The following is a 288,358-nucleotide window of genomic DNA, read 5'->3' as shown; positions in this document are numbered from 1 at the left end:
GATTAACAGACAGGAAGGACACATGGCAACCAAATGCAATACAGGGTTAGGATGGAGTTTGGGGACGCCTGGGTGGCTCAGTGGTTGAGCATCTGCCTTCTGTTCAGGTCGTGATCCCAGGGTCCTGGGATCATGTCCTGCGTCTGGCTCCCTGTAGAAAGCCTGCTTCTCCCTGTGTCTCTGCCTCTCTCTGTGTCTCTCATGAATAAATAAATAAAATTTTTTAAAAATGAAATGTTTAAACCAATTTTTGCTTGTGGCACCACAGAAGAAAAGAGAGATGAATGTCTGCTGAATTCTTCAGAAGTTACCTTTTCCTGGTCACCTGGGACTGCCTCACCTGGATCATTCTACCCAGACTCCATTCTTCAGAGAGAGAAAAGTTTCCTGACCTAGAAGAACTCCTTACCTTCCCAATCCCCCACAAGAGGTGTGTGCTGTTCTTCAGCCACACGCAGTGGGGCTTCTGTCCCTTTCCGAGGTCACCCTCCCCACCACCCCCAACTGGTTTGACTCGGTCTAGAGCTCACCACATGATATTCACTGTCCTGACTGCACAGTGAGATCCCCAACCCATGACATGCACACAATATGTATATGGTGTCCATATGTCACGTGGGAGCTGGAAGAGGGTAGGGGAGTAGCCATCTGGTAACCAAGGAGTCAAGCTAAGAATTTAATACAAAGAGCTGTTAAGTAGGTGTAAAATTATTTAAACAGTAACTAGAGCTGGCACTCCTCACAGGAGGAACAGAAGCTCATCTCAGAGGGCTGGTGTTTCTGGGCTCATAAGAGGGACCCCATGGGTTGGAAATGCAGCTCTGGGAGGGGGGCACTCCCGCCAGAGGGGGCAGGGAGCTGATTTTGTAACTGTTGGAAACACCACCCCCTGGAAGCATCTCCTAATTCAGGAAGAAGCCTGCTTGGATGGCCCCTCCAGGGAGAGGAAGCCACAGGAGGAGCTGGTCCCTCTTTTCCACTCCAGCCTCATAGTGTTTCCTTATCACCTGACTGGCAAAGCCTGTGAGGGACCCTGCAGGGAAAGTAGAAATGGGATCTGCAAAGCCCCAGGGCAATCCAACAGCATATTGGCAGATTGGAGAGGGTGAGCTGGAATGGAAGGACCACAAAGCCTGAGACATCTCCACATTTAAAGTGATGGGGTCCATCAAAAAGATAGAACACATGTGGATTTACAGGAGATGGCCCCCTGGTAAGAAAATGGTCTCCTAAAATGGTAATAGTTGGATTTTCTCTGCAACCACTCCAGTCAGTGTACCCCATCTAAACAGAGACCAGGACAGCTTTGGACAAGTTGAATGTGCCCTGGTGTTGCCCAAGCTTCTAAATGAGCCGCTTTGGCAGGAGGGCTGGGGAGGGGAGGGGAATTGGGGCTGAGGACAGCATGAGTCGTATCAAAAGGTAATTAGGTGTAGGCCATCTGGGTGGCTCAGCCGGTTAAATGTCTGCCTTCAGCTCAGATCATGATCCCAGGGTACTGGGATTGAGTCCCACATCTGGCTCACTGCTCAGCGGGAAGTCTGCTTCTCCTTCTCCCTCTGCCTCTCCCTCTGACTCCTGCTCCCTCTCTCTCTCTCTCTCTCTCTCTATCAAATAAATAAATAAAATATTTTTAAATAATTACATGGAAATAATCCAAGTGTCCATCAACAGAAGAATAGATAAACAAAATACAGTCTATTCATACGCAGACTATTACCCAGCCATTGAAAGGAATGGAGTTCTGGTACATGTCACAACGTGGATGAAACTTTAAAACTTTATGCCAAAACATTCAAACAATAAGCTAGACATAAAAGGACAAATATTATATGATTATATGACTTCACTTATATGAAGTATCTAGAATAACTGGGTTCCTAGAGATGGAAAGTAGATGAGAGGTTGCCAGGGGCTGGAAGAGGAGAAATGGGAAGTTAACCATGAATGGGTGCAGAGTTTCTGTTTGGGATGATGGAAACGTTTTGGAAATAAATAATGGTGATGGTTGTACAACATTGTGAATGTAATTAGTACCACCGAACTATGCAGTTAAAAGTGGGTTAATGGCAAATTTTATGCTATCTAAACAATTTTTAAAATTAATGTAATGTGTGAAAACTATTTTGGTATATACTGTGTTTTTTAATTTTTTAAAATTCGATTATAGATGACACACAGTATTACATTAAATGCAGGTGTACAACTTCTCTATATGAATAGTGAATCAACTTCCCTATATGTTATGTAGGCTCACCAGTGTAGCTGCCATCTGTCACCATACAACACTATTATAATATCATTGACTATAATTCTTATGCTGTGCCTTTTATTCCCACTATTTACTCATTCCATAAGGGGAAGCTTGTATCATTCATTGTAGTGTATACTTTAAATGGGTATATTGCACAGCTTGTGAATTATATCTCAATAAAGCTGTTTAGAAGACATGCACGCACACAATCACAGCTCCTAAGTCAATTTTTCAAACACAGTGCAGCCACTATTGGCTATCATAGCCCATGGAGCCCCCCAGGAAGCCTGCCTTGAAGTAACTCCAACTCACGCTTTCATCTCCCTTGATGGATCCAACAGTTTGAGGTGAAATTCCCCCCATTCATCCTATCATCTCATTTCACAGAAGAGTAAGAATGGGTATGTGATGAGAGTGAGGTGCAAGCTGTTGTCTGCTCAACATAACCACAGAGCCTTTGCACAGCCCCGAGAAGTGTTTGCCTGCAAATGAATCAGTGATCAAAGAGAAATAGAAACAGTCCTTCCTTCAATCTTTAAAAAATTAAATTACTCTATTTTCATTATTTAACATATAGAGACAGCTACATTGAGATACAACCTCATATTCATTTGGATAGCTATTATGAAGAAACAGGAAATAACCAGTGTGGGTGAGAATGTGGAGAGAGTGGAAGTCTGGTGCATTGTTAGCAGGAATGTAAGATGGTGGAAAACAATCTGGTTATTCTCAAAAAAAAATTAAACCTAGAATTAACATATGTTCCAGTAATTCTATTTCTAAATCTATAGACTCAAACAAATATTGGTACACCAACATTCATAGCAGTATTATACACAATAGCAAAAAGATTGAAAGAACCCAAACACCCATCAGTGGATAAAAGGATAAACAAAATGTAGTATATACTTGCAGGTGGAATGTTGTACAGCCTTAAACAGGAAGGAAATTCTGACAGGTGCTACAACATGGATGTCCCTTGATGATGTTATGTTAAATATGTTAAAGACAAAAGGACAGTACTGTATTATTCGTATTATTCCACTTAGAATAAAATAGTCAAATTCTAGGTACCTCATAGAGGCAAAGTAGAATAGAGGTTGCCAGAGGCTTGAGAGAGAGGGAATGGGGAGTTACTATTTAATGGGTACAGAGTTCCAATCTCAGAAGATGAAAAATTCTGGAGATGGATGGTGGTGTTGGTTGCACAGCAACGTGAATGTACTTATTGTCACTTAATTGTACATTTAAAAATGGTTAAAATTGTAAATTTTTAAAGAAAACAAATAACCATTATCTGAATCAAAAAAAATTGTGAATTTTTGTTATAGCTTACCACTATAAAAAATGTCGAAATGAGACAAGGAAAAAATAAAGATTGCCAATAGTTCTCTACCCAAAGTCAGTTGCTAATAGCAGCAGTCAAAATCATTGCAAACTAGTTCTGGGAACATGGGTTAGATTAAGCAATGGCTGAGAAAAATTGAGCTCCAATGGTAAATATATCAAATTTGTACCTCAGGCATTGTTTTAATTCATCCATGCACTTATTCATTTGTCAAAGACATTGATTTTAGTTGTTAGAAACACAGAAAGAGAATATGGGTTGTCCAGTGGCACAAAGATAAGATGTGGTCCTTCCTGTGGGCATTTACAATCTTTTGGAAAATATGAGACCTTAACAAACCACATGACCACAAGGGGAAGATTAATGATCTTGATACATAAGAGAGGTAGAAAGTTTCTAGAAAAAGAGCTCTCTTATAGCACAGTGTCATGGGAAGCATCATGGAAGAACCAGTATTTGAACTGAGCCTTGAAATGTGAGAAGGGGAAAGATTCTCAGGTAGGAAGATTCTCATGTCTTGACCAAAGTGTGGGCATTAGGAAGGTGAGTCTATTTTCAGGAATTTGACCACAGGACTCAGTAAGTGTCACACTGTGAGTAAAAATAACTGAGGGTCAAACTAGAGGAGAGTACATGAAGTTAATAGAGTCCTTGGAGATATGACATGACTTGTGCTTTAGTAAATTTAATCTGACTTCCAAGACTGTGTACATGTAGCTCTGAGGAGAGTAGGTTTTAATAGGGTTTAGTAATAGTCTGTAAGGATGGGTATTTTATAAAAATTACATTATTTTCTAAAAATCAGTTTAAAATTTGTTTTACTTCTAAGAACATGTGCCCTCAGTGCAGAACATTAGTCTGAGCTGTACACTACTACCACCTGTTGGCGACACCTCTAATTGTAGGCAAAATACTAGCGTGTGTGTGTGTGTGTGTGTGTGTGTGTGTGTGTTTGGAGGGTATGTGAAGGGTGAGGAGAAATATTCCAATAGTGAATTTATAAACCAAAACACATGGTATAATAACATATTAGCACAGGCGATTTTTATTTTGACAAGAGAAATTAAAATCGCAATACCATACTACTGACCATAAGGGGAAGCACAGCTAGAACAGAATGTATTAATTCTGAACTACAGAGAGTGCTTTTTAACTTTGTGAGGAGCAAAAGAGAAAATGCACAGGTCCCCTTATAGTAAGACATGTAGCACCTTTTGGGCTAACTTCACTCCAAATCATACCTGCAAATAATGGAAATAAAAGTTGGCAAGAGAGACTGTCTATCCCCTTGCTTCAATACCTGTTAGAAATTGGCATCCTTTCCAACCATTAAAAGAGACAGCCAGCTGCCCTAACATCCATATTTTTGTTGCTCCAGCTTAGAAGGGGCACAGGCACATATTTGCCCAGCTAAACAACATTCTCCAGCCTCTCCTGCAGTTAACTGTGGCTGTCAGACTATGTTTTTTCTAATGAGACACAAACAAAAATGCTGCTGCTGCTGCTGCTTCCAGGCCCATCCACAAAAACTTTTCATACACGTTCTTCCATGCTATGTCCTTCTTCAAGTTGACCAAGATGATGAACACCAGGACAACCTTGGAAGTCCCATGTTGAGGATGGTCCCTGCATGACTGTGTGGAGTAGGGTTGCCACTGACTTGCCCCCTGCCCTGGACAATCAGCTGAAGAATAAACTTTGTATTCTTTGTTTTTAAAAGATTTCATGGATTTACTTGGGAGAGAAAGAGAGAGAGTGTGTGACAGAACAAGGGTAGGGGGAGAGGGACAAGCAGACTCCACCCCAGCATAAAGCCCAATACAGGGCTCAATCCCATGACCCCAAGACCACAACCTGAGCTGAAATCAAGAGGCAGATGCTCAACTGACTGAGCCACCTGGGTGGCTTTTATTCTTAAAGGCACTGAATGTTGGGAGTCCATTTGTTACCATAGTTCAGACTATCCTCCCCCATCCTTTTTCGATGCCTCCACAAATTCAGAAACTGGAAGTCTTAAGCTGCATTTCCCAGACCCTGTCCCACAAGGGAGCTAGAGACAATTAGATCCTGCCGATCAGATGCACTTGCACAAGATTTGCAAGTTAGAGGTGAGGCAGAGCTGTACTTGCTATGGTGAAGGTGTCCAATGGGTAGGGTCCACCAGACACAAAGCACTGCAGCGGCCAGATTTGCTGTTTTGCTCTGGCATTGGCTTTGTGGACCAGTGTTCAGATGGTGATGGATACTTCTCCCTTCTGGATACAGCTGCTGTGATGTGACCTTGGCACCTGGTAAATGCCTTCTGCCTTCTACTTCTCTAGCCCTTCTACGCTAATGGAAGCATAATTCCCTATATTAAATACCTTTCTGCATTTAAGTGTTCTACACTGATACTGGCCTCCACTCTAGGGGGAGAGTAACATTTCTCACCCTTATAAATGAATTCACTGTATCCACAACAATTCAGCCTTTTACTTTATTTGCCTTTCTCGGAGACTCATCTTCCCATGCATCTCCCTGGTTCAAACATTTGTCTAGTAGTTATTCAATATTGTCTTCTGAGCCTTAACTACAATATCTATAAAATGGGAATAATAATTCCTGACCAATAGAATTGTTCCGAAGAGAAAATGAGACAATATTGGATGGGAAAACCATCAGACAGATTGGATCATGACATATTAGATCCAGGAAAAAAATGATTGAGTATTATTTCCATGAGTTGGTAGGGGAAGAAACTGTAGCATTTGCCTATTATTTGAAAGAAATTCACTTTTTGAAGTATTGACATAAATGCTATGTCTCTGCATTTATATTTTCAAAATATATGTACAGGAACATGTATTAGGCTCTAGACATTCTAAGGACGGGTTGATTGCTTAAATGTGAAATTTAAGTCATGACACAGGAGCTGCAAAGTGTGGCCCTAATTATGTAAAACATCTTGAATCATTCAATATTTATTTTCTAAAAGTAATTCTTTTTACTGTGACCATCAATGACCAACTGAAAAACTTTTTAGATTCAAGATAAAGTGTCTGTGCCCAAGTCCACCCTCTGATCAGCAGCTACTCTCTCATTAACTCTTGTGGCCTCGTTGATTTTTGCTCTCATTTGTGCTGCGCGAAGGGCCTCTGACAGCTTCCTTCCCTCTCTGTTCAAACAAACAATAGCCTATAAAACAAAGAAGGAAATTTGTAGCAGGTGAAAGTTTAGTTTTAATGATCCAGAGACCGAATTGTTTTTAAACCTGAAATATCTAAAAGACTCCAAGTCCCTTTAATTTCTCATTTCTCACAATTATCCATTACAGTTTACCAAATCCCTTACTTTGAATCACAGAATCTTTGAAAGAAATTCAGAAACTAACCCTTTGCACATACGTAGCTTATTAGCAACAGGAAAAATTGCTTTTCTCTCTGTGAACTTTCTCTCCGCAGGATGGAGAAGCAGTGGCCAGTGAAACTTTCATATTTCCTTGGGGAAAGAAAATCGAGGCTAGAGAGGGTAAAAAAGCATATGCTTGGTCATTTGCATCCACATGTAGCAAAGGAGCTATCGGGCACTGATGAGTTGCTCAGATCAATACACCCACGGCTGTTGGCAGTTCTCTTCATGCCCTGCAATCCTTGAATCAGAACATTCTAATTGGTGTGTAAAAAGTCACCTTAACAAGGTTCACCATCACCTTTCTGGCAAATCTTCATGACAAAGGATTTGTGAAAACTTTTCTAAACAAACATGATCTCGCTAACATTCAGCTATAGAGAAAGGAGAAATGTCTACTTTCACATACAAGGTCATTCCCACTCCTTGAGAGCTCTTGCCCACCAATATCCAGAGGTAGCATTGAGGATGGAGGGACCAGATATGAACAGGTGGGGGTGGCAACAGGTGTATTAGTCAGACTCAGTTATACAAGCTGCTGGGTCAAAGGGTAGATACACCTGCTGTTTTGATAACTGTTGTCCAACAGCCCTCCAGGGATTGTACCCATTTGCATTCCCACCACCCTTACATAACATAAGGATGCCTTGTTTCCTCCCAGTCTGCCAAGCAGAGTGTGCTACCAAATTTATGGAATTTGTCTTCAATCTGCTAAATGAAAAAAAGAAACCAGCTGATATCAAAATTTCTGAAAATCTAGTGTAGGATATTTCTTCTCTGTCTTTCTTTGGATTTTTTTTTTACTATAATAACATAAAAGTTACCATTTTAATTATGTTTAAGTGTAAAATTCAGTGGTATTAAGTACATTCACACTATTGCACAGCCATCACCACCACTCACCTCCAGAACTTTTTCATCATCCCAAATTGAAACATTAGCCAGGTAAACACTAACTCCCCACTCCCTCTCCTTCCACCTCTTGTAACCTCTATTCTACTTCTGTCTCTATGAATTTGTCTATTCCAGATTCCAGGAGGTTCACGGAAGTGAAATCATATGATATTTGTCCGTTTGTGTCTGGCCTCTCTCACCTAGCATGTTTTCAAGGCTCAGGAATGTTGTAGCATGTGCCAGGATGTCATTCCTTATTAAGGCTGAGTAATATTCCACTGTATGGATAGACTATGTTCGGTTCATCTGTCAAAGGACACTTGGGTTGTCCCCAGATACCTTTTGGCTATTGTGAATAATACTGCTATAAACATGGTATAAATATCTGCTTAAGTCTCTGCTTTCAGTTCTTTTGAAGTGGCATCTCTGGATCATATGATAATTCTATGTTTAATTTTCTGAGGAACTGCTAGACTGTTCTAGTAATGACCTCATCATATTGCTTCCATTAATTTAAATCCAAATAACTGATGTTTATACAATCACTTAGAGTCTGTCAAGTGATCTTTCCTTAAAGAATCTCCTAAAATCCTTGTGAAAATACCATGAGGTGAGTGTTATCTCAATCCTCATTTTGCATGTGAGGAAATTAATATAGGCAGAGAGTAGGATCCCAGAGATCTAGCTGGGGTCCTTTGTTCTTTTTTAAGGAAAGTAGGGTTCATACCAGCGTGGAGTCCAATATAGGACTTGAACTCACATCTCTGAGATCAAGGCCTGAGCTGAGATCAAGAGTTGGACCCTTAACCAACTGAGCCACCCAGGCGCCCCTAAGTGGGGTTCTTACAACAAATAGCAGAATCTACTCCAGCTAGCTTAGGAAGAAAAGTTTCTTGTCAAAAGGTTCCATAGGGAGTTCATAGTTTTTAGGAGGGCCAGAAGATCAGAAGCCAAGAAACCCAGTCACACTGGAGAGCAAAGATCCCATGACTGCCCCACCGGGCACAGACATGGCACCATGTGTTCATGGTGGTTGCTGGACTTGGGATTTCTGTCACTGATGCCCCCAAAGCCAGATGCCTCCCTCATCACCCTCACTAGAGACATGGTTTGCTGTGACGCCTGTTTCCTCGTGCTACCTTACTCCAAAATCCATATATAGACACCTGCTGCCTGCAAATCAAAGCTCAGAGTTGGTGCTGTCCCTTCAAAGAGGTAGGCTTGAGAGGCTTTGTGTATGTTTATTTCAACAGGCTGGCATCTAATTGACTTAAAGCAGTGTGGGGCTCCTATCTCTAAATTCTCCTCAGAGCCAAAGGCACACTCTTTTGATTATAATCAGTAGGGGTAAATCAGTGCTTTAGATTCCTCATCCATAAAATAGAGATAACAATCGCTCATTCTTCTTAATGTTCTTGAGAGCGTTAAATGATGCAAAGTGCTCAGCACAGTGCCTGGCACATGGAAGAGCTTAATAAAAGTTAGCTATTACAAGTGTTATGATTGAATCTTGGTAGGGACCAATCTGAGCTATGGTATTTGGGGTCCTAAGTGAGACATGCTTATAATGAGTATGTGGAGCTTCCCTGCAGGACCATGGACCAGAAAGTTTGCTGAGCAGGATGAGCGCGCTCATCCTAATGAACATTAATCATTAATGAACATCCTTCATTGTGTGTACTAACCACCTCCTACCTGAAGCATGCGAGTGGGCACCTCCTTCCTTACTGCTAAGTCCTCCTGTCTTCTCTCCAGTTACTGCAGAGATAGAGTTTCTGCAACACAGAGGGGTCTGTTACACACTTTCCCTGCATTGTTGAAAGCAGCTCCCTCCCACTGACTGGCCAGATGACGGTGCCCTGGGCAGTGACCTGACCCTCAGAACAGGTGAAAAGATCATCTCAGAAAATCCATATAGACATCTCCCGCTGCTGCTCATCCTCGAAAATCTTTAAGGGTCTCTGTGTTAACATATGTACTCTTAACTCAGCCCTTGTTCTGAAAAAGGCACTGTGCTTTGCCAGGTAACTCGATGCCCTCTTTGAACAAGGGTCAAGGCTCAGACCTGGTAGGCTCAGTGAACTCTGTTGGAGGTCATGCCCTTACTGTGCAGGAAGGCTTCCATGAATGGGCATTATCTGGACCCCTGGGAGGAAATGTTCCCCTGAGAAGCTGCCCTTAGCATCTCACAGGAGCCTGGTCCCATCTTCAGAGTGACCACTCCCCAGAACAGATGTTAGAAAGTGAAGGGCAGATGGCCTGATGTCACCCCTCATCCCCATGGTCATTGCGTCACAGGGGGACTCAAGATCTGAGAAGCCCAAAGTTCCCTTTTACCAGCTTTTAATCTTTACTGTCTCTATCAACAGATACAGGATAGACAGATGATCGATCGAGGGTCGATGATGATGATAGATGGTAGATAGGTGGATACTATGTAGTGCAATGTAATAATAGCTGAATTTGTGTTATTCTTTAATCCTCTCTCAATACCTCATAAATCTGTGAAACAAATAGGTCATCAGTAAATAGCCATTACTTTTACTGTTGTTATCATTTTTACTAGTATATGTGCACTATTCTTCTTTGAATAAATATTGAGTACCTAATACATGCCAAGGACCCTGTATAGCCTGACTCCTATCCAACCATCCAGACTTTCCTTGGGTCACCACCTGCTGGGTGCCCTGAGGTCTCTACATGGAATTACTCACCAATTCTTTACCCAGTAGAACTCACTGCTCTTTCACCTCCTGCCACTCCTTCTGCCTAAAATAGCCTTTCTTTTTCTGTATCTGGCAAAGCTCAGTAATACCTTGGGACCCTTATCGGATGTTACCTCCTCTCCAAAGCCTACCCTGATTGGCTTCCCCTCTTTTTATACTTATCGGATTATATCCTAATTATTGGCTCACGTGTGTGATTATCTCTCTAGACTGTAAGCTCCCCTTGGTCACTTTATTCTTTCTACCCAGTGCAGGGCCTCCAGGAGGGTCCTTGACATATATTTGGTCCTCAGTTCATGTTTGGTAAATGAAGGAGCATGTCAACACTGATAGGAGGTATCAAGAGGGGAATGAAGGAAGCCCAGAAGACAGACATTGCCTACTTCCTAACGTGTGTTGTATGAGCCTCCTTACCACGTAGGCACCAAGACAATTTGCTCCCTCTTTACATGGGGCTTGACCTGCTTCCTCTAGCACCTTATAGCTTTAGAATGGGTTAATCAGGGTAATAATTTAGCTTTTCCCCATAATGCCTACTCCCAGCGACTGCAGATGATTTTTGTAGAGACAGACCACACTGTGATGGGTCCATGAGCTCTGTGTGGTCCTGCTTCTGGCATGCTGGTCAACCAGAGAATCCAGGTAGCATTCCATTTACTGTTAAGGAGCAGGAGGAAAAGTGGATTTCGGGAAACTGATTAGCATAAACTCCCACTATCAGCCTTTTTGTCTCAGAGCATTTGGTACATGTGGGTTTGTTCCTCTGCTCAGACTGTGAGATCTCATGCTTTTCCAGAGACTAACAACCAACAGGCTGAAAACAGGCACAGGGTCGGCTGGCTGCCTGCTCCAACTAATACTCCCTTGTATTGTCATCTCTTTGGCTCCATCTAAGAGAGAGACCTTTGGGTGTTTGTGGTGACCTGTCTGCTCTGATCTTGCTGAGAAGCCATTAGTTAAACTTCTGTATAAAGAGCAGCAACTTCCCTGGGAGAAGAACAAGAGTCATTAAAACTTTCTCCGTGAAATGAGAGCAAATATTAGGTACAGACATAGAAAAAGTTCTGTGAAAGATGCTTATCAAATCCTGAGGAATGTTAAAATCTGCAAATGAAAAATACGTCGTGTTAACATACCTTATTCAACAGCTTGCCTCAAACGGGGTTTGTTTTTTTTTTTTTCTGGTGGAGTTGTTAATCACTCTTAGGGGTCCTTAAAAGGTGATGTGTACAATCAGTAAGCCCCAGTATACGTTCTAAAGATCCTATTGGAATTTGTAATAATGTGTGGATGTCTTGTCTTACCTACCCGCCCCCCACACACACACCTTGTTTTATAAGTCCTGAAGGGAGACGGCTATTTCTTGGTCCACCCCAAACTCCTATTTTTCTGCCTCCCCTATCTGCCAGCCTCAGATGTCTGTTCTTGGGTTGGTTCGTGACCCAAGTGAACCAGTGCTTCGTTGCCCCAGGATGTGTAGAACTGGGATGTAGAGTGAACTCTGCAAGTCTTCATGGTCATGGTGATGAGACATGAGGCTTCATTGCAATCAGGAATCATGTTTCCTCCATGAAGAAAACTATAGCTAGAGAGAAGGAAGATGCAGAGACAAGAGGCAGAGAGATTTAGGGGACCTGTGGAGTCCCTGGGGGCAGTCGTTCCTAAAGCCAAGCTGTCTTCCTTCCTGCCTCTTGGCTAGGAAACAACTCCTTAGACTATGTGAGCCCTCCCAAGATCCACTGCCTATTTTTGTATGGCCTGTAGACTAAGAATTTACATTTATTAAATGGTTCAATATAAAATATTTTGTGAAAATTAAATGAAATCCAAATAAAGTTTTATTGGAATATAGCCACATTCATTTGCTGTGGCTGCTCTGGTGCTACAGTGGCATAATTGAGTACTGGTGACCAAGCCCCCAAACCATAAAATAATTCCTTTTTGGTTCTTTACAGAAAAAAAGGACTTATGCTAGTCAGAAACAATGGAGCATCTTTTAAGAAGTCATGAAATTAGATCAACTTTTAAGAATGCTACTCATAGTGCAGCCACTAGAGAAAACAGTACAGAGTTTCCTCAAAAAATTAAAAACAGAACTACCACATAATCCACTAATTCCACCTCTGATTATATATCTGAAGAACAAATTACTGTCTCAAAGAAGTATCTACACACACATCCTGTGTTCACTGTAGCATTAGTTATAATAGCTAATGGAAACAATCTAAATGTCCATTGACAGATGAATGGATAAAGAAAATGTCACACACACACACATAAAATCACACGATAGAATTTTTTTCAGCTACAAAAAAAGAAGGAAATACTGCCATTTGTGACAACATAGAGGGAGCTAGAAGCATTATATGAAGTGAAATAAGTCAGACAGAGAAAGACAAATAATGTATGACCTCATTCGCTTATATGTGGAATCTAAAAACACTGAACTCAGGGGGTGCCTGGTGACTCAGTTGGTTAAGTGTGCAACTCTTGATTTTGGCTCAGGTCATGATCTCAAGGTCATGTCAGGCTCCGCACTGGGCAAGGAGTCTGCTTAAGATTCGCTCTCCCTCTCTCTCTGCTCCTCCTCCTACCTCTCTCTCTCTTTCTAAAAAATAAAAAATAATAATAAAACACTGAATACAGAGATTCAGAGAATTGGTGGTGGTTAGAGGTAGGAAGGAGTTGGGGTGAGGCAAGTAGGTAAAAATGGTCAAAGTAATACAAAATGGAAGGTGGAGTAGGTTGAGTAGTGTCCTCCCAAAATTCATGTCCACCCAGGACCTCAGAATGTGACTTATTTGGAAGTAGAGTCTTTGTGTGTATAATTAGTTGAGTATCTTGATATTTGTTGTCCTTATAGGAAGAGGAAAAGTCAGGGCCCCTGGGTGCCTCAGTTGGTTGAATGTATGACTCTTGATTTTGACTCAGGTCATGACTCATGGATTGTGAGATCAAGTCCCACATAGGACTTCACATTCAGCTTGAAGATTCTCTCCCAGTACCCTCCCCAACCCCCTAATCCCTGCAAATAATTTTTAAAAATTTTTTAAAGATTCTTATTTATATATTCATGAAAGACACACACAGAGAAAGAGAGAGAGAGAGAAGCAGAGACACAGGCAGAGGGAGAAGTAGGCTCCATGCAGGGAGCCCGACGTGGGACTCGATCTGATCACACCCTGGGCCGAAGGCAGGCGCCAAACCACTGAACCACCCAGGGATCCCCCTACTTTTTTTTTAAAGAAGAGGAGAAGACACAAAGAAGTCTTGTCAAGAGGGAGGCAGAGGATGGAGTTATGTTTCCACAAACTAAGGAATCTCAAGGCCACCAGAAGCTGAGCGAAGCAAGAAAAGATTCTCCCCAGAGCCTCTGGAGGGAGTATGGCCCTGCCAACAACGGATTTGAGACTTCTGGCCTCTAGAACAAAAGACAGAAAATTCCTGTTGTTTTCAGCCACCAAGTTTGTGGTACTTTGTAATGGCAGCCCTAGAAAACTCATCTGGAGTGGCTTGAGTTTCCATAGGGTATGCTGATAGGTTAGGTAAGAGACAGGGACTGAGGCAATTATTCACACAGGACCGTTGCTACTGCCCCTTCCATAGCCAGGTCCTACCCTCTCATTTCTACCCTTCTGTTAGACCCCAACATTCAGCCTTCTTCCTCGGACTCAAGAAAGACAACCCAACGCATGAAGACCTGGCCTCTTAGTTGTCTTCACTGAACCTCTTAGTTGGCCTTCATTGGCCTCTTTGTTGTTTTCTCCTGTTTTGAAACTTTCTGTTTGTAATCCTATTTCCTAATTTGTGTTTTCTGTATCACTCTTTTCACATTTGTAAAATTCCAACTTTCTTATCACCACCATCTCTTTTGTCCTTAGGGAAATTCCCTGCAGGTATCATCAGTTCGATGCACAGGTGAACACCAACTTTTCTCCTAGAAACTCCATAGTGGCTCAGGGGAGCAAGAAGGGTTGGGGATTCATCTAAATCCTGAATACTTCTAATTGTGGCCAATGCATCATGAATAAGCAGAACAAAGCTCTTAAAGCATTCTTATTTCTTTTAATTCCCAAAGCATAAATATACCCTGTCTCTTACAGATCATATACTCTAAAGGTACAGTTGACCCTTGAATAACATGGGTTTAAATTGTACGGGTCCACTAACATGCATGGTTTTATATTTTTTTATTATTTATTTATTTTTTTAAATGCATGTTTTTAAAATAAAAATGGTACAGTACTATAAATATATTTTCTCTTCCTTATGACTCTCTCAATAGTATTTTATTTTCTCTAGCTTACTTTATTGTAAGAGTATGGTATATAGTGCATATAGTACACAAAGTATATGTTAATTGACTGTGTTATCGTAAGGCTTCCTTCCGGTCAGTGGTAGACTATTAGTAGTTAAGTGTTGGGGGCGTGGGACTCAAAAGTTATATGTGGATTTTCAACTGTGTGTGGGGTTTGGTATTCCTCCCCCTGTACAAAGGGGGAGGAACTGTAGTTCTTTTGCTACTTCTGTTCAAATGCTTGAAGTCTACTCTAAAAAAAAAAAAATTGATCATATACACTCTTGAAATTTATGCTCTTGGAATGTAGTCAGACCATTTTTTAAATATTTTTTAAATTTATTTATGAGAGACACAGAGGGGTAGAGACATAGGCAGAGGGAGAAGCAAGCTCCCCACAGGGAACCCAATGGGGGACTCAATCCCAGGACCCCAGGACTACCCCTGAGCTGAAGGTAGACACTCAACCACTGAGCCATCCAGGTGCCCCCAGATCTTTTTTTTTTTTTTTTTTTTGATGAGGAAGGAAAATAATATCGATACTAAGGCCTATCTTCCCCAAAGTTATGTATTCATCAAGACTGTTGTTCTTCATAGCATAAGGACATGCTGACAATGAATATCTGAAATTTTCATTCGGTAACTTTTCACATGTTCTCAAAGCAGGTGAAAAACCAAATATTTACCCTTGGTTGCAAATAGGTCACTAGGCTACAGTCAGTGGAACATTAGATTAAGACCAGATCTTCTCTTCTTGGCTCATTTATGTCCTTTAGAAAGTCACACCAGCTCTCCAGTGTTTTGCTCTGTTCTGTTCTGTTGAAGGCAGGCTGGATGAAATCCTCTTCAAGGTCATTTGTGGCTCTAAGACTCTACTCCTAGGGTGGTTCTTTCTGTTATTCTGTGTTGTTGGGGGGACTTGCATTTGTAATCAGCCTACATGCATGGAACATAAGCACAGTCAGGGGGAGACATAAAGCTGGTGAAGCCAGATTCTGTTCCAACCCACTTCAGCAAAGCTGGTGCTTGGTACTTGCCCCCTCCTCTGTGGCATTTGTCTACATAGCGAAAATCTAGCTTTCAGAAACGATGCTGCATCCTGCAGATGCTTGTCTCTGGGACTCATCAGGGGGACAAAGACAGAGCCACCCAGCGCTCATTAATCCATGTGGAAATAAAAAAGATTAAACAGCACAGACACTGTGACCACTGAGAAAATGACAGAAATAAAGATCATTACACGCATCTGGTTTTCCAGGGGGAAGAAATGGAGATAAAGCGTTAAGTCTTTAATAAGGCTAGAAATTAAAACCAGGATTAACGACAACGAGAAGCATTTCTAAGAAGCTGTACATGACATCCCTGCCTAAGTTCTGCTGGCCTGATATCCAGAACATTTTCTGTTGTTATATTTATCATCATCTTCTTTTCTGGTTGAAAAAATAGTCACTGGCCATTTGGTTTCAGGTCCACAGCCTTTTTGTAGATCCGCTCGATCTGCTTTAGGGCTGTATTTCTTTAAAAGTCATCATTTAGCATAATTTCCATGAGGTTTCTGCAGAGATGGAAATTTCAGTAAAGCTTTGAGGTCTGGCCTCACTCTGTGATACCTGGAGAACACAGCCCCCTTGAGAAGTGACTGAGGGTCTGGTGTCTTGGGCGGCGGGGGCTGGGGAGGGCAGGAAGGGAAGACAGGCTCCCTCCCACGTTCAGATTCTCCTGCCAGAGCCACAGTGGATATCTAGAAGCCTGTGTTAAAATGAAATTCTTCCACTTGGCTGACCAACTGTTAGTGGGTTGAAATGGGCGCCCCACAAATATATGCTGAAGGCTGGGGGTGGGGGTTTGGGGGAGTCAAAAGTTATATGTGAGCTTTCTTTTTTTTAATTGTTATTTATTTATGATAGTCAGAGAGAGAAGGGGGGGGAGAGAGAGAGGCAGAGACATAGGCAGAAGCAGGCTCCATGCACTGGGAGCCCGATGTGGGATTCGATCCCGGGTCTCCAGGATCGCGCCCTGGGCCAAAGGCAGGGGCCAAACCGCTGCGCCACCCAGGGATACCTATATGTGGGCTTTCAATTGTTGGGGGGTCAGTGCTCCTCACTCCAGCATTGTTCAAGGGTTAACTGTAGTTCTTTTGCTTCTTCTCTGTTCAAATCCTTGAAGTCCAGGATGCCCAGGGGGCTCAGTGGTTGAGAGTCTGCCTTCCACTCTGGTCATGACCCCAGGGTCCTGGGGTCGAGTCCCACATCAGGCTCCCCGCAGGGAGCCTGCTTCTCCCTCTGCCTATGTCTCTGCCTCTCTCTCTCTCTCTCTTTGTGTCTCTCATAAACTCATGAATAAATAAAATCTTTAAAAAGAATGTTCTAGGGAGAAGATATTTGCAAATGACAGATAAAGGGCTAGTATCCAAGATCTATAAAGAACTTATTAAACTCAACAGCAAAGAAACAAACAATCCAATCATGAAATGGGCAAAAGACATGAACAGAAATCTCACAGAGGAAGACATAGACATGGCCAACAAGCACATGAGAAAATGCTCCGCATCACTGGCCATCAGGGAAATACAAATCAAAACCACAATGAGATCCCACCTCACACCAGTGAGAATGGGGAAAATTAACAAGGCAGGAAACCACAAATGTTGGAGAGGATGCGGAGAAAGCCTCTTACACTGTTGGTGGGAATGTGAACTGGTGCAGCCACTCTGGAAAACTGTGTGGAGGTTCCTCAAAGAGTTAAAAATAGACCTGCCCTATGACCCAGCAATTGCACTGCTGGGGATTTACCCCAAAGATACAGATGCAATGAAACGCCGGGACACCTGCACCCCGATGTTTCTAGCAGCAATGTCCACAATAGCCAAACTGTGGAAGGAGCCTCGGTGTCCATCGAAAGATGAATGGATAAAGAAGATGTGGTTTATGTATACAATGGAATATTCCTCGGCCATTAGAAACGATAAATACCCACCATTTGCTTTGACGTCGATGGAACTGGAGGGTATTATGCTGAGTGAAATAAGTCAATTGGAGAAGGACAAACATTATATGGTCTCATTCATTTGGGGCATATAAAAATTAGTGAAAGGGAATAAAGGGGAAAGGAGAGAAAATGAGTGAAAATATCAGTGAGGGTGACAAAACATGAGAGACACCTAACTCTGGGAAATGAACGAGGTGTAGTAGAAAGGGAGGTGGGTGGGGGGTTGGGGTGACTAGGTGATGGGCGCTGAGGAGGGTTCTTGATGGGATGAGCACTGGGTGTTATGCTATATGTTGGCAAATTGAACTCCAATTAAAAAAATAAAAATAAATAAAAATAAATAAAAAGAATGCTCGAAGTCCATTTGAGGTTCAAAATGGGGGTTACCCCAGTACCTTGGAATGTGACCTTATTTAGAAACATGAAGTGAAAATGGGGATCATAATGGTGGGCCCTAATCCAAAGTGACTAGTGTCCTTATAAAAAAGGAAAATATGGACAGAGAGACAGACATACACAGAGGGAAGTTCAGACGAAGAAACTCAGTGGAAGGCCATGTGAAGGTGGAGATTGCAGTGATGGACAATCTACAAGCCAAGGAACACCAAAGATCTATGGCGAACCAGCAAGTCTAAGAGAGCAGATTGTCCTTCACGGCCATCAGAAGCAGCCAACCCTGCCCACACCTGGATCTCTGACTTCCAGCCTCCAGAACTAGACAACACATTTCTGCTCTTTAAGTCACTCAATTTGTGACACTTTGTTACATTAGCCCTAGGAAACTAATACACCAACACTGCAACCAAGTAGAAATTATTAGTGCTTTAGCTATTGTCACCTAGCAAAGAGCAGCATTTTAAAGGAACGGACAGGGGCCTGGATGGCTCAGTCAGATGCATGTCTGACTCTTGGTTTCGGCTCAGGTCACGATCTCAGGGTCGTGAGGTCAAGCCCCATGTGGGGCTCTGCACTCGGCTCAGTATCTGCTTGAGATTCTCTCTCCTGCCTCTCCCTCTGCCCCTCCTCCCCATCACTCTCTCTCTCTCTCTCTCTCTCTTTCTCAAATAAATCTTTAGAAAATTTAAAGGAATGGAAAATGTGTTTGAGAGGGAAGGCCTAAAAGATCCAGAAGAGGGATTGGTGCAAGCAAAGAGCACAGCAGAGGGCATGTTGCCACAAAGGCCATAGCATCCCCAAGCACTAACCTAAGGTCACTGGGAGCCTCAGAAAGTTAGGGATGGAGCCTGAACTGAAGGTCAGGAAGGTGTGAAAGATAAGCTCTCCTACACTGACTTTGCTGAGGCTTTGACCACTAGGTTTTATCTATAACCTGAAATAACCAAATGGCAATGCAAGTAGTATATTAGTTCAGTGCAGGCTAACTAACCATCGCGAGCAAGTGCAGACTGCATGGCTTAAACTGAAGGCTGGAAACCCAAGATCAGGGTGTCAGTAAAGTAGATTTTATCCTGAGGTCTCCTCTCTTGGCTTCCAGAATGCCACCATCTCTGTATGCTCATATGACCTCTCTGTACACATGGGAGAGAGAAAAAAACTCCCTGGTGTCCCTTCTTATAAGGACATCGGTCAATCAGATGAGGGTCATACCCATATGACCACATTTAACCTTAATGTTTTCCTACTCCAAATATAGCCATACTGGGGGGTTAGGGCTTTAGTATTTGAAATCAGGGGGATACAAGCATTCAGCCCATGACAGCAAATTTAAGTGTTTTCTCCTACCATGTTAGGCTTAAGATCAAGTTTATTTCCATTTTAGGGAAATAAACTAAATTTCTCTCTTTGCATCTGAGTGTGTGACCTGTAAAACTCGGGCCATCCGTATAACATGTAACTATCATGTATCTTGTATCTAAGCATGAATATATAAACTTCTAGAGGATTTATATAAAATATTAGCATTGGGTAGCATTTGGAAATGGCCTTAGATGAGTAAAATGCTATTTTTTCTCATGAACAAGAAGACCGAGGGCTGGGGACTGATTGACAACGTCATCAAGGGGACCAGCTCTTCTGTTGTCCTGACCCAACATCCTTAGCGTGGCCTTCATCCTGAGGTCACAAGATGCCTGATGCGCTGCGGGTATGTGTGTGCCCACTCTCCAACCCGTGAATTCTTCACAACCATCGATTTTGTTTCCATGGATTCGTGGAGACTTTGTCTCTACCGTGGTGGGCAGAGAGCAGCTGAAAATGGCAGTCTTCCTTTCTTCCCCCACTCCCTTCTTTTTAAAGAAATATCAGGCTTCCGGGATTAGTAGTAAGAGCTGCTGATTGACACATCGCCTAGAGTCACCCAACATTTTTTACCCAAATCTGATGTCATTTTCTCTGGAGAGATTACAGGCCCGTCTGCTTCCCCTTGCGGCCACAACAGCAGCAACTACAATTGAATAATCGTGGTTATCCCAGGGTTCAGCCGTATGCAGTCCTTCCTTAAAAACGAAACAAAACCAAAGGAAATATCCAATATGTTTGCAATTTTGTTCCTTGCTGGGAAGGGCCCGGTAAACTGCCTCTTGCGGCATAGCTGGAACAGAAGAGAAACCCATCAAAGGCGGGAGAGGCTGAGGGGGTGCAGACACAATTATCTCCCAGCCATTTGGGCTTTCAAGTTAAGGAAGCCGATTGTAGCAAGTGACTCCTTTACAGAACTGCCAACTTATTAGAGCTGCAGCCAGGGACCTGGAGCTTAGGGAGGCGGGCCCGAATGCTGCAAACTTCTGGCGCTGACTTGAATTTAGAATCAAGTTCCAGGAGTTTTTACCCCAGTGAGAATCAGTATTCCCTAGTTTACTTTTGAAAAGAAAGTTTAAGTCCTCTAGGAACCCAAAGGCGTAGGATAGAGACCTAGCAGTTTACTGCTTATAATCTGAGGGGGGAAAGAGCTGTTTTCTTTTTCTGTTACTTGATGAATGCAAGAGCCACTGCTCCTGGAATATAATTCTCTCTCTTTCCCTTTGTCTCTCTCTCTTTCTTCTATGCTGACAGTACTACTTTGCAATGTAAAATGCCCACCTCTTCTTTCTTTTTTTTTTTTTTAATTTTTATTTATTTATGATTGTCACACAGAGAGAGAGAGAGAGGCAGAGACACAGGCAGAGGAAGAAGCAGGCTCCATGCACCGGGAGCCCGACGTGGGATTCGATCCCGGGTCTCCAGGATCACGCCCTGGGCCAAAGGCAGGCGCTACTAAACCGCTGCGCCACCCAGGGATCCCCTTATTTCTACTGCTCTTTGAATTTTGATAAATGTGACCCCATATAACTATCATCCAGTGCAAGATATAGAACATTTCCGTCATCCAAGAATATTCCCCAGTGCCTTTTTCCTGTCAGCCAGCACTATTCCAATTTCTATTACCATGGATTAGTTCTTGAACTTTGTATTAATGGACTCGTAAAATATGTATTCTTTTGTGTTGGCTTTTCGTGCTCAACATAACCTTTTTCAGACTCATCCATGATCACCTGTATCAATAGTTTGCTCCTTTTGATTGAGGAGTAGAATTCCATCATAAAAACATATCATAGTTTATCCATTTTCTTGTTGGTGATTCCAGTTATTATAAATAAACCACCAAGAACATTCTTGGACATATGTTTTGGTGGAATATGTGTTCATTTCCTTTTGTTGTTGTTTAGAAGTGGGAAGGGGCAGAGGGAGAGGGAGAGAGAGAATCTTAAGAAGGCTCCAGGCCCAGCATGGAGCCCGATGTGGGGCTCGATCGCACAATCCTGAGATCATGACCCGAGCAGAAATCAAGAGTTGGACACTTAACCAACTGAACTACCCAGGCACCTCTATGTGTTCATTTCTGTTGGGTATATATATCCAGAGGTGGATATTCTGGATTATAAGGTACATGTTTAACTGAGATTATACTATTTTTATATCTGCCATCAACAATGTATGGTTGTTAACACTTGATATTATCAGTCTTATGATTTTGGACATTCTGATGAGTGTGCTACAGTGTCTGAGGTTTTAATTTGCATTCCTTGTTGCCTAATGATATTGAACTCTTCATGTATTTCTTGGCCACTCAGGTATCTTCCTTTTCAAAGTGCTTATTAGAGATTTTTGTCCACTTTTATGGATTCTTTAAAAAGTATTGATTTATAAGAATTCTTTATATATCACAGAGAAAGTCCTTTTCAGATGTAAGTTCCTTGAATATTTCCTCTCAATCAGTAGCTTGACTTTTCTCTCATTTTTATTCTTCTGTGTGAAAATTATCAAAGTAAAACTGAGTGGAACTTACCACTGCACAAATAAAGGTGTATAGATTGTGGACATGTTCTGTGAAATCGGAATCTTATAAAAGCTACAACAAAACCAATTCTATGTCTGTGAACCTAAAGGTTCTCTTAAAAATAAAGTTCATTGACTTTTAAGAGAAGAGGAATGCCAAAAACAAAGAGAAAAACAATTCTACTTAAAACAGAAAAGAGAGACCCAAAACCAAATCCTATAATCACTATAATTGGTGAATATTGAGGAATTTGGTTCTCTGTTCCCTGCAGCACTGCTTGTCTTCAACAACTACTAATAATACAAAAATCCTAAAATGCACATTTTTATCCTGGGGTTAAGGAATTTATCCCTTTATAATCCGGAAACCAAAATTGTCTATGAAATGTGTAACCTGAGTTTGAGGAACAGAGGAAGGCTCCCTGAGAAGCCCTGTCTCATGTCACCTGCCTCTCACCACCTCCAAGTTCTGTCCCAATTCCAGCATCCCTCAAGTCCTTTGGCCGCTGAGCTAACCCAGGGATCTACTATGTGTGAGGGTGGACTCATCCCAGGCCAACTTCCTGAGCTAAAGTGGGGTCCCATGTCCCGTGCTGGGGGACACCAGCTGCACCAGGTCTTAACAACTATCTCCTTAGAGCCTCTTTTCCCAAGCATGCCCTTCCTCACGGTTTGACTTGGAACAAAATTGGGTAAAGATTCCTTTTTGCAGGGGATTCCTGGGTGGCTCAGCAGTTTGGCACCGCCTTCAGCCCAAGGCCTGACCCTGGAGACCCGGGATCGAGTCCCATGTCAGGCTCCCTGCATGGAACCTGCTTCTCCCTCTGCCTGTGTCTCTGCCTCTCTCTCTTTCTCTCTATGTCTATCATGAATAAATAAATTTCAAAAATCTTAAAAAAAAAGAAAATTCCTTTTTGCAGAGCCTCAAAGTAACCTACCTCAGGAAACCAACTCTTCATAAACTGTCAGAGCAAGCCACACCTCCCACCGGGAATCAGGAAGTCTTGGTTCCATAGTCAAAACTCTCTTCCAGCCTGCCCTGGGGTGGTACCTGCTCTCAGGTAACCCATGTGCAAAGCGTAATGCTCCACATCCATCCTGCCAAGCCCTTTGGCATGCCTCCCTTCAGGTTCTGTGTGGCAGAGAAGGTAGCCTCTGTACCTCACCAAGCTCCATTGCTGGTTCCTACAGCCTCTCCTGACTTGGTTCTGAGAGATATTCCTTTTTTTTTTATTTTAATTTTTTTATTGGAGTTCAATTTGCCAACATATAGCATAACACCCAGTGCTCATCACGCCAAGTGCCCCCCTCAGTGCCCATTACCCAGTCACCCCAACCCCCGCCCACCTCCTCTTCCACTACCCCTTGTTCATTTCCCAGAGTTAGGTGTCTCTGAGAGATATTCCTGATTCCTCCCAATCAACCACCCTACCACACACAGCCTTTTTGTCTTCTTTTTTCCTTTAAGATTTTATTTATTTATTCGTGAGAGACACACAGAGAGAGAGAGAAAGAGAGAGGCAGAGACATAAGCAGAGGGAGAAGCAGGCTCCATGCAGGGAGCCTGATGTAGGACTCGATCCCAGAACCCTGGGATCATGCCCTGAGCCAAAGGCAGATGTGCAACTGCTGAGCCACCCAGGCGTCCCCTCTTTTGTCTTCTTATGGTCATTTGAGTCGGTTTCGGGGTACCTGTCACCAAAATAACCTTGACTTGGTTCAGGGGACGCCAACATGTATGAAAGTGGGGAAACAGAAGCATTGGCCGTGCCCTGCATGAAGCCCCATGGTGGACATACCAAGAGAAACATGGGATGGTGAGTCAAGACCTCCTGACAAGCTGACCCCACCATCTGCACGGGAGCAGGGAAACATCTCCAGAACACAGAGCCGGAGGAGGGTGCCCTTGAAAACACAATTCCAAACCATGCAGTGGGGCTGAGAAATGCAGGGCGCCAGGGCTGGCCAGTCCCCCCCAAAGGACAGCATGAAGAGATGTGTGTTTCCAGATGTGCTGGGGCAACAGTAACCAAAGAGCAAAGCCTAGACACAGGCTTTCCAAGTGCAGAGTCAAGAGAGGTTTGCTGGTTAGTCCAGGCTTGTTCCAGCCCATGGATGAAAATGCCACCAGGACCCACCAACTACTCCACATTCCAGCTCTGGTTGTGGCTGGAGCTACCCCCTTTTGTTCTCATGCCAGGCCGGGTCTTAGGTACTTCAGATTCATCAGTGAAAGGACCGAGCGCCCTGCCCTCAGCGAGTTCACATTCTATTTACTGAGCATCTATGGGACGCTGAGCAATCGTCAAAGCTCTTCACCGCGTTCATTCAATCCTCAGAGCAGCCCACTGAGGCAGGCACTGTTCTGAGCTGTACTATACAGTTGTTGAAACAAGGCTCAGATTGATGAGGAAAGTGACCCAAGGGTGCACAGTTGGCAAGTGGCAGAGGTAGGACCAAGCAGACAGCCTTGTTCCAGGACCAGAGGCCTTGACTTCCATCTAGGTAGAATTGGCAACCTAGGCCTATTTCCCCTGCTCCTCACACGCATGAACCATTCAGCTGGAATCCTCTAGGCACCGGGATACAATGGGAGAGGAACCCTTGGTCCGGTGAGAGGTGCGGCCTTGTTTGGTCTTGGCCAGTAGGAGCTCTAAAGAAGGAGCCATTCGTGCCACAGGATGTGGGATCACAAGGAGGAGCAGTCTCCAGAGAGGACACCTCAAAGACAGGGTGGGGGGAAGAGTAAGGGGGGGCCTCGGGGGATGACAAGGGATCTGGTGTGGCTCTGAGACCAGTCCCTTGTGGTAGGGGTTGGGGAGGGACAGTGAGGGAGAGATGAGGAGGGTCAGTGGGAAGTGGGTGGGAGGGAGTGGCGGGATGTCCAGTGCCTGTCACCTCAGAGGAAGGAAAGGAGGAAGAAAAGAGTAAAAAACCAAGGAGGGACTGGTTATGAAAGACAGTGTTCCATTAAAAAGTTTGGGCTTGGGCAGCCTGGGGGGCTCAGTGGTTTAGCGCCACTTTCGGCCCAGAGCCCAACCTGGAGACCAGGGATCGAGTCCCATGTCAGGGCTCCCTGCATGGACGTCAGGTTCCCTTCATGGACATCAGGTTCCCTGCATGGAGCCTGCTTCTTCCTCTGCCTGTGTCTCTGCCTCTCTCTCTCTCTCTGTCTCTCTCTCTCTCTGTGTTTCATGAATAAATAAATAAAATCTTAAAAAAAAAAGTTTGGGCTTTCTTTTATCAACATGGAGTCAGGAATGGTTTAATTGGGAGGGGATAAGTGGTATTTGACAACATTTGTGTTTCCATGCTAGATAAATAGAGGTGATAGAGATAGATAGACATAGAGATGGATGAGGCGGGCCAGAGGTGAGGAGAGATGCAGGAGGAGATGGGAATGACTTGGATGTGGGGTGGTGACAGCGACAGGGATAGGGGGCGTATATCCTTTCCCCTGGGGTGGGTGGAGGAGTAGAGGGACAGGGCTGGGCAGAAGCTGGATTACTTGTTCCATTTCTCCTCCTGCCATCGCCTCAGTGCAAGGAGTCCTCTGCTCCTGGTTGGCTGGTGGCCGGTGGCTGGGGCTGGGACTGGTGGCTGGTGGCTGGTGGCTGGGGCTGGGACTGGGACTGGTGGCTGGGGCTGGTGGCTGGTGGCCGGTGGCTGGTGGCTGGGGCTGGGACTGGTGGTTGGAGCTGGTGGCTGGTGGCTGGGGCTGGGACTGGTGGCTGGTGGTTGGTGGCCTGTGTCCGCAAGAAGCAAGCACCGGGCTGGATTAGCCACTTCCCCTATCAGTCGCCCGCCACGGGGCTTCAGATCAGCAGGACGCCCCAGCAGACCTGCGGAGAATGTAGCTGCTAATCGCCGCTGAAAAGGTCCCTCCTTAGAAACCAGGGGGTTCGTGCTTGTATTTTGCCATCAGCAGCCCGGTCCACGCCGGCCTCGGTGTCCAGCCCTCCCTGCCACTGCCTTCGGGCCTGCACATTCTGAGGAGGGGACAGATCCCCGCAGGTAGCTGCCACCTCGCCCACAAAGGCAGCCTCGGAGGGAGCCGGCCCCCGGCGGCGAGGGGCCGAGCCAGCCTGGGAGGGAAGTGACCAAGGTCAATGTTGGGGACGCAGCATCTGCAGCAAAGGCTCCGGCCCATTCTCCTCCTGTGGTCATTGTTACTTTCCACTGACCAGCTGCCTGCAGGCTCCGGGCGAAGACAAAATGGGTAACACAGCCACCATTCAGGGGAGATTAATGCCTGAAATGAGCCACACCTCCGAACAATTGCTTCCTAGAAGAGGGACAGCGCTGAATGGCCGGGGAGCCCCATTGACGGCTGCTATAAAAGAGGGGACGGGAAAGAAAAGTTTCACCCCGCCCCTCAAACCCAGCTCCGGTTCTTCCGTGTCGCCGTCCTTTTCCCTTCTGACTGCCCATTTTCCTACGTTGCCCTAATCCAGAACCTTCTTTTGATCGGGCCTCGGGCTGCACGCTTAAAATTCACGGGTTTGCTACTGTAAGTCATATCGGCGCGGCTGCGCGCTGATCGCATTAGTACCATTATCTCTGCAACTTTCCGACTTGACAATTAGTTACTATCATTCACGCTGTGCAATCAGCTGTTAAATCCTCATTTATGCTAATTTGAATACGAATGTGCTGTTCAATAACACGTTAGATTGCCATGTTTACAAATATACTCCAGGTATTTGGAAATTTAGATGATGCAGAACATACTGTTTAACTTGTGCTCGGTGCCAGTTTAAATAACTTAAGCCTATTTACCAGCCACTTAGCAATTCTTTTCACATACTTCTGTTTTCCCCTGTCCTACCCTTCTCAACCCAAACGAAAATATGCTCTTTGGGGTTTGTTTGCGTGGTGACCGTATTAAACTAATAATCTTCAAGATGAGACTTAATTAGCAGTCACCTCTACGTGGGCCTCCTTTCCTGATTCCTGCTGATCTAATTTCTCACCCCCCTCCCCCACCTTTAGAGGCAGATGAGACTGTAAAAGGGGAACCAGGCAGCTGCAGTGTTAAATATCAAGTCCCCGAAAGCAAGTGACCTGTATGTAGCGCAAAAAAAGGAAAGAAGAGCAAATCTCTGAATGTAGTTACAACCTCAGAGAGCAAGATGCATCTGCTCGTCAACTTCTGGAAGAGCAAGCAAGGTGTCCTGGAGAGCAGGGTGTTCTCAAACTTTAATGTGCAGTTGAACCGCTTGGAGGTTCCCTACGACTTGCAGACGCTGGTTCATTAAGTGAGGCTGGGGCTGACATAGAGGGTGTCTAACCACCTCCCAGGTGCTGCTGACCGGGTACCATACGAGGAGGCAAGACTCGGAGAGCAGATGTAATGCGCCCACCTCCAACTATTAGCTTTACACGAAGAACACGCTTTTCCATTGGAGATTCCAAAGTCAAGCCTGACAATTCCACTTCTGGGTATATAGGCAAAAGAATTGAAAGCAGGGACTCGAACAGCTATTTATGCACCAATGTTTATAGCAGTGCTATTCTCAATAGTCAAGAAGTGGAAGCAGCCCAAGTGTCCATCCATGGATGAATGGATAAACAAAATGTGGTTCATACATACAATGGAATGTTATTCAGCCTGGAAAAGAAAGGAAGTTCTGACACATGCTACGACATGGATGAACCTTGAGGACATTATGTTAAGTGAAATAAGCCAGACACGAAAGAATAAATACTGTATGATTCTACTTCTAGGAGGCATCTAGAGTAGTTAAATCCACAGAAACAGAGGTAAAATGTTAGAGGGAGGAGGAAATGGGAAATGGTTGAATGGACATGTAATTTGGCAAAATGAAAAAGTTCTGGAGGTTGATTGCACAATGTGAATGTACATGACACAAACTATGTACTTAAAAACGGTTAAGATGGTAAATTTTATGTTATGTGTATCTTACCACGATTTAAGTTTTTTAAATACGAAAACAATCATTCTTGGTTTTAGGGACATCGTGAAGAAGGTTTACTTCTACCAAGAAATCTATATTTCAACGGATTCATAATCAATTCTTCAACGAGCTGGCCAGATTTCACCAGCCCAGATACTAGCCCGGAAAGAATAAATCGATTTTTCTCCCACACTCTTATGTCCTTTGATCAAAATTCTATTCCAGCAATTATTGCATTCTGATCAATGTTCAAATTCTGTGTGTATCTCCATCCCCTCCAGCCCCAGAGTGTGAGGTTTTCAGGGTGGTTTGCCCTACAGTGATGGAGCAGGCGCTATCTAGCCTTCAGACACTCCTCTCCCCCATCCTGACACAATCCTGATTTTGTTCAAGTGTCTCTCCTTCTCAACTTTGTCTATGTGCTTTGGAGGAGGCCACGGCCCTAGAACATGGACCACGAAAAGTCTAAATCAGTTGTGAGGGCTCCATTCCCCCTTCCAATGACTGATTCCAACCTAGTGGTGGGTCAAGTTTGTGGTCATTGAGCTATGAGGGAGCCCTGTGGAAAGGTTTCCTTGCTTTTATGAAGAGATACAGGAAGACACTGTTTCTCTATTTATGAGGGACGTGGTCTGGATGAGACACGTGTAGAGAAGTTGGCCGTCTTGACAGCTGCCTGATTAAGCCAGCACTAGAAGGTGACAGAGCCAAAGGACTCCAGAAAGGCGGAGCCAGAGCCAGAGCCACCCTACCTTTGGATCTCTCGCCATGTCAAAACCAGAGAGCTTCCTAGTTTAAGCTGATTGAGGAGGAATTTTCTGTCCCTTGCAGCCAAAACAAATCTAATTGATAACATCTTGTGAGTAGGAGATATTCTGATATTTGATGGATTAAATTAAAGTAGGAAGATTGGGTTGGTTCACTGCCCTTAAGGGACTCCTCAGGCAGGGTGACAACTGTTCCTGTGCTAAGCAACCTCATGTGTGAAATGGATTTTCCAACTAGAAAGATTAACAGGGTATTATTGTTTGTTTTGCTTGTTTTATTCACAGATTCTCCTTGGGCTACCTTTCCTGGGATAACATGTAAAATGTCATTCCATTTATAAAGTTTCATTAAATTTTTACCTTTTGACAGATCTGTGTCTTACAAGAGCAAACTTCAGGAAGGGTCATTGTAATGGCTGATGTTCATCTAGCATTTATGCGCCAGGCCTTACGCGCAGTTAATCCCCAGATTGATTCTATGATCACCCTCCTTTCACAAATAAAGAAACAGAGGCACAGAGAGCTCCATTCACTTGCCCAAGGCCACACAGCTAATCATGGGCAGAGGATGGGATTCGAACCAACTCTTAGGCGTGTTGTGGCTTTCCTCAATTTGGATCACTGCCATCCATTCCCTACAGCATGATCAGAAAGACCTTAAAACTATTAAAATCTCCTTAGAACTCAGACCATGTTAACCTCCAACTCCGTGCCCCTCAGTGGATTCCCGTGGATGTCCCAGATAGCATCCGAAGTGCTGACACAGCTCACAGGCTCCACCTGTGTTGGTCTTCACCACAGTGTCATCTCCAGGCCTGTTTCCCTCCCCTGGCCACTCTGGCCACTGGTCAGCCTCTTTAACACCTTCTTTGGCACCTGTTATTCATTCTGCCTGAGTGCAACACCTTCTAACCAACACACACGCGCACACACACACACACACACACACAAACACACACACCTGCCTCCTGGAGAACTTCCACTCATCCTTCAAGTCTCAGTTGAAACATTTTACTTAGAGAGTTCTCTGCTGACCTATCAATCTAATTTGTCTCACGGTTATTCCCTCCCTGTCACCTTTGGCACAGCATTTCTCAGAATTTATAATTGTATTAGTCTGTGTGATTTTCTGCTGTGTCTCTGTCCTCCCAGAGGAGAGGGTCAGCTCCACTTGTGCAGTATCATGCCCGTGTTGTCTGCACCTTATCCAAGTGATGGGCACGCCACAACAAGAGTGGGGAAATACTTGGGGACAAGAGGGAGAAAGGAGGTTGAAAGGCAAAGAAAAGACTGGAAGGAAGGGAGGTGGGATTGAGGGAACACTGGCAGGAAGAAAAGGACCGTGAGGCTCCACAAGTCGCCAAGTATTTGAAAATGTTTACCACGGTAACATTCTCTCCCCAGATAAGCCAGGGGCACGGCTCAGCAATAGCTAGCTTCTTTCTTTCTTTCTTTTTTCCTTCCCTCCTTTTTCTTTCTTTCCTCCTTCCCTTCCTTATTTATTTATTTATTTATTTATTTATTTATTTATTTATTATAGACATAGAGAGAGACAGAGACACAGGAGGAGGGAGAAGCAGGCTCCATGCCGGGAGCCCAACGTGGGACTCGATCTCAGGACTTCAGGATCGCACCCTGGGCCAAAGGCAGGCACTAAACCGCTGAGCCACCCAGGGATCCCCTTCCTCTCTCTTTCTATACCTGTTTTCCCTTTCCATTTTATTTTTTAAAAGATTTATTTATTTGAGAGAGAAAGTGAGAGTGTGAGCGAGGGAGAGGCCGGAGAAAATCTCAAGCCGACTCCATGCCCAGCTCAGAGCTCGACATCAGCTCAAACCCAGGACCCTGAGACCATGACCTGAGTGGAAATCAAGAGCCAGCCACTTAAGTGACTGAGCTACCCAGGCTCCCTCTGTTTCCCCTTTTTAAAATAATCTCCCTAAAACAAAAGTAAATGACCAGCATTAAAAATTAAATCATCTAGGGCACCGGGGTGGCTCAGTCGGTTAAGCATCTGCCTTTGGCTCAGGTCATGATCTTGGGGTCCTGGGATTGAGCCCCGCATGCCTGCTTCTCTCTCTCTTCCCCCACTCATGCTCTCTCTATCTCTGTCACTATCTCTGTCTCTCTCTCAAATAAATAAAATCTTTAAAAATAAATAATAAATAAAATTTACATCAAATTTTACATCAAATTATATCATGGGGTCATGAGATTTACTGCTCAGACATGTTCCTTTAATGAGTTCAGAAATAACTAGTGAGAAAAAATATAATGACATGAAAACACTGAACGATGAGAGCCCCTAAAACAGAATAATCTGTGCACAGCAATAGAATTTCTAGCACTTAAAAAAAAAGAATTTCTAGCACTTTAATTCATTTTAAAATAGATGAAATAAATTTATTCCAGAACAAATCCAGCTACCTATGACATATGATGATACTCACTATATTGTTTTAAATTTTATTTTTCAGAGTACTGAGTTATTATAACTAAGGTGGTATTGACTAAGAAATTCTAGCTATCCCACTTAAGCCATACATTTCCCTAGGTTTGAAAGTACGAAGTATTGTACTTTGTATGGAGTAACTGAAAAATGGCTTCTTTCTTTTGTTTGTTGGAGTCATTTTTAAATTCATTTTATTCAGAGTGCTGATTCATCAATGAATCACCTGGGGTAGCAAAGAAAACCAAAGAGAGGGAGGGAGAAAGAAGGAGGAAGGAGGGAGGGGGAGAGAGGGAACCTATGCATCCAAATTAATATTATCCTTCTACTGTGTTACCCTGAGATTACACATTCATTCTTCTGTACCTCCGTTCCCAAATATTTGGGGGAAATTTCTATCTGGAACATATATATACATATATTTTTTAATTTTTTGTAGCAGTCTTTCCTGGCAGTAGGTCTAGCATGGGCTAGATCATCACTGATGCATCTATATCACACATCATGATAAAGGTTTAATCCTGGAAGGGACTTTAGAAGTCATCAAGTGTGTATCTTTAGATAAGAAAACTGGAATTCTGAAAGTTCAAGACACTTGACAAAGTCACAGAGCTCTCATTTACTTAAAAAATCAATGAGAGGGTAAGAAAGGGGATTTGAATCACTGCCACATTGAATTATTCAAAGTATATCATTCTTTTTCATTGGATTTTCTCTTTCATTCATGCCACAAATATTTACTGCGAGCCTTGTGTGTTGGGGGCACTGCCAGGGATATAGCAGTGAACAAATAGACAAAACATTCCACACGTTCATGGAGTTCATGTTCCAGGGATTCAATGTGATTTAAATTCTTGATTCTACTTTCCAATTCAGAGGTGGCTATTTTAACGATTTTCAGGAACCACCTAATTAGAATCAAAGATGCTGAACAAATTCTCTATTGACACAACTTGGTGAGTGTAGGAATTGCAAATATGAGTCAACTATTGATTACAAAGAGGAAACGGTGTACACACAAGTTTTTTAGGGAGAAATAATTAAGCCCCATGAAAAAACAGGGCTCCAACATGACATTCAGATTCAGCCGCCACATCTAAAACACAGGGAAGGACTGTTGGAAATAAGAGAAAACTAAGCATTTTTAAAGGCTTTACATCCGAGATAAGAAGACATTAAACTTTTGGCAAGCATCCTGGCAGCTAGCAGAATGGAACCACACACTGCCTGCAAGTGTTTAGCCCACAGCTGTTGGAAATGAAGAATGTCAAAATACCCAAAAGCAAGAATCCATGCACACACATCAAAGAAGCAACGCTCTGGGGGACACCCAGTGTCGAGTGGATGATTCCTGGAGCACCAGAGGAAAGGCAGGAAGGGGAGGTGCTGGACAACATAGAAGATGGACCAATCTTGATATCACATCTCTAACTTCAGCTGTGTTCATCCCCCCTGTACCACCGTGGAAAGTTGTCCCAGACATTTGAAAATTCATTTACTAGGACCCAAAGCCTGTTGCTGTTACTTCATTCTGCAAAAGGTGTGTTGTTTACTCCATGATGGCATCATGAAAACTCAGGCTGGGGTCCCTTTTCTCTTTTTCTAAAAGTTCTGCTCTTTTCTTTTCTTTTTTCTTTTCTTTTCTTTTCTTTTTTTCTTTTCTTTTTTTCTTTTCTTCTTTCTTTCTTTCTTTCTTTCTTTCATCTTTCCTTCTTTTTTTCTTTCTTTCTAGAGTGGTGGGGAGGGGCAGAGGGAGATAGAGAATCTTAAGCAGGCTCCATGCCCAGTGTGAGCCTGACGTGGGACTTGATCTCACAATCCTGAGATCATGACCTGAGCATAAATCAAGAGTTGGGTGCTTAACCAAATGAGCCACCCAGGTACCCTCTTTTTTCTCATATTTACTGCACCAGTAGAAATAGTTATTTTTTAACCCTTAAATTAACCTTATATTATAAAGAGAAAACATTGTTTATTTTGAGAAGCCAATGTTCTGAAAGTTCACAAATCTATAGCTGTAGTTCTTTGGTTTAAGATGAAACATCACATTCTAGCCACAAGAGAGCAGCAGCTTCACAAAGGGGGCAAACATTTGTGTGACTTTCTAGAGGACAGTTTGAAGATTATGTCACTCAAAGCAGTATGGTACTGGCACAAAACTATAGACATAGATCAAAGAAGATTATGTCACAACTTGGAGAAATGGTGGGGTTATTTTTCTATTTTTCTATCTTTATGGAATTAGACAATGTTGGTTTTATAATTTCAATAAATATTTTCTACGAAATAAAACGGAGTGAATCTCTACTACAGCTTAGAATATGTGGCATGTGCCAAGCTACAGCCTTTCACATAAAATGACAAAGGAAAGTGGCAAAGCTGGAGAAAGCAGTGGAGAGATTATCCATGGACCAACTAAATCAGAGGACATATGCAATAGAGAGAGGGAGAAGGTGGTATTTTGTAAATTGCTGAGGAGAACCTAGAGAGAACACAAGACAACTATAGTCACAAGGCATAAGAGCTGCAGGTTGCAAGAGGCTGAATTAATACAGGTCAGCATGGCTTCCCAGCCACCGTGTATCCTGCCCACAAAAAGTCAGCTGGCAGGATTTGTATTATGTAATAAATTCCCAGAGGACAGCTTGACTACATGTGTAAAAACCATCATATTATCCTTTGACCCAATAATTCTACTTTAGTCAGAGAAGTACATACTATATATAATCACAAAAATTATTATATGAAGATGTCCATTTCAGGGTTCTCTATACTACGAACAAAACGGACATACTCTAACTGCCTCACAAAAAAGGGCTTAGTTGGGTAATTAAGTTGTGTCTGGATGATGGACTCTTATGCTCCCTTTCAAAAGGAATGTGCAGACCTAGAGTCAGGGATATGGAAATAATTTCTATAATATTCTGTTGAGCTAAAGCAAGCAGTTTGGGGCCCCTGGGTGGCTCAGTTGGTTAAGCATCTGCCTTTGGCTCAGGTCATGATCTCAGGGTCCTGGGACAGAGCCCCACATGGGGCTCCCAGCTCAACGGGGAGCTTGCTTCTCCCTCTCCCTCTGCCTGTTGCTCCCTCTGCTTGGGTTCTCTCTCTCTCTCTCTCTCTCTCTCTCTCTCCATCAAATAAATAAAATCTTTAAAAAAAACCAAGCCATTTATAAAATGGTATGTGTGGTATGGCTTAATTTTCACCTAATAAAATGTACAAATGCCAGGGAGACATCTGAGAGAGTGGTCTCCAGTCTGTTGATGGTGGTGACTCTAGGTGGAGAATTTAGGAAGATGTCTACTCTGTTCCTCATCCTGCCCCATGTAGCCTGAACATTCTAGAAGAGTCGGTGTGGTACCGGAAGGAGGCCTCTGGGACAGAGCTGCTGGGAAGTCCTGAGAAACCCCAGGATAACGGTCCATGGAGGCCCTGTGGATGGATTTGAGGGTGGCAGAAAGGCGTCAATGATGTGGAAGCAAAGAGGGATCCAAAGCAGTTTATGGCAAGAGAAAGAACTGTGACCAAGCAGAATTTCCGGGTGATTAGACCTAATTCACTGGGAGGCTGCACGGGATTGCGTGTCCCATTATTATTCATAGAATTCCTGCCATCATAGAACTCAGCGCGCCACTGGCACGGTCAGGCTAACCAGGATTTTTCTCAGTTAGCTTGGGGCTTGTGCAGGGAAAGGAAGTAGCAAAGCTAACTTTCTCAGGAGACACCACAGTCTTTGGAGGTGGGACAGAAATCTTTCCAAGCAACATAGAAATCGTTCCAACCCATCCAGGTCCACAGTAGGCTGAAAACTATTGAATGGTGTGTGTCCAGCACTATGAGATATAATAAGTTTTTCTTTCCTAAAAAAGAGGGGACTATCCCTGTAACTATTATACTCAGCTTTAAAGTCCTCATCAATCAAAGATGTGAATAGTTATCTGTTCTAAAATAGACTAGTTTAACGGTATAAACTTTTCTGTGGGGGAGAAGCTTCGGTGGCCCAATTACTAATGTGCCTGATTGAATGTTCTCTTTAGAGTAGGTGGAGCTAGCAACAGAAATGAAAAGCGTTCTCTCCTTAAAGAATTTCCAATACTTCAATAACACAGTTTATATCAGCTAAGTTAAAGGGAAAAAAGGCATTCTAAAAATATAACCTAAGTACACATTAACAGGAAATTATCTGCAAAATTTTTACCCCAAAGAGTTCCAACTTAAATGTCTAGGGAAGTGACATCCTAATTTCTAGAGGGCTTTCCTCCTTGATCATTTTAAAATTTGACTGCCAAAAGAAATAAAAAAGTAAAACCATAAAGCAAGGCCAAGCTGCAACAAAGGATCCTCAAACATTGATCCCATTTAAACATTTAAGAATGTCTCCAAGTGAAAAACAAGCATCTCTGCTCAAACCTAGTTAGAAAATGTTTGATGTTACAACGCAGATTTTCTATCATGCACTTTGCGTTAACACAGAGATACAACTTAATACAATAAGCATGGCTTCTCCCATTTGGGATTCTTAGAACATAAGAAATGTAGCATGCCGGCTATTTATTTGGTTTGAATGAATAGTGATGTACATATGGGATATGATTAAGATCAAGTTAGTCTATGACCATTTGCTGCTTGAAATTTTCCCATTCAGCAGAATCTATACATTGCTGATGTTAAAAATGAGAGGGTTTTTGTGTGTGTGACCCAAAAAAAAAAAAAAAGTATTTGTGTAATCTTCAAAGTGTTTAATTTGTATTAAAGCTAAATCCAGAGGCTCTGAAACCTTAGGGGCTCTCGATGTGGATTTTTGTTCTGGTTCACACACCTTGAGACAAAGGCTCATAGTCAAGATGTGGAGGAAAAAGACGTTTTTTTTGTGTGCGAGATGCGGGGCAAATTTATTCCGCAGGCAGCCTGGAATGGGCTTCAGAAAATGGATAGAGTGTCTTCTTGAAGAAAGGGCCTCTAAGTAAACTCGACTGCCATTCAAAAGATTTGCTCTGACACTTAACAAGTAGTGCAGGAAGAAAGGAAAATCTGTTGTCAGGTTTGGGGTGTTTATCAGCCCCCCTCGAGACACTTGACCTAATGCTGTGGCCCCCCTAATCCGCTGATCTGCATGCCGTGGCCTCGCGAGCCTCAGCCCGCAACTGCCAGCAAAATTGCCTGGAACACTTGTTCCAACACATTGATCCCTCAGTATATTGTGTGCGGCTCACCTACTCCCCCTCCTCCCCTCCTACCCTCCTCCTGCGGCTTCCCCTAAATTTAATTCTGCTCACAAATTGTGAAATAAGTTGTTTGGGCTGGATTTGTCGAGTGAATTGTCCCACTAATGAAACAGTCTGTTCATTATACAGTTGTAGGACGGAAGATTTAGCGCTCCCATACCCCGGGACCCGGGCAGGTTAACGTTTTTAGACTGACAGTTGACAAAAGAATGAATAGCTCTCTCCTGTCAAATCAGGCTTACAAACAGCTTGGCATACAAACAGTTACTGCTTGTGTGCATGTGGATTTAGGGTCCCCGCCTGCTAATGCCCCAGATTTGTAAGTACAAATTGGTTAGTCTTCAAACTGTTTGCGAAAGGAATAAAATGACCAAAAATTAGTTTGTTTTAGCCTTTCCCCCTCCCCTCCCTGCTCCTGCAAGTGAAACATTAAAAAAAAAAAAAAAAGAAGAAGAAGAAAGAAAGGAAAGGAAAGGATAAAATAGTGTGTAGTGGTCTCATGGAATATTGTTGGGTTTTTGCTGAAGGCATCAAATTAAGCAGGACCATTGTTTGGCAGGAAACATTTTGTTCTGCTTGGGCACCCTGCTTCTCGGAAAGCAGCTGAAAATCTAATGGAATTAATTTAAGACGTGTGATTTTAAAAGATAGAGCAGAGAGAGTGGAGGGAGAGCTCAAAAACTTTCATCTCATTCATTTTAGTACCTGTTACTTCAAACGGGTTATAATACCTCCCCTCCTTCTAACTGCATTGATCTTTCAAAATGGGTCCTTTGGATTTCTGAATCTTTTCGTAGGCAATTATGTGTAAATTAGCCAAAACCCGTTTTATTTTTCTATGGTAGTTTGAATTGTTTGGTGAATAAGTTAAATTCCTGCAAAATCTTCGAGGATGCTGTATAGGGAGTCAGGTGAAGGTTTTTCTCACGTTATTTATCATCAGTAAGGTGATAGTTTTCATTCTGGATTGGGTTAAAAAACTCGTTGGTGTATTATGACTATAACAGAATAGTAGATAAGAGTAATATATAGTTCTATCACTTTATAGGAGAAACAAACAAAAAAGGTAACAGACTAAGAATTTTTTTTAGATTTAAGCTTGATCTAACACCTCTGAGTTCAAAACTCTCCCCTTGGTCAGATACAGCCCCAGGATGGCCAACCCTGCAATACTAGGAGCTATCCTTTCATATATCAGGAAGTTCATTATCACATGTTTCCATGTACTATAAAGGCCATTTTTTAAAATCAGACTTCTAGGCAATGTTGCAAGCAGAAGTGATGAGTTAATTCAAACATTCCTTTAAACCTTTTCCCTTATTGGTGCCTAAAACTTGTACTGATATTTTGAAGCATTAAGAGCTTCCAAACTCATGGGGAGTCTGCTTCTCCCTCCGCTTATGTCTCTGCCTCTCTCTCTCTCTCTCTCTCTCTGTGTGTGTGTGTGTGTGTGTCTTTCATGAATGAATAAATGAAATCTTTAAAAAAAAAAGAGTTTACAAACAGTAGGTATGATCATACCTCATTAATGTTCAAAGTCAGTGACAGCTGGCTACTGGCGATCTGAATAAAGCAAAAGCACGAGAGAGAACAGTGGATCAGCCTCCATCCCAAATAGGGTGCAGTCGTTTCATATGAATTCATCCAAGCCTACAGAGTTTGCTGCACATGTGAGCCCTTAAGCCAAAACTGGTCATTTAAATCTGGGGACACGAGTGGCAGAGAAAACTACAAACAGCTCAGCGACAACAAACTATCCTATGGCTGCACATAGAATAGACCTCTTCCCAGTTTCCAACACTCGCTACTATTCCCAGAGCTTTGCAAACATCTTCCTGTAGCATCCATCCCTTTTTCTTCAAATGTAAGAATTTTTCCCTACTTCGTCAGGATGTTTTAGGACATTTCAAAGACAGAGGCCATGACTCGTGAAGAATTGGGCTAAAATATGTTGCATATGTTGAGTGCAATATTTTTATTTTTTATTTTTATTTTTTAAAGATTTTATTTATTTATTCATGAGAATACACAGAGAGGAGAGAGAGAGAGAGAGAGAGAGGCAGAGACACAGGCAGAGGCAGAGGGAGAGGGAGAAGCAGGCTCCATGCAGGGAGCCCAATGTAGGGCTCGATCCCCTGTCTCCAGGATAAGGCCCTGGGCTGTAGGCGGTGCTAAACTGCTGAGCCACCCGGGCTGCCCAAGAGCAATATTTTTAGAGAGACATGGCATTTCCCCATGAATTTTGTAATGCAGTGAGCAAGCTATCAGCAAAGGCAAGAAGTTTTAGTCATCAGTCACCTGCTTGGGGCAGGCTTCTCCCTAACAATCCACTGAGATTGAAAAGAACCCAAGGATGATTGAGACCAAAGTTGACCCAAGTTCCATGCAAAGATTGAAGAAAAATGAATCAGTACTTAGGGCTGCTTATTGTCTTAGATACATAAGCTGCTAGCAGAAATATATTTACATAGCTAACAATAGGCTAAAATACAAAGCATTTTTAGTAGTTCTAAAAAGGTGACCCAACGCTAAAAACAGAAAGCTAGATAGTTAGCAGGGAGGGATGGGTGTCGAGTGTGGGTCTCTCTGCTGAAGGAAATGCCATTGAACTACACATGCAATCTTCTGTGGTAGCAAATTGACTCTTCCAAGAGCTTCCCTGCCCGGTTGTAAAGTGGGAAAAGTAGTATCTCACACTGTTGTCGAGTTGAGTAATTTATGTGTAGCACAGTCTTGGTTGCCTGGTCCAGCAATCAAGAAATAGAAATAAAAACATATATTTCTGAGAAATCTCATTTGGCCGAAATAAAGAAATACTAGTGTTGCATGAGACACCCAAAAGATCCAATGGAAAGCAGAGGGCCATGACTATAGCTCATAAGCTAACCTGACTGGTAAACTCACTCGGCTGCTGCATTGCCAGGTAAGACTTAATTCATCGAATGTCAGTTCTGGATGTCTACCTCCTTCATTTCATAGGTGAGGAAACCAAGGTTCAAATTCACAAAACTCCGGCCTCCTGACCCCCAATCTAATAATATTCTTCATGCACATTCATTTAAAAGGAAATGCTGTGAAGGCTGTATCCTGATTTGTCTTTTCAATGCATGATTCCTACTTTGTATGAAATGGAACATTTGGGTGAGTTCAGAGAGTTTTCTGAATTGACATTGTTTGGCTTCCCTTTGCCTGTTAGGTGTGTTTATGGATCTGTAAGAGCTATTTTTAGAAATTAATTACAGTGTCTATTTTTTTTTTTGTCCACTTCACTGCAGAGGTGGTGGTTATTATTTTGTTACTTGTGAAGCCAAGTTAATAAAGCAAAACAAATCTGTTTGTCATTTAAAATCTTTTAAAAATGTAACATCAGAAATACATTTCTCTCTCTCACACATACACACACACACAAATGTATGTGTGACTTGAGAAAACAGTCCCTAATCATGGCCCCAGGGTGAAATGAATGGTGAACAAGAATGCCAATTAAAACAGGTTGTCTGAGAAATGTACTTGCACAGGTTTTCCAAGATCCTAAGTCCCCCCCGGAAACCTATAAAGGTTTTTGTTTTCTTCTTTGACATTCTCCTTCTGGGAAGGCTGCCAGACCAGCTTCACTGCAAGCACCAATTCAGCATGTAGACACGGCGGCTGAAACAACTACCTCTCAGGGTTCAGGTTAGGCCATCAGCAGTTCCATGCTTGGGCTACCTCTTGCCTTGATTCGACACATTTCTCCCAAAATGCAAGTATTACAAACATCACAGATCGGCAGAGACTGTCTTTCAGAAAGAGAAAGCTAAAGGCCCCAAGACAAATTTCATCATTGGCCTAGTACCAGCCCATGGAAAATCCATGTAAACAGAGACCACTCTTGAACTAAGGATGGGGCCAGGGAATTAAATCTTGAATCAAAAGGAATATAATATAGGGATTGAAAAGAGAAACAAAACCAAAAATCAAGTAGATCGTGCAGAGAACATGGCTTTGAACTTTACTGCTGCTATGGAGAAGCTGTGCGATTTCTCTAGGTTATTTGACGAGCTTGTGCACTGGTTTCTTCGTGGATCAGGTGGGGGTGATAATACCTACCATGAGGCTGAAAGTAAGGATTAAACAAACATGCATAACACAGAAATAAGGTACTTATAAGACAGACTCTAGGGTTAATAAATGTTAACTGCTATTATTGGATAGTCTCAAGATCCTCCAGGGTCTTGCTCTTCAAAGTGCGGTCCGTGGACCAGCAGTATCGATAGCACGTTGCCAGCAATGCAGAATCCCAAGCCCCATCCCAGATCTGCTGAATCAGAATCTGTTTCAGTAAGACACTCTGATGATTCATAGGTACTTAAAATTTTGAGAAATGCTGACTACTTAGTACACACCTCTTTCTACACTTTAAACCCACCCCTTGAGGCTTGGGTTTGTAGAAACGAATGGAAGAGTCTTTGGCTAGGATCCCCTGTTTGCCAGAACACTACCCAGCAGTGGGGGTCATCAGGCTGGTTATTTAATGAGTTTTATGATACATTAAATCTTCTAGACCCCACGGCAATTTGACCATTAAAGAAATAACTTTTTTGAAGGTAGCCCAAAACAAGCCAACTCAAGCGAATAATGGGATTAGCGTGGTGATATTGAAATCAGAGTTGTACCACGTGAGTCTCTCTCCATCAATCACAACCGCTGTCCTCACGGCTGATTATGGCACATTGTTTCATCAAATTAAACACCAAAGGGATGTTGTAAGGACAACATATGGTCCTCTTTCAAAAGTCATTAGCCCGGCATTGCACGAGCGGCCTCATCCTGGCTCCCCTGAAACCTCCCTACATCAACACATTGAGGGTATTTGCTTTGGCAAAACAATGTCTCATAAAAGTGGTCGCTTTTAATGACAGGCTTGCTGTTGGCGGAAGCATGGCCAAGAGGCATGAGAGGTGAGGGAGTGGTGGAATCAGGGTAGGAGGGGAAAATCAGCTGCTCGTCTTTTTCTGGGAGAAAAGATGGGCGGATACCTGTTCTCATTTCTGCCATTCAGATGGGTACTGAGCCGCATGAAATCTATTTTTCACACACCCTGTTACACAGAGCAGACTGGGGATTCGTTTTAGAATCAAAACAGAAGTACCTGCTTGTGGCTAAAAGACTGGCTGAGAGGATCAGGGAAATACAAATCAAAACCACAATGAGAGACCACCTCACACCAGTGAGAATGGGGAAAATTAACAAAGCAGGAAACCACAAATGTTGGAGAGGATGCGGAGGAAGGGGAACCCTCTTGCACTGTTGGTGGGAATGTGAACTGGTGCAGCCACTCTGGAAAACTGTGTGGAGGTTCCTCAAAGAAATAGATCTGCCCTACGACCCAGCAATTGCACAGCTGGGGATTTACCCCAAAGATACAGATGCAACGAAACGCCGGGACACCTGCACCCCGATGTTTCTAGCAGCAATGTCCACAAGAGCCAAACTGTGGAAGGAGCCTCGGTGTCCGTCGAAAGATGAATGGATAAAGGAGATGTGGTCTCTATATACAGTGGAATATTACTCAGCCATTAGAAACGACAAATACCCACCATTTTCTTCGACGTGGATGGAACTGGGGGTTATTATGCTGAGTGAAATAAGTCAATCAGAGAAGGACAAACATTATATGGCCTCATTCATTTGGGGAATATAAAAAAAAGCGAAAGGGAATAAAGGGGAAAGGGGAAAAAATGAGTGGGAAATATCAGAAAGGGAGACAGAACATGAGAGACTCCTAACTCTGGGAAATGAACTAGTTGTGTTAGAAAGAGAGGTGGGCGGGGGGGTGGGGGTGACTGGGTGATGGGCACTGAGGGGGGCACTTGATGGGATGAGCACTGGGTGTTATTCTATATGTTGGCAAATTGAACACCAATAAAAAATAAATATTATTTAAAAAAAAAAAAGACTGGCTGAGAGGGAGAAGATTTTTCTCTAAGGATCAGGAGACACAGAGGATCATGTTTTGTGGTGGAAAGGCCCAGCCGAAGGGCAGCTTGGGCAGAAACCTTGTGGCTCAGGTGCCACCGAAAGGTGGGACCAGCCCAAGACTGAGTTCCAAGAGAAAAGTCATTAGGCAATATTAGCAGCAATGTTTGGTTGTTATTTTGCATTTATGTGGCTGGCCTTTCCTCCAAGGAGCATGAGCTCTCACCGAGGTGTAATTAGTGAACAGCGAGCTTCACAGCACCCCTGCAACCCAGCGTGGAATGGTGTCAAAGCCACCAGCCACCTTCCTCTCTCTCCCTACTGCAACTCTTTCTGCCACCCTCCCCTAAAAGCGCCCCCAAAGTAAGACGGCTTGGCCAACCCGGGCGCAGGGGTTCCATCAAGTCTGCCGCAGGGTATGTCAAGTCACACTGCCATATATCCTAAGCTTCACAGAGCTAGCTGTATGTCCTTTACATTCCAATAAAACTGGGGAAGATAAAAGATGACCATGGGGCACCTCCTACCTCCTGGTCTGTAGGTAGCCCTTGGTCACGTCTCACCGCACAGCTGCCACCAGCCCCAGGGGGCAGCTCCAAGTCCATAGCCCCTTCTGTGTCTGCTCGGAGGCAAACATACCCAAACACAGAGGGCATCTTTGAATCAGAGCCTGAAAAAAAAATTGTTTTTGCATTATTGAAAAGTGAGACTTGGTTGTTTTTAAAATTTTTCAAAATAAGGGCGCCTGGGTTGCTCAGTCAATTAAGTGGCTGACTCTTGGTTTCAGGTCAGGTCACCATCTCAGGGTCCTGGGATTAAGCCCCGCATCGGACAGGGAATCTGCTTGGGATTGTCTCTTCCTCCCTCTGCCCCTCCCCCTGCTCGCACGCACTTCTCCATTGACTGTCCTTCTCCCTCTGTCCAAGAGCAATGGCTGTTACTGGCGTGTCATGTATTCTGAAAGGGGTCCTGGATGGTGCTCATCAATGTCCTGGTAGATACTGGAATCTCCTCTATGATGCTGAGAATGAGCCAGAATGTGCCTGCTACATCAACCGTGGGGGGAATATCTCACACATACCATAACCTTTTCCCTTGGAAATTCAGAGGTTTGGGTTTTGTCTTGATTTGTTCATTTATTTATTTTTAACCCTGGGAGGATTATACAGTAGGGGTGCTATTTTACCCATCATAAAATGCACGTGATAAAACTCACCACCTTCTTACCAGGGAGGCAGAGAAAGCACTAAATAGATAGGTATCCAAGACAATAAAATCCAAGAGAGTGGTAATTTCCATGACCTCAAAATTCTAAGTTATTTTCCTCAACCGATTGGAAATTTTTCAAATAAGCAGACATTGAAAAACAACAGGTAAGGTTGCTATCTGCCAAAGAAGCTATTAATAAAGTAAAAGGGTTCTTTTAACAAAAACAAAACAAAAACTCTCATCCACTGATCTGATTGAAATAGTTCAGCGTGGAGAGATTTCATTCTAAACTGGAGGGAAACATTGCATTTCTGCTGGGATAACACATGCATCTTAGAGTGGAGAGTGAGCCTTCCAACCCCAGGTTTAGAACACTACACAAATCTATGCCCCCAACTGTGACAGGGGCAGGACCTCGTGACCACGTTGTTCCTGGTGCAGGATTCATGGGAGCTGGTGCCTGTGTACAGTCTCTGTCACTCAGCTATAATAATGGATATGCTTAACCAGTTTAAGTGACCTTAATAAAGCTGTAACCCTGGTGTTTTGGCCACTTTGGGATCTACTGTCGCTGAAGCGTAGCAAACAACCAACCTGCTGGGGGAAGGTGCTACTCAAAACACCCCTGTAACGAGTTATTTTTTGGTATCAATTTAAAGCCCAAACACTGATGCAATTTGGCGCTCTTTCGAGCTGGCCTTCATCAGCCGCTCTCCCCATTAATTAACGTGAGTTGTAAGATGTTGCTAATGGCTACACATCTTGTAAACATGTTGGACTGGGCCTGCCCCTGAAGGCCCCACACTGTTAAGTGATATCTCAGCTGGGGCTGGCAGAGCCAAGATCCCCACCAGGGAACAGCCAAAAGGTGTGCAGCCTCCATTCAGCATCAAAACATCATGCTCCGAGAGCTTCCTTTCTGCTGTTGCTCCCATAGAGGTGACTGCCTTTTGGTAGTAATGAAAGTAATAATGAGGAGAATAAAAATAAAAAGAGAAGAAGGAGGAGGAGAAGAGACTTGCACTTACACTCACTAGGGAATGTTTCTGCCAAGGCTGAGTGTTGGGACTATGGAAATCCTGGTTTCTTCCCACTGGCATGAATAGAGATGTCAAGACTTGCAGAAAAGGAAGTCTGTGACTGTTCCTCAGTCTGCTGAGGTGGCGGTCAGCTGCTTTTATAGGTTGCTACCTATAAAAAGCTAAAATCATAGCAGTGGCTGTTTAGAAACAGGTTTGCAAAACAGCTTTCAGATAGGAAAACTCTAAGCATGAAGAAAGGATGAAGAGGTGAAGGCCCAAGGGCTGCCATTTTGTTTGCTAACTTCATGCTTGAATTCTGCTGCAGGAGTGTGTTCAGTTTGGGGTATTAAGTGGTATATCAGGAAAGGTGATTGTGGATACCAAGCAGGGAGGAAGCCTAGAGTTACTGGAGGTGGACTCACCCAGTTTGCGTGAACTCTGATGGTTTCGGCACTGGAAATCAGGTGTCCAGGGAGACTCTTTGGTCCCAGACAGACCAGAGCAGTTGGTCACTCTACCTGGAGTCATCACCATGCATGGGTGAGAGAGACCCTAAAGACCATCCCGCCCAACTCCTCATCTTACATAAGAGGAAACTGAGACCCAGAGGAGCCCATGAGGCAGCGTAGCATAGGACTTGGGTTTTCTTGATAAATGATGAATATATCTACTGTCTTGTCATATGGGTAAAGTCAACAGACATTACTAAGTACAAACATGGTACAAGACAAAGGACTGGTCTCCAAGTGAGCTGACAGGGATTCTAATCTTGGCTTTGCCATTAAATAGGAACCCCAAGTATGGTAACTCCCACTTGCCTACCACCTTCAACTGACTATTTCATTAACCTGAATGATAGTTCTTTGAGGGAATATTAGAAATGGGTTCAGAAGTCAAGTAACTCACCTAATGTCCCAATAAGACATGAGATCTGAAGGCAAGTTCTTCTGACATCATGGCAGACGTTCTTCCCAGAATGGCACACTGGTACGAAACTGTGGACAACTTCCAATAGCTCATGGCTCCTACCAAATGATTCACCAAACGGGAGTGGCAGTTTGGAAAAGGATTATTTTCTATTTGTGCACTGCAGTTGGAGAGGTGCCCAAATGACTATATACTAAGAACTGCCTACTTCCAAGAAGGATTTAGATTAGCAGGATACATGTATTGACCTGAAATTTCTTTCCCTTTTTTTTTTCCTTTGTGACAAACTCAGCATCTGGTAGACTTTTTAAAATGTTAAAGCCACCAGTTTCTTATCTCCATCAGAGTCAGAATCTTAACTTCATGAGGACAAGAATTTTGTTCACGGCAATAACCCCAGGGCACACATGCCTGGCACATAGTGGGGTTTCAGTATATAACTGTTAAATGAAAGAATGAATGTATAAATGAAATTTAAAAGGCAACATAAGAACAGTAAGTAATTTTATTATGCATTTTTATTTTATAATGTACTTCAAGTTTGATCACAAACCTGTTAGGGAGGAGGTTGATATCAAGGAGGCAAAGATATATCTGCCAGAAAAGATTTAACCAAAAAAATTACTGAATGGGATCTTAAATATATGTATGTGTCTTTAATTTCTGTAAATTAAATACTTTTAGTTATACTGAAGGAGCTTGCTATTTAAAGGAAGCATTGTGTGCATATATATGTGTATGTGTGTGTCTCCCATAATGAAGAATCTTTTCAGAAAAGGGACAAAGACCATAAATTAATTTTCTAAAAAACTTTAGGGTTTATACTGGATTTGCTTCCAGTGAGGGGTTTTTTAAATGGTTGAGTTCAGTCTCACTTCTCTTTATGTGGTGACACACATGTAGGGAGCACAAAACTGAATGATGTATTTTATAATTATTTTTGCCTCTTAAATATTTATCAAGCATCTATTGTCAAAGCAACATTAAATAATCAGAATTCTCCAAGCTGATTTTTAAAATAAATCTGTAGGTCTTTTCTATATGATTAACATTATTTTTCATTAAAAATCCTACAAACATATACAAGCACCTCTGCTTTTTATTTTTATTTTTTTAAGATCTTATTTATCTATTTGACACACAGAGAGAGAGACTGAGAGAGAGAGAGAGAGAGAGAGAGAGCACAAGCAGGGGGATCAGGAGAGGAAGAAGCAGGATCACCACTGAGCAGGGATCTTGATGAGGGGCTCAGTCCCAGGACCCTGAGATCATGACTTGAGCCAAAGGCAGATGCTTAGTGAACTGAGCCCCCCAATGCCCCACATCTTTGCCTCTTTTTTTTTTTTTAAGCATATATGTTATATTCAGGATTCCTCTGATACTCTAGATGAACTGGGTATGCAGCATTAGGGGTTTGGAATTTATGGGTAAAGCTTTCTACCATTTTCCAAGTTCTATGTTCCCTAACTATGAGTGCTTGAAAATGGTAACACATCTTTGAATAATGCATGTTTGACAGTGGACGATAAATAAGAATAAATCACAGAGCTTCAAAAATGTTGTTACCATTGTCTCAGCTCTTAAAGCACATTTTAGATGAAAAAGTAAACTCTTATAGAGAGTTAATCATAATAAAGCAACATGTCAGGTTTGATGGCAGGAGATCAGAAAGTAGGCTTAAATGTAGTATATGGTGTTTGGAGTTTATGTATAAATGTAATGGTCTGAGAAATAACTTTCTGATTGGATTGTACTGCCCTTCTGTGTTAGATGTGCTATTAAGATAATGATGGAACATCTTCTTTCTTTGTGGACACAAGAGGTCTAGTACCATAAAGAATTGATTAAATCTGTGACTTTTTCAAGGCAAACAGTGCATAAAATACCCATACTACAACAAGGAAATGTATCTAAGCCAGGTTAACAGATGCATGAAACCATATGAACTCTGCTTCTTTTGGCTTAGTCTTTATGTCTCCCTAGAACTATGACTAATCCTCTTTATTTGAACAACTTCAAAGACTCTGATTTGACACACATGGCACACATATAACAGACAAACTTAGTTCCTGCCAGCAGGTAATCAGAAGCAACAAAAAGGTGTGTCTTCATGAAGAATTGCCCTGTTGTCCAAGCCACCACTTCAGTTTCTCTGACAGAAATCTGCCCTGTCACAGCCCACTGCTCAAGGGCAGAAAGAAGCCCAGTTTGCAGAGGCAAAAAAATCAATCTAGTCTATCAGAAAACTTTTTGGAAAGTCATCAATTGCATCTCACGGTATTTCTACAAAATCTTGTTTATAATTCTCACGGTATTTATTTAAAGAAACCTATTAATTTGTGTATAACTATCTTTGTTACCAAGCACCTTACTTAGTTATCTTGTTGTTTCTAATATAATCTGCAAATAATTCCTTTGTCATATTTGTAGAGGTTTTGTTTTTAAGATTTTATTTATTTATTCATGAGAGACACAGAGAGAAAGGCAGAGACATAGGTAGAGGGATAAGCAGGTTCCTCGAAGGGAGTCCAATGTGGGACTTGATCCCAGGACCTGGGATCATGCCCTGAGCCAAAGGCAGATGCTCAACTGCTGAGATATCCAGGCATCCCCAGGATTATTCCTAATTAAAACTTTTAAAATTAAAAAAATGACTTAAATTTTGATGAAAAGCTCTTTTGGCCATCAAGAATATAATCATGGGATTGTTCTCTAAATTATAAATATAGCGAGTTTGGATGTTAGAGTTCATAATATCAAACTATCCTTGCACTCCTGTGATTTTCACACTTTAATAAACTCCTGAATTCTATATGCTAATGTTTTCCTTCAGAATTGTACCTAAGGATATATAATATAAAAGAATAGGATTATCCCCCTCCATACTGATATTTCGATTCTCTTTGGCACCATAGGCAGGGGGGATGCTAGTAATAACTTTAGAATTTAGAATTGATTTGCTGAAAGCAAGTAATAGTAATAATTGTAGCTCACAGTTAGATAGTGTGTGTTCTGTGGCAGATGCTAGTCTAACAGCTTGGCATGTTTTAATGTTTTCCATCCTCAGAGCAGCCCTATGAGGAAAGCACCGTTGTCCTCATTGTCATGGTCACCATCTCTGCTTCTCAGATGAGGAAATGGAGCTTGAGTCATGTATTCAAGGTCACACAGGTAGTAAGTGACAAAGTCCAGGCAATTTGGCATGAGAGCATATGCTTTGATTCCCTAAGCCACTCATTTACTCCACCTGCAACGTGTATTTACCGAGTGACTCCTATTTTGAAGGCACTACACAATATTTTGCTTTTAAAGAAGCAAGTGAATATTGTGATGGATAGTTGAGTCTAAGTTATGTGTCTAATGCTTGCATCTCTTTTATTCAGGTAATATTTGTTAAAAAAAAAAAAAAAAAAAAAACTTGTCTTGCAACATTTCTGTCCTCCCTGATCCCGTGTGTCAGACTGAGGAAATATTAAGTTTAGCCCAAGAGACTAGCTTAGTCTGATGGCATCCTAGCAGATCCTGTGCAGGTATGCCCACAGTAATGAAGGAGAATTAAATATCCACATGAGTTTGATGGAGAGGCTGCAAGCAACACTGCCAGACACAAGACATCTTGTCTGGTAAAACTAGATCTAGTTAGATTAAGATGGACAGCAAGACACACCTGCTTGATCAGGAGAAAGGTAAAACACGGGGAGAAAGTGGTTCTTCCTCTCTGTCCAGAAAATCACTGAGCGCCAGCTCGAGGCAGAGCATGAGTGGGACAGTGTCTGGGAGGTGGCCTTCATCCCATATGTCTTTCCCTGCCTTAGAGCCCCTGTGGCATTTTTGAAGTGTTGGTCTTCGATCCTTCTATTACCTGGTTTTAATTAACCTCCAGAAGCCCCTTTGTCTGGGTGGCAGTGTCAGCTGTGAGGGCAATGAATAGAAGGCACCCCTGTCAATATTTTTTGGAAGGAGCCTTGTGAATGGGCCTGATGAGCCGAGGCTAGGGGGCAGGGCCGGGGGAAGGAATGTTTCTTCTTTAATCCGGCATTTAATCACTGGAGCGGAAGACAATGAAGGCTCCTTCAGCCTCCCCGAGCCTGATTCCATTTGGCAAGCCCAGCCCTCTTTTGTCAGCCTCCCAAGGAGGCCCCACCTCCCCATGCTCCACACAAGATTCCCTTCACAAGTGTCATTGAGATGAAACAGCCAGGATATGTGGGGCTTGGGGACTGCCAGGCCCAGCCTCTGCTACCAGTGCTGGCCCATCCTTCACAGGCTTTGTTACTCTCTAGATCCATAATTCTATGAAGGCCATGATTTAATTTCCAGGCCCTTTCCTAGTTAGGGAGTCTCTCGTAGGGAGTGTAGCCCAGTGGGACCATTTTCTCTATATATTATTTTCCCTGAAAATTCTCATTCCACTAAAGGAGCTAAAGATGCCAGCTGGCTCATAGCATTGTGAAATTATAAACTCAGTGGTACTAAAATCCAAGGACATCTCTCAACGACTTAAATGTCTGCCTTCCTCTTCCAGTCCTTACCTACTCTGCCTGTCGAGTTCTATATAATAATCACAGCAAGGATGCATCTCTGTTCCTTGTGGGGGTTTTTAGCCAAGCACTTTTTCATATTGCTATGTTGCTTCCATAATGACGATTTCAATGGCTAGATATGTATTTTATCAAGTTCATATTGTTGACCTTTACGCTCCTGCTGGACACATATATGAAGGGACGTTACACTACTGGTGAGGTGGCCTCAGCCCTGGTCTGCCTTTTTCCAACAGTGTAATCTGTGTACTTTTACCACTCTGAACATGAGGCTCTTCATTTATGAAGTGAGGGTAACAACAACACCTACTTCCCAGGGCCACCGTAAAATCAAAGAGATGATGAGCGTGAGAGTTGTTTCTGAAGCAAAGAGCCCATACAAGTGGTAGCTATGGCTAGCTGGTTTCTTTATGCCCCACACTAACAGTAGGATCACACTGAACATTTTCAAACACATACTGTTCAACTTCTTTTTAGTTCTTTGCCTAGGAGAGAGTCCAAGAAGTCTGATGACTGGATCAAACATGAACATTTTTATGATGTGAGATCTCAACCCTGAATCGCTACCTGATTTTCAGAAGACTTGTACCAATTTTCACTATAACCAGCTATATATAGATACAGCATTTTCCAAGGCCTCACCTGCACAGCAAATTTCCATTTTAAAGATTTTATTTATTTATTTATTTATTTATTTATTTATTTATTTATGAGAGAAAGCGTACACTCAAGCAGGGGGAGAAGCACAGGGGGAGGAGGAGGGAGGGGAAAGAATCACAGCACAGAGCCCTAGGAGGGGTTAGGGTCCTGAGCCGAAACCAATGTCAGTTGCCCAACCAACTGCATCACCCAGGCGCCCCACAGATTTTCATTTTAAAACATGTTTGTGGGGCCCCTGGGTGGCACAGTCAGTTGGGCGATTTTGGCTCCCATTGTCATCTAGAAGTCATGGGATCAAGCCTCACGATGATCTCCATCCTCAGCATAGAGTCTGCTTGAGATTCTCTCTCCCTCTCTCTCTCTCTGCCCCTCCCTCTCATGCTCTCTCTCAAATAAATAAATACATCTTTTTTTTTTGGAAAAGTAAAACATGTCAGCTAATTATAGAAGTAGCTGCCATGTCTGCTGACTACTAGTGAAGTCTGAATTTTTCATGAGTCCCCTTATGAAAAATAATTCCTCCTGTTTGTGATTGCTTAGCCATTTGTCAATAAGTGAGCTTTATTTTATTTTATTTTGTTAGATTATTTATTTATTCATGAGAGACACTCAGAGAGAGGCAGACACATAGGCAGGGGGAGAAGCAGGCTCCCTGCAGGGAGCCTGATGCAGGACTCAATTCCAGGACCCTGGGATCACCACTTGAGCTGAAGGCAGATGTCCAATCACTGAGCCACCCAGGTGTCCCTATAAGTGAGTTTAATACAGTATTAAGACCATTTTTAAGAGAATGTAAATTCCCCAAGGTTAGTGAGAAAAAGACTATATAAGGTAGAGAAATCCACTTGAGCTTTAAAATGTCACTCACAGGGGCACCTGGGTGGCTCATTTGGTTAAGCATCTGCCTTCAGCTCAGTTCATGATTTCAGGTTCCTGGGATTGAGCCTCTCATCCAGCTCCCTGCTCTGCAGGGAATCTGCTTCACCTTCTCCCTCTGTCCCTCCCCACCCTGTTCCCGTTCTCTCTCTCTCTCTCTCTCAAATAAATAAAATCTTAAAAAAAAAATAAAATGTCACTTACATATAAAAATGTTTGCAATATTCTGCAGGCATGGAGCTCCCAAAACCAAGATTCAATTTTCAACTTCTTTCCTGGCATGCATCCCTCTGCAATGGCTTATCCAGAGGTGGTGCCCGACCTGGCATCTTTGGTCCTTTTCTATAGTGTGGGTGTGACCTTGTGAGGAAGGTCAATGACACATTTAGAGTCTGACATTCTACCTGTGAGAAATAGGTCTGGAGGCAGAGGGACTGCACTTTAATTAATGGATTGATCGACAGGATTTATTAAGTGTTTTTAAGCAAGCATTAAAGCGTGGTTTCTACTCTCAAAGGAAACAATACCTGCCCAAACAACAATGGGAAACCATCAGAGAACACTGAACATACTTGGAAGTCCAGTGGTGTTGCCTCTTGGCACCACTGGAGACCAGGAGATAGGGAGACAGTGTAGCCGGAATGAGCAGCAAGTCTTCGGAGAGGAGACAAACATTGCCCTGCCTTAGACCAATGACAACAGAAGAACAGACCTGAGGAGCTGGTCCACCTGAAGCATTTCATGGTTGGCCACTGTGTTCAGCTGCCCCTGTCCATGAGGAACTTCATATGGAGGGTAGGACATGGAGTTTGACAGAGACAGGGTTTGGAAATAAATGCAAATCATAAAACAGAGAGATAACTATGACAAAGCTCTGAAGATAGTATTATGGTTATAATACATGAGTGGTAGTTCAATGATATAATATTTGAGCATGGTATTATGATTATAATATCTGAGAATTTGCATTTTTTCATACTATTTGAGTAGAGCCTTACAATATGTGAATATGGGTACTACAGTATAAGATTGGACATGCATTATAGTATGTGGACATTGGGACTATCATAAAGCATTTGAGTATGGTATTAATATGATAACATTTGAGCATTAGTATCTGAGTATAAACATTTAAGGATTTCATTATAATTATAAGATTTGGGTTGCATCCTAGCCGTCTGACTTCACCATAACATACCTGAGTGTGTGTCTTCATTCGTGGGAGTATAGTATTTCCTTGCTCACCAGGCTGATGTAAGAAAAATATGCATTGAAAGACATGTTTGTAACATTTACTTAATGCATTACCATTTTTTAAAGGATTTTATTCATTTATTCATGAGAGAGAGGCAGAGACATAGGCAGAGAGAGAAGCAGGCACCCCACAAGGAGCCTGATGTGGGACTCGATCCTGGGACTCCAGGGTCACGCCCTGAGCCAAAGCTGACACTCAATCACTGAGCCATCCAGGCATCCCCTGTATTACCATTTACAAAGCACTTCCACTATCCCCTGGCTTGATTGAGCTTTATGGATTCATTTTACAGACTAAAACACTGAGGTTCAAGGAAGTCCTATGATTTGCCTAAGATCATAGGAGCCAGGTTAAACCTACCAGAAGCCTACAAGTCTACATAAAATGGTACTTTATTTTGTATCTACCATGTATGTGCCAAGCACTGTGCCAGCCTTGTTCCTTGCAACCTCATGCAACCCTCCAGCCTCTCTCGATGAGAGTTTGGTCCTGCTCAGCCCTGGTTTGTAGAACAACACCAAGGTTGAGGGAGAGAGAATCAGTTGATGACACAGCAGGAGGAGCTCAGGTCTGTCTGACTTCAAAGCCTGTGCTCGCTTCACAACATAACCAGCCTTCCTGGGAGATGATAAATCATATCTTAGATGAGTGATGCCCAACTGCTGGACTGCATGGGGAGAGCCAGTGGGCTGCCAGGCCCACCTGAGGGAGGGGCTCTCTAGCTCTCTGCAGAAAGAGTGGGCTGGAGACCACAGAGGCCAACAGCATTCAGCTATAGTTCAATCCCAGCAACAGTTTGGCTCTGAAATGTGCGTCCCCACCTACACCACACATCAATGAAAAAGGAGCCAAAACCCTGCTACTTCTCATTTCATTTGGGGCAGACAATAAAGGTGAATCATGACCTAAAAATGTTTTACCATTTGAGCTAATCAATGAAACTAGGTTATTTGTTCAAGGTAATAATTCTATTTCTTTTTTTAAACCTTAAAATACACATACACAAACAAAGTATGATCATTTATGAGTTTACTGCTAAATCAGTTTAACACAAGTTTCCGTTTCTTTGTGTTTGGCTCTCTGACTATGGTGTGTTTTGTAAAAGTCTAGCAAAGTAAAGTAGCAGTGAACCAGGTAAAATGTTTTTAGTAAAAATGTAAATGTTCTCACCTTCTTTAAATACAGAAATTGTATCCTTCGGGTTTAGAGTTCTGCTTTTAAAAATGTGTGATTTATTAAGAAGGACTTGTCTTTTCACAGAATTTCATATTAATTTGCATTCCTTTCTTTCTTGGGGGTCGCAGCAACATTTTGATTGTATTGATCATCTGAATTAAATATAACATGATTACTGATTTTTGTTTCATTCCTTAGCACGCAGTACAATTTTAGAAAGGCCATGTTTGAGTTATGATAATTGCAAATGACTCTAGGTAAACATTTAATATTTTAAAAACTCAGAATCTTTTTATAAGATTTCTTTTTTTAAAAAATTGCAGTTAAACTACTAGTTCTCCCATATCCAAAGAGAAGCTGTTAAAATGTAATTTGTAGTTAGAAGAGGAAATTGAGGGTATACTAAATTAATATCGTATGATACCAAATTAATTTGAAATATATTATCAGTTTTCATTTTATTTACAATTTACATTTTATTTACAATTTGGTGGCTTTTTAAAATTCTATTTCTCCATGTCTGTTATTACTTGAACCTTATGCAAAGAAATTATAAAATGTCTGTTAAAACCAGAGATGATTTTGAAATAAACTGAAAAAACAATTTGTTTCATGAATTGCTTCATTAAGAAAGTGAGTTTACAAAGCACATTTCAATTTTCATCGGTAGATGATTAGCATCCGTTGAACATGGTAGAGAACAGGTTGCAGAATAAGTTTGCTCTGGGAAAAATACGTTGTGGCACAGCTTTAACACAAATTTCTTGCATTTTCAGCTGCAAGCAGGAAAAGGACGTGCATGGATCACAGAGCCTAGGCCTGTGGCGCTCTGGAACAGCAAACGGCAGCCCTTTGTAAGTTTTATTTAGTGGCCTAGCAAGTCCATCGGACAAGCACAGGAATATTTAAAATAATTGAAATAGTTGATTTCTTGAGTTTCAGAAACTTTCCCACTGTATTTCAACAGCTATCAAATTACATAGAAAACTATAGTGACATTTTGCACAAAAGCGTGGTCTTATGTGCATAGATTTTTTCCAAATGTACAGTCATTTTTTGCTGGCTGGGTTCAGCTCAGAGTGGGAATATCTGGCTGATGACTAAGGTTCTGAAGGGAAATGTGGAAGCGAGTGTATCTGTGATTGTTTGCTCCCTGTAACCATACTGACAGCACTGGAGCATAATGCTGGTGACAAAAATAAAATACAAGAGAGCTGCGGAAGCCCTTGGGGAGACATCAGAGCCCAGGGAAGGACCATCTCTCCCTGCCAGGCTCTGTCTCTGCCAGGTTCATTAGGACACTGTGCCAATGGGGTGACGTTTCTTTGCCCATCTTTCCCAGTTCAGCTCCCAAGTTGGGAAGAGAGGGGCCAGAAGTCCATGGTGACAGGCAGGCAGACAAAGTTAGCCCTTATGTTCACGCCAGTCTCAGGATCTGGTGGGAAATGCACCTGTTTGTCTTGAATGCCTATGGCTTCCTCTTTTCTCATTCTTGGCACCCTTTCTTCTTCTTAGCTCTTGGTGAAAGATCTGACACCTTCCTGTTTTAAGTAATTGGGTTACCTCTTCTATTTAAATCCAAAATCCCTATATCCTTTTTTTTTTTTTATTTTTTTTTTTTATTTTTTATTTTTTTATTGGTGTTCAATTTACTAACATACAGAATAACACCCAGTGCCCGTCACCCATTCACTCCCACCCCCCGCCCTCCTCCCCTTCTACCACCCCTAGTTCGTTTCCCAGAGTTAGCAGTCTTTACGTTCTGTCTCCCTTTCTGATATTTCCCACCCATTTCTTCTCCCTTCCCTTATTTTCCCTTTCACTATTGTTTATATTCCCCAAATGAATGAGAACATATAATGTTTGTCCTTCTCCGACTGACTTACTTCACTCAGCATAATACCCTCCAGTTCCACCCACGTTGAAGCAAATGGTGGGTATTTGTCATTTCTAATAGCTGAGTAATATTCCATTGTATACATAAACCACATCTTCTTTATCCATTCATCTTTCGTTGGACACCGAGGCTCCTTCCACAGTTTGGCTATAGTGGCCATTGCTGCTAGAAACATCGGGGTGCAGGTGTCCCGGCGTTTCATTGCATTTGTATCTTTGGGGTAAATCCCCAACAGTGCAATTGCTGGGTCGTAGGGCAGGTATATTTTTAACTGTTTGAGGAACCTCCACACAGTTTTCCAGAGTGGCTGCACCAGGTCACATTCCCACCAACAGTGTAAGAGGGTTCCCTTTTCTCCGCATCCTCTCCAACATTTGTTGTTTCCTGCCTTGTTAATTTTCCCCATTCTCACTGGTGTGAGGTGGGATCTCATTGTGGTTTTGATTTGTATTTCCCTGATGGCAAGTGATGCAGAGCATTTTCTCATATGCATGTTGGCCATGTCTATGTCTTCCTCTGTGAGATTTCTGTTCATGTCTTTTGCCCATTTCATGATTGGATTGTTTGTTTCTTTGGTGTTGAGTTTAATAAGTTCTTTATAGATCTTGGAAACTAGCCCTTTATCTGATATGTCATTTGCAAATATCTTCTCCCATTCTGTAGGTTGTCTTTGAGTTTTGTTGACTGTATCCTTTGCTGTGCAAAAGCTTCTTATCTTGATGAAGTCCCAATAGTTCATTTTTGCTTTTGTTTCTTTTGCCTTCGTGGATGTATCTTGCAAGAAGTTACTGTGGCCGAGTTCAAAAAGGGTGTTGCCTGTGTTCTTCTCTAGGATTTGGATGGAATCTTGTCTCACATTTAGGTCTTTCATCCATTTTGAGTTTATCTTTGTGTATGGTGAAAGAGAGTGGTCTAGTTTCATTCTTCTGCATGTGGATGTCCAATTTTCCCAGCACCATTTATTGAAGAGACTGTCTTTCTTCCAATGGATAGTCTTTCCTCCTTTATCGAATATTAGTTGCCCATAAAGTTCAGGGTCCACTTCTGGATTCTCTATTCTGTTCCACTGATCTATGTGTCTGTTTTTGTGCCAGTACCACACTGTCTTGATGACCACAGCTTTGTAGTACAACCTGAAATCTGGCATTGTGATGCCCCCAGATATGGTTTTCTTTTTTAAAATTCCCCTGGCTATTCGGGGTCTTTTCTGATTCCACACAAATCTTAAAATAATTTGTTCTAACTCTCTGAAGAAAGTCCATGGTATTTTGATAGGGATTGCATTAAACGTGTATATTGCCCTGGGTAACATTGACATTTTCACAATATTAATTCTGCCAATCCATGAGCATGGAATATTTTTCCATCTCTTTGTGTCTTCCTCAATTTCTTTCAGAAGTGTTCTATAGTTTTGAGGGTATAGATCCTTTACATCTTTGGTGAGGTTTATTCCTAGGTATCTTATGCTTTTGGGTGCAATTGTAAATGGGATTGACTCCTTAATTTCTCTTTCTTCAGTCTCATTGTTTGTGTATAGAAATGCCACTGACTTCTGGGCATTGATTTTGTATCCTGCCACGCTACCGAATTGCTGTATGAGTTCTAGCAATCTTGGGGTGGAGACTTTTGGGTTTTCTATGTAGAGTATCATGTCATCGGCGAAGAGGGAGAGTTTGACTTCTTCTTTGCCAATTTGAATGCCTTTAATGTCTTTTTGTTGTCTGATTGCTGAGGCTAGGACTTCCAGTACTATGTTGAATAGCAGTGGTGAGAGTGGACATCCCTGTCTTGTTCCTGATCTTAGGGGAAAGGCTCCCAGTGCTTCCCCATTGAGAATGATATTTGCTGTGGGCTTTTCATAGATGGCTTTTAAGATGTCGAGGAATGTTCCCTCTATCCCTACACTCTGAAGAGTTTTGATCAGGAATGGATGCTGTATTTTGTCAAATGAAATCCCTATATCCTAAATACATGGGAGGGGGACTAAGCCATTGTCACCCGTGAAAGCATGATGACATGGATGGGGGAGGTAGAGCCACCCACACTGGTGACCAGGCTTGCTCCAGCCCCAGGTCTCAAAGCTGTGGGGGCCTCATGGGGGTCACCTGATTTGGCCTTCAGCTCTCAGCCTTGAGGCAGGCAAGGTGATGACCTATGTTTGCCTAGTTGGTACCTGTTGGAGGAGCATCAGACCCCAGGCCGCATCTCTTGGTGCGGTGAGCTTTCTCCTTGTAGCTAGCTAACCAGTAATCTCTTCCCACAGACTTGGTGACTTTTAACACTGCTGCACTATGAAGAAACAGTAAAATTCCAGACAGCTGGAATTAGACACCTCCAGACAGGTGGTAATAGAACAGGCCTGGCCTGTGTGGTCCAAATGGAGAGAGTGGATTAAATGACCTCTTGGAACCTCTCAACTCTCCAATTCTGTGATTCTGATAAGCAAGATCTTAATAGTTAGGGTAAATATTGCCTTTAAATGAAGAATGTAGAGATCACCACCTGGCTTCCTGCCCCCTGGCACCATCCACACTCTAGTTTTGCAGCCAGAAGATATCCACCTCTTTCCCTCTCCAACACTTATGCCCTGTTGTCTCCAACTGTTACTATTTCAAATTCTCTCTCGAGTCTTTAGCTTCTCCTTCCAGTTATTGTTCCTTCCACACACCTTCTGTCTCCTCCCCCACCACCTCAGGTCTGCTCTTAGGAGCATTAATATGAGACCAGCTAATCAGCCGAAAATGTCATTGCACTGGGCCACCACTCTGCTCCCCAGCTGGCACCCCTCCTCCTGTCTTGTCCCTCCCCTCTGCTCACCTGTGCTTCTCACTACCCTCCCCAATTCCAGCCAACCCCTCCTCGTCTCTGAGCTCATCATGCTACACTCTGCTTGCTCTGCCTGGCCTTCACTCATACTGTTTCTCTCCCTGGCAAATCTTTCCCCTTCCTTATACCTTTCCAAGTGTTACAGTTTTAACTGTGTCCCCCTGGAAACCATAGTTTGAAGTCCTAACCCCAGGACCTCAAAGTCTGACTGTATTTTGCCAAAGTGTCTTTCAAGGAGTCATTAACTTAAAATGAGGTCATTTGTGTGGGCCTCAATCCAATATGACTGCTGTCCTTATAAGATGAGATTAGGACACAGATGGGCCCAGAGGGAATGCAGGTGAGGACACAGGGAGAAGGCGGCCATCTTCAAGCCAAGGAATGAGGCCTCAGAAGAAACCAGCCCCGCTGACACCTTGATCTTGGGTGTCTAGTCTCCAGGACAGTGCGAAAATAATTTCTGTTAAGCTCCCCACCTGTGGCACCATGCAGACTAATCCATCAGGTCAGCCATTCATCGGAAGGGCTCAGTTCGAGCCCTACATTCTCTAACTACTCTTGTCCACTCTGTTCTTTCCTCTAGATATCGTGTTGGAACCATGTAAGCTGAGCAAAAAGACAAGTGAGGAGAAAACAGTAACACATCAGCAGCAACTAGTACCATAGTTCCAGGTTGGGTCAGAAATCATGGGAGTTGAGTTGATCCAAGGATCGAGATAAGCAAGGAATTGCAGGTACTGGTAATGACAAAGTGTCATGCCCAGTAGCGTGCTTGTCTATCAGCACTTACTACATTGCATGTTTGATCAGTCCCTCAGAGGGGGCTGTTAACAATTCTCTAATTATTCCACTTGTCCGGGCACCTCCCAGCTACCACACTCACTACCCAGTACATAGAAGCCTCCAGCTGGGCAAAGGAAAGGAGATTTGCCAAAGGGCTCATCTATTCAGGGCTACAAGTTGAAGATGAAGGCTGAAAAAGAGAAGTTTAGGGGCACAAGAGGCTAATTTATATCCCAGAGATAGACACTTGGGCATACAGCAGAGCAGAAAAACAATGCCCTCAGAGAGCTTCCCGACTAGCAGGGGGTTGGAAATGCTCCAGGGGCCCCCAAGGACACCACATCTATTCCCACAGAAAAGTAAGGAGAATACACGACACATCCCCAATCCAGCTTGCAAAAGTCTGTTTTAAGGTTAGAGGGGCACCTGGGCAGCTCAGCGGTTGAGCGTCTACCTCAGCTCAGGTCGTGATCCTGGGGTCTTGGGATCAAGTTCCACATGGGGCTCCCCGCAGGACTGCTTCTCCCTCTGCCTGTGTCTCTGCCTCTGTGTGTGTGTGTCTCTTATGAATAAATAAAATCTTTAAAAATAATAAAGTTAGAAATGGGTCAAGTAAACATACATCCTTTATACAACATAACTCTCTGCAGTCATCAAAAACAAAAACCTCGGGATCCCTGGGTGGCGCAGCGGTTTAGCGCCTGCCTTTGGCCCAGGGCGCGATCCTGGAGACCCGAGATCGAATCCCACGTCGGGCTCCCGGTGCATGGAGCCTGCTTCTCCCTCTGCCTATATCTCTGCCTCTCTCTCTCTCTGTGACTATCATAAATAAATAAAAATTAAAAAAAAAACCTCAAACCAAAAAACTCTGAGGTACCCTTGAGATAAGAAATTGACTTCAGAAAAGTTAAGAAAGGAACAAGGTACATAACAGTTTGTATAGTATGTTTCCATTATGTAAAAACGGACACACACACACACACACACACACACACACACACTTACATGTGCACTTGCATATTAGAATAATTCTGGAAAGTTACACAAGAAACAGGAAACACTGAGTAACTGAATACACACAGATGTACAAAGAAACTGAAAGACTGGGATAGGATGACAACTTACTTTTATTGTTATTTTTTTACTATTCCATTTTATCGCATATATTACTTTTTCAATTAATAAAAAGTAAATATCCATACTTGGAAGGAATAAAGTCTATTGAACCTTTTTTTAAGTAGGTACCACACCCAGTGTATGCTCAACATAGGACTTGAACTCACAACTCTGAGATCAAGACCTGAACTGACATTAAGAGTTGGACATGTAACCCACTGAGCATCCAGGTGTCCCTGAACTTTTTATCTCATCCTGTATTCGAACCAAATTCCTGATGGATTAAAATTGTTCAATTTTAAAGCACTAAGTACATATTGCAATCTCTAATGAAATCATCAATTCAGGCAAGAATTCTCAGCGGATACTAACGCCAATAGGCAAATTTTGTTAGAGGAACAGAAGCATCACAGTCTCAAAGCATCACCCCACAGATTGCTCTTTAATTGCAGAAGAAAATGTAAACTGATCTCTGGATGAGAAAGAATGCATGCAAGCATAAAAACAAAACGAGAAACCCATCTCTACTACACACACACACACACATACACACACACACACACAAACATAGAACAGGTCTGACCGCACACAAATACAGATTTTCTTTTTCACAAGAAAATTCCACTGTAAGACCAATTAAAAGCAAATTGCAAAATCTGAAAAGTACTATGACCAGTACAGTAAATCGGTATATGTATTATATAAAAACCTGACACAAATTGACTTGTTACAAAATAAAACAGGGATGCCTGGGTGACTTAGTTGGTTGAGCGTCCAACTCTTGGTTTCCACTCAGGTCATGATCTCAGAGTCACGATCTCAGGGTCATGTGGGGACAGAGCCCCACATCAGTGTCCATTCTCAGTGCAGAGTCAGCTTGAGATTCTCTTTCCCTCTCCCTCTGCCCCTCTCACTCATACTTTCTCTCTCTTTCTAAAATAAATAAATAAATCTTAAAAAAAATAGAACAACAAGGAAATTGACAAAGGAAAAAAGATATTTCACAGGGCAGATATATGACAAAAGGAACAATTTAAAAAAAAATAAGACTTACCCTATCATCAAAGTAAGGCCAAGTGAAATAGAATTGTATGTTTTGCTTTCCGAAGTAGCCAAAATTTTAAAATAATGGTATACTTAGACTCTAAAGAGAATCTAGCCAATGAATTTAAAAATTGGAGCACCTGGGTGGCTCAGTTGGCTAAGTGCATGCTTTCCAGCTCAGGTCATGATCTCAGGGTCCTGGAATCAAGCCCCACATTGGGCTCCCTGCTCAGCAAAGAGTCTGCTTTTCCCTCTCCTTCTACCCCTCCCCCTTCTTTCTCTCTTTCTCTTTCTCTCTCTCTCTCTGCTTCTCTATGTCAGATAAATAAAATCTTTAAAACAAAATGTGAGTTGAAAAAAATTTATTCTAAAAAAAAGAATTTAAAAATAGTTCATATACATCAACTCAATAGTTCCATTTCTATGACACTCATCTAGAGAAATAAGCCAAATGCAGATGAAGCTTTATTATCTAGGATATCCATCGCATCATGTTTATAACAGCTAAAAATTAGAGGGCATTCAAACATCCAGTAATAGGGAAATAGTTCATTGCAATACATCCCTACAAGAGAGTATTTTCCAGCCAATAAAATTAGGATTTTGGTGAGATTATAAGTCAAAAAGCGGCAAACAAAAACCATAGAGTATGATCCCTATTTGGACTTTAAAAAATAAGCATTAAAAGTGTGAATGCTTTGGGGTACTTGACTGGCTCAGTCAGTGGAACATGTGACTCTTGATCTTGGGGTTCTATGTTGAGCCCCACATTGGGTATATGTATAACTTAAAAAAATAAAAATCTTTGGGGCACCTGGGTGACTCAACATCCAAATGTTGTTAAACATCGACTCTTGATTTCACCTGAGGTCATGATCTCAGGATCGTGAGATCGTGCCCCTGTCAGGCTCCTGGCTGGGCATGGAGCCTGCTTAAGATTTTCTCTCTCTCCCTTTCCTTCTGTCCCTCCCCTTGCTCACATGCTCTCTCTTTCTTAAAAAAAAAAAAAAAAAGAAAAGAAAAGAAAGAAAGAAAGAAAGAAAGAAAGAAAGAAAGAAAGAAAGAAAGAAAGTTAAATTTTAAAAATAAATGTGAAAGGTTAGCAATGATTATCTCCATGTAGTGGGTTTACACATCATTTTTATGTTATTTTACTTCTTTGAATTTTTCGAACTTTTAATATTCGTTTTGTAATAGAAAGGTTTACACAATAATGGTAACAACAACATTAAAAACTAAGTATTGGTCATTTCCTATGTGCCTGTCCCTATGGTAAGCATGTTACCTGTGTTATCTCCTTTATATTAATCCTGTGTCATAGGGATTCTTATTACTTTCACTTTGCAGATAAAGAAACCAGGGTCAGAAATCAATGAGTTCACAGTTTGAAGAATTTTTACTGGTGAAAGGAAATGCTTCTGGTAATTAAAAATTAATGACTGTTTTTTTGTAATGCACAGAGAAAAATATTGACAGTAAAACGTTAACAGTGATCATCTCTGGAGATGGAATTTGGGGGAGAGTCCAGTATTTTCCTTTGTGTTTATATTTTTGATAATAACCATACATTACCCAAATGATAGAGGGAAATGATAAAATGTAGTGATGCTGATGGTTAATTTGGAAAACTAATCATCATGTAAAATGTTAATTAGAAAATGTATTTTGAGTTCCAAATATTTGAAAATTACAGCCCTTCATAGGCAAGGGGCTGATTGGATTATTTTTGATGACCCAGTATGTTTACACGGTAAAATCGTAGTACTTCTTCAGTACATACCAAGTACCTCTTTGTACCTGTCAAAGTGCTAGCACAATTTTTTGAACGTGGACTTCTCTCCATAAAATCTATTGATAAAAGTGGCAATACTAAAAGAAATGTACTGGGAAGGATTTTTTGAACTAGGAGGCACAGTGACATGACAAGGTAAGCATCTTGTAACGTGCGCTGACCCCCAGCTGAGTCATCCTAAGACCTAACTCAGCCTTGCCTATCATTTGGATTCTTTCCAACACCTTGGGTGAAGAAAGCCCATGAATGTGGTACATCAAAGAGAAGGAAACCAAGCTCCCTTCTTAAATCCAAAGCTAGGTCCAAAGATACTTGCTCAGAAGAGCCCCTGCTTCCTATTGTGTTTTCACTGAGATGTTTGCTGTGATGGAGTATCCCCTCTCTTCTCGTTTCTCATTCTCTGTCTACTTTCCCTACTTCTTGGTCACCAGCCTCAGGGGACCAGGGCAACTCTCCTCCCTTGGTCCCCAGAAGCTTGTACCACTTCTAATTTGTCTCCTGGAGTCAGGAGCACTACTGGGAGCCCGCGGGCACCCCCTAGGGGAGTCTACTAGCTTGTCCCAGAGCCTACAAATCTGGTTTGGTTTGCAGAGAAACATTGCCATCTAGTGCAAGAAAAAACAGTGTACCCAATTCTTTTCTTGAGCTATGGGTATGATTGTGGATCGAATGTTTCTAGTGCCATCTCATTTTGGGTTGTTGTTGAGATTTATCTATTTTAGAGAGAGCGCACACTCCAAAGGAGGGGCAGAGGTAGAGGGAGAGAGAAACTCCAAGCTGACTCTGTGCTGAGCTTGGAGCTTAATGTGGGGCTCAACTCAGGTTCCGTCTCATGACCCGGAGATCAGGACCTGAGCCAAAACCAGGAGTCGGAGCCATAACCAACTGTGCCAGCCAGGTGCCCCAAATGCCATCTCACTTTTAGGCTGAATCACATTTAAAATTTTCTAGAAAAAGTTCTGATAATTTTCTTTCCATGTTAAATGTTATACTTCAATGAATTGAAACAAATGTAATTGCTACTTTCCTACAGAAATCTGAGATAGACAGGGAAGGAAATCAGGAGAGAATAAAGGCATTTTTCCTTTATGATCAGTTTGGGATTCCCTTCATTTTTACTGGTACTTTCCCCTTGTCTATGTACATACTGTGATTTCCTTGTCAAAACTCCACTTAGTCTGGCCCCATGGGCTCAGAATACATAGGTGTTGGTGTTAATAAACCTTCCTGGTGTGGTATTCTGGATTGGTGATCCCGTTTTGGAAATATGCTATCAAGAAATTATTGTCGAAATAGAGATGAGTTGATGGGCCCAAATGAAGAGAAAATACTTGAGATTTCTGAAAATCACAAGGGCAATAATGAACATTATCATATGTGTCCCATAGGCCTTGGCAGAGCAAGCCTTAGAAAGTTTTGAGTAAAAACAGAGGGAGGTATAGGCTTCAGTGGAGGGTCACACAATGGAAGGAGCCCAGGTCATTGGGTCACCCTGGAGTTGAGTCATCCCCTTATAGGACCACTTGGATTGAACAGGAGCATGCAGCCTCCGCAGAAAACCCAGGAAATTGTAAGATGCTGTCAATTCCAATTGACTTCTTGTGAGTTGTTAGGATTGGATTCTTGGTCTCTTAGGGGATACTTTTCAGTCCTGGGTCCCTGCCTGCCCACAGTGACCACAAACAAGAAGAAAGGAAACCTCAGAGAAGGAAGATCCCAGGAACTTTGTGGATAGCGCCAGAGTTCCTAAAGCAGAAGGACAATTTAAACCAGAGACTCATCCAGGGGAAGGACCTCCACCATTCTGCCCTGACTTCTCTTGTGCTCATAAAGGGACATGGTCTGGCCCTGCTTTGACCCCATAGGTTTGCAGGAAGGCCACGGGGGCCTAGAATGGTGAGCTCCAGGCTGGGATCGGCCCCTCCAGCCTCCCCCAGTGCTTTCTACTTCAGAGCAGTTAGGGGGGAGCTATTCTCTAGAATGTGGCTGGCCTCCCCTCCCCCAGCCCAGCTGATCTTCTCTGTTTGCCAGACACCTGTTACCTTAGAGATAGAACTCTTCATAGGGTTCTGAGTGGTCAGCTGTGGCCCACGGGCTGGCACTCGGAGGCAGAGCTGTGGAGCCCTACGCAGCCATGGAGGGCCCACCTTTGGCCCCCGGATTCTCTTTCCAGTTCATCCTGGAGCTCATGTCACATGTACTTTCTGGAAGCTGGGGACATAGCCCAAGTGTCCCTGTGTTTCCCTGGGGCGATGCTGCTATGTACTGTGGTGCTGGTTTTCCTAGAGAAGAGACAACTCACTCTAAGAAGTGTGAAGGCGCTGGGCAAAAGGTGTTCTTCCCATGGTAAAGCCCGTGGAGGAGGCAGTGAGAACACTGGACAGATGACACCAGCCAATGATGCCCTCAGGCCGCCCGGGGTGGAGGCCAGTCCTCCCACATTGTAAACCTGCTCGTCAGCAATGAATGCAAACCTGAGCAGGCTCTCACTTCGGGACACTGTCAACTTTCTGAAAAAGGCACAGATGGGCCAGCCTCCTAAACTTCCCTAAGTCACTGGTGAAAAAACCCATCTTAAGGGTATCAGAGAAGGATGGAGAACAACTTTGGAAGAAAATAATGGATCATTTGAGTAAAAACACTCATTTTCCAGAAAGTCCAGAACTGCTCAACCAAGGAATTTCAAGATGGAAGCAAAGAGGTCAGGAAAAGGAGGGGGGAAAAAGGCTGGGGCAGTGGACAGCAGGCATGGAGGCGTCCCGAAAGATCCAGCCAGCCAGGGGATCCCTGGGTGGTGCAGCGGTTTGGCGCCTGCCTTTGGCCCAGGGCGCGATCCTGAGGACCCGGTATCGAGTCCCATGTCGGGCTCCCGGTGCATGGAGCCTGCTTCTCCCTCTGCTTGTGTCTCTGCCTCTCTCTCTCTCTGTGTGTGACTATCATAAATAAATAAAAGAAAAAAAAAAAAGATCCAGCCAGTCCCAGCCCACAGGCCCTGGGCTGCAGGCCGCCCCTCGCCTGACCTCCCTGCAGATCATCAGGGTGCCGGGACCTAGGGAGTCCAGCAAAAGTGGGGAGCAGGACACAGCGATCACCCCGCCCATCGGGCACAAGGATGTCACTGATGATGCTGGGATCAGTGTGTCCCTTCAGAGCTCTGACCAGGAACATCAAGAACTAGCCAGACAAGCGTGGGAAGAAAAGCGAAGGGAATGAAGAGCTTAGACGACAAATAAAAAGTCTCCAAACTGAGGAAGCATCTTTGCAGCGTGAAAATTCACAGCTTGAAAGGGAGATTCAGCGGCTAAAGCTGCAGCTTCAAATTCTGCCTGAATTACACCAAGAACACATCCTGCAACTTCAGAGAAAACTGGCGGAGGAGGAAATGCGGCACCTGCACCCGAGAGGAACCTGGCCAGCCTGTGGCGAGGCACGAGCTGCACGCATGTGTCAGATCCGCAGCCTCTGCGGGAGGCCGGCCAAAGACGCAGGCAAGGAGTTGGGGAGGAGCACCTGCCACTGTCGCCAGAGGGCCTCTTCATGAGAAAAGCGGTCCAGAAGGCTGGGTGGCAGCTGTACTGACCCAGAGGGAGCTCAAGGAGCTAAGAAGTGATCGCAACGGGCACCTGCTCGCTGGCCGACGTTGAATCCAAGCAGCACTGAGTCTGCCCCCTGGACAGGTGCACGCGGTGAGGCCTCTGGGCCCCCGAGCTTACATCCTCGCCAGGGCCAGGGCAGGGCAGGGAAAGGAAGGGGGTGTGGAAGAGGAGGAGGAGGAGGAGGGAGATGATGGGGGATGAAAGCTCTCAAGGCCAGCCTGTAGCTGGTTCTTACCGTGGGAGGGACCCTCTGGCGGTGGCCTCAGCAGGGCCTGACCCGTGACCGAGCCTCCCGGCAGCAGCTTCGGAGCCCAGCACGCAGCCAGCGGCCCTGGTGCTGAGGCTGTGGTCCTCGTCCCCTGCTGGCCCTGACGTCCCCACTGGGACTGAGAGGCTGCACTCTGTCGGCTGGCAGGGTGGCCAGAGTGGAAGCTCTTAGCCAGCTTCACCTCTGGAAGCCTCTTGCCTTTTGGCTGCGTGTGATCATTTCCACGTTGGGTCTTCTTTGGTGGCTGGACCAGCATCCTCACTGCTGACCCAGCACAGCCTGGTGGTTCAGAGTCTGACTCCTGGCACCGTCACACGCTGTGTACCCTTGGCCTGGTCACCTAACCTCTCTGTGCCTCAGTTTCTCTTACATAAAATACGATTGCTAATCAATAGTATTCGCTGTGCACAGTTGGTAGGAGGTCAGGCTGTGACCCTGGCTCAGTGCTTAGGACAATGCCTGCTCTGAGCAGATCCCATGTGCTTGTTTTCTTGTTGAGCAAATGGAGCTCTGGTGGTGAGATGAGCCACCCAAGGTGAGGCAAGTGCATGGGGACCCAGCCAGCCGGTAGAGGTACAGGAGGTGCAGCCAGCCTGGTGTGGATGGTTGAGCGGAGTGTGATGGCAGCGCAGGCTGGGTGCTCAGGGAGCTGGGGCAGGTCTGCAAGAGGTAATGGCAGTCATAGGTCACCTGGTGCAAGCTCCCAAGTCACCAGGATTCCCTGAGCCGTGGGACCCGGGGTTCTCCATTTGCCCTTCCTCGGGCTCTCAGGAGTGGGGCAGGGGCTGGGGCATCAGGGTGGCTTAGTCAGTTAAGGGTTTGTCTTGGGCTCAGGTCATGATCTCAGGATCCTGGGATCAAGCCTGGAGTTGGGCTCCCTGCTCAGTGGAAAGTCTGCTTCTCCCTCTGCCCCTCCCACCTCTCATTATCTCTCTCTCTCTCTCTCTCTCTCTCTCTCTCTCTCTCCCCCAGCCCTCTCAAATAAATAAAATCTTTTTTAAAAAATTAAAATACTTTATTGATAAAAAAATGCTAACCATCATCCGAGCTTTCAGTGAATCATAATCTTTTTGCTGGAGGATCTTACCTTGATGTTGATGGCTATTGATTGACCAGGGTGGTGGTTGCTGAAGGCTGTGGTGGTTGTGACAATTTTTTACAATAAGAAAACAATGTAGCTTGCCACATCCATTGACTCTTCCTTTCATGAACAATTTAATTTCTCTATAGCATGTGATGCTATTTGAAAGTATCCACAGACCTTCTTTCAATACTGGAGTCATTCTTTCAAACCTTGCCACTGTTTTATCAACTGTTTCTGTAATATTCTTAACCTTTTGTGGTCATTTCAACAATCTTCATAGCATATTCACCAGGAGTAGATTCCATCTCAAGAAACCATTTTCTTTGCTCATCCGTAAGAAGCAAACTCCTCACCTGGTCAAGTTTGATCATGAGACAGCAGCAACCAGTTCCATCTTCAGGCTCCACTTCTAATTCTGTCTCTATTTCCACCACATCCATAGGTACTTCCTCCACTGAAGTCGTGAACCCCTTAAAGTCATCTATGAGCATGGGAATCAGCTTCTTCCAAACTCCTGTTCATGTGGATATTTTGACTTCTTCTCATGAATCATGAATGAGATCTTAATAGCATCTACAATGGTGAATGTTTTCCAGAAGGTTTTCAATTTGCTTTGCTCAGATCCATCAGAGGAATTGCTGTCTATGGTGGCTAGAGCCTTTTAAAATGTATTTCTGAAATAAGACTTGAAAGTCAAAATTACACCTTGGTTCATGGTCTGTAGAGTGGATGCTGTGTTAGCAGGTATGAAAACAACATCTCATCCATCTCCATCAGAGCTTTTGGGTGGCCAAGGGCATTGTCAATGAGCAAGTAATATTTTGAAAGGAATCTTTTCTTCCTGAACAGTAGGTCTTAACAGTGGGCTTTAAATAGTAAACCATGTTGTATACAGATGAGCTGTCATCCAGGCTTTGTTGTTCCATTCACAGAGCACTGGGAGAGCATATATAGCATAATTCTGAAGGGCTCTAGGATTTTCAGAATGAAAATCAGCATTGACTTCAACTTAAAGTTACTAGCTGCATTAACCCCTAACAAAAGAGGCAGCCAGGCATTGACTTCTTCTCTCTAGCTATGAAAGTCCTAAATAGAATCTTCTTCCAATGTGAGACTGTTTTGTTTACATTGAAAATCTGTTGCTTAGTGTAGCCACTTCATTGGTTATCTTAGCTAGATGTTCTAGAGAACTTGCTGCAGCTTTTACATCAGCATTTGCTGCCTCATTTTGTACTTTTATGTTACGGAGATGGCTTCTTTCCTTAAACCTCACGAATCAACCTCTACTAGCTTCAGACTTTTCTTCTGCAGCTTCCTCACCTCACTTGGCCTTCACAGAATTGAAGAGTCAGGGCCATGCTCTCAGATCAGGCTTTGGTTTAAGGGAACATTGTGGGTGGCTCTGTCTTCTATCCAGACCATTCAACTGTGGTGCTTTTTTTTTTTTTTTTTTTTCATTTGTGTCCTCACTGAAGTAGCACTTTTAATTTCCTTCAAGAACTTTTCCTTTCTATTCACAACTTGGCTAATCAGCACAAAAGGCCTAACTTTCGACCTGTCTTGGCTTTTAACGTGCCTTCCTCACTAGCCTTAATCATTCTAGCTTTTGATTTGCAGGGAGAGATGTGTAACTCTTCCTTTTGCTTGAACACCTAGAGGCCATGGTAGGGTTATTAACTGGCCCAATTTCAACACTGTGTCTCAGTGAATAGGCCAAAGGAAAGGGAGACAGACAGGAACTGCCTGTAGGTGGAGTAGTCAGAACACACAACATTTATACAACTAAGTTCTCTGGTCTCGAATGAGTAGTTTGTGACACCTCAAAACAATTACAATAGTAACACCAAAGATTACTGATCAAAGATCACCATAACAAATATGACAATAATGAGAAAACTTGAAATGCCGAGAATTGCCAAAATGTGAAAGAGATACAAAGTGAACAAACACTTCTGGAAAAATGGTGCCAATAGACTCGATAAACACAGGGTTGCCACAGACATTCAATTTGTAAAAAATGCATTATCACGCAGCCCGGGTGGTGGTTTAGTGCTGCCTTCAGCCCAGGGCCTGATCCTGGAGACCCGGAATCAAGTCTCACGTCGGGCTCCCTGCATGGAGCCTGCTTCTCCCTCTGCTGTGTCTCTGCCTCTCTCTCTCTCTCTCTCTGTCTCTCATGAATAAATAAATAAAATCTTTTTTTAAAAATGCAGTATCTTCAAAACACAATAAAATGAGGTCTTCCTGTAAAATTGGACACCTAGACAAAGAAGAAGAGAGCTACAGCATCATGCTCCCTGATTTCAAACTATATATATATTTTTTTAATTTTTATTTATTTATGATAGTCACAGAGAGAGAGAGAGAGGCAGAGACACAGGCAGAGGAAGAAGCAGGCTCCATGCAGTGGGAGCCCAATGTGGGATTCGATCCCGGGTCTCCAGGATCGCGCCCTGGGCCAAAGGCAGGCGCCAAACCGCTGCACCACCCAGGGATCCCTGATTTCAAACTATATTATAAAGCCATAGTAATCAAACCAAAATGAAAAGGCAAGCTACTAGATGGGAGAAAATATTTGCAAATCATGTATCTAATAAGAAGTTACTATCCAAAACATATAAAGAACTACAACTCAGTAGCTAAAAAACAACCAATCCCATTTTAACTGATTTTAATTCTATTTTTCCAAAGAAGACACACAGATGGTCAACAGATACATGAAAAGGTGATCAACATCACTGATCATCAGGAAAATGCAAATCAAAATCACAATGAGATACCGCCTTACACATGTCAGAATGACTATTATCAAAGAGACAAAAAGTAATAAACACTGACAAAGATGTGGGAAAAAAGGGAACCCTTGGTCATTGTTGCTGGAAATGTAAATTAGTGCAGCCACTATGGAAATAATATGGAGGTTACTCAAAAAATCAAAAATAGAACTACTGTATGATTCCACTTCTAGGCATTTATCCAAAGAAAATGAAAACACTAACATGAAAATATATCTGCACCCTCATGTTCACTGCAGCATTATTTACAATAGCCAAGACATGGAAACAACCTAAATGTCCATCAATGGATGAATGGATAAAGAAGTTGTGATATATATGTGCAATGGAATACCATTCAGCCATGGAAAAAAATAAAAACTTGCTACTTGCAATGATATGGATGGACCTTGAAGACATTAAGCTAAGTGAAATAAATCAAACAGAGAAAGACAAATATATGATGTCCCACTTAAATGTGGAATCTAAAAAAGCAAAATAAAATTGAGCTCATAGAATAAATTGGTAGTTGACTGAGGTGGGGAGTGGGGGGAAGAAATTGGTAAAAGGGATCAAAGGGTACAAACTTCTAGTTATAAAATAAGTCACAGGGATTTAATGTACAGCATGGTGACTATAGTTAATAATACTCTGTTGCACATTTTTAAGTTTATAAGAGAGTAAACTTTAAAAATTCTCAAATTTGTATGATAATGGATATTAACTACACTTATCATGGAGACCATTTTGAAATACATACCAACATTGAATCATTATTGTGTTATGCACCTAAAACTAATAACATATGTCAATTATACATCCATTTAAAAAATATCTATATTATGCGCAAAATTAATTATAGGTATGTTTTAAAAAATCACATGTGCAAAGTAAAACTTTAAAATGTTCAGGAGAAAATATAAAAAATATCCTTATAACATCAGATGGGGAAAGGCTCTGGAGCCAGGCTGCGTGAGATCCAATCTGAGCTCCAGGACTCACCAGCAGTCAAGAACCTGGGCAAAGCATCACCTTAATTCCAAAACCAGACAAAGACCCCACCATAAAGGAGAATTACAGACCAATATCCCTGATGAACATGGATACAAAAATTCTCAACAAGATACTAGCCAATAGGATCCAATAGCACATTAAGAAAATTATTCACCATGACCAAGTAGGATTTCTTCCCGGGACACAAGGCTGGTTCAACACTCGTAAAACAATCAATGTGATTCATCATATCAGCAAGAGAAAAACCAAGAACCATATGATCCTCTCATTAGATGCAGAGAAAGCATTTGACAAAATAGAGCATCCATTCCTGATCAAAACTCTTCAGAGTGTAGGGATAGAGGGAACTTTCCTCGACATCTTAAAAGCCATCCACGAAAAGCCCACAGCAAATATCATTCTCAATGGGGAAGCACTGGGAGCCTTTCCCCTAAGATCAGGAACAAGACAGGGATGTCCACTCTCACCACTGCTATTCAACATAGTACTGGAAGTCCTAGCCTCAGCAATCAGGCAACAAAAAGACATTAAAGGCATTCAAATTGGCAAAGAAGAAGTCAAACTCTCCCTCTTCGCCAATGACATGATACTCTACATAGAAAACCCAAAAGCCTCCACCCCAAGATTGCTAGAACTCATACAGCAATTTGGTAGCGTGGCAGGATACAAAATCAATGCCCAGAAATCAATGGCATTTCTATACACTAACAATGAGACTGAAGAAAGAGAAATTAAGGAGTCAATCCCATTTACAATTGCACCCAAAAGTATAAGATACCTAGGAATAAACCTAACCAAAGAGGTAAAGGATCTATACCCTAAAAACTACAGAACGCTTCTGAAAGAAATTGAGGAAGACACAAAGAGATGGAAAAATATTCCATGCTCATGGATTGGCAGAATTAATATTGTGAAAATGTCAATGTTACCCAGGGCAATATACACGTTTAATGCAATCCCTATCAAAATACCATGGACTTTCTTCAGAGAGTTAGAACAAATTATTTTAAGATTTGTGTGGAATCAGAAAAGACCCCAAATAGCTAGGGGAATTTTAAAAAAGAAAACCGTATCTGGGGGCATCACAATGCCAGATTTCAGGTTGTACTACAAAGCTGTGGTCATCAAGACAGTGTGGTACTGGCACAAAAACAGACACATAGATCAATGGAACAGAATAGAGAACCCAGAAGTGGACCCTGAACTTTATGGTCAACTAATATTCGATAAAGGAGGAAAGACTATCTCCACTGGAAGAAAGACAGTCTCTTCAATAAATGGTGCTGGGAAAATTGGACATCCACATGCAGAAGAATGAAACTAGACCACTCTCTTTCACCATACACAAAGATAAACTCAAAATGGATGAAAGATCTAAATGTGAGACAAGATGCCATGAAAATCCTAGAGGAGAACACAGGCAACACCCTTTTTGAACTCGGCCACAGTAACTTCTTGCAAGATACATCCACGAAGGCAAAAGAAACAAAAGCAAAAATGAACTATTGGGACTTCATCAAGATAAGAAGCTTTTGCACAGCAAAGGATACAGTCAACAAAACTAAAAGACACCCTACAGAATGGGAGAAGATATTTGCAAATGACGTATCAGATAAAGGGCTAGTTTCCAAGATCTATAAAGAACTTCTTAAACTCAACACCAAAGAAACAAACAATCCAATCATGAAATGGGCAAAAGACATGAAGAGAAATCTCACAGAGGAAGACATGGACATGGCCAACATGCACATGAGAAAATGCTCTGCATCACTTGCCATCAGGGAAATACAAATCAAAACCACAATGAGATCCCACCTCACACCAGTGAGAATGGGGAAAATTAACAAGGCAGGAAACAACAAATGTTGGAGAGGATGCGGAGAAAAGGGAACCCTCTTACACTGTTGGTGGGAATGTGAACTGGTGCAGCCACTCTGGAAAACTGTGTGGAGGTTCCTCAAAGAGTTAAAAATAGACCTGCCCTACGACCCAGCAATTGCACTGCTGGGGATTTACCCCAAAGATACAGATGCAGTGAAACGCCGGGACACCTGCAGCCCGATGTTTCTAGCAGCAATGGCCACAATAGCCCAACTGTGGAAGGAGCCTCGGTGTCCATAGAAAGATGAATGGATAAAGGAGATGTGGTTTATGTATACAATGGAATATTACTCAGCCATTAGAAATGACAAATACCCACCATTTGCTTCGACGTGGATGGAACTGGAGGGTATTATGCTGAGTGAAGTAAGTCAATCAGAGAAGGACAAACAGTTTATGTTCTCATTCATTTGGGAAATATAAATAATAGTGAAAGGGAATATAAGGGAAGGGAGAAGAAATGTGTGGGAAATATCAGAAAGGGAGACAGAACATAAAGACTCCTAACTCTGGGAAACGAACTAGGGGTGGTGGAAGGGGAGGTGGGCGGGGGGTGGGGGTGAGTGGGTGACGGGCACTGAGGGGGACACTTGACGGGATGAGCACTGGGTGTTATTCTGTATGTTGGTAAATTGAACACCAATAAAAATTAATTTATTAAAAAAAAAAGAACCTGGGCAAGTTACTCTCTGTTCTCTAGTTTCCATATCTGAAAAATCAGAATAATAATAGAAGAATTTGATGAAGTCTTTTTCAGAACTCTCCTCCATTTTGTTTGTAGGTCATAGCAGCAAAGAAGGAATCCAAATAAATCCAGTGGACAAGTTGGAGAACTTCACCACATTAGGTTATAATCCCATGTGTCTGAACTCCTCCCCTGAAAGTTTAAAAAGTTAAAAACTGATGGAATGCAGAATGTTCTACCCTGCACAAGAGCCACCAGGGCTGATCCTGACTTCAAAAGGCAGCAGCAACGAAGGGGGTTGTAACTGTAGCATTTACTATCTTGCCAAATATAGCCAATAAAATTTAAATCACATGAAGTTCAGTTCAGAATAAATATGTTTCTAATCTAAGTGTTTTCATAGATCCTCACTAATGCTGACATTCTTGACTTGGGAGGCACTTGGAGTCTTCTCTCTGCGAAAGGAAGGCCCCTGAACAAAGTTGAGGAGGCATGTGGCCAAAAAATTTTATGATATGCTAAAATATGATATGTTAAAATGATATAGCTAAAATATGCTATAATTTTATGATATGATAAAAAATTTTATGATAAGCTGCCACAGAGATTTAACTACTTCTGGCAATCCTAAGAGAAAGTAGAGAACAGGAGTAGGAAGTTTAGATTATCTGTGTATAGATACAGTATTTTTAAAAAAGTAATAACAGAACCTACCTCAAAGCATTGTTGAGAAGATTACATGAGCAATATGCATAAAGCATTGAAAACCGCCTGACACTAAGTGCTTTATGGGTTTTTGTTGCTGTTATTGTTTTCTGTTGAAGTAATTACACCCGGTTACAAGAGACAAGTGTGTTCTATTTGGCAAATCTCTGCCTAACAAAGTCCAGAAATTTTAAGAAGGAAGGAAAGGAAAGGCCATTCAATCCTGGAAGGTAACAAAGAAGGAAAAATAACAGAAAAACATAATGGAAGGACAAGAGTTCAAGATCTACTCATCAAAACCAAACAAATATAAATGAGTTGAATTGCTCTATCAATCATTTCAATCAATCATTTTATCTGTGTATGTCCCCCCATCCCACCACCAAACTGCCTCCACCAAGCATAAGCTCCATGAGGTGTGTTTTTGCCTTCTTTCTCTCTGCTACACTTCCATATTATAAAATGTGCGTGCATCATGGGTGTCCAACAAAACTCAGTTGATCAAGGACCAGAATCTGCAACCTTGATGCTGCAAGTATGGCCCAGATGATGTATTCTTTCTCTGCTTGGAGGCACATTTTCTAGTAAGATGCCATAGAAATCAGAAACAGTGAAACAGATTTCTTAGAGGTCCAGCAGACTTTGCAATAAGACTTTCCTTTATACTCCTCGTTTACAAGTATTTATGATTCCTTCGTTTTTAAAAGTAGTTCTTTAATTCCATACTACTTTTATGTCATGTTTTTCAAAGACTGACAAACTGCAATGTACAGGATTACAGTTCACTTGCTAAAACCAGTAACATTGCGTATCTACAACATTTTATGTTTTTGACACAGTAAAGGTGTGGTTTTTCTGTGCTAGTTTTACTATTTTACCATCCTTTTCATTAGAAAATTTATTACTATCATTCTAGCTGTATCAGCCAGTTGAATATATTTTCAGCATTGCCTGCTTTTGCAAGATGGTATTTAAAATACTGAAGAATTGATTTTTTTAAAAAATCCTGTGAATTGAACCTAAATTTCATTTCTGACTAACCAACTAGCAATACTGCCTTGTCATCTAAAGTTAGTAGGACTCCAGGAGTTTGTAAAAACATTAGTTTGGACAAGTCACCCAAGTGGGAGTTTAATGATCTGCAAAGTTCTGGGTTTGCTATTTCCTTCTCAGTAAACTTTAAGGATTTATAACAGACAACCAAATCACAGATTTGAAGACTATAAGTTAGAGGAATCAGTTGGAATTAGGACAAGGTTGAATAAGGAGTATAGATGGCCTTTCTTGCCACCTTCTTGACTACTTGAGCTCTTTCCTACCAAGATGAGAAGCTGGATTTTGTTTCTGGTTTCACCCTATCAGTATCTGGTATATAAATAAATTAATCTCTAGGATGCCTGTGTGGCTCAGCGATTGAGCGTCTGCTTTTGGCTCAGGGCGTGATCCTGGAGTCCCAGGATCGGAGTCCCACATTGGGCTTCCTGCATGGCGCCTGCTTCTCCCTCTTACTATGTCTCTGCCTTTCTCTGTGTCTCTCATGAATGAATAAAATATTTTTAATTAATTAATTAATCTCCTATTGCTTCACGGATAATGCCCGTAACAAACATTGATTTTCTTGTCAATAGTTTGAAACTTCTAGTAGTAATAGGATAAAGGGAGTGTGAGCAACCCCTCTAAAATAGGCCTTTCAAGGTAAGTGTTGGTTTGGTCAAGTACTGGGACAGCTGGGTTTAAGATCTCAGTCTATGAGAATCAAGTGTCACCAGTAGGTGGAGTGCTTGGCCAGAAATTCATGGGGGGCTTGGGGATGGGATGTTGGAGATGGAGAAGGTTGCCAGCTTAGCTATTAAGTGATCCAAGCAGGTCAGAGGATGCTCCTGATCCAGATAGTTTAGCAAATATCAGGAAGTGGGTATTTAACTAGATGAGACCCAAGACTAAGTGGAAATGTGGGACATAGTGAAGGATGACACCACTAAACCAGGGCAGTCCTCCACAGAGTTCCAAAGACACCTTCTCTTGGGCAATGGAGTCCTAATCTTTATTGCACACTGTCATAGCCCCCTGAGCCAGGGCCCTCTCCATCTGGCTGGCTGACACCCAGAACACACCATGATGTGGAACTGTGGATTCCAGCCACCTACACTTCAGCAGGTTGCCAACAGATGCCCAGCTCAGCTGAACATACAGGCTTGGTGGGATTCAGGAAGTTAAGGCCAGTGTGTCCTCTAATCACTGGTTCTCCATCTGGTACATAAATCTACACATTCTACTATACTGGTTGTTTAAATATTTGTGCCAGTTTGTCTCCCAAATATCCTAAGAGGCTCCTCCCTCTTGGACATGTGCTTTGCAAGCTGGGATTTTTGCAAAAAAAGTTAATAAACTGTCCATTTCCTTTTCCCTTCTTCCCCGTGCCTCACATTACCTCACCAGGCTTATACACCAGCCCCCTAAGGCTTTGAGTAGCATGAGCTTGTTCCTCAGAGCATGATCAGGTCCACATTCGCTGAAAAAAAAATTGAGTTTCTTGTAACTCAAAGTTAGATTAGACCCTGAGTGATGATGACCTTCTAAATGGCCAGTCACCCACTTCTGTGGCATCTCTAAAATATGTCTCTATAACCACTGCATAAAGGATGCCATTCCATTTTTATATTCCAATTCTGAGTCTGCTTCCAGTAAGAGGAGGTGATATTGGCTTGGATGAATGTGCCTCTGCAGTTGGCCCTGACAAAAATTGAACAATTGTGCTTGGAGGCTGCTTACTGTCCATTTGTGAATATGCTGTTCCCTGGTTATATTGCTTTGGATAAATTAAACTCCAAGGTAGGCTGGAACATTAATATACCCAGAATTTGAAGATATGACAAGTAGGTTTTAAGAGAATGAAGGTTGACAAAAAATTCTTTTGTGGATAAAGTCATTGAAAGGAAAGTCTCAAGTTTTTTAAACTTAGCCAGTGGTTCAAAAAAATCTTGATGCAAAGTGTAATGGCAAAGATTGTGACCCTACTGTATTTGCTAGGCAAGGTCAAGGTATGACAGGAGCACCTTCCCTTGTTGCTACAGTTCTGAATAAACCAACCATGCATCTCCCAGGGCTCCATTTGGAAACAAAGAACTCAATACAGGTTCTGGCTTGGAGGGAAAGAATCTTGGCTTAGGTAATGGAAATAACAAAGCAGCCAAATCAATGCAACAGGTCAATGTATTGAAACCACTGACAAGTTGGAAAAGCAAAGGAGTTCTACTTGAAAAACTAAAGAATGTTGAATGGATTTGCCAAGAGAATATGGAAGAAGATTGTCCTGTGTTGGGAGTACGGCGTCTTGCTTTTGGGAGGAGCTAAGATGGCAGCATAGTAGGAGGACCCTACGCTGGTCTCATCCCTCAAACACAACTAAATAGACGTCAAATCTCTCTCAATACTCCAGAAATCAACCTGAAGACTGAACAAACAGACTTCACAACTGAAGGGAAGGAGTATGACATCACTGTACCACAGATGAAGCTTTGTGATACCTAATGAAGGCGACCTATGGGAAGAACCAGCGCAGTATTAACAGCCTGAGCCAGCAAAGCAGTAACATCTGAATTCTTCACTCCAAATCTTGGGCTTAATTGTAAAATGCTCTGTGTTATTCTTTGAAGACATGCTGGTTGGTTTCAATAAGCAAAATGCACACTTAAAGTGCCCATTGCAGAAATTTCTTTATTTCTCCAATAAGTTTAAGTTGGGATCATTATTCCTTACCTACAGTATTAATATCCAGTGGATTCACTTTGGAAATGAAGAGTCACATCTTGGGAGTTCACCAGGGGGTTGCTGGACAAGGTGTGTTATGTAGGACACGAAGGTGAAGACTCTAAAAAGAAATGTAAAGACTTGATTCACTGAATTGAAATACGATCCTGTGAAATATGATTACAAAACATTTTAGTGAGTCTTACCATACATAGGTGATAAGGGCAGGGGGGAGAAAGTACAAACAGAATTTTTCAGTTCTTACTTTATTTTAGCTCCCTGCCTTGTGAATAGTGTACACTTCTATCTCATTCAAGAAAGGATTTAGGATAAGATTCATATTTTTGGAATGTAATAAGTTGATACTTTCCTTGCTGACTTCAATTCTTCTTTCAACACTTTTATGGATATAACTCCTATACTTCCTAATACACTCATTTAAAATAATAAATTCAATGTTTTTAGCACATCAATGGAATTGTACAACCAGCCTCATTATCAATTTTAGAACTTTTTTCTTAAGATTTTTTATTTATTTATTCATGAGAGACACACAGAGAGAGGTAGAGACATAGGCAGAGGAAGAAGCAGGCTCCTCGCAGGGAGCCCAATATGGGACCCAATCCCAGACTGGGATCACACCCTGAGCCAAAGGCAGATGCTCAACCGCTGAGCCACCCACGTGTCCCTAATTTCAGAACTTTTTTTTATCACTTTTTTATCCTTGTGGGGTTCCACCCACAACCATTAGCAATCACCCCCGATTTCACTCAACCCCAAGCCCTACACAATCAAGAATGTAGTTTCTGTCTGTATATATTTACCTGCTCTGGATAGTTCATGTCAAGGGAATCATATCATATGTAGTACTTTCAGACTGGCTTCTTTCACTTACATGTCTTCAAAGTTTATCCATTTTGCAGCGTATATTGGTACCTCATTCCTTTTTATTGCCAAATAATATCCTGCCACATGAATATATCACATTTCATTAATCCATTTGTCCACTGATGTTATGCATAATGCTGCCAGGAATGCTCGTGTACAAGTTTTCATGTGAACACGTTTTCATTTCTCTTGGGTATATACCTTAGCAATGGAATTGCTTGTGTCATATGGTAGTTCTGCATTTAACATTTCAAGGAACTGCCAGACTCTTTTCCAAAGTGGCTGCACCATCAATACTTCTTATCTTTAAAGTTTCTCAGTGTTCAGAGATTTGATCACTGTTCAAGTAATTTTCCTGTTTTTCTATGGCTTTGTTTTTTAAATCTATTAATCCCATATGGACTTCATCCTATTGTAGTGACCATCTAAATTTGGATTTTCCTCTAAATTCGCAGCCAGCGATTCCAGAATCATTGTTATGTAATCTTTAATTTCTTCATTGATACTTATTGTCTTCTTTTAGATTTCACAGTTATATATTTAATAAACTATAATTCTGCACTGTTTATGATGTTCCATTGATCTATCTGCATACACCCAAGTTAGTACCATACCATTTTTATAACTCTAACTTTGTTTTAATGATTCATATGGCTAATCTCTCCTTATCACTCTTCATTTTTGGAATATTTTTATTATCTCAGTTGAATCTTCAGAATACTCGCACTGACTCTTTTGGAAAAAATGCAGTGGGGATTTTTATCATTATTGCATTATCTTTATAAATTAACTTGAGAGAAGTCATTTTTAGAATATTTCATTCTTTTACCTTGAAATATGCTATTTCTGCAGAAGAAATTTCAAAACAAGACTTGCAGTTGTTTGCTCTTTGGACTGAAGGAGAAGGAAAAATAAAAAATGCTTCTGGGGCATCAAGTCTGAGGGACCAAAGGGAGCTTAGTATGAGACAACAGAGTATTGCAAAGGACTATTAAAAAGAAGAGGGCAGATTTTTTTCAGTGCTGCTTTGGAAGGCAGAGAAACAATATCTCATTACCAGGAGACAGAGTCAACCATATATAACAAACCATTTTACACAGAAGCACTCTCTAGAAATGAAAAAAATCTGCCATGTAAAGAGGTAAGACCTTCATTTCTGGAGGTATTCTCGTTGAGGATGGATTACCAAGTATTAAGAAGATGACCTTCCTGTGTTGAGTCCTGCTGTGTTGGGTTTGTCCTCCAAGTGGGGGTAGCTTTAGGATTATTCAAACAAGGGATTGGAATTCATGAAGAAGAAATGTAAAAGAAGATAGGAAAAAAGTTATGACCTTTAGATAGTGCTGAAAGGAAAGAGAAAGAAGAGCTATAGGGAGAGAAAGAGATGATGTAATTATTAAGTAAACACGAGAGAAAAATCACAGAATCAAGGACCATAGAAGGGTTGGCTAATAGTCAAGAACCACACAGAGCATAAGTAGATTAAGGCCTTGAAAGAGGCCTTTATAAAACCACTTTAGGGGCTTAAGACATCACTTTGGAGTTTCCGGTATTCTATTTTATGGAGACAATTATATACAAGAGAGATCCTCAAAAAAAATTTTTTTAATTCTACATCTCTTAAAACTATCAAGATTTTACTTACTGGAGGAGGTGAGGATATCACTATAGAAGAAAACCATCTCAGGAAAGGGGAAGGGCTGGTTTTTAGCTCAGAGGAGGAAAAATATTTCAGAATCTGGAAAGAAGAACAAAGGATGTGTCTTAGCCTGGTTTCCTCAGAGACAAGAACATGAGAAAAACACATATCTGCAAATCTTTTGCTAAGATTGTGATCCCAAGAAGCAGCAGTGAAGGAGAGTGACACACTGGGAAGTTCTCTTATTGAGTTGCTTGACCCCACAAAGCACCTGAGAGGCCATTGGACACACATCTCAGGACTGTCTGTGTGGTGTGAGAAAACAGGCAGAATGTGTCTGCACCCTCCACTGGTCAAAGAATACTCCATGAAGCATTAACTCCCCAGCACTTCCAGGTTGTGTTTATGAGGATGCCAAGGGTTGTCTGCCTTGTTCCAAGCCAAAATGACAAGAGAGAAGCCTTAGCATAGAAGGCAAGAGGTACTTGCAGGTTGCCTTCAGGCACAGCTGGTGGGACCCATGGCAGAACTATTTACCACAGCGGTGACTGGAGTAGAAAACAAGTATGGCTGAAAGAAGGTGGAGTGGTGCATAACAGGTGCCTGCTCCAAGATTTTTGCAGTTTAATAAAACATGTGTTTCTATGAACAGAGTGATTTAAAAATGGAGACCAGGTTCCTGGCTCCTCCCAAGAAAATAAGATGCAAGGACCTCTTCCAAGAATGAGGGCACTGTGGTAGGAATGAATATTCTGTATAAGTAGAGGAGAGTCATCAAAGCCACTGAGCAAGAGCAGACTGGAAGGATGGTCAGATAGTGCAGGGGTCCATTGAAAGCCAAGCATTAATGAACTTCTGGATCTTTGCATTGTCTCCACAAGAGGAGCTGAGAAGGCAGTTGTGGGGGCAATCCAGGTCTGGGCTGGTATGGTGTGTACAGCAAGGGCTGGGTGGGGAGTCATCAGAGTGGTGGGGAAGGCAGCATGGAAGCAGCTGATCACAGAGTCAAGAGTGGGTGAAACAGATGAAGTGAAGCCCAGGCACTGCCCACATAGACATTTCCATGAGGGTAAAGCAGAGCAGGAGTGGGGGGAGAGAAAGAACAAAAAGGAAACAGTGACAACTTGAAGGTGGAACAGAGCCACATGCTGATGACAAGGTCTAGAGCACAATCAGTGCTAACAGATGAGGACACAAGCCTCAGTATCCTGCAGCGGAGTAATAGGGATGTTCTGATTGACATATAAGAACCTGGAATGGAAAGAGAAAACCTGAGATACATCCTGAAGTTGCCCAGGATGGTGTAAATCCTAATAGAAGATACTGGTAATGATCTGGAGGCGGTTATGGAGTGGTAAGACAGACTTTGGATGATAACACGTGGAGAAAGGCTGTTGGACAGAGTGGAGTTAGAGGCTTTGCTTTAAAAGAGTTTAGAGAATGAACATGTTAATTAACAATCAAAGCAGATACTAAAGTTTGAAAACAAAGCAAGATTTGCCTCAACGCAGACTTCTAGCTGGCATTATTTCTGCAGGATAAGTTGGAGAGGTGTGTAGAATTTCACTCTTACTAAGTGCACTGAGTGTTATTTGAATGTGCTATTGGGAGCCTACATCGCTCTTGTGGGAAAGAAAGAGAGAGAGAAGAAAAGAAAAAGAAGAAAGAAAAGGAAAGAAGGAAAGGAAGGAAGGAAAGAAAGAAAATTAGTCAAGGGCAAAACTAGAATTCAAGCCCACAGTGAACAAACACTTGTCCACTACCTTTGACTCCTCAGCTGAACAAAGCAGGCAGCCTAAGGTGGGGTTTTGTTAGTTTTCCCAAACTCATTTTTGCTAAATCCCCTTAAACAGTGTGACATAGGTCACACCAACACTAAATGTTTTATAAGTGAGGGTTTTAGAAAGACAGAGATATAAACCCTGTTGTAAATGTTTAACATGCTACACACACAGATCCAGTCATATTCATCAGCAGCTGTTTGCTTGACCTTCAGGTTTCCAGGGAGGAACCCATCTCCTCACGCTCTGTGTCTTTGTCCCAGTGTCCCCCACTCAGCAAGAGGTCCTGGGAGGTATCGATGTCCTAACAAAGAGTAACACTGACCACAGTCACCATTGTCCATGGCTCCTTTTGTGCACAGCTCATGCTTAATGCTTCATGTAGTTTCTCTTAGTTATAAAATACCTGTGAGCATGTGATGGTATCTTTCTCCTACAGACGGAACAGTCCAGAGCTGCTGTGGGGATTCAGCAATGTCCTCGAGGCACCAAGCTTCCCCATGGTCCTGCTCTGCCCTCCTCAGTGACAGGATCTGCTCCTGCAATCTCTGTCTGTTCACCCAGGAAGAAGCAGCAGAGGAGGCAGTTACCAGCAAACAGCCACTCACCTGGTATTGGCCAGAACTTGTCCCTGGTATGTCATTCAGGGTTCAGGTTGGTTACAGACAACAGAGTCCACTCTAGTTGGTTTTAAAAACAAGGAATTTCTTAAGACATACGGATAGTTCTTGAGTCATGGGGAGGGCTGAACAGGCCCCAGGTAGAACTCAGAAAGTCCCCAGGGAATTAAGCTGTGGAGGGAGCTGCTGCCTCTTCCATAATCAGGAAGTTGAAGTAAGAGGCCACCTTCTACAGCAGGAAGCCAGGACCACAGACATCAACTCCAAGTCATGACACACATCTGCCATGACCAGGAAGCAAGTCTATCAGAAAGCACCAGCTCCTGCATAGGCCAATTCTGCTGAGGCTGATGTCAGCAAAAGACATGCTGAACTCTCTTCTTATTTCCCACTGAACTCAATTCCTAAACAAAGTCCCATGGTCCTCTCTCCATGTGACTTAGTTCCGGATCAAGGAGAAGTGATCAATAAAACTTAAATCCGATCTGGAGCTGCAGCAGCAACGGTAGTGGAAGACTGCAATTTACGTATTTTGCAGATGCAGGCAAGAGAGAAAGGCACTGGGACAGAGGTTCAGTGTGTCATACTCCTGTATTAGCCACAATTATTCTGGAAAGTTGGGACAGCTGGGCTATGCTTGGTCAGCTTTCCCCTCCTCTACTCTCAGGATTCCTAACAACATATATCATCTCATCGAATCCCCACCTCAACCTTTCAATGAAGTATTGCTATCCCTTTTGTAGATTAGGAAACTGAGGCTCATGAATTTTAAACAATAACGTTCCAGAAAGTAGTGGAATCATGATTTGAGCCAAAGTCCATGTCCGTCTGTTCTCACATGGTAGAATTTATATGTTTGCTTTGCTAAAACTAAATGCTGGGGATAGTGGATTCACTCTTCTCAATCCCCTTCCTCCAGACTGATTCACTGGCCTTCAAAGAGCTGAATAGGCTTGGTTCTCTCCCATCTTCAAACCTTTGCTCTAGCAACATTCTTAATTGCTTTAGTAGCTTGGTCCCATGGATCATCTAAGATGCCAGATGACCTGGGTGTCAGGACTATATGGGATAAGGGAGGAGGAAACCTTCATCCATCAGCTCATATCCTCCATTGGCCAAAGATTCACTCTATGAGGCATTATTGTCCTTTTCCTTTATATCCGATTACTCAAATCCTAGCCGTCCTTGAAGGCCCAGATCAAATGCTACCCCTCCTCTACAAAGACATCTTCAATTTCCCTGCCAACAAGCAGCTCCATCTTCCCTGTAACTCCCCTGTATTTTCTTTGTACTTCCCTTCAAACATTTCTCATATCAATTTATATAACTACCCCTTCCATATTATAGCTTCCTTGAAGACAAGAACTATGACATTTCTTTTTTTTTTTTTTAAGGTTTTACTTATTTATTCATGAGAGACAGAGAGAGAAGAGGCAGTGACATAGGCAGAGGGAGAAGCAGGCTCCATGGTGGGAAGCCCAATGCAGGACTTGATCCCTGGACTCCAGGATCATGCCCTGAGCTGAAGGCAGACACTCAACCACTGAGCCACCCAGGCGGTCCCAATGACATTTCTTTCCGTTGTACCTTAAAGCTCTTGGCACAGCACGTGTATATGGTAAGGGTTTACTAGATAAATAATACAAAAAAAAATGAATTTCCTTAAAGAAGTGGTCTCTTCTTTAAAATACTGGATAATCAATCTCTGGGTAATTACAAATCAACTGCTTTAGTTTCCCTCGTGTTTTTCATTAGTGAGACATTCCTCCATCACCACCATCCATCTGATTTCTCCAGTATTTACTGACCCCCTCATCAGTAACATATACAGAATATTTTTTACATATTTCCTTGCTTTGTGGCTCTTAAAAAGTGAATGAAAAAAAAAAAAAGAGGGAGAGAACAGGACATCTTTGGAGTTGAAATGAATTCATTTTCTCTTTGAAACAACCACAAGAGGACAGTTTTTACCCTAGTTCAGGCATTTGCATACATAACAATCCATCAGGCCAAAAAGAGTAGAACAAAGCATGAAAGTAAAAGCATGTAGGAATTTTCATGCTCTACACTTAGCCCATTCGATTCCCGCTACAGTAGAATTTCTTTCATTACTGTCGGCCCTTTGGGGTCAGCACACAGCACCACTCTCCCTATTTTCTTCTGGAAACTTTCCACTGTAGAACCCCAAGACAGTCACCAGCACTCACCAAAGCAGGTTCCGTCCTGCTGTGTGGGTAATGAAGCTGGTGGGCCGGCAGCTTCCTCCTGGTTGCCAGGGGAACGACCAGGGCCATTGGCCCTCTGAAAACGGAAAAGAACAGCAAGTGCAAGACCACGCATTCCATCCTGCCTTGCAGATTAAACCAGCTGTCAAGCCAGAGTGAAGAATCAAGCAGAGGTCTGCCGACTGGAAAAGCAACCCTCACGGTGGAACTCTGAGATGTAAGTACTTCCTCTGTTCTTTTTTGAAAAGCATGTCTAGCATGACGGGTAGTTTTCATAGCTTCAGAATTTTTGCTCCCTGGCAGGCAAGTTCTGTGACCCTGTGAGGAGCCACTTTGGGCAACCCCTTTTTCTCACAGAATTTACATTTCCTGAACATAATGTACACTTACGGGTGGCTTTCACCACGAAACAATTTTTTTTAGGCTTCCAGGCACATGCATTGCTCTTTACTGAGATTTTGCCTTTAAAAGGAAATGTTTTAGTGCCTTCAGCAAAGAGTGAAATGGTCTTCTCATTTAGTCTCTAAGCAGATAAACTCACTTAGGCTAATATTATATAAGAGACATCTTCATGGAACCTGGGCTTCTTGTTTCTATTTAAAATATTTGGCTCTATTTCCCTGTCCATCTTCAATGTGAAATCATAATTACATACGAGATGACCTCTTTCCTTATTGTGATCCCAAACAGAGAAAACTGGGAACTCTCAAAACATCAGTTTATATTGTTCCTTTGCTCTGTTTTTATCTAACAGTATTACATTTATTGCTTTTTTACACACTGCTCACTGGAAAACATAGAAAGATAAGAAGAAAGTATGCTTAGATGAGCATTAGCCATGGATTGGTTAACTTTTTAAAAAATGTGTCCTTTTATTTAAAAGTGAAAAATTTTGATAAATACTGTAGTTGAAGGCAAGAGGATAGGGGTTTTTTTTTTTAGTTCAAACCTATAGCCTTACACAGTCTGCATAAATTTTATTGTTAATAAGCATGTTTCTGGACAGTTTTTTTTTTTTTAGCAGTAAGTATGTTGGTGTGAACTGAGAAGAGGAAATGTTTCAGAAAAGTTGTGCATAATATCCTATAAAAACCTGTCTTCTAAAACTACCAAAAATATCCAGCCTCATTTGTTTGAAAAATTTGTTAATGAAAACAGCGATCTTTGGGAAGTTTTTAACTTTTATTTTTGGACCAAGTAATGCAATATGTTTGAAGGAATAAAAAAATATTCTCACTAAATTTTTTATAGAAATTGGGCATTTTCTGAAAATAATAAGTTCAATAAAGTGTTTATGGAAATGAGTGCTTTTCCACAGCTGACTTGGATTTCCCAATTTTCTTTTCCATACCAATATTTGTGTTGGTTAAAGCTGGTATACAATCAACTTTTTAAATCCATTGTTCAGCAGATCACATCTCTGTATCAGTGTCGGGAGAACAGACAAGTCACATGGCTTCATGGGTATATGATTAAGGGCACAGACATGGGAGTGTGTGGCATGCTAGGGGTCTGAACCCCAATGATCTGATTAGCTGAGCATAGATCAAGTCATTCAAGGGAAAGGCTTCAAGGGTTTGCAATCACTGGTTAACTAATTCTCACAAGGCCCTGTGTCAAGGACAGAAGTGCAGTAGCTACACATTTTAGTGAAGTCTTCCCATTTGCTCAGTCTCTGAGATAGTTTGTGTCCCACATGCAGAGGCAGCACTCAACTGATGCCCTTATTTTAAATCTAATTTCTAAATGTTCTTTTTTTAAAAAGTGTTTCTGAAATGTTTGTATCTTTGTTTCCTATTCCTCTAGCATGAGGTTCCTAAATACCTTTTATGTTAAAGGGCACAGAGTCTAGTGATAGAATACGAGGCATTTGAGTAGGGACATGACCCTGGCATGGAAAGTAACCCTGTGATGTCCACCACGACTCCCTAGAGCATATTTGGCTGCCTGGGTTCAAATCTTAGCTGTTTCTTACCAGCACTGTGACCTTGGGCAAGCCATTTAACCTCTGTGTGTCTCCATGTTCTGATATAAAAATGGGGCCACAATATCTACCTTTATTATGATTGCAAGGATTAAATGATATAAAACATGTAAAAGTTCTTTGAAGAATACCCAGCACAAGAGAAGCAATCTTTAAATATTATTATAAATCAATAAAACATATGTATAGTTCCTAATTTCAGTCAACTTTCAACACAATGTATTTTCCACGTTTCTTATTTGGAAGTACATCATCTGTTATTAATGTTTCCTATAGTTAGCTGGTTTAGTTGTGTGAACACAAGGCTGAGGGGCAGTAAATGTCGATGTGGTAAAATGTTGATTCGATAACATGTCTTCTCTAACAAGCAGTCTGAACTCTCATGGGAATCAAAAGTTGTGTTAAGTTGAGGTGTCTTGAATATTCTATCAGGTTGAGCTAGCAAGTAAGATGCTGGATATATGAGCATGAAGCTCAGGAACAGTTTGGGAGATGGTTCATCATCAGCATATAGACAATATTGAAGTCCATAGATTAGCATGCAATCAGGAAAGGAGTGGATATACACAGAGAAGGGAGCCAGGCACTGAACCAGAGGCAGCCAACAATGACAAGGAAGAAGGGGGATGCCAAAGAGACTGAGAAGGAGCAACCACTGAGGTAGCAGGAAAAACTGGAGAATATGGTATCAGGGAAGAACAGAAAGTTCTTTGCTCAGAGAGAGAGTAATGGTGGAAAGAGGGCAAGCAAAATTAGATCAGGAAATTAACTACTGGATATGGGCATGTTGGAGGGTGGGAGTCACCAGAAAGATGAGGATAAGGGTTTTAATGGGGTGATACTAATAGAAGCCTGACTGGAGTAGCTTAAAAATCTAACACAAACAACATATGGGCTCTCTCTGTACAATTACAGATTTGCTTATAAGAGCTTGTTTTTAATATCTTTTATGGTAGACTGGTGTAGCCCTATAGGAGAAACAGGTTTGAGGCAGGCAAGAATAGCCATTCATGTCCCTAGCTACTACAGTTTCATGCAACAGGTAGGATTTAAAGATGCTTTGAGACGAGGCTGGTTTTTTAGCAGTTGGGAAATAGAAAACACTCCCAGACACAGGGAAAAACATAAGCCACATGAAGGAAGTCTCTCTCTCTCTCTCTCTCTCTCTCTCTCTCTCTCACACACACACACACACACACACACACACCCAAGCCCTTTCAGGACTTCCTCCCACAATATTTCCTGATGCCTCTCCCTTCCAGTTTTGATCCATTTTCCATAAAAGGATCATTTCCTGTTTGCGTCTCTGAATTGCCTGGCCTCCAAGGTCATCAAGAAAGCCAGGAATCTTCTTGTGGCCAAAAGGGCTAAAGAATTCATTTGGAGTCACGCCTAGACATCATATCATGGGTACTCAGTTTGGCCCAAATTGTGATGCCCAGATGATCCACTGGAGCTCTGCTGTTGTCACAAAAGTAATCTTCAAGAAGTCAACGAGATAAGGAGGCATTCTTTTTAAAAAAATATTTTAGGATAGTTTTAGTCTTAGAAAAATTGTGCAGATAGCATAGAGACTATCATGTGCCCCACATCCCGTCTCCCCTGTTGCTACATCTCACCTCATTATGCTACATACACTTGTCACAATTAATGAACTAATATCAGTACATTACTATTATTAACCAATGTACACATTTTTTTTTTCAGATTTCCTTAGAATGCCCTATTTCTCTTCCAGGATCCTTAGCCATAATTCCCAGGAGGCATTTAAAGACCCTTACAAATCTTTTAAGAAAGCAGCAGTGTTTGGGGCACCTGGGTGGTTCTGCTTGATTGAGTGGCTGACTCTTGGTTTCTGCTCAGGTTGTGATCTCAGGATTGTGGGATTGACCCCTGTGTCAGACTCTGGGCTTGGTGCAGAGTCTGCTTGGGATTCTCTTCTTTCTCTTTCTCTCTCTCTCCCTCTGTGCCTCCCCTGCTCACATGCACACTCTCTTTCTCTCTCTAAAGTAAATAAATCTTTTTTTAAAAAAGAAAGCAGCAGGGTTTAAATTGCTTTTGGTTCCAATATTTCTAACTGAAACCACTAAAGGAAATTTAATTCTTACTTTTCTAAAATCAAATTGTTGGAATAGTTGAATACAGATGAAAGGGAAAAGCTTAAGGCTTACGTTGTGAGGAAATAGTTCAAGGCATTTTATGGGACTGTAATAATGTATAACACTAAGTGGAAGAGCTTACTCCTTTTTTATTGTTTTGGAAGCAGGTAATTAAAATATTAAAGGTTTGCAAGCTTTTCTTTTCCCCCCCTCATCTCTTAGCAAAGGGATTGCTCTGACTCATTCTCCTTGGCAACCTCACACTTCATATAATATAGGCCCAGTAATTTCAGCAAAGCTGTTCCAGGATAGTTTTAAAAACTGGGTGCTTAAATGTTGGGTTGTGGGGAAGTTTGCAGTAGGGGTTATTATAACTCCTCAACCGGGAGCAATTAGGGCAATGGCTTCTAATGCTCACGGCTATCTGTGAAATCAATGCTTACAAACTCTGCTCACTCTTCCCATAAGGCCTGGATGGGTGTGTGCAGTGAGGTAGAAGGACAGGGATCTGGGGCCTTGACTTGGGGCTCATAGTCCCCATTCCAGGCGACTGTATTTCGCCCTGTGTCTCCATCAGACTTACAGGAAAGTTCCAAGGCAACTGCAAACCCAAGGTGGCACTCATTGCTAAAGCCACAGAGGTTGGGGATGTTTCATAGGATTTTTGCCAGGTGTCACTCAATGGCTTTAGCGGGGACTCATAGACAAGGCTTAGGATATCAAGTTCATATTTCCCATCCTCTCACCCATTCACAAAGTCTCAATATGCCTGCTTTGTCACAGCTAGGCCAAACACCAAAATTCCTTCTAAAAAAGATGAATTTTGTTTGCTGATTTGATAATGTGATGCACTCCACAATTCTAGGAGGTGAAAGGTAAAAGAAGAAGCAAAGGATCAACGATATGCATCTTTGGTTTAGCTAATGTAGGGATCCACTTGGGTAATATAAATATTTATGGAATGCCTCTATGTATCTGTGCTAAGGACTGGGGGAAAAACCATAAACAAAAAGACCAGTTTTGTCACATCAGAAACCTGACCTACACAGCATACCAACAGCAAGGGGTCCAGCATCCAATTTAGCAAATTAGCAGGTGAAATGAGTACCCGGCTGAGCTCAATGCTTTCAAAACAAAATGCCTGCTTTTCATTTGTTTCAAGTTGGTTCTTAGTCCAATCCAGAAGCTTCTGAGCCCATTTCCATTATTAAATACATTTAATCTCAAAGCAGTAATCCATGGATCTTTGAAGAAATCCTGACTTCAACCAACCAATGAGCACAAATACGGTTAAATGAACATTAACCGCTTGTATTTTCCTGGTCTGTGCTTCCACCTACCTGATACAGGTCCTTGCCTCCTTTCCTACCACTGGTTTGACATAGTAGAGTCCCCAGGAATATCTTACCCGTGCTCAGAAATTACCCTTTCACCTGATTCTGTCGCCACCACAACTGGATGTTGACTGTCCCTTGCCTTAGCCATAGGGTTCCCCACTGATTCACTACTTGAAGCGTAATGACCAGGGGAATCTCCAGTCTGTCCTCCTGGAAAGGCCAAGTGGTGTTGCCTGCCCCTCTTTCTTTATTGTGCCATAGCTCTCTGCACTCCATGCAGAAGTGGGGAGAAGGACTCTACCCCTAGCTCAGTGTCACATTTTGTCACCCAGATAGGGCCACTTGTGCCCCACCTTTCAGAGTTCTTGAGAGCAGTCTGTGCAGCCTCTGCCTACAGCTCCACTGGACTCAGCCCAAGGCCTTAATTAGTCTGGGCTGAGAAAAGACAAGTGCCATCCTGTCCTTCCACTCATCCCTGCCCCAGGCCTTCACACATCATCTTCACGCTTCCTTCTTTCTTCCTTGACAGTTCCACACATGCAAATAACTACTGGATACAGGCCCCCCTGTGAATTCATGAGACATGTCCAGATGCATCTGTTTAGGCTGGGCTGGGTCCAAACAGCATGACGACTCTGGACAGGTTTGAGCTTGGTATTTCAGAAAACAAGTAATGGAGTTGAGGATACAGTTACCCCAAGAGCTTATTTATGATCCAGTTTGGTGAGAGTAATAAGACACAAGAAACAATTAGCAAATACTGTAGGGCTGTAAACAGAGTTGCTAGTGCGTTTGGTCCAAAGGGTGGTGTGATATGGGTGTTTTGTAGTTTCCTCATAACCTCCTTATTAGTTTCCTATTACTACATAACGAATTTCTACAGAGTGGCTTAAAAGAAATTCATTCTCTTATGTTTCTGGATGTCAAAGTCCAAAAGCAGTCTGACTATGCTAACAGTCAAGGTGTCGACAGGGCTTATTCCTTCTGAGGCTCCAAGGGAGAACCAGTTCCTTGTCTCTTCCAGCTTCTAGTGGTTGCTGGCATTCCTCATCTTGTAGCCATATCACTCTCATCTCTGCTTCTGTTGTCATGTTGCCTTTTTCTTCTCTGTCTCTTCCTGTTTTCTTCTTAGACAGACCCTTGTGATTACCTTGGGCTCATCCAGATAATCCAGGATCTCCCCATCTCAAGATCCTTGACTTAATCACATTTGCAAAGTCGTTCTTGCTCTGTAAAACAACATTTATAGGTTCTAGGGATTAGGACATGCAACCTTTATGCAGCCCCCACAGTATCTAGCAGGAATAAGAAGAGACCGGAGAGAAATTGTTTTGATCAAAGTCTATACCCTGCTGCTCCTTTAAACATTTACACACATTTAAATTAGCAGAAATCGCTGGACACTTCTTTCCATTTACTAGATGTGCTCACTAATGATTTCAAGGCTTCCCATTCCCCAGAATTACAGAAGAATATTTGCAAGTCAGAGTTATTTGTTACAGGAAAAATGGTGCAAAGAGGCATCTTTGCTTTACGTTGAGCCTGTTCTTTATTCAAATTTTTGAATAAGTAGTAAGTAGTGCATTAAAAGAAACATTAACTTTCTATTCCTTTGGGATGGCTTTTGGGATGCCCTGATAGAACATGTTAATTTATCCCTATTATCATTATAATTCTGACATTACAAAATATCATAGCTAATAAGTAATACTATAATACTATGTATATCATAGTATACTTAGTAGTAATAGTATTTCATGAATAACACTAATAGACTCTATATATTTCCACATGCACCCTGCTTTACTCATATTATATCCTAGTGTGGTAGGGATTATCATCCCCATGGGATGATGGGAGAAATGACTCAAAAAGTCATTTCTGAGTGGCCCACATGCACAGTGAGTTGAACATGAACCATCACAAAAATACTTTAAATTGTGTCCTCTGGAGACCCGAATGGCCTGCTTGATGCTAATTTTGCCTCAATGCCATCTTATGGAGGCATGAACTTTTGTTTCCGCCTTTTTCTAGATGAGGAAATAAATCAGATGATAGTAAACAGTTTAGCTCCTACTATATAAATCCAACAAGATACCGATCATCTCAGAATCACGGTGAACTCCACTTTGTACCTCTCACAGTGAACTGTGTCAAGTTCAGTGACAGGGAAGTGCCCTTCATCAACAGAGTGTGCACACGGTGGTGCCTCCAGAAGTAGACACTTGGGAAGGCATGTGAAAATTCAGTGGCTCCTAGGGGGTGTGCTGTTGTGGAATGCGAAGAAAGAAAAGACAACCCTTATCACAGTAAGAAAACATTGAGGAGAGACCCAAATCAATGTGGCTTTCAACATTATTAGGATTTCAAATATTAAATGACAAAGCTATCACTCCTCTTTTAAATATCGTCTTTCGCAGTGTTTATCTGTAACCTGCCTCCTGCAGTGTGTTTGTGGGACAGAGACAAAGAAAAGAAAATGCCCCAAATCCTTTTTCTCAAAGAGCTTCTCAAGGTCCTGCACCTAATGGGTCCCCCATGAGCATCTCATCCACCTGAGCCATGAGCCTGCCCTTCCTCCTTGGCCTGCCTGGGAAGGGTGATTGTATAGCCACAGATGAATGGAAACCAGACCTGAGAACAGGAGATCTCTCAGTTCTGGGGTCCTTGAGACGAGTCCCCATCCCACACTCCTCCCCTACTTATTTAATCCTTGCTTTCCCTCTAACAAGGGACAAGTAGGGATAAAGCTCAAAGTGCAAATACCCTTGAGCAAGAACGTGTTTACTTAAATCCATATTAAGGTTTCACCAAGTGCCATTTAGGGCCCTGTATGAGGGTGGGTTTTTTGCACCAGGTATCTGGATGAGCCCTGACCAAGGAATTAAGAGGAAGGCATAGCAAGGGGACCCTGGGGATGGGAAAGCTATTGTATCCACTTCAGAATCTTGCCTAGAACTTGTCTTTCCAGCAGCTGGTCTTACTGCCAGCCTAACAAAACCACCCAGAGGCTCCTGACTCAGAAAATGAACTGTGCCTTTTTCAGGGCTGTCGGGGACAGAATGGGCATCTTCAGGAGTAGAGTCCAAGGCAAGCCATGATGGGATGCTAAGAACGAAACCGAATGCTTGCCAGTGCTGCCCACTTGGGATTTCCTGCTTCCTACACCACCTGTTCCTCCTGAGGAGTTCAGGCAGGTGTCCCCGGCTGCATGCCCACAGCAGGGCAGGAGCTTTGTCCTCACCCCTGCCTGTTGAATCCTCCTCCCTCAGTCCCCTGCCCCATCCCAGGATTCTGGATACCGAAATCGATTTAGCTGGAGAGCCTGGAGTGAGAAGTCAGCAAATGCAGAAAGTACAAAAAAAAAAAAAAAAAAAAAAAAGTTCTGCTATTTAGAACTAATTGTATTCTATCTCTACTCCAATTTCATCTCTGACCAGCGCCTAAATGACCTTCCCTATACAGGGAACTAAACAGGTCTGCCCTGCTTACAAACTTTCAGCACCTCCTTTTTGCCTCTTCCAGGGGCCTCCAAAGGGGGTGTTTGCATCCAAGGGAGCACACAAACCAGGCCAGTGGGGTAGAGCTGAACATCCTCCAGCTTTCACTCATCTCAAATTTTATTTTTTTAAAAGATTTTATTTATGTATTCATGAGAGACACACAGAGAAAGGGGCAGAGACACATACAGGCAGAAGGAGAAGCAGGCCCCATGCAGGGAGCCTGACATGGGACTCGATCCCAGGTCTCCAGGATCAGGAGGCCCTGGGCTGAAGGCAGTGCTAAACCGCTGTGCCTCATCTCAAATTTTAAAAATTCTACTCTTCATGTATTGCTTACAATGCAGATAATATAGAAATATGGTATTTATAATGTTCTTACAAATAAAAGGTTTCATCTATTGGGGAGGATTTTTTTTAAGTTTTTATTGATGGGGTGAGGATTAGTAGGGTTTGGAGACTAAACCCCTGAGCTTGGCTGGCAAGGTCCTGTGTAACCCTGCCCTGCCCACACTCCAGCCTCATGGGTCCCCAGATGCGCCAAGCACTACAGTCTCTGAGATTTTGCTCAAGTGATCCTTCTATCTGCCCTCTCCTCATGCCTGGCCCTAACAGCACCCATTTGGGGAGTCTTTTCCGGGTCCTTCTGCCTAACGCTTGCTCTGTGACTTTAAAATCACTCATCAATCTCATTGCCCTATAATTAGTTGCCTACTTGTTTGATCCCAGAGTAGCTGCTGAACTCCTGGGGCAATTCAATTCATTGGACCCCTGGGGTGAGTGAGGCCATCTTACTGCTCTCAGGGTTAGCAGCACTGGGCACCTTTGGGATAAAATACACTTCCAGAGTAAGGTGTAGGTCTCACTTTGTGGGATACACCCCAAATTCCAAATTGTCACCTTTCCTGGAATTTCCCTCATTTTCGCTCCCTGAGAATCTTCAACTACTTGCAAAAACACCCTTTGAGAACTGCATTTGGGAGAGACACCATCCTAACCTAGCTCCCCAAGTCGTGGCTTTGAGTGGGTTTCGTGGGGTACGTGGCCACTAGCTGTCTTCTGCCTTTCTTCCCGTGTCTATAGTTCATATTTCTCTTTCAGACCATGTGTTTCTTGCTGGAGCATCTCATTAGTCTATGGTCTTATTTTTCAGCTTCTTCAACAGAGTCTTTTCCCTAAGTGTCTTTCTACCTTTAAAAGTGAAAAATCCTTTTTAATGTCAAATTAAACTTGCTTCTCAATGAAAAACTTGAAATCACTCTTAATTTTTAATTGCAGTTAGAATCTGGAGAATTCCACTCTGTTTTTCCACAATTGTATTTTCTCTCTTTTGTGTTGAGACTACAGAGTTCAAAACATCATGATTCAAGAGGTTTCAAATCTGTTTTGGGCAAATGGTCCAAACAGTATCCTCCCACCGACAGACACACTATCTCCTTACTAGTAATGTCTTCTTATAAACAGAACTAGTGCGGTTTGAAACATTCCTTTTGGAGCCAAGTATAAACATTATCTAAAAGTTGGGTGTAATCCTAGATTGGGGAGGAATCTGTGTGGAACTTGTTTTGAAGTAACTGATGTCTGTATCTGCTCAATTCAGAAATCTTTGCTTTTATGCAGCTAATTGCTAGTATTAATTGCTGTTGAGATTTCTTCAGTTGCAGAACAAAACTAATAGTTGAACTGATTCTGAATAGTTGCTATGGTTTTCCAACATACTCAGTGATTTAAAGGCTCGAAGATTTAATGATCATACATGGTTTTCTGCACCTTGCCTGAAAAATTTAGGTGGGTTGACACCACCTGGTCGTTTGTCATCATTGCATAAAGCCATTTATTATGTCTCACAACCTAGGCAGGTCGTTACTGGCGCCCACCAGTACCCATGCCATCCATCCTCTCCTCTTTTGGCATAATGCTGGACTTCATTTTCAAACTGCCTGCAGAGAGGGGTTGACATGTGCCTGAGTTCTGGTCGGTGAAATGTGAACAAAAATTTCTGTAGAGGATCCAAAGGCCCAGGAGATGATAGAGCTATGGATGAAAGCTTGAGTCCCTGTATGACCATGTGGAGAAGAGCACACCCTCCACATCCCCACAGCTCCTTAATGCCATTACATCGCCACATAAGGGGCAAATCAACCTTTGCCGTAGGTCCACTATGTATTTTTTCATGTGGGCAGATTCCAGCACAACACAAGCAGAACAGCACAGACATGTCAAATTGCCCCTGTCCCCTACTAAGCCGCTGCCCATCCTGGGGGTGGGGAGAGGGCTCATCTTAGGACATAGGAGGCAAGTCCTAATGACAGAGCACACAAAAAGCTAGGATGCTGAGAAAATGATGTGTCAGGGCAAGTCACAAGGTTTCACCCCATAGGACTACTTACCTCCCCTCTTGCACCGCCATCCCCACAGCCCATCAATCTCTCTGCCCTACTCCTGGGTTTTCAAATTCTGATCACCCTATGATAATTACATAGGTAACTTTTCCTTTTCTTTTTTCACTTTTATTGCCCTCCTCAGATACTTCCTCTTCCATGAAGCTTATGACACCTTCCATTTCCAGGCAAAGTTAGGGGTAGACTTAACACTCTGTACAAAATGTTATAATGATCGTCACACCATGCTGTGGTTGTTGATTCAGGGGTCTCTTCTACTGGTGTAGAACCCCTGAGGGAGCTCTCATTGCCTTTATTCTCAGTTTCCAGCACAGTGCCCAGTATATAGCAAGTATTCAACAAAGGTTTATTGAATGAATGAAAAAAAAAGTTTACCAAATGTCAGTGTCTTCTTCGTTGCTTGTTAAAGAAATCTAATTTAGACTGGTTTGAGTAGGAAAAACAAAAACAAAAACTTGGTTCATATATTTCAAAAATCAAGGAAGGATGTCAGGCATGGCTTGATCCCAATGCTCAAAAAAGGTTGTTAGCAATGTCTCTTCATTTCTTGTCTGTTCTTCTCTCTGCTAGCTTCATTGTCAGGCAAGCTCACCCCTTTCTGGAGATAAGATTCTGGTCACCAGTAGATCAAGATTTCCCTTCTAACAAGATGGGCAACCCCCAGAGGAAAAAGTTTCTTTCCCCATAGTACCACCCCCACAACAGTCAGAGGCCTAGCTAGGGGAGGAAAAGGGTCAGGGTGATGTATCTGTGCCCATTCTCCTTATGCCATACTGGAATCTGCCCACAAATGAGTAAATGCATAGTGAAACTAGGGTGTTCGCAATCCAAATCTAAACAAATTAACAAATCTAAAGAAACAAATCTAAAGAAAGTAGTCCAGGGTAAAGCTGAAGGAGAAAAATCTCCAACTAGCATCTTTTTGGAAACCCCATCAGCTTGTTACCAGGGCCATCTATCCCATTCTGTGCTCTATCAGGAGGCTTCATGTATCTAGCCTCCTGGTTCCAGCCCTGATAACCAGAAGGCAGGGAAAGGCCACCCTGAGGTCCAGCCAGGGCTTTGACTGCAGGGGGTGGGGGGCCCGAGGGGCCCGGGGAACTGCTCACAAGTCCCTTTTATGATCTCCAGCCCCACTCATTTCAGGAAATCAATGTCCATTTCCCTTCCTACCTCTTTTATTCCTCCATGAATGCCTCTGAAAGGTATTAGCACCTGCAAGAATAAAGTAGACATGTTCCTCACCAAGCTCCAGGCTGATGGATAGATTCTCTTCCACCTCCCTGTCCCCTCGGGCTGGGATCAGAGCAAGCTAGGGATATTGCTGACAGCTTTCCTAGTTCTGGGATGAAAGGGTTACCAGGGCATGAAGTCCCAGAAACCTCCAGTGGAATCTGGGACAACTGATCATCTAAAATTATCTTGTAATTAACAAATTAGTCACTGCTCCTTACTAAGTGGGGTAGTCACTACCACATTTTAAAACTATTTAAAACTGTTAAACCCTGTGTTCAGGAAGAAATCTGACCCTATGCATTCCTCAAAGCCCTTCTTTTATTACAAAATGAACCAATGAATACAACCTTTAAGAAAGCCCTGTGCCGAGTTCAAAATAAACACAAAACTCTATAAAGTACCATGCTCAGCCCCTCAAATGGACTTTAACCTAGCTCTCCGCTACGTCCCTATAACTATTCATATGTTCAATTGGCCTTTCTCAGTTCCGCCTTATTTGTCCCCTTCTGCCGATAAGCCCTTGGAGGGCAAGGGTACGTGTCTTACTTGTCTTTGTTTCTTCTGCTTGCCCTTGGCACATGGCCCGTGCTGAATCCTACCTGACTCCTCTACCTTTGCATCCTCTTCCTCCCCACTGCTGCAGCCCCTCAATCCTCACCTGAAAGGCCTGGAGGCAGAATCAACTCCCTTAGAACACAAGTTCCAACAGCTCGTTGTCTTCTGGGCTGTGTCCCCAAGGCTAGCAAGGTGCCTGCTGCCTGAGGAACTCCCCATTAACGTTTGCTGAATGAATGGAGTTATGATTGCTGTGAACCAATATCTCACCTGCTCACGTATACCTGGCTCAGCTTATTTTTAGTCTCCCTGCTCTCCAGGCCCTGCTGATGAGCTTGTGCTTGCAGCCCGTCTACCTGACCCCGGCACTTTTAGCTTTACTTCCCTTGACTTCTCTTCACCTTGCTTTGCCACCTCATGGCCTCATCTTGCACCCTAAGTGTAGCATGTCCACCTCGCCCCTTTCCTGCTGTCACCATTCTCTTTGGACACATGTTCAGCTCCTCAGACTGACCCACCTATCCCTCCCCAGCACTTCCTGCGGGGGCCCTGCCACCAACCTTGGACTTTCCAAGTCAGAGGTCTTATTTTAAGTATTTTGCCAAACCCATGGTGCTTTGTACATGCAGATTAATTCAACTATGTCTTTGGTCAATTCAGAGGAACTGAATTGTACCTTTGGTCTTGTATCTCTTGGTCAGGCATCAGCTCACTCAGGGGAAATGTCCTTATTTTTGAAAGACTAAAACCTGACCCTACTTCATAATGTATGTCTCATTCCAAGCTCACCATAAAAGAAGACCATGTATCTATGATATGCCAGGTACTTAGAGCATTTTCCTCCAGATCAGACATTGGCTTTGCTCCTTCAACTATGCATGCGCTCCTACCTTATTTAGATCATTGAACGCTACTGATATATTGCTTAGTTTTGGAGGCCTACACTAAATTATTTGATAAAATCAATTTATAACATTTATTCTGGAGAAGGAGCAGATGAGCAAGTTCCTTGTGATTAATTGGTGCGTGTTAGCGTGTTCATTATCCATCAATACACTTAAAAATCTACTCTGATACTTCACATTTGTAGGAGAGCAGGAAGTATCAATGGACCTCTAAACAGATTAATATGATGGGGGGGCATGTTTGTCTAGTTAGAAATTAAAGTTTATCATTAACTAAATGTTTCACTGGTATTCATGCTATGCTGTTTAACAGGTAGCGCTTGGGGAACTGAATCCAACGCGGAACTGTTTGTGTCCTAAATTCCAGAAAGTCAGATACTGAGGGGGAGGAGGGAATGTGCAGGTTTCAGAGGTTGCCAGGGATTCAGTACAAGGAAGACAATGTTTGGAGAATGTGCACACTCAAAGCACTACAAATCCCTGCCCACAGACAGGGTGCACCGGGTCTTATCTCAGGCACCCTGTCTTGCTTGCTGTTAGTGTGTTAGCCTGTCGGCAGACATCACAAGTTTTATACCTCAGATGAGCAGGTTGTTTGCTGCCTCTCCTGAGGCCCTGAGCAAAGATCATTTCTGCACTTGGGCTCCATGCATTGCCTGCCTTTAATAAAACTATGAGAGAGAAAATTATTGTGGGTTATTTCAGGAGCTCCTTTTTTATCAGTGGCATGTTTCTTAAGTAGTCTCTACACCCAACATGGGGCTCAAATTCACGAGCCCGAGATCAAGAGTTACAGGCTTGAAAAAAAAGAAAGAAAGAAAGAAAAGAGTCACAGGCTCTCTATGGACTGAGCCAGCCAGGCACCCCATAAGCTGCATATTTTTAATGACAGCCTGTATGCTTTTCTTTCAGGTGAGCTTCAGGGAACTGGCTTGCAAAGAGGAAACACATAGTTGCTGGCCCCCGCTGAGACCAGAATGGCACCACCTTCTGGGCACAGCCTCCTTCTGACCAGTGCACTGGGCATCTTCATACTCCACTGCTTCACACGAGGGCAGAAGAACAGCACACTCATTTTCACAAAGGAAAACATCATTCGGAACTGCAGTTGCTCTGCAGATGTCCAGGACTGTGACTATAGTTTGGCCAACTTGATGTGCAGCTGCAAAACTGTCCTGCCTTTTGCAATAGAGCAAACCAGCTACGATGGCCATCTGACCATCTGGTTCACGGATACATCTGCACTGGGCCTCCTATTGAACTTCACACTGGTCCGGGACCTGAAGCTTTCTCTGTGTGGTACCAACACTCTCCCCACTGAATACCTGGCTATCTGTGGTCTGAAGAGGCTTCGTATCAATGCTGAGGCCAGGGGTCCATCACTGGAGCAGAGCTTACTCATCTACAACAATGGGGAAAGTGAACCCAGAGAGAAGATTATGTTGTTACACAAAGGCTGGCAAACATGTATGTACATCTCCTTCTTGGATATGGCACTTTTCAACAGGAAGTCATCCTTGAAGGCATACAGTATTGAAAACGTTGCCAGCATTGCCAACACTTTTCCTTACTTTTCTTACTTTGAAACTATCCCAATTTTAAGCAACAAAAGCTATGTGGTCACATTCATTTACTAACATTGAAACAGGCTCCAAACACCAAGAACTGTGGCCAACTATGCATAAGGTGAACAAGGAATCTGGAAATAAGGCCTTGGGTACCCTTACCTACAACTTCACCTGTCTGCCCAGCCCTATTCACAACAGAGCCACACCTACAACCAGCCTTCTCTTCTCCACTCTCTGCCCAACCATGGGAGGTGTTTTGAAAACCAAAATTAAAGGAAAGAAACAAACAAAAACTCAGGAAAAAAAAAAAAACCAAACCCAAAACAAACAAACAAACAAAACTACTTGAGTCCAGAAGGTCTTAAGAACCAGCCAGAGGCTGTGGAGAAATGTCAGGTCAGAAACAGAGAAAGCAGTGCACACCAAGGACTCAGCAGAGGGGGATGACCCCCAAGGAAGACATCTTCCTTCAAAACACTGCCTTGATTTTTTTCTGCTTCCTTTCATTACATTGACTAGAATTCCCCTAAGAAGAGAAGGATAGGATTCCAGAGGCTTCAGGACTGTGAGTTCCACAAAATGATTACATTCTCTTAGACTGATATTTTGCTAAAAATCTTGCTAAAAACTTGAGCGCTGTGAAAGGGGAGTTTCGAGAGTGGAACAGGCTGGGTTAGGGTAGGACCTTCACCAAATGAAAGCACTAGGTTTTGAAGAGTGTGATACAGAAATTAAAAGCAGAGAGCACAAAAACCAATGGCATATTGGCACCAAAATTTTGCTTAGGGCAAGCCCTAAACCTGGAGAGTTTCTCTCTTTATCCTTTCTCTTTCATTTATTCATTTTTTGACTTCTTTGTTGTCCCTTCTGTACCATTTCACCTTTCTCCTCATTTTCCTCATCTGCCCTCTCCCCTTTATCCTTCTGCTCCAGAAATAAGAACTTAGATTAACACCATTAGAACTGAATTTAACACTACTAGGGGCTAGCCTGCAGAATCTAAGAATCATTTATAATGTTATTCTTATGGGCAAAAATGCTCATATTACTAACAGATAATTACCAAAAGATCTTTTAGGGCTCTTTTTAGGTTGTGCATCATACAATTTACAAAAGATTTTTTCCATTTGATGTTTAATTCTGGAAAGTTAGGGTACTTTGTATGACATGGTTGACACAAAATGGTCTTAGATGTGATGACAAAAGGAACCAAGGCAACATAGTTAAAAAAAAAAAAAAAAGGAAACTGACCTTAGTGTACAAAGGAAAATTTTCCTTGCAGAGATTCAATTTACCACCAAGATAGAATGTAAAGAGTCCATGGCAATCATGATACAAATGACCAAACTCACAATGCAAGGAACTAGAAACATAATTGCATTTATAATGTCATAATGGGAAGAAAGATTTTTTATTATAAAGTAACAGGACGTCTTGGGGTTCATGATTTCAGATCACATTTACCACATTTTTCTCTTAACCTTAACATAGGGCACCTGAAATAACCTGAAATATCCACATTCACTTAATTGGTGGGGGATTTGGCCACTCAGGCTAATTAGCATGAGTCCATAATGTCAGTGTTTAAATTAGGCCAAAACTAAGATCAAAGTACGAATTTTAATAGAACAATGCAATGACCTCATTACTGACATTGTATTTGAGAAGTAAGTTTAAAGTGAGAGAAAAAGACAAGGAAAAAGATGATTTGGAAAAGGAAAGGCAAGAAGAATATAAGTGAAAGGATGAATAATAAATATATTTACTATCATTAGTTACTGAAAATGTAAAAAACTGAATTTTAATGGATTTTTATTAATAAAGTATAAAATTAAATGATTTAGAAATTATGAGCATCTTCATATGCATTATCTTCCATTTGGTGGCATTGAATAGTTTCAAAGCTCTTTCACAAATGTTGTAAGTGATTCTTGTAAGAAATAATTGTAGATCAATGGAACTTAAATCAATAGAAGAGGAAAGTTAATTTACTAATAAATCAAGCTTGCCTGATTTATTTCTGGCCTGAAAATATGGTTCAGGTTTCACTGACAGAGGATAAATAAGGAACAGTGAAAATCCACAGCACATACATGGGGGGAAGGACACTTGGTGCTTCAGTGGAGGGTGAGGGCTGGTGAGACACCAGGGAGCAGTGGGGATAGTGGCAAATTGAGAGTATTGCCCACCCTTTGAAGGTCCATAGCACCTCAGCTCTAGCTGTGGGAGCATATAATGGGGCCAGATTCCATCTTTCAAGAAAATTAGGAATCCCAGGTTTTTATGTGAAACCTCACAATTTGTAAATGTTAACACACTATTTTGCCTTTTTGTTTGTTGCTTTCAGGAACACTATGTGGTCACGACCATGTCAATGGTCCCCTTAACCTTGGGGCTAGCCATTTGTCACCTCTGATTAGTGGTATGCTGGTAAGTTTAACCACCAGCTCTCCAGAAAAAAAAAAAAAAAGTACATAGATAAATATGTACATAAGTTTATTATAAATTTTGCTGATAGAAAGTTTGTGTATCACACAATTTACAAAATGATAATAAAATATACATAATTAATTCCTGAAGAATGCTTTTGGTGATTTTTGGCAAATTCTTGTATCCAAAGCTAACCTAGGGTTGTGACTGATGAGTGCATATAGTTAGTTCTGGCATGAATGCTGGCTGATATTTTTATTTATGTTAGGAGTAAGAGGGAAATTAAAAAAGATTTTTGTGGGAATATCATTTGCTAGTCAATGATGTAAGCAAATTGCTGAATCAAATAATATTTTTCAAATACTGGAAAGATATTTCCTTAATTTTGAGGACTATTCGAATGTTAAGGCTATTGAAATGATACACTTTTATGTTTAATCTGTATTGTTAACATTTTCTCCAGCACACTCAACATAACAACAAATCAAACCCTGATATGTAGTGTTTTCCAATGTTAATGGTGTAAATACTGACATCATAACCAAGAGAAGCCACTGAGCACAGAATTGAGCAAAGATATGCAGTAGGACATGATTAGATAGCATTTCTACCTACAGATGCAAGAGGCACAAATAATCTCAAGAACATAAATAATAGTAAAATGCAGTAGAATAATGAAGAAGTGGTAAGTTTTGAGGAATATCTTTTTTTATATAATTAGTTTTAAGCTTTTATAATTTAATTTTTAATAATGACTATTTAACAATCAGCTTGCAAAATTCCTGAAAAGTTAACAGTCAGCTCTGGTGAGCCAGTGCAAGAGAGCTCCAGTGCCCCACTGACTGGTAGAAAGAGATGCAGAAGGAATGGAGTGAAGACAATGACCTCAGGGTTGTGGAAGATCACTTGCAGTATTTTTTTAAAGATTTATTTATTATTTTAGATGGACAGAGTGTGCACATGTCCTTAAGAGGATGGTGGGCAGAGGAAGAGAATCTCAAGCAGACTCCCTGCTGGGTGTGGAGCCCTCCCCTGGGCTCAATCTCAGGACCCTGATCTCAATCAGGGCCCTGATCTCAAGACCCTGAGATCATGACCTGAGCTGAAATCAAGAGTTGGATGTCCAAATGACTAAGCGACACAGGCACCCCCTCTTGCAGTATTGATATGCCTCATTTCCTCATCTTTCAGAGCTACAGGTGGGAATTTTAGGAAATTTGCCCTCCCCTCCCATGCAGTAGCTCACTCTTCAACATCTAGAGTCAGGATCCTAAAAGCCCTTAGGTGGGAGATGGGGGGTGGGCGGATAGTGAGGGATCTAAGGCCTTATGAGAAACAAGAGTTCAGGGTTAAAAATCTTGAGTAAACCTATGAAAGGCTCCTGAAAGGAAGGAAGAATAAAAGAATCAAGAAAAGCCATTAATAGCCTTTTACACGTTAAATTAAAAATGGGAGTTGGACAATCAATTTCCATTTCCCAGAGTCCATTAATAACTCCAGGATCTCTTTTTCCAGAATCTACAGAAGGACGTTTATAAATCTGATGGGATTTGTTATAGGAAAAAAAGATGTGAAAACAAAAAGTTGTTTAATGCTGAGCCCTTTTTCTGTTCAAAATTTTTTTAGGGAACCCTGGGTGGCGCAGCAGTTTAGCGCCTGCCTTTGGCCCAGGGTGCGATCCTGGAGACCCAGGATCGAATCCCACATCGGGCTCCCGGTGCATGGAGCCTGCTTCTCCCTCTGCCTATGTCTCTGCCTCTCTCTCTCTGTGTGACTATCATAAATAAATAAAAATTTTAAAAAAATTTTTTAATTTATTTTTTTATTGGTGTTCAATTTGCCAACATATAGAATAACACCCAATGCTCTGTTCAAATTTTTAATGCATTTTAAATTTAACAGAGTCCGTAGTCCCAAGTCACAACTCAGAATGACACATGTGTCACCAGGCTACCTGATGTAGCCTACAGGAAAGCACTGAGGGGGAGCTGGCTCTGCAGGAGCACAATGTATCATAAAGCCTCATTCATTCGTTCATTCATTCATTCAAGACACAGAGAGAGAATCAAAGAGATAGACAAAGGGAGAAGCAGGCTCCTTGCAGGGAGGCTGATGTGGGACTCTATCCCAAAAGCAGGATCACGCCCTTGCCAAAGGCAGACACTCAACAACTGCTAAGCCACCCAGGCGTCTCAAGCCTCACCAATTTAAATGATACAGGCACAACACCACACAGGCGAATAAATAAAGCGGTAAGAACAACTCAAAAACAGATGCCCCGTTTAAAAGAATCAGCACATGTTAAGAATAAAATCACAAATCCATGGGAAAAGAAATTTAATAAATGGTGTGAAGAGGAGAAAAAGGGAAGGAATTTTAATAAATGGTGTGCAGAGGGGTAAAAAGATCAGAAGGATATACACTGGGCCGCCTGGGTGGCTCAGCAGTTGAGTGTCTGCCTTTGGCTCAGGGTGTGATCCTAGGTTCTGGGATCCAGTCCACATCAAGCTCCCCTCCAGGAGCCTGCTTCTCCCTCTGCGTATGTCTCTGCCTCTCTCTCTGTGTCTCTCATGAATAAATAAATAAAATCTAAAAAAAAAAAGTATATACACTAAAATATTAATGGTACTGCGTCTGGGTGATGATATTAAAAGTGATTTTCATTTTCTCCTTCCTGAGTATCTTGATTTTCTAAGCTTCTCTGAATAAACGTAGAATCACTTTTGTAATAGGGAAAACCCAATAAGAGCATTTTTATATAAACAAATGTTAGAACAAGTGCTTAGTACCTAAAGCAAAAGCCTGACCTCCTAAGCAACATCATAATGTTAAGTTGGGTAATACTAAAATGAAACTACAAACAACTCTAAAATATGGGAAAGAAAAAGAAAAGGATTAACATTATATTAAACAGAAATAAATAAATTGGTGATTCACATGACACTCAAATAGCCAATAACTGAGTTAAAAATTACCTCTACTAAAATAACCAAGACAAATGAAATGGGACACTGATATTTCATCTATTTGATTGGCAAAAAAAAAAAAAAAAAAAGCTACTTAATATCAAGTTTTGTCTTACTTGTAGGCAAATAAATATTCTCATATAATTTTGATGGGAGAATAAACTCATACAGCCACTTTAAAGTACAATTTAGGAATGTGTCTTAAAGCACAGACAAGCTAGAAGCCAATTCTACTTCTTTATATCTATCTTATGCACCTTCCCCCACAAATATACAGATATCAACTAGTAAAAATTCATCTAGCCATTCACCTAGAAAGATATGTACCTTTAAAAATCACATTATACTTCAATAAAAAGTTTTTTTCAATAAAAGGTTTTAAAAAGAAAATAATAATATAACTGATACTCATGTAATTATCATCCAGAATTGACAAATGTAAATATTTTGTCAAAATTACCTAAAAAATGTTTAAATATTTGTTTAAAATTTTTTAAACAGGGCAGCCCCAGTGGCGCAGCAGTTTGGTCCCGCCTGCAGCCTGGGTTGTGATCCTGGAGACCCGGGATCCAGTCCTGCATCGGGCTTCCTGCATGGAGCCTGCTTCTCCCTCCGTCTGTGTCTCTGCCTCTCTCTTCGCTCTCTCTGAATGAATAAATAAATCTTTAAAAAAAAATTTAAACAAAACATATATAAACAATATTAGTTTTAAAAACTGCAAATACATTATGAATTTTATTTAGAAGGCTTGTTGGTAGTAGTACTGGCATGATTATGAAACCATTTGGTGTGTATTATAGGATTGTGCAAAAGAGTAAATATGTTGAAGATTTGGGAAACCAGAGTTCTAATAATAGGAAATATGAACTAAAGGGAGGAAAAGCAACAACCTGTGTTTGGAAACAAATTAATCACAAACTCAGGGTTTTTAAGATATACATTACATAACTTTATCCACTGAGAGGCCCAAGAAGTAATGACATCCTTGTGGCAAAGAACACATCAATACCTAAATTTTGTTTTCTCAAAACCATTCCTCATTAAAACAAACAAACAAACAAATAACAAAATAGGTCCTTGAAGAAATGGCTGATTCCAGGGGATAGCACAGCAAAAGTATAAGGTAAGTCTGGAATATCTTATTGTGACAGAAATTAAGAAAAGCTCAATAAATTGATGGGAACATATCCAAAAACTACAGAAGTCAGACTAAAGGATTCCACTGGCCATAAGAGGGGCCATCTGAGCATCAATATGATCAATTACAGGAATGGTTTATAGCATATTGATTCGAAAAATATTCCATGAGTCTGTATTATCACAGTGAGAAGGCACAACATTACCTATTTAGTATTCTTGTTAAAAATGTTAAGTCTGCATCTAATTTAGATCCAAATTAAGGCACATTCTGCAAAAATAAAAATGGGGAAAAACTCAGAAAGCTGAACTGGACTCTAAAAATATCAATGTCATGAAAACAAAAAAAAAAGTGAGAGAGAGAGATGGGCTGTTCTAGAACAGTTATGTTCTATGACAACTGAATGTAATACACAATCTTCACTGGATTCTGTATTGGGGAAAAACAACAGCTATAAAAGGTAGGAGAAAATCAATATCACAGCTCAAGCAGAAAATGAATGTCCCAGCTCAAGTAGAGTGTTCTGTTTGGGCCCTCAACAGATTGGATCATGCCCACTCACATTGATAAAGGAGATCTTATCTCTATGGGAGACATTTCACAGATATATCCAGAAATAGTGTTTTATCAGCAATCTGGGCATCCCTTAGCCTAGTCAAGTTGACACATAAAATTAACCGTCACAGGGGAAAAAATCCATGGAATAACATCTCAGTTATCCAATGAGGACAAATTGTTTCCCCTTAATGACTGGAATGGCCTAGTATAATGAAAATGACTGGTCCTCCCAGGGAATGTTTCATATTGGAGGATCAACCTTGGTTTCTGCTGTCAACAGGTTGGGCACTAAATAGATCAGTTTTGGTGAAGGAAGTCCATGTTGTTGAATCCATGCAAAACCTTCATCCTTGACACCATGACTACTTTGTTCCGAAGGCCACTGTAAACTAGTGTAGCTAGAGAAAGAGGTAGACTATATCCATAGAATGAGTCATCTGATCCACCTGATTATTGAGAGCATTCTTTTTGGTGGGGGGACTTTGCATCCCCCCACCAAGTGCTTATTTTGAGTCTATTCATATCATTTGTTCCCATATCACTTTGTCTAATTCTAAGTCACTGACCATTCACTCCAGCCTTTCTTACCCTGGCCTCTGCAAGAGAATTAAACCATACAGAAAATGATCTGAATGGCTATTTTCTTAATTCTCTCAAGATGGAACATACCTAGATGCATACAAGATAAGTTCATTCTAGATGCATAAAAGATAAGCTAATTTAAAACTTAAAAAGGATGCCTTAGGGCAAAGAGGCTAATTTTCTTGAGGAACCCCAGCTGAAGAGTGGAAATTAATCCATTGGTGACTTATATAATGAGTCAGAATAAACCTGTTCTTCTAGCCAGCTTTTCCCTGGCAAAGCAAGCAGCCAGACGAACTGGGATGATATCCTTTCACAGCTTTCTTCATGTCCACTCCTGACTGGGGCTATACCGCTACAAAGCCCACTTTAGGTGGTGTCAGCACATCATGTAGAACCACATGTAAACTAGACTTGAATTTTTTCTTCCTTAATCAGCTGGTCTTTGGGAATACCTCAAGAAGCCATAGGTATGCTTCAAAGGACAGGTAGCAATGCATCAAGAGTACAAGACACAAAGCACAGGGAACAGCGTCTTCAAGATCCGTTAGCATCCAATCACATATGTACTACTTCCACCAAATTTTAGAGGACTGTTTTGCATGTCCAGCTTTATATTTTAGTAGATCAGATAACTTTAGTTCATCAGGGCAGCTAGATCAACATGGTCACTTGGTATCCCATGGTTAGGCATTCAAGTGTCTATTTGGGCTTAGGGCAAACCAGGAGTAATTTCTCAAAAGGTGATTACTTATTTGCCAACTTAACTAAATTCAACTCCTACTATTCACTTCATTCAATTCAACTGGTCCATGTTGGTCACAGGCCTAAGGTCATCCTTATTATGATAATAAAGCCATATGATTTAATTCAATTGTCTAACAAGAGAGTTAAAAAAAAATGATCTAAGATCAAACAACAAAACAATTGTATACTTAGTGATTACTTACAGGAGATCCTCTAAAGGGCTAGCAAGGTTAGTGAAAAAGGAAATAATATGAGCCTGGGGTGTTTTTGAAGCAGTGATGTTCTGCTAAATGTTTAATAACCAGCTCTCCAGGTAAAAGAGATCTGATTTGAGGAATCTGCTGATTTCCATGGAGTAAATATTCCTGCCTCAGCCAGTTTCAAGCTACAATGTGACAGCACTGAGCATGAAGTTGAGAAGAGATTGTATTACCAGGTCTTCTTAAGTCCACATAAGTCAGCTCCCGTACACCACTGAGAGGACGGTACTTCAAGTAGGAGAGTGGGGTCAATCAGTTTGAAGGCTGTTGATAAATTAAATAAGATGAACATAGAAGCATCCTCTGGATTTGTAAGAGGTCAGTCATTGGTGGCCTTAAAAGAGGAGTGTTAGCAAAGTCGTGGAGACAGAAGCCAGACTGGAGAGGTTTGAGGAATGAATGGGAGATGAAGAAGTGCTGGCAATGAGTAGAGACAAATGTATGACGTTCAGCTGTGAAGGAGACCAGACAAAAGGAGCTAGAGTGAAATGTCCAAGGAAGTTCTAGGATGGAACTTACTAAAGTAGGTGTGTGTGCTGACAGGGAGCAGAAGACACAGGGGTTAGACAATAGAATGAAGTCTTCAAAGAAAGAGAATACAGTGCATACTTTGATAGATTAATTTTAGCTAGGAAGAAGGATTCTGTTTTGACTGACATGAGTGAAGGCAAACAAGAGTAAGTACAGATGCAAGCAGATTTGTAGATGTGGCCCTTTCTGATGGTTCCATCTTTTCAGTAAAGGGTTATGTAGTCATTAGTTGGGGACACATGAAGGGCTTTGAGAAGGGGTTATATGCTAGTCTCATAGTATGGGAGAGGAAATTTACCAAGAACACAGATTAAAATTCTGGATAAATTTACTGAAATCCCTCACGTGCAGAAGTCTCTTTCATCTCCTTTGTCATGGTTTCATTGGGGTGATGGGAGAAAAGACTGATAATAACTTTGGGGTCATTCTCACAGCTTTAAGTCAAACTCTATCTACCTCTTTAATATCTTTCCTGCTTCTTTCTGTTATTGGCTTGTTAAGAGCCATTTGGCTCTTCTTAAGTCAGTTTTGTGAAATGTGTATTTTGTTACAAAATACATTTTCTGTAGAATTTCATATGTATTGTTGCTGGGTTCCATATTACATCTTCTTGTAATTAATTTGGCTCTCGTTTTATCTAATGTTGTAGGTGGTTTGTGTATTTTGTAATGCTTTTTAAAATCAGGCTTAGGTTTTTCTTTATAATTCCTACGTTTTGGGTGTTATTGTTTTCTCATGTATTGATTATAGTTTTCTCTTTGAATATTCCAATTCTCCACAACCTTTGAATTACTTTGCCAGGGTTTTGTTTTGTTCTTTCTGAGGTTGGGTAATTTATTTCTATCACAATTTTCATAATTACAAACAGTTTGAAGTTATACTTCAACTATACCTTTAGATGTGTACCATATACTTTATATGCAACTATCAGCATTTTTATTAATTTTAGAATTTTTAGATAATTTAAAGCATATTTTATTTCTTCTTTCATTTGGAGATTTAGGTGGCTGCTCAATAATTCCCAAGTAGTCAAGGCTTTTTAAGGAATTTACATTCAGAAGGGTTACTCGCCTTTTTGAGTTTAGTTTGTCATGTAACTTTCTCTGTGGTTGGAGAGAATGTGCCGTGTAAAATCTCTACCCTGAAGAATTTGTCCAAGTTGTCTTTTTTTTTTTTAATTGTAGCCAGGTTAATGATGGCTAATTATAAATGTTTCCCAGATGGAACAGATGATTAAATAGTTTCTGGAGAGTACATGATTCTATCATTTTATCTATACATTTGAGCTCGCTGATTATATTATTAACATCTCATGTACCAAAAAAATAAATAAAAAATAAAAATAAAAAAAATAAAATCTCATGTACCTTTACATATGACTTGGCTACTACACTTGTCTGACTCAAACAGAAAAACATATTACAACAATGTATTATAAAGAAAAATGTTTTTAGCATCCATATGAAGTCTGCATTCCATTTAAAACAGAATTAGGAATTTTAGCTACTCAAGAGCAGATACAAAAAGTTCTGCCTCAACTATGGCTAAATTTTTGCTGGGTGAGTATAACAAAAGGAGAGGGGAGAGGAGAGTTAAAATTGTAGGAAAGGGGTGACTATAATCTTGCCCCATGAAATCCAACCTGGAAAAGGAGGGAAACAAAGGCAGGAGGAAGAGAATGGGCAGTGAACAGTGATGAGTAACTGGATGTGGAGTAAGCAGACGGGAAGGATGGAAGTGAGACAGTTCCTCAAAGATAACCAGTAACTCCACCAGTGACTTGGAGAAGGTCTGAGGTGCAATCATTGTAGCAAGCCAAAGTAGAGTGGTGGATATGATTATTAAAGATGAATGGAGTATAGAACTAACTCCAAGTAGATTATGTACCAGAATGACGAAGTCACTAAGAAGCAATGAATGAAAGTTCATCAGACAATTCTGGAAGGAAATGCATCAAAAATTAAGTGTTAAGATTATAAGTAATAATTTTCTTTCTTTTGTTCTGCATTACCTGAATTTCTAAATAGGCAGGTAGTACTTTTATAATTAAAGAAAGGTTATGTTTAAAAGTCCACTTAATTGGGGCACCTGGGTAGCATAGTCAGGTAGGCGTCTAACTCCTGGTTTCAATTTGGGTCATGATCTCAGGGTCTTGAGATCGAGCCCAGTGTCGGTCTCTGCACTCAGCGAGGAGTCTGCTTGGAACTTTCTCTCCTCCACTCCTCTCCACCACTCTCTCTTTATCAATCAATCAATCAATCAATCAATCAATCTTCAAAATAAAATAAAAGTCCACTTAGTTTTTAAGGAATTGCAAGCTTGCTTTGGTTCTTCTCTATGTAATTATACTACAAGGTTACTGTGTTTACCTTGCTGCCTTCTAGTAACACTCAATAACACAGAAGAAAGAAACATTGTCTTTTGTACCTAGAAGAGATACTTATAACTGTTGTTTTTAATAATGTATTTTCTTTTCATTTTTATCTCAAGTAGGACAGACAGTAATGTATGCATGGTATTGAGCTAACACAAGTGAGTTCTTTCAGAGAGGCTGCATTGCTATTTTTGCTTTTGCATTAGTAATATATTTCTTAGATGCATTTATAAGGTGTCCATTATGAATGCAATATAAGTATTATATCTGTACTATGCTTGCAAATTATACTCTTTCACAGAGCAACACTAGCAATGTAAAAAAATATGGGGGTGCCTGGCTGACTTAGTCAGAGGAACATGGGACTCTTGATCTTGAGGTGGTGAGTTTGAGCTCCATACTGGTATAGAGATTACTTCAAAAAAAGACAAATGTAAAATACTGAACTAGATAAAATGATTTCAACTGCTCCTCATTTTACATGAAATTTTTTAAGAAACGTTTACTCAAGGAATCATCCTGGAGCTAGTATTTGTAATCTTGAAAGAAAATGTTCTGTCTCAATCCTAGAAATTCTTACATATTTACTGATGATGAAGATATTTAAATAGTCATTGGCACATGGGAAGAAATAAATAAAGTTAAAATTTCTATCACTTTATATTTGTGCTTCTTAGGATGTAGTACCCTACTGATTTCTGAATAATATTAACTGCAGTTAGTAATTAATTTTTATGTACTTGTTTGTTACGTCTCTAGCACCTGACTACAGACTACAGGTCTGGAAGGAGAAAATACATATCTGTCTTGTTCATTATTGTTTCCTATTGCCCACAATGCCTAGAACATAGCAGATGCTCAGTAAGTTTTGTTGAATAAATAGATAATAATAGAATGACCTGGTCTAAACAGCAGTTGTATTTTTCAAATACTGAATAAGCTCAATATTTCCATACAAGGAATTAAAACATTGTTTACTTTTATTATGACACCCTAAATTTGGATGAAAAGAAATTTTACTTGCTTTTTTTGAAAACACTTGTCATTTCAGAAAATTGAGGAAGAGCCATTACAGTTGAATTGCTAAAACATTCTTAAAAGTTGAGTGTCTCTCTAATGAAAATTCTAATGTGGTGGAAAAAAATTTAACTTTTAAAAGCCTGAGTCATTTAAATCTGGATTCCATCAATAATAATGGTTTGATAGAAAAAGATAATTTTACGGAAGTAGATACAATGATTCTATTTCAATAGAGTTGGAGACAAAGGATTTAGAAATTGTCTAACATTTTTTTTAAAGATGTTATTTATTTATTCATGAGAGACATATATATAGAGAGAGGCAGAGACACAGGCAGAGGGAGAAGCAGGCTCCATGCAGGAGCCTGATGTGGGACTTGATCCCAGGTCTCCAGGATCACACCTTGGGCTGAAGGCAGCACTAAACCGCTGAGCCACCAGGGCTGCCCTAACATTTTTAATAGTATCATTCACATGCTCTGGATGGAGGTACTTGTTCTCTGTACTTGCAATAACTACAGACTTGCAAGATAAAGAGCTTTCCTCACTTTTGCTTGTGACTTAAATGCTAGTATCTATATAAATATCTTAATAAAAGTAAATTAATATCTGCATGGATATCTTAAGAGAAAAAAAAAAAAGAAAGACAAGTCCTCTCTAAATTTCTACAGTAAAGCTGAAGAGATATTAAGCTGCTAAACTTAAAATTTTAAAACCACAATCCCTATCAAAATACTACCAATATTTTTCACAGAGCTAGAACAAACAATTTTAAAATTTGTATGGAACCAGAAAAGATCCTGAGTAGGCAAAGTAATGTTGAGAAAGCAAAGCAAAGCTGGAAGCATCACAATGCTTCACTTCAAGCTGAATTACAAAGCTGTAATAATCAGGACAGTATGATACTGGCACAAAAACACACAGATAAATGGAACAGAATAGAGAACCCAGAAATGGACCCTCAACTCCAGGGTTAACTAATCTTCAACAAAGCAGGAAAGAACATCCGGTGGAAAAAAGACAGTCTCATCAAAAAATGGTGGTGGGAAAACTGGACAGCCACATGCAGAAGAATGAAACTGGACCCCCCCCCCTTTTTTTTTTGGTGCTTATGGGACCAGATCTATTTTCAGGTATATTTCTTTTCTGGATCACTTTCTTAAACCATACATGAAAATAAATTCAAAATGAATGAAAGACTTAAATGTGAATCCATCAAAATCCTAGAGGAAAATACAGGCAGCAACCTCTTTGACTTTTGCCACAGCAACTTCTTACTGGAAATGTCTCTGGAGAGAAGGAAACAAAAGCAAAAATGGACCACTGGGACTTCATCAAGATAAAAAGCTTCTGCACAGCAAAGAAAACAAAAGCTAAACTAAAAGGCAACCTACAGAATGGGAGAAGATATTTGCAAATGACATAATGGATAATGGGCTAGTATCTAAAATCTATAAAGAACTTGTCAAATTCAATACCCAAAAAACAAAAAATCCAGTCAAGAAATGGGTAGAAGACATGAACAGACATTTCTCCAAAGAGGACATCCAGATGGCCAATAGATACATGAAAAAATGCTCAACATCACTCATCATCAGAGAAATACAATCAAAACCACAATGAGATACCATCACACCAGTCAGAATGGCTAAAATTAACAACTCAGAAAATAGGAGATGTTGGTGAGGATGCAGAGAAAGGGGAACCCTCTTACACTGTTGGTGGGAATGCAAACGTGGTACAGCCATTCTGGAAAACAGTATGGAGGTTCCTCAAAAAGCTAAAAATAGAGCTACCCTACAACCCAGCAATTGCACTACTAGGTATTTACCCAAAAGATACAAACATAGTGATTTGAAGGGGCACATGCACCCCAATGTTTATAGCAGCAATGTCCACAATAGCCAAACTATGGAAAGAGCCCAGATGTCCATCATGAGATGAATGGATAAGGAAGGTGTGGTATATATATATACAATGGAATACAAAAAAAAAAAAATGGAATACTACTCAGCCATCAGAAAGAATGAAATCTTGCCATTTGCAATGACATGGATCAAGGAACTAGAGGATATTATGCTAAACGAAATAAGTCAAAGACAAGTATCATATGATTTCATTCACGTAGGAATTCCCTATGTGGAATTTAAGAAACAAAACTGATCAACACAGGAGAACGGAAGGAAGAAATAAAATAAGATGAAAACAGAGAGGGAAGCAAATCATAAGACACTCTACCTCTAGAGTGTCTAGAAACTAATACTATACTATAGTGATAGTAATACTACCTCTGAAACTAATACTACACTATATGTGAACAAACTTGAATTCAAATAAAATCTTGAAAGAAAAAAACCCACAATTGTACAAAGTGCACAGATAAAATTAGCATTACTATGAATTTAAAAAACTTTATCATTTTGTTAGAATTTGTTAGAATTTTTTGGTCCTAGTGTTGATTCTAACTAATGGAAACAAATATGAGGGTTTTTTTTTTTAAGATTTATTTATTTATTCATGAGAGACAGAGAGAGAGAGAGAGAGAGGCAGAGACATAGGCAGAGGGAGAAGCAGGCTCTTCACAGGAGCCCAATGCAGGACTCGATCCCAGATCCCGGGATCACAACCTGAGCCAAAGGCAGCCACCCAACCGCTGAGCCACCCAGGTATCCCAAACGTGAAGTATTTTAAGCAAAAACACATAGTCAAACAAGAAAACATCCCCAATAGCAACACAATGAAAAAGAAATTTACCCTAAGGATTCTGGGGCATCTTAGGGAGCCCACAGACCGCAGTGCAATCCTGCTTCAAGGAGCATTGAGAACAAGAACCAGGAAAGAAACAAGAACCCCACAGGCTGTTTTGCCTTCTGCTTTCTAGCACATCTGCTTCATTCTTTTCTTCTGCTACACAGACTAGTTTTCTCAGCTTTTGAATCGACATGGTAATTTATGGCTTCCCTTGGGCTCTTGAATTCATTGCAATGCCAGCCACAAGCAGGGACTCATGGTCTTAGTTTCAAGTGCAAAATCTGGGAGAACCTGATTGGCTCACCTTGGATCAGGTGCCCATGTTCGCCCAGTTAGTGCTATGTAATCAGGCTTCCAGTTCCTAAAGGCCTATGGGGACCTATCTATTACTGCTTTAAGAACTCATCTCCCCAGTAATTTATAACAAATGTATTGCGAACTTTTGAGAATAAGGGGACATAAGCTGTAGAAAATGTAATTTATATCAACATCGGAAGAAAATATTTATCACTATTTAAATAAACAGATAATGTTCAGTACCATTCAGTCAGCAAATATTTATTGCCTATTGTGTGCAGGTGCGATTCCAGGGACCATGAAGATAACAGTGAACAAAACATAAAATCTCTTCTCCCATGAAGCTTACACTTTAAATTGATGCAGAACTGCCTTCAGCAAGGCAAGCTCTAAAGACATTTAAATAATTAAATGATTTTTCCAGAATAGGATTTTTGAATTATAGTCTTAGAAGGAAAAGAGAAAAAATCCTAGATCAGGGATTCCTAGACTATGAGATTTCACCTGCCAAATACAATTTTTAGATGAAATTAAAAATTTAGGAGGATTCATAGCTTTTACTTTTTAATCTGCCAAATAAGAATGCAAAAACAAACACACAATCATATACCATCCTTACTGTTTCAGACAGAAAGAGATTTTAGTAGCTTAACCTGGAAAGAGAAAGACAATCTCAGAATAAATATTTTTTCCCCAAGAAAGGACATCTGGCTACTCTACACAGATTGTTCTTCCTCTTCTCATTTGGCAGCTGACTAGGGAAAGCTTTTCACAGGTTCATAGACCTACATTTCGTAACCATTGTTCTAGACTACAGAGTCTAATACTGAGTCAGCAAACAAAACAAAACTGGTTTGCCTGTTTTATCTGAATTTATGGGTCAATTAATTCGTGCGAAGTCACAATTCAGTGGGGGAAAAAAACAATCAGAATTATTGCCTGGAAAGATGGCTCTTTAAGAAGAACTAACTTCTTGATTCAAACAAAATGACTGATATAACAGTTCTATGTAAGCTGTGTTTGTTTCCCTAGAATACTAAAGACATTCCAATAATAAATGGTGATGACATACTATACGCAATAAAGTTAGTCTGTTTAATACTCAAAGCACAGAAGCATTTTATAAAATCATCAGTTTGCATAATATACAGGCTGACAGGCAACCAAAGCAGCTATTCAGTTTCAGGAATTTAATTTCCACAAGATCTATAACTTCTATAAAAGGACCTTTGGCTTGCTTGTGCAACAAAATAACTTTCAAGTGCTTAACTTTGCCCTTTAATTATCTGAATAGGTAGACTGTCAAAGTTATAAATACATTCATTGTGTATCACTTTCTTGGCTCATGTTAAAATGACAAGTGTCCTCCCCTCTCTCTATATTCAGCCACCATTTTTTCGGTGGAAGATCTTTTTGAAATTTTAAGCCAAGATATTAACATGTTCTGTTCTGGACCGTATGTTTGTTGCCTCTGCCCTCATCATATTACTGTAAATCTGTCTCTTGGCTCAAGTGTCTGGAGGCCGATCAGCACAATTTGAATCTTCTGTGATGGGAACTGGAGTTCCATTTCACCAATGAAACACTCTGTTGGAATCAGCACTTAAATCAGTGCTGAGCAACTAGAATATAAGAACTTAGAGAAATGAGAGTAGAATGGGAGTTAGATGCTACTAACCTTTCGTATAAACTGGACGAAAATGTTACAGAAGAGGCTCTTCACCTAAATCATCCTTCCAGTTTCTAAAAGTGGGTCCCGGCTGGGCAGTTCTCACATCCAAAGAAAACCAGAGGGGGGAAAAGGTAGATATGTATGACATAGAAATTCTTGGTGGGCTTGGAAACTTCTGCTTCAACTTGGAACTTAATTCTTTTTTTTAATTTTTTTTATTTTTTTATTTTTATTTTTTTATTTTTTTTTAATTTATTTTTTATTGGTGGTCAATTTGCTAACATACAGAATAACCCCCAGTGCCCGTCACCCATTCACTCCCACCCCCCGCCCTCCTCCCCTTCTACCACCCCTAGTTCGTTTCCCAGAGTTAGCAGTCTTTACGTTCTGTCTCCCTTTCTGATATTGCCCACACATTTCTTCTCCCTTCCCTTATATTCCCTTTCGCTATTATTTATATTCCCCAAATGAATGAGAACATATAATGTTTGTCCTTCTCCGACCGACTTTCTTCACTCAGCATAATAGATTCCAGTTCCATCCACGTTGAAGCAAATGGTGGGTATTTGTCATTTCTAATAGCTGAGTAACGTGGATGGAACTGGAATCTATTATGCTGAGTGAAGAAAGTCGGTCGGAGAAGGACAAACATTATATGTTCTCATTCATTTGGGGAATATAAATAATAGCGAAAGGGAATATAAGGGAAGGGAGAAGAAATGTGTGGGCAATATCAGAAAGGGAGACAGAACGTAAAGACTGCTAACTCTGGGAAACGAACTAGGGGTGGTAGAAGGGGAGGAGGGCGGGGGGTGGGAGTGAATGGGTGACGGGCACTGGGGGTTATTCTGTATGTTAGCAAATTGACCACCAATAAAAAATAAATTAAAAAAAAATCCTAGAGGAGAACACAGGCAACACCCTTTTTGAACTCGGCCACAGTAACTTCTTGCAAGATACATCCACGAAGGCAAAAGAAACAAAAGCAAAAATGAACTATTGGGACTTCATCAAGATAAGAAGCTTTTGCACAGCAAAGGATACAGTCAACAAAACTAAAAGACAACCTACAGAATGGGAGAAGATATTTGCAAATGACCTATCCGATAAAGGGCTAGTTTCCAAGATCTATAAAGAACTTATTAAACTCAACACCAAAGAAACAAACAATCCAATCATGAAATGGGCAAAAGACATGAAGAGAAATCTCACAGAGGAAGAACTTAATTCTTTAAAAAAAAAACATTTTAAAAAAATTTGTGTATTCACGAGAGAGAGAGAGAGAGAGAGAGAGAGAGAGAGAGGCAGAGACACAGGCAGAGGGAGAAGCAGGCTCCCTGTGGGGAACCCCATGCGGGACTGGATCCCATGACCCCATGTTCACAACCTGAGCCAAAGACAGACACTCAAGGACTAAGCCACCTTCAATTTTTTTTTTTTTAAGATTTTATTTATTCATGAGAGACACACACAGAGAGAGAGGCAGAGACACAGGCAGAGGGAGAAGCAAGCTCCATGCAGGGAGCCCGAGAGGGACTCGATCCCAGGTCTTCAGGATCAGACCCTGGGCTGAAGGCGGCGCTAAACCGCTGAGCCACCTGGGCTGCCCCGGGAACTTCATTTTTAAGCGAAATTTTGACAGGATGGCGTGGGCAAAAGGCGCTCTCACATTTCCTGGTAAGAGTACAAATAGACACAGATTCTATAAAGAGCAACTTATAATTAGCAAAGTTACAAATGCACACATTTGGATCTAGCAAAGTCCAGTTCTAGCTTGTTCTCCAGATGTGACCATTTTTCAAAGATTTTCATTGTGGCACTGATTATTACAGCAAGACGGGAAATAACCTTATGGGGTGGTTTTATAAATTATGGTACCTTCCAACAAGAGATCCATATGCATAGGTAAAAAAAAAAAAAAAAAAAAAAAAAAAGCCAACCTTTATGTATGGACACGAACCAAACTCCAATTTATGTTAAACTAAAAACATAGTTTACGTGCTGTGTAAAAAGAGGTAATTCATAAAGATACACTCATTTGCTTTCACGTTCATAGAGTATCTCAGGAGGATCATGAGAATTTTAACTGAGGCACAACTGGAAAGCTTCTGGTGATGGATGCTCTTTTTTTTTTTTTTTCTTTTCACTATAGGAATGCCCTTTGTTACCCTCTCAATTTTGAGATGTGCAAACGACCTGCCTAGAGGCGCACAGGTGAAGGAAAAGGCCTCCATCCGGGGATACCCTGGGCAAGCAGTCCCGGAGCCTGCTGGGGCCTCGTCAGTTAAGACCCTTCCCTCTGTGACGCAAGGCTGAAATGTGTCACAACCGTCCCCACTCGTGCAGGTCCATTTCCCTTCCGTTTCTGAAATCAGCTGCGTTTCAGAAATGCTGCAAAATTTGGCATTCCCTCGAAAACACTACAACACGTTGGCTCTCGGCTTAACGGAGACAGGGGCTGCAGCCATCAGGCCCGGTGACGCGTTCTCCTAGATGAAATCCAATGCTGCCGACAGTGCTTTGTGGCTACAAAGCTGTAGGCACACGAAGTGGGACTCCGTAGAGTCAGTGACAACTACCCTAGAGTTCGGGAAGCCTCTCCCACCGTGGGAACCTACTTTCCCTCCCCAAACCTGGTCTGTCCTTCTGATTTCCCCCACCTCCTCTCCCCTCCCCTCTCTTCCCACTACTTCCACTCCTCTCCTCCTCCTCCCCTTTTTCCTGTCCTCCTCCCCTCCCCCTTTTCCTCCCCTCCCCCTCTTCCCCCTCCCCTCCTCTTCTCCTCCCCTCTCCTCCTCTTCCCCTCCCCCTTGCCCTCCCTCCCCTCTTGCCCTCCCCCTCCTCCCCTTCCCCTCCCTTGTCCCCTCCCCTTCCCCTCTTGCCCTCCCCTCTCCTTCCCCTCCTCCTCCCCTCTCCCCTTCCCCCCTTGCCCTCCCCTCTCCTCTTCCTCCCCTCCCCTCCTCTCGCCCTCCCCTCCTCCCCTCCCCTCTTCCTCCCCTCTCCTTCCCCTCCTCCCCCCTCCCCTCTCCTCCCCTTCCCCTCTTGCCCTCCCCTCTCCTCTCCTCCCCTCTCCTTCCCCTCCTCCTCCTCCCCTCTCCCCTTCCCCTCTTGCCCTCCTCTCTCCTCTTCCCCTCCCCCTTGCCCTCCTCTCTCCTCTTCCTCCCCTCCTCTCGCCCTCCCCCTCCTCCCCTCCCCTCTTCCTCCCCTCTCCTCCCCCTCCTCCTCCTCCCCTCTCCCCTTCCCCTCTTGCCCTCCCCTCTCCTCTTCCTCCCCTCCCCTCCTCTCCCTCCCCCACTTGCCCTCCCCTCCCCTCCTCCTTCCCTCTCCCCTCCCCTCCTCCCGTCCTCCCCTCCCCTCTCCTTCCCGTCCTCCTTCCCCTCCTCTTCCTCCTCCTCCCCCCCTTCCCCTCCTCCTCCTCCTCCATCGGCCCCTCCCCGCGCTTGGCGGGAGCTTTCCTCGCGTGACCACTCTGCGTAAGTGCGGAAGACGCAGTGCAGCAGCGGGGGCCGCGGGAAGACCGAGCTTACCCGGTCCTCTCGTCTCTATGATCCTCTCTGTGACCCGTCGGACGGCGCCGAGTCCCAGTTCCGCGCCCACGGTCCTCCACGCCGGCAGAGGACACTGCGACCAGCTGGCGCTCTCGCGAGAGGCGCGTTGGGGCTCTCCTCGGAGGGAGCGCGCCCGCGCATGCGCGCTCGGAGGTGCGCGGTAGATGGCCGGCGAGACCGGGCCCGGCCGGGGGGGCCGGAGTGCGCGCGTGCGCCGTCGCGAGCTGGCCGCCGCCGGGGCCGCCGAGTGGGAGCGGGCGTGAGACCGCCGTGCGAGCCGCGGGGATGTTCCGAAAGGCCCGGCGAGTGAACGTGCGCAAGCGGAATGACTCGGAGGAGGAGGAGCGAGAGCGCGATGAGGAGCAGGAGCCGCCGCCGTTGCTGCCGCCGCCGGGCGCGGGCGCGGGCGAGGACCCGGGCTCCGGCGGCGGCGACCGGGCCCCTGGGGGGGAGTCGCTGCAGGGCCCGGGGCTGCCGCCGCCTTCCGCGCTGACCCCGGGCTCGGGGGCCGAGGCCGGGGGCTGCTTCCCGGGCGGCGCGGAGCCCGGCAACGGGCTGAAGCCGCGCAAGAGGCCGCGGGAGAACAAAGAGGTGCCGCGGGCCAGCCTGCTGAGCTTCCAGGACGAGGAGGAAGGTGAGCGCCGCGCCGGCGTCCCCGGAGCCCAGACCCCTGCCCTGGGCCCCCCGCCGGGCGTCCCCGCATCCCCGGACGCCCAGCCTTCGCGCCCGACCCGCCGCGCATCCCTCCCGGCGGAGGACGCGCTCCCGCGCCGCCGCCAGCCTTTTCTTAACCACCGCCTCCTCCTCCTCCTCCTCGTCCTCCTGTGCATTTCCTGCTCAGATCCGTCATTCTGAATTTTTGTTCAGTGGAAATTTCAGTGCCCCCCGTCCTGCTCCCCACCCCCCCGGCGGGTGTGTGTCGGGGAGAACTTGAGTTGGGTCCCCCTCGTCTGCTCTTGGCCGGGTCTCGGAATCTTCTGCAGGTCCCGGGGCCCACGCCTCTTGGGGGGAGTCTGTCCAGGCATCCTTGACCTTAGGAAGGCCGGGATTGTAAAGAGGATTTCCTAAATCTGGGAGCAGAATCCCCGGAGTGGAAGCCCTGGTTCTGAGTGACCTTGGGTCAGTCCTTTGCAAATGCCAAGCCTCAGTTTTCCTATGGGAATAAGTAGGGGTGCAGACGTCCGGCTTTCCTCGTGCCGTGGAGAGAGACGGTGCAATAGTAACTGAAGGCGTTTTATCCAATCGGGTGTGAGAGGCCAAGCTGCAGTGAATTTAGCTTTCTGATCATATATGAGCCTTAAAGCTAACTCCCCGACCAGTTGCATGTGTGTGTGTTTATGTAACTCAGTTAAGCGTGTGTTAGGAAGAAAGAGTTTTGGATATCTCACTTGCATCTTGATGCAAGATGCTTTCATCTTTCCAGTAAGGTGGGCAGTTTCTTTTTGACCTTTCTGTTAATTTTTATCTTGTTTGAGAGGACCACTGCCAGATTTTTTTTTTTTTTTTTTTTGCATAGTGATGCAGTGATGCGAACTAGTGTTTGCATTTGACTTGAAAAATTTCAAATCAAAGGCGGTGGATACATACCCAACTTATTTTTGAAAACTACTTTGTTCTCAGCTTAGTCTTGAAATAATATGTCAGTTTGTGATGGACAAAGATTTAGTCAGACTTGACAGCTCTATTACCCAGCATCTTTTGATTTCGGGTGTTTGTTTGTTTTTTTTTCCCTTGATACCCTAATAAAGTAATTATGTGCTTTTATTCAATGATTTTGTTTTCCTCCTGAGGAAGACAATAGGACAGGAAAATTTTGTGCAGTTGCATATGTTGTGCCTTTTAAAAAGTCTCAAATTTGCATTATGCGAGGTTAATTTATGAAGTTGACTTCAGCTTTTGAGGGTCTGTGACAGATTTGGAATAACTTCAAATGATATAATGCTTTGTTCTATGAGTGTCTATTTGGATGAATGCAAAAAGCACCTAAGTTCATGTGAAAGTTAGAAACGAAGCTATCTGAAATGGTTGCTACAGACTTCATTTAATTTCTTTTCTAAGAAAATGAAGAAGTTTTCAAAGTGAAGAAATCAAGTTACAGCAAAAAGATAGTAAAATTACTTAAGAAAGAATATAAAGAAGATCTTGAAAAATCGAAGATTAAAACAGAACTCAACTCATCAGCAGACAGTAAGTACCAAACTCATAGGAGTCTTTTGAAACAACAAAATGAAACCTCTTTCTCACAGGGATTGAATGGATTTGCTGTATATGTAGAGTCCGTTGACTCGATTGTTTTCAAAGGTCCAAATTGAATATTGATACAGTTCTATTATTTAATTCTAACACAACTACACAGTAAATGTGATTTTTCACAAAGACAGAATTCACTGCTGCTGAAATGTTTCTGCTGTAGCACCTGAATCCTCCCCAAATTTTCCTGCTGGTGTTCAGGCTGCTGTTGACCAGAGAAAAGAAGTTTCCCATTTTAAGCCTGAGACCCAGGTTTATTTCTGTTTGAGGTAGTACTGTGTAAGTTCCTGTACTTGTATTTTATAGAGACTGGTGTTCAATTTCTTTGGTGGTATTTCCACAGTTGGTTTAATTCTTGCAGAACTTTTAGGAACGCCCTTGTTTTAATGTTTATTGATAATGCTTTCTCATTCTGTAGCCTTATCAGATACGTGGTGAGGACTCCTCAGTGTGAGGCCCCTGCCTGCATTGTACAGACATTTCTCACACCCTTTCACAACTGAAGCTTAACAATTTTAAAAAGTTATTTGTCTGGGAGGAAAGTGGATTCATTATAATATGCTGTGGTCTGAATTATTCTCACGCAAATACCTTAGAGAAATTTTTTATTCTATGAAATTAAGGATAGAATTATTTCACAGGTTCTCAGCCATAGGCTTAATGTAAAAAAGTATGTCATTGTATCTCAAATTTAGAGTCTAATTTTGGAGACAGCATCAAAATTACTTAAATGTATCATTGGACCTAGTGTTTGGCAAAATGTCCAGTGAGTGGTTTAAAAGGGAACTACATTTTTTTTTCTTTTTTTGGAGGCAGGAGAAGGAATGCTTTATAGATAAAGTGGAATATGAAACTGGGTTTTTGATAGTTTAAATTCCAAAAGATGGGAAAGGGAAGATAGAGTGTATCATCAAAGATTAAAGTGACTAAGGCAAGAGCAAGTATACCTGTCAGGTCAAAGTAGATGATTTGGAAGTGGAGGAAGTGGAGGTTTGGGGTGAAAGATACATTGTTGACCGATTATGAAGGATGTTTAATCTCCAATAAGGGGTTTAGAGTTGCTGTGTTCAGTGGCTTGCCAAGATGGTGAAATGAAAAATGCCTTTGAAACTTTAACCTGGTATTAACATGCAGAATGGATTGGTGCAAGGAGAGATTGGAGCCCTAAAGCTGTTTGAAATCAAGGGCCAGCTTTGATCAATTAATAGGGAGTTTAAAAAGGTCTTAGTTGAGCAAGACTAAGGCTTTTCCTGACTCAGTGGGAAATTGTGGATGAGTTAAAAATGTTTGCTGTGGGTGTGGGAGAAGAAATGAAAAGAAAGGATTATTTGAAAAATGTTCCAAGGAAGAAATTGGTAGGCTTGATATAGGCTTTAGCTATTGGACTTAAAAGAAACAGTCAAATTTGAACTTTTGTGCCATGGTGACTGAGAGAACAATTCTGTATTATATACAGAAATAGGGAAGGCAGGTGGGAGGAGGAGTATTTTTAGGGGAACCACTTATTTTGGAGTCTAGGAAACTGCTTTTTTCCCAAATATCTTGAGAACCGACTGTGTGCAATATAATAGTGCAGGAGAGGTCAGGAGAAATGAGAAAGGACCATTAGAAATTGAAGCAAGTCTGGGATTTTTGAGGCCTTCCCTGTGACCTGTCTTCCACTTTTACATAACTGATATTGCACTTGCCAGGTAACTTAATTAACGTCCTCCCTAAAAGTAGAGCCTCTGTATTATATATTGTCATCTTTACCCCTGAAATGATGGTGCTGTGGAGCTCTTTTCATTAATCAGCTGACAATCCTGAACTCTTCCTTATGCAGTCCTCCTTAGATAGGCAGAGGTGCATTAATCTCCAAATCAACTACTGTCAAGTTAGAAAACCCATTTTTGTGTTATTCATAAAATAAGGAGTTTGCTTTTAAACTTGAACTTGAGTGGAAATAGCCAGTAAACAGTTGGGGAGATGTGGATTTAGGTATGGTGCTTAGCAAGGTATTTATTAATAGCAGAAGTAAATGGAATCGATGAGGGAGCAGCAAGGAGGAGAAATTCCAGAGGACCAAAGACTTCTATCTTTAATAAATGTATGCATAGAGAAGAGGATTTTACTAAATAGAAACATAATAGCCAGAGAAGAGATAGGAAAGTTTCAAGATGATGATACTCATTTGTATGAAATAGGACCAGAAAGTCAGGAAAAGAAAGGACCATGGGGTTGAGGGAACTTTCTCAGGGTTTCTGTTGTTTTCTTTCTGGAGGAGAATGTCTGGTGGAAGAGACAAGCCCCCTAGACAAGCTCTTACCTGTTTGGATGAAGAAACGTCTTTTGCTAAATTGCTTGATACTGTATGAATTAATTGTAGCTGCAGCCATTGGGATAGCTGGTATGGGAGCTGGGACTGCAAGAAATCAAAGGCCATTTGCCCAGGTTGAGGCACAAGTGGTGATGAAGTAGAAGGCAGCAGGTCCACACTGCTTTCCAGAAGTTTGTCAGGGAGAGAAGTAGAGGACAGAGAGAGTATCTAGAGAGACCATTGGGATCAAGGAGAAGTTTTTCAATAGAAATGTGTCTGTAGACAGAAGAAAGGCATGGGAGGGCCTGATCAAGGTAAAGAGAATGTTCAGGAAAACAAGTTTCCTGATGTGGTAGTAGAAGAAATTGAAGATAAAAGAGGAGCCTAGAGAAAGATTATTTAGTATCTCTTTTTATAAAGACATCTGGAAGGATAATCCATGTCCACTAACAAAAACTCAGCTGTTACCATGTTGTGCACTTGTATGTGATCAATCATAAAATCTATTTGCTCAGTCTTTTAAAATCTGCAGAAATCATTATCTGAACATACCTACCTGGTTTAGTGTACATTTCCCAGTTCTATTAAAAGCCATTGATGTAGTGTGGGTTTAGAGTAGAAGGAAATGGATAGTTTTTGACTCTCGTCTAACCGTATCCATCTGATACGGTGAATTTTTAAATCTTACAGTGTCAGAATGTACTTTAGAAGGAAGGCTGTGGCTAATGAGGTAGGAAGATAAATGAGAAAACTAAGGAGCTTAAAACATAATGACCTAAATCCTAGTCAAGTTAAAAGTGTGTATGTGGGGGAGTGTTGTTATCTCTGGGATTCCTATTGAAGGTAGTGGAATATGGCTTGAGAAGAATAGAGAATCTTTGAAACACTTTTTGGGAGGGGAACATGCTAGGGAAACAATAGAAGAGTATCATGTTTAGAATAAACTTCTAGTATTTCATTATATTCATCATACCTATAACGTGCCAGGTTCAGTGCTCATGGTGAAAAACACTTTGATTTTATTTGATTTTTTTCTTTCTTTTTTCTTTTCTTAAGATTTTATTTATTAATGAGAGAGAGAGAGAGAGAGAGGCAGAGACACAGGCAGAGAGAGAAGCAGGCTCCATGCAGGGAGACTGATGTGGGACTCCATCCTGGGACTCCAGGACTATGCCCTGGGCCAAAAGCAGATGCTTAACCGCTGAGCCATCCAGGGATCCCCTCTTGATTTTCTTCATCAGTCCTACTGATAGTGCAGTAGGACTGGTTAGCTCTATAAAGATACAGTGGTGCCTCCTGGAGTACAGTGGCAGGAAAAGCAGTGTTGTGACCAGTCTTAGGAATGGCCTCAGCATTAGGGAGCTCTCTCCTCTGTCCATATGGCAGAATGTGGCGCACTCCAGCTCCCTTCCTGGTTTACATGTGGTGGTTTTTAGTGCCACCTGGTCTCTGACTGGTCTTCTGTCTCAGTTCCAGATTCCCGGAAAGAGAATCAGGTTGTCTCTGCTTTGGTCACTTTTTGAATCTGCTTTGGTTAGTCTTGAACATTCAGTCATGGCAGTGGGGTCAGAGTTACACTGTATAAATGTGACTTAAAAGGGTCTTATCCCTTGAGGTGATGGATGGCAAATATTTGTGACCTAAGAAGATAATCCTGACGTATTCATTACAGTGAGGGGTTTTTTTTCTTTTTTTTAAGAATTTATTTATTTATTTATTTATTTATTTATTTATTTATTTATTTATTTATTTATGAGAGACAGAGAAAGGCAGAGATACAGGCAGAGGGAGACGCAGGCTCCATGCAGGGAACCCGATGTGGGACTTGATCCCGGGTCTCCAGGATCACACCTCAGGCTGAAGGTGGCGCTAAACTACTGAGCCACCGGAGCTGCCTACAGTGAGGTTTATATGGTTCATAAACATTGTTCTTGATGGAAAGCTGCCTCAGATGGACTTTGAGTTTAATAAAATACTGGCATATAAGATGAAATAAGCTTCAAAGAGGTATGAACAGTTATCAGTGGGAGTTTAGAGGAAGAAACCGTTAATTTTGATAAATTCAGTAAAATTTTGATGTAATGAACTCAAGGTGGAATTGAACAGAGCCTCCAGTGCACTCCTGTGACCCCTGTATTATTTTTACTTCCCATTTAATGCCTATTGTTTGATATTTCATTTTCATACATCAGTGGTTTTGAGTTTTAAGAAAATTAAAATAGTTGCAACTTGAATAAATTGAGCTTATAAATGAATAAAAAGTGCCTCCTTATGCAGTCTGTTTTAAACATCTTTTAATAACTTTTCAAAAATGTAGACGAACCACCTTTGGACAAAACAGGACACGTTAAGGACACCAGTCAAGAAGATGGAGTTATCATCAATGAACATGGTGAAGATGAAATGGATATGGAAAGTGAGAAGGAGGAAGAAAAGCCAAAAGCTGGTGGAGCCTTTTCTAACGCTTTATCTTCTTTGAACGTTCTCCGTCCAGGTGTGTACTTGTAAATACTTCTCAGACATGAAGGAAGCCCCCAAGGAGGGGCCATGTGTAGCGATGGTGAAGGAAGGAGGTAGCGAAGTGGTGTTTCTTAGGACATTCCTATATAAGCCAGGGTGTTGCCTTTTGCAAATAAAGTGAGAGAACGAGAAACTTTCTAATTTTCCAAGTTTACTCTCAGGCATCAGCAAATGTGGGGCTTTGAGTAAATGGATAAATGGAACTGAAGTCTTTTTTTTTTTTTTTTCACGTATTTCATCAAGACTTTAACATTTTTAGAAATGCTACTAAAAGCAAAAGTAATTACTACTAGTTTTATGCCCACACTTCGTTTTTACTTTTCTGTAGGGAATAGTTTGCAGAACTATTCTCTGGGTAATCAGCTTTCCAGTAAATAAATGTTTAGAAAAAGAATCTAGAGGGATCCCTGGGTGGCGCAGCGGTTTGGCGCCTGCCTTTGGCCCAGGGCTCGATCCTGGAGACCCGGGATCGAATCCCACATCGGGCTCCCGGTGCATGGAGCCTGCTTCTCCCTCTGTGTCTCTGCCTCTCTCTCTCTCTCTCTGTGACTATCATAAATAAATAAAAAATTAAAAAAAAAAAAGAATCTAGAAAGAGAAGAACAGCTTAGTAAGTTAAGGTACACTTAACATGATTGATGTTACAAAGCCATTAAAATAACAGACAAGTAGCAAGGCATTAATTTTTATTGAGGTAAAAAGTCAGTTTGATCATGTAGTAGATTAAGCCATTACAAATTATATTCATGCCAAACAACAACATGGAAAAAACTTTGCTTTAATAGGAGGAAGAAATAGGTACACAATGATATATTCTGAATGCTTACAGGTGAACTTAGACTATTTGCAACAGAAACATACTATGATAGGCTTTTAAGGTTTGTTTTTGGGTGCCTTTTTTACTGGTTGCTTTCTAGTTTAGTAATATGATTTGATTACTTTTGTTTATTTCTTAAAAATGAAAAAAAAGTTACAGTTAAAGTAACTGTATGGTGGATTTTCCCCTCCCCCCTTTCCCATACATATTGCCATTATGTATATATTTTTAGGGTCCTTAGCGACTTTTAGCTTCCATTTAAGCTAAATTAAAAATAAATCTGATGGATTACAGGCACATTTTGGGAAGGGGAGTACCAGTAACTAACGTTAGTTAGAACATCACTGCGACCAGGCTGTTTTTGAAATTATTTTACCCTTCATATTTTCAAGAAACTAGAAATTTATTCCCTAATACCTCTATCTTTTATAATCCTTATCATATGTTTCCAGGAGAAATTCCAGATGCAGCTTTTATACATGCTGCAAGGAAAAAGCGTCAAATGGCCCGAGAATTAGGAGATTTCACTCCTCATGATAGTGAGCCTGGTAAAGGCCGCCTTGTTAGAGAAGATGAGAATGATGCCAGCGATGATGAAGACGATGATGAGAAACGCCGCATAGTTTTTTCCGTGAAAGAAAAGTCACAAAGACAAAAAATTGCGGAGGAAATAGGTAACTTGATTTAATACGATAGTAAGCCTGTTGCATTGCTATTAAATATGATTTGCTATTAAATATAGTCCTATGAAAAGTACCCACATTTACTTAACTATGTTTAATGTTTGAGGACTGTTTTTGTTTGGGTACAAGTGTCTTATTGGAATTTTTTTATTTTTTTTAAACTATAGCATGATTGTGAAACTAACGTTTATTGAGTACTTCCTGAGTAGGCAGTACTATGTTAAGCACTTTACACGCATAAATTTTTTATAATCAGCTTAGCATTCTTTAGAGGCCTTTAAGATTTGTTCTTCCCTTTGTCGATTTGATGTCAAGCTCACAGAGAATAGGAAACCTTTCTAAGGTTTTAACAATTACATAATACTTAGCCTTTGCTTCAAGGGATATGGTGGCCAAGACAAGCAAGGCCAGGAGGATCAAAGGAGAGGAGATCAGGTTAGACATTTTAGTGAGACTGAGTTAATACCAGTAGTTTTGAAGTGTCAGGATAGCATCTCTTCCCTCCCTGCTTTTCTAAAAGTATTTAATTTTCTTTGCTGCTATGGCTGTAGGCATCGAGGGGAGCGATGATGATGCTTTAGTAACTGGAGAACAAGATGAAGAGCTCAGCCGATGGGAACAGGAGCAGATAAGAAAAGGAATTAATATCCCTCAGGTGAGAACTAAAGGATTTCACTTCAAAAATTAAAAAAAAAGTAAATGGAAAACCTTTTTTTGCCTATTTTGTTGAGTTAAAAACATTGCACATTGAATCGAATCTTATTCATTCAACCAATGTGGTTAAGAAAAGTACATAAAGTTATGTATCTGATAAGCTTTTAAAATAAACTGTATTATCTTTTGCTCTTTACAGTCAGAATAATGGGAAAATGTCTGGTTTCTTAGATCAGTATTTCTCAGAGTGGTCCTTCAACCAGCAGTAGCAGCAGTAGCTGGGAGCTTATGAGAAATGCAAATTCTCACCCTCTTGAGATCTAGGGAATGAGAAATGGGGTGGGGGGCAGCCAGCAGTGATGCACGCTGAATTGGAGAACCGCTGTTCAGATAAAACCTTTCTTCTCTGTATGGCTTATTGTTTCTGACTTTAGAAATTATTTTGTGGAAAATGGATTTCTCTGTAATGTGAAAATTTAACTGTAGATGAAAAGTCTTGCTCAATTGTTACAATAATTTGCTTTATAGAATTAAGTAGTACAGTGGAAGTGTTGCATAAATGTAAACTACTTTTGTTACTGGTGTTTTGACACAGAATTTTGCACACGTGGGTTAAGAAAATAGGATACTTAGATGGCAGTCTCTAGTCTCTGCTTATCTATCTTTACTTATAAGAAGTCATTTATTCTCTTCCATTCATAACATGGTGGCCTTGGATTATTTTTTATGTCCTTTCCAACTCTAAACTTCTTTGATATACTGTTTTCTTGAAAATTATTAGAAATGATTCTCAGCAATCCCATAAGAGTTAGAATGTTTCCAAACCCTACCTTTACATGATTCTGAAGAACTCTGAAATTATTTATCTTAATTGGCATACTGTTTGGAAAATGGTATAATTTTTGCTATTTGTTTTTGCTTTTTTTTTTTTTTATATTAACACTAGCGGTGTGATTTTATAGTTTTAACTGTTAGTTTTCATATGTGTCCCCATTTCTTTTCTAGGTTCAAGCAAGTCAGCCCACTGAAGTGAATATGTACTACCAGAACACTTACCAGACGATGCCTTATGGTTCATCCTATGGCATTCCTTATAGTTATACTGCCTATGGATCATCTGATGCCAAATCTCAAAAAACAGATAATACAGTCCCTTTCAAAACTCCCAGTAATGAGATGACTCCCGTTACTATTGATTTGGTAAAGAAACAGCTTAAAGACAGGTAGGGCAGATCAACTTCTTAAAGACCTGTCCTCTAGCTTTCTGTTCCCTCAGGCAACATGTAGTCTGGGGTAGCAGATGCAGAATATCCGCAACGAAGATTTCACTGGCCCATCTTCAAAAGCTAAACAGAAGATGACTTCATACTTTGTTCTGCTACCTTCTTGGATTACTTCTGTGGAAGCCTCGAAAAGTTATAAAAAATGCCACTCCATGATCTTGTTGAAGACAGTTCTGAGTTTGTACCTCTCGGACTTTGAAAAAGTGTAGTCAAGATATGGGGGGAAAAGCAAAAGATTTTGGTTAGCCCACCAAATAACTTTATTTGAAGTCTGTAAACTGCCTTTTTTTTCCTTTTTTTTTCTTTTTTTTTTTTTTTGAGGAAAACGGTACAGATGAAAAGATGGCCACTCCAAGTATTTTTATATTCTAATAGTGGAACTAAATGCGTTATTATAATATTGCAAGAGTCCTGACAGCACAGACTTTTGGATGTAAATGTGTTATATTTATCCTTTTGTGTTCTTAAGGTTGGACTCCATGAAAGAACTGCACAAAACAAATCGACAGCAGCATGAGAAACATCTGCAAAGCCGAGTGGACTCTACCAGGGCTATTGAAAGATTAGAAGGGTCTTCTGGGGGTATTGGTGAACGGTATAAATTTTTGCAAGAAATGCGAGGGTATGTCCAAGACTTGCTTGAGTGTTTCAGTGAAAAGGTAAGAATGCAAAAATACTAATCTCTTTGACTAAGGCAAAGTTAGGGAGGTCTAGACGGCCTTGTGTAGATCATTTCTGTATATCCACTGAATTCAGCTCTAGAAGTGATGAAAAGCCATGCTTCATTTTCTTCACTTCATTAGCAGCATTCTATCTTGGGGATGGCATAGTGCCTTTGTTGAAAACAAAAAAGGTTGAGCATATTTAAATAAGACTTTGGCAAGTTCTGCTTAATATAGTGATAGATTTTTGGCCGGCCCTGAAATATTAGAATATAAGGGACTCCTGGTGGAATATGGTTCTGGTCTAAACTTAACCTTCAAACTGTTTCCACAAGTAATTCCAAATAGGCATAAACTTGGAAAATTTTATTAGTTTTTTTTTTTTTTTTTTTTTTTAACTAGATAAAGTTGGTCATGTTGCTACTGATAGTTTTCATCTAAATAAGCCTATGCTTTATCCACTTCAGGAACTGTAACATTGGTCGTAATTTCTTTGAAGGCCTCATTTCTTGCTTCCAAGTTCGTTTTTTGTTTGGGGTTTTTGCTTGTTTTTTGTGTAGTAGTCACTTGGCATAGTTTTTTGCATTCTTTTGTATTGCTTATTTGCATTTTTTAAATTAGCTGCACATAGGATCCCCTTCTCAAATGACTTAATTTTTTTTTTAAGATGACTGTTTTTGGTGCATTGGTTTATAAGCATCTATGGACTTTGTGGCCCTATGTTTTAAAAAAAATTAAAATCTTTGAATATCCTGAACTTTGAGGTGATACAGGATTAGGAGGCACATTTTTCCCTTCTTGGTTATGTGAATTAGCATAGAGTCTGTAATTATATGTTTAAAGGAGTATTTTATTATCTCTGCTGATTGCTTCAATACCCTAAAGCCAAAGACTTGCAAAAAGAACAATCCTAGACTATGTCTTCCTAATGGGTCTTACTGGTTCTTAGGCAATCTGTGGTCAGAGCAGGTGGAGACAGCATTCACCAGGTCTTATTTGTAGGGCTTATCACGTTCTTGTCTTTATCACCTGACTTCTGAAGAAGCAGCTATAGCCTGAGCTATGATATCCCTTGTGGCAGGTCACTGACTTAGGGTGACTAGTACAAGGGTGGGAAAGAAACAGATTTGATGCTGCAGGCAATAGAGTCAAGGTAGGAAGTGGACATAGGTATCAGAGCTGGTGGTTGTGTTCTTCCTGTTAATAAAGTCCTTTTGAGCCCAGTGGGCATGGTGGGCAACTCTGACTAGAGAAAGAATCTTTGTCTTAAACCATACTTTGTAAGTAAGGTTTGTTCCTGTGGAGTTTTTTTTTCTTGAAGTACCTTTGCTTTTAGAACTAACTTCAGTAAACTCATACACTTGTAACCATAAGCTTAACTTAAAAATTGATAGTAATATGGTTAACTCAATTATATCATTCTTGAATTAAAGAGACTGCTAGGATGTCTGGTTCATATGGTATTCAATTGCTGTTTTAAAAACAAGTAGTAGCATAATTTATTGATCTCAATTTTCTAGAGAAATCACTTAAGACTGTGCTAATATGGTTTCAGAGGCACAGAGGTAGATAATCCTTTATTTTAAGGATGAGTTTTATTTCATTTTGATATTTTGATTGGATTGAGCTTTATTAAGAGACTACAACTAAATTAATAATGCCATAAATTGTTGCCTTGGAAATATTATTTAGGAGTAATTGGATACATTTGAATATTCATTTTATACTATAAAAATTTGCTTCAGGGTAAGGCCATAGATAAACATTTCTTTGTTTTTTTTTTTCCTCTTTTGTTATAAAAGTTTAAGTAGTTTTGAACTTAGATTTTTTAATTATTTAAAGATCATTTTAACTTTCCATTGTTTTATTTCCCTTTAGTCATCTTCCTTCTTGTTTCCTTCGCCTTAAATTTGGTCTTGAAATAAAAATAGTCAAGAACAATTTTGAGTTTGGAGAGGGTAAAGAAATTGTCATGGTGCATACTCTTGAGACAAATCAATATTGTTAAGAAACATGAAAGAGAGCTGAAGAAGTGTTGGAAGGTTTTTGTTCTCAGACTTTTCTCAGCTTTGTTGAAAAGCATTCCAATGACCTAAACAGAAAAATTACATTATCAGAACTTTAACTACAAATTGAATAATTAAATTGTCTGATTCAACCTGTGGTGTGTAGCTCTTACAGTAGAGGAATGTTAACAGTCTCCAGGGCTGAAAGAATGCACCTTAGGTATATGGATACGTTAGTCTTTAGTCCTGTGTGGTGTGGAAAAAACTAGGGGGATGGGGAAGTGTAAGTCACAGTAATATAGCACCAAATGCTTAAAAAAAAAAAAAAATCACTCGTAAATTTTAAAGATAGACTCTTGTGGGCTCAGCTGTCTAAGATAATCAGGGCAGATTTGGGGACATTGTTGCCCATGGTGTGGCATAGTAGAAATTAAAATAACTCCATCAGTTTGATCGTTCTGTGAACATCTACTTTTTCAACAGAATCATGCAAGTGTATAAAATTGCTTTTATTACAGACATCTTTGAATTCCACCTGCCTTTTTTTATTTTCCATTTGCAGTCTGTTCAGTTCAGGAAGCTGCTATAACACTTGGTGCCAGTGTTCCCAAACTCTAAATAATGTGTTTTCCATTTGCACTAACCATCAGGAAACTAGAATTTCTGGTTTCCTCAGGTATGTGTAGTGGTCGTTAGTGTTTTGTGAAAGTTGCATAGCATTTTGTTATAAGATATTGATAAAGAGAAAGTTTTCTGTTTTTTCTTTTTAAGTTAGGATTCATGCTATAAGCTTTTGTATGCTGTATGAACCGAGTGAATGTTTAGTTGTGGATATTAACCTGGAAAAATCCAGTGACTTTGTAAACTGATAATTCATGTAATGAATTTTATTATTTTATTTCAAAATATGGAAAAATTTAAACGTTTTATAGGAAGTTTTCTGAGTTCGAGGTATTGATATTAGGTTAGTGAAAGCTAGAAATTTTATTTGTCTTACTATAACGTAAGTGAATGCAGTTCACAGTGAAGAACGTGTGATAAAGCTGCAATGTAGTGTGACATTACCATAAGATGCTTGGTTCATGTGAGTGGCAGAGCAGTTTAAGCGTCCAGAATTGGGCAGTTAGCAGACTCCCATTCTTACCTGCTCATGGAGCCCTTGCCTTTTTTTGGTACTGTACAGCAATAATGGTTTATTTTAAGCTACAAAAATTCTAAGGTAGATCATGCTGCTAGAAAATTAAAAATGGACATTAAAAGACTTGCAAATACTTTATTCTGAAAGAAAAAAGCACTACAATTTTTGACATTTCTTTACTTGCTCTCTTTACTAATATTTACTAAGTGTTAAGTTTCCTAACCAAACTTTTACTCCGATAGCTAGGCACTGGACATTATAGCTCTATGTATGGATTAAAAGAAGAGATGTGTTCTAAACACCTAAAACCGAATTGCTATTGTGTCCCACTGGGAGTTCATGATTATTCTGTCCATAGAGGGTACTTTTTCAGAAATCCGGAAATAGTATGGAACCCTCAACTAAGTAAGCAACTGAGGAGTTTGGTGTTACGGAGTGTGTTGTATTTTTACAGGTGCCACTGATTAATGAACTTGAATCAGCAATACATCAGCTGTACAAACAGCGAGCTTCCCGCCTTGTCCAAAGACGACAAGATGATATTAAAGATGAATCTTCGGAGTTTTCAAGCCATTCAAGTCAGTCCATCTTGAAGGTTTTTATTATTCATTAAACAACCTTGTTTACTTAGTGCAGCCTAATTGAAAATTAGAGAGCTTAGCTTTTTTTTTTTTTTTTTTTTAAGAAGCACATTTCCTTGCTCTTGTGTCAGGTAGTTCTAAAACTTAAAACAGCACGTACTTGGACTGTGTTTAAGAGCTCAAAAACGTGCACTGATATTCTATCAATCTTATTCTTCTTTGGATATACTTTTTCATTCTTTAGAGTATAGAAAAGACATCAGCATTTTATCTTAAAATCACTATCATTTGGCCCTAATTGATCCCCCCCTCCCATTTTCATCCTGTTCATAACACCAATACAAATGCTGTTGCTGATCACAGTCAAAGATTCTGAGTTTAGAGATTAGGAAAGTACTAAAGAGGGCAGAGGGGGTTTTAATGACATAACAAACAACTCCAAGATTAGGGGATTTTTGAGCTTCATGTCTCCGAGGAAGGCAAAAATTTTTTATTCTCTACTTTGCCTTTTATCCTAGGTTTTTTAGTGAGTCAGTTGATGCCTCCAATTCTTGAAATTTTAATGTAAAAATTTAGAGATTCAGTTTGTATTCCTTTCATTATGTTATGAAAAACCAAAATTAATTGGAAACCTCTTATTAAATAGTTCAGCTGTGATTCTTTAACCAGATGTTTTAAACTTTTTAATTCCGTTTTTCCATTGTGCTCCATATTCTTTGGTGCTCTATTAGGAATTTTCCCAGCATGGATTTCTCGTAGCTTCTTTTGTCATCTCTTTGTTCCTATCTCAACAGTTCTAAATGATGTGTGCATGAGAATTACACGTGATACAAATTTAAAATGCAGGTTTCCTGGTCCTATCCCCAGAGGTTTTTGCTAGGTCTTGGATGGTGACCAGTATCTGCATGTTAACCACGGGTGATCCAAGTGCCAAGGGCCCTAGTATTATTCTTTTTGAAAATAGTGCTTTGTCATACAGCGTGTCATCTAAAGTAGATGCTGGATCCCTGAGAAGGCATCCTGTGTGTGGGATGGGTTTGGAGCATTGTAAAGAGATGGTAGTATGGCCCTCAGAGCTGAGCGAGACTCATATGTGAGCCATATGAATGGCTTTGATCTTATACTTTTGCCTCACAAGCTTAAGTTGGATTATTGCCACAGTATTGGGCACCTAGATGGCTAATGCAGGCCTTCCAGATCACTTTTGATCCAGGCAGAACCAGATTTCTGGGCAGATTACAGGTAACCTTCTATGAAGGGAAGTGATTCCTTCTTAAGTTAAATGGTTTGTATGAGCTGTGCATTTTACCAAATACCTCTTCCTACCTATGATCTGTTCTTCATAATTTGGAGCTATTTACTTAAGTGGAATTAGAAGTAAGGGTTGAATGATGTATATTAATTAGATTGAAAGTTGAAAAGGAAGTCAAAAGTAATGAGAAAGTGAAAAATACTGTCTTGGAAGGGAGTATTCATTGTCAGAGGTTTGAGGAGCATTACATGGGACACAAAAGTATCCCTTCCATTTCTGATCTTTTTTTAAAGAAGCAACCTGAAATTAATCCTTTGAGATTTGTGAACACTTGCCACAGTTACTGCATGTAGTTCTTAGAGAAGTGAAGGAGGCTATCCCTTAATCATCTACCCTCTCATATCTCTCTTAATATACTGTAGAGTTTTATAAACATAGCAACATTTTAAGTATTTATAATAGCAATGAGTATTTTTAAACTATTTCTTTAAGGAAGGATACCTCTTAAAAAGACAAGAATCATTTTTATAGTTTGGGGCTTTAGCTAATTTACCTGTGCTGTGTGAACTCACAATTGAGGTGCAACAGGGACAGGCTTGTTTACCATGCTCATCTTTCTTTATTATTGCTGAACTCTAGAACAGACTTCCTTCCTAATGTCAGAACTATTTTGAAATATGAATGAACAATTCAGTAAGAAAGTCAACTTTTAAAATAGTTGGGTCTGTAGTAGTTAGGATACCCTGAAGTGTAGAGGGCTAATTTTGGGGTTTGTTTTTTTCCTGTTGCTGCTATTGGTGGCACATCTCTGATATTGGGGGAAAGTAGCAAAAACCTTAAATCAGTATTTTTCATTTTATGTGTTTTTCCCTGTATCCTATCCCTGGGATTGTTGGCTTCTATTTTGATCCCTGTCTTATGGATTATCTTTATAAAATGTAGAAATGAGAGAAGTATTGCAGACAGATATTACCACCACTCCTCTTCCTACCCTAGACAAGAGATTAGAGGACAGTTCTCTGGAGAAAGAGAATGGGTCCAGAGAAAAGACTCTGAGACACTAACATCTGGGAGCCCCCAACAGAAGAGTTGACATTCTCCCAGTGGTCAGATCTAGAGGCTGCTGTTAGACACCACCCACCTTTGTCCACAGAACTTTCAGGCTCATTCTTTTATTTGAGGTAGTTACTGATCATCAGAGATCGCAGCACACACAATAGAACCAGAGGAACTGAGGAAACAAAGACAACGCAGGTGACAGAAGGAAATATAAAATATACTTGCTACCCTTTGGGAGGTCATAGGAGGTGTCCTACATGTGACATAAGCTAGAGGATGCTATAGAAAAGGAGTATTCTAAGAATAAGAACCATCTCTTAGAAATTAAAAACATGGTGACTGAAATATAAATTTAAATAGGAAGGTTGGAAGGTTAAGGCTAGAAAGTTGCCCTAGAAAGTTAAAGAGAGATGAAAATAGGAAGCAAAAGAAGTACAGAATTCTGCTTTGAAAGCGATTGTTTGAGGCAGCATTTAAGTTGGTCTTCTTAGATCATGTTTCCAGTCTGCATGTTGATTCTGCCTTTGTTCTATAAATAGTAAGGAGAATAAATTTCTACTCAGCAAAATCAGAGTAAATAGGATAGATTACTAACTTCTCTGAAACAAAGCTGTTTTTCTCATCCTTCCTACTTGTGTTTCTTTTCTGTCATACCATTCAACATGTGATGCTTAACTTCTTCCTTAAAAAGTAATCTATTATTTTTCCCTTTGCACAGGTAATTTTGATTTTTAATTTATTTGATTATCATGATAGCATCAACTAGTTCTTACAAGTAGATATAAAAACAGTGATTAAGCCCAATTGTATTTGTGTAGGGTTGTTGAACTCTCCATTTATTTTTCTACTCCTTTTCATGGGAACGCAGAATAATACTGAGATTTGCTCTAAACTACAGAACTATCTGGTTTACCAGTTACTGCAGAATCCTGCCATTGAGATTAGCAAACAGTCTATCATTATGGCTTATTCTGTGCAAACTCTTTCCTCAAGATTGTTGAAGGAAGGCTTTTAATTTTAACTATTGTTGTTTTACAGATAAAGCTCTAATGGCACCAAATCTTGATTCCTTTGGGCGAGATCGGGCACTGTATCAAGAGCATGCAAAACGCAGGATTGCAGAACGGGAGGCCAGGAGGTAATTCTAAAAATGTGTGGCTTTTGCTTTGTTTGCAAAGGGAGGAATCTCTTCTATCTGGTTTGGGAACATGATCTTTGTTATTTAGGACTCGTCGTAGACAAGCCAGAGAGCAAACCGGTAAGATGGCAGATCACCTTGAAGGCCTTTCCAGTGATGATGAAGAAACTTCTACAGATATTACAAATTTCAATCTGGAAAAAGGTTAGACATTTATTGGGAAATGAGATTTATTGCCACTTTTGTTTCTATTTGGATGTGGTTTTTACCATAAGGCGGTGTGAAGTTTTGTGGCCTCTGCGTTTAGAATCAGCCACTCTTTTCTTAATTGTAAAAACTTGCACCCATTTTTCTTAACTGAATATATGATGAATTCTCAAAAATAGTGATGATACCTTATCATGGGCTTTATTTAGCACTTGCATAATAAATGATATTACTCTTCAGAATCATAGAATTTTAAGTGACCAAAAAAAAAAAGTGTCAGATTCCCAAGGATAGCCCTAATGCAACCTGTCCTAGGAAGGTACAGCTCGGCCATGGGACACTCAGCCCTGAAGGAAACTACTGATTTGGGGAGTTCTGAATAATTTCAACCAAGAGGAATAGTTACTACCAATATGTGCCAGAAAAGCTCCTGGAACTTTCAACTCATTGAAGTACAACTGTATTTTTCATTAATAAATATTTTTGTACTAAAAAAAAAAAAAAAAGGGGGGGGGGGTCTTCAGAAGTCTTCATTTCCCATCATTGGTTGTGGTTATTTGGAGTTTTACCGGCTACAAGCCATTGGAACTTAGTTAGAGAAGTCTATTTTTCTCCCACCTTTTTATAGTGAATATTTTTAAACAGACAGAAATTAGAAGGAATACCACAGTGATCACTCATGTACTTGTCACCCAGATTCAACAGTTCTACCAAGTTGAGGGAGGGGGTGGTATACCTGTGTGTATGTATATTGCTGAACTATTTCAAAGTAACCTATAAACATCATGATACTTTATAAGCAGTTGAGCATGTTTTAACTACAAGTTCTTAATATTGTGTCTATTTAGTAGCAGCTCTTGAGACTCTTTTTGGTGGATTATTCTGTATTTTCCAAACTAGAATCCACACGAGATTTCCTGCCCTGTATTTGGTTCCATTTTTTTCCCTAGAATTAATCAATGTCCATGAATTCCTTACACGTCTACACACCCCTATTGTTTAAGACATTGGGTTTTTGAAGAGATCAGGCCACTTATTTGCATTCTACATTCTAAATTTGTCTGTTTTCTCATAGTCTTAGTTTGATTTTTCCATTCACTGTATTTCAACGTAAGCCGGCACTTAAGTCTGAAGACTTGATTAGCTTCAAGTTAAGCTTTGTTTTGGCAAGAATACTTCATATAAGAGCCTGCTACTTATTGTATAATATCAGATGGCAAAGGTTGAGTTGTCCCAGTATTAGTGATATTAAGATTGATCTTGAGAAGATTGTCACAAGTAGATCTCCCCATTATAAAAGATTCCTGTTTCCCAAGTCATCAGTGTCATCAAGTAACCTTCCACTTAAAGGTCTTAACATTCATTACTGATACTTGTCTGTGTCCATCCTTGCACTCACCAACAGATTTTGAAAGAAGTGTTATGATTGTTCACTGATCATAATGCACTTCTGATCTTTATAGTGATTTGTGAACTGAAGAACTAGCAGCAAAGTCTGTACTTCATGCAATTACTCATGATTAATATACCATAGTAACTGAAATTTGAAACTTGTTGGGGGACAGGTGGCATTTAACAAAACTCTGGGAATAGGAAATGGTATATATTGGAGCCGTGCAAACACTCTGGTTTGCATAAGAGACATTTGAAACCTAAACTTACTCTCTTTATGCTTTCTGTTAAATTGCAATTAATAATGATTCTTCTGTTAATGAGCCTGAGTGATTCTGAAGCTACAAAGAAAATACTGAATTGTGTTTTGTCTACTCCATACTAAATTATGGTTCTCTGTGGGGTTTTTGTTGTTTTCTTTAGATCGCATTTCAAAAGAGTCCAGCAAGGTTTTTGAAGATGTCCTTGAAAGTTTCTATTCAATTGACTGTATTAAATCCCAATTTGAGGCATGGCGTTCAAAATACTATCTGTCCTACAAGGATGCTTACATCGGCCTTTGTTTGCCAAAGCTGTTCAACCCCCTTATACGGCTACAGCTTCTCACTTGGACTCCTCTCGAGGTAAGTGGCTTGTGTCACTAGTACCAAGCAATATAACATGATGCCTGGATAATTTTAATCTCAAAGCTAGCAAAATATTTTTCAAGGGAGATACGGTCACAGGGCTACAATACAGATTGTATAATGTCATGATCTTTTATGCAGTCTTCCTTCTGAAGAGAGCTGTTTGTGATTTTCAGGTTACATACAGTGCTTTCCTCAACTAAAATTATACATAGTGGGATCCCTGAGTGGCGCAGCGGTTTAGCGCCTGTCTTTGGCCCAGGGCGTGATCCTGGAGACCTAGGATCAAATCCCACATCGGGCTCCCGGTGCATGGAGCCTGCTTCTCCCTCTGCCTGTGTCTTTGCCTCTCTCTCTCTCTGTGACTATCATAAATAAATAAAAATTAAAAAAAAAAAGAAAAAGAAAAAAAATAAAATTATACATAGTGACACTGGGATATGAACATGAATGAATAAGAATTTGATTCTTTGGTCCTAGAAAGATTTAGAACCTCATGGGAAAGCTCAGTGAGGCAGATGTAAAAAGAGGACCTGAACTAAGTAGGTGGTAATGGAAATTGGGAGAATAATACAAATTGATAAATTTAGGAAGTGGAATCAATTGGACCTGTTGGCTTGGTTTATAAGAGGGGAAGCTAGATGGCCTATATGTGTTCAGTGGCCCTGTTTAAGGGAGAGTGTTAGAGGTTACCTACATGTGGACAGAGAACCATGGGCCTGAGTGAGATTGGCTGGGTTGAATGTGTAAGTTGTAAGGGGAAGAGGACTGAGGTTGGAGCCCTGGAAACAACTGAAAAACAAAAACTGAACATTTGACCTCCAGCTCCCATTTGCTCTTTGCTGGATATTGTGTCTTTGAACACAGCAATGGTTGGGGATTTGTGTGCATTTTGGAGTCGTTGTTCTGGGTCACTCCCTCCTCTGCCCCCACCACTTCCAGTTGTCTCAGCCACCCTGAACTCCAGTACTTTTCTCCACAACTGAATAAAACTGCTCTGCTTGCGATTCCCACCCTGCTCTGCTCTCTCCACCAGGAGCTCACCTCATGTGATTGTCTCCCTTTTGGGGGCCATCTTCCTATACTACCTTGTCCAGTGTCTGAAAATAGATGTTTCATATATTTCGTACAGTTTTTGTTTATGACTAAAGGTTAAATCCTGTCCGTTATTCTTAATTATGGCTAGAAGCAGAAATAGCAGATATTTTAAATGTTTTGCTTATAACATTCTTTTTTCTAGGCAAAATGTCGTGACTTTGAGAATATGCTGTGGTTTGAATCTTTGCTATTTTATGGTTGTGAAGAGCGAGAGCAAGAGAAAGATGATGTAGATGTTGCACTATTGCCTACCATTGTGGAAAAGGTGATTCTTCCTAAACTAACAGGTAGAGATTTCTGAATTGAACATTTAAACACATGGGTTTTCCAATTCTATTTTTATGAGTTTCTAACCAGAGCGTATTTCCTCATGGAAGTTATATTACAAATGCTAAGGTAACCACTGGACTAAAGGATAGATTTCTCTTAACCTAGGACATGGGGTGGGCTTGGAGTTGGAGACAGTAATTGATCCATAGATGAATTTTAGAGACTTTTATACACTATTTGAGGCAAAACTGAATACATACTTTGGCAGGAGGGTACACATTTTCCTGGGGAGCAATTTTCATTACTTCCATCAATTTCTGAAAAAAAGATTAGGAATCATTGGTGTGGGAACCTATTTAAAATATTAAAAATAAAGTTTTAAGTTTAGTTAGGAATTCTTGATGCTGGGACATCTCCTAGGATATAGAAATCCTCCCCTCCCTGGCAATGTTTATTATCGCTGAGCAGCAGAAAATAGGACGAATCTATGCCCTCCCCACATTTGCCTAATCCTCAGCGTTCCCATTGTTAAGAGGACAAAGAAGACTGCAGCTTATACTATAAAGAGAGAAAAAGTAAATCAGGATTGGCATTTATAAGTTGAGGACTGCTTGACAGCAGATTTAAGTCAACTCCAATTTACTTCTGTATCTCAACACATTGTACTTTTCTCTTAATAGTAATAGCTGAAAATATGTGGGACCCTTTTTCTACGACACAGACTTCAAGAATGGTTGGAATTACACTAAAATTAATAAACGGATATCCTTCAGTAGTGAATGCAGAAAACAAAAATACACAGGTAATTAATTTATTTATTGTCTGTAGAAGGTTTTTCCCTACCTTTTCCTTTTAAAATGAGCAAGAGTTGAGGGAATGAGTGATACGTTCTAAGACTTGCCAGAAAATCTCATTCTCTCAGGCCATCTGGTCCTTTACAGCTTGAAATATACAAGGTTTGAGATAATCATTTTTAATTTTAAAATCTCTGGTGAGGGCAGCCCAGGTGGCTCAGCGGTTTAGACCGCCTTCAGCCCAGGATGTGATCCTGGAGACCCGGGATCAAGTCCCACGTCAGGTTCCCTGCATGGAGCTTGCTTCTCCCTCTGCCTGTGTCTCTCTCTCTTTCTGTGTCTCATGAATAAATAAATAAAATCTTTAAAAAAATAAAAAATAAAATAAAATAAAATCTCTGGCGAGGGGATCCCTGGGTGGTTCAGCAGTTTAACGCCTGTCTTTGGCCGACGGCACGGCCCTGGAGTCCCGGGATCGCGTCCCGCGTCGGGCTCCTGGCATGGAGCCTGCTTCTCCCTCTGCTTGTGTCTCTGCCTCTCTCTCTCTCTCTGTGTCTATCATGAATTAAAAAAAAAAAATCTCTGGCGAGATGATATCATTACTCCACGTAGCCTCTCATCCTTCTCACCTCCCCACCCCCCACTAATCAAACATCCCTTTAAGAACTTTATTTTTTTGGGAAAAGAAGAATGTAAAACTACTACAGTGGGTAACTGCTGATGATTTAAATGCTAAAACATTTAAAAACAGTTTCCAAACTTGAGATTGCTGCCAACCTCTGGCGTTCTTAGGAGCTGTTTAGACACAGAATATATACTCTTTTTTTTTTTTTTTTTTTTTTTAAGATTTTACATATTTATTTGTGAGAAAGACAGCATGAGTAGGGGGTGCAGAGGGAAAGGGACAGGCATGCTCCCCCTGAGCAGGGGTTCGATTCCAGGACCCCAAAATAATGACCTGAGCCGAAGGCAGAGGTTTTAACCCCCTGGCCCTCTCAGGTGCCTGAGAAAAGGTACTCTTTATCACTATTTTCACTGACTTTATTTTGAGAAGAACCAGATTATGTGTCTGATCTTAAATCTTAGTGATATAGTAGACTCTAAGGGTTTACAGATTTCTAAGTGGCTTTATTGCCTGGTAGTTGAGGGCCCAATTAAGAATAGTGAGTATTAAAGACCTTTATGCTTTTAGAGAGAAAGGTAAAAAATTGAAGAAGACTATTGACTTGAAATCAAATACTACATAGTATATTTTAGAATATGACTTGTTTTTATTTCTTAAAATTCAACTTTTATCATGACCCTTATTAAAATGTGTGATCTGTTTTTTATTCTTCAGGTGTACCTAAAAGCACTTTTATTAAGAATGAGGAGAACTTTAGATGATGATGTGTTCATGCCCTTGTATCCCAAAAAGTAAGTAACACCTCAAAACATTAAAGATGATAATATTCTCCATTATCTTCCAGAGAAGACTTCTTAAATTCTTGAAAAACTAAAGGTAGCTTGAATATATAACTTTATGTATTGAGTGTAAACCTGTAGCCCAAAGAGACTTAAGTTGGTGGGGAAATTGTTCCCTTAAGCAGGATAAAGCAAATAAAACTTTTTGTTCCCCTTTGTATCTCAGCACTATTTCCATTATCTTTTAAAACTTCCCTTCTGGAATATAGTTATTTGAAAATTTGAAAAATTACTTAACTCTTTTGTTTATCTATTTTAAAACTTGTAGAAATCTTCTCCAGGAATCACATGGCACTTAATATATAAAATGTTTGCTCATGTTTTTTTTTCTTAGTGTCTTGGAAAATAAAAATTCTGGGCCTTATTTGTTTTTTCAACGACAGTTTTGGTCTTCAGTTAAGGTATGTGTCTGTAGGCTATCTAAAAGACTTCAGATTTTGTTTGACTCATATATTTTGGAAGGTATTTTGCTATTTGATTAAGCAGATCTATAGGCTTAGGTTGATGTCTGTAAAGAAACTCCATTTTACAAAGTAATTTTATTCCAAAAGTTTACTCAGGTTTGGTGTTTCCACACAAGAAAATGTTTTCTGAGTTCCAAGCAAAGTCCAAGCTAGCCAAGTTAGCCATTTTAATGTATAAGTTACTTTATATATATGTATATACAGCCAGAGTTAATATGTATGTATATAACAACTTGCTAAATCATAATTAATTTATTCATCAAGTATAGAGTATCAGTTACTTTTCTAAGGTGGGGAATATAGCACTGAATATAATAGAAGTGGAGTCTTTGTAGAGTTTATAATCAGCACAGTTGACAGCAGACAAGTATTATTAGCATCTCAGGTGTGATGAATCCTGAAAGGAGAAATTCAGGGTGATGTGGGAACATATAACAAGGGTACAGGGAAAAAAAAAAAAAAAACAAGGGTACAGAGACCTTCACTGATATGTTACAGAAGATCCCCGACTACCCTGAGTAAGTGATATTTAGATTATTAGACTAAAAGAATAAGTTAAGAGCTGGCACTGAGGTGAGGGAAGGCAGGATATATGAGAAAAACAGAAAAGTCCAAGATGCCTGGGGTAAGGGAAATGTGTGTTCACTACCCAAATCAAGATGGGAACACTTTTACCATCTCCCCAGATTCCCCAGTCTCCTTTGTAGTGGAGACCTCCCCTGTACCATGGCCACCCATTTTTCTTGTCCTATGGTTTTCTTTGTAAGGGTGCCCTAGGAATAGTATTATTTACGGGATACTTTTGAGTCTGGCTTCACTCAGCATAATGCATTTGAGACTTATCAGTGTTGTCATTAGTTCATGTCTTTTTATTGCTAAGTAGTCTTCCTTTGAAGGTGGATATGCCACAAGTTGCTATATTATTTTTTAATCCATTCCCCAATTGAGGAATATTGAATTGTTTCCAGTTTAGAGTGATTATGAATAAAGCTGCTGTAAACATTTGTATACAGGCCTTTTCTGGATATGTAAGTTTACATTTCACTTGGGTGAAGAATACCTATGCAAAGCTGGTTTTCAAATCAACAATACATTAATGTTCCCCAATTATTCCTCGTTTTCACCATGTAATGCAACACGGTATTGTCAGTTTTGGAGTAGTGGGTTTTTTTAAGTCATTCTACTATGTGTGTAGTGTTGTCCTGTTAGTCTTAATTTGTATTTCTCCAATGACTGATGATGTTGAGCATGTTTTCATGTGTTTATTTGCTATGTTCTCTTGTGAAGTATCTGTTCAAATCTTTTGCTTTTTTTTTTTTTTTTTTAAGATTTTACTTACTTGAAAGAGCTGGGGGAAAGGCAGAGGGAGAGGGAGAAGCAGACTCGCCACTGAGCAGGGACCTCAATGTGGAGCTCAATCCCAGGACCCTGGGATCATGACCTGAGCCAAAGGCAGATGCTTAATGAACTGAGCCACCCAGGCACCCAAATTTTTGCATTTTTAAAAATTGTCTTACTGAGATTTGAGTTCATATTCTGGGTATAAATTCTTTACCAGATGTATAGTTTGCAGTTTTTCTTTGCTACTGTGTGGCTTATCTTCATGCTCTAACAGTCTTTCAAAGTGCAGAAGTTCCTCATTTTGATGGAGTCTGGTTAAACACTTTTTCCTATTAAGGGTTGTGTTTTGGGTGTCATATCTAAGAAATCTTTGCCTAACACAAGACCACAGTTTTTCTCCTGTCATTTCATCTAGATAGTTCATAGTTTCAGGCTTTACATTTAAGTCTGTAATCCATTTTGAGTTAAGTTTTTTAGCAGATGTGGGGGCCTGGATTGAACTTCGTTCCAGAGTTTATTGAAAAGGCTTTTTTTTTTATTAAGTTTTACAATTTTTAAAAAAAAAAAAAAAAAAAAAAAAAAAAAGTTTTACAATTTTTATTTTAGTTCTAGGTATAGTTAATATATGGCATTATATTAGTTTCAGGCACACAATATAGTGGTCAACCATTCTATACATTTCTCAGTATTCATGATGTGTCCACTCCTTAATCCCCATCACCTGTTTCACTCATCACCTCCCCATCCCCAGCCTCCCTTCTCGTGAATATCAGTTCTCTTTAGTGTTGAGTCTGTTTCTTGGTTTGTCTTTCTCTTTGCTTGTTCGTTTTGTTTCTTAACATGTAAGTGAGATCATAGGGCATTTCTTTCTCTTACTGATTTATTTCACTTAGCATTATACTCTCTCTAGCTCCATATTGCAAATGGCAAGATTTCATTCTGGATGATGGCTGAATATTCTGTTTGTGTGTGTGTGTTTGTGTGTGTATACGGTATATATACCACATCATTTTTATCTACTATCAATTGATGAACACTTGGGCTGCTTCCATAATTTGGCTATTATAAATAATGGTGACAATTCAAAATGTCGTTATTGAATTGTTTGTGTACCTTTGTTGAAAATTAATATTGGTCATGGAAGGGTTTTTAGCAGGGAAGTGACATGCACAAATTGCCGTTTTTAAGATTACTCTGGCTGTTGTTTGGATAATGGATCACAGCAGGTAAGGTTAGCAATAATGAAAATTTATTATGGATGTACTATGTGCCAAGCACTGTGCCATACCCTTTATTGTTGAATCTTCACAGTAGCCTATGAACTAGACCCTATTATATTCTCATACTACTCCTGGAGCAGTTAGGCAACAGAATAACCTGCCCAGAGTCATTCTTTTGTTCAGTGTAGAAATGGGAGGCTAAGTGAGGCCAGTCTGACTAATGAGCAGCTCCTCTCAGTCGGGTTCTGTGAAAAAATGCCTAATGCCCTAAGTCCTCCATGGAACATAATGAATTCTCTTTCCCTGTGTCTAGAATGGTACTTGCTATGTACCATCTTTGGGAAAATTAAATAAGAAATAACTCAGATCATTTTCTGTAGGTTTTAGTTCTCTCACAGAACCCTGCTTAAGGACTACTCTAGAGCTTATGCTCATAATTGCTTAAGGGACGGTGGGGTCCAGAAAGAGACGATGGCAGCTTGGATTGGGGGGTGGCAACAGGAACTGAGAGAAATGGACACAGTGGATGGAAATGGGGTCACACAGCTTCAGGGAAAGGTGAAGAATAACATCCAGGCATCCGGCGTACTGAGTTGGTTGGATAATGTTAATGTTTACTGAGCTGGGAAATACTGAGAAACTTTTATGGTGGGTTGGGCCGGGCCCTCCCATTTTGTAATAATGGCTTCTATTTTGCATGTATTGAGCGTTAGTAGCTTGAACTCAGTTCAGGTTCGTGAGATTGAGTAAACATGCAGTGTTGTAGTCAGAGAATTTCCATCTTTTTGAGGATGGTTGTAGGACTCACTTAACCATGATTTTTAATGAAGGACATTTATGTAAGAATCAGCACTTCCCTGGTAGTACTTTCTATGATGATGGAAGATACTCTGTTTTTGGCCTGGCATATGTAGTAGTCACTAGCTTCATGTAGCTATTTATGTCTCAGTTAGTTAGTTTTAACTAATTAAAGCTTAAAATTCAAATCTTTAGTCATTTGAGGCAGTATTTGGACCCTTTAAAACTGTTAATACTTCAGCAAGACATAGTCCACTGTATTTCTTTCACAAGGTGTTTTACTCTGTAACTATTTTCTTTGACTTAATAGTACCTCTGGATAGTTTTTCTTCTCATAAAAAAAAATTTACCAGACTTGTAGAAAGAGAGATCTGATGTGTGTTTGCCAGAAGTGGGAGTCTAGGATGGAAGTGAGTAGGGGGGTTCTGGTGAAAGGGATCCAAAAGTACAGATTTCCAGTTACAGATGAAAAAGTTCTGTGAATGTAATGTACAATGTGGTGGCTGTAGGTGATAATAACGTGATATATATTTAAAGCTGAGAGAGTAGATCTTAAAAGTTCTCGTCACAAGGGAAAAAATTCAGTTAGGTGAAGGATGCTAACTTACTGTGGTGATCATTTCACAATATATACTTAGATCAAATCATTATGTTGTACACCTTATACAGTGTTATCTGTCAATGATCTCAGTCTGAGGGGAAATAATTTCTTTTCTCGTTCTAGCTATTAGGGAATTTTCTTCAGTGGTATGGCATTTTCTCCAATAAAACTCTTCAGGAATTGTCAATAGATGGTTTATTAAACAGATACATTCTCATGGCTTTTCAGAATTCTGAATATGGAGATGACAGCATCAAAAAAGCCCAAAATGTGAGTTAAGTGATACATATTGTAGTTTGTAAAGCATGTAAATTACAATGAACTAAGTTTCCTTTATTTGAGGAGAGATTTTAGACTTTGTGAAAACCCCTTTGCTTATTGACCTTGGTGAAATGTTGACAATCAGTTTGCCTCCCAGGTAGCTCTGAACCCCCTTAGAATTTTTCACATAAAAATGTATATTGTAATATATGTATCTATCCTTTTATCCATCTATTATATCATTATTTTGGTAGGTGTTAAAGTTGTTAATTTCAGAATAATAAATTTTTTACAATTGGATGCATACTATTTTGAGTGTTATTATAGCAATAGTCTCTCATTGAAATAATTTTAATTTTATTTTTTTATGATTTTATTTATTTATTCATGAGGGACACATAGAGAGAGTCAGAGGGAAAGGGAGGCAGACTCCTCAAGGGGAGCCCAGTGTGGGTGGGACTCGATCCCAGGAGTCCAGGACCACACCCTCAGCAGAAGGCTGATGCTCAACTGCTGAGCCACCCAGGCGTCCCTGTTTAATTTTATTTTGTTTTCTATTTTATGGGAGTTAGTTTCATGTTTTTTATATTTTAAGATTTTATTCTCAAACAATCTACATCCAATGTGGGGCTTGAACTTACCATCCGTATTAGATCAAGAGTCATATGCCCTATAGCACCCCTAATTTCCCTTTTTTGAAAATATTTTTTGAAATAACTATAAAATTAAAATTTGCAAGTACGATAGAAAATTTTTTCCCTCAACCATGCCAGAGTAAGTTTCTAACATGATACTCCCCTGCCTCAAATACTTTTATGTCTGTTTCCTATAAACATGGGTGTTCTTATATATAATTGCAAGCTATCAATATAATTTATCTATTACTGTCACCTAAGCTTTGAGATCTTTTAAGTTTTGTCAGTTATGTCGATAATATCACATCCTTGGCAAAATACTGCCCAGATCATTCTTGGCATTTAATTATCATGTCTTCGTAGTCTCCTTTAATCTGGAAGAGTTCTTGGCTTTCCTTGACCTTTACAAAACCTTGACACTTTTGAAGGTGAAGGGCTAGTTATTTTGCAGAATGTCCCTCAACTTGGGTTTGTTTTTTTTTTTAATCTTTTCATGATTGGGTTCAGATTCTGCATCTTTGGCAGGAACTGTCCCAGATTTCATTTGAGTCCCTGCCAGTTGACTTCTGTGACCTTGTAACATGTACTCTCATTTTGGGGGAGCACTTTCTTTCTGGCCCGTGATGTTCCAGGCTCATCTTCTACTTGCTTGACCCCAGCTCTGGAATCAGTCATTTTCCCAAGCATCCCTGGGTCCTTTGGTCCTCTGCTCACTTAAATGAATCCTCCTGGTACATTGCTCTCCCCCATGTGGAAACTAGCCTCCCCTTACCAGGGTTTTGTACTGACACCATGCCCAGGTCACCTCCTGCCCTAAGCCACCCCCCTGCTGCACTATTCTCTTGAACCCACTCTGGGCCAGCTTGGACACCTACTCACAGAATTGGTCAGAATGTGGAGGGGCTACACATGTTTATGCTGTGATACTTATGCTGCACATGTTTTTTTTTTTTTTTTTTTAATTTATTTATCATAGTCACAGAGAGAGAGAGAGAGAGAGAGGCAGAGACACAGGCAGAGGGAGAAGCAGGCTCCATGCACCGGGAGCCCGATGTGGGATTCGATCCCGGGTCTCCAGGATCGCGCCCTGGGCCAAAGGCAGGCGCCAAACCGCTGCGCCACCCAGGGATCCCTGCACATGTTTTTATATCAAAAGCCACTGATAAAAATGGCAATTCAGTTCATTTTGGGCTTCCTGGAAGACAGGAAAATGAAGCAATTGGTTAACAGTTTTATGTTCCTAATTTCCTTAAATATTGAAGGTCATTTATCTTTTGTTTTGAGTACCTGTTGTTGAAGTTAAAAGTACAGATAATATTCAGGTATATTTGTATAGTTAATGTGGAAAGTCAGGTTGAAAAGAATGTCTCTTCAAAGGTATTGGCGATACATATATAGTTCAATAGCAGGTCTTCTAGTTACATACATTTTACCCCCTGTCTAGGCTCAGCTTTTAGACAATTTATTTTAACTATTTTATTTTACATCTTTCTTCTTCATAGGTAATCAATTGTTTCCCAAAGCAGTGGTTCATGAACCTGAAAGGAGAAAGAACTATTTCTCAGTTAGAAAACTTCTGTCGATACCTTGTACATTTAGCAGATACAATCTACAGAAACAGTATCGGATGTTCCGATGTGGAAAAAAGAAATGCAAGGTAATTTTTTGGTAATTGTTTAATGAAATGGTGGGCTAGAGTCTTTATTTTTTGTCACATTTAGTATTATTAGAATGTCTTAGAGTCATGTTTATATTTTACCTTAAATTGTGCATTGATTTGGTATTGGAAAACCCACCAAAAATACACATCCTTTTTCATTTTTGCAGTTTTACCTAATCTTTTTTTTTTTATATGTTATTTATGAAGGTATTAAGAAAGACTTCTGGTAAGCACCAGTTCTAAGGAGAATGAATGAATCATGGTTTTCTCTTGTCTCCTTTGAAGAATTGGGGAGATTTCAGGCTCTTAGAATGTCATGGATCTTAATCTCTGGAAGTTCATTATAGAGATAAAAACACTCAAAAAGCTGGTCACAAAAACTTAAGTGTATTAAAAGTTAGCCAATTTCAGGACATTTGTTCTCCGTGTGGAGTTCTCTTGTATCCATCTCATATAGGCTTAAGGTTCATGATTTTTGGGGAGCAGTTTGTACACAGTTTTTACCAAGAGTTGCAAGGAAGGAATGAACCATTATCCCTTTTTGCTTATGTTGTCTTGGATATTCATGTAATTTGGGGATAAATCTCTAGCATAAAAAAGTAAGTAATAATATTAAGAAGTACAATTTGAAAGAATTTTCTAAGTTTTATTTCATATAGTCTTCTGTCAGAGTTTTCATATTCAGAATATACACCATTAGTCATATCCCTGTAACAAAATGTTTTTCTTTTCCCTCATTTCCCTTCCATGGAGAAGAATTCTATTTTCTTTAACAAATTTGCTGTTTTACAATAAAGTTAAAAACCAAGTAGATAGTAAAGATTTTAGTGGTAAAATTCTTTGGCAGGTGATTTTGATTTATATTTTAATTTCATCTTTAGGTCATTTTGTTGTTGGTTGATATTTATTGACACTAGTATTTCTCCTTAGTGTTTCTTACTAGATCAGTCCTAATCATTTTTTAACTTTTGATTTGTTTATATATAACTGTTTTTGTTAGGAAGTTAAATGCCAACAAATGGTATTTACTTTTCTACAGAAAAGAACTTCAGGGCAGCCCGGGTGGCTAAGTGGTATAGTGCCGCCTTCAGCCCAGGGCGTGATCCTGGAGACCCGGGATCCAGTACCACGTCAGGCTCCCTGCATGGAGCCTGCTTCTCCCTCTGCCTGTGTCTCTGCCTCTCTCTCTTTCTCTCTGTGTCTCTCATTAATAAATAAATAAAATTCTTGAAAAGAAAAGAAAACTTCATCCATTACAAGCATTTGCTGTGAGCAGAGCCCTTAAGATAGGTTCCATGTGGGTTACAAAGTTTTACAAATATAATCCTTCCCTGAAAGATGCTTGCTACAATTTTGCAGATAAAGCTAATAATGTCACATTGTATGCTGTTTCTCACACATGGTTCAAACTTCATTGTTCAAATGGTCATTCTTCAAGTGGTTCCTGGATTATCATCATCACCTGGGAGATTTGTTAGAAATGCAAATCTCAGGCCCTACTCCAGACCTACTGATTTTGAATTCTGGGGGTGGGGCCTAGTGATCTATGTATCAGCAGTCCTTTAAGTAATTATGATATATGCTAAAATTTGAGGACTACTGGGAATGGCTGCTAGCTGGGGTGATAAGAGGAAGCCAGTTTATGCTCTTAGCAAATTTTGGAAGAATGGAGATTATGCAAGATTGGGGATGAATACACACAAATACATTTATGTTCCAGATAATTTCGGAAAGACCTGGGAACTCTGGTTTGGGAGAATGGGAAGCAGGTCTCTGAAGTAGTTTGGCAATAGATTGCTTTCTCTCCTATCTAGATATCCGTGAAAATCATTGATCTGAATGAAATTTTGGGGTGGTTTTGTTTTTGAAAGTGGATCCTTGGTCTCCGGGCTAGTCATTTAAACATATACCAGTTTTGTTTTATACGGACAAATTTATTTATTTTTTTTTGCATGCTGTAGCTTGCTTATCTCTGTCTTCTTTAAAAATGTACGCTTGAAAAAATTGATTGCAAACCTCAAAAATGGTCATAAAATCAGTAACTTAAGATGTTGTTACATTTTTTCTTTTCTAGGGAAAACATAAAACAGATAGTAAAACTCCTTGCAAGTGTTCGCGCTTTGGATCATGCCATGTCTGTTGCAAGTGACCATAATGTGAAAGAATTTAAGTCTTTGATTGAAGGAAAATAGATCTGTGAGACTAAAAAGCCTGTTTGCTTTAATACCATTCCCAGTGTATAAATTTTGTATATATGTAAAGTTTCTTAACTGTAAAATACTGATTCTTGTTTTAATACAAAGAACATTATTAATATTCAATACTGTGTCCTTAAATGCAATTTCTTTGGAATGAAAGGAATTCACATTATTTCTAGGAAGCCTATTAATGTTTTCCTTACTGCCTGTCATACTTTGTTTACAGACGTATTTTTTATGGTCCTTCAAATTAACCCTCTCAGTTAATTGTTCTGTAAACGATGTGTGCAGTGTAAATTGTGTAATTATGCATATATATATATTTATACCACCATGGAGTTACTTTCACACTGGAAATTTGTGGTGTTTTTCTACAGAGTAAGCCTTTTAACAGCAGAAAATTATTCAGTAGCAAATTGTCTTAGGGAAATTACTACACTGTTGCAACAAAAGGGCTGGCAAGTGACTAAGTGTTCATCACCTTTTGGTTAGCAGTTGCTATCACTGTAGCTTTGCTGCCTTAAAATTGAGAGTTGAGTGTGGACTTAGTCATTGGGTGAATGGAAACTTTCTTCCTTGAATCAGCATTACAGTCAAATGTGGGTTTAATATGAACTCTAAATGATATATGCAACATAGGTTTTTGAGAAGAACGTAGAAGTGTAACTTTTAGAAATAATAGCCCTACAAACCTAATGCATGGTTTTGGGCTGACTGTCCTGTCTCATTCATGATTTTACCCCCTGACCAGCTTACAAAAATACATGCATTTGAATTTTAGTAGTCTGTCATTTTATTTAAAATCCCACATATGTGAGTTATATATGCAATAAAGAATACGCCTTGCTGATTAGGTACACCCAGGCAATTTAATATCCTTGGTCTTCTATAATGTTTATACCACATTGTAAATATTCAGAGAACTTGTTTTAAAGTTTATGCTTTCTGATTCTGTGATTTTCAAAAGAGGAACTTTTTGGAAATTAAGGACTATTGTTTGATAATTATATATGTAATTAAGCTTTAGCCAAGCATTAAATTAATTTTTAAATAGATCCTTTGTTGTATTTTGCTGGTGACTAATTTTAGAGCATTTCAAATAACATTTATAACAGTGTCATGCACTCTTAAGTGCTCTGTCAGTTTTTTGTTTTGTTTTTTCAGATTTTATTTATTTATTCATGAAAGACACAGAGGGAGCGAGGGGCAGAGACACAGGCAGAGGGAGAAGCAGGCTCCTTGCAGGGAGCCCGACATGAGATTCGATCCCGGGTCTCCAGGATCACGCCTTGGGCTGAAGGCAGGTGCGAAACCACTGAGCCACCCAGGCTGCCCTGCTCTGTCAGTTTTATCTTTATTGTAGGAACACTACTTATCCCTACATATTCATTCTGTTTCACAATCATGGCCTAGTGAACAGGATTAAAATGAGAACCTCAGTGGAATAACACATATACACATGGATAGTTACAACATTCACATCATTTGTGCCTTAAGTTTGTGTTTCCAACTCCATTAGACTGGTGACTTTTCCTGTATCTACTTTGAAGGACTCTTGGAGTAAGCTTGGAGACTTTTTTATCCTGTGCAATCCCTCAGGCTGTTTTGGTTTCAGGATTGGGTTTGCATACCACATAGGGACCTTGATGTGAAGTGAATTGAGTGTAGTGCATAAAACAAGAGTTCTCCTGTCTCAGCCGGAAAAGGTTTTGTTCCTGAAAGAGCTTAAGTACATCCTTATGAAGGGAATTGGCAAAAGATAAATAGAGGGTGACATTTTAATAAAGCTAAAGGTTTGCTGCTTCAATTTTTCCTTTTGTTCAGTCTTCTGAATTAACTCCAAGATAGGTGAGAAAGGTTTTTGAAAAGGAAAGTTATTTTATTGAAACAATATAAACCAGTCATAAAGACTTATGGCTATGTTTTACCATGTGACGGCGGTGCCCCACCCTTACCCCTGTGGATGCTCTGGTGTCCTGCAGGTCTGCCTGAGGGCTTTCCTTTGGCCTGTGCAGTACACTGGAGTGCCCACCAGATAATGTCCCAGGGAACAGCCCTCAGCCAAAGAAGGGAACAGGAAAAGAAATACTCAGTAGTCCGGGTCCTCTGGGGAGGCAGTCGCTGAGGTAACATTAGATAATGCAGGAGGTTTTTGATAGGGAAAAGAGAAGGAGCTGGACGAGACCAGGAGAGCCTGAGAATTGAGAGTTCATGAGGCAGGCAGGACCTCTGAAGCAGAAATGGGAGGAATGAAGTCTCAGATGCAACAGTTAAGAAGGTCTCAGCAGGCCTGACAGGAACTCCTCAACCCAGAGTCACAGTTCTTTGAGGGACTTCATGTCTCTAGGAGCTAGCCTGCCTTTGTCTCCCCACTACACTCAGTCATTGGTGCCCAGGGTCTCTTTGTGGGAGACTGGGAAGGCACGATTTCAGGTCTACCATACCAACCACACACACCAGTTTCTTACTTATTTGAGAGCGAGTCAGAGTGAGCACAAGCAGAAGGAGCAGCAGGCTCCCTGCTGAGCAGGACTCCATCCAAGGACCCTGGGATCATGATCTGAGCTGAAGGAAGATGCTGCGCTGGCAGCCACCCAAGTGCCTCATCACACCAGTTCCTAATCTCTCCAGTATGTTCGTCATCGTCTCCCAAAGGGCTTCAGCTGGCTTGAATCATAGTTGCCGGCAGTGATGATAACCTCATTACTCTGAATTGGCCCCAAATTGTACAGCCTCACCGTGAGTCCCTTCCTCATGAGAGTATCCTAAAATGTAAAATTGCCTAATACCTTTAAAGCTAGATTTATTGAGGTATAAGTTATAAACAGTAAAGTTTGCCCTCTTAAACTTACGTGCATTACTGGTCAGTGAGTTCTGACAAGTGCCTCATTTTGTTTTAAAAGCTAATTTCCCTCAAGACCAGGAAATCCTAAAAATGGTCAGAGGTTGTAGAGCTGCAAAGTGCAATGTGTAAGGTGCTACACTGTAGTGATTCTGTATGGTTACAAGAACTCCTCTCTAATGTGATAGCCATACGGTAAAGGGATTCGCCATCACCAATTGTAACAACATTTTGGTCTGTTGTTTCAGGTAAATTAAAGCACTAGAAGAACTTATACATGTAGTAAGAACGATGTAAAATGTCTGAATGTTTGGGAGGCCTGATGCTTTGATACGGCTCTCATTGTCCAAAATGTTTTGGAGACTGTCCTTCACAATGGAAATTATGGATAATGGGTTCACAGTTGCTGGGAGAGGCTTCAGACTTAACTGGCAAAGGCAGACAGGCTAAAAGTTTATGGAATTGGTTTTGATGTACAATGTTGACTGGCCTCTGGTCTGCTTCTGGACCTCCAGGCCTCAGTAATTTATGCTGGCTTAACCCTAGGCCTGCAGCCCTAACTCGGAGGGGTTTGGATGTTAACAATCCTCCAGCTCAATGAGAATGCCTAGCACAACATTTCTTGGAAGATATACTATGGTCCTTAGTTTAGGGCCTTTTACTTAAAAAGATCTTCAGAGGGACACCTGGGTGGCTCAGCGGTTTAGTGCCTGCCTTCGGCCCAGAGCATGATCCTGGAGTCCTGGGATCGAGTCCCACGTCAGGCTCCCTGCATGGAGCCTACTTCTCCCTCTGCCTACGTCTGCCTCTCTCTCTCTGTCTCTCATGAATAAATAAATAAAATCTTTAAAAAAAAAAAAAAAAGATTTTCAGGAAACTAATATCCTGAGCTTGATGATTCAAAACACAGGGTAAAGGGTGAAAGATTTGTCAAATTCTTAGCCATGTTAAGCTACTCTACAAAAGGCACTTTGCCCATAAAAGCTTAACTTTTGTAGCCATAGGTGTTGAAATTCCAGAGACACCTGCTGCTCAAGGACCAAGAGCTAGGTTGACATGAACACCCTCCAGCTCTGATCTCAATGAGGCTGTGCCCTCCCTTTGCTCTGGTCCTTCCGTTTCCATAACAATCCTTGTGTATCATTAAAACAAACCCCTTCACTTACTCTGTGAGGTGGTCTGTTATTCCAAATGAAAACTTTTTGACACACACAAGGTTCCTGTTCATCACAGGGGTAATGTCCTTATCTATGGTATGTGTGAGCAATTTTTCAGTCTTTGAAAAGTTTTTGATTTTATTTTCACAATGATTCTGCTCTCAAGCTTAGTATGTATCCTACTTACAGGGGTTCCATTTTCCATTTTAAAATCTTTTCCTTTGCTGATTGCTACAAACTTACTCTAAGCACATGGTTAATGCTATTTGGAAGCTACTGTTGTGCTGCCTCTCAGGGAGCTGTCCCTTTCTATACACTAATAGCTCTGCAGAATCTGATACAGCTCTAGTCTATGTAACCTGAACAAGAGCCTGTTAGAGATAACTGGATCAGGCTGTTAATATTCCCCAAGTTTGCCAAAGGTTTTCTAGTATTTTTGATAAAACTCAGGCTTTAAGGAAAAGTAGACCCTACTACTAATTTGTATTTTAGACATCTGTCAAAATTCGTGATCTAGTAACCTGGTACATAGTTTTTAAAAATCTCTTGGGAATAATATGTTATTTCTAAATTAACCCTAGCTACAGTGTACTGGGGACAGACTATTAGATTGAGCCATTTATAGTTCCCTATAGGAGTATTTTGGACTTAATAGAAATGATGAGTGCATATATTAACTTGATACAGAGAACTGACCATAGGAGAAATAATTTGGTCAAAAATCAACATTTAAAACTCAAGAGTGTTTGCCGTCAATTTGTTGATGCTATTGAAGCTCGTATCTGAATCATCTATCTGGGACTGTTTTTGGTCTTCTCAGTTTCTCTCCTGATGGGAAGTCATAAAAGACTTGCATTGATTGCCTGGGGCTATTGTAACAAATTATCACAAACTGGGTAATTTTAAACAATAGAAATTCTCTCACAGTTCTGGAATCCAGAAGTTCACAATCAAGGTGGTGGCAAGGCCATGCTCCTCCAAAGGCTCTAGGGAAGAATCCTATCTGCTCTCTCTGGTGGCTTCTAGAGGTGGCTACAGACATTCCTTGGCTAGTGGCCACATTGCTCCAGTCTCTTCTGTTTTCACATTGTGTCTGTGAGTCTAATTTCTCTCTGCTACCCTTTAAGGACAGCTGTGATTACATTTAGGGCCTACCCAGATAATGCAAAATAATCTCAGATCACATTAGCAAAGGCTTTGTTTTCCCTACAAATTAACGTTCACATGTTCCAGGGATTAGGACATATTTTTTTCAGCCTACCACAGGCCTCATTGCTCATTTTCAAGGGAAAAGAAAGTGTCAGCACATCTCTGTGGGTCCTTAAGACCTCATTAAGAAGTTTGTGGGTGCCCCTTAACATGTATTTTAAGTCAGCCACCCCAACCCCTGACACTTCAAATCTGGGGAAACTCTGTCCAGCTATTTTCATGTGCTGTAACAAGTATAAGTAATAAGGAGGGACAAGAAAAGGAAGGAATAAAATTTTATGAAAGTCACTAGTAAAATGGCCCTTGTGTTCAAGGGCATGTGCTTATTTCATGACTAAAATAATTTTGAAAGGCTTTGGAAAAATCCTTGCCTTCTGACAACTCTGATAATGAGTCCTGCTTACCCTCACTCCCACCCCCAGTTCATTCCAAAGAAAGAAACAACAGTTTAAACCCATATCCAAGAAACTTTGACCTTAATCTCCTTAGTCCAAACTCCAAGGAAATCAGAAATAGAACATCTACTCCTAAAAGAGCCCAGCTCCCATAATTGCCACTCTGAGAAGGAGGGGTTCCCAGTGTAGCCTCGTGGATAGGCATGGTGGAAGTCGTCTTAGATTAGGAGTGGGCACGTTTGGTTTCAGGTCCCAATTCCACTTGAAATTCAGTAAATTTTAACAACTCATCTTTTCTGCATTTCAGCTGACATTAAAAAAAAAAAAAAAAAAAAAAAAAAAAAAAAAAAAAAAAAAAAAAAAACAACTCCCAAGCAAAGTGTTCAATAACATCAACATCTCTCCTGGAGCGATATCCTTCCATATGTTTTTCTGGTGCATACATCTGGTATTCCTTCAGGGCTAGAGAGGCATTATAATTGAATAGGCAAATAAGAAAATTTCCATTCCCACCCACTCCCATGTACTTTCCTCTGTCAAATGCAATCTCTAATTGAAATGGATTCTTCAGGGGTAGGGGGTGGGGTGGAGGGGGGGGGTGGAAGCAACCCCAGTCCAGCAGAAAATCTTCATTTAAGTTTAATTCTCAGTCACCACTACTGAGAGCCAAACACCTTTTTCTTCTTTTTTTTTTCAAACACCTTTTTCTAAGTCAATAGTACTAAATGAGAAATCCTCTCCAGTTCTCAGAACTAAAACGTGTCTTTGCATACTGTCCTTCTAGAAAAGAAATGGCTTCTCTTCTAGTGAATGAGAGCTTCTTTAGTATCCTGAAACCAGGGTGGGTCCAGCTTCTCTAAAACGGATGAAGAAATGTTAAATCAAGCCGCGTGACACAGGGCCTGCAAAGGAGGGGGGAAATGAGTTTGTGCAATATAACAAATTTAAATTCTGCTTTCGCTGCTGAAATAAAAGCAAGAAGGGGAAGAGGTAAAAAAAAAGAAAAAAAAAAAAAACGAAAGCAAGCAGGGACGGTTTCTCAGAGTGTCAGAGTGCTGGGTTCTTCAGGGTTTCAATTCCCTTTGGCCCCGTTGGCTTTGACTTCATTCCCATATTTGGGTCTGATAGGTGGAAGCAGAAGGAGAAGTCCGTGGGACACACTGATGGCCACGTAGCGTGCTTTGTTGAGAAATGAGTACACGGAACGGGTTAGATGCCTTTGCCTATTAAATTCCACGGTTGACCCAAGCTGTCGGCCATTCCCTGCCAACCACAGCTGCCTCCGGGCCTTGAGGTCCCGGCGTGTGACCCCCGCCCCTCCCGGTGTCCACGGCTCGGCGCCGTCTCACAGTGGAACCCTCCAGAAGAGAAGGCAGCCCACGGAGTTGCTGCAGGGCAGGCATTCGTTCCGCTTCTGCTGCCCACCCAGACACGCTCGGCGCAGGCACCGGGCGCTGCGGGCGGGGAGGCACCATGGACAGCTCTCCGGGCGCCGCCCGAGCCTCCGCCGCCCCGCGGGACACCCGGCCGGGCACGCGCCAGTCCCCGCGCCCCAGAGCTTTCCCTGGCGCCCGCGGGGACGGTTGGTACGCTCTGAAGAAGCCCACGCGGGCGGGCCGGGGGAGGCCGAGCCTCCTGTCCCCGCCTCCCAGCGGGGCGACCCGCGACTCCCGCCGGGACCCCAGGGCGGCTCTCGACGAGCGTGGCCGCGCGCGCGCCGAGAAGGTAGAGACCCGCGGTAGGGCTCGGGTGGGCGTGGCCTGCCGCCGGCGGCCCCGCCCCGCCCCCCGAGGGGCGGGCCTTCCGCCCCCGGCCGCGGCGCAATGCGGAAGAGAGGGGCCCGCCGGAGCGGAAGTGACGCCTGCGGCGGCTGTGGCGGCGGCGGCTGCGGGTGAAGGAGGAGGAGGAGCCGGAGGGAGAGGTGAGCAAGCCGGCGGCGGGGGGGAGCGGGAGCGGCGGCGGCCGCGGCCAGACCCACCGGCAGCCGGGCGCGCGGGCGGACGCCTCCCGGGCAGCCTCCGCCGCCGCAGCGCGGGCGGGAACGGTGAGGGGCGACCGCGGGCAGCGCGGGGCCGGGAGCGGGGAGCCCGCGGGGCGTGCGTGGGGCGGGGGGCTGCGGTGACAGCGCTGTCAGCCCGGCGGCGGCGGAGCCGAGCGCGTCGGGGCGCGGGGTCATCGCCTCTGGCGCATCGTGGAGGGAGCCGGCGGCCGGGCCGCCTCGTCCGCCGGGGAGGGAGCGGCTTTCCCGGGACCCCCCGAGGAGCCGCGGTCGGGTCCGGGTGCTCAGCGCTCCCGGGGGCCTGCGGGCGGCACCGCGCCGCCCCCCCGCCTGCCCTTCTCTGCCGCCCCCGGGCGAGCCTCTGGCGTCGGATTAATCCTCTCCCCTCCTCCTGCCCCCTAAGGAGCTTTGGAGGCCGCCTCGCTCGCCTCCCCACCCCCCTCCCGGGCCGCCGAACGGCTTGAAGTTTCCGAATCGGTTCCCGAATCGGTTCCCTTTCAACGTTAGTGACAAACCCCGAAGCAGGAAGCTGATAAACAACTCCGGACGAAATACGCCCAAAAATCTTATCTTTTTTTTTTTTTTCTTTTCTTTCTTTCTTTTTTTTTTTTTTTTTGCAAACATAAAGTAAACGAGTAACTCCTCCGAACCAAAAACCGCTCGTGGACTTAGAGTTAATTCAACCTTACGTTGCGTTTGCAGGGAGAATCGGTTAGCTTTTCTCTCCTCCGGCTTTTTTTTTTTTTTTTTTTTTTGATGAAATTAAGTGACGGCTTCTTTTTTTTTTTTTTTTTTTTTTTGGAATGAACCATTCTCTACCCCCCCCCCTTTTTTTTCTTTTTCTTTTTTCTTTTCTTTCCATCCTCCTCCCCCCCCCCCCCCCCATCAAAACCTGGCAAGGAGGACTTCTGGACGCCTTGCAGTCCTTGCTGCAGAAGGAAACGTTAGCTTCATTTATTCGTTTTTTGCTTGTTTTTTTGCAGGGCTGCCTCTGAAGAAAGGAGAATGGCGTTCAGCAAAGGATTTCGGATCTATCACAAACTGGACCCCCCACCTTTCAGTCTCATAGTGGAAACTAGGCATAAGGAGGAATGTCTCATGTTCGAGTCTGGGGCTGTAGCTGTGCTTTGTAAGTCATCTGTCATGGCCCAACTGATCGTGTCTCTGTTTTGATTTGAAACCATTCCGATGCAGCCGGTTCTTTGGAGGACACCCCTGGCAACCCCTTTCCTTCACTGTATTTTGCTAAGCAGATTATGCTCTAATTTTCCTTTCATCAGACCTTATTTTAAACTTTGACTTTCTATCCTGCCCCCTGCTACAGGTTTCTTTAGGAGGTTTGGGGGTGGGGTGGGGCGGAGAATGCAAGTTTGGTTACAGGTTTTTGCTTTCTTGGGTTCTTTGGCTGCTCATAACAGTAAATCTTTCTTTCCAAAAACAAAACAAAACCATATATATATATTATACACACACACACACACACACACACACATATAGTTACAGTTTATATCACATCACATTAACCCATAAAGGCTTGCTTGACATCTTTACTGTAATGAATGGGATTTCTTATATATCAGTTATCATAATGAACTACCAGGGTGCTTATTTATCTGATCTTTTCGGAATATCTTATGTTGAGGCCCTTACATTTTTTATTAAGAAAACTGTATGTAAACTTCTAAAAGCTTATGTGGGATATGTGATTGGGTTCATATTATTTAAAAAAAAATTTTTCTTGATAAGTCTAAAGAAAAGGACTACTGTACCACAAGGAAAATAGCAGATTGGTATGGTGTAGGTTATTTTTGGGCAGATGGATGAAGTTAAAAATAAAAATACTAATTTGAATATTAATTTTCTTTCATAATCTAAGATTTTGGCAGATAACTCCAGCTTGGAGTTATTTGAAATGCGATTGTGGTTTTTTTTTTTTTTTTTTTTTGCGATTGTGTTTTTAAAGGCTTTTATTAGTGATAACTACTTTTTTTTTTTTTTTTTTGTCATGTTTTTGCTTTGTTAGCATCAGTTTAGCTACTGGTCATATTTTATGAATTAAAAATAGTGTTTGAAGGTCATACTTACAGGGGTGCCTGGGTGGCGCTGTTGGTTAAGCATTCAGCTCTTGATATTGGCCTAGGTCATAGTCTCAGGGTTGTGGGATCCAGCCCTGTGTTGGACTCTGCACTCATTGCAGAGTCTGCTTGAGATTCTTTCTCTGCCTCTGCACCTCCTGCTCCCATGCAGGCATCCTTTCTCTCTCACTCCTTTCCCTCAAATAACTAAATAAACCTTTAAAAACAAAAAAGTCATACTTACAAATATAAGCCCCTAGATATTTTAAATTGTTAAACTTTGTTCAGATTCAGTAAGTGAAGAGCATACGTAAGGCCCTAACTTTTGCATATAGAACATTAACCTGATAAAATGTTAACCTGATCTTAATATTCTAAAATAGTAAAATTTTATCCTGATTGGGGAAAAGAGAGTGGTGACATAATGAAAAAGCTTAAGCAAAGTTAATGTATAAGAAATGTATATATTTTTGGTACATACAGTAACATGGCTTGAGTGAGCAAGAAGAGCTATTTGGGTTCTAAGAAACAAGTATTAATGAGTTATACTTTATGGACTTAATTCAAAGTTTTTTTATATTTAAATAAACTGAAATATATCTTGCTATAATATTAATTTGCAGGTTTTTTTTCATACTACAAACATAGTTCTTATACTCATGAATTCTTAATATCTGGGGGGAATGGTGTGGTTTAGTTGTGAAATACTTTTTAGCTGCTTGCGGGTTTTTGTTTGTGATGTTACCTGATTTTCTAATTTGTCTAAATTTTAAGTGTTTCTTCAGTTGTGATTACTGGTAATAATAGGGAGTCAAATTCTCAGTTATCCAGTATATATAAGCCATAGTTATTAGAATTATTGCTATATTTTACTCTCAGGAAACCTGACAATAATCATACTTCTAAACCTCTAATGGCTCTCTTTTATATCAAATAATGGTTAAAAAAGCAAACGGCCTAAACGATCCATTTTGGCATTAACATTTACTTTAAGGAAGAAAATATTAAAAATACTGTCTTAACATTATTGAGTGTATTTATTTTCATTAGATTTAGACTATATAAACAATTCAGGAGAAAAAAGTTCAATAATGCCTTTCTCAGTAAAAGTAGCATAAATGGATGTATAATTTTTTGGATATGTTATTAGCTTTCCTAAAATAAACTCTATTGTAATAACTTAAAATATTACTATGAAGAGCTAACAGACCTATTTATAAATCCTTTACTTATAAAATTAATTTGACATTCATTTGGGAGCAATACCAAGGTGCATATTGTGCTGTAGAGTATTCATTTTTAAAACATTACATTTCTTAAAGGCCTGTTATATTCAGGGAACTGTGCTTGGAAGATACTGAGATGTTCTTTTTCTCTTTAACACTCCCAGCCCCTTGAATCTCAAGACATTCTGCTTATTAATATGTAAGAAGAATCTTTTCAAAACATGTTGGACATTAAACCAGTTTTTCAGTAAGATTAAGTTTAAAGTCTTCAACTTGTCCATCAAGGCCTTCCATAACTCGGCCCCACCCTGTGTGTCCAGTGTCAATATTGGTCTCCTTCAAGGAGACTTACTTTTTCTCAGTGTTTTCCCAAGTTACCATGCTTTTTTTCCCCCTTCATCATGCTGTTCCTATTGCACCTTCTTCCTTCATGGCTGCTAGAATGCTCTTCTCTTTCTTTTTTTTTTTTTTTTTTTTTAATTTTATTTATTTATTCGTGATAGACATAGAGAGGCAGAGAGACACTGGCAGAGGGAGAAGCAGGCTCCATGCTGGGAGCCTGACTCCACCGGCCGGGACTGGGCCAGGGATCACGCCCTGGGGGATGATAGGCGCCAAACTGCTGAGCCACCCAGGGATCTCCTCTTTCTAATTCAAGCTCTTTCATTCTCCCTCAAGCCTTCTTCCTTCCTGAGAATCTGCCCACCCGCCCAATCCATCTCTTGTCTCTTTCTTTTCTTCATTTTGCTAGAACCCAGTCTGTTTTGCAGGATAACCCTTTTTTTTTATGTGCGGGTTTGTGATTCTTATGTGCAGGTGATCTTTTTGAAAGTAGATGGTAAAAGTGACCCTTGCAGGAAGTAGTCGTGCCCCATAAGCTGATGGTTTCTACAGGCCTCAGTTGTCCTGGCTTTAAAGTTTAAAAACTCAGACATCTTAGGCAGTACATATTGGATTGACAATCACTTAATTTTTTTGGCTTATGCCAAAAGTGCCATGAGATACCCAACAGGAAACCTTATACACAATATAATTGTGTATTATTAGCACATATCAAAAAATGAGGTGCAAGTGAAAACACAGTAAAAACAATTTCAGGTCATGGATCTTTGTAGATCCTGAGTGTCTACTAATCTAGCCTCAGGACTCTGTCTTTATGTTGCTAAGTTTCTAAACTTAAATCAGCCATGATACTATGACTTAATCAATTAGTGAGCCAGTGGTTTTCAGCCTTGGAGGCACATTGTAATCACCGGTGGGGGTTTACAAATGCTGCTGCCTGGGCTCCAGCTCCCTAGAGATTCTGTTGTAATTAGGTTGTGGTGATCGTTCTGAGCATAATTTATATAGGCCTTTTTAGGATAGATTATGAGACAACTTTTTAGCTTGCAAATTTTATCCAAAGTAGCCACATTTCCAAAATTTTAATGCTATTATTGACTATTATGGGCCAGTAGCTAGTTTTCTTGAAACCTTCAGCCTGAACCAATTGCTAATGATCCCATAAATACTTTTGATACAGTGCCTTCAGTGGAACTTCTGTGCCTGGGCACTGTACTCCTTGAAAAAAAGATCCATATCTTAGTAATCTTTACATCTCTACTGCTTAGTTCAGTGTTTTACTCATGCTTACAGAATAAATAGCTAAATTAGTGCCTTGAGGGGGAGTGGAGATTAACCTAAACTAGCTTACAAAGTTGACAAAAATATAGTATTCTGTGTTTGAAAGTACGGTACCTTTTTCTCTAAAAATTTTTTAAAATCTTTTAAAGAATGCTATTTGACAGAACTGCTGATATAAAAGACATAAAAATTATCAGTCCAGAAAACCAATTAAACTGAAATTCGATGTCCGTGGAGCCAGTGGTTCAGTGTAGCAAGTGGATTCTCTGTGTCCAGTATACTATGTCTGGACCAGTATAATAAGCAGCAAGTGTGATGGGCAAGTTATAACACTATTTTTTCTTGGAAACTAATAGATTAAAGAAAACATCTACTAGTTTTTGTTTTAAGATTTTTAAAATTTATTTATTTATTCATGAGAGTCACAGAGAGAAAGAGAGAGAGGCAGAGACACAGGCAGAGGAGGAACAGGCTCCATGCAGGGACCCTGATGTGGGACTCAATCCCAGGACTCTAGGATCATGCCCTGGGCCGAAGGCAGGTGCCAAACCACTTAGCCACCTAGGGATCCCCACATCTACTAGTTTTGAGTCAGGTTCAGTTTTCCTCATCTTTCTAAAGTTATTCGCACAGAAAGACTGCAACAGGAGAAGGACAAGTAGCCAGTCTGACCAATGCATGCATGAAATTCACAAGCTGTCCCATTATTTTTCATCCCATCTCCTGCTTCAGGAGAGGTAAATAATTTACTTCATAATTGTATTCTAAGTAGAAAAGAAAGGGAAGGGAAGGGCAACAGATGGGAAATGAAGGATGATTCTAAAAACAAATTATGAATATCTGTTTAAAAGATGAGATGGAGGGCAGCCCAGGTGGCTCAGTGGTTTAACACCACCTTCGGCTCAGGGCCTGATCCTGGAGACCTGGGATCAAGTTCCGCATTGGGCTCCCTGCAGGGAGCCTACTTCTCCCTCTGCCCGTGTCTCTGCCTCTCTCTCTCTGTGTCTCATGAATAAATAAATAAAATCTTAAAAAAACAAAACACAAAACAGATGAGATGGAAAGTGGTAATATAAATTCCTTACTTTTACTATTAGAGCTTTTGCTCTTTTCAGTATATGCTAGTATGGAAGTAAGGATTAATTGCTTCTGTCTAGTGGTAAGATTATTTTCAGGTTTTCCAACTCAGGACTCAAATCATGTACTTACTAGACAGCAAGGCCATCTCACTGTACTCTGGATCTAGTTTTACTCCAGGTTGTCCATCTGAATTTCTTCATATATCTAATTTTTTCTTTATGGAAATATGAGCCATAAAACTATAGGACAACATTCTGGTGATCTTTGTCACAGAATGTGAATTACACTGCCTTTTCTATGACCATAAAGGAGTAATAATAGAAATAATAGTTGCCATTTCCTGGGATCTCCCTCTGCCAGTCACGACATGAAGCCAGAAGTTCCAAAACCTTATTTTTTTATGTGTCTCATTAAGTTTTTCACAGCACCCCCAGGCCACAGTTCTGTTTCTTAAATAATTAGGTCTAAATGTTAAATATGTCTGTCATAACAACCCCAGTGGCTATTTGAAAAAATGATGCAGGTAAATGGAACATAATCTATTTCTTTCATAAATAACCAGTTACTTACTAATGTGATATTAATGTACATGTTGAGCATTGAGCAGCTTTTCAAACCTTAGAATCAGACTGGACAGCTCCACCCTCATTTCCTGTTGATTTTAGAGTGGTACTTGCTTTTTGTCACAGCAAGTACTGAAAACACAGCATTACAAAGATATGGTACCATTAAAGGAATCTAATGTGAAAACTCTGAACTACCTCAAGCTCATAGTTTGAGCTAGGCAGCATCTGTTGAGTATCTCTGTGTTTCTTTCGATTTAAAATCTCCTGCAGCTCTTATGGGAGTTTGTTGACATGTCCTGGAGCATTTCAGCCTAAGGAGATGTGGTCATAGACATCCTTTATTTCATTTAATTCTGTGGATTATGCTTTCATCTCCATTTCACAGATGTGCAAACTGAGGCTTAGAGAGACAGAATAACTGGTCTAATGATGTAATCTAACCATTTTATTTTTTTCACTTTAATGATTATTATTTTGCTGTGAGAGTGGTGGTGATTATTTTGGGAGTTAGGGAATGAAGAGCAAAAATAAGGGAATGCAAGTAGAAGTTAAGAGTGAAATTGGTAGCATTTTCTAATGAGGGAAGTGTTAAACTTGCTGTGTTTTTGCCTACAAACTATTAATATATTAGGGAACATGATTTGATTTAGAGTTAGGTCATTAAAACAAAGTTGCTGTGCTGAGCCAAGTTAAATGTCAGGTTCTGAAATTTTGGATAACAAGTATAGTAGGTGGTGATGACAAGCACTGTGCATAGTTTTTTTTTTTTTTTTTTTTTTTCCTTAATTGCCAAATGCTGGCAGTCCGCATGCTTACCCTTTAGATAAGTTGCAGTATCCTATCTCTTTTTAAGAAAAATTTCAAGTTGAGGGAAGAAGTGACTTTTTATAGTTGACCTTTTCTGCACAGAATGATGAAATTTAGACTTGTTATATATCACTTTGTGTTAGGGTTGCAAAAATGCATTTTCATTTTGTAAGTAATTTTTGGAATGTTCTATTTGATAGAAAAAGTAAACAGCAACTTAAATATCTATGCTTAAAAAGAAAAAATTTAGCCTAACCTTTTACTCCTGGGCCAGAGAGCGGGATTAGCTTGTTAATATAGGGCCAAAGTAGTAGTTCCTGAGTGATTTCCTTTCTCTACCACTTAACTTTGCTATGAGAAAATAAAAGGTGAAGCACAGTGTGTCTCTTATTGAACAGTGAACCCCCATTATGTGACTTTTATTATGTAACTTCAGGTTTACCAGATGTTCTAACTTGTCTTATAACTAGTACAAATCCATAATAGAGTTTTTCTTCTGATCATGATGTTATAACAGGAACTGGGTTTACCCTTTTACTTTACATAACAACAAAACAACTAGAATGAAGCAGTTTTCAGACATGAACAACAAGCAGGTGGCATGAGACACTGATCCTTGAGGGAGGGGAAACAAAGAAGTGAGCCTTATGATTGCTCTAGCAGATCACTCTGCTTACTACCTTGAGTACTTCCAGGCTGCAGTAGCAGTGAGATGCGCCCAAAGAAAGCCTGGCAGTCTCCTGAGTTGAGGAGACAGAGTAAGGAATTTGTGGAAGCCAAGTCAATGAGAATTCTCAGGGCTAGTACCGAAGAGGAGGTAGCTGCACAGTTTTAAAGATGTGCTGAGGGTTCCACTTGAGATTTCAGCTGAGCACTGAAACTGTCCAAGGCAAGGAAAGAACCAGCAAAAAGGAGCAGTAAGAAATATTCCTGGACCTCACCCAGGGCTGGAAATAGTTAAGCTGTTAACAGCTTCCAGAATGAAAAAATATTATAGTACTCTGGGAACTCAGTTGAATATTCAGAAGGGTATATTGCTTCAGTAGTGGGGCAGAGTAGCTCTAGACTAAAGGCTTCTGTGGTCCTATCTGACAAAGCTTAAAAGCAAGACCTAAAGGGATCAAGCTGTTTCCAAATAACCTAATTTCTAAAAATCTTCACTGTACCCTAGAACAAAGTTTAAGAATATAGGAATACAAAATAGATATCCATATATCCAGCATTTGACTCTGTAAAATTCACAATGTCTGGCATTCAATTAAAAATTGCCATACATGGAAAGAAACAAGAAAACACACCCCATAATGAGGAGAAAAGTCAATCTGTAAACACAGATGTTAAAATTAATAAACAAGGAGGGGCACCTGGGTAGCTCAGTGCGTTAAGTATCTGACTCTTGATTTCGGCTCAGGTCATGATTTCGGCTCTGCCCTGAACATGGAGTTAGATTCTCTCTCCCTTTCCTCTGCCCCTCCCACACATGCTCTCTCTTTAAAAAAAATCAATAACAGTTATTGAAAATATACTTCATATTTCTAAGAAGTAGAGGAGAGAATAAACATGTTAAAGAGAGACATGAGGGGTACCTGGGTGACACTGTCAGTTGGGTGTCTGCCTTCTGCCTAGTGGTGATCTCAGGGTCCTGGGATCAATTCCTGTGTCAGACTCTGCTCAGCAGGAATCTGCTTCTCCCTCTCACTCTCCCTCTGTTCTCTCTCTGACTCTCAGATAAATCTTAAAAAGACAAAAATGTGAAAGACCTAAACCAAATAGAAATGAAAATAATTATCTGAAATGAAAAAAAATACACTGATAGGGATTAGTAGATTAGACACTGCAAAATAAATGATTGTGAATTTGAAGACATAATAATAGAAAGTATTCAAAATGAAACACAGAGAAAAGACTAAAATTGATAAACAGAGCCATCAATGGCCTGGGCAGCAACTTTATATGGCTTATATATGTGTAATTGGAATCCTAGAAGAAGGGGATTGAAGCAGAAAAATTTTTGAAGAAATAACAGCTGATGTTTTCCAAATTTGGTGAAAACTATAAATCCATAGATCCAAGAAGCTAAGTGAACCCCAAGCAGAAGAAACATGACACAAACTACACCTAGATACTTTATCAAATTGCTTAAAACCAGTGATATGGAGAGAAATCTTAAAAACAGGCCAAGAAAAAAGACATAACCTACTGAAGAAAGAAGACATGAGATGAATAATGATAGACTGTTCTTCAGAAACAATCCAAGCCAGTGGATGTGGAACAACATCTTGAAAGTACTGAAAGAAGAAGAAAATAAAACTGTACACCCAGGTTTCTGTGCCCAACCACAATTAAGATGATGTAAAGACTTTTTCAGATACCCCAAAGCTGAAAAAATATGAGCCAATTATGTGGGTAGCAGTTTAAATAGTATAGCTTTTCTTTGCATCTAGTACCAACATGTTCAACAATGGTGATAAAGTCTGACTCAGTGAAATTTTATCACTTAGTTACCATACAAAGTTAAACATAAGTTAGTTAAACATAAGAAGGAGGGTGGACTAGTGCATTTGGGGTTAGTCTTGTAATTCGAGTGCCAAAAGGAGACAGAACTTAAAAATTGAATACTGTACTTTTATTGGTGACAGATTATATCTGCTTGAGTTTTTTAATGGTTGTAAATAAGAATTTGTGTTTTTATCTTTTTCTACTAAAACAGAGTTTGCAAGGGTAAGCCATCGTTGTTCCTCTTGTTGTATTACATGATATAAGCAGGTGCTCACATTGGAGTGCATTTCACAGCCACTGAACTAGTCACATTCTTGTGAGTAAATGTGGCATTTGGGGAGATGAATTAACATGTTGGTCAGTTGGACACTTTTTAATCACTCTTTTAGTTTAGGTTGAAAGATATGCTCTTTAAATTTCTGGATGATTTTGAAATAAGAAAAGGAAGGGAAAGAAAAGGAAGGAAAAAAATATTTTGGGTTAAATTGTAGGCTTAAACATTATATATTACTATGTATTGAATGTTATATTTATTAAAATCTTCATTTCCATTTTATCATAGTTTTTATATAACATTATATATAAAGTGTGTTTACTTATATAAACTAGGTCTTACCAATAAATATTTATTATGAGTTGTGTTTCCTTCTGCTTACTAGTAGACCATAGGATGCTGTAGTCTTTTGAGTACCTTACTGAAATGTAGATACACAAAGTCTTTTAATCCTATGAACTTTGTGTGAAGTATAGGAAGAATGAATCTTATAATTAAGTAAATTCCTAGCTAATTGTACATTAGTGCTCATTAGTGATCTGTGCTTGGTCCACATTGGGTCTAGTCTTTGGCTTATTTTGTTGGATGAGTTCATCATTCTCTTGGAGAATAGGTGGAAAGTATAGTTTACCAGACTTGTAGATGTTGCAAAGCTGTGTGGGACTGATACAGAGCTGGGTAGAATAATACTTATGTTGGATGACACAATTGAAATCTAAGGGAATGGATTGGAACACACAAAATGAACATGAACTTTCTGTTGCACTGGATCAAATTGAGTTTTGTATCCTTTCCTGATTCAAATGCTGTGGCTGTAGGGGTTTCATATGCAATTTGCATTGGGCTGTTGATTAGCAAAATAAGGTAGAAATTACTATCATTGTCTAGGTTTCCATGATACCCCAATCTGTATGGTGGCTACACAGTACAGAAAGGTTGGAATAGATACTGGGTTTATAGTCACATCGATCTCTGCACTCCCTCAAACCTGCTCTTCCTTATCTTAGTGGATTGCAATCCATCCTGCCTTGTTGTTTAAACCAGAAGAATCATTCTCTACATTTCCTTCTCTCCAACTTCACACGTTCAATCTACTACCATGTCCAGTATACTCAACCTTCTAATTTCACTGAGAATCCATGCGATTCACCATTTAGCTGGTTCTACCACTGCCAAGCCACTATAGTCCCTTTCATGGACCATTACTATAGCCTCCTTAACTGATCTCCTTGTTTCCACTCCTCTTACCCACTGTCCAGTCTCTTTAAAAACAATTTAGATGATTATTATTTCCCTGATTAAAACCTTTTTGTGGTTGACCACTGACTTAAAATCCAAGCTCTTTAAAATGATCTGCATTAAATCATTGAGTCCCTGCCTCCCTCTTCAGTCTTAGATTATTTTGCCTCTTGGTTTTTGTGTCCCAGCCACTTCGGCCTTCTTTTAGTTCTGAATGTACCAAATTATTTCTGATCTCAGAGCCTTCACATATGCTGTTTCTTCTATTCGATATTTATTTAAAAAAATACATTTACTCATGCATGTAGAAAAATACAGAAATCATAAATGTAGAATGTGATGAATTATTAGAGTGAACATATGCATGTTACCACTGCCAGGTTGAGAAATAAACATTACTGGCTTTCTAGAAGATACCCTCACATTCTTCCCCAATTATTATCTCAACCATGATTTGCAGAGATATTCACTGCCTGATTTCATACAATCACAGATTAGTTTTATCTGGTTTTTAACCTAATGTAAATGGAATCATTCAATATGTATTCCGTTGGATCTGGCTTCTTTCTCTCAATGTTCTATATGAGAGATTATCTATGTTGTAGCATGTTGCAGTAGTTTTCATTGTCAAGTAGTATTCCATTGTATAATTTTTCCAGTATTTGTTCTGTTGACATTTATTTCTAATTTTGTCTGTTATGAATGACACTAGTATGACATGCTTATCCGTGTCTTTTGGTGCATATATGTACACATTTCTGTTGGATATATTTTTAGGAATGGAATTTCTGGGTCATAGAGTATTTGTATGTTGCCTGGAATGTTTTTATTATTATTATTATTATTATTATTATTATTATTATTATTATTTGTTTGGAATGTTTTTACCTCCACTCTTCATTTGGCTAGCTTTCTGTTTATTCTTCAGGTTTCCTTGTAAAGGTCACTTCTGCAGGCAGGCTTATCCTAACCGTTGCTCTTCCCCTAACAATTTTAAATGAGTTCCTCCTGTTGTAGTCTTATTGGAACTCCATCATAGTACTTACTACCACTTAGAATTTTGCATTTGTGTAGTTATATAATGGCTATCTTCCCAATGGAAAGTATTAGAACACTGACTTTTTTTATTTGTAGAACTTTGCTAGAGTGCTGGTACATAGTAAGCATTCAGTAGACTGGTTACATGAATGAGTGAAAGGTTATTATTATTTTGAAATGTTGTCAAGATTGGGATTTGCAGTTTATACAGAACATTAATTTGGATAGTTTAATGTCTTTCAGCTGGAATTTTAATTATTTAATTATACAAAGAGAACCTTTTCCTTTTAAAATAATTTTTGTTTTAATGTATGGTAAAATGGAAAGTGGCTTTACTGCCAGGTAGTTATATGATCTTGAATGAATCATCTAAACTCTTAGTGTTTTTTCCTTTTGAAAATGAGTAGCTTGTTTTGCATGATCTCCAGGATCCTTTGACTAGAGGCTCTCTCATTCTACACCAAAGTGCTACCTGTATGCAAATAAGCTGACCACAAACTGCAGTGCATGCAACCACAGGCAAATTGTGATTCTAGGAAGAGCATGCTAATTTGTAATCTTGTTTTCACATTCTTAATGACTTTTTTTAGTTTGGTCTTATCAGCTGAAGAAAGTCTACTGCCCAACTGGAAGGTTTGAGTCACAGTAGAATGTTGACATTGGGTAGCAGGACCTTCATTAGGTAGCTTTAATTGTTTAATTTGAATTATTGTAATTCTAAGAAGTCAGAGAAATTTTCCTATAAACTTAATCCTCAATACCATTTAAATTTAAAATAAATGACTTTGTAATTATCTTGTGATCTTAGGTAATAAGTTAATTTTGTTTCTTTCTGTTCAGATGGTAGAGTTAGCAATGCAGGTCTGATCACCAGTTATTCTCTGTTTAGTAAGCCTCTGTTTTAGAGTCACACTCATGAAAATCAAGAAATAGGGATATGATTATGTTTTCATCTGACTTTCTATAGATGATGTTATGCTTCATTATTTGCTTAACATTCTAATTTGAGAAGAGAAGGTGTGATACCAATAATGCTGAATAATGTCAGTTATGTCGTATGATATAATCCTACAAAAGCAAGCCACTCCAGCAAAGGAGGGTGCTGAGCAATGTGCTAGAGGACAATTAGTATGTTAAATTTTGATGAAGACCAATTGATACATGTATACTTTTGAGTGTTTTCTGTAGTCTATAAATAGATCACCTCTTCAGCTTCTATTTTCATTACTTTCTGTTGCTTCAGTAGGAAACATAGGTTAGGCCTCCTTGCTGTCCTGAATTTGTTCAGTTAAAAGAACTTTGAAAGCAGTACAGAGCTAAAACAGCTGAGTGAGTTAAGTCACTTGAATAAAGGTGTTGGATGTCACTACCTCATGGCTTAGTATAGTTTTCAGTATTCCTCAACCTCTCCTGTGATGAGCCAGGGCCAGCTTGTTATTCTCCAAGACTGTTTTCAAGAGAGGAGGATACTAAAGCTAAGTTATTTAAGATGAATGTAAGGAAAACATTTATGGCGGAGTACAGCATTATTTACCCTTCCTGGGGTCTCCATTCTGGAATCGCTGAGTTTTCCTTCCCAATTTATTATATATTTATCATTTGATGATTATATGATGGCCTTAGAGTGGGCTATGGGGTCATTTTTTTTTAATATTTTATTTACTTTTTTATTTGAGAGAGAGCATGTGTACCTGTGTATAGGAGGGGGGTAGAGGAAGAGGGAGAGAGAGAGAATCTCAAGCAGACTCCACACTGAGTGTGTAGGTGGACATGGGGCTCTATCCCACGACCCTGAGATCATGATCTGAGCTGAAATCAAGAGTTGGTTGCCTAACCACCACCCAGACACCCGCTACGGGTCTTTCTAAAGGCAGTAGGACTTACGGCTTCCTTTCAAGTTCTAAAAGTCCAGATGCCCATTGAGCTTTTGATTAGTATACCTTTGGTTGAAGGTAATTGGAGGAAAGTACCTCTCAGATTACTTAGAATTCCAGTAGCCCCTGCTCTCACTGACTGGCCAGAGTTATCTTGCCTTCTCTTCTTTCTGAACTTATCCAGCATGCCAAAGAATGTTGTCAGAATAAGTTTTTTTTATCATTTTATTTTGGGAAGTCTCAAACATGCATCAAAAAAGGGAGACTAATGTCATTGTACTCCATGTATCTGTCACCCAACCTCCATGATTATCAACTCATGGACACTTGTGTTTATCTATATCCCTATCTACTAGTTCCCCCTCCCTATTTATTTTAAAGTGAATACCAGATGTCATGTAATTTCATCTATAAATATTCTTATGAGAATAAATGTTGGGTAGCCTCGGTGGCTCAGCGGTTTGGTGCCTGCATTCGGCCCAGGGCATGATCCTGGAGCCCGGGATCAAGTTCCACATTGGGCTCCCTGCATGGAGCCTGCTTCTCCTCTGCCTGTGTCTCTGCCTCTCTTGCTGTGTCTCTCATGAATAAATAAATAAAATCTTTTTTTTTTAAAGAATAAATGTTTATGGCACATATTTTCTTTTGTTTTAAATTCTATTCTGTGCCTCTCTTGCTGTGTCTCTCATGAATAAATAAATAAAATCTTTTTTTTTAAAAGAGAATAAATGTTTATGGCACATATTTTCTTTTGTTTTAAATTCTATTCTATGATCTTATTCGTATTCACATACTTACTAGGATTAAAATCAGAAGACTTTCAGATGATCAGTTCTATAGAGGTGTGGATATATTGTAAAATAGCCCCATGTTCTCCGGAACTGCATGTTCGCATTAGATGGTAAATTAAGAAAAAATTGAAAGCGTAAGTGAAAGGCAGTGTTGGGTGTGACAAGGGAAAAAGAGCTTTTCTCTTTAAGATAAGCCTTAGAGGAAGTTGGGTACTGTTGAACCCTGAGGTATTCCAGTAGTAACTTGGGGAGTCAGGCCCTGCCTTACTTTACATGTTGAACAGATGAGCCAGAGAAGTCCAGCTCTACCTGAGTTGAGCTGCTACGGGTCTTGATGGTGGTTAGAAATAAGTAACTTTTAAAAAGAAAGGTTTGTTTTTCCTAGCATCCTGTTTGCTTAACAACATCAACATAAACAGGAGAAAAAAAATACAGAGCAGTCTGTTCCCCTGATTGAAAACCCAGTAGATACCTTGAAAGACAGCCCCAGGGGCAAGGAGGAACCTGAACCTCCGTATCACCACACCTGCTGAACTCTCATTCCTTTCATTCTTTCACTCTGTTTTCCTTGGGGCTCTCCATACATCCTACCATTCCATAAACTCCACTAGTTTAAGCTCTGGTTAGAAATCATTTAACAAGGCCTGTGTTGCCCACTGCCAACCTCACACCCCCAGAGACATCCACCATAGATAGACATCATATTGGAAAATTTCCAGACGTCACTGTGAGGAAAAGTCAGACTTTAGAGCATTCAGATGCTATTGGTAGTAAGGTTAAATGTTTATCTTTTTCTATATTATTTAAAAACTCACAGCACATTCCCTTCTGTGCTATAACCTCTTAATTTGTTTTGGTCTATTAGATGAATACTTAACAATCGCAGTGTTCAGTGTCTCTGGTTAGGTTGGTATTGTGTTGAGATAAAAAGAAATGAGGGGCACCTGGGCACTCAGGTGGTTAAGCAACTGACCCTTTGATTTCAGCTTAGGTCATGGTATCAGGGTCATGAGATGGAGCCCCTGTTCTGGGCTCCCCATTCAGTGAGGAGTCTGTTTGAGATTCCCCCCCCCCCCCCCCCCGTTCTCTCCTTCTGCTCTTCTCCCCATTTGCGTGCTTACGTGCTCTCTCTCTCTCTCTCTCATTCTCATAAGTAAGTAAATAAATCCTTTTTAAAAAATGAGGCCATTTCTGTTGCTGTTCGTATACAGGGAATGAGGTATAAAATAACGAGAAGGAAGATTTACTTCCGGCATGATCAAGGAAAGCATTTGAGTTAGGTATTGAAGGATGGGTAATATTTGGAAACAGAGAGATGACTAAACCGTGTTCCAGATGGAAAGAACACTGTGAACAAAGGGAAAACAATGTGGAGCACACAGAAGGAGCCACCCATTATTCATTTTTTATTCATTTTGGCTGCAGTGTAGGATGCCAGGGGAAAGTATGAGGAAAAAGGAAAGATGGGGATGAGAGAGTGAAAATTGGTACATTTTGTGTTTTATCTAAAGGTTATACACAGTATTTTAAAGTACTATGGCTTTTTAATTTAAGTAATCTCTTTGTAGTGGAAGATTCCCAAACTATTTTCAAGAATTAAAAGTTACCAGAGAAATAGAACAATAATTTAATTAAGTCTCTCCCTCTTACATCATGTACTTCTATTTCATGGAGTTTCATAAAATAAGAGAATTCTTTCCCCATTAAAAAAATGTTTGGGGAGGAGGTAACATGATACTCTAAGCATTTATCTTAGTGCTTTGTAGAGATAAAAGCTTCTTAATTTAGGAATGTGCATGTGTTTAAATTTTATTTTTGATGGTTGCATTTCATTTTTTTTTTTAATTTGAAGCATTGTCAAAGATACAGAAAAGCTGAAGTTCAGTACAAAGAACTTTTCTCTGATTTATTGGAGAATATTGCTGACATAATAATGTTCAGTCACCCACAAATACTGTTACTTATTTCCTAGAAAGAATTGCTCCTTCATAACTACAATATAACCATAAAAAAGTTAACATTGTACATCTGTCTAATCCTCAGACTCCATTCAAGTTCACCAACTGTCCCAACGACTCATAGTAAAACCATCCAGTTTAGATTTATCATTTTATTTGTTGGCCTCCCTCTTTATTCCCTTTTAAATCTGGAAAAGTTCTTCAGTCTTTGATGTTTACGGCCTTGAAACTTCTGAAGATGAAGGCCAGTTGTTTTGTAGAATGTACCTCACTTTGAGTTTGTCTCATGGTTCCTTGTGCTCAGATTCGGGTGATATGTCCTGGCAGGAATATTACAGAAGTGGTGCTGTGTCCTTTCCATTATATCCTGTCAGGGGGCACACAGTTTTGACTTGTCCCATTACTGTTGGTATTTATTCTGATTATTTGATTTAGGTGGTCTCTGGCAGACTCCTTGTATAAAAAGTGTTTTGAGGCAAGGTACTTCGAGAACATGTAAACTTCCCCATGACTCATCACACTTTCAGTTGATGGGCTTATTCAGTGGGTTGTAATCTGTTAACTATTTTAATTTGTTTTGATGCTTCAGATTGTTCCAGATTTCTCTAGTAGACGCCCCTTGAGGCTGGTTTCTTATTTCTGTGACATTTCTCCATTATTCTTTGAGTATTCCTGTTGTGACACAAGAATATGTTCCAGGCTCCTCTTGTCTCTGCCTTTGCCCTAGAATAGCCATTTTTCCAAGGAATCCTTAATAGTGGACAGTGGTATTAGAAAGCAAAGTCTGGGTGCTAGGTGTGGCCATTGCTATTGGAGTACTGCTGATCTCAGGCCCTGTCAATGGATAGAACTAAGGAGAATGTGTAATTATGTGTGAATATGTATATATATAGTTATACACACTCATTTATATCTATGTCTGTCCATCTGTCTATCTAGAAAACTAGGAGTTCACATTGGTAACTCTAATTCCTATCAACACTGCAGTGCCCATTCTAGTTTTCTCTCCTTCCATATTTGTACGCTCATTCACTGACAGTGAGGAACCTGGTTCCCATTATCCTGATCATTCCCCTTATGATCAACCACTTTCCTGTTGCCACTGAAGCTGCCTCCACCGTGTGGGTGCCTTCCTCAGCCTACAGGGCCTCCAGCACCCTGCCCTGGGCTTCCCTTCAGTGCACCCTGCCCTCCCCACCCTGCCCAAGCTTCAACCTGCCATACCAGGCCTCTCCCAACATCCCTGGGTGGGCACCACCCTCCTCACCCTACTGAGACTTGTCTTATCCCAGGCTGTCCTCCCCCCAAATGAGTGCCCTCTCTCCCTGCCTCTGGCTTCAAATCCATGCACAGAGCCATTGTTCTTACTCTGCTTGGGCTCTGACAACCTGCAAAAGACCTCCCTCAATTCTACCCCAAACCTCTGAAGCGTATATGGAAGAATAGGAAAACATCTACAGTCCTTTACATAAAAAAATGTTTAGGAAGAAAACACTATGTTCTCTTAGGGAATTGAAAGTGTCTGGAATTAAAATTGCATATGGCTCTGAAATTTCATTTACAAATTCATTTGACATAATATCTTTGAACTCCTACTGAGCGCCGGGCACTGAGCTCTGCCACTGGGGATAGAGCAGTGAGCTAGGCCAAATCCCTTCCTTCCGGGGATCCCTGGGTGGCTCAGCGGTTCAGCGCCTGTCTTCGGCCCAGGGTATGATCCTGGGGTCCCGGGATCGAGTCCCACGTCAGACTCCCTGCATGGAGCCTGCTTCTCCCTCTGCCTGTGTTTCTGCCTCTGTGTGTGTGTGTGTCTCTTATGAATAAATAAATAAAATCCTAAAAAAAAATCCCTTCCTTCTGAAGCTGCATTCTTTGGGGCTGTTTAAGAGGTTATCAGTTTGTTAATAACAAATTGATCACCTCTCTAACCCCGTTTCCTCATGTCAGATGGAAATAGTCGTAATTTTGCTGATGGGATTCTTGTGAAAATTAAATAATATGTGTTACTGTCATAATCATCACAGAAACAATATACAGATACTTCAACTGCAGCATCATTTATCACTCTAAAACTTATTTTAAAATTTCATTTAATAAAAAAAATAAAAAATAAAAAATAAAATTTCATTTAATAGTTTGAGGAGAAAGCAAAACATTCCTGGGAAATAAAGTGATATCTGCTCTTCAAATTATTTTTCCTTTCCTTAAGCATACTTTTATCTAGGAATAGGCACTTTAGTTTAAATTGTATGCCTGTGTGTGTGTGTCCTGTTTCCTGAGTCTTAGAATATAATATAAAAGTGTAAATAAGCAGCATGACATTTGTTGGCAATGTTTGAATCAGATGACAGTTTAATAGGTTTTCATGGGGCCTGAGAGACACAACATATTCATATATTTGGAGCACAGTCAATGAAAAGATAATTATTATACATGACTAGAAGAGTGACCATGTACCAGAAGAGTCAGGCACAAGAGATTAGGGTAAATATCTGGTAATATCTATATTACTATATTAGTGATGGTATTTAAATACATAGAGCATGTATGCTCTAAAACTAACATTTGCCCTGGAAGCCATGCCTTCTGTCATCAGAGATGTAACAAGTCTCTAACGTTTGCTTTAATGTATATGTGGTACTCTTAATGAGGCAGTATTTAGGGATAGGATCCTGATTTACTTTATAAAATATAATTAAAATTAATGTGACATTTTATATTTGTGTCATTTGTCATTTAATGTTAGGAGTAACAGTTACTTAAGCATATGTTGTAATAAGGAGAAGAAGAACTCTGGGAATGCAGAAGGAAATACAAATCCTCATAACTTTAATGGCTGGGTGAAATCTTACTCTCTAATTTTGTATAGGCAGCTTTGATAAAGGTAAAGACCTCACTGAATAATGAGCATGCTAGAGAATTATGACAGTATCAGCTAATTGAGTGATTAATTGAGTAATTTAGTTTTTGCCTGTGCTGCCAGCTAGCAGAGCACAACTCATTCCAAGGCAGAAGTGGGTTAACTAGGAAGAAGGCTTATGAGTAGATAGTCCAAAAAGAGGTGTATCGGGCAAGGAAGATGAGATTGATGAAGTTTTGGAATACAGGTGAAGTTTGGTGGGGTGAGGTCCGGAGCCAACGACCAGGAAAGAATTCTTGAGACGTCTTTGGTGCAAAATGGTGGGGTTTTTTGTTTGTTTGTTTGAAGATTTTATTTATTCATTCATGAGAGACACACAGAGAGAGAGAGAGGCAGAGACAGGCGTTCCAAATGGTGGTTTTATTAAAGCACGGGGACAGGACCTGTGGGCCGGAAGAGCTGCTGCCCCGGCTTGTGAGGAGTGACTGATCATATACCTGAGAGTTGGGAGGGGCATACTGTCCAAGGAATTCTGGAAGCAAGGTTTCCAGAATCTTGAAGGGCCTAGCTATTGTTGGGAAAAGGTCTTTTATTACCATCTAATAAAACCTTAGTCATGAGACCCTTCAGAGGTATATCGGTGTGCCATGTGCTTGGGGGATGATTGCCAATATGTATCTTGGGGGGGGGTGTTTAGAGATAAAGGAGGTTTCTAAAGGAATTTTTATATGTTAAAGTAGACTTACAGGATCCTGGGGGTCGGGCTAAGATTGCCTTCTGCCCTCAGCAAAGTATTAACATCCATTGAGGCAGTTGAGTCAGTAGAGGAATGTCCCTCTACCTGCTTCAAGACTTTTCAGTGTGCTGCCCTGGGCTTGTGCTTTGTCCTCAGATAGTCCTCTGTTCCCTCATCATTTCCCCCCCTGAACAATTAGAACCCTGGAGAAGAGCTTGGGGGCAAAGGAAAAGTTCTCTAATACAAAGTACTAAGGAATATTAGGCAAAGTAGTAGGCTGAGAAGATAGCCCTTTTGTTGGCTGTAAATAAAGATTGACAAGTTGGAAGGCATTAAGGATCTGATAATATGCTTTCCTTTTCTTTTCTTTAAGATTTTATGTGTTTATTAGAGGGAGAGAAAGAACACAAACCAGGGATAGGGGCAGAGGGAGATGGAGAAGCAGGCTCCCCACTGAGCAGGGAGAAGAGTGGAGCTCTACTCTGGGCTTGATCCCAGGACCCTGAGATCCTGATCTAGGCAAAGGCAGACGCTTAACCTACTGAGCCGTCCAGGGGCCCCATAACATACTTTTCTAATGTGGAACACATACTGTTGCCAAACTGTATTATAATTCTGTATTGTAGATGAATGAGGAAAGGAGAAAGGGGTCAGGCACAAGAGATTAGGGTAAATAAGGAATGAACCAGTCAGTCAGGAGGTGAGTTGGGGAGTGTGGAATAGAGAGTGGAAGGGGAGAACAGTAAAGAAGGAAAGAAATAGAAGAGAAAGGACAGAATGAGAAAGAGGATCACACCTTTCTGGATTTGTAGACTTTAGAATTATTTGGAATTGTCCATTGAGTTACAAATTATGGCTTAAATTTCTTCGGGTGTTTTTGGTAAATTTTTTAATATTTGCTAAGAACTGGGAAGAGTTTTCCTTTAAAGTTTCAGGATTTGTTTTTGTTTTTCAACAGAGTAACCATAACACCTGACCTAGGGATATTATTCTGTGGATTGTATTCATCAGCAAGATAACATTAACTTGATAGCAGAAGAAATGAATCAAGACAAAGGTGCAACTGAAGATATCCGTTCCTCTGCTAAACTCTGCAGTCAAGCGTTGCTGTTAGCTTTTATCATTTAAACATTTGTCATCTTCTATGTTTCAAGCACTATTCTAAATGTCAGGGATAAAAGGATGCATAGGACAACATTATTGCCTTCAAGGATTGGGCTGGTTAATGGGAAAGAGAAGTGATGGGTCTATATAAAATGTTTTGACAACATGAAGAGGGAGCTCTGTGAAAGAAGTGTGCCTGTAGAGGTTAGAGAAAGGTTTCCAGAAAGTAACTTTGTGTGATGTTTACATAAGGTGGTCAGGTAGAGCCTTGTAGACAGAAAGCTAGATTGCTGTGCAAAGGTGCAGGAATGTAAAAGAGTGCTTTGGGGGCAATTAGGGACAGTTTAATGTGATGAGAGCATAGAAGGGGGGGCGGAAGGAGGGGGAAAGTAATTGAAAAATGAAGCAGAAAGAGGAGGTTGAGGCCACATTCTGAAAGATTGCTGGTGAAGGAGTTGGATGTTGTCTACTAGAGGTGTGATAACACAGGGCAGTGCTGGTAGTAGACATGGGCAAACAGGTGAGTGGGACAGAGAAGATTCAAAAACAATCTCCAAATAAATAAAATCTTTTAAAAAAAGGGGGGGGAATGCCTGGGTGGCTCAGTCAGTGGTTGAGCGTGTGCCTTCGCCTCAGGGTGTGATCCCAGAGGTCCGGGATCGAGTCCCGCATCCGGCGCCCTGCGTGGAGCCTGCTTCTCTCTCTCTGCCTCTCTCTGTGTGTCTCTCATGAATAAATAAATAAAATCTTTAAAAACAAAAAAGTCTCCAAAACATGAGTATTATTTAGGGCAGTACTTCAGATCATTGGGAGAGGCTGGATTTATTCATCAGTGGTGCTGGAAAAATTTGTTGACTCTTTGAGAAGGACAATTAAGTTACTAGCTGAGGAAATATTTTATTTGATATATTTATATTAAGAATATCAGGTTTAGGGATGCCTGGGTGGCTCAGTAGGTTAAGCATCTGACTCCTGATCCCAGTTCAGGTCTAGATCTCCAAGTCATGAATTCAAGCCCTGCATTGGGCTCCACACTGTGCATGGAGCCTACTTAAAAAAAAAAAAAAAAAAATATATATATATATATATATATACACACACACACACACACACACATATATATGTATATATATATATGTATGTATGTTGTATTTAGATTTTTGTTTGAAACTCTGGCTTTATAACTAAATAACCCTGGAACTTTTTTTGTAGCATCTGCAGAAAAAGAGGCAATCAAGGGTACATACTCCAAAGTACTGGATGCATATGGACTTTTAGGTGTTTTACGATTAAATCTTGGTAAGTTTATTATTCAGTATAATTAATAATCTTTTTTATCTCTATTAATTCTAAGGATTTGAGAGATTGCTTATATATCATTTCATATTCCATATTTGAGCTAAAAGCATGGTAACATCTTTTAAACCCTAATTATGCTAATCTTGGGAAAATGTCAGTTGAAAAGGCATGTGACATACTCAAGCTGTTGTGATTTTAAGTTTCAGAGACATTATCCTATATGAACACTTTAAGATTGGTATCAGTTGTTAAAAGAGAAAATCAGGGCATTGTCTTTTTTTGTTTGTTCCAGTGCTTTAAAAAAAGACATCTTAGAACCACACTGATTGCTCTGGTTTATAGTAGAAAGGACATCTGCTTTGTATTTAAAAGGTCACAGCTTGAGTCCATCCCTGCCACTTAATGTCACCGCAGGCTGCAGAGTAACCCTTGTGACTGCGTAGCTGGAAGTGTGGCCCAAGGCCTGGTACCAGTCTGTGAACCATTTTGTTATTGGTATGTGATGAGATAAGGAGCTTGCACCATCATGCAAATCAACACATGGCTCCCTTGGTTGATAGAGTCTTACTATGCAAAAAAAGTCAGCTAAACTGAACAGTGAATTTAGTGAGGTAATTGATTTCCATTCTGGAACATGCACCTTTCTCACTGTGACAGTCCATGGGCCAAACTTTGAGGAGGACTGGTGTAAAGTGGAGATTTGTCATTTGTTATGAATCTATCACATGTAAAGCACTGTGCCTAGGTGCTTAGCTAATACTGCCTCAGGTAACCCTCACAGTCCAGTGAGGTTTATTTTAATCCTGGTTTGTGAGGGAGTGTATCTCAGGTTGGTTCTGTTAGCACACTAAAGTTGGTCTAGATAATAAGTGGCAGAGCCAAGATTCAGGGCCACTTCTGCCTGTCAAAGTACACCACCACTGAATTTCGCCTTCATGCTAATTTCATGGGATTTTTGCCAAAATTAGTGAAAATATCTATGAAAGTTTTTGTAAACCAAATTGCTTTATAAATTGTTATCAAGGGCTTTCTGTTCATATGTCGACAACAGCAGCTCACATTTATATTTTTTCCATTTCTTTGAACTGTGCTATTTACAAAGAGCTCCCACATTTATTGTCTTATGTGGATTTCCTGACAAACATAAAGGAAAGATGGGGAAGATAACATATAGATTATTTTTTTACTTGATAAATTTTTTAATATCAGATTAATCAAAGGAATAATTTCATCAATGTGAGATTATTCTGTTAATGTTTAAATGGTTCATGGATCTAAATGTGTTTAATCAAGGATTTTTTTCAACTTTTGCAAAAATCCAGTTGTAAATGTAAACATGTCCATGTCAGTTTAAAATAAGCATGCTGTCAGATTTTAAAAGTTGGAAACATGACAAGAAAGTTGGAGGAAATTTTGAATAACTTGAAAAATATTGGGAATTCAGGGACTTTTCATCCGATGAATTCTTTGGTTTTTGCAGGTGATACCATGTTACATTATCTGGTTTTAGTCACTGGATGTATGTCTGTTGGAAAAATTCAAGAATCTGAAGTTTTCCGAGTTACTTCTACTGAATTCATATCACTACGAATTGATTCTTCAGAAGAGGATCGCATTTCAGAAGTGCGAAAAGTTTTGAATTCAGGAAACTTTTATTTTGCATGGTCTGCATCTGGAATCAGTTTAGATCTAAGTCTTAATGCACATCGTAGCATGCAAGAACACACAACTGATAATAGATTTTTCTGGTGAGTTTGTGTTAACGTTTTTTCCCTTGGTAATCATGTGCTTGCTGTGCAATAGTTTGGTGATTTGGTGCATAGTGTGTTCATCAGTTATTTCCAAAGATAGCAAGGATGGGCATTGCTGATTGAGCACCCCACTGTCTCCTGCTCCAGAATCCTCAGCAGAGCATAGCAGGCAGCCAGTGTCAGCTTATTGAAGTTCCCATGTGACATGCAACCCATTTGCTCTGCCCAATCTAAACTGACCTTTCGTTTCTGAAATATATTTAAGATATTTATTTTAAAATTAAGAATGAATTAGTTGTAATCAAGTTGTGATACTCATATTTACTGTTCATAGTTTTGAGATCTTGTTTCTGGCAGTACTGTTTTTCTTTTTTCTTTTTCTTTTTTTTTTTAGTACTGTTTTTCTAAGACAGCATTGCCTCATTTTTTTTTTTAATTTTTTATTTATTTATGATAGTCACAGAGAGAGAGAGAGAGAGAGAGAGGCAGAGACACAGGCAGAGGGAGAAGCTGGCTCCATGCACCGGGAGTCTGATGTGGGATTCGATCCCGGGTCTCCACGATCGTGCCCTGGGCCAAAGGCAGGCGCCAAACCGCTGCGCCACCCAGGGATCCCCTCATTTTTAATTTAAAGGTAATAGGTGCATAATCTTGATTTAAGAGCAATGGACTGTGAAGAAGTGATATGCTAGGATAAAGGTTAGTACTATAATAAAGTAAGACTTAAGTAGGTAATGGATATTTCATGATTATGCATAAACTGTACTATAGTATGCACAAAGGTAAGCACATGTAACTATAATTAGTGCTGCTTTATTGGAGCTGACCAGTTTTCTAGGATATTGCTTCTCTTGTCCACAGTCAGCATTGCTGTGGGCATTTTCCCCTAACATCATGTAGCAATTATATTTCATTATGTTTGCACGTTCTAAGACCGCAGTCCAGGACTCTCTGCCCTTGGGTCTCCCTCAGTAGGTCAGATTCAAGGTGTTCTGGATATTTTCTTTTCCTCCCACTTGCACCATCTACCTATAGTCCTTGAGTGGCCCGTTTAGTCTGACCTATCTGTCTTGGGTGTCAGAGGGCTCAAAGTCAACAAAACCTTAGGATAAGAAACAAACTTTAGAGGAAGCTTTTTAGCTAATGTGCAAGTTTTTTTTGGCCCAGCATAGTAATACAGAGGAGAAACGAGGCAGAATGAAAAAAAGACTCCAGCATCCTAGAGACTTGGAACCTCACAAAGGAGGAGACAATGAAGGGCTGGGAAGGAATGGTTAATAGGGCAATTAAGTGGGCCTAGAGGTCAGCCCCACACTTTTTCTGATGGAAGAGACATGGAAATCCCTGAAAAGTTAAGGTGGCGCAGATGGGCAGGGCAGCTGCCCTGACTTTTTTCTCCCCACTCTGGTCATTCTAACCCCAAATATCTTAGATTAAGAGATAAAAATTTTCTTGCCAATAATTAGAAGTTTAAGCAGGTGTGGATGCATTGGCTCCAATGATCAGCAGTTAAGCACATTTGCTAAGTTTAACCAGTAGGAGTAATTTATTTATTTATTTCATTTACTTAAGGGTGGAGGTGGCAACAGTTTACCTAACAGACTGAAGGGGTTTATTGAATAGGAGACAGGTTGAACAAAAGGGAGACTAAAACACCAAAAATGAGTTTTGGTAATTTTACGCTTTCTACAATTTTTCCAAGGATTGGCATTCTTGAGCTTCACCTTGCATAGAAAAATGAAAGCTTTATGAATGTATTATGCATACTCTTGTAGCTTAGTAGAAATATTTTCCAGGATACAGCCAAGTAAGTTTTGTTTCCAGAGTCACAAACACCTATCACAAAAACTCCACTCATTTATTCCTTTGGAGATTTGAAGCTGCGGCCAGTTGAGAGTTGTTTATGAATTTAAATAGAATTAAGACAGCAATTCATTGACAGCAAAGAGAAATGAAAACTGATGGTAGAGAGAGAAACTACCTGAACAAATACATAGGATCCCACTTGTATTTAAATGGAGACAGGTATATTGCTTATACCTCTGCCATGACATGGGACTCTCTATGGTATCTGGACATACTGGATCACAGTCATTTGAACTTCACCTCAGATCAGTATAGGCAATAGTAGAGTATGGAGGCTTATGTCATATTTTGAAAATACTTAATGGCCATTGGATTGAGTGTTAGTCTAATAGTAATCTCACCATTCACTTACGTAGATGGTTTATCAGAACTGCACATGCCCACCAGCTGTCTTATCTCTACCATCACCTATACCCTGAGGAGGAGGGCTGGGCAGCTGCTGGTCTAGCAGTAGTGCTGTGTATTAATGAGACTAAGACAGCGAGATAGTGCAGAGTACTTAAGAAAAATTTCTACCTAAAACAGGGGAGTTTTAAAACTTGAGAACCAAGCTTCAGTATTATAGAAAATTCACTTTTATGAGACTCCTGGTTCTCTGAAAAGCCAGCCAGTAAGTTTTTCTGCATAACAATATATTTCCTTTGGTGATAAATTGGTCAGGATATTCCATATGCATTCTTTGGAGGGCTAGAGTCCAGTATAGAGCCCAGAAGAGGCAGTCAGCAGGATCAGAAGGTAGCCAACCTGGCAGGATTCCAGCCCCTATCCCTGCTTTAGCCATAGTGACTCAGCTCTGGTGAGTTTCCTACTCATTGGGCTTCTGTATGTTTATTTTAATAAAACTTTTTGCTCTGAAAAAATTTGAAAACGAGGCCCCCACTAAACCATTCAGAGTAATGGAAAAATCTAGACATGTATTAATATGGTAGCTACTAGTTCAGTTGGCTATTTAGAGCCTTATTAAAGTCAAACGTTAAGAGTAGAGCTTTATAAAGTGGGGTGGGAGTATTTGTATGAAATCCTTTTTTGGGGGAAAGTTAGGTTATATATACATTATATGAAAAGACAACAGAATGGAGCACAGATACTAAAAATATAAAAGATATGTTTCTTTTCTTTGAACCATAGATCATATGCCGGAGGATCACATTTTATAGCCTCATCTTTTGATTCCTAGCATGGTAAATGTAAATGAATTGACTTATTTGTAGGGCCTTTTAATTGAATGACATTAAATTAATGTTTCAGGAGCACTGTTTTAAAACTTATGCTGTGTTATCTGGTACTCAGTAAGCTAATGAGTTATTTTTTTTTCTGCTAGGAATCAGTCTTTGCATTTGCATCTCAAGCACTATGGTGTGAATTGTGATGACTGGTTATTACGCCTCATGTGTGGGGGAGTAGAAATCAGAACAATTTATGCTGCTCATAAGCAGGCAAAGGCTTGCCTCATTTCCAGACTCAGCTGTGAACGAGCTGGGACCAGGTTTAATGTCCGAGGAACAAATGATGATGGTCACGTTGCTAATTTTGTAGAAACAGAACAGGTACATGGTGTTTTATATTGCTTGATTCATGTATTAGAAGAGAGGCTCAGAAAATAATAGATCCATAGATTTCTACTGGATTCAAAACTCCTTTTCACATCTGTAATGTCATTTTGTGGTTGTTCTTGGCTGCTTACTAGCCTTAAGAAAGACTTCCCTAAGACAAACTTATTTATAAACAAACTTCGGTATGACTCTTCAAATGAGTAACAAGATTTTTACTAATTAGCATGATGTCAGTGCTATACGTTTTGGTATTGAATTTAAAAATCCTCAATTAGAGAGCTAGATAATTTAATAAAATGTTTTCTTGTGTGAAATTAAATAAAAAATAAATAAATAAAAAAAATTAAATCAAGCCCAGCTCTTAAAGGTAGATATATATACCAACTAAAAGTAAGTTATGACATTTGCAGTCAGAGAAAGACAGATACCATATGATTTCACTCATATGTGGGATTTAAGAAACAAAACAAAAAAAGAAACAAACAAACAAAAGTACTCTTAAATACAGAGAACAAATTGGTGGTTGCCAGAGGGGAGGTGGGGGAGTGGGGATGGATGAAATAGATGAAGGAGATTAAGAGTACACTTATCTTGATGAGCACTAAGAAATGTATAGAATTGTTCAATCATTATATCATATGCCTGAGACTAATATAACACTGTTCATTATATTTGAATTAAAAACATTTTTTTTGGCTCTGAAACTATATTATTGTACATTCAGGCCTCCCCCCAGCCCAACTCAGTACTTTTTTTTTTTTTTTTTTAATTTTTATTTATTTATGATAGTCACAGAGAGAGAGAGGCAGAGACACAGGCAGAGGGAGAAGCAGGCTCCATGCACCGGGAGCCCGATGTGGGATTCGATCCCGGGTCTCCAGGATCGCGCCCTGGGCCAAAGGCAGGCGCCAAACCGCTGCGCCACCCAGGGATCCCCCAACTCAGTACTTCAAATTAGTTTTAGAAAATATAAAAAGCTAAAGAAAAAAAATAAATATAAAAGTATGTGTGTAAAATATTGAGATTCAGAAGGCATTCTAAAAGTGATTTTTATGCTTATATTTTTACTATTTTTTTGGTTAATTTATGGAAAAACTATCACTAGTTAAGAGAAAAATCACACTTATTTGGTGGCCTTTTCTGGATATTTTGTTAGGACAATTAGATGTGAGTTGGTTATAAGATAAAACTAGCATGCAAGAGATGTTAGTATATTTGTCTTTGTAATGTAGAGGTAGTAACTTTGTGGAAATATTTTATATGTTATTTTTCTCTGTAGGTTGTATACTTAGATGACTCTGTTTCTTCTTTCATACAAATCCGGGGATCCGTTCCTTTGTTCTGGGAGCAACCAGGGTTGCAGGTATCTGTACAACATTGTTTTGTCTTGTGTTTTCTCTTGAATGTTTTCTAACCTCTCAGGGTAGTTCATTACTTCATTAGTTAGTTATTCAGTTTAGTAATATTAGCTAGATACACAAATGAGGGTCTAAATACAAGCATTCTTGGAATTGTCTTAGATATTTTTGTTTAATATTCTTTCAGATGTCCATAGAAATTCAACTGCTGTTTTTAATATTAAAATTTTAATGTTTCCATAGCACGTTGATATTTAGTGTTTCATATTTACTATCTCTGTATCTTTATATAACAATTTTGCCCCTTTAGGTAGGAGAATGTAGTAGTTAAAAAGGCATCTGAAACGAGACTTCTCAGTTTGGATCCTTACTCTGCCACTACTAGCTGTGTGTTCATGGGCAAGTGGTTTAACCCCTCTGTGTCTCAATTTGCTTATCTGTAAAATGGGAATGATAATATTAGTAGTTCCTCTTCATAGGGTTGTAAAGATAAAATGAAAAATATTAAAACCAGTGCTTGGTACCCACAGGCAACACTGTTGTAAGGGTTAGCTATTGTCGTAATCAGTAATATATCTGATACTGAAATTTTACTTTATGATTTGTAGGGACCAATCATCTGTAGTATGTTCTTTGGTTTGCTTCCTGATGGTTTCTTTTTAATTTTGTTGATATAAATATCTAATCTTTAAAATAAAAGATTTTTTTCATGTAAGTTCATAACATTAGATTGCCCATAATAGCGTGATTTTGCATTTTATTTTTATTACAAAATATTTAGTCCCTAAAGTATACATTATTTTCATTTTAGGCTTCTAGTGTGTATTGTCTAGTAAGTTTTATGCCTTAGCCTATAGTACTAAGAAAATGGACAGAAAAAAATCTTGCTTCCTTTTAGCTCACAGCTTCCTTTTAGCTCACATTTTAGGATGGCTGTTATGGAGAATGATTGCAGACCAATTGAACCTTTGCAATACTGCAATTTATATAAGACAGGCCAAGAATTAACAAGGATTAAAAGCAGTTACAATTCCTGAGTTCTTGTCAAGAATTTTAACTTATGCAGGTTTTCTCTTTGGCATGTAGGGATAACTTAAGTAGATATATCTCTCGCCAAGTCTCTTTTGGGAAAGAATCCCAACCCTATTCCACTTCCTCTAAACCTTTGTGATCAGCGATGGGTGTTTAGAATATTCAAGAACATTCCTAAAGCCTTGTTTTGATGCAAGGTGAATGCTTTTGCTTTAGAGACAGAGGAGTATAAGAAATGGTAGTGATCTATTTATGGGCTCTGTATTTGCCACTCTCTGTGATATTTTATTAGAAGCTCAGAATTACAGTGTTTGACCATTCAAGATGGTCGGATGTTGAGTAGTCACATTGATGGATGAGGCTACCCTCCTCCCTCCTGCTGTGATCTGTGGCTGGCCCACACAGTTTCTGTCTGGCTAATGTCATCTTGTTTATGGGCTGAGAACTGTGGATTTTTAAATCATGCATTTCTTGATAGAAATAATAATTTTTAAGACGTTGAAACAGTCCAGCAGTTCTACTAAATTGTCATGGAGCTGGCCTATTGTCTTGAGTTGAGGACTAAGTGATTCTCAATTATTTAGCTTAGTAGTTTTTAAAGTCAGCCTTTTATGGAACAGAAATGGATTATTTTTATAAGTATCTTTTACAGAAAAACATTCTCCCCATCATTCTAAGAATTGGTAATAGAGGAATGAAAATATTTTATCAATTTTTAAAAACTGAAAAATAGACATTAATTTTTAAAAATAAAAAAATGCCAAGTCCCCAAATTTATTTTCCCTTAGAAGACAAAGAACGGCTTTTGACAGAGACTGGTTGAAAACGATTGTTAGGTATCCTGTGTATTCTCAAGACTGGAATTAATTTTGGGGTTCCTTGAAGTCAGTGTTACCTAGTGAGATGTCCCACTTCAGAAGGCACGGGCAGAGAATCCTTAGGAGTTGTTCCTTGACTTGCCTTTTATCCTCCACAGTTAATTCCTCAGAGGTTTTTTAATTGTAAGATTTTGAAGGAATCACCTGAAATGATTAAATACAAATTCATGGCCTCAACTTCACATCAGCTGAAATATGAAATAGAGCCTCTTGGAATGGGGCCAGCAATATGTATTTTTAACCAGGTTCCCTACCATTCACATTTGAGAACTTCTGTGTACATGATGCTATTCTGCTATTCTTTAAGCATCTCTAAGGTCTGTTGACCTTCAAGCAGCTCCAAGCCTATCTGTTCCAACAGCCAGTCCTGAACCAGCAAAGGTAGCCTGCCCTGTGACACTTAGCCCAGCGTTCTCCTAGGCACTGGGACTCTCCCTTTCTTTCAGTTCCCACTGCTATCATCCCAGTTAGGGTCTTCTCATTTCTTCTTGCCCAGAAGACTCTCACAGTTTTCTAACTGGTCTTCTCCCAGCTCTCTGGCACTTTTCCCGGCTTTTGATATATTATGTTCATCAGATCTACAAGATGCCCTTTTCTTCACAATCTGTCTTCCTCTGCTTTCCTCTACCTATCTAACCTCATGCCTTCCTGTCTTCTAACAGGTGTCCTTTGCTCCCCAAATAAAGTTGTCATCCTTCAATATAGGCCATTCAGATCTCCTTGAATGGAGTCAGTCCCCCCTCCACACTGATCTCTTCATTAAATACTTAATACTTCCCCAATGTATATTATTCTATACTGGGTGTATAGTGTTGTATACTATGAGAGATTCAAAGACTGTACTGATGCTGCTTCAGAGAGAGCTTACCATCTGTTTGGAGAGGCAGGCCTTTTATAGAAAAAGCAAATGTCAGTATGAATTAGAGGAATTATAGGAGTTGTCATAAGGTGCTACACAAGTAAGAATGATATTTTAAGTGGTAGCAACTCATTCATTTTACTTATGACTTTGTTTCTTTGAAATTATTTAACATTTACAATTTACACTGTTACTCTGACAGTATGTTCTAGCTTAAATTAGCCTTAAAAGATGGTAAACATCATCAGATCTATGTCTAGTATTGAGTGTGCAACGATTTTTGGTCGAATTGAAGTTTTAGAAATACATGAACATGAAGCAATAATATTGATGGAAAATGATGTCCCATACCATCCAATTAAATGTTTTTTTAAAAAATATCTTTGATACAACTTTTTTAAAAAATTGGATAAATTTGTGCTTATTTTAAGCCTTAAAACTTTCTGGAGTACTACTTTTATCATAATTAATATAAGAGCTCTTTTATTATAGAATTTTTTTAGGCAATTGTCCTAAAACTTTAGTAATAAAATCAATCTAGTTTAACCAATATATTACTATTAGAGTATGATGTGTGGCTAGTTGTGTGTTATAGCAGGATGATGGGGAACAACCCCAGCCATTGCTTGAAAAACAGAACTTGTATTTTGTTTTACCTTCCTGACAGTTGGCAGTACTGTTCAAGATAAATATTAATCAATAGACAAAATGCTAAGTCTTGGATTTTTACAGAGTTATAGGCAATTACCTGAGAGTACTCCAATGAAGAGGTATCGACTTCTGCTGAATTTTCTTCAGTCTAAAATGCTTAATGTCCTGGGGTACACATCTTTCAAATTTTAAAATTTTCATGAAGACTACTAAGCACTATAAAGTAAAATTGAATATAGGCATAACATTAGGCTAATCTATTTCTTATTGAAAAGAAAAAACAAAGGGCATGTGGGTGGCTCAGTGGTTGAACGTCTGCCTTTGGCTCAGGTCGTGAACCCTTGGTCCTGGCATCCCCCGGTCCTGGGGTTCAGTCCCGCATCAGCCTCCCCACAGGGAGCCTGCTTCTCCCTCTGCCTATGTGTCTGCCTCTCTCTCTGTGCCTCTCATGAGTAAATTTTAAAAATCTTTAAAAAAAGAAAAAACATTAAAGAGAGGATACTGATTATCAGGAGAGTTAGTAGGTTGTCTTGCTTATCAGGAGAGAAGAATGATGAATGAATAATACTGTTAATTTAATTTTCAAATTGGATGAGCGTGTTAGAATTTATTTTCTGATTTTATCCATTGAACTGCATGACTGATTTGGTAGCCTTCTTCCCATGTCCCTTTATTATTGATTGATTGATTTTTTATTAGAGTTCGATTTGCCAATATATAGCATAACACCCAGTGCTCATCCCTTCCACTGCCCACCTCAGTGCCCATCACCCAGTTACCCCAACCCACCGCCCACCTCCCCTTCCACTACCCCTTGTTCGTTTCCCAGAGTTAGGAGTCTCTCATGTTCCGTCACCCTCACTGATATTTCCCACTCATTTTCTCTCCTTTCCCCTTTATTCCCTTTCACTATTTTTTATATTCCCCAAATGAATGAGACGATATAATGTTTGTCCTTCTCCGATCGACTTACTTCATTCAGCATAATACCCTCCAGTTCCATCCACATGAAGCAAATGCTGGGTATTTGTTGTTTCTAATGTTCCCATGCCCCTTTAAAGTCACTTTGTCCAGATTAGGGAGAATGAATTCTGGGGAACTTTGATCTCAGAGCTTCAGAGGGAGATGTTTAAAAGTGAAGCTCAGGGAAAATCTGGTGTTACTTTTATATTTCGTCTTGGCATCTCTTGTATCTTTCTTAATTTTGTCTCATCTTTCTGCTACTCTCCTTTGTGAGAACAGAAAAACTGTAACAAAACAGAAAGGCAGATATTTTCCATTTTGTTTAATTCTCTTAACCCATATTTTCTGATTCTGTGTGTGTGTGTGACTGTGAGACTGCCTTGGAAAGCCAGTTTTTCCAGGTACAGTATTGTTTTTAATTTGTTGACTTGATGTAGGTGAAGTGAATAAAGCATTTAGTGTAACAAAGAAATTTGTAGACCTTGTACTTGTAGTCAGCTTGGAAGAGTAGGAATTTAGTTCAGAAGACCTAAATTCCCATGTGAATTGTTTTTTGGAATTCTGTTGACCTAAGAGGACAAGTTATTTCACTTGTCTGAATTTCAGTTTTTTTATTGCCCAAATGGCAGTAATATGTTAACTTACACAGGGCATATAGTTTGAGTTTTAAAAAAGATAATGTATATGAAAGACCTCTTAGAAATATCTTTCATAAGTAAAAATTCTTGTTATTTTGTAAGTGTTTTATAACTTCTTTTTTTTTTATAACATCATGTTTTTTTTTGTTTTTGTTTTTGTTTTTTTAAGATTTACTTATTTGAGAAAGAGAGAGGGCAGACAAGCTAGGGAGAAAAGAGGGAGAAAGAGACTCCCCACTGAGCAGGGAGCCCGATACAGCTTGGTCCCAGGATTCTGGGATCATGACCTAAGCCAAAGGCAGATGCTTAACCAACTGAACCACTCAGGTGCCCGAGAAGTCATGTTTTTAAAAATAAAGGAAAAGGAAACCCTTTGAATTTTTTTAAACAATAATATGAATGAAAATCAATTATTCAATTTACTGTTGTATGTTCAGCAAATGAATTACTACATATTATGAACAGTTTTCCTTTGTCTACATGTTGGCTTCTAGTATAATTAAATGTATTTCTCTTGTGTAGGTGGGATCTCATCGTGTTCGTATGTCAAGGGGATTTGAAGCCAATGCACCTGCTTTTGATAGGTAAAACTGATTATTTTTACATAATGCTATAAGTTTTGATTAAAAGTGTTGTTAAACAGCAAATCTAGTTATTATATTTTACTGATTCATTTCAGCTTGCTTTGGCTGTAAGTAGAATTTTTTCTGACTACTAATTTAATCAGAAGAAAGTGATACCCAGTTTTGGACTTCTGGGGTTGGTACCACTAGGTTGTGGTCTTGATCTCCTGGCCTTAAAGCCACGTCTTTGGATGTGCTGTCTGATAGGGTAGCCACTAGCCACGTATAGCAATTGAGCACATGAAATTCAATTTGAGATGTACTGTAAGTATAAAATACAAACTAGGTTTCAGAGACTTAGAGCACAGCAACTTCTTTGACCTCAGCCACGGCAGCTTCTTGCTAGACATGTCTCCAAAGCAAGAGAAACAAAAGCAAAAATGAACTATTGGGACTTCATCCAAATAGCTTTTGCACAGCAAGGAAAATAGTCATCAAAACTAAAAGGCAACCTACAGGATGGGAGAAAATATTTGTAAATGACTTCTCAGTTAAAGGGCTAGTATCCAAAATATGTAAAGAACTTATCAACCTCAACATCTCCAAAACAAAAAATCCAGTCAAGAAATGAGCAGAATACATGAACAGACATTTCTCCAAAGAAGACATACGAATGGCTAATAGACACATGAAAAAATGCTCAAAATCACTCATCAGGGAAATACAAATCAACACCACAATGAGATACCATCTCACACCAGTCAGAATGGCTAAAATTAACTCAGAAAACAACAGATGTTGGTGAGGATGCAGAGAAGGGGGAACCCTCTTACATAGTTGGTGGGAATGCAAACTGGTACAGCCACTCTGGAAGACAGTGTGGAGGTTCCTCAAAAAGTTAAAAATGGAACTTCCCTACAACCCAGCAATTGCACTACTAGGTATTTATCCGAAGGATACAAACATAGTGATTCAAAGGAGCACATGCATCCCAGTGTTTATAGCAGCAATGTCCACAATAGCCGAACTATGGAAAGAGCCAGATGCCCATCAACAGATGAATGGATAAAAAAGGTGTGATGATTATATTTATATATATTACATATATATAAAAAATATAAATATATGTTATATGTATATATACTTGGTAACATATATATATATATTAGTCATCCAAAAAATGAAATCTTACCATTTGCAGTGATATGTATGAAACTAGAGGGTATTATGCTAAGTGAAATAAGTCAGTCAGAGAAAAATACCAAATGATTTCACTGGTGGAATTTAAGAAACAAAACTGATTAACATAGAGGGAGAGAAGGAAAAATAAGATGAAAACAGAGAGGGAGGCAAACTATAAGAGACTCTTAACTCTAGGGAACAAACTGAGGTTTGCTGGAGGGGGGTGAGTAGGGAGATGGGGTAACTGGGTGATGGGCATTAAGGAGGGCATTTGATGGTAATGAGCACTGGGTGTTATATGTAACTGATGAGTCACTGAATTCTACCCCTGAAAGTAATACTTACACTATATGTTAACTAAATTGAATTTAAATTTTAAAAATATTTTTAAAAATGCAAAATGTAAAATATCTTATTAATATATTACATATTGAAATGATATTTTAGCTATATTGGGTTAAATAAAAAAATATAAATTATTTTCATTGTTTATTTTTGCTTTTCTTAATGTACCTTCTAGAAAATTTAAAATTATGTTTGTAATTATGTCTGTTCCTGTTATATTTCCTTAGGATGGCATTGCTCTATAGCACCTGGAATGATTAGAAGCTAGAGAGAAAAAACCCCTCATATTTGGGGCCTATTTTTCTTAAGACTAGAACTGTTAAGGAGATCTCCCTGAATACCCATGGGGTATGTGATGTCCTCACATATGAGGTGCAACCCTCCTAAGTGGCTGCCATCCCCAAGTTGGATGGCTTGTATTCTCTGTGCTTGTCTGGCACCAGCCTCACATGTTGAAGAGGGTGGGTCCAGCAGCTCCAGCACAGGTGGAAGTCTCAGCATTGATGAATCAGAGGAAATGGGCATTAACTGAATTTTCATAAATTCAGAGTTTTGAGAAGAATGATTTGGTGCAATGAATTTGTATCCAGTTTTGCCAATTCTAGGAGTTTAGAAAACTGCCTTGAAGTTTCTATTTAATGGATTTCTGATTGTCCAAAAAAAAAAAAAAAAAAATTAGCTTACAGGCCCCTGTGCTCAGTAGGTTAAATATCTGCTTTTCACTCTGTCATGATCCTAGGGTCCTGGGATTGAGCTCCACCTCTGGCTCAATGCTCAGTGGGGAGTCTCCTCCCTCTCTCTCTCTCTGGTGCTCCTCCTGTTTGTGTACTCATTCTCTCTCTCTTCTCTCTGTCAAATAAATAAAATCTTTTTTAAAAATTAAGCTTATCACTTGATACATGCTTATTTCTTTTTTTCTTTAATAGGCATTTTAGAACACTTAAGAATTTATATGGTAAACAAATAATAGTAAATTTGCTTGGATCTAAGGAAGGTGAACATATGCTAAGTAAGGCTTTCCAGGTAGGCATGATCATTTTTTCTTCTGTTCTGGCCCACAGACATATAGAACAATATTTAAAAATAATATAATACAATAATGAAATTACTTTCTAGAAAAAGACTGGGTACTTGTTGGAACCATTACCTCTTTGGGCTACTAAGAAACAGTCTTGTATAATGTTGCTGAAATTGGGATATGGAAAGCTTTCAAAGCAATTGAAGCTGTTTTCTGAAATATGCTTATTTATGCTGTGGAGAAGCAGAAGAATATCCTCCCCTCTGAAAAATATTCATCTGTCACTGATAAAAAGATACCAGGCAGTTTCCTCCTTCATCTGTTCATTGCCTTGCCTATTTCTTAGAAACCATCGTCATTGTTTTAAACCTGAAATGAAATGGTGAATAATGCATTTGTATAACTGCAAGGCTATGCCTTCTTGTATTGATGAGAGAAAACCTGAGAATTTCGAGTAAAAAAGAATCCAAAGATATGTCCAACTTCTTTTTTTTTATATGTCCAACTTCTAAAACCAAAGTATTCTTCATAAATACTTATTGAATCAATAATGAATTAATGTAAATAATGGTGTAATAAAATTGTAAGCTTAAAAATGGTTTGAGAGTATTTTCTGAAGTTCAATCTAATGAAGTCTGGAAGTAACTTAATTATGTGACTGTTCTGTTTTAAGTTTGTGAAATAAATATTGTTAATAAACAGATTATACTTGAGAGAATGACTTAAAACACTTGAATGATATTATAAAAAATGAATTTTTAAGTCTTTAATAGGTTTTGTCTGAAATCAGTTACTTTATTTTGAGATTCTATAACAGATACATTGTAAAAAATGAAGTGCTAGGGTTAGAAATAATTTTTAATTTTCTAAACCAGATGAGAATATTATTTAAGTTCTCTGATGTTAATTATGTCACCTCATCTCTCGGGGGCAATGTGTGAGCTTTTACAAAAAAGATGTTATTGGATATCAGCAAGTAATTTTCCATTTTACTGCTAGTATTGATGCAAGCTTTGTGTGCGATCAGTGAGGTTTCGAGGGACAATGCTGAGCTTTAAATTTAAAATGTAAGGTTCCAAAAATAAAAATAAAATAAATAAAAATAAAAAAATAAAATGTAAGGTTCTGTTTTAATGTTACTTGGTAAGGTCATATTTAGTTAACATTTAGATGAGTATTTGCCTTTTTTACTTTCAGAGTCATTTGAAAGCTTCTGAACACGTTGCTGATATCCACATGGTGAATTTTGACTATCATCAAATGGTTAAAGGAGGAAAGGCAGAAAAATTGCATAGTGTTCTTAAACCTCAAGTCCAAAAGTTTGTAGATTATGGATTTTTTTATTTCAATGGAAGTGAAGTCCAAAGGTTTGCTCTATTTCTCTTTTCTTTGAGTTGGCACTGGTTATTGTAAAAGTTATTCTTAACATTGAACTTTTAAATTTTCTTTATATCAAAGTTTATAATAAAATAAAATATTATACTTGATTTTTAGGCTTGTTTTTCTTTACAGTTGAACAAGTAATATTAATAATAGCTTATATTATTGGGCACATATTATGAGCCAGGTAGTGTACGTAGTCTTTACATCTATTTATAGCAACAATTGTAGGAGTAGGTACTATATTATCTCCATTTACATTTGAGGCGACTGAGGCATAGGCAATAATTTGCCCAAATCACAAAGCTAAGAAGTGTTAGAGCTAGGATTATCTGGCTCCAGACCTCATGCTCTGAGAGGTATTCCCACTTCTCTCTTTAAACTAATCTTTTAATATTTCTTTTTTTTTTTTAACTGCAAGCTGCAATTTTATTAACACTATTTTTCTCTTAAACCAAGTTCATCATGCTGACATTCCCAGTGTTGGGAGGCACAGATACCATTAACCATCTTCATTATTTCTTCACCTCAGTAAGGACGTTTAAAAATGCCAATAGAAGTGAAAGACATTGCTTATTGTCTGCTTTAGTATAATTTAAATCTTCAGTTTTTTATTATGAAGTAGAGGAGGAAAATAAGTATTGAAAAAATTAAGATCAGAGTATAGGATGAGGTAAACTTTAGTGGATAAAGCTCAAACTTTCATTTTTTTTCAATTTGTGAAATATTTAGCATCAATGCCATAGAAATTGTAAAGGTCAGTAGAGAGAACAGATCGTAGGTTTTTAAATTTTCTTCCATAAATATTTATCTTTTATGTGCAAAGAGCTATGGGATTATAAATCTGAATACATATTTAGCTCCTGACTACTGACCTAATTAAAAATAAGTGGGTGTAGATAAAACAGATATGTGAAAAAGAATATATGACAGAAGATGACTGGTTGTAGAATCTAGATGGTGGGTATTATAGATGTTTGCTGTAAAATTCCTTCATCTTTTTTGTGTGTTTGAAATTGTGGTAATAAAAAGTTGGGGATAGAAAGTAGATGCTATATTTTAATCACCTTAGTTTTTCTCATTTTGTTTTAGCTTCATTATTTTTGTTTGAAACTAGCTGTTAAACTTTACTGAATTTGTTGCAGATGCCAGAGTGGTACTGTTCGAACAAACTGCTTGGACTGTCTTGATAGAACAAATAGTGTGCAGGCATTCCTTGGCTTAGAGGTAAAAAAAAAAAAAAAAAGTTGAAATGTATGTATGTATGTGACTTGTATCAAAAGCCTCTTTTCTTTCAATGTTCTTGTAATATTCATGTTTCTTACTGGTTTTCATAAAATGAAATTATGCTTCAGTAAAGGCGTTTCTTCTCTTACTGGGTCCCCCCCCCCCAAAAAAAAAAATTCCTTTTCATTTAAATAATTCCCTTACTTGTTTCAAATACTCTTTTTAGATAGGTGATATTTCACTGTATTGTTCCCTCACTTTCCCTTAAAAACTGCTATTTATACTATTCCAATAATTACTTCTTTTGCCTTTTGGAAGAATAAAATATATATAGATATGGGTATATACACACACACACACACACACACACACAATGTTTATATATTGGCCTTTGTTCTTTGTGTAATTTCTTCAGAATTGGGGAGGATCTTTTCCACATGTGCAAATCTATCGGATTATAGTTTTGAGAGTCTGTAACCCAGTACAATTTGCATGGTATTCAAATCAGTAGCTACAAAAACCAGGATCAGTGAAAATGTCTTTGTTAGTGAGAATGAAAGTGAATGAGACTCGGCTTCTGTAACCGTCTTTGTTTAAAACTTTTTTCCTTTACCACCTATGCTATTCAGTCTAATATAGTCTCAACTATATGACAAACTTACAATGCTGAGCTTTCTAAGTCTTTCCTGTTATGCAGCAATAGGGGTCATAAGGCTGCCGTTGGGTCTTCATTTACTTACATAGGAACTTAGCATCGTTCTCAAATACTATAAAAACAGGAATAGGAAATAACATGTTCTTACTTCTTTTAGATAATGATCTTAAATTTGGCCAGGACATTGGTTAATTAGTTATTTTGCAGCTGAGGTCCTTTCTATCTCAAAAAGCAGAACACAGGGTGTAGAGTTCTTCTGCATTTCTTCTCTGCTACAGAAATGCAGCCTTATGTAGCTAAATGAATTTTACTGTTTTGCCTTTTTAAAAACTCTATCATTGAGTCTTATCATTATAGTTTATATAGAAAATATGACAGAGACAAGAAAAGTGAAAAGCTTTTGGTCATTTGAATGGCATTTACCACATGGCTTGGATTTGTTTTGAGTTGTGTTTTTAAGTGGCTGAATATGTTTATTTAAAAGTCTTCATGAAACGTATAACAAGTATTAGTTCTCAGAATCTGAGTTAGGTGACTATCCACTGTTGGTAGTTAGGTGTGAGAGTGTACTCCCTCTAAAATAGCAATTGGTTGCCTGGTTACGAAATTTACTGCTAGTAGGCAAAGCCAAACTAGGAGTGAAAGTTAGTTTTTCCTTGAAGAGAGGGACCCATAAATGATAAAGGAGGTCCTGGAGGCTAATATTGTTTTCTTCACACTAATGAAGAACAGCTCTGGATCAGTCCTTAGGTAATCAAATGAACCTAGTTTAGTGGTTTTTTTATATTATTTTAGTTTTTTTTAATCTCTCTATAAATATGGATAATCGTGATACTTATAGATAAAAAGAAACACAAACGGGAAGGAGGTAAGTAAAAACACAAGGCATAAAATATGACTGGATTCCAAATAAAACATAGACTGGGTGAGAATTATGCATTGCTTTGACTGTCAGAGGCCAAAGTTCATACAAAGACCAATGACTCTTCTAAACACGTTTATTGTTATCTATGATGAAGGAGTTGTGGTAGCCTAAAGACCATACATTCTTGCATGATGTATTTCCCCTCTAGTTTCCCTTTATAGACTTTGCCAATATAGATTTTATGCATTAAATCAGACGGTCATGACTTTATTCAGAAATAGGACTAATTTATTTAATTCTGTGACAGTTCAAGAGCAACTCTACTTTTCTCATAATTTCCTGATTTTAATCACCCAAATGTGTAGAAACCAATCCAAAAAATAAAGAAAATTAGTTATTTCTATATATATTTAAATAACCTAGGTAGATATTTTCCGTGCCCTATTGCATGCAGTTGAATAATCAGTTCTTTTAGTGAACAAGGTAAGCCAGTCTGATTTATAGAGGCATTCTAATAAGGTTAATTTTTTTTAATAAGGTTAATTTTATCATTTAACCAGAAAGAAGTTCTTATTGCTATATGGGAATATTAAGGTACTTGTAAGCTTCACTGATGTGATATTTACTTTAAAATTGAAATGGTGAGACAGAACACAGCTTGGTAAACTGGTAGATTTTCAGAATCTAGTCCCATGTAGTGCTATAAACTATAAATTTTGATTCTTGTAGTTCTTAAAAAGTCACATCACAATGTATTAATATACTTATAAAAGTTTCTTCTTTGGGTGGGGGGATGGGGTGACTGGGTGACGGGCACTGAGGGGGGCATTTGAAGGGATGAGCACTGGGTATTATATGTTGGCAACTCGAACTTCAATTAAAAAAATAATAAAATAAATTAAAAAAATAAAAGTTTCTCTTGCTGTTTTAGATGCTAGCTAAACAGCTGGAAGCTCTCGGCTTGGCTGAAAAGCCTCAGTTGGTGACTCGCTTTCAAGAAGTTTTTCGGTCAATGTGGTCTGTGAATGGTGATTCCATCAGTAAGATATACGCAGGGACTGGAGCTCTTGAAGGAAAGGCTAAGGTAGATATAGATTTATCATAATGTTATAAAATGTCTTTATTTTCCTTTTAATAAGCTTTTAAATCATCTCTTTTTAAATTAATAATTGGTGGCGCCTGGGTGGCTCAGTTGGTTAAGCGATCAAATCTGGGTTTTGGCTCAGGTCATGATCGTATAGGTCCTGAGATCCAACACACAACCCCTCCTTGTAGGCTCTACGCTCAAGAGGGAATCTGCTTGGGATTTTCTCCCTCTGCCCCTCCCCTGCTTACACTCTCACTCTAAAATAATTAAATCATTAAAAAATTAATTAATAGTTGGGTTTTTTAGGTATCTCTTTCAGAATTCTATTTTATCATACCTTCATATCCTCTTTAGTACTTCCTTCTGTAGCGAATACTAGTCATTGGATGGAAGAGAGTTATTTCCTTCGGTCTGGGGGGCATTACATATGTTGTATTTAGTCATTTAGTGATAATCCACTAGGCCTATGTATGTATTGCTTGAATTTTTTTCATGATTTTCCCTTACATATCTATTTTACTTTTTATGTTGTTTATTTGGATTATAAATATGACTTATTTTAACCATAGTCATCCTAATAAAGGATCCTATCACATTTGGCTTTGTGCTCCTAGCACTTGATGCAGTGCCTACTGTTTAATTAGAATTGTGACAAATTACTGGATGGATGAACAAGTCCCTTGACAATTTATGCAGCACTTACTATATGCCCAATACCTTTAGAGCTTGGTTATTAAGTTTCTATTCTTTTATTTATCTTACCTTGAAAAGGAGGCTATCAAAATGTACCGAGGTGTGAGATGGACTTACTTATAATTCAGTGCCTTATCGTTACTTTTTAATTACTGGCATTATCTACAGACCACTTTCTCTTCTAGTATTAAGGGATGTTGAAAGCATACTAGAGATATTTTTCATTATTTTATATATTTACATACTGTCTTTTTAAGCCTTCTGTTCTTGGTTGGATTTTATTAACTTTTAAATTCCTACAATTCTTCAGATTACCTCAGGTGTAGAAATAAGGAATTTATCATTTTTATAGTTCTCTAGCCTCCTCAGAACAGTACCTGAAGTTCTTTGAAAACCATTCATCATCTCTAAGTTGTTGCACTTAGTTGTTGCATCATCTCTAAGTTGTTGCATCTCTAAGTTGTTGTTGTCTTTTTTTTTTTTTTTTAAGATTTGTATTTATTTATTCATGAGAGACACACAGAGAGAGGCAGAGACATAGGGAGAGGGAGAAGCAGCTCCCTGCAGGGAGCCTTATCTGGGACTTGATCCCAGGACCCCGGGATCATGACCTGAGCCAAAGGCAGACACTCAACCACTGAGCCACTCAGGCATCCCTCTAAGTCTTCTTTTAATGTCTAAATCTTTTTCCTCTTCTATGTCTCATAAAATGCCATGCCTCTCTCTGTTCAGAGGTATTGGCCTTACCTGCAAAGCTTCTTTTGTTCAACTCACAGAAGTGATTTTGTTGACATTTAGAAATATTTGCTTCTTAAATGGGCCCTATTTTTTGAAAACCTGAAATTGTTAAACCTCATTTATTATTCCTTTAAAATAGAAAATATTAAGTCTTACTGTTAAAACTCGATTCTTTACAACTGTTGCTTAAAATAATCTTTTATGTTCTTCTGTCTTCTTGTTTCTGGAGTGACTAAGACTATATATATATATATATATATATATATATATATATATATACACAGAGGTTACATATATTTTCAGTGGTCTTTTGTCTCTAACATAATAGAAATGAAGTTTCATGTATTAAATATACTAGCCTGAATTGAACTAAACTCTAACATCTGAACTGCTCTTTCTTTTCCTTTCTCTGGGTTCCTTTTGATTAATTGCCTGATAATATGAATGGTGAGTGTCTTTTCAAATAATGTAATTTGTTTGTGTTGTCATGTGGAAGACATTTCAAATTACTAATCTCTAAGGAATGAAAATTATATATTACAAACACGTATTTTTCTAAAAGGCAAGAGTTTTTTTTTTTTTTCTAAACAGTCGTTAAATATGTAAGAGGGAAGGAAATCTTTATGGTAACTAACATGCTAAGTAAAATATGTATTCATTAAAAGTTATAATCAGGAAATACAGGTTTCCAGTTATGGAATGAATAAGTCATGGGAATAAAAGCTACAGTATAGGGAATATAGTCAATGGTATTGTAATAGTATTGTATAATGACAAATGGTAGGTAGCTACCCTTGTAGTGAACACAACATAGTGTATAAACTTGTCAAATCACTTTTAGACACTTACACTAATATAACATTGTGTATCAGCTGTCCTCAAAAAAGTAGCTATAATCAACTCTCTCACTGTAGGAATGGGCTTCAGTTTATTATTTTTATTATTTATATTTACATAAATAAATGACCTAAGATATAAAAACTAGTTTGCATTTAATATTTATTTATGAACTGTAATTATAAATTTCTTTTTAGACTAGTCCTTCATTCGTGTGTTCATTCAGTCTTGGTTTTAACTAATGTGAATTATTTAGGAACAATTCCAATTTTAGTTTTCTGTTAAAGTACTTTGAAGTTTTTCTGAGAGCATGTGAGTACACCATATCCTCCTTGATCTCCTCTGCTTTCACCCACCCATGCCATCCCCAATTCTGAAAGTTACAGTGTAAAAAGTAATTTTCTTGTTTTAAATAAGTACACTTCACTTTATTTCCTTTATAGTAAACAATTTTAAACATATACAGCTCTCGATGTCATTAGTGGATGGGGTTATAGTATTGAGCTTTTTTTTTCTGACATCTTTTTGTGCAGAGCTCTTACGCAAAAGGAAGAAACAATGACATCTTGAGCCATTTTAATAAGACGATATGATATTCAAAATAGAATGATTAGGTCCTTTTTATTGCAGTAAAGTCATTTAAAACTGGTTTAAAGTTTCCGAATGCCTAGTGAGTAAAATCAACACTATTTATAACAAAAATCCATGCTCTTTTTTTTTTTTCCCCCAACAGGCTGGAAAGTTAAAAGATGGTGCTCGTTCTGTTACTAGAACGATTCAGAATAACTTCTTTGACAGCTCCAAGCAAGAGGCCATAGATGTTTTACTACTGGGAAATACTCTAAATAGTGATTTAGCTGACAAAGCTCGAGCACTTCTAACTACAGGAAGTTTGCGTGGTATGCCTACTTTATATTTTGATTACTTTATGTTGTTTATATCCCTTCTAAAAGTCCAAGAAATAAATGTAAATTTATTTACATAAATATTTTTTTAGATCAAGTTGATTAAAATAGTTATGGGAGAAGTTTCTATTAATGTAATTTTTTAAAATTGTATTCTCTAAAGGAAATTGATCTTTTTTGAAATGTTTTTATCATCAATGGTATTACTAAACTATAAAATGAGGCCCATGCATGTTTTCCTTTACAGCTGTAATTAGGGGGTATATGGTTTAAGTATTGCTATATCTAAGGCAGAATTTCATAGAATATTCACTTAGTCCTTTTAACAGGACATCTAATAACCTAATTATGTAGAAAACAAATGCTTTATTGAAAAAAAATAGTACCTATATTGGTTATTTTGCTAATTTCTAACCCCAGATTTCTATAACTTGATCTTATCTTGCTATTGTTTGAACAAGCATTAAATCATATGAATTAATAATTTAGAATATTGCTTAATATTTGACATAAATATATGGCTTTCAGGGCGGCTTTTAATCTTTGAGTCTTTTATTAAAATCAAATGAATCTGAGCTCATATCATTGAGTATGTATTTAGTATCACAGGAAAACAGCATTATTGTAGAACTAGTGAATTAACTTCCTTAATTCCATATTTTTTCTGTCTTAACTTTTCAGCACTTTGAGCATTTTTACTTCTCTGTTATCCCCAAACCAAACCTTTCCCTGTCCATGTAAGAGATATTGTTCCCCGTCAGATGATGAACTCTTGGATAATTACTTGGTCAAATAGGTTATCATGGATTCTTCCAGAATTCTGCATGGCACTGGTAGTTGATTACAGTTAGCTGGGAGACTGAGACCCTAGTAAAGCTCTAAAAAAGTCTGATCTTAGCTACCACTTTTAACTTCAGGCTTTCTTCCTGGCTCCCAGCAGTGGAGACTTGGCCAATTTGCATTTTACCACTTCTTTCCTGTGCCTACTTTGATATGGAGGCATTACTAAATAACAATTGAAAGTAAACAATTGAAGAGGAGAAGCAAGGAAGCTAAGAATTCCCAAACCTGATCATAAGTTTTTTTTTAATATCCTTGCACATTTTACTATGTGTTAAATATGCTTAAAAAGAAGTACAGTCAGTTCCGCTATAATGCTTCTGAGAATGGGAATTTGTTCCAACATGGACGCTCTACGAGGGAACATTTGGAGCATAATGTCAGTTCTGCATTATTTTATGAATGGTTTCACCTAGCAGAATTTAGAGGAGTAGAAATATACAAAGCACACATAGACTAATGCATACACTTAAAACCTTTCTCTACCTCAGTTCCCCACATGTGTTATGAGATGTACCCATTCACATCTGGTATTACCAATTACCATCCCAATTTTAGAGAACCGTCTTCCATCTTTCACAATTACAGTTGACCCTAGAACAACACAGGGCTTGAGGTGCCCACCCCTAGAGTCGAAAATCCATGTATAACTTTTGATTCCTCAAAAACTTAACTACTAATTACTTACTATGGATTATAAGCCTTACTGATAACATAAACAGTTAATTAACACGTTATATATGTTATATGTATGTTATATGTAGTATATACTGTATTCTTACAATAAAATAAGTTGGAAAAAAGAAAACATTAAGAAAATCACAAGGAAGAGAAGATACATTTACAACATTGTAGTTATTGAAAAAAATTTACATATTGATTGGACTGGTGCACTTCAGACCTGTGTGTTCAAGGGTCAGCTTACTTACAAGCTCTACCTCCTGATGCCCACTTCTACAAGCAAACTTCAGGTCTTTTTCAACACAAAGTGCTATACTTAAATTCATACCTCTCAAGCTATTTAACAGTGTAAAACTGTACTACTATTTTTATTAGGTTCCCATCTTTTTTAGTATGTCTCTGTTGGAAGGTTTTGAGTGCTGTGCCCTAAACCCATTTTCCCCCTAAGCTCTGTGGCTATTGGAATTTGTATATTTCGGCGCTGCATGATTATTTTTTGGAATGTATATAGTTTTGTTATAACTGAACTGATTGTACTTATCAACTGAGTCCCAGAAAGAATACTAAAAGGTAGATATTAGGGTAGTATCTTTCATGTGCTTAGTATCCTCTATTTCAGTAGGTTTTCAGATTTGTACTCTCCCTCACATGTATGTGCACATGTACACATGCGCACACACAAACACAGGAGCAGTCTGAAAAGCAGGCTAAGGACTTCCTGATTGAAACTCTGGACATTACTGAATCACTGTAGGATCTTTCTAAGATGCTGAGGGTTTGCATCAGATATTGTCATATATTTCTAATATTTGGTGTCCGAAAGGCATCAAATTGACTTAAAAGAAAAAAATGAGGCCATCTTAGAATGTATTGTCATGACACTCTAGGTTTTAATTGTAACTTGTTGTTTTACTAATGATTCTTTGTTTTCTTCTTGATGCATCCATAGTTTCTGAACAGACATTACAGTCAGGTACAGTATAGAAACTGATCTGTAAATAAAAGCAAATTTTTCTTTATTTTTTTCTAAAGTTGGTATTGTAAATATAGAGAGCCATATAAATGGAAACTTTCTCTTATTTTGCCCTCAGATTCTAACAGGATAAATTAATATCTTGTTTTAATCTGAGAAAAAAATTTTAAGGTTGAGAAAACTAAGTACCTCATTTAGAAGAAAATATGTAATGCTGTCTATCTTCCTGTAGCAAATGCTTAATTCTAATTAAATATAGCTCATCTAGTTTTATTTTCACTTTTATATTTCATTGAACAAACATTGTTAGTGTTCTACCTTATACTCTTAATAGGCTAATGGAAAAAACCCAGACGACGCTATTTGGGATTAATTTCGGAGTACTATCTGTACTATTGATGATTGTTCAGCAGCATTTCTCACACGTTATTATTTGAAAAAGCTTTGACTTGTTTTCTCATACAATAGAGGAATTATTTTTTTGTAACCATAAGACCTGCACTAAAATGTGATCTGAACTCTTTTAAAAAGCATCAAGATTGCTAACCAAGTTAGAGGAGTTAAGTAATTAGGACCTAAAGGTCATTATTTTTCTCACATTTCCTACCTCTAAGAATCTCATGCCTTCCTTTTCTGGACAAGATTCATGAACTTGTCCTTAAATATGAGTCAGGAAAAAGGAAAAAAAAGGCTAAACTCTTTCCAGAAATTTAGCAGGAAAAGACATCTCTTCTTCCCTTCACTTAAGATTTGGTATCACTTGAGATTTGTTTTGCTTATTTACTGTTTAGAATGTTCTAAGACATTATTGGTTATTCTTGTGAGAAGGATTGAAGAGAGCACTTGGATATATTTTTGAGTTAGGTAATGAAATCCATTTTCTGAAATGATATGGCATTTAGGAATGGACATCTTCTTGAACACAGACTCATTTCTTTCTGCACATTAAGGTGCCTGTTAAGAATACACTAGAAAATTTTTAAAATGCCTTATTCCATTTATAAACCGATTTGACTTTATTCACACAACATGGCAACATGTTTTCACACAATTCATTATTTGTCTTGCTGAGTATTTTAAGCTGTTAAATCATTTCAGAACTTGTGTTTTGATATAGAATGGATCACAGAGGCAGTTTTCATAATAATAGCAATGGCAGTGCTAAAGACAGAGAATGATTCTTTAGGTACAGCCAGCTTTCAATTAACTATACCAAAGACCGGAGCAAATCATCTGCTTCCATTACCACCCAACACCTTATACAAGTAATCAGATCAAATAGCAAGAGACTAGAAGTCTACATGTTTGTCCCTGGAAACAGTGGGATGGGCCCTATATCTACAGTTCCCTCGGAAGGTTCACAGGTCAAACTATTTTCATTCTAATATTAGGATGCTATTTGCCTTTTCACTTTCATTCTCTCACAAGTCTGCTGTTTCTTAGTATCATAAAATAATTAATAATAATAAAATCATTGATAGAGAATAATAAAAAGGTGAGAATCATTGTGATTTCCTTTTCCTCTTACCAGTTAAGTACCAATTAAGTATTCATTCTCTGTTTTTAGATTGAAGTCCTGTTAAGGTTCTAGCTACATTAAGTGCCGAGAATTTAATTTAATCAAAATGAAGTGTGATTTAGAAGGAAGATGGATGGTAGTCAAAAAATATGCAGGAAAGAGATTGAAGATCCGAATGTATTGAGCATTCATTTAACAGTGATTTACTGAGCACTTACTGTGCACCAGGCACTCTATAGTCACTAGAAATACTGCAGTAAACAAAACAGACCAACATTTCTGCCTTTGTGGATCTTCTCCATGTCTGTCTCCACTCTTGAGACAGGAGATGACAGTGACAGCATAAATAAATAAAACTCGCAGTCTATAAATGGTGGTAAATGCTATAGAGAAAAATAAAACAAGGAAGGGAAATGGAAGGTTAGGGAAAGAATGCAGATTTTAAGAAGATGGTGAGGAAAAGCCTTGCTGGAAAGTAAAGACTGGAAGGTGGTGAGGAAAGAATACTGCAGGCAGTGGAGACAGTCCATGCAAGTCAGTGCAGAGGCCGCCTGGTAGGACCAGGCAGGCCTCTTACTGAAACAGCAGGGAGTCAGCAGCTTTGCAGTGAGCCAGCTGGGAAGACGTAGCAGATGAGGACAGAATGGTGATGCACGTTGTTTAGTGCCTTGTAGACCATTGTTAAGGACTTTGGCTTCTACTCTGAGATGGAAAGAATTTCATAGTGACTTCAATCTCTGAAGCCTCATTAGCATACATAATGTGTATTTTTGTCAGGGAGCCATTTTTCTTCAAGCGACCTGTCAGTAGCTAGATTCTTAAGTGTAAGGGTTCTTAAATGTTTTTGTTTGGAAATAAATAAGGTTTATTTTTTTCCAGCCTTCAAATGAAAGTTATATGAAAGTCAATCGCTATATTCCTAAAAATGTAGTCTCTAGTTTTGTACATTATAAAAATGGTATACTTACTTCACTGAAACAGAACTGTTTTGCATGTTTTACGTTGTTGCAATAATTTTGTAAGAGCATCTTTACCATGACTATTGTATTAAATGTCAAATTTTTTAAAAAATTGTGTTGATTACTTGCATTATGCTGGGCTCTGCATGTATCTTCTGCTTGTTTGTGTATGGTGATAGCTGTACTTTCCAAGCATTATTTCTCAGGTATAAAACTCAATTTCTAAAAGTGGTTTAATGCAGCTAAAATTTTGTTATGTTTTGTTTTTGATTAGCATCTTCCAAAGTACTAAAGAGCATGTGTGAGAATTTCTACAAGTATTCAAAGCCCAAGAAAATTCGAGTATGTGTTGGAACCTGGAACGTGAATGGTGGGAAGCAGTTTCGCAGTATAGCTTTTAAGAATCAGACACTCACCGACTGGCTTCTTGATGCACCTAAGTTAGCTGGCATCCAGGAATTTCAAGGTCTGCTTTTTATAGTAGGGATTCACTTAATAAATCCTGACTGTGATTTTATTAGTCTATAAAACACCTCACAATGTGCATTACCTTATAAAAGAAACTTGGATTTATAAGTATGAAGGCCAAATCTTTATAGGTAACCACACATATAAGAAAAACTGGTTCTGTTCTTTTAAACTGACACAAAGCAAGCTTATTTTGTAATTGATAATTTCTTAAGCCTAGTGTGTTTCATTTTTTAAATCTAGTTCTCTAGTTAATTACAAAGATAAGAAATTTGGGGTGGATTTTGAAAAATCTTACAAAACTGGTTGTGACATTTGTTGGTACTCTATAACTTAACAGTACTGATTTATCCTTGTAAAAACCCAGTTGCCATTCAGCCACCAACCTCTTAATAGCCCAAACCAAACACTGAGCTGAGGATGCTTTTAAGAATTGATTAGAATCATAAATTTAAGGCTGCCTTCTTTTTTTAAAATTCACTTTGAATTCCTTTTCAAATGATACACATCTAGCAAGTATTATGTTTAAAGGTGACATACACAGAAAAAATTGTGAGGTACAGATTTTCTTTTCTTAGTTACCTGTAATCAGTCACATCTTAAACCCTAAGATTTTCCCCAGACTTTTATTAAAATTCTCCTTTTCACTTATATTGAACCTAATTGAAATCGTAGTTGTCATAATACGTAGTAGTATAATAGTACTAAATAATACATAGTAGTAGTAATAGTAGTAAATAGTAGTAATAGTAGTAAAATAACAGCTAACACCACAGTTCTCTAAGTGTGCACATCTAGTCATTTATTCCTCATAACAGACCTGCACAGACACTATTATTATTCTGATTTCACAGATAAGGAAACTGAGACATAGCAGAGGAAGTGACCTGCCCAAGGTCATGGTTGGTAATGGCAAGTCAGGATTTGAACTCAGGCAGTTTGTTTTGGGGTCATTGTGCCATACTGCGTAAATTTCTGGGCAAGTTCCTTAGGTTCTTCAAAGCCTCAGTTTCTCCTCTGTAACTAAAGGACAAAAATAATCTCTTATAAAGTGTGTTGCAAATGAGACGAGGCATGCATAATCCTTGCACATATTAGCAGTCAATAAATATTTTTGTTTTATTTCTCTATTCATATTATTTATAAGCCTTTTTCTAGCTACTCTCATTACTGAATACTTGGGCCGCCCAACTACCCCTGGGCTGCTTATCTCAAGTAGCTTCTGTTCTCTCTCTTTGCTTGTCTGTTAGGAGAGAGCGAATGGCTGAAACAGGGGGGCATATCTAAACCCTCGATCTCTATTAATTTTCTTGGATTCTTCTAGGAATAGTAGAAAAATAGTAAAAAGGAAATAGTGAAAAGGTCAAGCCTCTGGTTTTCAAATTTGGATGTGAAAAATCCCTCCTGTTATCTAATTTGAGATAGGCACAGCCACTTTGTGCCTTTTCAGAAGAATCCCTTTATCCAATATCTATTCACTTCAGCCTTTGAGAAGTGGCTTGTTTCTCTGATACCCTTGGTATAGACTTTAGCGAGAATTTGTTGAAAATTATTTCTTAAAGAACTTAAGGATCTTGATGAATAACAGTCTTAAAAAAGCAAACTTAGGCCTAAATATAAGCTCACTTTAAAATAACTTTTCCCAATCTTTTTTTTTGCCTATAATTTGAATTTGGTTAAATGTAAAACCCAAAAAAGGACTTTCATGAGATCTGGTGTTGATCTTAGTTGTGCTGGGTGGGTGAGAGGGGTGCCAATTGACTAAGGCTGTATTTTAAAAGTTTTTCTTGGATGCTTAATTGTAGATAAAAGAAGTAAGCCAACAGATATATTTGCAATTGGTTTTGAAGAAATGGTTGAGTTAAATGCTGGAAACATCGTGAATGCAAGGTAAGCCAGCAAAGTAATTGTCTAGTTGAGGGGCATAGAATGCAGATAACTAAGTAGTTGTTACAAAGATAGATTGAGATAATATATGTAAAGGTGCTTTTTTTTTTTAAAGAGATATAGATTTATTTATTTATTTATTTAGATAGATAGAGATAGATAGATAGATAGATAGATAGAGATAGGAATAGAGGGAAAGGGAGAAAGAATCTTAAGCAGACTCTACACTGAGCATGGGCCAGATTCAGGGCTCAGTCTCATAAGCCCTGAGATCATGACCTGAGTGAAAACCAAGAGTCGATCGCTTAATCTACTGTGCCACACAGGCACCCCTTTGCAAGTCTTTTGATATCTGACTTAAAACAGCTGAATTCTCACATTTACTTCTATATTAGTCTGTTGCAGTATGTTGTTTTGATTGAAGTGTATGAAGAAAATCATATAAATATTTCATTGGAAATGGAACTAATTTAATAGCCTTTTCAGATACTTTCTTCTCTGATGCTACACCAAAGCTCAACAAATAGTTTCTTAAAGGTTAGTTCAATATGGAGTCTGAAACCACATCAATGAACTTGTTTTTGTGTTCTGTTACACTAAAATTCATTGGTCTATTTTTTACCCTTGCATGATTTTGAAACATCATGTATTGGTCATTTTGAAAATATTAGTTCACTGAGTTATATAAATTTTCCAAATTTTGACACATTTCATTGTATATCAAAGCATCATATTGGTTAGTCTCGTTACAGTGTCATCAGCAAATTCTTCAAATATTTGGAAGCTGCCAAGATCACAGTAGCAGATTCAAGTTTTCCAAAATTCTAATTTTTGCTGGAAAATTCAACTTTTATCATTGGAAATAAATACTATTGGTTGTTTCCCTTAAAAATGTTGGCTCATTTGAAAAATATTTGTCAAAATAACTTCTAAGTCTGCATAACCATAGTTTGTCATTAGTTCTTTCAAATAAAAATGCTTTTCCATGAAAAGAGTGGCAGTTAGTTCTCAACTCAAACTATCCAGTGCTTTTCTAACCATCTGTGCAGAAGTGCTTTGTGTGTATTTCCTATTCATCACATAGAATATGAAAAAGATAGGACTCAAGACTGAGCTTTGATCAGATTGATAACATTTATTGCTTCAACAAGGATATTCTGAGGTGAAATGATAATATTTTAAATGTAAGTGCATGGTGGTGAAGACTGATGTAATCCTAGTACGATTTGGTGTCTGGATTCATCTGCAACATCAGCACTTTTACTCATTGTTGCTTTCGCATCATCATGCAAATGTCAGTCAACACTGAAGAAGACAAAAAAGTCTTAGTAGTATTCTGAAGATAATTTTGACCTCATTGATTTGGGGGAACCCCAGGCCACACTTTGAGAACTACTGTTCTGAAATCTTATTACAAATGCAAATTACTTAAGTGGAACTTAAAGCTTGAGTGTTTTATTTTAATAAAGTATGCTTGCTTTTAAATGAGCAGTTGCCCATCTTCTGTGACATTTTTTAAGATTTTCAGAATAAAATTATAGGCTGAAATAGTATGGTATAGTCATCAATCTTGCAAACGATTACATTTTTTTTCTTAGCTGCAGTGAATAGCATTCATATAGGGAAGTAGAAGTCCAATTTCATTCATTTTGCTGTTTGGAATCTCTTTTTTGAAAATAGATATTCAGGTCTACAGGGCACCTGGTGGCTCAGTCAGTTAGGTGTCTACCTCTGACTGAGGTCATGATCCTGGAATCCTGGGATCGAATGCCGCCTCTAGCTCTTTGCTCCACAGGAATCTGCTTCTCCCTCTCCCACTATCCATGCTTGTGTTCTCTCTTTTTCTCTCTCTGTCAAGTAATTAAAAAAAAATCTTTAGGGACGACTGGGTGGCTTAGTGGTTGAGCATCTGCCTTGGGCTCAGCACGTGATCTCTGGTCAGGGGATCGAGTCCCACGTCAGGCTCCCCGTGTGGTGCCTGCTTCTCCATCTTTCTATGTCTCTGCCTCTCTCTCTCTCTCTCTCAATGTCTCATGAATGAATGAATGAATGAATGAATAAATAAATAAATCTATCTTAAAAAAAAAGAAAACAGATATTCAGGTCTTAAAATAGAACATACTCTTACAGTTTCTACTACCAAATTGTTCAGTTGGTTGTCTAAGTGAGTTTAATCAAATTATTCTTTTTTAAAAAAATTTATTTATTTATTCATGAGAGACAGAGAGAGGCAGAGACACAGGCAGAGGGAGAAGCAGGCTCCCTGAGGGGAGCCCAATGCGGGGACTTGATCCCAGGACACCAGGATCACACCCTGAGCCAAAGGCAGATGCTCAAACACTAAGCCACCTAGGTGCCCCTAATCAAATTATTCTGAAGTAAAGTGATTATTCATTCATTCAACCAGTATCTATTGAGCCCTGTTCTAGGTACTAAAGATATATTAGTAAATAAGATAGGCAAGAACCCCTACTTCCATGAATCTTCTATTCTAGTGGAACAGACAGGCAATAAACAATAACTGTAGTAACTAAGTTACAGGTATACCTTGGAGATCTTACAGGTTCAGTTCTCAACCACTGCACTAAAGCAAATAGGACAATAAACCTAGTCAAATTCCAATGCATATAAAAGTTAAGTGTACACTATACTATAGTCTGCTAACTGTGCAATGGCACTATGTGTAACTAACAACAAACACCCCTTAATTAAAAAATACTTCATTGCTAAAAAATGCTGGTCACCATCTGAGCTTTCCACTAGTTGTAATCAATCACCATAACAAATATAATAAAAATAAGAAAAGTTTGAAATATTGTGAGAATTATCAAAATGTGACAGAGACAGGAAGTAAGCAAATGCTGTTGGGAAAGTGGCACTGATAAGCTTGCTTACACAGGAATGCCACAGACCTTCAATTTGTAAAAACCACAATATCTGGGAAGCACAATAAAGCAAGTCACAGTGAGACAAGATGTGCTTATATGTAGCATGGTAGAAGATGATAAGTGGAATGGAAAGTAAACAGAAGTAAAGAGGGTCAGCCATGTGGTGTTGTGCAGTTTCAATGGAATGATCGGGTAGGGTTCACTGGACCTGAGAAGTGAGCTGGATAAATAGAAGAAAGTCATCATTCTCTTCTTAGAATCCAAGTTGTAGTGGTAGGATTATGGTAGGTAGTAGAGGAGAATCCATGTGCTGGATTTGTATTTTGGGGTCGGTATGGCAGGGTTAGATTAGATAAATGGGCGTGAGGTCATGTTCTGGCTCACCACTTATAATGTGTGTGGCCTGGAACTGTAAAAACACACTCTTTTGCTCTCCTTGTAGGTTCTTGGGCATTCTTTGGAGATTCAGACTTATTACTCTGAAAATCTATAAAGACCCCAGCATTTATGCTACCTTCTCTGTATGAACTGTGTTTCAGACTAATTGAATAGTTGAGAAAAGTTCTTTATAGAAGAATTCTAACTTACTGCAAATGCCTATGGAATGCTGAAATTATAAAATCAACATTGTGCAACCCTTAATGAAGTAATGGCAGTGATCAATAGACACTAAAACCTTAAAAGGATTAATGGGAGAACTTTTCATTATAAAGAGTTGATTAGATTGTCAGAGTCTGCATAGCAGATCAGGTTTAACAGCACAGAGATTAGGTACTTCCTGCTTTGATGCAAGGGTGACTGTATTTGCCATTAGGTTATTTTTGCCAAAACAAATAAATAAATTTGAATGGGTTCCTTAAGCTTCTGCATTAACCAGTTTAAAGCAAATACGAGTGTTAGAGGAACAAGTTAAGATACTGTGAAGACACATCAGTCAAATCCAGACTGTTGAACATTTCACAGACAAATGGCCCAACTTCTTAAAAAAATAAATAGCATTAGAAAGGGGATGGATCTGGGAAGATTGAGAGACTATTAAAGATTCAAGAAATATAACAAGCAAATGCATTGTGTGGGCCCTGTATGGACCCTGTTTTATTTGTATTTTTATTTCTTGAAGATTTTATTTATATGAGAGAGGGAAGGGGCAGAGGGAGAAGGAGAGAAGCTCAAGCAGACTCCCTGCTGAGCACAAAGCCCAATGCGGGGCTCTATCTCACAACCTTGAGACCATGACCTAATCCTAATAGAATTGTGATTATGTAAAAATTAAAATGTCCATTGCATTAGATGGTACATACTAAAGTATATATAGGTGAAATGGCATGTGTCTTAGATTTAGTTTAAAATATTCTAGGTTCATGCATGTGTATACACATGAGCACACACACAAGTGAGGAGAGATAGAAGAAAAAAGATTGCCAAAATGTTACTTGTTGAAGCGAGGTAATAAGTTTATGGTGCTATATCTTACGATTATCTCTTTTTTGTACATGTTTAAAATTTTCCATGATAAGTTTTAAAAAGATATTAATTATAGTATGGAAAATAAAAAGGTGGAAAGCATGTCTGGAAGCATGTACTTCTCTGTTATCCTAATGAAAACTAAAGGAAAAAGTACAACTGTAGATTACTCAAATGGTGAGCACTCATTTGATAAGTATGCTCAGATTTTCTTTGTAAAGGAGTAATAGACTTTGAAGTATGTTATTCTTTTGGCTAAATTTTAGGTTTTTCTTTTTAAAGGAAACAAAAGATAGCCTACATAAATATTTCACTGTTGGTATGGATCTCATAATTGTTTGATCTCATGTAGTCTTATGAAATTTGAGTATATAAAGATATATTTGACAATTGCCTTATAAAGTAGGCTGTGTTGTAAATGTCTATTAAAAGATTCCCTTTTTAAAAAAAAAAAAAAAAAGATTCCCTTTTTAATATTTTCTGGTAGCACAACCAATCAGAAGCTCTGGGCTGTGGAACTGCAGAAGACCATCTCCAGAGACAACAAGTATGTGCTGCTGGCTTCTGAGCAGCTGGTGGGCGTCTGCCTGTTTGTTTTTATCAGACCACAGCATGCTCCTTTCATCAGGTCAGTAAACACTGCACTCTTGGAAGGCTACATCCTACTATCATGTAACAAGAAAAAGACCTGGAATGTTTGTTGCTTCAGAGAAAACGCTCTTGAATCTTGGTTTTAAATGTGTTTTTAATTAAAGAGTCATTAATAGTTTTACCATATTGTTGCCCAGCCTTGTTCTCAAACTGTTAGTTTTATATTTATGTCATAGACATTCCTAATTTCTTATGTGCACAGAAATATTGGAAGTTCTGATCTTTGATTTAGAGTCCTTTGTTTTAAAGGGATGTTGCAGTTGATACTGTGAAGACTGGAATGGGAGGTGCCACTGGAAATAAGGGAGCAGTTGCAATCCGAATGCTATTCCATACAACAAGCCTCTGCTTCGTCTGTAGCCACTTTGCTGCAGGGCAATCACAAGTCAAAGAAAGAAATGAAGATTTTGTAGAAATTGCACGGAAGTTGAGTTTTCCAATGGTAAGCTCTTACTGATTGTTCTTGAAGATGAAACTTTTTTAAAGATTTTATTTATTTATTCATGAGAGGCATAGGGAGAGGGAGAAGTAGGTTCCTTGAGGGGAGCCCGACATGGGACGTGATCCCAGGACCCCAGAAGCATACCTTGAGCCAAAGGCAGATGCTCAACCACTGAGCCATCCAGGTTCCCTGAAGATGAAGCTTTGAAATGCACTTTAATTTATCCCTAATTCTCTATCAGTTTTTAAAAATTTAAGATAGTTCCTAGAAACATCAACAGTGGTCACCTAAATAGATGTTTCATGTGTTATTAGTCTCGGGGCAAATAAATAGGGCCTGGCCAGAGGAAGGCATATCTGAAGCATATCTGAAGCAAAGAAATAGTTGTAAAACATTTTTTAGATTGACTTTTTTGAACCTAAAATCCCTTCTCCTTGCCTTCAGGGAAGGATGCTGTTTTCCCATGACTACGTATTTTGGTGTGGTGATTTCAACTATCGGATTGATCTCCCTAATGAAGAAGTTAAAGAGCTCATAAGACAGCAAAATTGGGATTCTCTTATAGCAGGAGATCAGCTTATCAATCAAAAAAATGCTGGACAGGTACATACATATTTAAGAAGATTCTTGTGTTGAGAAGAAGGGGATGTTTATTACGAGACATGCTTTCCTTAATCATAGTGTCCTCCCCACCTTTTTTAAATTCTCTTGGAGTTTTTCTTTTCTCTTCTCTTTTTTCTTTTCTCTTCTTTTCTTTTCTCTTCTTTTCCTTCCTCTTCTTTTCTTTTCTTTCTTTCAGAGGGGGAGAAAAGGTGGAGGGCACAGGGAAAGGGAGAGAGAGAATCCCAAGCCCTGGGTATGGAGCCCTACAGTGGGGCTCGATCTCACAACCCTGAAATCATAATCTGAGCCAAAATCAAGAGTTAGATGCTTCACCGACCGAGCCACCCAGGTGCCCCTCTTGGAGTCTCTTCATACTTAAATACATGTCTCTAGTTTAACATACACTGAATTACCTTTCCTTAAAGAATAAAAAAAGAAAAGAAAAAAGACACATATTTCCCAGGAGGAAAAATATGGTAAGCCTCTGTAACATTCACCTTCAAGTAGAAGAGTATACATTTTTGGTTCTTTCTTTTTTCAATAGTAGTGAATTTAGAATCTTAGTCTTTAGAGCCAGTTTTTTGCCTTTAAGATCCCGTGAAAATCTACTTTATTCTTTTGTTTCTAATATCATCTAAAGATTTCTAAAACCTGTTTTTTAAAACTTACAGCCACAAAATTTTAAAAGGTTAAAATAATTTTTTTTTTTTTTTAAGTAAGAGGTAATCGAGGCCACTTGAAATGGTTCCTTTCTGATCATGTGATTTAAATTCTAACACTTTGGGCCCCACTTAACTTTTTAGGCTTTACTTCCTCATTTGATAATTAGATGTCAGACTATATGATTTCTAAAAATCCACTATAGTTTTAATTGTCTCTTAGAACTCAAAGGCCTGATAGAATTCCCTTATTCACATTTTTGTACTTTGTTTAATCAAAGGTCAAACAAGTGGCATGAACAAGTCCTAGGTTTTTTGTTTTTTTTTTTTAACCTTTGTTCCATTCAGTTAGAAGTGTTTATCTAATGGACACAAATTTTGTGTGAATCTCCACCGCATAATAAACATTTAATGAATGGCTGTCTGAATGAAAACAGAACTTTTTTTTTTTCAAATAATTTACTTTGCGTATGTTTGTTTTAGATTTTTAGAGGATTTTTAGAAGGAAAAGTGACCTTTGCTCCGACATACAAATATGACTTGTTTTCTGACGACTATGACACCAGTGAAAAGTGCCGCACCCCTGCTTGGACAGACCGTGTCCTCTGGAGAAGAAGGAAGTGGCCTTTTGACAGATCAGGTTCGGACATGGACTTCCTCATTTAAATTTGCTAATGCGAATTTTAGGAGGAAGAAGGGAGTGATATAAATGTTAAGGGAGGAGGGCTGCTTTTTTTCAACAAAGGTTTCTAGAATAGAAGAGATAAAATATAAAACAATTTTAAAAATATTCTCAGACTTGTTTATAAAAATTTAATTTTTTAGTCTATTTTCTTTCAGTGACATAAATTCATATAAAAAGAAACAAGGAAACACTTTTCTGAAATTTTTATGAAAATCTCAATGGAGTGCTAATGAAGGTTTTTAATTTGAATAACAGCAATAATCGCACCTCGGATAAACCTCATTGGCTACAATACTGCCACTGCGCAAAGCTAATTTGAATAACTAATATGGTTCATAAATATAATGAACTGCCATTTGTCTGTTGAATTACTTATGAAACACTATATGGTCACAGGCCTTTAATCTCAGAAGTAAAGCCTTAATTTTTACTAAGTAAAGCATACAATGATAATTTAACCAAAACACCTCTCTAACTTAAAGGTATCTAGACTTCCTGCTGACTAACAAGTGTATCAGGCATCCCAGCCTTGGGTGACTGAGGCCAATAAAGCAAAGCAGCTAGCTCCTTGCTCCCCATGATCTGTCATGCTCATGTAGCTTCTCTTGTGTGTGTGTGTGTGTGTGTGTGTACTTTTTATTTCTGACTACAGCTGAAGATTTAGATCTTCTAAATGCTAGTTTTCAAGATGGAAGCAAAATCCTGTACACATGGACTCCTGGCACTTTGCTGCACTATGGAAGAGCTGAGCTGAAGACTTCTGACCATAGGTTTAAATAGTCTTGGTACTTCTAATGGTGCTTGAAATTTATTTGAAATACATCCTTTCTTAAACATTTCTAACACACTCATCTTCCTTTATGCCTCAAGGCCTGTCGTTGCCCTGATTGATATAGATATATTTGAAGTTGAAGCTGAAGAGAGGCAAAACATTTATAAAGAAGTAATCGCAGTTCAGGGCCCACCAGATGGTACAGTATTGGTCTCAATCAAAAGTTCTGTCCAAGAAAATAATTTTTTCGATGATGCTTTGATTGATGAGCTTCTGCAGCAGTTTACAAATTTTGGTGAAGTTATCCTCATAAGGTGAGTAAGATATTTAGTGTCCAAAAGCAGCTCATGACTCATGAGTATTTTTCTGTATCAGAAATTACCTTTTTATTGTTTGAATAGCATAGGAGTATAGTAGACCCTTGAATAGTGTGGGATTTGGGGGCACTGACCACCCCCAGGCAGCCAAAAATCCACTAAGAAGTTTGACTCCCCCAAAACTAAGAGCCTATTATTGATCGGAAGCCTTACTAGTAAGGTAAACAGTCAATTAACATATTTTATATGTTATATGTCATATATCCTTATAATAAATAAAGTAAGTTAGGGGAAAGAAAATGTTATTAAAATCATAAGGAGGAGAGCAAACACAGTACTGTATGTATCGGGGAAAATCCACATAAGCAGACATGTGCAGTTCAAACCTGTGTTGTTCAAGGGTCAACTGTATTTTTATTTCCAAACTACAGGAATATCATACTATAGAAATGTTATTCAAAGGATTCATAGGTTTTGAAACTAAATTGTGGTTAGAAAGCTTTGCAATTGAGTAACAAAAGTTTGTGTGAACAATTGATGACAAAAATATGTACGCATTTAGATATGGTATCTTAAGACTCCCATACAATCTAATGTATAACACAACCCCATGGCAAAAATGGAGCTACGATCACTGTTTTATTTTTGTTAGGAGAGCTAGGAGTAAAGCAGAGTGACTTTTCCTCCCTCAGTTTAAGAAATCTGATGTTTTAAGAAATTTTAAGTACATTTAATTTCCAGCTAACAGAGAAACAGCACCACAGGAGGAATAGTCAGGAGTCATCCATTCCAGTCTTCATTTCCGGCTTGACTTAACCATCTGCCTTTTGCAGAACCAGATGCTTCTTTCCTTGTTTAAAAAAATGTTCTCTTCCAAGTGTTCAGCAGTTTTTGAGAGACTGAATGACATGTATGTGTTTGAATTTCATGGGGAAGAGGTTTGATTCCTTTCTGTGCTTTTCATCTACTCATTTAGGTATGTTTTATAGCTATTTGGATGCTAGATCTCTGTATTAGGTACTGTGGAAGAGCAGAGGAGAATTGAAGACTATTCTTGCTTATAATCTAGTTGGGAAGACCAGAATTGTGTAATGGCTTCCCTAGATCTTAAACAAAGTACTCCACAGACTGAGGATGGTGTGCTTTCTGTGGAGCAAGAAGAATGCCCAAGAAACCTAGAGCCCTTTCAGAGAGTAAAGGAGCAAATAGAGAAGAAATTGCATTTATATGTCCCTCAAAACTTTTTAACAAAGATCCATCCCAGAGCTTTAAAATAAAACAAAAATTTCTAAAATCCTAAGGTACTAGGTAGTACGTAGTAAAATCTCCCAAGTTTACAGATGAAAGTAAGCTTTGCCAAGTACAGAAAGCCAAATTATCAGGAGCGCCATGTGGGCAGCATTGTAGCAGACAAGTGTCCTCATGAGCAAACGTAAAAGAATCCAAAGTGTACATAAAGGATGAAAGACTCTGATAAAGAAAAACCTCTTTATAACCCAGTCTCAAAGGAACTTGGTATTAAATTTGGAGTCAAAAGTTTTCTCCAAAGTACTTGTCATCATTAGAAAAAATATTGGTAACAAAACAAGGTATTACCCTAACATTATAAAACTATGCATTTCCTCCACACATGGAATATTCTCATTGTTATACCTGTGGACAACCAACTTAGAATAGAAAGAGCAGACATGGAAGTAAACAAGGAGAGGACTACTGTCACCAGTAAAGCTAGACTGACCATTATCTTTTGGTCTAGAATAAAACAACCATTCAGGAGTGACCAAAGTCTGTAAACCCATTTATTTGTAAATAAGAGATTCCCTGGAAATGTAAACCGGGCAAATTTAGATACTTTTATTGAGAGAAAAATCTAGAAGCTTTTACCCTAGTAGTAGAAAACAGGAAGAAAACACAGCTTCTGAAAAGATCTACATAAGCCCATGGTTATTAGAACCAGAATCATGGGGGCACCTGGGTGGTTCAGTCAGTTAAGCATCTGCCTTTAGCTCTGGTCCTGATATCAGGGTCCTGGGATCAAGCCCCATGTTGGGCTCCCTGCTCATCAGGGAGCCTGCTTCTCCCTCTTCCACCTTCCCCCTACTCACATTTGCTTGCTCTCTCTCTCTCTCAAATAAATAAAATCTTTGGGGAAAAAAAGGAACTAGAATGTCTTGCTAAAGTTAAAAATGCATAAGGAGCACATTGCTAATTAAGGATAGGATCAAGAAATGAGCCTTGCCATATGACCACAAATGATTTGGTTCTACTACCAAAGAACAAACACTGTGGACCCCTCTTTATCCATGGTTTCAGTTACGTGAGGTCATCTGCGATCTGGAAGCAGATGATCCTCCCTCTGAGGTAGGGTCAGAAGGTCAGTAATAGCCTGATGTTATTCCATAATGCCTATGTCATTCCCTTCACTTGATCTATCATGTAGGCATTTCGTCATCTCACATCATCACAAGAAGGGTGAGTACAATCCAATAAGATATTTTGAGAGAGACCACATTCATATAACACTTATTACGGTATATTGTCATAATTGTTCTATTTAATATTATTGCAAAGCCCTTGCTGTGCCTGATTTATAAACTGAACTTTATTGTAAGTATGTATGTAGAGAAAACATAGTATAGACAGGGTTTGGTACAATCTGCAGTTTCAGGCATCCACTGGGGTTCTTGGAATGTATCCCCCATGGATAGAAGGAGAGCTGTTGTAATGTTTGAGGTTGGGGGACTGGTGAGCATAAGTGCAACTTTATGGTAGTGGAGTATAACCTTTGGAGGAGGGATCTTCTCCATTGGCAACATGGAGGTATTCAGGTATTCAGATGGGAATGATGTCCCTGTGTCTTTCAAATGATGGCATCCTGTAGCTTAGTAACTTTATGCCAAAGAAATTAAGTCACTTATCTTGGTCATATTTGGGTGATTGTAGAATCTGTTCCAGCCCTCTGATTTAGACAGGATAAAGTACTTATTCATGTTTCTGCTTTTTAGCCTCTTCCTCTTGATATACATCGGCCATACTTTTGAATCCTAGGTTAAGTGTGTGTATGTACACGTGTACATATATACACATTTACCCCTTTGAAAAATCTGCAGGGATTTCTGGTCTTGATTTGTATAATTGGGAGTCGCTCAATGTGTAAAATTGTTTCTATAAATAAGACTGATACTATTCTTGTTTTCCTCTTTTTTAAAAACCATAACATTATTACATGTCAGTGATCATCTTATTCAGAACTTGTTTAGTGTCCTTTTTATTTTTTCTTTTGGGGTTTATTTCAAAATTACAAACTTAGAATCATAGCAAAGGCCACTGAAGTCCCAAGAGAGTAAATGGCTGTCAGTGAATAAAGGCAAGGACCACAACAAACTAAGGCAGCTCAGGGCCAGTCAGATTTAAACATTCTAATGACAACTCCCTAGCTTATTTCTTGATCAACGGAAATTTGCTTCAGGGAAGTCATCGAGACCATGAAAAAATATAGTTCTGGACTACAGGGATAGGGGACTTGGATTCTAGCCCTGTAACTCATTATCCTTCTAGAGTCACTTTGAACAAGCCACTTAGAACCTCTGGCCCTTTTTTCCCTTGTCAGTGAAGTGAAGGATTAGATTAGCATGGATCACAAATGGGAGGTCCACGGGTCCTGCTTTATTAGCATAATATTTGAAACAAATTTGAATTTGAAAGCTTTTAGAGGAAGAGTGCCCTCTTCAGATCATCAGTGATCCTGTTGCTCTCCCCATTGTTTTTCACTTCCTGGCCTCTATGGGCACATTAATCAATAGTCATTGGGCCAGTTATATATAAGGTATTAATTATTTTTTATGGTTTATTTTTTTTCTTGAAGATTTGTGGAAGATAAAATGTGGGTCACATTTTTGGAGGGAAGCTCTGCCTTGAGTGTTCTGAACCTAAATGGTAAAGAGGTAAGGTAACATTTGTTGTTTCTAAACCATTTTGAAATAAGGTATCTGAAGATTATGTTTTTATAGACATGCAGCGAAATCATCTAAATGTATTTCCAGTACAAAGCCTTATGGTGTGTTTTAATATTTATTATTTAGACTAGGTTTCTGACTGGCTTGGAATTACTTTGATCCTCCCTAAAGATACTAACCACTGGTAAGAGACTAAGAAGAAAACGTGTTTACCACCTAATTGGATTTTTATTATATGGAAACTTTATTAATTGAGATACATATTGTGGCTCATTCATTGTAGGAAAGATTTCTATCAAATAAAGAAAATGCTTTATTTACAAGAAAACATGGGGAAGAAGATATACTGTATTCCTAGGAACTTGTTTTATTGGCTTAGATCATGGTACCCAGATACCTTATTCAGGTATAGGTAAAATAATTCCCATAGATGACAAATCCATCTCCCTGAAATATTTTTGGAAACTTTCAATTAGTGGAGGTATTCCTAACCTATGATTTAAAAATGTTATTGATGGAAGAAATTTACATCAGTGACCTAGAATAGTTTACTTCTATAAAGTCCTGTGTCTATTTTTTCTGAATGCTTTTGGATAGATCCTAAATTACTAAGTATATGGTCACTAGACTAGATGATCTAAAATCCAGGCCTAATTTCTCCCAAAAGTGAGCAGGCAACTCATAAGGACTTCTCTGAGCTTCCTCTTCTATCACATTACTTGAGTTTCCTTGGAATAAAAGTAAAATTTCCACACATATATTGCTTTTGAAAGAGGTTTTATATGCTAGTTTTTCCTAGTGTAATAGTCATACCCAAGCAAAATAAATTGTAAAGAAAGATAAAGAAGAACACTAATCCAACCATTACAAAATAATTTCTCTTAACCTTCATGGATGCATGTATATAAAAACCAATGGGATTACATATACATTTGTGTGTGTATTAACACAAGTGGGATATACATGTTCACATATACATACATGCACAGACACAAACAAGATTGTGTTGTAAATGCTGTTTTCTCACTACCTCTTCACTTGAGACTATGTCGTGGACATTTTTCTCTATGAGCAAATATGTCATTGTTAATGTCTGCATTAATTTCATTATGTGGATAAATACATAAATTTATTTAACAAACTCTTATTAATAGCTAGATTTTATCCAACTTTTAATTATTAAAACCACTCCAGGGAAATCCTGTGTACACTACAACTTTGTGTGCTTCTCCTGTTATTCCTGACCTTAGGATAAATCCCTAAATATTAAATTTGCTATATTAGAAAGTATAGACATATTAAAATTTGGTGCTTGCTGCCTAATTGCTCTTCAGAAAGTGTAGATCTAATTATATAATGCCTCAGATTACCTAAGATCTGCATCCTGATTGATGCTGGGTAATTTCTAACTTTGACAACCTAGAAAACCAAAAATAGTATGTCATTTCCATGAAGATTCAGATTGCTGGTTATCTTAATTTATTGGCCATTGGTACTTTCTAAATGAGCTGTTTATGTCCTTAACCCATTTTTCCCTGGGGTATTTATTCATCTTCTGAAGCAGCCTTGGTGTAAAGTTCAGTCCCTTTCCATTTGTGCTGCAGACATTCCTGTCAGTATTGTAACTTTATTGTGTCTTAACTGTATGGAAAATTACAGATTTTTTAACTTCTAGCTTTAGTTTCTTCAAAAGCATGTCCTCATCCCCAAGGATATAAATATTTAAGAGCAACTCTCAATTTGACCTTGCCAGCTTACTCCCTTGCTGAGTATTTCTTTTGCCTTTCTCTGATAGTTTAATTTTCCTTGTTTTATTTTTTCCCCTCTAATTCAGCCCTCTCACCTTTAAATCTAGTTATCTGCATTATGCTCTTAGGAAATACCCTCTCTTAGCTCCCTAAAAATATTTTGAAAATTCTGTAAAAATTATGTTTATGGAAAGTACATAATAATGTTTAATTTGTCCTTTTGAAAGTTAGACATTTCCAAATGTCTAGTCTGCTGCCTTTGTTAATAACATTATTTCAGCCCCAGATCTTTTAGGATGTAGATCATAAGAGTTCTTCCATTCCAGGGGAGGATCTGGAAAAAGTTAGTTTAAATGGGGTAAACCTAAAGGATTACCTTTTTTTTTTTTTTAAAGATTTTATTTATTTATTCATGAGACACACAGAGAGAAGCAGAAACATAGGCAGAGGGAGAAGCTGGCTCCTCACTGGGAGCCTGATGCAGGACTCGATCCCGGAACCCCGGGATCATGAATCATGACCTGAGCCAAAGGCAGATGCTCAACCACTGACCCACCCAGGTGCCCCCAAAGATGACCTTCTTGAGCATGTTCTTGAAAGACCTATGACGCGTGTTGCCAAGTTCTGAAATGGAATTGATTTGCTCTGATAGGCAGGTGAAGGATGATTAGCTTCTTATAACACTAACTTCAAAGCTCAGGGTGGATTCTAAATTGCTATTAAAAACCGTACCACTCCGGCCAACAGCTTTCAGTGTCTCCATTCTGTGCCTTCAAGGAATTCTAATTCGATAGCACTTGGAGCCAAGGAAGATCTGTACCCACAGAGGTGCCGGCTGTCTTCTCAGCATGTTGGTCACAGCTACACAGCTTATTTGGAAATACCAGAAAAGTTCACTTATTTTATATACTCCAGAAGCTCTTTAAATGAAGGGAGTTGAAACTATGTAGGAGAGAGCTTACATTTTAAAAAGCAAATTTGTTACATGGTATGAATTTTAAATGAGAATGGTTTTCTGGTGCATCGTCTCTGTTTGAGACCAGGGAGTCTGTGGCTGTCTACAAGTTTTTTGAGATTTATTTTTTAAATACATCAACAGGCTGGTGTGACTTAATTATAATGTGTTTGTTTTAGATTATACTTTTGTCTAAAAGCCACTCACAGTTATAGGAAAGGCAGAATGCCAATCCTTCTCTTCTAGAATTGTTTCATGTAAGAACAGTTACTTAACCTGTGGATCAGAATCAAAGGAAGTATAAAATTATGTAGCAAAGTCGTCAGTGAATTTACATCTGGCCAGGGAAAGATACTGGCTACAGCAAAGGAAACCTGGATCTGTGTGCATCTTAGAAGAAAGACCTTAGATTTAGCAACACGGTCTTTTAGAGCGAAGATTGGGAATGTTTAAGGTACTTAAAAATTCAGTATATATGAGACAGTATACATTGTATTGAATCTAGCTGAATGAAGTCTAGATTATTGCATAGTGTAACTAAAACAGTTGCTTTTTTCCAAGATAATTTTCATGCCAATGATTTTGTATTTTCCATCTCTTTTTATCAACTAGTTATTGGGTCGGACTATAACTATTACTTTAAAAAGTCCAGACTGGATCAAAAATTTGGAGGAAGAAATGAGTTTAGAGAAAATTAATGTTGCATTGCCATCATCGACAAGCTCCACCCTGCTTGGTGAAGATGCGGAGGTCACTGCAGATTTTGATATGGAAGGTTTGTTTATGGAACACATTGACTTTGACTTCTGTGCTTCTAGATAAGTGTCCTTCCTATCGGTGAAGTCTTAGTCTCCAAGTTTATCCATCTCTATCTTCTCGCCACACACAGAGCAGTATTAATTAAATTTGTTTTGCATTGTATTGTGTCTCTTTTGCCTGTACCTAGACTTCAGATTGCAAATGTATTGGCCATTCTTCCATTTAAAGGTTAAGATCTTTACAAGTGTAGGTTTATGTCGTTCTGTGCTAGGAGCACGAATTGGTATTTCTGGTATGGGGTTATGGTCCTACTAGTTGCAGTTACGGTAGAAAAGTAGAAGTTCAAAATGGGTGTTCTAACAACAGAAATGAGTTCTAAGTAGTTACAACAAAAGAAGATCCTTTTCAAAGTAATTTTTAAAGGATTCTCAAGAAGGCTAGGAACACATGCATTTAAATAGATCCATATAAATGTAGCCATTTCAAATTTAGTGTTTAGTATCCAGTTATCTGGATAATAATTTCCTTAAATGTGATTTTTTTTGAAGATGTTATGTATTTATTCATGAGAGACACAGAAAGAGAAGCAGAGACACAGGCAGAGGGAGGAGAAGCAGGCTCCATGCAAAGGAGTCTGAGGTGGGACTCAATCCCAGGAATCCAGGATCAGGCCCTGAGCCAAAGGCAGATGCTGCTCAACCGCTGAGCCACCCAGGCGTCCCTCCTTAAATGTGATTAAGAAATGAAGGTGCCTTCTCATGCTATATGCTGTATTATTCTAGCATATTTCCCATGACAGTGCATCCCTTAGTTTAAAAAATGACAATATATCATACTGTGAGGCCATGTATATCCAGTTAACACAATTAAAAGTTGAATCCTTACAACTCCAGCTTTCACGTTCCTCTGTTCATTCATTGGCATAGTCCATACATTTATATCCTACGTTGTATGTGCCAAGTGCATACTAGGTGCCAGAAATTCAACAGCTGTCATCCTGCCCTTCCAGAACTCCTAGCTTAGTGGTGTTACAAGTGACCAAGCAGTGAGAATTAGTGACAGAGATGCAGTAATGAACAACGCTGTGGTAGTGCACAGGACAGTTGCCTACCTCAGATTTGGGAAGTTGGGAAAGGTTTCCCAGAGAAATTGAAATTTGAGAATTAGATGAAGGAGAGAGAGAGAGTGAACCAGGAAGAAGGAACATACAGGAACCAAAAGAGGAAAAGGCTTAACGTTCTTGCATAAGTATTCCACTCATGAGGAAATAAAGGGAGAGAAAAGAAAGCAGGTGGGGGGGGAGTGATGTGGAGTGGAAGATGAATTTGGTTTGGAACATGTTGGACTGAGGTGTCTTTGGAGCCTTCTGGGCCCACATATAGGCTGTGGGTATGTGGACCTGGTGCTCCGCAGAGACCTCTGGGCTCACAGGGCAGCTCTGATGGCAGCTCAAGGCATGCTTTTTCATTAGCTTGGTAAAAAGGACTGTATAGAGATGGGAAAAAACTGGTCCTGGGAATGAACAGATTTTAAGGTCAGGAAAAAGGCAGCCGCTCACAAAGGGAAAATGAAAAAGAAACAACTATAAATGTCAAAGAGCCAAGAGATTGGCCTAAAAATCAAGGAAAGAACTGATAACAAGGAAGGCATAGTCAGAGGAGTCCTGTGTCACAGAGAGATGAGAAGATATGGAGACCACCACTTGCCCTTTGGATTTAATACCAATGAAGGAGGCTGTTGGCAACACTCATGAGAGTACTTTCAGTGCAGCGATGAAGGCAGATGGTGGTAAATTGAGGTGTGGAGAGAAGGTGAGGAAGTGGAGAGCGTGTCTCTACACAGCTCTTTAGGGAAGTGAAGATGGGGCTGGGGAGAGAGAGGCACTTGCTCCAGGGAGATTGGGGATCCAGGGAGTGCCATTTGAAATGAAAGAAGCTTGAGAGTTGGCTGACAATGTTAGGGACCAGCGGGGCAGAAGTGGTGATAGAACAGGTCACGGGGAAAATGGGGGTGGGCAGAACCACAAGACCTGAGTGCAGCTGTGGGATTGGACACAGCTTGGCAGCAGGTTGTTGAAGGGGATAGGGGTCCCATCTTAGGACTTCTTTTTCCTCTGAGAAGTGTTAAAAGTTGAGGTTATCTGTGGCAGTAGGATAACCCACAGTGTCTGGAGAGTTGAGAAGCTTTGAGATAAAGCCCCTGAGAAGGAGTCAGGGGAGAACCAGTCATGAAATTGCCAGGCAGCTTTGGGATCCCAGAGAAGGCTAAATATTGCAAATTTAATACAACTGCAATCATAGGCACCACGGGATTCTCTCCAGCAGCAGCAGCAGCACTCAGCAGCCCTGGTGCAGTGATGGAGAGGTTAAAAGTGGAACTGCTGCAGCTGGGACAGAAGAGTAGTGCGTGAGGGTGGCCGAGGTGAAGTGCCATAGAAACTGAGGACAGATCCAGAGAAGCAGAAAGGGATAGGGACCAAAAGCAGAGGGATCAAAGGCCTGGATCCTGATAAAGTCACAAGGGGCAAGAGTCACTGAGGGAGAGAACTGGCAGGCTGGGAGGTAGTGATCAGAATGAAGTGTTTTTTGAGTATTATTTCAGAGCGAGGGCAGTTGTGAGGGCTGTGTATGTTTGAGTGGAAGAGGATGTAAGGACAAGACCAAGGTATTATGGTTGTTGATGTCCTGTCTCCATGGATTTTGAGGTCACCCAGAAAGATGGTAGGACCCAACCATCATCCTACTCTCTGCTTAGTCCTTGATGAGTGGATTCAAGTCACTGGAAGGATGGAGGTTGGAGATGATGGCAGCTAGGGGATGCGGAGGGCGTTAACATAAATTCCTGCTGGCATAGCCTCAAAGAAGTAGACCTTTTTGTTCAGAATTGGAGGATTAGTGTTCTGAAACTGGAACCAGGTTGCAAAGGGCACCCTGCCTCTACTCTCCAACCCTGAGGAAAGGTGGAGAGATTGGGAGGCCTCAGGTGAGGAGACCTGACGAAGGGTGCATGGCTGTGAGGGCTGGAGTGGAGCTGAGGGCAATGGGGAAGGAGTGGTTCCATGGAGCAAGTAAGAAGGTTTGGAAGGAGAGTAGTAAACTTCTGAGTCAGCCAGCACTGAGATAGCTGCTCAGTGGAATATTGAAAGTCGTCATGTTAGCCCAGCTCCAGATGTTAGGCACTGCTGGCATCCTCTGCTCTGAGGTAATGGGCTATCTTTACAGTTTTCTGTAAGGGCGTATATACTCATTCTAGTTCTATACATATACATTTTTCATATATGTCTACATGTTTAACCTGTACGTGTTTGCAATGTCATAATGTTAGCGTTTATTTTGTGTATTGAACCTCTTAAAACCTGGATTGGTGAAAACAATCTCTGAGAAAGTTAAAATGGTGGTGATTTTGACAACCTCCTTTCCTTAGGTGATGTCGATGACTACAGTGCTGAAGTGGAGGAAATTCTTCCCCAGCACCTCCAGCCATCTTCAAGTTCTGGCCTGGGCACTTCCCCAGGCTCTTCACCCCGGACCAGTCCCTGCCAGTCACCGACCATATCGGAGGGCCCTGTACCTTCCCTTCCTGTAAGACCAAGCCGAGCACCATCAAGAACTCCTGGGCACCCGAGCTCACAAAGTGGGTATTTATTTAAAGTTCTATGTAACTTTCCCTAGCTGACCTATTTGATTTTAGGTGGTCAAATCTCTGATGCCTTTGGATCTGTCCCATGTTTTCTGTGCATGCAAAAGAGGAAACTTGTAGATGGTAAGCCCTGAATGGAAAGGAAACTCATCATCGCTTTCATTAGATGAGAGTTTTTCTTAAACCTTTTCTTCTGTGAGGTTAGGTTTATCCATATCTTAAAATCAATGTTTTTTTGGTCAGTATATTAAGATCTCATAACTATCTGGGCTTAACTATCTATCTATGCATAACCTGTATTACAGTATGAAGCAAGGAGAGACAAAGAATTTTTTTGAATTCAAATTTAAGAGTCATTACTCCTCCAAAATTGGAAGATTTGTCTCTGGAAGTTGTTATATCCTATCACTAAATCACTGTTCTATGCTTACCAACATCTCCAGAAAATGTCTTCCATTTCATAAATTTCTCCAGTTCTCCATACTACTACTCTTAGAGGACTGGCTTCATTAGATAGGTATAGGGAAAAGAAGAGATGTGTTTTTTCTTCTCTGGATAGGCCAGCAGGCTGCAAATGACCTCATTGAACCAACACTTTTGCCCTCTTGATGGGGCCACTCAGTAAATCAGTGCTCCTGGGGCCTAGCTGAGGTGTCCATATGGAGCTAGCTAGCGCTATTGCTTCTGTGGTCTCGAAGGGGAATTTAATGGCAGAACTGCTTGTGTTATTGGTAATAAAAATGCATGTCAGTGTGCTATAGTACCAATGGAGAAAATGATCAAAATTGTGAATATATCATATGTCTTGGTAAGTACCATATCTTTGTGCTCACACCCACGTAGAATCTGATCTTACTTAACATACTTTTCTAGGTTCTCCTGTCGACACTCTCCCAGCAACACAGCTACAGCAAAGAGATTCCCAGCCCCTTGAGCCCAAACGGCCACCTCCTCCCCGCCCGATTGCTCCCCCCGCACGCCCTGCGCCCCCCCAGAGACCACCTCCACCTTCAGGTAACAAACCGTTTGATTTCCACTAATGCCAGACTGGAAAATATTCCTCCATTCTCTTTTAAAAAGTCTTGCATTTTTCAAACCCGAGCTTCTAGATTTTGTTGTTTTTCTGTCATTGTTGCTACTACCTGAGCTTTTCTCTCAGGAATGTGGTAGGAGCAACAGAACAGGTAAAAAGAGTGTTTCCCAACTGGATTTCAGAGATTAGGTTTTTCTAGCTGCCTTCTTACAGGTGTGCACAAAATGTTTGGTTTGTTTTTGCTAATTTGATGTAGTTGTACTAATTTCTGTAAAATATATAGTTAGAACCAAGGAACAAACATACATATACTTATTTATGATCAAGTTTTATATGTTTGCTTAAATATTCTTTTTAAGTAAGTATAGTTAAAACTTAAATTGTTAGAAGTATTTGCATTAAATAATAGCTTTTTTACAGTACCAAGATACTAATATGTAGTTCCCACATGATATTTAACATCATGAATACTATAGTAAATATTTGACAGTTCTTTATTTAATGTCCTTTCCTTCTTGCTGCATATTTTCTTATGAACTATAAGGGGCTAGGAGTCCTGCACCTGCTAGAAAAGAATTCGGAGGTAACCATTTATATTTGTTCTAATACATGCTTCTTGGTTCATTTATGTTTTAGAGTTTGATCCGTGTAATGAAAAGACATTTTAGATTTGTTTGATAAAAGCCAAAGTGAATGATATTTATACTCCAAGTTAAAAATAGTGCCAAACTTCCATTATATTCCTGTTGAGTAAAAGATTATAGTTTTATAGTTTTATAGTTTTATTAGTGAACCGAACTGATTAAAGGCTTCCATTCCTCCGAGTAGACGTAGTTGAATCAAGTTGAATCAAGGACTGATACACTTTTTCTTAATAAATATAGTTAGTTTGGTTACGCAAATATAATTCCCCTCAAATCACATTAACTTTAAAAGGAATTCAGGTATAGTAAATATGGTAAATATTTTCCAAGTATTTGATTAGTGATGCACTGGTACTTTCCTTTTCTAGAAGCTTAGCAAATATAGTGATTAGCAAAATTTCCTAGGAATGCAACTTAAAGTTATAATTATCTGAAATATATCTTTCATTTTGCATGGCTTTATTGTAACTTGTCATAAAACTCATGCTTCACTTTTTTTAACAATGATTTTTTTTTCAATAAGGAAATTTTTCTAATAAGGAAATTTTTATTAACAAATGGGTCACTTTTTTAAAAAGTGTACTTCATTTGTTTTACATGAAAATTTCTCATAAAAATCAGTTGGAGGTATATTTTGACAAGTTCATTTAATCTAATTCTCAAGAGAGATTGAGGCTGATTATCATTGATCTGCAGAAGAACAGATTTATAAATCCACTATTAATATTGTTAAGGTTCACTCACTATGCATGTGTGGTTGTTCTATGTCAGCTCTGGCTACCTAATGCCATTGCTGGCCAATTCACATGTTATCACAGGTTGACTTTGCTTGTATATAGATTTTAAGGACTTTGTATGAAAAGTATAGCTTGATTATTTTAGCATGACAGCTTCTGCAGAACACTGTTGGATGATAATTTTTCCATTAACTTACAAAAAAATTAATTTTTCCCATTTTAAACTCCTGCTTTTATTTATACTTTTATGTTAAGTTCTATTTATCCCCTTCCTTTAATAAAGAAAAAACTACAGAAAATAAACTTTTAAGTGAATTTGTGAAAAATTATATCAAACTTAGAAATCTGACTGAATTTTTTTAAAGTTGCTTCTTTTCATAATTCTTTTGTAGGGATGTTTGCAGCATATTTTTTTGAAACTAAACTATAACCAATAACTATAAACCAATAACTCTTCTAAGGCAGTCACTAAGAGAAAGTCATTATACTACTTACAGAGTTTTCTTAAAATAATCCATCAAAAACTAACTTCTAAGAAACTAATATAGTCTCATAGAATTTTTTTTAAAGGTTTCATTTACTGATGAGAGACACACAGAGAGAGGCAGAACATAGGCAGAGGCAGAAGCAGGCTCCCTGTGGGGAGCCTGATGCGGGACTTGATCCCAGGATCACAACCTGAGCCAAAGATAGATGCTTAACCACTGAGCCACCCAGGTGCCCCTGTCTCATAGAAATTTAAAATGAAATTGAAACTATGATTTTTCTACCTTTGACTGTCAAATATTAGAGCTTTCATTAGTGATTTAACTGTGAATATAATGTGATGATCATAGAGCCAAAGCTTTCATTAAGATATTTTAAAATTCTGTACAGCTAGTAATCTATGTGAATCTGATGTGAAAAGAACAGTGTCATCCCCTTCCTATCCTGTTTGAGGAAAGAGAGGACTGGGGTTTGGGCTAGGCATCGAAAGTCGCTTTGGTTTGTATTGATATCTTTGAAGAAATGTAAAGGAGTAAAAGAATCTTTTTGCAAAAGTCAGTTGAACGCAGAAATTGTTTGTGTGCCTGCCTTTCATTCTGTGCTGTGGGCCCTGAACAATATACAGCTTCTGTTCTTTCTCTAAAAAGGTGTTGGAGCCCCTCCCAGTCCTGGGGCAGCTAGGCGAGAGATGGAAGGTAACAAGACTTCTACACCATAGAAATGGACCTCTCCTCTCACTTGTAAATGTCAGCCCCCCGTGTGTAAAGGCACACTAAACCTGTCCTTAGTCTACCTGTAAACTTCCTCACCTCTCTTGTGTACACCATGTAATCTTGTACTTCTTCTCTTTCCATCCTGTGTTGTAGGTAGTTTCTAACGGGTTCCCCATTTAATTTCCCTGCGATTCTTATGTCATTTTGCACTCTGTTTTGTATATATTTCATATCTACTTAGGATGTGGAATTACTGTACAATGTTTTTTTAAGAAGAATGCCTTTCAAAATACTTTATGAAGTCAGATGTTTAGAAATGTACTATGCCAACTCTGAAGTTTTACAAATTAATTAAAATTTATAATTAAACCCTATTAATTCAGGCCCAAGACTATGTACTTTGTGGGTGATTTCAAATAACATAAATTTTTATGTATAATGATGCTGAACTAAGTTTGCTTAAAAGACCATTAAGACAAAGCCATTCATTAAGATTATAGTTGCCAGAGGGCTGATGTATTCAATGTAACAATGGCACTTAAATTTCCTTTTAAAAAGAATAAATTTGAGATGCTACCTTTAACAGCCCCCCTCCGCCTTTTCACCCCCGGAGTGATTTATTTCATTTCATTTCATTTGTCCATTACCTTTCTTGTGAATTTGAACCACGTGTTAACACTATCGCCCATAAGGCAAATACTTAGTTGTAAGATATGCCTACCTTCTACCTTAGTCACAGGATTTTGTTGCAGAAATCTGAAATACCTCCTTTTAAGATTACTTAATCCATAGTGATATCTAGAGCATGAAGCTCTAAAACTGGGTTGTTAGGAGCACCCTTGTGTAACTTGGAAAATGCTGTTTGCTCAGGAGCAGTTTGTCTGCCAAGCTCTGAGAGGCAGTCGTGTCCCGTCTCATGACCATTCACATAAGCTGACCTTATGTTTTCGAGGTTCACAGGAGAGAACTCTGGAAAGGTCACCTTAGAAGTAGCTCTGTGATTGATATATCAGCCTGAGACCTAAGTCGTCTCTCATAAATGTCACTCTACATATTCTACTAATTTTTCTCTCTTTGGGGACATTTTCTTCAGGGCTGATAATAGCCTTCATCATTATCCAAAGCAGTGTACCTTTGGTTCCCATCTCACGCCCCCATTTGTGCTGATAATGATACAGAACAGCCAACGGATATTACACAGTGTTGCTTGAGTGTTTACTTATGACTCATTTTTTTTTTCCCCTTCTTGCTTCAAAGCACCCAAAAGCCCTGGAACAACACGGAAAGATACTATAGGTAAAAACACTTGAATTTAGCTACTTAACTTTAAAACTGGACCATGTAGACACTTGGGGATATAAGTGCATGGCTTCTTGTTTCTTTCTTTTTAAAAAATACCCTAAATACATGGTGTGATGTCTTTGTTTCAGGACGCAATCAGCCTTCACCTCAAGCAGGATTCACAGGCCCAGGACCTGCTGGATACAGTGCAGCCAGACCGGTAGGCAACACCTAGCCTATGAGCCAAGACATTTTGGTTCTAGGTCCCAGTTTGCTATTAGTCATATGTGTTATGTTGGGAAATCCTGTGGCCTGTCTAAAATGAGGGCATGGCACTTGATGCCTCCAGGGTACCTTTCAACTATAACATTTAGCACACTCTTCAAAAGTAATGAAATATACTTTATTATTTGAATAAAAGTGATATACTTAAGTAATTATGGTCACTAAGCAACTTAGAATCTCAAAGTTTATGAGAGGGCAATGTATTTGGGCAGCATTTTAAGCTTTTAGTATCTGAGTAATTAATGAGGATATAAAGTCATCCTTTAATAAGAAAGATTTAAAAACTAGATTGCAGGGAAAACGTTTATAATAAGAGTCCGTATACTAAACCTGGTTCTCAAGGTAGTAAAAGTAGGAGAGCAGATGGCATTTCAGGGCTTCTCCCTTCCTTGTAAATCTATGGTTTTCTGTGTTTATTGTATTTTCTCTTATATACATAATTATTCTAATGTTTACCTAAATGAAAATTTTCTCTGGGATCTAACAAATAATAAAAGAAAATGGAAACCAGAATCAGTGGCTTGTCCAGTGGCGCCTGGGATGCCAGGAGGTGGGGTGGAGCACCAGCGAGGTGCCTCTAGCTGAAGAGTGGAAGCGGGAGCTGGTACTCTCAGAAGAAATGCAGGGGCCTCTTCTAATGAAACTGCTTCTAATTCCTAATAAGAAATGGTCATAACATTTCTAAGACAGAAATCTTTGTCTTTCCTGTTGTAGCTGTCTAGTTAACATCCACCCTAAAAGTCCTTTACTCCACATAATATTACTCTCCACATTAGTGTCTTAGCAGGGCCCCTGGGTAGCTCAGTTGGTTGAGCGCCTGACTCTTGATTTCAACTCAAGTTGTGATCTCAGGATCATGAGATCAAGCCCCATGGTAGGCTCTGCACTGGTGTGGAGCCTCCTTAAAATTCTCTCTTCCTTTCTTTCTCCCTCTGCCCCTCCCCATCTGCTCATGATCTCTGTCTCTAAAATAAATAAATAAAAATAAAGTGTGGGATACAGATACAGATATACAGACACAGCTAGAGGATCTGTTACCCATTCCCCTTTTTTCAGAAAGGGAAAGTCACTCTTCACTGACTTTGCCAGCCACTTCCCACAAGCACTTTATGTATTCTGTTTAATGCCATCAGAATAGGGAAGGTAAGTCAGGATTTTGTGATTACAATAATAACTTATGCCAAAAATAAGAACCATTGAGGGCTTAGCGCCTCCAGCAAACTTATTAAAATAGCGTATTTCTCACCAGTGTCTGTCTTAATGTATTTAATTTAGCACATTGAGTTAGTCATTCAGGAGTTTTTACATCTGTGTTTGAAAAAAAAAATATCAGGGTGTGGATTTTCTTAAGTGTCTTAGTTGTGTATCTCCATCTCCTCTTGAGCTTTCACAGCATCCCTGGCTCCAATCAAGGTATTGCTTAGGGGAAGGGTGTGGCCCTGCCATTTGTGACACTTGAGCTCCGGTCCTGGCTTTCCTTCCTAGCTTTGTGGCCTTGAGAAAATTGTATACGTTTCTTCATCTTAATTTAAAATAGAGTTGGTAAGGGCACATGGGTGACTCAGTGGCTGAGCGTCTGCCTTTGGCTTAGGTCATGATCCAGGGTCTTGGGATCGATCCCACATCAGGCTCCCTGCACAGGAGCTTCCTTCTCCCTCTGTCTGTGTTTCTGCCTCTCTCTGTATGTCTCTCACGAATAAATAAATAAAATCTTTAAAAAAAATAAGATAGAGATGATAGGGGCACCTGGGTGACTTAGTTGGTTAAGCATCTGCCTTCAGCTCAGGTCATGATCCCAGGGTTCTGGGATAGAGCCCCTTATCTGGCTCCCTGCTCAATGGGGAGCCTGCTTCTTCCTCTCCCTCTGCTCCTCCTCCTGCTTGGGCTCTCTCACTCATTCTCCCTGTCAAAGAAATAAAATCATAAAACAAAATAAAATGGAAAAAAATAAAAATAAATAAATAAAATGGAGAAGCTAAACCTATCTCGAGGGGTATTTTGAAGATGAAATGGAAATACCTATATAGAGTGCTTAGTTAACATCATGTTTGCCACATAAAAAGTCAAAATAACAGTCAAAAATAAAAAGGAAGGTTTTATTTATTTTTTTAATATTTTATTTATTTATTCATGATAGACATAAAGAGGCAGAGACACAGGCAGAGGGAGAAGCAGGCTCCACGCCAGGAGCCTGATGTGGGACTTGATCCCGGGACTCCAGGATCGCGTCCTAGGCCAAAGGCAGGCGCTAAACTGCTGAGCCACCCAGGGATCCCCAAAAGGAAGGTTTTAAAACTTAAAACTATCTGACTATAAATAGAAAGCAATTAAAATGACAAGATGGGAGCTAATGCCAGAAAGGAGACTAAATGAGATACAAAAGCAAACGTATTTATAAAATCTTATCTATCAAAAATAAATAAATGTCTCAAATGTTATGTTTCCCATTTTCAGACTGTTCCACCCCGTGCAGGAGTGATCAGTGCCCCCCAGAGCCATGCTCGGGCATCTGCTGGAAGATTGACTCCTGAAAGCCAAAGCAAACCATCAGAAGTCCCAAAAGGTAGACCCTATTGTAGAAATACCAGTTTTGTTCTGAATTTTTTCACTTCTCTTTTTCCCTCCTCTCACTTTCCACGATGTACTCAAGGAGGGAGAGCCTTCCTTCCTTCCATGTGCCTTGAGAAATGAGGCTGCTAGGTGGAGGAGTAGGGGACTAGAATCTCCCAACAGCTCACTGAAAGGAAGAACAGAATGTGGCTTTCAAGAAAATACCTAACATCTGAAAATTCATTGTTTAGGTCCAGTTCTTCTTCCTGAACCACTGAAGCCTCAGGCTGCCCTTCCTGTGCAGGCTTCTCTGCCCCCACCTGTTCAGAAGATGCAGGAGCCTCTTGTCCCTGTGGCAGCACCTTTGCCTCAGTCTGCCCCCCAGCCGAACTTGGAAACCCCGCCACAGCCACCCCCTCGGAGCCGGTCGTCCCACAGCTTGCCTTCAGAGCCTTCATCACAACCACAGGTAAGTCCCACTTGTGAACAAGATAGTATCTTTGATGCCTTCAGTAGTCTCTGAACAGACTTACTTTAATTAACTCTGCTGAGATCAGGGGTTCTCAGAGAGTGAGCCTAAAACCAGGTTCTTGAGGGACTTTCCAAATGGTTCCTAGGTGGTTTTATCTTGGTTACATTTAAAGTGTTTGTAACTTTTTCATTTTTTTAAAATGCACAATTTACTTTGGGCAGTTAATATATGAGGATAAACAATAGTTTATTTTTCTCATTCATAGCTAATATATTAGATTTGGCTTTTACTTCCTGGAGAGAAATTCCTCACTATTGGCAGTATGGTCAATTTCCAGTAAACAGAGAATAATCCTTTTATCCCTCCAGCTACAAGCAGTCATTCTTTTCTGAGGTGGAGCTGGTCCTAGGATCCTCAGGTATTTCCGTGACAGTCATTGGTCCAGTTTAAATGGTTTGGCTATGCCAAATGGTTGGTAGAAACCATCAAAAAAATAAGGTCACCTCATTAGTGTTGCACAGAAAGCAGTGCCATTACCTTAGTGGGTGAAATCATAGGATCATAAGGACTTTTATTATGCCAGTGTGACCTCATATTGGAAGAACTTCAGCATATACATACAGAGTTATTTTAATATAGCAATGGTCATGCATGCAAGTTAAATTGTTTTTATTGGGTGCTGTTCTACTTTGTTTTGTTATGTACATTCTAGTAAAATTGTGAATATAAAATTTATGTTTAGTAAGAACATTTTTTTCTTGTATAACCTCACAATTTTATCCTGATGTTTTAACTTGAAAATGCCATCAAGGCCAAAGAAATGTGTACAGTTTTATGAGTCTGCTTTTAACTTTGTAAAGTTCTAAAATACACAGATACTATACATTGGCTATGCCCCGTAAGCACATTTATAAATAATAGTTTATATCTATTTTTACAGATATCTGGGGATGTCCAGCTAGTAGGGAGAAGTTAACAGCTTCTTATGCTTCTATATAGTGAAAAACAGATAATAGAGTAAATATGAGTCTTAAAAATGAATATTGTTAGCAATTAGCACTTTCTCAGATGATTGGTCACATTTGTAAAAACTGAAGAAGGATACATAATTGAGAGAAATGAAATGTTCTCATAAGCTGATTAACATCAGAAAGTATTCTATGTTTTTTAGTTCAGAAAATTGAGGATGTTGGTGGTGTATAAAAATTGTAGAAATCCTTCAAACAGTAAATGTCCACTGTTTTTTTCTTTCTGCCAATCCACTTTTAGTGAGTCATGATTTTTTCTTCTAATATTCTTGTTGTATGTTCTATTGTATTTTTTTTTTAATGTAATTGGGGGGTGGAGCAGCTGGGTGGCTTAGTCGATTGGTGTACAACTCTTGATTTCGGCTCTGGTCATGATCTTGTAGTCCTGAGATGGAGCCCCGCGTCGGACTCCATGCTCATCTGGAAGTCTCCTTGAGGATTCTCTCTCCCCCTCTTCTTCTGCCCCTCTCCTGCCTCTTTCTCTCTCTAAAATAATCTTTTAAGAAAAATTTTTAATGTAATTGGAAGGCAAAAAAACTTTCAACCTAGCCATCTATTGCTTTCTACTACTGTTTTAAGACAGAAAGGGAGCATCTATTTCATGTAAAAGTCAGCCTTAATTCCTAAAAGTCTGTAATGGTTTAAGTATTCTTAGACCAACATGAACATAGAATACTCTGAAAAACTTGAGAAAGAGCCAACTGTCCAGTAAGATTGCAATTTTCAGTAGGAAATCATAACAGAAAATCTTAACACAGGAGTATTATAGGACAAATATTCCCATGACTACCACATTATCATTTTCTTAGGCCATTTTCATTATTTTGGTTTCTCTTTTTGATTGGAATGGGTGTAGTGATTTGGTGGACGACAGCATGGGCTTTGTGTTTGGCTTGGTAGAGGATGTTCTCGAATCTTGTAGTATTCACTTCACTGAAATTACCAAAGATGTTCGTTTTAAATTCTGAATATTCTTTTTACCTCAGTCATTGATATCAGATTCCTCCAAACATTACATACACACTTTTATTTCTTGGGGGAGTGGGGGTCTTGTTTGTGTGCAGACCATCTTTGGGAACGATCACAGAGTGGTTTGACAGTTTCCTCTAAGTAGTGTTGGAGGGATGGAAGGAAGGGCAGCATTTTACCTTCTTGTGCCTCTTGAATTTTGAACCATAAGAATAATGCCTATTCAAAAAATAATAAATATCTAAAATTTAAATATCTTCCAGAGCCTTGGGTTGAAAAGGATAAGAATTTAAAATATGATATATTTGCTATTTTGGTGATATATGAAGTAGTCGTAGAATTGCATACTTAACAATTTTTATAAGTCTTTATTAATTCTGCCCAAAATATGTAGGTATTTAAAACATAAAAACATATATGGCCCAGCTTTCCTTTTTATTATTATTTAAGTGCTCTTTGACTCTATAATTCTATGTCAAAAAGAGTCATCCAATTCAAATGATTATATAACATGTACAAAATGTAGAAATGCCTCACTTCTCTGCCTGACGTGTAGCATCTTAGTCATCTGATTGTCATCTAAGGACCCGAAGTTAGGAGAGTCAACAAAAGATAAAGGAACAGCCTCAGTGCTGTACCGTTGTGAGAGCTGACAGAGGGAGAGGAAGAGATCACGTAGAAAATCTCAGCATTCTGGATCTGTTCAATACCTCTTACCTTCTGTCTGTTAGTACCAAAGCTGATAAACGTAACCCTGACGTCATCGAGAAAGTATTCACTTAAATTCAGGAATCTCGTGGTTCGTAGGCAGGAAACTCTGTTCATGCTTAATATATTTCTGAATGTGACCCCCTCAATTGTCAAACTGAATTTTGGTATTTTAAAATAAGGTAAGCTTTAGACATTGGGGAAGAGTTGGTCAAAACTGTTTTTGAGACTATTGTGTTAAAAAAAATACTGCTATATTATGGAAAGGTGATGTCATTTTTAAACAACAAAAAATAGGGTCCATTATTTTGTTGTACCTTCCAGCTAATAAATTGGTGAAGTCATGATAGTGACTTCTGAAAATTTGCATGATACGGAATATGCCTGGCTCCTGATCATTTTGTTAAAATAAATACTGATTTTTTCAGTAGGGTACTGCTTTTGCAAAGTGGTGCCATTTTGTACATTTTCTAAATGCATAGGCTACTTTGTGGCTGTGTCCTACTCTTCGTGGGCTACCATAACAAAAATACCATAAAACGGGTGGCTTAAACAATAGAAATGTGTATTCTCACAGCTCTGGAGGCTTGTAGTCTGAGATCAGGGTGCCAACACAACTGAGTTTTGGTGAGGGTTTTTCCCAGCTTTCAGACAGCTACCTTCTCACTGTGTGCTCACATGCTCTTTCCTCCATGCTTCCAGTGGGGGAGAGAAAGCTCTCTGATGTGTCCCTTCAAGGGGACACTAATCCCTCATGAGGCCCCACTCTCCTGACCTCATCTAACCTCAGTCACCCCCCAAAGGCCATGCCTCTAAAATATCATCACATTAAGGGTTAGGGCTTCACCATATGAATTTGAGGGTAGGGGACTCACAAACATTCAGTCCATAAAAGATTGCTGAAAATATCTTAGAGCTCCAAAAACCTAGTTGGAATATTATTTTTGTAGTAAAAAACTTCTTTGAAGTAGATAGTTATCAACCTCTGACAAAATTAAATCTTGAGCCCTAATTCAACAGTACATTTTTTATTCAAAATTACAAAAGAAATTGGAGTTGTCTCTTGAAGGTTTGGTTTGATCTACAAATAACTGCTACGCTTAGCTTCTGTGTATAATCTAGAAATAAAAGTATTTTGAAGACAGAATTCTTAGGGTTGCTGGTTGGTCTCAGATTGTTCTCCTAACTCTTTCCTTTGATGTCTGTGTTCCCTTTCTCAAAGCAGGAGCAACCATCAGGGTAACAGGTATTGGATTCTTTCTCAATCTTATCTGTGCTTTTCATCTGTCTTAGCACATTAGATGTATGAATCTTTTGGCTTCATACATCTAAGGTTTCACCCATTTTTAAAACCACCTGTCCACATTAATAAATTCTATTATCATACCATAAACTTGCTTTTTTTCTTAGTATTTCAAATTTTTAGGAACCATTTTAGTTCTTGTTAATGCTTTATTATTTTTTGCTTTGTTTTTTATTAAAATTAACAAAACTAAAAAATGTAACTTCAAAAAGGTAAGCTCTAGGTTTTGGAAAGTCTATTTGGCAAGACCCAACCCTGTCCTGGTTTTAATGATAGCATAATTACATAAATACAAAATTCAACTTTTTTTTCTTAGGTTTCTTTTGGGAAATTTTTTTCAAAGAATTTTAGTAACAAGATTATTTTTGGTAAGGAAGAACTGATGATTTGGAAAGATAAAAGTGAATACTATTACAGGATTATTTAAAGGTCCTTCCAACACCTTTCTCTGTAAAGATACCATCATTTAAAAAATGTTAATTCATCACAAGTCCTGCTTAGATTACAAATTAATTCTAATACAGTGAATAGTGGTGTGGCTTTCATTGTAATTTCAAGTCTGATTGGGAAAAATGATCTTGCTTCAATCAAATTGCCTTTGACATCTCTTGAAAACAAAATTTTTTATATGAAAATAAAGGTATTTAAACAAATAGCATTTATTTGCCAAAGGCCTGCTATTCTAAGTTGGGCAATGCATAAAATTCTCCTGTCCTATAAATAGTGTCAGTGTTTTTGGACTGTTCTATCTGCTGTGGGAGAATTGGGTTCCAGACCTAATCAGGTACTTCATTTGTTGTATTAATCATAAATAATCCAGAGATTATTGGTAATATAGAGTTAATTGTAGTTTTTTATTCAATAATAGATCTTTTAGGCAGATTTCCATATATAAACCTGCTTACCTTCAATACACTTAGACTACAGTTTTGATTCTATTAAAGATTCTATTTTTGTACAAATTTATGGTCATATTCAGTTGAAAAATATACTTGTTTATTCAATTATAAAGTATGTTCTAGGACAATTGAATAAAACAATCAGATACTTGAAAGTTACTCACTTAATGAAGTTATGCACCATTTCCTTGTACAAATGAACAGTTTTCCCTGTTAAAGTAGCAAGTTAATACTTGATAACATGCAAGTATGTCTTTAGGGGGGAGCTGCTGCTCTTTTTTTCAACACAGCTTATGAACATGTAGCTATTTTGCTTTAACAACTATGTGAATTAATTTTGGGTAGTGCTCCATTTGGTTACATTGTAGGTCTTGAGCTAAATTTCTCCCTCCCTGCCCTTTCCAACCCAAAATTAGTCTTATCTTTAAATTTGGCCTCAATATCCAAGTCATCTATTTAGTTTCAATAATTGTGTACAATTGCTGGGGTTTTTTAAATTGAAATGAAGCATATGAACTAATTTGCTCATAAAGCCAGCATCCTCTTTCCCATAAGAGAAGTTGGCTTTGCTCAGTCCCACAGCCACACTCCACTTCCAGCTGGCTCATCTATGGACTAGACCCTAAGTGCACACTTTTTTTAAAATTTTTATTTATTTATGATAGTCACAGAGAGAGAGAGAGAGAGAGAGAGAGAGGCAGAGACACAGGCAGAGGGAGAAGCAGGCTCCATGCACCGGGAGCCAGATGTGGGATTCGATCCCGGGTCTCCAGGATCGCGCCCTGGGCCAAAGGCAGGCGCCAAACCGCTGCACCACCCAGGGATCCCAGTGCACACTTTTTATGACCATAAAGTCCTTCAGAACACTCTCCTACGAGTTCACTGCCAACCCTGTCACATAGAAAGGACTGTCCCACTCATCTCTTAGAATTAATACACCAAATAGAAAATGGCTTTCCGCCCCCCACTCCGGGTTCAAACAATCATTGTGTATGATTATTAATAAGCATATCTGTTTAGAAACATTTTTTAACAAGATGGGAAGGTCAGTTAAAGAATATTGTCACATTATTCACAAAGTTCAGTCTGTAAGGAGAACTTAAAAGGCAAAGAATGCTTTGAAAATTCATTTTTCCAAGTAGAAAAGGAAAAGATGCATTGTCTTTAGCTTATGAATACAAATATACTAATGAAATCTATTTTCATTCATAAAGTTGAATTTCCATAGTAACATTAACTTTAAATAAAAGTGTATTTAAAAGAAAAATGAAACCACATCATCATCATCATAGATGGGTGTTGGAAGTCTAATATATAAGTTTAGCATGAGTTCTGAGTATAGGTTTTTTTTAAGTTCATGCTAACATTTGATAGAATAGGGCATGAACAAAAGTCATTTGCTAATTCTGTAAAATTCTCCATTTTACCATATTAAAACTTGCATGAATGAAATGGGCTCTTTCTAATTTCTTTGGGATTTAAAAAATGTATTTAATAAAAGGGTTTATTTAGTAGGGAGTTTTTAAAGAGTAAGGTTTTAGTTGTTTTTCCTAAGCCACTAGAGTAACAAACTATACAAAGCTGCTTTTTACTTTCAAACTTGTATACTTGTCTCCCCCTAAAATGAAGAATAATTGAGATAGGAAGCATAGTGGGGGGTGTTAAAAGTAATATATTACCTTTTATTATTATTATTATTATTATTATTATTATTATTATTGAGTGCTCTCTTTTTCAGGTAAAAACAAATGGAATCTCTGCTGTCAGACTGGAATCACCATTAAAGAGTGACCCATTTGAAGATCTGTCATTTAATCTGCTTGCTGTATCAAAGGCTCAGTTATCTGTTCAAACATCATCTGTTCTAACTCCAAACCCAAAAGGGTTGATTCAGTTGCCTTCTGCAACACAAAGTAACATGAGTACTTTGAGTTCTGTAAGTTGCATGCCTCCAATTCCAGCCCGGAGTAAGTCCCAGGAAAATATGCGATGTTCTCCAAACCCATTTATTACGAGCTTGACCAGCACAAATCCTTTTACGGACAGGACTGCCGCTCCTGGAAACCCATTTAGAGCTGAGTCTCAAGAATCTGAGTTAAGTTCATGGCTTTCCAAAGAAGAGCCTGTTGCTAACAGTCCTTTCCCTTCTCTGAAGCCTCTTGGTTATAACAATAGCAAGCCTTCATCTTCATTTGATGGTTTTAAGGACAATTTTGATCTGCAGGGCCAGTCTATGGCAAAAGTCAGCAACCCAAAAGGATGGGTAACGTTCGAGGAAGAAGAGGACTTTGGTGTGAAAGGAAAGTCAAAGTCGTCTTGCTTAGACATACTGGGTCATCAGCCAAGTTCACTTTCTGGCTCCAGCATGACCTTTGATGATGACTGGAATAAAGGTACAGATGTTCCTCTCTGTGTGCAGCCATCAAGAAGACCACCTCCACCTCCTGTCACTCTGCTCCCATCTGGCACCACCCCTTCCGTAGCTCCTTTCACAACCTTGGCATCTAAGGCATCACCCACACTAGACTTCACAGAAAGATAAGTAACGCAGTAGAAAACTGTTGGTTTTTTAGGTTGGGCAGGTTAGAGCCAAAAAAATTGGGCATTAGTTATTCATAACGTGCAATAAGTAATTGTTAAGTGCACTGACGTTGTCATGAAATACCACTATTTAATGTGTACAGAGTTGGAATATGTGTATATTGGAAATAAGGAAAAACCCTTCTCATTATTAATTGGAGTTTTTGGTGTGTTTCTGTTTGGATAAGTCAGAGAGAGTAGTAGCCATAAACCGTGCTCAAAACTACTTGAGAAAATAGTCCTTATTCAGAAATTGGCAGTCTTCTCTGAAGAATCTCAAAAAGCCCAAATAATGTCCAGCTGACATTACTGCCGGCTCTTTTGTGCTTGTTAACAATTGGTGTTTCCAAGTATTTACCAAAGAGCTATCAAAGTTATACTGAAACAATTTTGGAAAGGCATGGCTTTAAAAAAAAAAAAAACGTGTGTGTACAGTGTGTACACACATACACGCATATATATATATACACATACACTTCCTACTTGTAAAACTCCTAAATTAAATTCTAGGATATAAGTCAGACAAAATTTTACCTAAAAGTTCTAACAGAGTTATCTTTTCAATATTTTCTTATTAAAGGGATGGCTATAATTGAAATCTGGACATTTCGTTAATTTTCTTTCCAAAACTAGAATCTCACCACAGACCAGATTTTCCTAGCATTCCATCCCCCTCCCCCAAACACATACATAATGCACATCTATGTTACTTTGCCCTCCAACACTTCCATATGCTTCTCTCTGGGAGGAGGTTCTTGAAGCTGGAAGCAGCCTATTGTGTGGACACTGTGATGTGGATGGACACTCCAGCCCTTACAAAAAAGCACTATGGCCTTATCTGTCAGGAAGGCACATACCTCTAAGTTCAAAGAGAAATATTAGAGCTAAATGTACTCCCCTCTCTCTGCACTAAAGTGTATGTTGCCCATTTCTACCGCACACTTGGTCTTTGCTGCTTCCACTCTAGAACTTCGTTAGCAGGGAAGGCAGCAATCCTCAGAATGCTTGGAATTGGGGATCTACTCAAGTGTGTGTGCTCTGTCCCTTTGAGAGGCTATGCAACACATCTGTGATGCTGCTTTACATATTTAGAGGCCGTCCCTCAAATCAGCTGTGGATTTTGTCTCCTGCACTGCCAATATGCAACTGATCCTGCTTTTGTTAATTTTATGAAGTTCACAGAATTTTTACACAATGTAGTATTTTGATATCATTAAATAATTCCAAACAGAAAACTCCTCGGGCAGTAGTTGTTTTGTTGTCGGTTTTAGTTAAAATCATCTTTACCCGTTAAGAGTTATATTAACGTTGCTTTTATAAAACGAGTTGTATATGTCCACCTAAATTCTGTTGTCCACATTTAACCTTTAGAGATGTGCATTGGGAGAATATCAGAAAATAGAGTTCATGGCTAAGATTATGTAAAATGGAAAAGCACAGCAAACTGCATTGCACTTAAATACATAAAGCAAATCTAGTAGGAAAAAAGCACTTTTCTAAATGCTCAAATGTTATCAAAATACTATATTTATAGAAGTAATCCTCTCTGTTAACAGCCCAGATTTGCTGTTAGAAGTAACTCTTGTGAGTTTTATATTGTGCTTTTTGGGGGTTCTAATCATTTCAGCAGTAGTATATTTTAAACAGCAGTATTACTATAAGCAGTGTGCTTCAGAATGTGAATTAACTTGTTGAAACTGTGGCTTTAACATCTATGTGATTAGTGTATATGGTATTTGCTGTCCATTAGCAGAAGAATTCATTATAAACTTCACTAGTGCAGATTGCAGTTGTGTGAGCAATGTTTCCTATTGAATATAAACTACTGTCTAAAATATACATATCGTGCAGCAGCTCAGCCTTTATCAGGAAAATTATTTGGCAAGTTGCTGAAAGGGCACAGAGTTAGGAAAGTTAAAGGTATGCTGCAAATAACTAGCCATTATTCTGTGTTATTAAAATATTTACCAGCTCTGTTAAAAGCAGAGCAGAAATTAGACACTAAGGATCTCTTTGTGAATTCTTTGTTCTCTATAGTAGATTGCTGTTTATATGTAAGAATTTTATTGCTTATGTGGCATACAATATTTATAACTATATACTTTATAGAAGTACAGTATTAAAGTCAGTGGTATACAAACATTCTGTACATATCCTGTGAAATGTGCTGTCATATGAAATAAATATACCTGTCTTTACCGTGTTGACTGCTTTGCTCAAGAGGGAAGAATTTTTCTAAGCCATTTTCCTTGAACTTTTTTATATCCAAGTTTAATGATATCTGGGAATTAACTCATTGTCAAGTCAGGTGTTTTGATTCAAGACCTTGCTTCATCCATTTCACTTCTCTATATAATACTCTAAGATATTCTGAGACTACAAATCATCATTTAAGAAGTCCATGCATGTACTCTGTCAGGCCCTCATTCAAAGTCTTGTTGGCTTGAAAACAACACTGAAGGAGGAATGATGATTCTCTAACCCACAGCAAAATAAACAAGTGGGGGTAGAAAGGAAATAGGCTCAAGGACAGCCAGACATAGGACACTGACCTGAGGAACCCAAAGGCCAAGGCCAAGGCCAGTAGATCCCTCGAGTATTGCCTTTATGCAGCACTACATGATTGCTATTCAGAACAGAAACCTTGTTTTTTTGTTTTTTGTTTTTTTTTTAAAGACTTTATTTTAGAGGGAGAGCGTGAGTGGGGGAGGGGCAGAAGGAGAGGGAAACTCAAGCACAGTCCCTGCAGGGCTTGATCCCAAAACCCTCAGATCATGACCTGAGCCAAAACCAAGAGTCGGACACTTAACGAACTGAGCCACCCAGGCACCCCTAACCTTGATCCTTAAACCGCTGGATTATGTTCATTAACCTCTAAGAAGTTATAGAGAATAATAGGCTTTTTAAAGGAACTTTGCATTTTAAGATGATTGAGGTGTCTATTTATCTATATATGCAGTTGTAAGAAATATTAGAGAGATTCCATGAACCCTTTACACAGTTCCCCACAGTGGTAATATTTTACAAAACTATAGTATAACCAGGATGTGAACATTGATGCAAAACATTCCCATCACTGGGAAAAGATCCTTGTGTTGCCCTTTTCCTGCTGCCTTCCCGTTGCATCCCATCTCCCCTCCCTTGTCCTTAGCCACCAATCTATTCTCCATTTCTATAATTCTGCCACTTGAAGAGCATTATATAGATGGAATCGTGGTAGATGACCTTTTGGGAGTGACTTTTTCTACTCAGCATAATTCCTTGGAGATTCATCTAGACTGCATGTGTCAATAGTACATTCCCTTTTTTTTTTTTTTTTTTTAAGATTTTATTTATTTGAGAGCACAAGTAGAAGGAGAGAGAGAGAGAGAATCCCAAGCAGTCTCTGCGCTGAGTGGGAAGCTTGATTCCAGGACCCGGAGATACGACCTGAGCCAAAATCAACAGTCAGACCCTTAACCCACTGAGCCACCTACGTGCCCTTTGTCTATTCCTTTTTATTGCCAAGTGGTATCTCATGGTATGGATGTACCACGGCTGGTTTAACCATTCACCCACCCACTGAAGGCTATCTGGGTTGTTCCTGGTTTGGGACTGCTATAAATAAAGCGGCCAGGAACATTCTTGTACAGGTTTTTGGTGTGAACGTTAGTTCACTGTCAACCAGGTTTTGAGCAGTAGGCTTGATGGATACAGAATGGGACTCAGGATAAACAGGGGGATGACCTTATGGCCAGCAGTGAGGAGCTCAGATGCCGCAGCAGGCCCCCTTCCCCCTCTGGGGAGAGAGACCTTGGCCGTTGGTGCACGTCCCAGGACATGAAAACTCCTCTGCTCCCTGGGCTCCATACGCTGTCTGAGCAGCATCACTGTAGCCCTCTTCATGGGAGGCCCTGGGTCCACGGTCACACACCACCCGCGCGGCACCCCCCCACCCCCCAGGGATGAAGTGTCCACGGTGAGCGCCCAAGTCTCAGGAACACAAAGCAGCAGGTGCAAAGCAGCAGGTGCAACCTTCCAGTCCATTCCTATTCGGCAGCCCTGAAGGAGATAACCTTGCACCGTTATCAGGCTCGGTGCAAGCGTCCTCCCCGACGGGGCCCTCCATGTCTAAAGAGCCAGTCGCCCTATTTGGTTTCCTCTAGACTCCTGTGAGAATTGCCTTGTCCCCGTATTTTGTTTTCTCTTTGTCACTTCCCCTGGACTGTGAGCTCCAGGACCGCAGCGACGCCTGGAACAGCGCCCGCTCAGTAGGAACCTGTCGGGCGACGGCTGGCTGACAGTCTGGGGACGGCCGCCGCGGCAGCAGCCGCCCGAGCCTCCCAGCACCGGGCCCCGAGACAGCCCCGGCCCAGGGCCGCCCCATACCCAGCAGCCCCCGCGCGCACTTCCCGAACTCCTCCAGCCCGGAAGCCGCGGGCAGCACTTCCGGAAGTGGTGGGGCGGACGGCGGAGGCGGTGCTGCGCGGACGGGGACGGGGCTCGCTGCGGCGCTCGGGGCCCGGAGGTGCTCACCGCCCCACTCACTCCCGACCTAGCAGCCTCCTCCCGTCGCAGCCAGCTCCCTGCGTGGAACCTCGGGCGGGACGTCCCGCGTCCCCCTCCGGCGTCTTGCGTTGTGTTGGGCGGTTGCCCAGACAACAGGCACTTCCGGAAGGGGGGCTCGGCGTCGAGCTGTGTGGATCGTTGCCAGGCAGCACCTGCTTCCGGGAGCGCGACGCCGGACCTCGCGCCCTGCGGCCTCCCCACCGTCGCTTCTGACTGGAGCCGGGGGCCTCTGTGTTTCTCTGTTGCTCCTGGCAACAGCCACTTCCGGGAGCGAGTGCGCCCCCCTCCCCCCCCCGCCGCGTCCCTCCAAGGCGGGCGCGCGAGCCCCGGGTTCCGGTCTCTAAGCAGCGGTTAGTCGGTGGTCGCGGGTCCCCCTCGGGTTACGGCCTCCCGGGCCTCCTCGCCGCCGCGGCGGGGTCTCCGGGGCCGCCATGGTTCTGCTGCACGTGAAACGGGGCGACGAGAGCCAGTTCCTGCTGCAGACGCCGGGGAGCACGAAGCTGGAGGAGATCACGGTGCGGGTGGCCCAGGTCTACAACGCGCGGCTCAAGGTGCAGCGCATCTGCTCAGGTGCGGCCCGGCGGCGCGACGCGGAGAGTGGGCGGCGGGGGGGGCGGGCACAGGACCCCCGGGCCGGCGGGGCGGGCGGGGCGGCGGGGGCGGGGTGTCAGGTCTGCAAAGATTTGCAAAGACGTGCGGCTGGCGGGCTTGGAAAGGATCGCCGGGGTCCCCGCGAGGTGCCCGAGGAGGAGGCTGGGCAGAGCGCGTGCGCGGGACCTGCGCGGGCGGGCAGGGGCGGCGGCCCCCGGGCCTTTTCACCTGCGGCGCGCCTGCGCGTCTCAGTCCCTTAAGCGTCGGACTGGATCTCAGCTCAGGTCCTGACCTCGGGCTTGGAGTTCAAACCCTGCCCCGGGCTCCACGCTGGGTGTGGAGCCTACTTGAAAAAGCCTGAATGCACCGGGTTGAGACTTCAGTGGAGCACGCCCCCCCCCCCCCCCCGCCGGGGGCGCGGGGGAAGCACCTCCCTGCAGGATGCTGCCCCCCAGGGTGGGAAGACCGGCCCAGGGCTTGGTGTTCCCTGCCCTTCTCCAGGAAACCCGAGCTTTTTTCTCATTATTACAGCATTTGGTCACTTCCGTCCATGATCTAGAGCAGCGCCGCCTGGAGACTTCCCCCCCCGCCCGGAGGGGGGTGATCCCTACTTGTGTGTCCAGTAAAGGCACCCACTTGGCACGTGTGGCCGCCGAGCACGACCCCAGGAACTGCGTTTTTAATTGCATTTCTTTTTCATTTAGGTTTTATTTATTTGTTGGAGAGGGAGGGAGCGAGCAAGAGCAGGGGGTGCGGCGGAGGGAGAAGCCGACATGGGGCTCCATCCCAGGGCCCTGGGATCAGGACCTGAGCTGAAGGCAGATGCCCAGCTGACTGAGCCCCGATTTTTATTTTAATCTTTTTTTTTTAAAGATTTTATTTATTTATTCATGAGAGACACACAGAGAGAGGGAGGCAGAGACCCAGGCAGAGGGAGAAGCAGGCTCCACGCAGGGAGCCCGACGCGGGACCCGACCCCGGGTCCCCAGGATCACGCCCTGGGCTGCAGGCGGCGCTAAACCGCTGAGCCACCCGGGCTGCCCCGATTTTGACTTAAATAAAAGAGTTGAGTGCCGGCTGGTAGCTACCACAGTAGACAGCACAGTACTTGACAGGATGGTACACTCCAGATGTGATCTAGAATGTTACTGTTTCTAGAACTCTGTGATTTTTGTGCCCTGGAGAACTCCTTAAGGGTCTTGGTGTCTACCTTTAGGAGGCAGACACGTAGTTTCTTGGTGATATTTACTGATACCAAAACAAGCTCAATATTACATGTTTGTTTTTTTCTTAAAGCATTTGGGGGAGAAAAGGGACTCCCAATTTCTTTTTCTATAAAATAATCAGTTAAAAATGTGCCAGATGTTAATTGTCATGTTAGCGACTCCTTCATGTGTTCTGCAGCCCCCATTGTCAACTGCGGTTCAGGCAGGCCCCAGTGCTATGCCTGCCACAGACCAGCCCCTTCCCCAGCTACTTAGACTCTGGCGGGGAGAGAGACGGTAAAGACCCCGTGAAGTTAACACCGTTTGTTTTGTAGTACTGTATTATTACACGCCATCTGGTGTCCTCTACAGCTCTGTGGGAAGACCTAGATCTGTGTGCTTTTCTACAGGAAGGAAGGAAGTGCACGCAATTTTGCAAGGTTAAAATGTGGATTAGGCGGTGCCCTGGTGGTGGCTCAGTCTATTAAGCATCTGCATCCCGGCTCAGGTCACAATCTCAGGACCCTGGGATCAAGCTCTGCATCAGGTTCCCTGCTCAGCGGGGGACCCTGCTTTTCCCTCTCCCTCTGCCCCTGTTTGTGTGCTCTCTTGCTTGCTTACTTTGTCTCTCAAATATTTTTGCAAATAAAATGTGGATTAGTTTTGGGGTAAATATATATAGGATAGGAAAAGTATAAAGCCATGCTTTTGAATACTGAACATGATACTAGAAAACCAAAGTCTTGTCCCAGAGCCATTTTGGAAGGGCTGTGAACTGCCTTAAGTCCTCCCCACTAATCAGATTTACCCAAATTATTTTTTAAGTGTATATATAAAATAGCAACGCTGAACAAGCCTCAGATGATAGAGGTGTAAATTAGGGGAGATGAGGATGTTGATGGTTTTTCTCCCAAAAACCTACCTACCTCACACCTACCTCACAAGGTGAAATTAAATAAATCAGTGTGAACACACTTGGAAATTATAACGCCCTTTGTGGATGTGTGTTCAGAGTGTCGGTGAATTTTAATTTGTGCCTCCTGAATGCCAGGAAGTACAACCCAGCAGAGGATCAGAGCAAGGAACCTGCAGCCCTGCTGCCTGTGACCACAGTGAGCTCCTACATTCTCTGTCCTGCTGGTGACCTAGGACATAGCCATGACCATTTGTCAAAGGTCAAGGACAGGTCTGGCACAAACCAAGTGGTATCTAATGTTAAATAGGGAACCAATGGGCAAGACTGGTGACCTGTAGGGAGCTTACATTTCATTGGGGTACGAAGTGTTGTGATGATAATCATGATACATACTGTCTAACTTTTTCTTATTTTTAAGAAATGGAAGAATTAGCAGAACATGGCATATTTCTCCCTCCTAATATGCAAGGACTGACCGATGACCAGATTGAAGAACTGAAATTAAGGGACGAATGGGGTGAAAAGTGTGTACCCAGTGGGGGCTCAGTATTTAAAAAGGACAACATTGGCCGAAGAAATGGGCAAGGTAATCCAGCCTGCTGTTTCTGTGGGCACAACGTGCAAGCAGCTCTTTACATTGAAACACTGACCTCCGTTTTCTGTACAAACCTAGGAGATGCTGCTGCACTGGGTAGCTAAGCCCTTGTGGTGCAGTGCAAATCCAGAATGAATTGGGCGGGTAGAGGAAGCGTCTGTCTTCTTGCTTTTACTGAGACACTGCTAGCTTTTAAACCTGTTAGGTGAACCACTGGAAGCTACCATTATTGTAGGTAACAAATGGTGAAAATCAGCAGTTTCATGTGGTTCAACCTAATTGCCTTTGGGGGAAGTCATTGCAAATGTATTGAAGGTTCCGTTCTGTTTTGGTTTTGCAGATAACGGGGTTTATTTAGAGATTCCTTGAGAAAGAAGGAAATTAACGTGGCCACACGGGTCTCCCCTTGAATTGAAGGCATGCCTCTCCATGACGTAGAGCAGCTCAGTACCTGTCAGAGAATTCTGAAATTATTCCCCCTTTAGTGTGTGCTTGGTCGTGTGGAATTTCAAGGAGGAAAGATGGTAACCCGTTCTGATAGCTTATCCCTTTCAACCTGTGAGAAAGCTCCATTTAGAAGACTAATTAATCACTGAGCAAACACTTAAGTATCTGCGGTGCTCCTAAAACACTGTTAGGAGCCAAAGAAATAGAGAAGTGTCCCTACAAGGACTTTACACCCTCAAAAAATACTTTTGCAAAAAAATTTTGAAGATAATAGCAATTGTATTATTTCCGTTGAGTTTTAGCCTGGAAAATGGTTGGCTGTCTTCCACGTCTTTTTGTATATAGGCTCCTTGTCAGTTTGGAGAGATTCTTTGCTTTATAGAAGAAATTGCATCAGTGAGAAAAATAATAGTGATAGTGTCTCAGAAGAATCAGTTAATATGGTTTGTGGTTCACCTTTAAACCAGTATTGTCTTATATTAGCCATTTCTACTCTAACAGGGCTTTAGGTTTCTAGCATTTGCACTGCCTGATTAGCACTTTTATTCATTAAGAAGTTAAACTTCGAGGTAGTCTTACCTGACTTCTCACAGTCCACTTTCGCGTGTCCCTCACCTGAATTCCACGCAGGTCCTTCTCTCATCTCCCTGCTCCCTGACTCAGCCAGGAGGGATTAGGATACTAAGAATCGTTTTAAAGTTGGCCATTTCTCTTCCTCTTCCCTGTTTTATTTTCACAGCTCCAAATGAAAAAATGAAGCAAATTTTAAAGAAGACTATAGAAGAGGCCAAAGCAATAATATCGAAGGTTAGCTTTTTAAATGATGCCCTAAAGCCTGTCGTTTGAAACAGACTCTACTCCTGGCTTCCAGAGTTCTCCTCGGACCGGCCTTTGATTTCTGTTAAGCCTTCCAGAGGCAAGGGAGACCGGCATGCCTGGGGCGGCCCCTCGCTTTGTCTTCCCGCGATGATGACACTGATGATGCCTTTGAGCACATTGAGGATCCTCCTATCCTTTCCCTCCCAGCTCCCCTGGGTGTCCTTGCTCTTGCCTTGTACATTTAGTATTTAGGAGACACAGAACTTTCTCCTTGGTCCTCCTCTCTACTCTTCTCAGTGTTTTCCCTCCTCTGCCAGATGCATGCTTACCTCTGCGGTAACTCAGATCTGCCTCCTCCCCTGACTCCTTCCTTCCTTTGCACCTGAGTTTCCACCTGGTTCCTAAGTGGTTCTCCCTGAAAGCCCGCCAGCCGGGACTTCAATCTCAGCTCCTAGACTGGACAGCTCATTGATTTTCTTGCTCATCCCCGTGTTCTGGACCCGGGAAGAAGCACTTCCCGCAGATTTCCCCCTGGTGGCAGCAGAGCCCCCGGTGCCTCAGCGTGGGTCCCTTGAGGATGCCTTGCGACCCAGTTCCTTGTCCCTCACCTCAGCCAGTTTTATTGCAGGCCTTTCAGGCACCAGCAGGGTGGCCTGAGTTCAAGTTTGACACTAACTACTGGGATCAGCTCGGATCCCACGAGTGGTAGGACGAGGCCCCAGAAGGACCCCCACACACACACTTAGTTCAGGCGCCAGGTAGCCCACACTGCTTCCGAATTGGCCCTAAATGTGGAATGTGGATGTTCCCACGACCCCCGCTACATTCACCAATTTGCTGGAACAACTCACAGAACACACTGCAAGTGCAGTACTTACTAGTATAGTTTTGTATCAAGGGTACAACTCAGAAACCGCCAGGTGGAAGAGATACTTAAGGCAAGGTCTGGGGGGGTTGGGGGCTTGCAGAGCTTCCCCACCCTCTCCTTCAAATATCAGCGTGTTCTCCAACCAGGGAGCTCTACTGAGCTTCAATACCCAGAATTTTTATCAGACTTTCATTACATGGGCAAATTATTGGCCAGTGATTTAAGTCCTCTCCAGCTCTCCCCTCCCCCAAGGGGCGGGTAGTAGTGATGGGGGTTGGATATGGAAGTTCTAACCTAACCCTCTAATCCCAGCTTGGTCTCCCCCAAGTGGCCAGTGGCCAGCCTTTCCCTCTAAACTAAGCCCCCCCCCCCCCCCCCCCCCCCCCCCCCCCCCCGTCACCTCATTAGCATAAACTCTGGTGCCTCCAAAGGGACTCATTATGAATAACAACAGACATTCCTACCACTCAGGAAATCCCTGGGGATTTTGAAGCCCCTGTGCCAAGAACAGGGCCAGAGAGCAGATGTATCCTCCACTGTATCCTCTCCTGAGCTCTGCTGAGCCTGCCACCTGCCCTCCCTGAACCAGGGCATTCTTCACCCAAGATGAGGTTAGGCTCCCGGTGCCCCCCTCCTTCCCAGGAGAGGCACTCTGGCCTGCATGGCCCTTCCGGCCTGAGCCCCAGCTCCCTGGCCAACACTGGCTGTCCCGTCCCTCCACCCACTGCAGACAGCCCACTGCTCTCCACTGCTTCCTTCTGCTGGGCCCGCAGCACCCCGTTCAGTTCCCGTCTTCACCCCGTCACTCACCCCTCCTGCTCCTGTGCCGCCTCCTTTCAAGGTGCTGCCTGACTTTCAGTGTGTACTGCTGAGTGTCCTGAGCCCCACTCAGAGTCAGCTTTATGGTCTAGGCCATGGTGGTTGCATGGAAGCCCCAGACTTAGACGGAGTGGCTTTGGTAGCGAGCACTGTTGGAGTCCTTATTGTCACGCTGGCAGTACCTGGCAAGAGTCTCCTAAAAGAGCTTGTTAAATATTTACTGAATGGATTAGCCGCCTTGTGAACAATGAGGCCTGTCCTTGTCCTTTCAGAAACAAGTGGAAGCTGGAGTCTGCGTTACCATAGAGATGGTGGAAGCTGCCCTGGACCAGCTGCGAGGTGCTGTGATGATTGTTTACCCCATGGGGCTGCCTCCCTATGATCCCATCCGGAAGGAATTTGAAAATAAAGAAGACTTGTCTGGAACTCAGGTATGTGGCTCGTGGGCATTCTGTGAGGTGCATCACCGCCCATTTGACCCCTCTGGGTATAGCATTCTGCTCTGTATGCAGCTCCCCCCCCCCCCCTGCTGCGGTTTACCTTTTGCTTCATGTTATTTTCTTGTTTTTCTCATTTATTTCTTAACCTACTGGGCAGTATCCGTGGCTCTGAGCCACCTTAAACAGGTGGCATATGCAGAAGCACAAAAACAGCCTCATTATGCCTGTATTTAAAACCCAGCAGGATTCCAATGTTCCTTCTTGGCAGTATCCTAAAAAGCCATCCACAGAGAAGGGTGCAGATGAGCTCAGATACTCTCCCCTTCCCAGAACCAGAAGTTAACTGAGTCAGGGAGTGAGTTGGCATCAAAATGAGCAACGGCAAGGGCACCTGGAGGGCTCAGTTGGTTAAATGTCTGACTCTTGATTTCAACTCAGGTCATGATCTCAGGGTTGTGAGATTGACAACTGAGTCTGCTTGGGATTCTCTCTCTCCCCCTCTTAAAAAAAAAAAAAAAAGGGCAGTCTGACTTGGTGGAGGGGTTGGTTCTTCCTGTGTGGGGAGTGGGACGTGAAGGGTGGAAATGCCAGCCCCACACTGGCAGGGAGCACCAGCCAGGCTGCGCACACATCAGGGGTGGGATCACACACTTGGGGCGGTGTCCTGATAAACCTTAAAGCCGGTTCTTGCTGTGCCCCAGGCAGGACTGAATGTCATTCGTGAATCAGAGGCCCAACTGTGGTGGGTGGCCAAGGAGCTAAGGAGAACAAAGACGCTTTCCGACTATGTGGGCAAAAATGAAAAAACCAAAATTATCGTCAAGATTCAGCAAGTAAGTACTTGTGCTTTAACATGTCACAACTTTTTACTAATTATTTTCCAACTGATAAACATGTTGAATAAGTCTGACTTTACCTCCTAGTTGCAAATACTTGAATCCCACTAGTCCAGGCTTAAAGTCAGACTCTTTGTGCACCAGCGAAAACTGCAAGAATCTGTGGATGGATTATTGATTGACACTGTCTGGAGTTTGTTTTGTTTTAACGGGGGGTGGGGGAGGGGAGTAGATAAGCCTTGTTGACTTCAACTGTAGAAATGGGCTATAAGTAACTAAAAATATTTCCTCAATCAAGTGGAGGCCAAGATGAAGTTCTCCAGCTGGGGACACTGTCAGTTTCTTGAAATGAAAACTAGAGCCTAGAGGACTGATTTCAAGTTTTCAAAGTACTGATACTCTGTGAACGGGAGCATTTACGGATGTAGGTAGCCTAGAGCTGTATCTCCACAAGGCTGCTTTGGTCACATGCTGTCATGAATCATTTTTCTATGATTTGGGGGAAACGGGATCCTCCATGATCTCCCTCCGTTCCCCACTGGACCTGCAGTGGCTGCCTGGGGAATGGCCACGGCACACAGCACTGCCCGGCCTCTGGTCTCCGTCTACCATGAGGGCCCAGGGCGAGGGGCTGCTGGAGTCCAGACCTTCCCGTGCCGATCAGCATGGATCACCGTGTAGCAGTCGGCGAAGGCAGTCGTAAAACATTCTCTGTGACCTCCTGGATTGCCCCTGTGAGAATGCTGTAATCCACAGTCTGCTCCACCCTCCTCTTTTCAGAGAGGACAAGGAGCTCCAGCCCGAGAACCAGTGATCAGCAGTGAGGAGCAGAAACAGCTGATGCTGTACTATCAGAGAAGACAAGAGGAGCTCAAGGTATCGGGTTGGCAGAAGGTTTTCAGCAGAGCTGGCGCCAGGGGCATTCACCCCCTGGCCTTACCCAAGTGCAGGATGTGGGGAGGGGGCACTGTTACAGCTCCCAGCTCTCCAGGGCCGTGGGGACCCCACCTGGCAGCATCCCACCTGCATCCGAGTCTGGGAGCGCCCTTCTGGGCAGGCGGGGAGTGGGAGTTTCGACACAGGTTCTTTCCTCAGCCTGTGTTTATGTTGCAAAACACTTTGCAGAAATGCCTTCCTGAGTAAAACATATTTATTTCTAGAAATTGGAAGAAAATGACGATGACTCCTGTTTAAATTCTCCGTGGGCAGATAACACTGCTTTGAAAAGACATTTCCACGGAGTAAAAGACATCAAGTGGAGGCCAAGATGAAGTTCTCCAGCTGACGACGCTGTCAGAAATACTAGCTCACCTTTCATTTGAGCAAAATAATACAAACTTAAAAAAATAATAATAATAGTAATGGTAGTAAGGTGTTGAATTTCTAGTTTTCTTAATTTTTCTTTCAGTTTGAATGTTTAAAAATTATTCAACGTTTCAGAACTTAATAAATACATCCTCAGAAGAATCAGCCTCAATTATTTTTATTTCAAACCAACCATTTAGTATCTGAGGTTTTTCTTTGACTGAGTCCTAAGGATGTAATGACAAACATTTTTGGGTTTCGAACTTCTTTGTTTTATATTCTCACCACCACTGCCTTGGGGAGGAGATGGAGTTCCTCTTCTCCCTGCGAGCCCTGCGTGCGCCGCGGAGCTTGGCCGGCAGTGGCCACTAGAGGCCGCCCGCCACCTGCCGCTCGCTGCTCTGGGCCGACCTGTGGGACCCGCAGCCCGGATCCATCCACCGTGTCTGTGATTTGACTGAGAGTGTAAGTCACCAGGCATCGCCCAGCCTCCAAGGTAAAGCTCGCCTCCTGGCTGACACCTGACTGGCCTTGCTTTCCAGGTGTACAGGCTACACCCATGATGGAAACCAGGTAACAAGCTTGTCTGACCTGGAAACAAGTTCTGGCATTGCTGGGTTTTTCCTGAAAACGAATGCAAACCCCGTAACAGATGCTTGTCCCTTGTGGCCTCAGCCTGCAGCTCTCCATGGGCAAGACTTCCCCTGAGGCTGACAGTGGCGTTGGGGTCGGTGACCACCCATCCTGATGGGTTTTCTAGGATACCTTTGATTTTATTTTTTTTTAATCCTTTTTTTTTTTTTTTTTTTTTTATTCATGAGAGAGACAGAGAGAGAAAGCAAGAGTGGCAGAGACACAGGCAGAGGGAGAGCAGGCTCCGTGCAGGGAGCCCGATGCGGGACTCGATCCCTGGTCTCCAGGATCAGGCCCAGGGCTAAAGGCGGTGCTAAACTGCTGAGCCACCCGGGCTGCCCAACACACCTTTGATTTTAAACCCCGACCCCTCATCCCCACAGACCCTGAGACTTGAGTTCAGTTCATCTCTGCGACTGCCTGGGCAGCCAGGGTGGCCTAGAAATCCTGTCCTGCTTAGCTTTGGGTCTGTAGGATACCGTTCCCCTAGTTGGAGGACTTGCAGTGTGCTCACCGTGAGGAATTGTGAAGTGACAGGGACTTCCCCTGCTCTGGCCCTCCTGTGCCCACCGTTCCTCTTCCTCCCCTTCGGCCACAGAGATGGGGCTGAGATGGCAAGGGGGGTGGCGAGCGGAGAGGATATGCTTTATACCTGCTGAGGGGCAGGCTTCTGGGGGGCAGGGGAGAGCAGGGCTAGTCACTTCCCCCTCTGCCCATCTCCAAGATTCTCCAAGCAGCAAGATTCTCCAAGACGCTGCCCCCACCTCAAGGTAAGGATCGGGTCCTTGGCAGAGACTAGCTTCCCAAGAGCAGAAAGGACCTCAAGCATCTATCCAGGTTCTTCTCCCAAAATGTTCAGCCTCCCCACCATTTCCAGTTATTTAGAGCTGCTGCCCCCAAGCTGGCTCCTGAGGTTCCTTCTGTTCCCAAAGCAAAGTTTCCTAAAGTGGGTTGTAGCCCACCCTAAGTCTTGATTGCACCTCACTCTTCTGTTTGTCAAATTTCATAAAATCAAATCTGTATCTTCTTCCTTTTGACTTTGATTATAATTTTGAGCGTCTCCATGAAGAGTTTTTGTATTGGATGACGTGAAGTTTGCAATGAGATCTTATGATTTTATTTGAGGAGCATCCTGCCTTTGACAATGTATGGCTCATGTGCTTTGCATCGGTGCCAGACTTGCAAAAAAATGTTAGCAAGCCACACAATCATACTAGATCTTTCCAAGAACTACTGTTCTACATCATTAGGAATTCTTATTGACTCGATGGGATATAAATGCTTTAGTGGCCATGATAGTTACTCTATGGCTTCACATAATCCAAAGTTATTAGCCAAAGAGTCACTCACTTTGGGGTATAGAAATCACTAGACTTCTACATCACACTACACTTCTGTGTTGGATACTCATGTTATTTTTTTTTTTTTTTAAATTTTTTTTTTTTTTTTTTTTTTTTTTTATTTATTTATGATAGTCACAGAGAGAGAGAGAGAGAGAGGCAGAGGGAGAAGCAGGCTCCATGCACCGGGAGCCCGATGTGGGATTTGATCCCGAGTCTCCAGGATCGCGCCCTGGGCCAAAGGCAGGCGCTAAACCACTGCGCCACCCAGGGATCCCATGGATACTCATGTTAAAAAGAACACTCCTCTCTGCCCTTCGCTGCTTCAATAGCTCCAGGCTCTCTATTCAGACAGAGCAGCCCCTTGGCAGCTGTCCATAAAGCAAGGGGGCTGGCGGTCACTGGTGCCCACTCTGTGCCCACCGTGTTGATGTGGAGTCAGTCACTGTGCATCACCCACCGTGGAGGCTGGCGGTCATCTGAGACAGCGACCTGAGTCCTCCTTGGTCACGTTCCTAGTGAGGGCGGAGCCGAGGGGTCATACTCAGGACTTGCTCAGGAATCAGTTTATCAGCAAGTCACCTGGCCAGACAGGAGGTTACAGACCACCCTACAAACTCAATCTTGCTATTACTTTTTTTTTTTTTTAACCCATCTTCAGACCAGTATCCAAAGGAAACCAAGTGCCTATTGACTGCAATGCTAAGCTGGGCCCATAATTTTGTCCTTTTACGTAACTTGTGTTCTTATATGGTTATTTCGTGGAGACCAGGAATGCTAGTAATAAAATTTGACACCACCTAAAAACCCTTTGGACTAGCAAACTGAAACCCTGGGCAGTATTTCTGTCACAGGATTACTGCGTTCCTTGGCAACTGCTCTGCAAAGAATGTGCCATCAAGCTTGAAATTAACAGCCACGTGCTTAGAGCACAGCGGCCTCGCACACTGTGGAGGTCCCCTGCAAAGCCTCCAAAACTGCCCCCACCACACTGTGATGGCCAGGAGGTCCCTGGGGTCATCACTTCTTGTTGCAGAAAGCTCTACTGGCCTGAGTTCAAGGAGAGAGATGGTGGGACTTCCAGTAGAAGTCCAGGACGAGACGTCACGGTAATGGTAGCCGCCGCTGGCACCCTACTGTTTCTCAGATGCCTACACTAAGTGCTTCACGTACATTTTCTCATTTACACCTCACAACAGCCACATTAGGAAGAAACCAGGATGGTTGTCATTTCACAAACAAGGAAACCAAGGCCCAGAAAGGTTCATTGGCCCAAGATGAAGGATCTAAAACCCCACTTGCTTGTCCCAGAGTCTGTGTTAGCTCTAACGGGAAGCTTCTATTGACACCTGAAACCAGGGGCTAGTGAGCAGCAGGCCGGGGGCATCCAGGGAACACACATCTGTGCGGGACCTAGCCGAGGGGCCCTCCTGATTGGACACAGGGCAACCTGCAATTATTTTCATGCCTCAGGCAACAGCTGGGGGACTGTGGGTCCTGAGACCACTCTGGTTCACCTGTCACTGAAGAGGAGAGATGCCCACACCCACCCTTGATCAAAATGGTATAAGCAAAACAGAAGCTGGACTCCACTCGGAAAACCGCTGCCCCAAACGAAAGGAAGAGTGAGGGGTTATGTCCTGGCTGGAAGACAGACTGCGCACAGGACTCTGGGTCACACCAGAGTGGTGCAGAGGCCAGCGATGAACAGATTCCCACGGGCCAAGTCCTGGCCCATCATTGCTTTGAATAGATTGAAGTCTGTTCATTCAGACCAAGCAACCAACAGCCACGTCTGTCTTGCTGTTTCCACCACAAGGCAGGATCATCCTGAAACACAAAATGAAAGCACCCAAGAAACCCATACCAGTTTTGTCACCCGAGTCCCCGATCCCATGGCTGGCTATGTTGGCTCATGGAGAGGCCCACATGCCCTGGGCACCCCAGCGGCCGTCAGCGCCAGGCTGATGAAGGTGAGAACACACCCGAGCCCTTCGTTCTGTCCCTCCATCTACATCTTCCTGAAATAAGACGAGGCCATGTATGAGCGACACGGATGACATGATCATGGTGCAGTAAATGTCCACAGGCCTCCTGGACTCCCTGGCTGCTTATCGCCCCTCCCACCCCAACCCTCCACCCCCCCCCAACACTGGGCAGACACAATAGCAGCATTATTCATTCTTGTGGCTTCTCATTTCTTGTTATCCCATTTGCATTGTGCTGGAATGGATCCCATAGGCTCAGGGCAATTTGGGTTTTAGCGATAAATTTGCAAACTACAAAATGCACTCAGCTCTTTCGATCTGATCTGATTCTTTCGATCTGATCCGAATCCGGTGGTATGACTAAATCACTTATGCTGTAAAGTAAAAGAAATGGAAATAAAACAATTAAGGGCATTGATATGCAAAGCAAAGCCGCAAACCGGAGAGCTGCTTTGAGTTTAACTACTAGACCTTCACAAAATGAACTCTGCTCACATGAACACACGTCCACCTTTTCTGGCAACTGTTTCCGGGGCCGGAAAACTCTTGGCATTTCTAGAGGCAATTTACACTGAGCTGATGAAAGAGCTCTCGAGCGGGGATAGCTCTTGATTTTGCCTGGGAAGTAAATATGATTTACGTGATTGAATATAGGATTTTAATAGCTTTATGCTATAGGGACCCCCTGATTGGTGGACATCTATAGAAGAGAAATGTCACGAATTGATTAGCAAAGATTATTTGGCCTGTGAAAATTTCACCCAAGCTGTCTACATTGGAAGATTGGCCTTGAGCTGAGATGGAGGAAAAGGATAGGAAACCTACCTGGCTTAACAAACAACTTGCTTGGGGTAAAAAACAGAATTTTTAGGGTGTGTGTATCCCCTGTCCTTGTTGAAACACTTAAAAATCTAAGACTGAGAAAGTGTCAGACATTTTTCTTTCTTTCAAAGTGGACTACATTTCCGAAATGCCATTGTCAAAATATAATTTCAAAATTAAGCAAATTATATTCTCTGTAATTTGTAAAATCATAAATTGTATTAGGATGATGACATGTACATGATTTGTAAAACTATGAATTTTATATATGTATTTTTTAAAGTAAAACCTTCAGGTAAGGGGGACGCCTGGCTGGCTCAGTTGGGAGAGCATGTGATGCTTGATCTCGTGGTCCTGAGTTTGAGCCCCACATTGGGTGTGGAGCCTACTTAAAAAATCTAGGGAGCATTTCTTTAAAAGAGAGGCTGCCTTGAATTTTCCAGAAAGAGGAAACCTCTGCTGAAACCATTGAACTGTGTCACCAAAACACCTTCCTAGGAGCCCCACATTTAGCTCAGGCCCTCGGTGCTCCCACAGCTACCTGAGAAGGTGATGTCCATGAGGCTGACAGCGAAGCGAGCCTGCGAGTTTTCACTCGGGAGCCACCAGAGTTACATAGGCAGCCTGTAAGTATATTTTTAAAATTATAAACTTAAATACTTCTCGTTTATAATATTTTTCTCAGTTGAGGCATCAGCTACGTAACACAACCCTCTGATTGTCACCTAACTTCCCCAGCCCAAGTGAGGCTGAGAAGTGGCTTCTGTCCCTTCTCCCAATGTCCCTGCACTTGGCCTGCTACACTTTCCCATCCTCCCTCCAGGCTGCTAGTCATTGTAGTCCCCTTAAATGGCTGTCACCCTGGACGGACGGGGAGCTCTGCAGGCAGGGCACTGTCTTAAGATTTAGTTCTTTTCCCTCAGAAGCAAGTATTGTGACACTTGTAAAGAAGACAAAGCTGATGTCAGGACCAGTGAAAGGACGGTGCCTTCTCTCCTCAACCAGGGGCTGCTTTGCCTTTACCCTTAGGGATAAAGGGAGCGATGGGGCTAGGAGGGGGGAGAGAGATGCAAATTCTCCACAAGGTCATGCTCCAAGGTCAGTGACGGTCCACAGTCAGCACGTGCCGGGGTCAGGGATGCTCCTGCTTCCACAGGCTGTGGCTGAGGTGGGATTTCCTGGTGCAGGGTGGAGTGTGGGTCACTCTGTGCCTAGTGGAGCGCTGTTTTCTGGCCCACCGTGTGTGCCATTGTCACAACCCGATTTGGAGGCCTGCAGACTTCCTCAGGGAAGGTCAGTCTCAAAGCCTTCTTGATTGGGGAAGTGGTCACACGATCATAACTGCATTTTAGAGGAGGAATCGTTGGCAGAGTCCAGGAAATCCTATTACTACACAGAGCACACCTTAAGAGATCAGCTAACTTAAAAAAAAAAAAAAAAAAAAAAAAAAAAAACAAGCAGCATCCTAGTGAATCCATGCCACCCAACACAGCTCCAAATGGGGCAGGGTCTTCCTGTCCTTGGAGGCTTCCATCCGGTTTTGTGTGTCTGAAAAGGGCCACAGAAATTCTACCAAACAGAAAAGCTACCAAGCCTTCGTGCAAAAATGGCAAGTAGGAAAAGAGAAGTGTCTCTGAGAAGCTTCTGGTGGGGCGTGTGAAGCCGGATGGGTAGACGCCCACACTACCCCCCCCTCAGGACTGTATCTCCCAAATGCGGGATGGAGCACCCTCCCCTTGAGAGAGTTTGGGGTCCTAGAGCCCCCTTTTGGCCTCACAACAGCCAGTGTGCTGCATGATAATTGTTCCTTTAGGCCTTTCCTCACTCCAGCTGAATTCTAGCCCTGTCCTCCTAGGGCCACCTCACTGACCATGCATCTCTGCACTGTCCCGCCCTGAGGCCACTTCTAGTCACCTGTGGGCCTCTGCAGCCCTGACCTCCTGGTGAGCAGAAGCTCCACCAGCCAGCACCCGGGAGCCCAGACTGGTTTTAGATCAGAACCCAATGATCAGGTTTGCTCTTCATGACTTTTTAAAATGCCTATTTAAGGTGGGTGGGTGGGGGGGACATTTTCAAAATCAAATACCATCCTCCAGAAGCACCCAGAAGATAGAGCATGTGACTCTTGATCTCAGGGTCATGAGTTTGAGCCCCGTGCTGGATGTAGAGATTAGCCAAAAAATAAACTTCTAAGAAAAAAAATACCGTCTTCCAGAGAGAAGGTGTTAAAAATTTTTTATCATGAAAATTGAAATTTACTGGGAAAGTACAAAAAAACCCAAACCATGTTGAACTCCCAAGTACCCACCATTCAGCTACAAAAATTTCAGTGCCTTGTTGATCAATGCTTTGCAATCTGTTCTCGCAGTGGCCCCTATTGAAATCTTTTAAAGAAATGCCCAGACATCACTTTTTCTGTAACTTTTTTTTGTCAAAAAAAGAAGTTTTACCAGAGGCACCTCAGTGGCTCAGATGGTTAGGCGTCTGACTCTGATTTCTGCTCAGGCCATGATCTTGAGGTCATGGGATAGAGCCCCATGTCAGGCTCCACACTCAGTGCAGTCTATCTCCCTTTCCCTCTGCTCCTCCCCCTGCTTGCAAGCTCACTCACTCTCAAGTCAATAAATCAAATCTTAAAAAAGAAAAAAAGTTTCACACATAGATTCACACATAGAAAAGTCACCAAAAAAATAAAAAAATCCCCAAAGTATAATCAATACAAACAGCATTTTCTGATCATAGTGCAAACCACAAATTCACACTAACCCCTTGAGAGATAGGAGATCCTCCAAAGCTGTACAGTTTCTAGAAAGTAATGATGTGAAAGCAGCACAGAACATATGATTGTGCTACAACAGGATCTAGAAGAAGGTCTAGCATTAAATACCAGAAACCATAAAAGTGAAAGTCAGTCAGTTAAACTGATTTAACTAGCAGAGGACCAGCGAGGGAACAAAAGAAAGCAAAAGGCAGGAATGAATGAGGTTAAAGCAGAAATGTAATGAGTTGAAAAAGCATTTAATACATCAAAATTGATAGTTTGAAAAATAAACGGTATTAGAAAACTATTAGCTGCCATAACTAAAGGCAAAAAAAAAAAAAAACCCATAAATACACAAAGTAGGAAATGACAAGAGTAAAATAAGCAGAAGAATTTCTTAAAATGAGACGACAGATCATTTCCACCAGCTCCGTGTCCGCAGCCGCCGCCTTGCCGCCAGCTCACTGCCTGGCTGTGGATGTTTGACCCGTGAAATCTCCTTTTCTCCTTGCATTTCCCACCCCCTGGGTCCCGAGCAGCTCCCCTCGGAGCAGCTCCCCTCGTCACGGTGGCCAAGACTCAGCCTTTGTACTGAAGCCTTGTGAGCGGTTGAGCCAGGGCTGGAGACCAGGGGTCACCGGGTGTGCGGAGGGGCCCTTCCCTGCGTGGCGCGTGCTCAGATTGTGTTCATATTCCACTGCGAGTGGCACAGAGTCGGGGGCTGGTTGACAGCGTTTTGAATACACCAGGAAACAAAATATATTTTGCACTAGTTTAAGCAAATCTAAAAACTTGGAAGGGATGGATAAACTTCTAAGAAAGTCAAGTGTAGGGATCCCCGGGTGGCTCAGCGGTTGAGCATCTGCCTTCTGCTCAGGGCCTGATCCTGGAGACCTGGGATCGGAGTCCCACATCGGGCTCCCTGTGTGGAGCCTGCTTCTCCCTCTGCCTGTGTCTCTGCCTCTCTCTCTGTGTTTCTCATAAATGAATAAATAAATAAAATCTTTAAAAAAAAAAAAAGTGTACCAGAATCAGCCCAAGTAGAGGTAAAACATGTAGGCAGAGAACTTTCATAGAAGAAAGAGAGAAAACTCAACCCCCACACACAAAACAATCGCCAAGGGACTCTATGAAAACTTGAAAGACCCATGCGTCACAAAGCTGCATGAACCATCGCGGAGCACAGAAAAAGAACAGGCACTTCTCGGTTACTTCCGTGACCCTAATATAACACGATTAGTAGAACTGCCAAAGACAATCCTCTATCGCTCACAAATACTGTTGCAAACTTTTTTTTTTTAAGATTTTATTTATTTATTCATGAGAGAGAGGGAGAGGCAGGCAGAGGAAGAAGCAGGCTCCATGCAGGGAGCCAGACATGGGACTCGATCCCGGGACCCTGGGATCAGGCCCTGGGCCAAAGGCAGACGCCCAACCGCCGAGCCACCCAGACCTCCCTGATGCAAACCTTCTTAATAAAAATAGAAGCCAAGAGAATCCCCAATCACATTAAATATAATCTATCACCACCAAGTGGGATTTATTCCAGAAATGCAGGGTCAACTTAATGTTAGGAAATAGATCATATTCACAGAGCTGGGAGAAAAAAATCACATGGCCGTGTCTACACACGCCAACGAGGCATTTGACAAAATGTAACCCGCCTTTGATGCTGGCTGTAAAACCACGAACTGTACAGATGATTTACGTCCTGCCACGTTCCTCTCGCTGTTCCTGAGAGATCTCTCTTCCATGGTCTATTAGACAGTCTTCCTGGACAGCACTAGGATGGGGTCCCGGCTGGTTCCCTCCTCGGCCCGGCTGGGTGCGGGGGATGAGGCTCAGCTCAGACAGGGAAGCAGGGGTCGGTCTCAAACACGGGCAGTGCAAGAGGAGACGAAACCCCGCACTTCTCCCGAGGGAAGACCACGGTGGTCTCCACCCCAGCCACGGCCACAGGAAGGCCGCTCCCCTCCCACCACCACCCGCCCACCACCAGCCTCCTCCGGGATCTGAGTCAGGGTCTCTATGTGAGGGGAGAGGGGGTGCAGAGGCTCCTCAGCCACAAAAGGCAGGAAGCACAAAAAGCCGGTGGTGAAGGAGAAAATGCCTAAGCATGAGTTCCCATCGGGGTCTGAATTCGGATGCTGTGTTCACAGGCTCCAGGGGCCAGAACAAAATAGCACAGATGCCCAGGTTTGAACAAACACCTCTTTCCCCAGGGCTCCGGAGGCTGGATCCAAGAGCGAGGTGTCGGCACATTGCTTCCTCCTGGGGCCTGTCCCCTCGGCTTGCGCCGGGCCACCTTCTGGCTGCGTCCTCACACGCTCCCCACCCCCGTGTGTCTGTGCATCCCTGGTGTCTCTTCCCCTTCTTTTTTTTTAATTTTTATTTATTTATGATAAATATGATAGTCACAGAGAGAGAGAGAGAGAGGCAGAGACACAGGCAGAGGGAGAAGCAGGCTCCATGCACCGGGAGCCCGACGTGGGATTCGATCCCGGGTCTCCAGGATCGCGCCCTGGGCCAAAGGCAGGCGCCAAACCCCTGTGCCACCCAGGGATCCCTCTTCCCCTTCTTATTAGGACACCGGGCCTATTGGATTGGAGCCCCACCCTTAGGACGACAGTAAACCCTGGCAACTGGGTTTTCTCTCCTTTGCAGTACGAACGCCAGACTGGATTGTCAGTGCTGGAGGCCTCTACTTCCAAGAGGCCGCTCGGTGACCACGGGGCCAGCTCCCCACCTGCTGGCCTCCTTGGTCATAGACGTCTTGCTTGATTTAGATAACGGACCGTGTGGACCTCTCGTCTGGTTTTGTTTTGTTGTTGTTTTTTTTTCTCTTCCCACCCTTTAATTCCCACTCTTGTATTTTAAATGCACCAGTAGAGAATGAACCCTCAAAACCCTAGCCTCCACCCTCAGCCCTACTAAAAGCAAACTCCCAGGGCTGTGTTCTCTCTCTCTCTCTCTCTCTCCCTCTCTCCCTCCCCGAGACCTTGCTGCGCTCCCCCAGCTGCTCTGTGTAACCTCCTGCTCCTATAAGTAATAAACCTCCGTTCCCAAGTTTCCTGCTGGTTGCTGCTGAAGGACATCTTGCGATCATAATACGAGCCACAAGGGCCCGTCCAACCACAGCACGGGGCACTGAGACCAGCCCACGGCAGCGACCTCCTTTGACCTTATTTCCAAATGCTGTCACCATCAAAGGAAATAAGGATGAGGGCTTCGATGTATGAATTTGGGGAGGACACAGTTCAGTCCATAGCAGGCTCTGTCGTTGAGGAGCTGCAGGATCTTGGGTAATTTTTAACCTGATGAGCCTCAGTTTGCTGCTCTGTGAAATGGGAGTAGCAGCATTGCCAACCTGGTCCACCAGGACGGCGCAGGCCCCCGTGCACCGGCTCCTCCTGGCTTCCTGTGCCATCACCACCGTCATCGGCCTGCAACTCTCTCCTCATGTGAGATGGCTGTGGTGCCTCTAAGTACCGCACTTGTGTATCGGGCAGAAGGACGGGGTGGGGGGGTGGGCAGGCAAGAGGCCACAGTGCGGTGCCCTTGTGTTTGTGCCTCCTACCACCTCCCTCAGCCACTCTGTGTCCCATTGGCCAGGACTGATTGCTTCATCCATGCCAGCCACACAGGAGTGGGTGGGGGGCTGGGGGGTCAGGATTTTATTTACTTTTATGTTTTATAAAGATTTTATTTATTTTATTCATGAGAAACCCAGAGAGAGAGGCAGAGACACAGGCAGAGGGAGAAGCAGGCTCCCTGCGGGGAGCCCGATGCAGGACTTGATCCCGGGACCCTAGGATCACGCCCTGAACTGAAGGCAGATGCTCAACCACTGAGCCGCCCAGGTGTCCCAGGGGTCAGGATTTTAGCCAGGAATATCGCCACCTTGAACAAAACTGGCGCGCTGTTGCAAGGAGAGGGAGCGTGGACATCAGACGTACTCACACCTGCCTTAGCTGACCTCCGGGTTGCTGAGGGTGTCGGGATAACTTGCACGAAGCAAGACAGACAAGCAGTGGTGGTGACCCCATAAAACACAGCCTTTTATCCGACACCCGAGGTGCACAGGCAGCAAGTGTGCCAGACGGGCGGGAGGAAGGGGCACTTGATCCAAATCCGTCCGGGTCAAAACGGAGATTCGGCACCTCCCTGTGATCCTGATGCTTTGACACCTGGGCCTTGTCCACGCGGACGGAGGGGCCCTGCAGGACCAGGGATTCCTGGAGACAGCAAACTACTCACCTGGGAGCCTGGCTTTCCTAGGCGAACCAACCAATCCAGAGAGCCCGCACCCCAAACGCCTCCTTTCCCGGGCTCTGACCCTCCAGGCCGCTTGTCCCCTGTCCTAACCACGCCCAGGCCGGTGCCAGACCCCTGGGGGCACCCTACACCCTGGAGCCTGCTAGGTTCCCCAAACCAACCCCAAGCCCACCCCCCTTGCTTCTCCCCACCTTCCTATTGAACCATGGTGAAGGCCCCTGCCTGCCTTTCCCCTCCATCCCTCTGCCTCCCAAGGGGCCCTGGGTGGCACCCTGTGCCCCCTCCCCGGGAAACTGAGTCACAAACTCACAAGTGGTAGTTGTCTCCTGCTCCAATGGCCTCACTGCCCTTGAAGAACCTGAAAGCCTACCTTTCCTGGCGTGAGGATGGGACAAAAATAGAGGGGAGCAGAAGCACCCGAGAGAACAGTGACCCTCTGGGGGGTCTTGCCGAGACCAGGGAGCACCCTGGGCCTCAGACCCTCTACCTGCCTCTGCCGCTGCAGAAGGGCACAGCCTCCCCCTCCGGACAGGACAGGGTGCATGGGGAGCACCTGCCCACCTGGCGCTCCCCCCATCCCGCTCCACCTGGTGCTCCCCCATCCCTCTCTGGGTGCTGCACCTCCCAGAGTCCGTATCTGGGGACCCCAGGGGAAGAGGCGCTGCTAAATTTAGAATCTCAGAGCAGCGTTCACAGCCTGTGACCCCCAGATGCACGCATTCTGGGCCGGTTTAATGAAAGGAAGTTTATACAAAGCCGTGGGAAATGTAGCACTTCCTTGGCTACAAACACAGCCCGGTGACACATTAGCTCAGGATTGTGTCACCGTGACAGAGGCCCAGCCGGCTCTCCAGGAGACCATGTGGTGGCTGAGTGACAGCAGAGGGCCTGGTCGTGGCGGACCCCGGGGTCCTCGGAGTTGGAGAGCCACATAGGAGGAGAGGCTCCCCCAGAAGGGATCCAACTGGGGATCAGAGGTGGGGGTTCCAACAGACGGAGCCCACAGGGTTAGAGCAGCACTGTCACTGCCCCCATCCATCGACACCAGGCGGGACACCCAGCCAAACCAGTCGGGCTGGTACGACAGGCACCACAACCCTTGTGGGCTCCGGACATAGTCCCCGCCCCCCCCCCCCCCCCCCCCCCCCGCCCCAGTCCTTTTATGTGATCATGTCACTGTCCTGGGGTGGTTCTCCAGGGGACCCCTGCTCATCTCTGGGTCTCTGTGCGCCTGGGAGCTCTGGTCGCCGTGGCCTCCCGGACGCACAGTTCTGTGCCGTCAGCTCCAGTTATCCGCTGGGCTCCCCTGGGACTGCCTTCCCTGTGCTGCAGCAAGACGGTGGCGAGGACAACACGGGCCCTCTTTGCCTCGTGTCCAGTGTCCTAAAGACATCGTTCATATATTTCTTTAGGATTTTTTTCATATATTTCTTTAGTTTTTTTCATTCTTTCAAGTGGGAGGCGTAAATCCAATCTCTGTTTCCCCACTTTGGCCAGAAGTAGAAGTCTCAAGGGGCTCCTATTTTTTTTTTAATATTTTATTTATTTATTCATGAGAGACACAGAGAGGAGAGAGAGAGAGAGGGAGAGGCAGAGACACAGGTAGAGGAAGAAGCAGGCTCCATGCCGGGAGCCCGACGTGGGACTTGATCCCGGGTCCCCAGGGTCAGGCCTTGGGCTGAAGGAGGCACTAAACCGCTGAACCCCCCCGGGGAGCCCCGGTGCTCCTACTTTTTTTAAGGGAGGGAGTAGGGGGGTTCTCTGGTTCTGCTCCTAGGGATCCCAACCTAAGACATTCCCCCAAACAGATGCCTGAGGGCACAGGGAGAGAGAGAATCTTAAGCAGGCTCCTCGCCCAGCGCAGAGCCCAACATGGGGCTCGATCCCACAACCCGAAGATCCAACCCTGAGCCAAATCAAGAGTCAGGCCCTTAACCACCTGGGATACCCAGCGCCCCTCCGAGGGCTCCTTTAATCCAAACTCATGCTCACAATGGAGCTACTGTCATTAAAACGCCAACGTCTAAAGAGTTGTAATAACTAAAGCGCATCAATCACTGAAAGCTGTGCCAAATATCACTTGTTTTGGGTGATCAAGAAGCCGATTTGGGGTCTTACTGTATTTTTGCGGTCTCCAAATTGGACAGCTGCCTTAATGTCCCTCGGCTTCCGTCTTGCCTGCACCCCCTCCCTGTGAGCCCCACTTGCCGGGGCACGTCGAGGGCTCCCCCTGGGCGGCAGTGTTCCATCCCTAACCCCTCATCTGGTGGGAACGGCCGGGCCTGGGTCACAGCAGGTGCTCACGACCGTCCACCGAGCTGTGGGCGCTGTGAGCTGGGCCGCTCAGCCATTCCCCGCCCCCCGCCCCGAGTGACACAAGGTCCCCCACCATCCCCTCCCTGCGCCCCGTGGCCCAGCCTGATGGGACTGCGCGGCCTTCCCTGTGGCTGAGCCCGTCTTCTTCCCTCACCTGTATCCTCCTCCCGCATTCGCTTAACCAGCTTGTTGCACCTGTCGCCCCACTGCTGGGAGGTTTTGGCTGCTCCCCCACAGCTGCCCCAGCCCCCAGGGAATTGCCATGTGGGAGCCACCTGGACGGGGAGTTTGGGCCCCTTCCTTCCCCCCATGCTCCCCACACCTGTGCGGCCTGCGAGGCCTGCCCGTGACACTCCGCTCCTCAGGCCACATGGAATGGGCTATTTCCACATCCCCCCCAGCGGGGTCCCCTCCATCCCCCCATGCATGCCCTCCCACTCCCCTCGGAGAGCCCCCCCCTCCGCCCACCGAATAAATCTCTTGAACAGCAATCCCCATCTAGGGATCCCAGCCTGAGCCATGCTCCAAACAGGCGCCCCATGTCTGGTCTCCACGCTGGGCTCCCGCTGCTCCCTCTCCCCAGACAGACCCTCCTCCGGACACACGTCCCCTGAGCGACTTCGACCCCAACTTCTAGGGCTTGCTCAGCAACCGCCTCCTCCGGGAAGCTGCGCTTCATGCACAGCGGGACCGAGATCGGAGCTGGGTGTGCTGCCTCCTGCCTCCCGAGCGCAGGGAGGAAACAGATTTGCATCTTAGTTTATGCCGTTCTTTCTGCATTTTTCTGTTTTTCAGAGCTGAACCGAATTCTAAATAATCCGTACAGGTTATCTCTCCCTGAATCTTCTTAAGAATCCCAACATAGGTATTACCAGTCTCACTGTAGAGATGAGGAAACCGGGTCTCAGGAGGGTCCAGAAGCTGCCCAAGGTCATCCAGCTCGTAAGTGCAATGCCCCGAATCTGAGCCCAGGTTTATCCGATTCTGTAACTGCTTCGCTGTATCTTCTCCAGCTAGCAGAGTGGAGGGAGGGACACATCATGGGGCAGGATTATAAGGTACCCCTTGGACTTGGGAGACGGCAACTCACGGTAGTTTGGGTGATCAAGAAACAGGATGGCAGCCCCTAGTCTCTATCGCCTTTATCAGGGCTACCATGCACAGCTGTTCAGGTTGTGCAGAGCACAAATGTTCCTGGCCGAGGAGAGACATGGGAGCGGAGATCGACAATGGAGCTGCATCTTCCCAGAGGGTGACTTTTTTCTAATTTTTCAAACCAAGCCATGTATCCAGGGGCTACATCCATCTAGAGGAAGAGTGACTTTTGTAATTGTCACAGAGGCAACATGTAGGCCAGCGAGGGCCCTGAACCTGAGCTAGCTGAGCCTCCTCATACGTGGGTGCCTTATGGGGCCTGGGGAAGCTGGGCTACGTATTCAAGTAACTGGTCTGAATTCATGAGAGATGGGCCCAGTCCTGCACCGGACTCTGTGATGTTGTCAAGGCTCCTGCAGGGGTAAGCTGGATCAGCTGGACATCAGGGTGAACTGGTAGGGACCCCATTGGACCAGGCCCTCACCCCTGACATGATGAAATACAGTGGATGTCTCTTGAGTTGGCCAGGAGACAAAGTTAGTCTCATATTTGTTTTGCATTTTCATTTATCTTTATTTTTTAAAGATTTTATTTATTTATTTGAGAGAGAGAGAGGGAGAGAGAGCACAGGACAGGGGAGGGTCAGAGGGAGAAGCAGGGAGCCCGACGTGGGTCTCAATCTTGGGACTCCAGGATCATGACCTGAGCTGAAGGCAATTGTTTAACCAACTGAGCCCCCCAGGCTCCTCTGGTTTTCATTCAAATAGCCTCTCTCACCCCCTCTTCCGATGTGGGGCTCCATCCCAAGACCCTGGGATCATGACCTGAGCCAAAGGCAGACGCTCAACCACTGAACCACCCAGGTGCCCCTGGGACATCTCTTTTAAAGTGATTTCTTCCTCTTCCCTTTTCTCCATTCTGACTCCTGGAACACAGATGTAATGGCTGGACTCCAGCAGTCATGTTGGACTATGAGATGACCCTGGAAAAGAAAGCCACATATGGCAGAGCAACAAGATAGAAGGAGCCTGGGTCAGGGCACCTTGGTGGCTCAGTCGGTTAAGTGTCCAACTCTTGGTTTCAGTTCAGGTCATGGTCTCAGGGTTGTGAGATCGAGCCCTGCCTTGGCTCCATGCTCAGGGCAGAGACTCTCTCTCTCTCTCTCTCTCTCTCTCTCTCTCTGCCTCTCCCCCCCTAAAATAAATAAATCAATCTAAAAAAAAAAGAAAAAGAAGAAGGAGTCTGGGTCTGTGAGATCATGGGCCACCGTAGCACTCAGGACTGCCTGCGTGTGTTCTTCTACACTGGTTAAGTCACTATGTCAGGGAGCGCTTCCAAGAGTCTTCCTGAGTTCCACTCTTAAAAGAAGAAATGAGCCAGAGGTGGTGGTGCCAGATTGTCAAGTTGACAAATGTGGGAATCACTTACTGTCGCCGAATCAACATCTCATCTGGCAACCTTCTCTTTTTCCTCTACTGAGTATTTTCTGCTAGCAGCTTTGAAAAGGTCAGTTACCACTGGGAGCATCATTCAACCCTGTAGCCCTGAGAGAGGAGCAAACAGTGAGGGGCTGATCACTGGACAGTTACTCTGGGAGGAGCGGGAGGTTGGGGAAGGAATTTCTGAATCAAAGGAAACATCTTTTAAACTCTGGAGTTGGGGTCCTTGAGCAGTGCCCCCTTATGCAACAGCTCAGGCACTGTCAGACCAGGCACTTCTGGTGCTTTCCTGTGACGGTGGCGGGCAGGGGAGTGTATGTGCAAGACTATGGACTCGTGTTCAAACCCTGACACAGCCACCTGACAGCGGTGAGATCCAAGCAAGCTACTTTACCTTTATCTGCCTCAGTTTCCTCATCTGTAAAACGAGATCGATGACAGGACTGACTTCCACAAGGTTGCCATGTAGACGAAGTGAAATACGCCCCGGAAAAGCATGTAGCGTGGCATAGAGAAAGTTCCAAAAATTCCAGGTATTATTCACAGTTTTTGGAGACCTCATTTGAGGCTCATCAAACCCTCCAGAAGCCACGTGACAGCCAAGTTTCTGTAGGGAAATGACGGTTGAGGCACATCGTGGCCTCGATCTCGAAACCAGGGTCTGGCTGGGGGCTCGGTATGCCTGCCACAGGGTCAAATTTCAATAGAAAGTTATTGAATAGGGAACTTCACAAGAAGAGAGAGGGGCTCTATGTGTCTCTCATGATTCTGTGATCTGCTTGGGGACATCCCGGGTGGTCCCATCATGTCCTTGATCCCCATTTGTGATGGTTCCAAGGAGCCCAAGGTTCCCGGGCTCTCTCTCATCCTGACCCACTTCTCAGCCTCCACCCCTGCCTGCACACAGCCTTCCACCTGGCCCTCAGGACCCTGTAGCGCTCCAGCCTCCCTTTATATGTCCCCTGCCCTCTGTCCCAGAGAACTCCCCATCTCCCCTGCAATCTGTGCAGCCTGAGCAGTGGGGGCTGGTTCCCCTCCTACACCCCTAACTCCCCAGTGGGAGGGAGATAGGGATCCTCCTCATTGCTCCTAGATCATAGTCCTCTCATCTCCCTAAAAACCTTGTCTCTGACACTTCTTCAGCCCTTTGGGGGTCTTTGTACAGTGTTTTGTCATCCCCTCACCTGCATCCCACCTTGTAGACCTCAGGGAACCTCTAAACCACCCACGGGCCCAGTCAGCTCCCACCCTGGACTGTCCCCCTACCCCAGGCAGATTTGTCTGGCATACCTCCAACCATTGTTTAAAAACAACATTTCAGGGGCACCTGGGTGGCTCCGTGGTTGAGCATCTGCCTTTGGCTCAGGGTGTGATCCCAGGGTCCTGGGATCAAGTCCCACATCGGGCTCCCTGCGTGGAGCCTGCTTCTCCCTCTGCCTGTGTCTCTGCCTCTCTCTATGTGTCTCTCATGAATAAATAAGAAAAATCTTTAAAAAAAAATTCCAGCTTGGCACAGTGGAGAGAACCCCACAACTGAGATCATGGGGGGTCAGACACTCCTGGTCTTGAGCTCTTGCTTCAACACCAGTGTTGAGCCGACTGTCACCAGATCCCCAGCCCTCCCCCCATGCTCCCCTGCTTCGTAACTCACTGAGAAAACAGAAGACCAGCACCCCTACCTCCCATCTCAGAGATGCTGCACGTGCTCCCACCACCCTCCGCCACCCCCATACCAGACATCTGTCACCTGTTTCAGGGACAAGCCGCCCAGGCTCCAGCCAAGGCCACTTCGGACCTTGTTCATGTAATTCCATCCCCTGCAAGGACACAGCCCTGGCCCTTCCAGCCTTCCTCTTCCACAGCACATCAACAAACATGTGCTAATAGTCCCCATCTTAAATCCTCTCACTCCATGTGATGAATTGGACTGTCAGAAGGTCTCTTCTGTTTTTCGCTGCCTTGACAGATGTTTAAAATTTACAAGCTTACAAACCATGTTTAAAGAATTTGCCAATCTATTATTTTGTTCTGCTTATCCCTCTGCATTCAACAGTCTATAAAAACGATCATATCCAAGGCTCTCCATGGCTTTTAGGAATGTGTGGCCATTTCAACTTTAGGAAATATTAATGGGGCATTGTGCCTTAACAGGTCCAAGGGGGAAAAGCTTATTATTTCCACAGATACTACCATGGAATTTGATAAATTGATACTCATTCTTGGTAAAAGAAACAGAAACTGCTCTTGGTCGTGTCATCCATAGAATGAAGGATAGTTTCTCCACATGATAAGGAACAAAGGGCACCTAATGTCATGCTTAACAGTGATATCTGTGAGCAACACTGCCAAGTGTGTCCTCTGAAAAATGGATCTGGTGTTTTATATAAAAAATAGTATCATGGTGAGATGCCTGGGTGGCTCAGTGGTTGAGCTGCTGCCTTTGGCTCAGGTCATGATCCCAGGGTCCAGGATCGAGTCTCGCATTGGGCTCCCCTGGGGAGCCTGCTTCTCCCTCTGCCTGTGTCTCTGCCTCTCTCTGTGTGTCTCTCATGAATAAATAAATAAAATCTTTAAATAAATAAGTAAATAAAATGCTGCATATCCTTTGACCTCATAAGTCAATTCCAGTAATTTTTACTATGGTTATAGTCACAAATGTGTGTAGACTTAACATTTTAAGGATGTGTCTAATATGCTGGCTTCCCATGGCTGCTGATTCAAATGACCACAAACTTGCTGACTTCAACAACAGGAATTTATTCTCTCACAGTTCTGGAGGCCAGAAGTCCAAAATCAGCCTCACTAAGGCCCCAGTCAAGGGATTGGTAGGGTGGTGCTCCCTCTGGAGGCCCTGGAGAGAATCCTTCTGTGCCTCTTCCACCCTCTGGGGGCTGCTGACAGTCCAGCCCTTGCCTTCATCTCCACATCCCCTTCTCCGTGTGTGTGCTTTCTCTTCTGTATGTGTCGGACTTCTCTCTGCCCTCTAAGCACATTTGTGATTGCACCCGGATAACCCAGGATCCTCTTCCCATCTCAAGAGGCCTAATCTAATCACACTCCCAGGAATGTTTCCTCATATCAGGTAACGCATTCTCACGTTCCAGGAAGCAGGAGATCTTTCACATCTTTGGATGGCCACCATTTGGTCTGCCATAGCAGGTGATACTGTTGGCAAGGGATTGGCAACATCTTAAATGTCCATCAAAAAAGACTGGATGGATCTACTACTATACATCCATAGAGTGCAACATCCTGCAGCCATTAGGAGGAGCAAGGCCACAATATATGTACTGATCGAGAGAAATATTCAGGTACGAAACCTTGTATGTGTACCCCACTGCTTATTTTGAAAGAAATACATACACATATGCTTACAGAGAGTGTGGAAAGATCACAAGAAACTGGTAAGAGTGGCCACTTGTGGTTAACACTATAGGACACAGGGGTGGGATGGAGTCATGCTTTCACTGCAGGCTCCCTTGTACCTTTTGAAGTCACCTATTCAAATAAATACAAAAACCAGCTGTAGTACACCCACGTTCATAGGATGATTCACGATGTAGCCAAAAGGTGCCGGCCGCGCAAGTACCTGTGGACAGATGACTGGGTAAATGAAGTATGGTTTATGCAGACAATGGAATGTTACTCAGCCTCAGAAGGAGGGGAAATTAAAAAAAAAAAAAAAGAAGAAGGAGGGGAAATTCAGACACTTGCTATCACGCAGATAGTCCCTGAGGACATGATGCTCAGTGAAATAAGCCAGTCATTGAAGAACAAATACTGTGCGATTCCACTCATAGGAGGTATTTAGAGCAGCCAAGATCAGAGACAGAAAGTAGAATGGTATTTGCCAGAGACTGAAGAAGGGAGATTATTTCATGGGAACAGAGTTTCAGTTTTGTAAGATGAAAAGAGTCCTGGAGATGGATGGTGGTGATGTCTGCACAACGATGGGAATATACTTTACATGACCCAACTGTGCACTCAAAAATGGTTGAAATGGCAAATTTTCTGTCATGCATATTTACCACCGTAAAATAGAAAAAAATTAGAAATCAGTTGTAGAAGTATCGTAAATAACATGGTAAGAGCCTGGTAATATTTAGTTGCCCAAAGAAAGTAGCTTACCCAAAATAAGTAAATATGAACTCATTTACATAATAAACAAATAAGCAAAGGACATCTTGAGAAATCCTTCCTTGACTTCCCATCCTTCTCTAGCTGTTGCCTTCCTTCTGTGCCATCTTTTGTAGCAAAACCCCTTGAAAGAGTTCTCCATATCCGCCACTCCTCCCTCCCGTTTTCTCCTGAACCTGCTCTGATGGGGCCCTTGTCCACAGTGCATGAGAGAAGCCCCATGTTGGGGTCAGTCACCTGCACAAGCTCTCTTGCCTCTCTGGGCTCGACCATCTCCCCTGGGAATGTCAGGAAGCTCAGGGCTTGGTCCCAGCTCTCCTCCTCCCCCTCACTCACTCCTGAGCACTGTATCTGCAGGTCCGGGCAGGGTAAGCTCTGTGCAAGGAGGACACACTGCTCTGTCTGAGCATTGACAGGGCTCGAATTTGAAGGTGCTGATAGATCCTCTTCACCTCCACCCCCACCCCATGACGGCACCTCGTGTGAGATGCAGACACATCCACCTGTCAGGATCCGGGTGGGCTCTAAGGGCAACCGTGCCTGCTCAGAAGAGTTCCAAGAAGACCCTCATGACCACGGAAGAGCCCCATGGGATATGACAGGAGCCTCACCAGGGTGAGACCAATGGACTAGACCCTCTTGGAACCCCAGTTGGGCTGACCAGACCCCAAGGAGCCCACTGGCTCTATAACCACCATGCTTCTTTTTTTTTTTTCTCCTAGAGTCACATTCCTGGGAGCACTGACATTTGGTTGTTCAGCCATCCAAGAGCAGAAAAGGGCATTATTGGAAACTCAAAAGGTGTATTTTATATTCACACACTTGACTTTCAAGACCCTGAATGAATTTTGCTGAAATAAATATTCACCTTTGGGTTTCGTCCAAGTATGGGAAGTTTAGTCCTCCAAAGCCTTTTCTCTTTCTTCCTTTCTTTTAAAAAGAATATTAAAAGTGACTGAAAAGAAGGATTTAGAGATGAATGGCGATTTTTCAACATGTCTTATAAAATGAAAAGGAGAAAATGCTATAATATTTCTTGGGGACATAGATTGAGGGAGGGCGAGATTTAGAACCCTGTGGGTGTTTACTGAGACGTGAGATTTTTATCCTTACCAGCTTTAGTATTCAATCCTGCTCAGTCAGAAGGGGGGCAAATGCCAGTGACCACCCATCCCACTTGTCAGCCTGTACCCCGGTTTCAGCCCTGAGAATCCTGTGTCACAGAAAACCCCTCAGTCCCCAACAAGGAACTGGGGTAGCTGGTCACCCTAGTTGAGATTACTATGGATATGGGAAGTGCTCCTACAACCCCACTCAACCCAGCCCAGGTGACCCAATGCCCCTGTCAACTCCATGTCATCATGCACCTGCAACAAGAAACACCATCTGCGTCAAGAGCTGTATGCAACACCAAGCGCAGGGATTTCAGAAGGCTCGAGAAATAACACGTTAGGTCCCAGCCTGGTTCTGGCTAACTGAGAATCACCTGTCACCTTCAGTAGTGATAGAGCAGAGAGTGGGGACTGGGGCAGAGCTGTGTGACAACAAAGGCTTAAATGAACCCCAGA

At 40.9% G+C, this 288,358-nt stretch overlaps 4 protein-coding genes and 1 pseudogene across 4 annotated transcripts; 4 read left to right on the top strand and 1 right to left on the bottom strand.

Moving 5' to 3' along the window:
* Positions 1 to 101,515: 101,515 nt before the first annotated feature.
* On the top strand, positions 101,516 to 102,175 carry C31H21orf62 (chromosome 31 C21orf62 homolog). Its single transcript, NM_001163697.1, is given in 1 exon segment — positions 101,516 to 102,175. A coding segment is annotated over 1 exon segment (660 nt).
* Positions 102,176 to 123,178: 21,003 nt separating this feature from the next.
* Positions 123,179 to 157,402, top strand: PAXBP1 (PAX3 and PAX7 binding protein 1). Its single transcript, XM_038581368.1, has 18 exons — positions 123,179 to 123,613; positions 125,038 to 125,166; positions 129,843 to 130,019; positions 131,315 to 131,536; positions 132,097 to 132,200; positions 133,205 to 133,422; positions 133,952 to 134,141; positions 137,743 to 137,866; positions 141,219 to 141,318; positions 141,407 to 141,522; positions 143,341 to 143,540; positions 144,784 to 144,928; positions 145,592 to 145,713; positions 147,045 to 147,121; positions 147,504 to 147,570; positions 151,717 to 151,863; positions 153,992 to 154,146; positions 156,224 to 157,402. The coding sequence occupies exons 1-18, from the start codon at positions 123,265 to 123,267 to the stop codon at positions 156,339 to 156,341; spliced, it is 2,760 nt and encodes a 919-aa protein (XP_038437296.1). The 5' UTR covers positions 123,179 to 123,264; the 3' UTR covers positions 156,342 to 157,402.
* A 6,371-nt stretch (positions 157,403 to 163,773) lies between these two features.
* SYNJ1 (synaptojanin 1) lies at positions 163,774 to 254,794 on the top strand. The gene is given in 32 exon segments (NM_001290105.1): positions 163,774 to 163,871; positions 164,933 to 165,078; positions 186,912 to 186,998; positions 188,479 to 188,746; positions 191,937 to 192,162; positions 193,448 to 193,531; positions 199,070 to 199,131; positions 201,564 to 201,660; positions 202,853 to 203,022; positions 204,181 to 204,262; positions 206,714 to 206,866; positions 209,880 to 210,036; positions 212,513 to 212,536; positions 215,289 to 215,480; positions 217,288 to 217,372; positions 222,209 to 222,349; positions 222,622 to 222,814; positions 223,259 to 223,417; positions 224,560 to 224,716; positions 225,414 to 225,531; positions 225,632 to 225,847; positions 229,716 to 229,794; positions 233,122 to 233,284; positions 236,692 to 236,901; positions 237,781 to 237,921; positions 238,485 to 238,523; positions 240,455 to 240,502; positions 241,778 to 241,816; positions 241,951 to 242,021; positions 244,541 to 244,649; positions 244,888 to 245,105; positions 251,754 to 254,794. Coding segments are annotated over 31 exon segments (4,716 nt in total). The 5' UTR covers positions 163,774 to 163,871; positions 164,933 to 164,954; the 3' UTR covers positions 252,558 to 254,794.
* LOC119867115 lies at positions 224,941 to 225,073 on the bottom strand (annotated as a pseudogene).
* A 2,516-nt stretch (positions 254,795 to 257,310) lies between the features above and the next one.
* Positions 257,311 to 266,146, top strand: CFAP298 (cilia and flagella associated protein 298). Its single transcript, XM_038581367.1, has 7 exons — positions 257,311 to 257,713; positions 260,274 to 260,441; positions 261,637 to 261,704; positions 263,676 to 263,834; positions 264,545 to 264,676; positions 265,460 to 265,555; positions 265,840 to 266,146. Exons 1-7 carry the CDS (start codon positions 257,575 to 257,577, stop codon positions 265,948 to 265,950), a joined length of 873 nt encoding a protein of 290 aa, XP_038437295.1. The 5' UTR covers positions 257,311 to 257,574; the 3' UTR covers positions 265,951 to 266,146.
* Positions 266,147 to 288,358: the final 22,212 nt, after the last annotated feature.

The sequence above is a fragment of the Canis lupus genome, chromosome 31, assembly GCF_011100685.1.
Source record: "Canis lupus familiaris isolate Mischka breed German Shepherd chromosome 31, alternate assembly UU_Cfam_GSD_1.0, whole genome shotgun sequence".
NCBI classification, from domain to species: Eukaryota; Metazoa; Chordata; class Mammalia; order Carnivora; family Canidae; genus Canis; species Canis lupus.
Note: the sequence above shows the minus strand (reverse complement) of the source record. Positions and strands in the feature narration are given on the sequence as shown.

Bases quoted from the DNA above. Each gene is read 5' to 3' on its own strand.
- PAXBP1 (XM_038581368.1), top strand. From the start codon at position 123,265: ATGTTCCGAAAGGCCCGGCGAGTGAACGTGCGCAAGCGGAATGACTCG. The intron at 137,867-141,218 runs GTCAGTCCATCT...GTTGTTTTACAG, and splicing joins GGAGTTTTCAAGCCATTCAA to ATAAAGCTCTAATGGCACCA. The intron at 145,714-147,044 runs GTAATTAATTTA...TTTATTCTTCAG, and splicing joins CAGAAAACAAAAATACACAG to GTGTACCTAAAAGCACTTTT.
- CFAP298 (XM_038581367.1), top strand. From the start codon at position 257,575: ATGGTTCTGCTGCACGTGAAACGGGGCGACGAGAGCCAGTTCCTGCTG. The intron at 261,705-263,675 runs GTTAGCTTTTTA...TTGTCCTTTCAG, and splicing joins CCAAAGCAATAATATCGAAG to AAACAAGTGGAAGCTGGAGT. The intron at 263,835-264,544 runs GTATGTGGCTCG...GCTGTGCCCCAG, and splicing joins AAGACTTGTCTGGAACTCAG to GCAGGACTGAATGTCATTCG.